General features: G+C 40.8%; 11 protein-coding genes and 1 long non-coding RNA gene across 36 annotated transcripts; 8 read left to right on the forward strand and 4 right to left on the reverse strand.

Annotated features, from left to right (window-relative positions):
* The first annotated feature begins 24,932 nt into the window (after positions 1-24,932).
* tgfbr3 (transforming growth factor, beta receptor III) lies at positions 24,933-69,670 on the forward strand. Of its 2 annotated transcripts, XM_086089836.1 has the most exons (17): positions 24,933-25,152; positions 29,238-29,392; positions 41,743-41,933; positions 51,484-51,621; positions 56,107-56,293; positions 56,853-57,015; positions 57,293-57,440; positions 57,536-57,725; positions 58,477-58,754; positions 58,835-58,990; positions 60,193-60,336; positions 60,757-60,945; positions 61,913-62,179; positions 62,420-62,546; positions 65,880-65,921; positions 66,026-66,136; positions 68,496-69,670. In XM_086089836.1, exons 2-17 carry the CDS (start codon positions 29,332-29,334, stop codon positions 68,633-68,635), a joined length of 2,532 nt encoding a protein of 843 aa, XP_085945962.1. In that variant the 5' UTR covers positions 24,933-25,152; positions 29,238-29,331; the 3' UTR covers positions 68,636-69,670. The 2 variants fall into 2 exon arrangements, with proteins under 2 accessions (XP_085945962.1, XP_085945963.1); XM_086089837.1 differs by lacking the exons at positions 24,933-25,152; positions 29,238-29,392 and adding an exon at positions 38,485-38,537.
* Positions 35,395-38,436, reverse strand: LOC147166415 (uncharacterized). Its single transcript, XR_015096403.1, has 3 exons — positions 38,369-38,436; positions 37,109-37,189; positions 35,395-35,800 (listed from the first exon to the last, which is right to left on the reverse strand). It is a non-coding gene; the product is annotated as an uncharacterized LOC147166415 (long non-coding RNA).
* Positions 69,671-73,664: 3,994 nt separating the features above from the next.
* On the forward strand, positions 73,665-89,259 carry brdt (bromodomain, testis-specific). Of its 10 annotated transcripts, none has more exons than XM_086089123.1 (19): positions 73,665-73,796; positions 79,827-80,098; positions 80,183-80,320; positions 80,704-80,842; positions 81,355-81,479; positions 81,684-82,019; positions 82,592-82,720; positions 82,968-83,192; positions 84,110-84,285; positions 84,365-84,744; positions 85,339-85,473; positions 86,380-86,432; positions 86,505-86,667; positions 86,852-86,910; positions 87,234-87,294; positions 87,524-87,627; positions 87,716-87,891; positions 88,246-88,462; positions 88,572-89,259. In XM_086089123.1, the coding sequence occupies exons 2-19, from the start codon at positions 79,907-79,909 to the stop codon at positions 88,635-88,637; spliced, it is 2,874 nt and encodes a 957-aa protein (XP_085945249.1). In that variant the 5' UTR covers positions 73,665-73,796; positions 79,827-79,906; the 3' UTR covers positions 88,638-89,259. The 10 variants fall into 10 exon arrangements, with proteins under 10 accessions (XP_085945249.1, XP_085945250.1, XP_085945247.1 ...); XM_086089124.1 differs by lacking the exon at positions 73,665-73,796 and adding an exon at positions 76,519-76,576; XM_086089121.1 differs by lacking the exon at positions 73,665-73,796 and adding an exon at positions 77,688-78,081.
* Positions 89,260-89,942: 683 nt separating this feature from the next.
* ephx4 (epoxide hydrolase 4) lies at positions 89,943-97,938 on the forward strand. Its single transcript, XM_086089131.1, has 7 exons — positions 89,943-90,564; positions 91,572-91,657; positions 92,464-92,621; positions 93,907-94,035; positions 94,272-94,375; positions 95,660-95,808; positions 97,314-97,938. The coding sequence occupies exons 1-7, from the start codon at positions 90,319-90,321 to the stop codon at positions 97,552-97,554; spliced, it is 1,113 nt and encodes a 370-aa protein (XP_085945257.1). The 5' UTR covers positions 89,943-90,318; the 3' UTR covers positions 97,555-97,938.
* A 3,782-nt stretch (positions 97,939-101,720) lies between these two features.
* On the forward strand, positions 101,721-110,765 carry btbd8 (BTB domain containing 8). Of its 4 annotated transcripts, none has more exons than XM_086089988.1 (7): positions 101,721-101,802; positions 102,233-102,270; positions 104,481-104,930; positions 106,499-106,577; positions 106,649-106,773; positions 106,856-108,400; positions 110,009-110,765. In XM_086089988.1, exons 3-7 carry the CDS (start codon positions 104,552-104,554, stop codon positions 110,488-110,490), a joined length of 2,610 nt encoding a protein of 869 aa, XP_085946114.1. In that variant the 5' UTR covers positions 101,721-101,802; positions 102,233-102,270; positions 104,481-104,551; the 3' UTR covers positions 110,491-110,765. The 4 variants fall into 4 exon arrangements, with proteins under 4 accessions (XP_085946114.1, XP_085946117.1, XP_085946118.1 ...); XM_086089991.1 differs by having other exon boundaries at positions 106,658-106,773; XM_086089992.1 differs by having other exon boundaries at positions 106,661-106,773.
* Positions 110,766-111,337: 572 nt separating this feature from the next.
* c11h1orf146 (chromosome 11 C1orf146 homolog) lies at positions 111,338-134,740 on the forward strand. Of its 3 annotated transcripts, none has more exons than XM_086089781.1 (6): positions 111,338-111,516; positions 112,347-112,440; positions 112,571-112,733; positions 112,935-113,013; positions 113,370-113,487; positions 134,723-134,740. In XM_086089781.1, the coding sequence occupies exons 1-5, from the start codon at positions 111,457-111,459 to the stop codon at positions 113,475-113,477; spliced, it is 504 nt and encodes a 167-aa protein (XP_085945907.1). In that variant the 5' UTR covers positions 111,338-111,456; the 3' UTR covers positions 113,478-113,487; positions 134,723-134,740. The 3 variants fall into 3 exon arrangements, with proteins under 3 accessions (XP_085945907.1, XP_085945908.1, XP_085945906.1); XM_086089782.1 differs by lacking the exon at positions 134,723-134,740 and adding an exon at positions 114,563-114,580; XM_086089780.1 differs by lacking the exon at positions 134,723-134,740 and having other exon boundaries at positions 113,370-113,967.
* Positions 113,493-118,432, reverse strand: LOC147166420 (glomulin-like). The gene is made up of 18 exons (XM_086089762.1): positions 118,217-118,432; positions 117,885-118,010; positions 117,658-117,768; positions 117,490-117,598; positions 117,178-117,421; positions 116,645-116,738; positions 116,404-116,570; positions 116,070-116,123; positions 115,955-115,985; positions 115,801-115,890; positions 115,581-115,622; positions 115,409-115,482; positions 115,227-115,311; positions 115,028-115,137; positions 114,632-114,695; positions 114,421-114,556; positions 113,686-113,780; positions 113,493-113,622 (listed from the first exon to the last, which is right to left on the reverse strand). Exons 1-18 carry the CDS (start codon positions 118,298-118,300, stop codon positions 113,518-113,520), a joined length of 1,821 nt encoding a protein of 606 aa, XP_085945888.1. The 5' UTR covers positions 118,301-118,432; the 3' UTR covers positions 113,493-113,517.
* gfi1ab (growth factor independent 1A transcription repressor b) lies at positions 134,389-139,582 on the reverse strand. 5 transcript variants are annotated; one of them, XM_086089775.1, is made up of 7 exons: positions 139,196-139,582; positions 138,866-138,942; positions 137,926-138,111; positions 136,725-136,967; positions 136,232-136,566; positions 135,302-135,439; positions 134,389-135,096 (listed from the first exon to the last, which is right to left on the reverse strand). In XM_086089775.1, the coding sequence occupies exons 3-7, from the start codon at positions 137,999-138,001 to the stop codon at positions 134,752-134,754; spliced, it is 1,137 nt and encodes a 378-aa protein (XP_085945901.1). In that variant the 5' UTR covers positions 138,002-138,111; positions 138,866-138,942; positions 139,196-139,582; the 3' UTR covers positions 134,389-134,751. The 5 variants fall into 5 exon arrangements, with proteins under 5 accessions (XP_085945901.1, XP_085945897.1, XP_085945898.1 ...); XM_086089771.1 differs by having other exon boundaries at positions 136,232-136,569; XM_086089772.1 differs by having other exon boundaries at positions 136,232-136,569; positions 137,926-138,203.
* Positions 139,583-139,920: 338 nt separating this feature from the next.
* Positions 139,921-164,509, reverse strand: evi5b (ecotropic viral integration site 5b). 6 transcript variants are annotated; one of them, XM_086089755.1, is made up of 20 exons: positions 164,260-164,509; positions 158,022-158,233; positions 155,737-155,926; positions 153,900-154,124; positions 153,700-153,774; positions 153,488-153,613; positions 152,075-152,218; positions 151,694-151,783; positions 151,519-151,616; positions 151,319-151,379; positions 150,671-150,724; positions 149,656-149,688; positions 148,050-148,196; positions 146,707-146,835; positions 145,543-145,683; positions 145,049-145,207; positions 144,601-144,747; positions 144,422-144,517; positions 142,325-142,420; positions 139,921-140,999 (listed from the first exon to the last, which is right to left on the reverse strand). In XM_086089755.1, exons 1-20 carry the CDS (start codon positions 164,275-164,277, stop codon positions 140,682-140,684), a joined length of 2,559 nt encoding a protein of 852 aa, XP_085945881.1. In that variant the 5' UTR covers positions 164,278-164,509; the 3' UTR covers positions 139,921-140,681. The 6 variants fall into 6 exon arrangements, with proteins under 6 accessions (XP_085945881.1, XP_085945880.1, XP_085945883.1 ...); XM_086089754.1 differs by having other exon boundaries at positions 146,707-146,838; XM_086089757.1 differs by lacking the exon at positions 164,260-164,509 and adding an exon at positions 162,281-162,535 and having other exon boundaries at positions 146,707-146,838.
* Positions 164,510-165,331: 822 nt separating this feature from the next.
* Positions 165,332-172,337, forward strand: rpl5b (ribosomal protein L5b). Its single transcript, XM_086089779.1, is given in 9 exon segments — positions 165,332-165,412; positions 165,414-165,431; positions 165,875-165,944; positions 166,023-166,138; positions 166,206-166,340; positions 166,908-167,110; positions 171,542-171,719; positions 171,805-171,893; positions 172,173-172,337. Coding segments are annotated over 9 exon segments (996 nt in total). The 3' UTR covers positions 172,279-172,337.
* A 4,366-nt stretch (positions 172,338-176,703) lies between these two features.
* Positions 176,704-211,651, forward strand: sh3rf1 (SH3 domain containing ring finger 1). The gene is made up of 12 exons (XM_086089760.1): positions 176,704-177,018; positions 179,745-180,228; positions 198,596-198,871; positions 199,415-199,510; positions 200,049-200,348; positions 202,723-202,833; positions 205,464-205,591; positions 206,739-206,909; positions 207,783-208,063; positions 208,265-208,569; positions 208,747-209,090; positions 209,938-211,651. The coding sequence occupies exons 2-12, from the start codon at positions 179,854-179,856 to the stop codon at positions 210,104-210,106; spliced, it is 2,556 nt and encodes an 851-aa protein (XP_085945886.1). The 5' UTR covers positions 176,704-177,018; positions 179,745-179,853; the 3' UTR covers positions 210,107-211,651.
* Positions 211,652-213,230: 1,579 nt separating this feature from the next.
* LOC147166425 (centrosomal protein of 135 kDa-like) lies at positions 213,231-217,023 on the forward strand. The gene is made up of 7 exons (XM_086089778.1): positions 213,231-213,423; positions 213,864-213,985; positions 214,246-214,342; positions 215,176-215,260; positions 215,323-215,598; positions 215,698-215,836; positions 216,144-217,023. Exons 1-7 carry the CDS (start codon positions 213,311-213,313, stop codon positions 216,356-216,358), a joined length of 1,047 nt encoding a protein of 348 aa, XP_085945904.1. The 5' UTR covers positions 213,231-213,310; the 3' UTR covers positions 216,359-217,023.
* The last annotated feature ends 9,800 nt before the right edge of the window (positions 217,024-226,823 follow it).

The raw sequence follows: 226,823 nt of genomic DNA on the forward strand, positions 1-226,823 counted from the left end.
ATTAGGTACACAAACGAACCACGTCCCGTACAAAAAAAACCGCATCGTTGGGTTTTTTTTTCCCCTCCCCGCATTCCGATACGCAATTGAACAACTATTAGCAGTACAGTTAACCTGTTAAAAAAAAAAGTGCTTTGAAACATGGATTTAAAAAAAAGACTGAAGTTAAAGTACAGATACCTGAAAATTCTGCTTTAGTATAGCGACCATGTATTTCTACATCTCCACCCCTCCAAACTGTATGATAAGCATTTTTTTCCTTCTTCAACCTAAATCTTATGTTCTTCAGGTTGTCTTTGAAATGACCCGTGGAAATGGCCAGCATGACCCTAAAATGGCCGCCTCAAACCAAAATGACTGACTTCCTGTATTTTTTCAGGCCTGCTTTCTTGAAACTTTTTTTTGTGGTTCTGCATGATAAACATCAACCAAATTTCATTTTGCTCAGTGTCACCGGCTTCAGGGGCTAAATTTTGGTCAACATTCCTGCTCCAAAACGTGGCACTTTACACTGCGTCGCTACGCTACGCTACAAAACGCGCCTCATGACAAACCAAAGGTGCAAACGAGGCTTTAACCCCCCCGCCCCCCCCCCCCCCGATGGAAACCTACGACAAATGAGACGATGCAAATCGACTTCTTAATGTACATTTCGGATCACTCTTCCCACAAAGCGCCTCGTACCCGCGTACAGTATTGTCTGAGGAGCCGAGCGCGGCGTAATTATATTACGAAGCGCAACTGTGACTCCCAGCGTGCCTTCAACGTCGCCTCCTCCGCCGTTCCCCGAGCAGCTCCCGTTTGAATGGCGGAAATTGAACGCAATCTGTCGTCTTCGGGGGGGCCTGTTTTCACACGCACACACATTTGCACGTCTGCGAGGCCGATCACAGGAACGTGTGCGGCTGCTAATAAGTCTTTCGACTTCCGCAGGTTGCTCTCACACGCACACGCACACACACACACACACCTATTACTTGTCAAGGTGTACTCAAAGAAACATAAATAGATTCCTCCTATGATGTCATATACGTCGTACGTCCACTGTTTATCGCTTGTGTGCGCCAATTTGATGTTCACTAAATGTGCTAGAGGTTTCCGTGTTTCAAAATAAGTCAAGGTCAAATGTCAAGGTCACAGCAAGGTCAAACACATAAAAGTAACTTTCCCCACAATTTTAATCAGATGGTCTCCAGTAACTTATGATTGTCCTTGGCCCTAAGGGGGGTCATCTGAGGTCAAAGTTCACTAATAATAACAGGTTCAAAATGTATTTTGACTGTGTTTTGGATTAGGTTGGAAGTCGATGGTTGTCATTTGCTCATGCAGTTACTATGACCCTTAAATCCACAACGAACGTTTGCGACGCTAGCGAATGTTGATTTCACATCAGGGTTCGCTCAAGGTCACAATGTTCTCTAAACGTTCTCTAAATGGTTCCCCTAAACTTTTTTTTTTCTCGAAGAAAGAAAAATGATTAAAACTTGAGGTGAACATTTGGTGAACAATGGCGAACTTTGAACGAACCCTGACGGGGGAGCGTGCATTCGTTACTTACGCCAACACTCGCAAACAAGTGGCTTTGTGATAATAATATATTAGCCACTCTTTGTTTGTCTCGTCTTATGCAGTTACTATGTCCTTTAACTCATTTGCTCCCAAAAAACGTATGAATACGTTCTATTTTAAATGTTTTAACTGTCCCAATGACGCATTTATACGTTTATTTACGGCCAGCAGGTGGCAGCAGAGCAAACGAGATCAACCAGGGGCCATGTTGAAAAAAAGCTCATTACTCACATTTCTAAATAGGTTTGCGAATAATGATGAAATTTAGCTATATTCTAATGCTAATTGTTGCAAAACGGAAACAGATAGAAATATACTTTTTTTTTCTTGATGAAAGAAGAGACTCTCATCTTTATTTTGGTAGATTCTATGTTTTTATAACAATATAACACAATATTCTGTGGGCTTTGCAAAGTCAGTCAAAATCCAGTAAAACAGCCAGAGTGAAGGGGATTACTTCAGTGAAAAAAAGCTGGGAGTGAACAAGTTCATGTATTTTTGTTTTGCAAAAAAATGTGTATGTTGACCTTAAAACCATGTTGGTTGTTAGTAGTCTAATTCTGATAAAACTGCTTCTTATCTCTTCCATGCCTCCTCGATGCCAGGGCCACAATTATACCTCACTGGATAATTTAAAGTTCTTCCGTCGCGGTGAATATTGATAGCGGTGGAGAGAGAGGACGTTACCATCAAAGGTGCGCCGCCCACACCGTGCGAATCTAAAGTGCGAGGCATTATGCTGCGTTCAATCATACATCACATGTCTATGGAAATGTCTCGTTGCCTGGAGGTGAACTTCGCATGTGGCTCTTCAGGGTCAGCGCGTTCAACTGGCAAGCAAAAGTGAATCTTAAAAAAATAATAATAACGCCGTCGACGTGTTTAGCGTGCGCACCTGAGCGTTGTCGAACCGTCAAACTCACACATTGACACACAACTGAGTCCCGTCCAAGGTTATAACTAACAAAATAGCTCAAACTAAAATTAAAAAAAATATTTTCCTTAATGAAATAAAATAAAAACGAACTGAAACTATAATTATAGCGAAAACGTCCTGAATTTTAGTATTTGGTAATTAACTCATTCACTGCCATTGACGTATGAAATAGACGTCAAAAATTCATTTGAACTACTTTTCCCACTTTTGTTAACAAGAGTATGAAAACCTAGATTTTTGTTTTATTGTATTAGAACATATCAAATTTGTGATTAATCATGAGTTAACTAGTGAAGTCATGCGATTACGGTTTAAAAAAAGATTATTAAAATCTTTTGAAATATCATAATTTAAAACAAAAAAATATATATATATTTTTTTTAGAAAAGATTATTAAAAATTAGGGGCATATCAGGCCATTAAAATTTGTAATCGTAATTAATCGCATGACTTCACTAGTTAACTCATGATCACTAATGTTATATCTGTTCTAAATGTAAAAAATAAATAAAATCTAGGTTTTCATACTCTTGTTAACAAAAATGGAAAAAAAAAGTTAAACTAATAGAAATAATTCAAATAAATTTTGGACATCTATAGCTGTCAATGGCAGTGAATGAGGTAATTTAATACATGAGCCTTTGGGGTTGATTTTAAATGTGATTTTCAGTATTTTTACTTCAATATTAACCAGAATAGGGACGTTCGAAATTGTGTCACACAGAAATGACGTCAACGAGCAGCAGCCAATAGAAAAGCACCTTAAGATGACGTCGCTCCTTTTGCGTGCTCGAATTTTTACCATGCTATTTATTAAATATTGCAGAAAATAAACATTTAAAAAATGTAATAAAAACGAATGCTAAAACTAACTAAAACAAGCATTTTTTAAATAACTAAAACTAATTAAAACTACATTAAAAAAAACAACTGAAAATGATATAAAAAAATAACCAAAATTAAAATTCGAAAACTTTTATAACCTTGTTCCCGTCCAGATATTCGTTTCAAAGCTCACTACGGATGACGAATGACATCCAGCGATGACAAGTAAATCGTTTAAATAATGACTCAATTCGAATGTAAAATTGTATAAAACAGTTCTTCAAGATGAAACGCAGCACTTTGAGAATCGCTGTAGTAGACACCAGAAATGGGATATTTTGCCACGCCACCAGCGCCCCCCCCCCAAACCCCCCCCCCCCGTGGAGATCTCGTTTGTGTCGTCAAAGCTCGCTAATGCGGGCCCCGTTTGGACTCGCGCCCGACCCGCCGGCTTCTCACAGGTTTCAGATTGAAGCTCGTCGGGTGGCGGCCACACGCGGGGCAAGGGAGGCGCGTTGGTGCCCCGAGGCCTTCTCGAGCGGGACATTGCCTTTGTTGGGGACACGGCGCACCTCCGAGCCGGGGTGTGAAGCAGGTCCATTAACAAGTTCTTCCGAAGGCTGCGCGGGGAACAGCGGGGCGTACGCATCGGACGTGGACCGGGCCACTTTGAAAGGCTTCTGGTGCTGTTGTCATGTTGTTGTGGCTCTTCAATTGCGACCTGCGACTGTCAGACATCTTTGTCCTCAACATCACACCCGGCGGCTCTTGACGCCAGCTTGCTTGTAGCTAAAAACAGATGAAAACGCTCGTTTTTGCCATTTTGGAGTCTTGTCTTCCAACTGTTTGCCACAAAAATGCACTTTTGGACCCAGCAAGTTGGATTTTGCCCACAGAAATGCTTTTTGCTGTATATTGTCACCAATGCACTTGTGTTTAACATTTCGCCATTACAATTATTTGCTCACAAGGCTGCATCAGACGACTAAAATATGTCATGATCAGCATCAGCGACATCGCCAATGGACAGAAGAATGGATTGATGGACATGTTCAAACATCTTGTACAAAGAAAATGTAATGTACTGTAAAAAGTGACATTTTTGGCAACATAAGTACATACAAATGATCGTTTCTACGTCATTCACAAATTGGATCATAGCGTAATATTTTGCCATTGAAACATTGTATTGCTCACAAATTATGTATTTGGTCAAAAAAGAAAAAAAGTGCAATATTGTCAATCAAAAAATGTGTAGGTTATTAATTTAGTTGGCGAAAACTAACAAAAGAACTCAAACTAAAATAAATTTTAAAAAAGGTTATAAAAATAGTTTAGAAAATTAAAATAAAACTGACACTAATTTAATATGTGTCAATTAATAATGTACATTTTGGGGTTTATTTTAAATTTGTATTTATTTTGGTGTTCTGTTCAGAAGAAGGAAGGTTAAAAGAGAATTGTTGTTCACTTTATTAGGCAATACTTAATGACTTTTTTTTTTATCTTGTGCTCAACAAACTCCATATATTTAAAAATAAAACTAATACTAAAACTAATGAAAACCAAAACTAATTTTTAAAAAACATCAAATCAAACCTACACTGAAAACAGATTTTAAGTACCTAAATTTAAAAAAACTAAAGTAAAATTTAAATAAAAGCTAACTATAATGCTAAATATTGTAACCCTCTACCTCCAAATATTTACATATTATCACAATAATTCAATATTTACTCTAAAAAAATGCAGTAGTTGCATGTTTGCACTAAAATGCTTTTTCTTTTTATTTGTTCACAAAAAGGCTTCATTACAGGACTAAAATCTGATATTTTGCCAATAAACGCTATAATTGCTAACAAAAAGGCTCCATTATCCCATCTTCTTCTCTTTTGACTTCTTGCCAGTGGATCCATATCGTTTTTCATGATGGTTAAAAACAAAAATCCATTTGTCCAACCAGCAGCGAGCGGCGCGCGCGTGTTTATTCACACTCTTCTCCGTGTCGCACCGCTGCGGGAAAGGAGCGAGAGATTATTGGGGGTGGCGAATTGTGATTTAACAAGCGCCTCTTTTCTCCCGCCACCTGTGTTCACAACAAACCTCGCCGTTAGCCCCGCGCGCCCCCCGAGCGAGAGCGCTTAATTACGCCGGCCTTCCTCCGGGACGCGGCCTCGCCCGGGCTCGGAATTCTCCACGGCGCCGCTAAAACGGAGCAAATTTCCACGACAACAAAGAAGACCTCGGAAAGGGCCGCTTGTTACTCGCGCGGCGACAAATTGCCAGTGGTGGGAAGGGAAGTAACCAAGTAGAGTTAGCTTGTTACTGCACTACCATTCTAGCTTGTTTACGGCTATTTTTGTTCACGTCAAGACATAAGGCTCTCTGTTTGGATGTATTGCAATCATAAATAAGGATTCTTGATTGAAGATTTGTTTCTTCTTTCTGTAACTAACTTTCAGAGATTGAAACGTGATAACACAACAATAAACAACTAAAATCTGGGAGCTAAATGAGCTAATTTAGCTTTTTTTGTTACTCAGTTTACAAGATTAGCATCGCTAGATTTTAGATTCTAGATTTTATCTCATTCACTCGCAGCCATTTTCACGGAAGCAACCCCCTTCACTCCCGGCTGTTTTACTGGATTTTGACTGATTTTGCAAGGCCCACAGAATATTCTGTTCTATTGCTATAAAAACATTGAACCTACCAAAAGAAAGATTAGAGTCTCTTATTTCATCAGGAAAAGAAAAAGTATATATCTGTTTCCATTTTTCAGCAATTAACATTAGAATATAGCTAAAGTTTCATCATTATTTACAAATCTGTTTGAAACGGTGGGGTTTTTTTCAACATTGCCCTGATTGATCTCTTATACTCTATACTTATGCTGCCACGTTCTGGCTGTCTTGGTAATAACTACCATTGTTTCAAGCATTATTTTCAGTTCAGAAGCTGCATCAAAGCCTTCTGTATGCTCTAGCATAAAAAAATATAAAAATAAAAACGTATAAATACATCTTTGGGAGCATGGTAATATTTAAAATAGAACGTATTCATACGTTTTTGGGAGCAAATTAGTTATTTTGTTCTCAGTACAAACACTGGTTAAGTTATTAAAAGAGGAAATTAGTTTTATAAATATCAATATACCACATTTGTGTACTGAAATCCAATAACTGGCCATAAAATGTTGTATTTTGGCAGTACAGGTCTATACTTCGCTCTCAAAATTCTATTTGTAAATTTGCTATTTGTACTTCTATTTTTATCAGTCTTTTTAAAATCTGAACTTTTCCTTTGAGTACAGAGTGTGCGTACATTTACTGCCTCAGTAAATTGGTGCAGTTGCAATCACACACATGCTCACATAGTTTCACACAAGAGTGTCGTGTGACAACACATCCCAACACACACACATTTTACTTCCTCTCGCGTGGAACAACGCCGGTTAATCCGTAACACTTCATTAGGTACATAATTAAATAACTCACTGCACTCGACAAGTACAGAAATAAACGTTTAACGCCCTTAGTGACGTTTGGCATTTTGGAGTAGTTGCTCCACAATGTTGTGTATGTTCATGTTTAGGTACCAGGGAGCTTTGTTTTGCCTTTTTTCTTGGCGTTTTGCTGCAGTTCCCCAACGTAGTCTACTTTTTCTAGTAGATCCTGGCATGTAGTCGTCCCACAATGATGCCCTTATTTAAGCTTTGATGACTTTTGGTCAGTCTAGTCTAGTCTGCCTAGTTTCATGACATTTTCCTTAATTCCTCCAAAATAGTCACTTTTTTTTTTTAAATAGACTTTGACATTTGGTCGTGCCACATCGTTGTGCGCATCCATGTTTAGGTACCAGCGAGCTACATCTACCATATTTCTTGATGTTTTCCTACAGTTCCCCAACATAGTATAGTTTATTTTGGCATGTGATCGACCCACAATGTTGTGCATGCCGATATTTATGTCTTGGCGACTTTCTAGTCAGTCTTCCTTGTCTGAAATTTTCCTTAATTTTTCCAAAATAATCCTTTCTTTTAGCCTCTGAAATGTGGCCGCTCCACAATGTTTGTGTGTGTCTATAGGGTGTTATGTGAGTTATTAGTTGCACAGTTTTCCTGTTTTCTAGCCATCTTTATTCATTTCTCCAAGATAGTTCCGTATTTTCCAGAAAACTTTGACATATGGTCGCTCCACAGTGTTGTGTGCCTCCTTGTGTACTGTTCCACAAAGCAACTTGATTTATTAGTTCTGTCCAGATTGCCTTATTTCTTGCTGTTTAACATAATTTCTCCCAAATATTATTATTTTTCTTTTACAGTAGACTTTGGCATGTGGTCACTCCACAGTGTTGTGTGCAACCATGATTCTGTTTGTCTTAGGTCTTGGTGTTTCACTTCATTTCTCCACAATTCTCCATCCAAGCACTTTCCTACAACGTTTATGTGGTTTGGTTGATTACGCAACATGTTTTTTTTAGTTTTACAGTAAACTTCAACTGGGAGTGGCAATAAATACAACAGTTCACTATTAGAATGCCAAACTCCCAAGTTGGGGTAGTCATAACTCGTAAATCAGGGCACCACCACAGCACATGATCCGATCCCATGTAACAAACGTCCGAGCGACTTAACTGAGCTCGCGAGCGCTCCCGGCGCCGCGGGGAGTCGCTTCGCTAACGAAGTGGTAAATTCAGTGTTAATGAGTGGCTTCACTGTTGCCACCTCCTCCGAGGTAAAAAGCTCTCACGCTCTCTCGTCTTCCTCCTCTTCCTCTTCCATCTGTCGCGGTGTTAGTCGGGAACAGACGCTCCCCATTTGCAGCAAAAACGTCGCCCGCACCCTCCCCAAACGACGGGGTGGCGAACGCATCAAAAATATCCGAGCGCGGGCCTCATTAGCAGCACACGTCTATATATAACCAGCTGATTTTTTTATTTATTTATTTATTTATCTATTGCTTGTATTTACTTGACTTAGTGGATGTTAAAAGGCTGCCTTTGCCTTGCCTGCAGATATTTACAGGGATTAGCAGCTCTAATACACTTAAGCTGTATGCACAGATCAATCTGCTAGCAGCTTTTACTCACCCGCTTTGATTACCGCATCATGTTGTGCACTTGACAGGCAACAAAACAAACTGCACTTACGTACTAAAGACTCTATTTTTACTTGTATTATTTATAATACTTGCTCTGTTCTCCAGTCTGTGATGTGGAGATGAAAAGAACAAAAGTTGTGCTGGGGTTGTGCGAAATGTGCCTGGCTGATGAGGTCAATTTGTACAATTAACAACAAAATCTGACACGGCGATGTTTTCGAGAGCTCATGTAGGCCTCACCCAAGTGACTTTGATCACGAGGTTCAGGTCTTGAGTTTTTGCCGTTCAGGTAGTTTCCAACATTGTAGATAATCAGAGGCGGTGTTGTTAGAGAAAAACAAAAACAAGTTAGTTAGTTTCAGCCATTTATGAACTTCTGTTCAAATGTTATGTCAAATAGAAAAATCGAATCAGTGCAAAAACCACCAAAATCTAGGTTCAGGTTTGTCCATATATTGCCTGTCTTAGTACTTACTGACAATGTAGAAATTTGAACGTTCAATCAATCAATAGTCTGTTCAAGTGATCTCAAACAGGACGATCGTTAGAACCTAAAAATAAATCGCCAAAATCACAGTTCCAGTGTTCGCTACTTTTGGCGAGCCCGCGGCTGAAAATATTGAAGTAGAACTTGTTTTAACATTCTGTGACGTTCAATTCAAAATGGATGGATGGATAACTTCAATTCTTTAGAATGTTGTTTCAAACAGTCTCTAAATTCCGTGTAGGTATTTCCTGACAAGAATGCGATGGGGTCTCTAAAATAATGGTTTGATCCATCACCTCGCAAAATTCAAAAGTACTTCCTGATGTTTTATAAGGACCTGACTGGTTGGTTCTTTTGGAACCTCCTACTTCTGTTTTTTTTTTTGTTTTTTTTTAGAGGGACATGGTTGGTACATTTGGAAAGACCACTAGTACAGAAGACACAACATTACATACAAAAGGCATTTGAAACTAAATGGACAAATCCCAGTGGCGGTATCAGTTTTTGGTACAGTTGTAACATTGATATATACAAAAGGAGCATTTTTGTTGTTGCGGTTTGTTTGTTCCCTAACGTGGCAATCCAGAGTTTCAGGTATTAGCAACATTTGTTTGTCCAGTTCAGGTACTTTGTGATTTTGTATAAGGTATCAAATGTAAATTTTCATATCTTTACCACCTGCAGACGTCTGAGTGAATTTCTTGTGAGGGGTCCGGCGGAAGCAGCCGGCCGGTCCAGTCAGCCGAAGACTTCCAGCTGCCGGAGCTGTCCGAGCGTATCGGGACCCCGGCTCGGATCACGACCCATACAAAACAAAGCCCCCCCCCCCCCCCCCCCTTCCACGCCGGCAGCTAATTTGACGCAAAAGCATTTTGTTTGACACTCCTCCTTCACGTCAAGGTGAGAACATTCCCTTGTTTGGCTGGCGTTCAAGCATCAGATTAGCGATGCATAACGCTCTTAAATCCGTCCTCCTCCTGCGACAAGATTCATAAAAAGAAGAATAAAAAAAAAAAAGAAAGCCTCTTAAATCTGTGCGGCGGAAAATAAAGAGACGCCGCGCCTTCCCCCCGCCTGGATGATGTTCTCTTTTATCCCGCTGAAATCCCGTCGCCCAAAGGTCATTTCCATAATAATGCTCTCTCTCGTCCCTAATGGGATTCCGCCTGTGATTATGTATGCCGGCGTCTTGGCGATGCGGCCTGTCTTCGCCCGTCGCACAGATGTAATTACAGCGGGCCTTTGATAGCTAAACAATGTAATTTACTGCTTGACTGCGAGTACACACTCGCATTACTCGGCCCGGCAGCGCATGTCACTTAGCTTGCTGGGAAGCAGACGCCGCAAATTGAACACAAGAGCGCGCCTCTTCTTTGGCCCACGCCATCGACGGAATCAACGGAGTAGAAGGAGAAGAAGATCAGACCTTTTCCTACTTGTTTGGAATCTACTATTGTTTAATAGATATTCTGATTCAGACAACTTTATCGATCCTGGTTCATTTTGCAGCGTCCGGGGTCCAAATGCGCATTCAGCTTCAACTAACACTTATTAGGACAAGGTCATAGAAGACATCCTTGATACTAGGAGGCAATAGGTTGAAGTAAATTGAGAAAAACAATGAGATAAAAGGAATGTAACGTTCACAAAAAAAACGTTATAAGAAAGATTAAAAGAGAAAGTGAACGAAAATAGCGTGCTAGATGATATTAAGCTAAACGAGAGCTATTTAAATGCCTGACAGACAAAAGGTCGACACTGAAATTTCCTTCTTAAGCCTAAAAAAAATGTCATATGAAAACATCCTTCTGATATGGACTCGCTTGATATTTGTACACCTCGTGTTGCTATGCTAGCGATAGCATTTAAAACAAATAGTCCTGCGAGCTGGATATTGTGTCGCATGTATACCAGACTAAAAAAAAACGAAATACCTGCCGAGCGTTTTGGCTGCTGTCGTTTCTTGTTGGAGAGATGTCAAATTTTCAAAGTTTCAATTTTTTTTGGGGAGTTGCACATTCTGATCACGAGGTGGTGGCCGAGTATGATACAAAAACGTTTGAAATGGCTTGAACATATGATTGGATAATAACATCCTGGTGAAGCAGCGTGTGGCCCATTACCCCAAACTATTTTCACTGTACATTTTAGCTAACATAAACTACGGTTGGGCAAGTACGCTAGGTAGCGAGTATCGGGCCGATACCGGCCTTCCAGCCATCTGTTATTTGAACCGCTTATCTTATTTTTAGGTATTGGATACTCATGGAGGACACCAGAAACTGATACTTAAGGCAAAGAAAATCCTCCTCGACAGTAGTTGGCGCTATTCTGCAACAGTCTAATAACTCGGCGAATCAACATCTGCGTTAGAAAGAAAGGTTTTGTTCACAATGTTTATAAAATAGTTTTCAGTTGGAGCAGAGCACATTTCAAGGCGGCTCAATCGGTAAAAGTAAAAAACAAAACAAATACCAAGTAGTTCCGTGCTCAGTAAAATTGTTAGGTTGTTCCCATGTGCTCAGTCAGGAAACACTCCCTATTTTTTTAGACGTGAATCTTCCGTCTTAAGCATTTTTTTTGTGACGACACATCACAGAACGTTAGCGTGTTATAGCTAGCGAAAAGTGACCAAAAACATCGGTAGCGTAGCCTTGAGTTGCAAAGTACAGCGACTCACAGTTCGAGGAGGATTACAGGCAGCTGTTAACGCATTTTTCTTGAAATTTACGTACTTGTAATTTGCTTTTTGCTTTCATATGCCTCACCTTGCTATGCTAAAAATAGCATGTAGTACAAATACCCTAGCTAGCTGTACACATATATGCACAGTGTACAAGTACAACTACTGTCCTTGCTGCCATTGTTTAATGTTGAGATTTCACATTGTCCTACTAAATGTAAGAAATCTCCCACTTTTCTATTTGTTCTTCATTATTAAGGATGACACACTTCTTGGCAAAATGTGACCCCAAAAAGTCGGCCGCATATCCTGCTATTGGTCTCCGCCTGGAGTTGCTATGCTAATAATAACATTTAATAATAATAAACACGTGGGAGGCTGCATGTTTATCAACGTCGAGAGGTGAGGAATGGAAATGTGCCATTTGGAAGCATCCGTGTTTGTTTTCCGTAGCCGACCGGTCGCCATCTGCTGGGCCCCGCCCTGCGTGAGAGCCGCATGGCCACAGCGCTCACATGCCCCGGCGAGAATATTTCTTCTTTTTCGTCTTCTCTTATTTGAAAGGGAGGAAAAAAAAGAATTTAAAAGTAAGAGCAAAATCCTCCTCTGTCAGACGCGGCCGCCTTAATCCATTTAATTTGGAAAGGTATTGTTTGGAGCTTTAGCGCTGATGTGCGCTAATCCGCGCCGCCGCAAACGAGGCCGTGTCAGCACATTTAATCTGAGAATCGCAGGTTGAGTCGCTGTTTGATGTTTCCACCTGCGATTGAACATGCCTGGCGTCTTAACCCGACTGTCACTCGCCCGCCCGTCGCCCGTGTTCCCGCTTCACCTTTTTTCATCAGCGAGACCACTTCACAGCCTTTTCGCTCCTTGACATCCAATACCCCCTCCCCCCCTCCCACCCTCCTCACCTAACCTTTTGTTGTCTTTTTTTGAAAAAGTTTTTGCTGGACAAAACCACTTTTGACTCTCCTTGCTCAATGTGAAGATGAGCTTGTGGCATTTTAATATAAAATCCATAATTAAAGTTACATGAAATTTAAACTTAAGTAGCTCTCTGCTAACAGCAATTGTATGTTTGTCACGACAAGACGGCTCAATGTTAAATATAGTGTAGTCTGTTTTTCTGCTGTGTTTCTGATAGTAAACTATTTTATGTTTGTAGTAGGGGCAATCTCATGACTTCAATAGTTAACTCACGATTAATCGCAAATTTTACATCTTTTTTAATTGTACAGTAAAATGTAAAATCAATTATTTTTCTAAGTTTGCATACTCTTGTTAACATAAAAGTGGAAAAAATCTTAAACAAATAGAAATATGGCTGTCTTTTAGTCATTGATGCAGTAATTTCATAATTCATAAAATTTAGTTAAAATTCAAAGATGTACTGTACTGTAAAAAAACCCGAGTGATATTGATTTGTGTTGAGGTCATTTTTCTGCCACTAGATGGCATAATTGCCTTTATAAGACGTTGACGGCTCAGAGCATTGTCTTTTCATATTAAGAGCTATTTACTCTTTAACATTAAGTAACTTATGAAATCCTGCACATTTTTTAAATTGTAAACTACAACTTGACCCCAATCTTCACAAATATATGGATTATTATTAAATTTATTACTGCTAAATTTTTGATGTGGACGTGTCTGCTGAGTTGCGACTGCAATTCCCCCAGTACAGGATTTCCAAGTGAGGGGCGGTCATTAATCGCGCGTTAAAAAAAATTGTGGCGTTAAACTTTAAATGAATGCTCAAATTTTGACACCCCTAGTTTGTAGTAACAACATGTTTAGCATAAGTGTGACAGTGGCTGACGCGTTTGTCACGAGGCCTTCTCTACTGCATTCCAAGCTTGCTGTCTGCTTTGTACAATTTCGCCTCCTCGCGAGGACTACACAGCATTTTTGCCACAACACTCGGAGCTCGGCGAGCTGTCAAAAAGTCACACGGAAATGCGAGGGTCTATTTATTTAACACCATCCCTTGTGAGCCATGACGGCGGCGGGATTCCCCGGTGGTGTTCCCGAGGTTCCGCCGCGACATGATTATCCCGTCACGCTCGTCAACGGCCGCCCTTTCAACCCCGGATCAATGCGCCCGGGCCCGGGCATCAGAGCCGCTCATTAACGCGGGCGAGGAGAGCGCCACTCAATCAGCGCCAGACCCAAATAAATCAAAGGGTCGGCCGCAGAAGAAAAGGAGCTAATATTTCCTCAACAAGCCCGGAGAGACGCCGTGGTGGGATGCAAATTGCCTCCCAGGAGAGGCGCGCACACCAGAGGAGCAGGAAGTAGCCGGGAGGCGGCAGGAAGCTAATGAGTGTAATGCTAAATGTATACAAAGGGAAGGGCGCGCAGCCTCGCTATTCACGCCAATTAATAGCAGCTTATCAATGGAGGGGCTACTGGAATAAGGGGCGCGGCTGGTATTATTCAGCAAAAGGGGGCCGGGCGGCGTTCATTGGCCTCGAGGGAGTGCGGCCGGGCCGAGCCGAGACGGGCCTGCGGAGTTAAGGAGGTTTTAAAAAGCGCTCACTTGACACATCAAAACAAATCACAGCCCAATCAAAGGGGCTGCTTCAGGGGCAGAGGCGAGGGTGGGGGCGGGGGGTGGGGGGGGGGCGCCTGGAGCGAAAGGCAACCCGGATACATTCGAGTCAGATGAATAATTATTGTTTTAAGAAACAATAAGTGTGAAGGAGAATGCCTTTCATCGCAATTAACATTTCTGCATTAGCATTTTTATCCATTAGCGCCATTAGCATAGTTAGTGTTTTGACACGCGGCTAACAGGCTCGTTAGCCTGCTTGACATATTTGAACGTGGGCAAACACAACTTTGTTACACAGTATGATATTTTATTACAACTATATCCATATATAAACAAAATCTAACAATACAATATTATATATATATTTATATACAGTATATATAATAATAATATTCATCACAATAATATGTTGAACATTTGTAACAGAATAAACTCCTTGAGAAGATGATCAAGCCATCATGTCAGTAATTCCAATCATACAATTTCACTCCAAACAAATGATTTATTTGTTGTTATAGACTGCAGGTGTACCTAATGAAGCGTCCAGCGAGTGTTGTGCTTCAAGACTTCTGCCACAAAAAAAGACACAATAGATTTAGCCAACGTTATGAATAAATGAAGGCGAGGTGTGGAAAGGACAAATTCATCACACTTTAAAGACGCGTGTGAATATTAATAGCAGGCGTCAATATGTTTGCGATACATTTTGATGATGATGATGATGATGATGCGCCTGCAGGATGGCTGCCATGACGACCATGATTAATGAGGCTGTGTTTGTGTGTTTGCATGTGTGTCTGTGTCCATCAATTATTCAGGTGATGTTTGGTCCATCCCAGCATCAGTAGCGCTTAGCCACGTTAGCATCAGTGGTCACATTGTGCCCCTTAGTGGAGGAAACACACATCACCACCATGCTGGACACTTTATATGAATACATTTGGTTTGGATGTTTTTTTGTAATTAGACATTGAATGTTTCACTTGTGTTGCTAATAATTTACATTATATGTTCATTCAAGCTTTTTTTGTTTTCAAATATGGAAGAAGAAGAATTGATTTCCAAAATTCAAAGAGACTGTTAAGAGTAGATTAAATGTTTTTTTAAATAATTTTTAGTAAACCGTTTTTAAAATACGTCTTGCTGTTTATGCTTACATAAATTAAATTCTTGTCAATTCAAATGTGTCTGATATTGACAAACCATGTTTTTAAGTGTCTTTGATTTCCTTTAGGCTAGTTTAAGACCGAACTGTCTTTGATGTTTATTTTTTTTAAATCATTGAAACACAGTTGTCTGTTTACAAAAACAATTCAAGAAGCAAAATTGTCTTCGATGTCTACAATTTAATAAAGAAGAAAAATTCACACACAAATATATATAAAATTATATATATATATAAATAAATGTGTGTGTGTGTGTATTAACAAGAACGCAGCATGTTAGCATCGATGTGCTTCCAAGCTAACACAACGAGCTCGACTGTTGATTGTTCGCTATGGCGCAACCCACCGAGTGTTGCTTTGCCACGTGACATCGCAGGTTTAATTTGGCTGGCAGTCGCACGCCGCCGCAGTTTGCCGCCGTTTTTCGCAACTTCAGGTGCGAGGCGGAAGCAATAAATGGAATGCTAACACGTTTTTGGTCTGGTGCTACAATGGCGCCGCTTAGAACTCGCCGTGCTAAAATGAAGCTGCCGTTCCTGTTGGGCTGCGCAATTAAAGCTTCAAAGATTATGGAGAGGAAGGAGAAGTGAGTGAAAAAAGTTCCAGAAACAATGCCGTTCGCTACTACGACACTTTGGCATTCACACAATTAGCGACAACTTTTGGACAAAAGTAAATACTAATCAGCCCCGCACGCCCACGCTCGTAGCTATGCAGCGGCCGATCCACATATCTGACTGACCTTGTCGCTGACATAAAATCGATGTGTGGACGACGCGCCTCGGCCAGCCGACTTGTTTGGTGGACAGCTTGACTCTCAAAGCCAATTAGCCAATACTGACTTAACATCCGCTGACGATGATGGCCAGCTATGCGACCTTGTTATAGCTACGTGGCCCTCCCTGTGTTCAACTATGTGTCTACAATGGCGAGCTGCATTGCCGTGATAGGGCCAGGAGGATTCCATGATGTCACTATGTTGCCATGATGCGAGTATGTGGCTATGGTGTTCTGTGTCACCGTGATGGAGCTATGTGTCTTAAATTGACTCAATTACCATTATGTGGTTATGATTGGGGCTATGCTCCGAGATGTGGACATGATAAGTGTGTCCTTTAGGTCGGCTATGTGGCCATGACGTGTCAAAGGTCGGGGCTTTGTGGCCATATGCCCATTATGTGTGTGCTATGTGGCTTTGATTTGTCCATGATGTGGGCCATGTAACCAGAAAGTATTCAACATTAGTTTTCTATGTGTCCATTGAGTTGCTATGTGACCAGGATTAGCTATGTGGCGATGATGTGTCCAATGTTGGGTGGTATGTTTCCATTAGGTCGGGGCTATGTGGCCATGATATGTCCATTATGTGAACTATGTGGCTTTGATTTGTCCGTGATGTGGCCAGGAAGTATTCCAAATTGAGAGCTATGTGACCATGATATGTCCATTAAGAAGCTATGTGACCAGGATGTGTCCAAGAGTGGCGGCTATGTGGCCATAATTAGCTATGTGGCCAGGATGTGTCCAATTTGGGTGGAACGTCCCCATTAGGTCGGCTATGTGGCCATATGTCCATTATGTGAGCTATTTTGGCTTTGACATATCCGTGATGTAGGCTATTTGGCCAGGAAGTGTTCAACTTTGGATGCTATTTGGCCAGGAAGTGTTCAACTTTGGAGGCTATGTGGCCATGATGTTTCCATGAACGCTATGCGTCCGTGCTAAAAATGTATTGTGTCCACTAGTAGCACTATATTGTAGATATGACCTATGGGGACTTAATGTGCACTATGCAATCATGATGCCGGCTATGTGGCCATGTCAAATGGGTATTGTGTCTACTTGAATTACAATGTGTTCATGTTGTGACGTATGTGTCCAAAATGTGAACTATGCAGCCATGGAAATGTATTGTTTGATGTTGATGACCCATGTACAATACAATCATACAATCAGTATATTTGGAAGAATTAACTTCATAGCATGCTTTTGTACTCGGGCATATTATGTGTGTGTGTGTGGGGGGGGGGGGGGGGGCGTGTGTGTTTTGTGTGGATCTCTTAGCAGCAGAGAAAGGGTTAAGCGTGTCCATCGTGCTGCGTGAATGTGAAATTGGTTTTAATGAAAGTGTTGAAAATGTGCCGGTCGTCTATTTTTAATGCGGCGAGTCGCTGGTGTGCTGCTGAAGCAACCGGCTTTGACCCTCATTTGAATTGTACAACGCACAATGCATTATTCATGGCAGACATCTTGTTTTTTGGGGTTTGTTTAGTGTTTTTCTTAGCAGAACAGCATGTTAGCATCGAGACACATTTTGTCTACTTTGCCTGCCAAATAGCAATTCATCAGTTGCTACCTGAGCATAGCGTGAGCAATAAGAAAGGGAAGAAAAAAAAGACACGTGTTTGTGTGTGCGTGGCCACGTCAGTTAATTGGCTGCTAATTGGCATATTCATAAAGAAATGAAATATTGATGTCGCTAAGCAAAGCGCTAACACGTCTTTGACTGTACACCACTTCAATTATCAGCCAGAAGTGAAGCCAAATCTTCTCCAAACGCTCTGAATATTCATGCACTGACTGGGCAAATATGACTTATTTATACGCGTTGAATTATTAAGAGGGCGGAATGCGGATACTTAATGATTAATAGTGATATATTGAGAAACTGTAAGACATAAATATTTGTGCATAAATATTTATCTGCCGGCGAACCGACGACTCTTATCTGGTTTTGCTTTGTGTGCTGACTCGGCACGCGCGCCATTCTTTCGCATTAGCTTACAACTAACTTGTGGGGTTTTGGGTGCACTACTGGGCACGTGATTGGGTTCTTGGGTACAGTACAGAGTACTTGGTTGAGGGTATATCACTGGGTGTACCTCTGGGTGCATTACTTGGTCCTTGGAACATTGCTGGGTGCGCCACATTACTTGGTTCTGGCGAATGTTACAAGCTTAGAGATCAACATTTTCAAATTGGAATTGTTTGAATTGGTCAAGAAATGTGATAGATTTTTGTTTTTGAAAATGTGGGAGGTTTGGACAGAGGTGGCAAATCCAGGTCTAGAAAGTAAAAACCCTGCCACCGTTTGGCTTTACCCCCTTGTGCTAGCTAGCTAGCTAGCTCCCTAGCAGCTAACCAAGCACCCGGCGAGCTAGCTCGGGAGCTTGCTAGCTAGTACAAGGGTGTAAAGCCAAACGGTGGCAGGGTTTTTACTTTCTAGACCTGGATTTTCCACCTCTGGTTTTGGAATTGTTTAGTTCACATGGTGTCGTAAGTAAGATGAATATTTAGACATTGGAATAGTTTGAATGGTTTAAAATGAGAAAAATCTGTAAAGTATCTCTTAATTTGGGAATATTATTGTGAAAGATTTTCAGAATGGGATAAAGTTGGCTTGAATGAACTGCATCACTATTACATGTCTGGGTGTACCACAGGGTGCATATGTGAGTTTTTAAATTTTCTTCTGAGTGTATCACCAGATATATAATTTGGTCATGGGCAGATCTCAGATCTCAAACGTTCCCACTTCAGCCATAAGGATGAAGCCATTACACTCTATTGCTGATAACATATTTGATTGTGCATTTATTCATATTTTAATATAATATCAGACAATTAATTCTGTTTTGTCTGAGTGTATGACCACTAGGGGGCAGAGTAAAGCTGCCTGTGCTTAGCCTCTTTTAATGACCCGCCGTGAAATCACTGCTCACAAATTGCATTTTGATATGCAAAACGCTTTTTAAATGCATATGATGTGCTATTTAAAAAAGTCCTTAATACGGGTAAATATGGCACATTAAGTCTTCTAATATTCTTAAGAGATTAGCAGTGCGTGTGCATGCGTGCAAGTGTGTGTGTGCGTGTGATCAAATATTAATTCTCCTAAAGTTGCTCTTTTAAGAGCACTTCTTTGATGTGGATGTAATTTTTCATCAGCGAAGCAGATCTGCTGCTGGGAGAGCAGCGGGACATGTTTCTTTGATGAGTTGCTGACGACGCTCGCGCGTTTCAAGATAATTACGGGCTGAGGACAGCGTGCCCGCCATTTTATCACAACCTGATGCATCGACTTGGGAGCAAGTTTGCTATCTGTCCAATAACATAGGTTTGTAGTACGTGTCCTTTGGTACTGTATAGCCTATATTTGTTGCATCATTGATGTATACAATGTGTCATTTAGGACTAAGTATCAATGGTATCTGCTATGTTGCCACAATTGTTACAAGCAAGCTATTGTAGCCTTTGTTAGTGTTTTTTTAGCCGCATAGCTCCAAGTCATACCGTTATTAAATGATTCATTTCTGACGATGTCGGCCATGACACTTCTGGGGATTGTTGCGCTCTGTAAACACACAAGGCAAAGACCTCTTTCAAGGCACTTTTTTTTTTTTTTTTTCAGCGTGTTAATGGAAGGCCGGAGTTGTGGGAGTAATGCTAGTTTGCGAGGAAGACAAATAAAGATGAATTTGTTCTCTTCAAAGCTCAGAGAAGTTTCTACAGTGTTTGATTCCTCTAAAGAGAATAGCCAATGATAACACATCACGGTGGGGTAGAGCCACCCCCCCCCCCCCCCCCACCCAAAGCTCCCCCTCCTCGCATCCCTGCGCGCCTTGTTACGTTACACAAACAAACAAGGCTTTGGCTAACGACTTAATTGATTGACAGTCCTTCAGCTTTCAAGCTGCCACACTTTATTTGCTCAAGTTGGGGAAACTGAAGGCCGGCGGGTACACGGGGGATACGGAGGAGTTTGGGAGGGGCTGGCGATGGGACGCCATTAATAAGCCCCCTGCCTGATGCCCCAAAAGCCGTCCGTCCGTCTCATCCAGAAAATAACAAGACTTCATCCACTCAAGCCTCCAGTCAATCTCAACTAATCTTTGGGCTCATTCAATACTATGATACGTTAGCATGTAGCATTAGCGAGCGACCACATCATCAATGAGATAAGGCAATTAGCTGCCAAGCCCGCCCTCTGGACTTTTTGGTCAATGGCGGCCGCTTTCCAACTCAACTTTTAAGTCAGTGTTTCAAAAAGAAGGTCAGATTGTAAAAGTAGCATAAAAATTATTACCATTTGTTATTTTTCTCTCGAGGAGCGGAGTTTGAGATTTATGAAAGTGATAATATTGATAAGTAGTGATAGTAGTAATAATAAGTGGAATTGTATGAAAAGTTTCAAGTCAGTCAGACATTTGAGTCCTACTCTGACCAACTTTGCGACATCCTCAAACACATGCAGCCTGTTAAAAGTTTTGGAGCTTGATAGTAGCGCCCCCATCTGGCAAAATTGCCCAAATTATTATTATTATTTGGGGGGGGGGGGGTGTAATGATTGGCAGGTAGACAGGCCTCAACATGTAAAATGTTCTAACATGTTGATCTAGTTGATGCAAGTTGTAGCACGTTGTGGCCACTGGAGGGTGCTATAGTTGAGCAAATTCTTCCCCATACAGACCTTCCGCTGCTCCCAAAAAACTGGCGTGTGTGTTAAAACACACTTGATGTATCACCCTGAACACAGTGGTGTCATTAAATATTTTTTTTTAAAGGTGAAAAACTCTTTGTGGTGAGTTGTTCAAATAAAAAGGTACAATTTGAATCCATAAACTTGGCTTAATGTGTTTAAAAGTAGCCGGATCTTGTAGCCACAAAGCCATATCAATGTGCCTCACATATAGTACCTGAAAGTCCCATTTGTTATGTATAAAATATTATATGGCCTTTAGTGGAGTAAATTCATACTTGTATAAACACTCTATCATCCTAGAAGTTCAAAAAGGCTATTGAGACACCTTAATCAGAACAAAAGTGGTGACTTGGCGGAAGAACACACCAAATCAGTCTGTTATCTGCCGCTAATTGCCGGTGGAACAGTCACCTGCGTGGCCAGAACTCAAACTATTATGTAGGAACTTGGAACAATTTCGATTTATAAGTTATGGACAATCCAGAGCGTAGACTCTTTAAGTTAACGGCCTATTTTTTTCTTTCTTCTTCTTTTTTTTTTTTTTTTTTTTACAGTGTACTGCCTCCTGCTGGCCAAAGCGCATACAACAGAAGGAGGAGCACAATAAACATTGAATTCAAGCAAGAAATTTGTTTTTGGTGCAGATTTATTAACAGGCTGGATGACTTTGACTCTAGCATGTTTATGGGCCTGATCTGCGGTTAGGAAGAAAAAAGAAGCAGAAGGAGCCTTACAAAACTGTCTGAGGTATTCCGCCGGCATGCGCTTTCGGTTTTTAAACACCTCGGAAAAGGAAGTCCGACTTTGAATACGACGCCGCTTTTGATTTAAGGCAGGAAACGCCTACGGGGGACTTTTACAACAATGAAAGTCAGCTCATCTTTCCTGCTACTGACAGCAACTTTTAAAGGGAGACGCTGTCTGAGTCTCTTTAAAAGCGAGCGGGGCCACGACTCAGGCCCACTGGAGACCAGCTCTGACCTTGTATAGGTGACTTATTAGAGTTTTGGCTTTTATGGCCAGTCATCAAACTTTGCCGCATTGCTCTGCCCATACGTATTTCCTAAAACTCATATTATTGGGAATTCTGTGTCGTCTGTCTTTCTGTCTGGTATGTGGTTCAAATTTGATAGCAATTGGACACTATCTAGAGAATGAGATCATCTTTGAAGGACCCCTGAAAATGGTCGAAAATGGCCCTTTAAACCAAAATGGAAGACTTTCTGGCTTGTCAGATATGTTTTTTTTGTTTTGTTTTTACAAAATTTGTATTGCTAAGTGAAACTGTTTTTTGGGGCAGAATTTTCAAATCAGTTGAGTTATTAGTTTCCTGTTTTGCTTTGTTTTTTAAAAGTCACTAAACCTCACTGCTTTTACCTCCAAACAATGACAAAAAAACCTCAAAAATTTAGCGTCATCCATCTGTCTAGTACACAAAGTTCAAATGTGGTAGCAATTGGACAAAATCTGTCGGAGTACTTTGTCTTTGAATGACCCCGAGAAATGGCCCGCAAGAGCCTAAAATGGCTGCTTCTAACCACGGTGGCTTAATTCCTGCGTGTTTTGGGCCGTGGTTTCTTGACACAGTTGTTTGTGGGTCGACTCATGAGAGACATGCCTACCAAATGTCATGGTAATTGAAACTGGCTTCGGGGGCTGAATTTGTCCCCAAATTCAAAAGACGCAGAGAAATGGACAAAATGGCAGACTTCATGTGTTTTCCAAACATGGCTTCAGAGATTTTGTGCATCATGATAGGCATGCTTACCAAATTTCAAGTTGCCAAATGAAAGTGGCATTGGAGACTACATTTTCACACAAAAAAACTACAACGGTCGACGCTATTGAGCCAATGACAAACTATTGTAAATTTTCACCATAGAAAATGCGGTTCACTTTTGAGAGCCCTCAAAAAGGTGAAATATTTGGTCTAAAAATAATGATTGGCCCTGATAAATAATAATCTGCTATCATGAGCTGCAGTGACTTGTGACAGAGCAGCGTTGGCTTTGACAGGCGGCGCCATCCACTGGATGAAATCTAAACTCAAAAGCCTCGCTTAATGAAACGCGAAGCGGCGCTGACGCGCTTTCATCTCGCACCCTGACACGGTGTAAATAAACACACTTTAAGTCCAACATGCATATGGATGAGATGGAAGATAATTTGATCCCTTTGAGCGCTTCCTTGTCAGCGTCAGCATTTCTTCTTCGTCGTCTTCTTTTTTTAATGTGTTTGTGTGTTTTCCACAACAAAAGTTTCCTTCCCTCTTGTCTCGTTAGTGCCACATCACATCTTCCGTGACATTTACCGTGTTCCCTTTCAGCACGAATCTGCCGTTTCACGCAAAGGGATCACTCGGAGCATAGTTTGGCTCTTGTGATTCAGGCGGAGGAATGAAAGCGCCATGTCGGCGACAATTTCACATCACAGCCTGAAACATACGTATGGAAATGACCAAAGGCGAGTGACGGCGTTTGTTGTCTGATGTCATCTCAAAGCGTCTTCTTTTTCTTGGTCCTTTGCAACCTAAATGATGGAGATCAGCAAATGCTGTCGAAAACCAAAGGATGTTTGCATCTTTGTTAAAAAGCCTCGTTTCCGCCAAACGTGACATTTTGATGACATTCTTTTGCATTTTAGGCATTAAGAAAATGCAGTGACGGGCCATGTATTTGATTTCCTTACCTGACTTAATCAACCTTTTAATTTCACAAATATCACATCGCAATGATAGAAACCATCACGACGCGGCAATCTGTTCACATCATTGATGGCAACCGTTGCTTTTCAACATAACACGGTTGTTGGGGATCAAATGTAAAACCCGCCTTGGTAACAATCGGACAAAATCTCTAAGACAAGTGTGGAAATGTCCAAAAAGATCCTAAAATGGCTGCCTCAATTCAAATTAACTCAAAATCTTTGTCATTTGGCCTCGTCCGTCTTCTACTTTCAACTTTATTTCTCCTTTTGTCTCTGGAGGGCAATTGGTTCTGCAGCAGAGAGCAAAAACAGTCCAGTACAGAGAGAGAGACATAGGACAAGTGGGGGTAGGGACCCTTAAAATGCAGTGATGGCAGTTTATTCTGGAAGAATACACTTTTGTTTGCATGACTTGGCTACAACTTTCTTTCTCCAAAAACAAAACAAAATATTAAAACAATGTAAAAAAAATAAATAATAATAATTAAAATTTTCATCTCTAACGAGTGAAGCTTAGTTGTATAAAAACACGCCTTTATTATTATATAATTATGAGATTTTTCTCCCAATAACAACTTAATATCTTAAAAAGAACTATTATTCAATGAAAATATTTATTTTTAAATACCTTAAAAAATACAAAATTAATCTCGAAAAACAGGACTTCATTCTCACAGTATTGCAAGTTGACTTCATTCTATGAACGAAAACTACAAAAACCAAAAAAATACATTTATATTTAAAACGTTCATTTTTAAGCCTGAAAAATGGCTTTGCAACAATTGTATTCACAAATGATTGACTTTTTCGAACATAATTTTGTGATACAAAAATGTGACTTTATTTTCATAACATTAAAACTTTTTCTTTAAAAAAAAATGTATATGACTTCATTCTAGAAAAATATGTCTTTATTGTAAATAAATAACAGAAATCTAAAATGTTGTAACCCAAAAAATTCTAATTGTATCCTACTTAAAAACGTATTTCCTTAGAATACAGTTTTGTTTTGTTTTTACCAGTAATATTAACCCTAACTTTTTATCCTAACAAATACAACTTTTTGTTTAAAAAAAAAAATAATAATAAAAGAGGACAATTTGATTAACTAAAATTAAAGTTTAAGTTTTTTCTCATGAAGTACAACATTTATTTTGGGGAAAAATACGATTTGATTAAAGAAAATACATTTTCAATTTTAGTTGTATACTTCTAAAATGCTAATTATTAATTTGTTCAAATTTGAACACTCCTTTGTCTTCTACGATTAGCACTAGCAATACAAAAGTACCCCACTTGCCTTTCCCCGACAACTGACTCGAAAAGTTACAGTGTGACGTCACCAGCGACCGCCCCCTAACATGGGGACTCCTCGCCCTCCTAGCCGCGCCCCCCTCAGATAAGCCCATCCGAGCTCGCAGGAAAGTCAGCAAAAAAAAGAGTGTGGAAAACTCCGGAGTGAAGGAGGACTTCGCTTCATTCCCTTCCACGCCGCTTTTCGTGGAACTCTCTCCCGCAACCCCACTGAAGTCGCTCCGGTCGTGGCCAAGTTGGGACTGTCGTGCCCCGGGGAAGGAGAAAGCTCCGTTAACCGCCTTCGGAGCACTTTTCCCGGACGTGTTGCTTCTTTGACTGGAGGTACGCTCCGTTGCTCTGTCAAAATGTCCACCGCGTAGCTTGTTTGTGTGTTATTTGTGAACACTTTAACATAAAAAAAAACAACAACGTCAAGAAGTGTTCGAAAAATGAGTTAATTTTACGCTTGTTTGTGCTTTGAATGGAGTTCCACGAGTGTCGTTTGGAGCTTGACAGCCAACATCTGCATCCTCGTTAGTTGAGTAATTATGATTTATATATTATTGATTAGCCACAGCAGTTTACATGTGGGAAGCCCGACATGCTTTGTAAAACTCACTGGCTACTTCTTTTGGTACGCTCAACCCAACATAATTAGAATACGTGAGTGAACAAGTCTCACCAAAACGCAACACGCTAAACAGAAGACATCCATCCATGTCTAAAAAAAAAATGCATTCGTAATAATTCAAATACATTTAAATAATACTAATCAACCAAAGAGAGATTGGTTTGATAGAATTCTTGTCTTGGCTGTCATTAGATCAAGTGTGTGTCAAATACTCATGATGGTTACTCATTAGCAGCATCATCGTCGTCATCCTCAGTTGTGGATCATATGCAGTGCATTGTTGCACAATTTGCAGCGTTTCACAAATGTAGCAGCGCCCAACTAAATTAACAGCATTGGCAATTACAAAGGTTACTTTTTTTTAGTTGATCAGCATGTATAAAACTTTACACAACCCTGTTCAAATGCCAGGTAAAAAAAAAAAAAAAAAGAGACCAAAAATAATCATTTCAAATGAGTTTTCTACTATTAATTAAATGGACCTATGACCTGTACAAGTTAATTGAGGGGAATTAAAAATAACTGTAATAATGTGGTTGCACAAGTGTGCACACCCCTTTATAATTGGAATGTGACTGTATTCAGAACTAAACAATCACCAACTAATCTCCCAAACGCACATGAGAAAATGTTTTATTGACCAATGAAGCCGAGGTTGAACATTTTCGTCCTAATTCCAAAATGTATGCTTGGTCTAAACTCAACACTGTTCATCACAAAAAAACAAAAACACCGTACCTACCATGAAAAATTCAAAATGCTTTGGGGCTGTTTTTCATTAGTGGAACTCAGGCCTTAGACAAGGTGGAGGGAATTATGAACAGTTCCAAATCGCAGTCAGTGTTGGCAACCTTCACGCTTCTGCGAGAAAGCAAAAAAATATGTCAGGAAAGCCTACAAGAACATCTGAACTTTCTTTGGGGTTAATCAGAGGAACTTTAAATGGTGACAGGTGTATGTTTACAAAAGGTAAAAAAAAAAAAAAAAAAAAGTAGGATGATTTTCCTAGAGTAATTGATTAAATTTGTGACAGCCCTAATTATTATTTTAGAAAACTCAAGTACATTTAAATTATTTGATAAAAAAAAAAAAAAAAAATCTCTGGCGTGGGGTCATATGTGTGTGTGGTGGGAAGTGAGGAGGAGTCACATGAGGTGATTTGAGGTGTTGCCCCAACAAAAGCACATGATGGTTCGGGGAGTCCTGCGCAGCTCTCGAACCCAAAACACAGCTTAACTGCCGGAAGACATTTTAGAAATATGACGCTGTGGGTGAGCGGTTAATCCTGCCGCCTCACAGCAAGACGTTCGCCGGTTGAATTCTGCAAAAGAGACGAGACAGACCGGCTAACTAATAATTGGCGTGGCTCATAAAGACGATGGGCACGCATAGTAATGAGGACATGTCAGTGTCTGCTTGAAAACACGTGACTGTTTTGAAGAAATTTTGCTGGAGCCGTCATGATGTCACCGCACGTAATTATCTCAATGTACGAACCCGCAGCGGCTGCACCTAACGTCTGTCTTCAATGGATTCTATCTGAGTGGGAAAGGGAAATGAATCCTACATCTCGTCATATTTACCACGGAGCTGGTGTGTGTTTACGTGCCTCGGTATGTGCTGCTGTTTTGGTTAGCAAAAGACCTCAACGGGGCTCAGCAGTTAATACTTTTTGTCCTGATTGGGAAACATAAAGTACTTTTTTATCATTTTACCGACCATCACGACTCGCCTTCGTTCTGCGTTTGGTCATGTGACATTGGCAAGCTGAGCCCTGAGGCACTGTGATGTCATTTTCAGTCGACAGCATGCGTCAGTGCAACACAACATGGCTGCCCCTTGAAATGAATAAAAAAAGGGAGATCTCTTTGCATATTCCACACATATTACAATATTAATCAGGATACTGTGTTTAGACTAGTGGGGCGTAAAAAATATTTTCAGACTAGGCTATTCTTTTAAATCCAATTTTGTTCAACTTTTATTTTTTTATTTTTTTAAAGAACACCCTGCTACTGTCATTTGATGTTGGCCATTATGGTGGTGCCTTTGACCTTTGCTATGGTTCTGCCTCTCAAAGTTTACCTTCAGCAGCTCCACAGTGCCGGACACGAAGGTCAAGTGGCAACATAAATCACGGCCCGAGGGGCTCCAAACGTGTAATATTTGTCATCATCCTCCAAAATGACTTCCCAGGCTCAGCAGCTGGCGCGCGCTGAAAGCCTCTTTTGTCCCGCGACTGTTTGTGCAGCCGCGACGCACCTCCGCATTTTGGCGCATCTCCGCACTTTGCCGCTTCCTGACGCGGTTCACTGCGTGACAGATAGCGCCGGGTTTGTTGCCACCTTCCCCCCACGCGGCACCAAAATGTAAAGCAAGTTCTTCAATGACTAAGGATGTGTGTGTTTTCTTTATTTACCTCTGCCAAACACAAGATAAGAGCTATTTATTAGCTATCTAGCTGCAGTGACGGAGCCTTGATTTTTGGGTAACGAATCATCCGGGCCCTACCAGGATCTCATTTTTCCCGTGTCCACTTAATTATCTTTCCAGGAAAAATGACTTTTTGTGTTTGTTGATTATCCATCAACATCAATGCAGTTACTGAATTTTTTGAGCTACATTCGATGGTAGGGTCTGCCCATAAATGAAAATGCACTCACTTACCGGTAAACCAAAACACAGTTGTGCCTTGAGATACAAGTGACCCAACTTAAGAGTCGTTAAAGATTATCAGCCATCCTTCGGCCGATTTAAATGTTGTTTTTTAAAGTACGTCTAAGCTAGTGATGGGAAAATGAAGCTTCATGAACCACTTGCGATATTTTTTTTCTCCTCTAGATGGTGCTCATGGTTTCAAGTTAAAGGCTAGTGCAATAAACAGATTACATTTCCACTACATCTTGAAACCAAGAGCATCATCTAGAGGAGTAAAAAAATATATAGCAAAAGTCTGTTTAACTTAATGCTAACAAACAATGCAAAACACCATAGAAGAACACATAGCTCTGATGCTGAAATGTTATAATATTCATAGCCAAATATTATTGGCAGTGGATACTTTGCCGTGACCAGCAACTCTCCTGCTAGCGCTATTTTGCCGTGAATGGCTCCGATTGGTCCGAAGAGGCTGTAAACGGCATTGCCAGTTTAACCATAATCCTCAGCACATATAGGCTGTAAAAAAAAATTACAGAGCAGGATTCAAACTCGGGATCCCGCACCTTTAACCATTTGCTGGCACAGAATTTGTACTTTAAGTTCTCGCCTGATTCAATGCAAAATTGCGCTAGGAGGGTTGCCGGTCATGGCGAAGAGCCAGTCAAATCTGTATTATGCTGCCCCCAGGTGACCACGTTGCGCACACCAAAAGGAGCAGCACAATGTCGTTTTGATTTTGTTGACCTAACCTTAATAATTAGTATGGAGCTGGTTAATGTTTTGAGCCTATTATATGACGTACGAAGCACATGTCAGTCTTCCAGTAGGTTTCCATTTCAAAATGTTACTTTCCAAAACGTGAAGTGTTGTATGGCGCACCAGAGTGGTGTTAAACTTGTCACGGAGTTGAGCGTTTGAAGCCTCTCCTCAGCAAAAATGTGTTAATACCTCGTGGCATGTTCCCCCTCTGCTTTTGAAGTGTGCGCGACCCCCAATTAACCCCCCCGGATTAATCCCCAGCTCGCCAATCTAGCGCTTCCCTGGTCTCCTGCGGGGGGGCCGTGTTGCCCCCCCCCCCACCCTCCCCCCTCCTTCCCTCTTAGCACTGCTTGACTTTCTCTTCTTTTGTTTGCAGCGCTGACTTCCTGTAAAGGGGAAAGACGGAAAAAGAGGCTTTTCCGTCCACTTCCAAATATTGTCCTAATATTGGAGGCTGCCAGCTCGGAACAATGGCCAGGAGATGCGCCCTCGCCTTGTTGCTTCTTGCAGCGTGCAGCTTGGCATCTGCAGGTACGTCAATGTCAAGTAATTGTGTGCTAATGGTGAGGTTTTTGAGGTTTTTGGGTCAGGATGCCTTCGCAGTCTTGGTGCTGATTTGTGAGTTGAGTAAGCGGTGCAGATTGGTGACATTTCTGAGCATGAAAAGTTCATTTTTATGTATTTATTATAATTATGTAGCAACATATTGACAAAGTAATTACACATGAGGAAAGCTGTTAATTTGTGGTATGACTAAATTGGTTATTTTCAGGGTTGAAATAAAGCCTTTTTTTTGTTATTTCCTCATCATATGAGCGGAAATTAGCACCACATTTTTGAGCTTGTCCAAAAGGTTAACTCATTTACTATCATCCATTTTCACTGAAACAACCCCCTTTGCTCCCGGCTGTTTTTACTGGATTTTGACTGATTTTCCAAGGTCCACAGAATATTCTGTTTCATTGCTATAAAAACATGGACCCTACCAAAAGAAAGATTCGAGTATTTTCTTTCATCAGGAAAAAAGTACATTTCTGTCTGTTTGCAGTAATTAGCATTAGAATATAGCTAAGTTGAATCCTTATTCACAAATCTGTTAAAACACTGGCAAAAACAGCTTGTTGCAACATGGCCCTGGTTGATCTCTTATACTCTGCTGCCACCTGCTGGTCGTTAACTGCCATTCTTCAAGTGTTCTCTTCAGTTCAGAGGCTGCATCAACGCCTTCTGTATGTTCTAGCATTTAAAAAAACATAAAAACGTATCAATATGTCTTTGGGAGCATGGTAATATTTAAAATAAAACACATGTATACGTTCTTGTTAATAACCACCACAAATGATTACTCGGCCAAGCAGCTACCTCTCTGCTATTTGTCTATTAAATGTCATGTTTGGACGGAAACTTTAGAAATATGAAGGTTTGTATTGTAGGAATTGTTTGACAAGGATACATTTCAAATGTGTCGGTGTTGTTTTGTATATGTGTGAGAGAGTGAAAAGCAAAAACAAAGCGCAACATATCATGCCTTTGTTTGACCTTTGGAATGATGACATCAATCTCTGGGATTTCCCACACTTTCTCCCGACACGCCTTTGTAGATAGTGTATTTGTCAGTTGAGTAAAAAGGGGATTTACAAGGAAGAAATTGCTGACACGGCGAGCTTGAGGAACACAGTCAGCTGGATCCGGCGTGCCAGCCTGTGATTTACGACCCCCCGATAAGACAAAGACGGTCGACCGCTGGACAAAGATGAATGCGAGCCATGTCCAGCGCAGTACAGTACTCTCCCAGTGGCCATTAATAAAAGGCTGGGAATGATGATGTCATCCGGGGTCCGGACTCAAACCGCACTCAGTGGCTTTGAGGAATGCGCGCGTCGTGACCTTGGCTGTACAAAGAGAAGCTTTTTTCTGCTTGAATGAGAGGATCTGTGCTGCGCGCCGTCCATCTGCCGTCACCTCGACCTTATTATGGAGCTTCTTCATCACGCCTCGACGTAATCACAAGACGTCTTTGTCTCTGGAGGCCAAAGGCTCCAGTAGGGATGAAGGGCTTGACAGTTTACCGCTGACATGGGAAGGGCCTTGACTTGCGAGTTTAATTCAACCATGCTTGTAATTCAAATCAACCGTTGCGATCAGTTAACTCATTAAATGCCAAGAACGACTTAAGAAGTCCATTAGAATCGAAACATTCAGTGCCAAGGTCGGAAACAATAAGTGCACAAAGCCAGGATCTAAAACACAATGCAGCTCCGTATGCATTTGCTTCCCCGGAACGCCGCATGCATTGTTGCACGTCATCACTGAGGAAGCCCTGTTTACCAACGTCCAGGAAAAAAAAAAAAAAAGCTGTTTTCCTGCAAAGTGCACATTTTCAGAAGCTAAAAGAAATGCCTTGGGAGGAGTTAATGAATTCAAAATGTCTTCAATACCTCCTGGCCGTCCTTATAACGTGGAGATTCGGCTTCCGGTTCAACCGCTTGCCAGCGTGCCGCATCTGTGTAAAGAATTGCCATCTAGCCTCTGGATACCTTCTGTAACAAGACATCTCTCGGAGTAATGTTATCCAGCTGTTTTCCCCAAAAAAATTGTGTATTTTTTTCTAATATTTAAAAAATATTTTTCCCAACAGTTGTATACAGTATTTGTATGTTTTGTTTCTAATATTTCTTTATTTATTTGGTCTTTTTAATTCATTAAAAATTTAAATAATCAAAGATTTCTATATATTTTTAAATATTTTTGCTGAGTGGGTACCAATACCAGGTATTGGTATTGGGTACTCATGGAGGCTGTCGATACCAGCTGCAGATACTTATGGGGTAAAAATCTGAAATCGAATAAGTCCTCCTCGGCAGTAGCTGGCGTTATACCACAACTGTTTGACATATCGGCGATACATCTGTCAGAAACGAAGGTCTTTGTTCACAATTTTAGTATTTCAACATATTTAAAAATATTTTTATGGCTAATATTTTTGCAATTTTACTCTAATACTAGTACTAATATTTTGTATTATCTTCAATCATATTTTTCTTTTTCTTTTTTGTCTGGTACTGATGTATTTTTTTGTTTTTGTTTTTTTAGCTAATATTTGTGTATTTTTCATTTTGTTTTACATTTTTTAAACTCTTTTACGTTTTCATCTAATTTTTTGTCTGTCTTAGTCTAATATTTTTTGTCTAATATTGTGTTTTTGTTTCATTTAAAAAAATATATATATTTTGTTGTAAAAATATAAAATATATTTCAAAAAGTCAAAATTGTTGAATGAATTACAAAATTACTCAAATAAATTATTAAACAAATTCACCAAATACTCGACAAAAAGCACTGGGAGGATTTAGTATTTTCTAGGTCAGGGGTGGCCAAGTTCGGTCCTCGAGAGCCACTATCCAGCCTGGTTTCCATGTTTCTCTCCACTAACACACCTGATTCATGATCAGGATCGTTATCAGGCTTCGGCAAAGCTTGCCCATGAGCTGATCATTAGATTTGGCTGCGATGAAGGAGGGAGACATGGAAAACAGGCTGGATAGGAGCTCTCGAGGGCCGAACATGGCCACCCCTGTTCTCGGTAATATTTTATTATTTTTGTCTAATATTTTTGTATTATTTTGTCTAATTTATTTTCTATCTAATATTTTTGTGTTTTTTCCATCTAATTTCTGTGTATTTCAAAGGCAAATATCTAGAAATAATCAATTTTGTCCATCACTGTCCACTTGCATCGTTTCATCTGCTTTCAACACGGCAATTTGGCGTCTCGTCGGACCGCGTGCCGCATCTGTGCAAGCATTTCCCATCTGCCCGCTTACATAACGAAGCCTTTCTCTTGGAGTAACGCAATCCGCCGTCCCATAACTCTCACTGTGGAGCACCTCTCTGCCACGGCACGGCTCTTTGCTGATGGATATATTGTGAACTCTTGGCCAGACTTCCAGCTTTGCGGGGAAATTAAGTCGTGCGGGAAAGACGCCAGATTTACAAGCCGGAGCGACTTGGCCTGAATCGGTATTGAAATGGAGCTGAGCATTTTCAGTGATTTTTTTTTTTCTTCCAAGTCCCACAGAATATTGTGTTGTGTGGCAATGTAATCACAGAACCTACCAAAAGAAAGAGTAGACCATCTTCTGTTATCAGGAAAAACAAAACAAAATAACTACCATCTTCCACAATAAAAGTCAAAACGACAACGCAAAATAATCCACACTCAGGCAGGCATTTTCGTGTCATGATTAAATGTGGTCACTCCTTCTGCTTGGAATTCATAAACAGAAATGGAAATGACCACAACACGAGTAGAACTAATCCACAGACGCATTCAGCAGTCATCAAAAGTACATTTGTAATCATTTTAGCAATAGAAACCAGGTTTTCAATGATGTTCTGACCTTCAGAGACGCAAGAGCTTGGCAGTGTGTCTTTTCAGAGTAACAATTCTTGGCTCCAAGTAGAAGAAAAAAAATATCCTCTAAGAGATTTTATCTCCAAATAAAACATAAAAAGTGCCTTGTGGTCTTTTTTACGAGTTGTGTTTTTAATGATATCATCATCGTCACGTGACAAGAGCGCACGAACGACAAAGCGCTCACTTACAGCTGCTGCAGAGGGAGGAACTCCTTTAGGTTAAGTTACAGATTAGTTTATCATGATGCTAAGGTAACGTAGCAAGTCAACCACAGAGACAAACAATGCTCTTCTTTTTTTTTTTAAACGGGTGAATAAACATACAGTGCACCTGTTGGTTTTGCTTTCTTACTTGTTCATTTAGCTATTAGCTTAATTGGCTAAACTTGCTAGCACTAAAGATAAAAATAAGATCTACTTCATCTTTTCAACCTGCCTGTGCCAAGTTAGCTTAGCTAGCTAAGTGACTTAGTGGTGAGCGCTCGCATTACTAGCGTCATAGACTGATTTTTCAGTCTTTTTTTTTTTTTTCTTCATTTATTGTAATTTAGTTATTGATTTTGATTTCTGATGAGCAGAAAATGAAGTTTGAAATTCATGTCAAGTTGTCTTCTTGTCCTCTTTACTATCACGCTGAGGTCCCACTCCCTCTCGTGATTGCATTTTTTTCCTTCTTCTTCGCGATGTTGAGAAACACAATGGAAAGCTCACAATCGCCAACAGCTGTCTCCCATTACCGACTCTGACTTCACTTATTTGTACGCCTGCTTACTGGAACCACAGACGGAGAGACCCGAGCGAGCGAGAGAGTGAGAGAGGAAAGGGGGTGTGAGTCAGTGGCGGTGCGCAGATTTGCGTAAGCGAGCTCTTAAGAGGAAGGCAGGCGAGATACGAGGACAGCCGGGAACAAGATAGCGGCCGTTCAGTTGATGCGCAGGCAGAAGAGCTGTGTTTGCGTAGTGGACGTGTCCTGTGATTCATGACACCTCTTGCCACCTTTTACGACAGAAATAAACGCAACAACTAGAAATAGTCCGTAGGGTCCAAAAAAACGTATCTCGTGTTATTAACTCTTTACTGCCAACTGTTTTTTCAAGACCCACAGAATATTATGTCTTAAGATTTTTGTAGTCCTCCATGAAAGCAGATTGATTATCTTTGTTTAATCAAAATGAGACATTTGCAAACGTCTGCTTTTATTTTGGAAATCAATGATCACCATTTTGCCAGTAACTGAGTCATAATCAGTTCTGTTTGTACATTTTATGCGCAGTCAATTTGAAATAATGTCCTGTTTTTGAATAAAAGGATGGGCAGTAAAAAGTTAGTTTCAAACCAATTCATCGATTAACCTAAACAATAATGGACAGATGAATCGATTATTACAAATAATTGCTAGTTAGCATCCCTATACAAACCCTGTTCGAGCGTGAGCTGCCTGAACATGTCAGGCTTCCGACATGTTGGCTTTTCGCTCCCCCGTAATCGAGCAAAGTGACGCAACGCTGACATCTACAGTCCGTCATTATAGTGGTTTATAAACCTGCATTTCACAAACAAGCTGGGCGAGACCCTCTTACCCAAAGAACATATTTGTCGGTGGCAAGAAACTATGAATTTTTTTAACGCTTGACGAATGTAAACATCCATGACAGTTAAAGAGGAAGTCAACATTAAATTTTCTTGACAACAATGTTATATGTGACCTCACGAGTATAAACATGACATTCTGATTAGATTAATGTTACATTTGTGGAATCTAAGATATGAAGCAAAAGCCAGCCATATTTATCCATTTCAGGGGGCGGCCATTTTGCCACTTGCTGTCGACTGAAGATGACATCACAGTTGCTCAGGCAACGACCAATCACAGATCACCTGTTTTCTAAAGCTGAGCTGTGATTGGTTGTTACCTGAGGCCTGACCAACACTGATGTCATCTTTAGTCGACAGCAAGTGGCAAAATGGCCGCCCGCTGAGATGGATAAAAACGGCTGGATTTTGCTGCTTAACTCATATCCCACTTAACGCAATAAAAACCAGAATACCATATTTATTAGACTAGTGGGGCTGCATAGAACATATTATTGCCGAGATTTTTGTTGTTGTTGGTTGACTGTTTGGTCCCCCTGTAAAGAGTTAACGCCAATTCTCCTCTACCCAGTCATGAGTCATGATAACTGTCACTTTGCACAAAAGAAAGATACAGAGTGACTAGAAAGGCAAGTTGGAGTGTTATGTGACACGATGCAGCATGGGGCCGGTGTTGGGGCCTCCCTGTCAAGATAAAGGCCCGGCCTGACCGTGGCTATGTAAACAGCCCAAAGCGTTGCGCCTAGCGATGCCTCAACATCTGCTGGAAGAAAACCCCGCTCGAGTGTGGCGACCCATCCCGCCGCCGCCGCCTCCTTCTTCTCTCCCGCCCACGCCGCAATTCTCCGGTTACAGCGCTTGCGCAATCTGAAGCCTCGCGGCGGTCCGCTCCAGATGAGCCTCGGCAACCACTCGCGGTTTTGGCAGGGACTGGGAAAAAAATCAGACAGAAAGAAAGTTGTTTGCGCTCCAAAAAAGAAAAGAAAGCAGCACACTTTCTCCATATGGACGATCCCTTTGTGAGTTTGCGGTCGCGCAATTAAAGTCGTTACAATCAGAAACCAGACCGAGACCAAGGCTCAACTTGGATTTTGTTTGTTAGCCTGCTCGAATTCGTTGGACATTTTGTGCCATTTGTTTCTTCTTATTTTCAAACTAGGTGGAATTTGTCTGAAACTAACACAAAAGCAATTCCTTCCAATGTCTTTGTTCTCCTTGCTATTAACTTCTTTAACAGCTGACTTGTCAAAGTGACACTTTGCCAATTTTGCACATCTCTGTAATGAAGTGAACAAGGTTGAGTTGAGTTCATGTCCAAGTTGGGGACTTGCAGTCCTTTTGTTGACATACGAGTGAAAACTTTTTGTCCCGCCCTTCTTCCCTTTCTCCTGTGCACGGCGTGTTGGAAACGTGCCAATCTAAACACGCCACACACGTCTTTACTAGCGGGGAGGCGCGCGCTAGTCAAGACGGACGCCGAGGCCTACTAAGACTTCACACTTTTTTTTACAACACCAATTCCGGACCACTCTAAGAAGTTTTACGATGGCACTGGACCAAGTGGAAGTGTTGCCCTGACAATTTCATTGCCTTTGCCGGGGAGTTTATTACAAGAGTAGTATAGGTTTAGTTGTTTTATGTAATGTATAGGTTGCCCTTTTTATTTTTGTTTTATTTATCTTGTTTTGTTTGCAATGTTAGTGTTTTTGTGCGTGGACTTGTGTATATGCTAGCAAGATTAGCAAGGTAGCCTAACATTAGTAGTTTGCAATGTATTTTCTCACTAAAAGCAATAACTTGTGTCGTCTTTGTTTCGATAGCTGCATGTTTAAGCCGACAAGATTACAAGGGTAGCATAGCTTTAGCAGTTATATAAGTATCTGGGTTAGCATAGCATTAGTACATTTATAAAAGTAATGGTTTCAGCTGTTTTTAAATCATGAAATCCTTGTGCACTTGTATTGTCTCTTTTGGTGAACTGCTTTTCCCGCTAAAAGTTCGTTTTTTTTTTTAGTTCATTTTAATAATAGTAGTTTTCAAAACAAATCTCTTGTGTTTTGTCAGTAAAGGGGATTATTAGTATTTTCTGTGCTTTGCTAACTGAAAATCTGTCTATCAAGATGATAGAGTAGCATAGCCTTAATATTTTGAAAAGGTAAAGGTTCCCTTTAGTTTTCAATAATGATTCTTCACCGCTGAAAGTTGTTGTTTGTATTCTGTGCGCTTTGGTTAACTTACTTGTTTAGTCAAGATGACAAGGGCAGCATAGAATTAGTAGTTTTCCTCCTCCGCAGTGTGAATCACCCTTTCTGTCAGCGGCTTAAGAAGAAAAAGGAAGAAAGTAGGAGAAAAACGCCTCTCACCATCTGCGATGACTGATGATGTTTTTTGTAGCGTCACCAAAACAAAGCGGTCAGGCTCACTTTTGATTGACGCGTCAAGGAAGCAATCGATGCCCAACGTGAACACGACACACTTTGTTATGTAGCAACTGACGTTAGCTTATTAGCAACACCGATGCCGTCATCCCGCAAGAGAAAAAAGACGTGGTCGACTTTGTCATTGCTCAAATACAACAAAAAGTGTCTGCACCCAGAAGGCTTGCTAGCTGTAGCTACAGTACATTGGCTAGCGATTAGGTGGAAGGGCCCATATTTTAGGGTGACCATATTCCCATTTCCAAATAAAAGAGGACACTTGCCTCCTTGAAATTGTAATACCAGTCGCAGTTAAACTGTGTACTTCACCTCCTGTTAGTCACGCAATGCCCACCGGACATTTTCATGAATTTATAAAATCCCCGGACGCCCGAACAGGACGTAAGAAAATCTGTCTGTCCTCCCAAATATTCTCCCAAAAGAGGTCATATGGTCACCCTACCATATTTCCAACTAGATAGCAGATGCTAGCATTAGCATGGCGTAAATGCATGTAAACAGCCTCCCCCAGTCTCTTCAGATGAAGCCAAAGCAATAAGAAAATTTATTTTTGTTTTTATAGCTTAATAACGCAACTCATAACTCAAACTGTTAGCGTCTTCATTCTAAAAAATAAGACACATTTATGTCACACTTTCTTAAAAAAAAAAAAAAGGTGTTATATATAGAAAAAGTGGCTATAAATCCAGTGTTACCAAGACCATTGATGGTTTTTGTGACATCATTTACATTTCCAACTGTTAACAACCATTTTAAACTAAATTTAAAAAAAAAACTTTTCCGTAGTTAGAAGCAGAAGTTTCAAAACTAACCGGAACTTGTTCACTGCTGTCAACACGATTGGTGAACGGGGATTTTGCATGCAAGTCCGAGCTAAACTGTTCTGTCCTCTTTTTTTTGTAAAATTTCCTCCAAAAATGCGACTTAGATTTTTTTTTCTTCTTCACAATGCATTTTCTTATACGCCAGAGCGAGTCATAAAAATACAGTAAATGATTATGCATTCATTTTTTAAGTACTTATGTAACTTTTTGATGGCAGAATTTAAAAGTTCCCTCACCGAACAAGAGTGCACTTCTGCCCGCCTCTCTTCATCCCCTCCCGGCTTCCATTTCTCGTGTCTGAAGTTTATTTTACGGAAGATAAATCCTCTCTGCGACGTGAACCTCCTTTTACCCCCTTATAAAAGGCTTTGCTGGCTTCCTGGAGTAGCGGCTTGGGGTTCAAGGGTGAGTGGGCAGGGGCTAGCGAGATTCGCTGGTGATTGTGTGGTGGTTAAGAAAATACTTCTTTTTTTTTTTAAATGGCCCCCCTGTGGCAGGAAAGTGGACAGGAGATGTTGCATTTTGCGTGGGAACGGTGCCCCGCCGTGCAGCAGAAAAGGAGGCCAGAGGATCATTTTAATCCTTAGCGGGAAACAGGGAGGAGATCTATTGATGTTTACAATAATAATTCATATCCACTGTAATTAAAGTGGCCTTATTACGGATTTGGACCTGTGCTTTTGGGCCTTAACGTCCACTACTAGTAAACATTCTTTTCATTCATGAAAAAAAACTTAAATCCTAAAGTTTAGGCAGATACTGGTACTACGCAGATATGATATACTGTACTTTACAAGTTTTAATGCTTTGACTGTACTTATCACTATGACACTATTATGTTACCATCTCTATCGCACTATTCTACACTTGGGTAATATTGAAGCAACACAATCAGGACTCCGGGTTCAAGGCAAGTTTTTGCATGCACAGAGGGAGTGGGAGTGGAGTCTTTTGTGCGCGCGTGTACGTGTGCGCGTGCGTGCGTGTGTGTTTGTTTATCTTGGGAAATGGCTTTGTGGGAATATCTGGCTCGTCCCAAACTGGCACACACCAGCTGACATCACTTCCTGTTTCCAAATCTTGGCCGGGCGCCACCCTGTAGGAAGCAGTGTTTGGAGTCCCTCCTAAGTCCTCGCGCTTGTCACTTAGCTCGTATTTGTGACCGAGTCAGAAAAATATCATCAGTACACCCCAAACATTTTTACTTTTATCTAGCTATGAACTTTTACTATTTGACCCACTATGCAATCACTGTGCTGCCACTATGCTACCATGACAACCTTAGTGCTATGCTACTATGACTTTTCTACTACTTTAATCTTTTTGTTACCCCATAAATTATTTTTAAGTATTGTTGGGTCCCTTAAAATACACTTATTAAATACAGATTTTTTTTTATGGTTATGCTGATAGAGCAGCCCTTGAGCAGGCCTTCTAAACACCCCACCACGGGCTATTGAAGTGCGCTATGTGCCCTAATTAGGATCTCCAGCAGCCACTTCCTGTGATCATGGCCGAACAAACACTTGATCCTGAATGTACAACAACAAAAGGATATCATTATCATATTTTGCTAGACATAATAATCCTAATAATGCTGCTTTTGGAGTCTGTGTGTGCTGCGGAGAGTGCAAATACTTGAAGTCGACTTTCAGTTTAACTTGTTAAATTTCACATACGAGGGAGCTTTTCATTCTTCAACAACCAAATTAAGTGCTCAGCTGAGCTGAGAACATGAAAAATGAATAAAAGCAATGTACTTCCCAGATTGATCATGTTAAAATATTATGACTCGTACAATGCTTCAAGGAAGATGTAACTAACATTCTGCTACCACTGTGCTGCTATTTTTATGCTAAGATCAAGTTGGCATACTCAGGTCTTGGCAGGACATAACAAAAAAATAACAAACAATGAATGTTATTAATGGAAAGTAATAAGGATTTTTTTTTTAAGTATGAAAAAAAAAGTGCCAGCACACTGACAAAGACTGAAAGTTGACAAATGAATGTCTGTCTGCTTCCTCCAAACGTTTTACTTTCAGCCCCGAAGTGTCATCTTGACGCCTTGACCTTTAATTACCTCCCCCAAGGAGGTTTTGGTGTGAAGGGTTGTGTGGGTTGTTGGGTTTGTTTGTTTGTTTGTTTGTCTGAAACTTCCTGTCTGTGGCGTGTTTGTTATATATCAACCTGGATTTTTTTTTTCTCAAAGAGGATGTGGTCTTTACTGCGATTGGCTGGCAAGCAGTTCAGGGTGTACCCCGCCTACTGCCGAAGCCAGCTGGGATAGGCTCCAGCACCCCCCGAAAATTGATAGATTGATGGATGTGGCCGTGGATTTTCCCCGGGTTTTTTGAAATAAGTTAGCATTTAGCTTATCTTTGGACTTTTTAAAAGTATTTTTCATTGATCTTAAAAATCATGGAATATTCCAAATTTGCATTAGCATAGCAGTTGATCGAGTTGAGAGTTTTGACACAAATATACTCCCCCAGCATTGAACTCGGCGTAATAATAGAAGAATAATAGTTGACGGCACGGAAAGAGAAAACAATAAAGGGAGGATAAGGAGGGGTTAAAAAAAAAAGCCAGTGAGTGTACATGCTGGCTCACGCTGGGAGAATTTAACATTGAAAGCTAGCCTCAAATCATTTCCAAATGTTGCAACCTTGGCGTGTTTTTGGTAAGGCAAGCGAAAATCCCCCCCACAAAAAAAAAATTATATATATATATAAAATCAACCATGTCCCCCACCCGACCACAGACCTTCTCGAAAGGAAACATTTGTTTGTTGCCTCCCTCAAAAACCTCAACATTGCATTTCTGTGCTTCCCAGCGTCCAACTTGATGTTTTGTATGCGTCTAAGTGGGTCACGTAGAGACGCTGAGGCACCTTTGCGGCCAAACAGGAGGAAAGCGTCATGTCATGCAAGAGTCAACATGAGTTATTGTGACTCCCGCCTCACATGCTGCACTGATTACGTAAATAATTGCATTTCTTATTTGGATTGTGTCTTGCAGTAGTGCATGTGTGTAATCATTTTGAAGTTTATTCTTCTATTGTTTTAACATTGATCAACCTATGTAAGTTAGATTTGATTGGATGGTGTGGATTAAGTTCACTTTATATGTATAAACAATATATATTTGAGTGTTTTCACTTTTTATCGTTGTGCTTTTTCCAGAGACTGACTTGATTGGCTAAAAATGGCCATATGTACATTTGGGGCTTTTTTTCCACCCTTATTTATCACTTGTTTATGAATTTTATTTTGTTCCCTACATTTTCCTTTTTCCATTTGTGTGTGAACTCATTCCGCGGTGCTTGTCGGGTCTCCAAGGTAACAGGTGGTGCTCAAAGCTCAGGTGCGATGTTGAGAACGTCTGGCTCGCCTCAAGGGAAAATATGACCAAATAAAGCAAGTTGGCGAGCGTGATTGGCAATGTGTGTGTTTATTGCAACTGAAATGGTCAGACTGGGTGACGCTACATTGTTTGGAAGAGAAAATATGCCTGGCTTATTATTGTGTTTTTTCACTTGACCACACTATTTGCTTCATTTACAACGCTGCTTGCTGTAAACTTAATTTGTTTGTTTTCCCCCATCGCAGGCCCGTTTTTTCGCAGCCCGTGCGAGTTGCTGCCAGTTGGCTTGGGCCACCCCGTGCAGGCCATGAGTAAGAGCTTCACGGCCCTGTCGGGCTGCGCCAGCCGCGGGACGGGCAGCCTCCCCCAAGAAGTCCACGTGGTGAACATGCGAGGCGCCGCACCCGTCCACAGACCCGGAAGTGCCGCCGCAGAGGTCAGCAGATTACGTATTCTTTGGGATGTGTGTTATGTGGTCGCTTTTTTTTTCTTTCTTTTTACTTTTTTTTCGCGGCTACCAGTTGTAAAGTTGTCAGTTCCATTTTTAATCACATGCTACAAAACCAAGTAAATGCATGCATGCAATACTAGCATGTTAACATACATACATATAATACTCTCATTTTCTACTTCAACAAAGATTAAGGTTGCTGTTTTGCTTCAGCTTAGTATACCAACTATTAGCATGTTAGCATCTTATCATGTTTGAAAATATATAGTTTTTCAAAAGGTCCCCAACGACATGGAGAGATGTAGTATGTTATTTGGATAGGTGATAGCCTAGCAAATGTTAGCATGCGATCAACCAGCTAGCCTGGAATGCTAACACAGCAGCATAACTTTTTGGTAGTAGGCTATACTAAATCTTAGCATGGCAGCATTTGCTCAACGCTCATTTGAAATTTTACCCGATTACAGTCATGATCGAAGATCGTTAGCAATCTGCCAGTCGGCATTTAGCTACTAAATGACTAGCAGTGGAAGCTAACCTACCATATCATATTTTTGCCTCGCGATGAGATCCTTTCTGTTCTCGAAATTCTGCTATGTGTTACCAACTGTTTTTCTTTGTTTTCAACAATATGCTAACAAAAGACTAACAGGTGGTAGAGTTAGCAGCTTGTGTGGGGTCCGCAATCCAAACTGTCGTGTCTACCAGTCTAGAGTTGTGTCAGATTGATGAGTTGATGGGCTGACAGTGTGATTATCACGTGAAACGTGATCCACCAATGTAAATATAAAAACTGGCATGTGAAGGTAACAGAGAAGGTAATGGACTCGAGCGGGAATGTCACAAAGTTTGCCAGGCGCCTCCTTAGTTCTGCGTTCCAGAGAGGTGTCCGATTTTGGCGGAATCAAGAACAGTAATTGGTCTCTTCCCCTCTGGTTTCTTTTGGCATGCCGTAAGCCATGCAGCAAAACTAGACTGAACCGTACAATCCCCAGCAAATGATAGTCGGCTGACCCTCGCACACTTATGATCTCGAGGTAAGTTTAAAGCAGATGGAACTGTTCAAAACGTCCAAAAGCAACATTCTGGGAGACCTCGGGAATCCACCAGCCCAACAAGAGAATAGCAATCGGTGAAAAAGCTCCTCCTATCCCCAAAGAAATCCATACAACATTCAGGTCCTTGGATAAGAATTCCAAAAACGAGCGTCCAGCTGCATGTTGAAGCGAGCCTATTGGAAAAGTTACTTTCCATCGTCAATCCGGGCTCTCAATGCTTAAATTATTTAAGTAGAACAGTTCAGCTGTATTTAACTTTTAAGTTGTATGCTTCGTCATTTAAACTTATGCTACCAACATTTGAATTCACTCATTATTTTTAGTAGGGATGTTCACTACCACTTTTTTTTTAGACTGATACTCAAATCATCAGTACTCACCAATACCGATACCAAGTGTCAATACATTAGTACTTATGATACATAAAATTTACCAAAAAACAATGACAGATCTTTTTTTTTTTATTACAAACTACAGCAAATTTCCTTAAAATTGAATGATATTAATGGCATTTGTTTTTCAATTTGCTCAGAAAACTCATTTTGCATAGAGCACACAATAAAATTAATTTAAAAAAATCAATAATTAAGATTAAACAAATAATCCAGTGGCCAGAAAAAAAAAGCGCATGGCAAACGCAATTAAAAACGGAAGAAGTTCCGTGAAGTTACACATTGAACCACAGATATACGTAGGTGATATTACTCACGACAAGAGTACTTCCTTAATGCACTGCCGGAAGTAATGTAATGAACAAGTGTTACCTCATAAGGAGACACACAGGAAACGAACAAGATGGAACAAAAATGTAATTCCCCCAGTTTTTAAGGTGTTTATAATTACATACAGATGCCACAAGTTGCCAGCAAAGCACTTAAAACAAAGAGGATCATAAAGCATCAACACTACGCATCTAGTTTGGACACAGTCATGACAACTGTAATAGTTGAGTACTGAGTAGTTATATCATGTAGCAAAAACAAACAAACCACCTTCACAAGAGGCTCATCAATAGCATTACTAGCTAGGTAAATTATTGACATGACATAATTGACATGGCGAGGTTTTTAATGGAGGGTAGATTCTAAAAACTGAACCCAACTGTGAATATATTTGGTTTCATTCTACAAGTAAATCAAGTTGAAAGCTTGGTTATGACCAAAGTACTCCTGTATTTAGTAGTATTTGCACGTGAAATAAAAACAAAAATTGCATGGCTAATGAGCAGCGAAAGAGGAAGGACATTTTCGAGGAGGCGACATTGAGCGTGTGGCTGACTTCAGCCTCTTCAGCTCTATCCATCTTCACTCGGTGATTACGTCCATTCGTCTGAGGAAGCGGTGTCTGGCGGCGGCTTCAAGATGTCCTCGAGGTGCTTGCGGCCGAGGCCTGGCCCGTTCGACGAAAAAACCTCGTCCGGGCCTCCGGAACACTAAAAACCGCAGCGCGCGCGACAGAATGCAGATGGGAATTTGCAAACACACGCCACACATGCAAACGTCAGCTGCGACGTGTGCGGCCTCTCAGCAAAGACGTGACGGCCGTCAATAGTTTTTCCGCGGCGGCAGTCGACTTGACGTTGAAAAACGCACAGCTGGAACCGACCCAAACGCACGTGACTGGCAGCTGGCCCGGCGCCGCTCATTAGGTGAGAGGCGACACCCCAGCTGCTGGATTTACTGCTCCACTCCCCACGGCCCAAGAACAACACCGGCCTCGCGTTGGAAATGTGCTCAGCGTTCAACGAGGGGTGACGTGCGCTAACTGCGCTCTGACCTGCGCACAACCTCCACAAACGACATCATGTTGCAATGCATTTGAACCAGTCCTGTCAGTCTTTTCATTTGTTATGTGACTGCAAGATTATGGATGACCAACACTGCCAAAATTCCAAATACATAAATGACAAAATGATTAAATGACTAAAAGTGAAAATAAAAACGGATATAAAAAACATATAATTCGAAAATTTAATCCAAAAAATTAATATAAATGGAAATAAAAACAACAAAATATATATAATATATACAAGATAGTCGTCCATTGCTGGAGTCCTCCAATGCAAGCCAGCGAGACTTCCTGAAAGGCAGTTTGCAACGCGGAGTCCAACCCAAGACACGCTTCGGACCGCCCCCTCATTTGAATATTTCGTCTTGGCAGTATGGACCAAAACAGCCAAAATTCAAAATGACTAAATAAATAAATAAATAAAAGAATGACTAAAAGTGATTATGAATCACTTTGGTGATGAAATAAATAAATAACTAAATGACTAAAAGTGAAAATAAAAATTCTAAAATTATATATATATATGAATAAATACATTTGTATAAAATTTTTGAATTATATTTTTTATATCTGTTTTTATTTTCACTTTTAGTCAGTCTTTTATTTATTTGTTTATTTAGTCATTTATTTATTTTGAATTTTGGCAGTTTTGGACCTCTATACAAGATATCCTTTCTGTACTCAAAAACACGTCATAGTCCAAAAGATGAAAAATCCAATTTGATCATAATAGCAAATTGAGTGTGCTTACAGTTTATAGTACTCTAGCTACACCATATACTATACTATATAATATACTATACTAAGCCTCATATTCACATTTTTGAAAACTCGATTAGGGCTAAATTGTATTTATCTTGCTCATAGCATCCTTTAGCTGCTGTGTTAGCTCATCCTACTTGACACGGCCTTTAAAGTAACCCACAATTTGTCAACAAACATTTTTTGCATTCCAAAAATTACACACGAAGAATTGATTGAGCACATTCACGACTAAAAACATTCCTTTTTGTTATTTTTATACATTGTCTGCGAGTGGGCGGTTGACCAGACAGTTGTGCAACGCTACCGCTAAAGGTTCTTTTTGTTTGCAGACTTTTTATTGACTATTTTTGATCCCTTTTATAGGCTCCGCAGCAGTGACTGGCTGGAATAAAATCTCTTCTATTTTCTGTGCCCGTCGAGTGTTTTTCACATTTGTCTGCGATCAAAGTAACAGAAGCTGGTTTTGGCCGGGTCTGAGGAGAGAGCGTGCCAGATTGGGAAGGACCGCTAAAGCCACCGACCGGTCACCGCTGGGGCTGAGCCGGACTTGACCGTTTCCTCCAATTACCATTCAACTCAAACGCTCATAAAACATCTCAAATTTCACTAAATTTGAGGCAAAATTGGCCTGAGGAAACTGTGGTGGTGTCCACTTACAGTACTTTTGTCTAGATGCTTTGAGTGGCTCATTGGTTGGAGATGATGGCCAGTGGATTTGAATTTGGGTCTTGGTAAATGTTGAGAGCATCTGTGTAGGGTCTGATGAGCTTTTATTTTGGTGGGTTACTACTTCCAGTTTTTGTTTCATGGCAGTGATTTGATAGGCCTCTCAGACATGAGCCTTTTGTGAACATAGGGGCTTTGATTAGACTAGTTTAGTGATTGGTGTTAAGCAATTCTGCTAAGCAATGTTTAGGATTATTCTGTTTTATTTTGGTAGGTTGCTATTTCATTCCTTTCTTTTTGTTTAGTCGGCTTGATACGACTCACAGCCGATCATATTGAGAAGCTGTTTGTGATCAAAAAGTCTTATGAATGTAAACATCAGTATTGCTCAGGTTAGGCACCGTTACCCATTTTATTTTGGTAGGTTGCTCCTTGCTTCCTTTTTTTCCTTTTTGTTATTTTGGCTTAATGACACTCCTGAGTGTCGTTACTGTGCAGCTTTTTGTGACCAAAGGTCCCATCGACTATTGATATGTGATGTTTCTGTCTATCCATACTTAGCACTATCGTCACTTTTATTTTGGTAGAATGTTGTTTTGTTATTTGCTTCATTGCCATTTGCTTGACAGATCTCCCAGCCAGTAGTTTTTTGTGAAATGACATTTATTTGGTTGTTTGGTAACAGTTGTGAGCAGTTATGTTTAACGCTATAATAATGTGTTTTGGTAAGGCTATTTGGCTATTTTGTGATTCATATAAGCATCAGTCTGCGTTCTATTCCAACTTTTATTTTGATAGGTAGCTACGTCCCGTTTTGGTTCCATTGCAGTGGCTTTTTGTGAGCAAAGGACTCTGATTTGAATCTGGATGTATCCACATTTTAAAGCCATTTGAAGGTGTTTGTGGCTACAGCATGTACAATTTGACACGTTTGTTTGCATTTGCAGCTGAGCGTGCTGATTAGCATCAGGCAGCAGGTTAGCATCAAGAATGTGGGCGGGGTCGCGATAACAGCCCTCTTGCACCCTCAGCCACCCGGAAAGAACCAAGATCCCGACAGACAAGACGGGTAGTCGGCTGCAGTAGACAATTTTGTTGTTGTGTTTTTGCGGTAGACTAAATACAGTGAACCCTCTCCGATATGCGAACTCACCTGTTTGTGAGTTTCTCTCAAGAAAATAACAAAATCTATTTGCTGAAACCACAAGATGGCACCAAAACGCCCTGCTTCTTCTGGCCGCCATTTTTATGGACAAGTAGCTAGGTACAGGGAAAGGTCCACTGCTAACAGCTAATTGCTAACGTAAGGTACGATAAATGCCCAAGTAAAGATGGATAATTTTTTCTATTGAAATTAATTGAAATTTCATTAATACATTCAGTTTTGCATGAAATGAAATAAAAAAAAATGTATTAATAATCAGCCATGAGGTGAAGAATATGTGGGTTTCACTAAGCTAGCATCCTTTCACTTCCGCATTTTTATTCCCAAACGAAATCATCTTTAATCCATTAATTTCCCAGGGTTGTGCTGAAAATTGAGTTTGAAATGATAATGAAGTGTTTTGGGATCATACTTTGGGGGTATGTTTTCGCTTGAAACTATTAACAGAAGCAATTCTAAACATTTTGGGGGTGGCATCTCCTCTTCATGGATCAAAAGCCGCTTGACATTTCTCCCATCTTATTTTTTCCGCCTCCCTTTAGTTGTCCTCTGGTGACTAATTAAAGTGTGTTTTGATTTCCCCCCCCCCCCCCCCCCTCCATCATCAGACACTCAATTAGAGTTGTCGATAGCGGGAAAAGGGAGTTTCCCGCTGGCAGTTTACAGTCTGCTGCAGCATGTGTGCCGCCGTCACCACAACAATAAGTCGTGAAATTCCTGTTTTTGAATCACACTTTTACTGCAAATGGAGTCAGAAAATCTCATATACTCCTACATAAGGATTGTACTTCCTGTTTTTGTAACCCATTCCTTTTGGCCTCTCATTGACCAACTTTTTGTAAACAAGGAACTTTCATTTGGATCACGTGTGACTGCTGTGGTGTGTTTAAGGTCCACTTGTAAACAAAAGGTAGTGTTTTACATCACTCTTGTTGGCTGGCTGCTAACTGGTTAGTTGCAATGCTTGTCACTTGTAAACAAAGAATGCTTTTTAAGTTGTGTTATTGTTTTGTTTTGTTCGGTTGTGCCTTGCTTTACCTTGATAGGACTTTGAACCAGTATATGGAGCTATATTGGAAACTTTGTCTTGGCAACACAAAGTATGTTTTTTTTTTTCGAAATTTGACAACAAGACGCATAGCTTTACTAGTTATCTGACATGTTGAGTGCGTCATGTGTATTGTGTTTTTTTTCTCCAAGTTTTTCTAGCCCAATGACACAGCAATGTTAAGCCCCGTTATTTTGTGTAGATGATGACTTATTATACTTAGACAGGTCTATTTGTGGGTATTTTATTCTTTTTGTAAACAAATGGTTTTCATTTGGATCTTGTGTGGAAGCTGCAGTACATCTTTTTGTAATTTGACAAGAAGAAGCACAAATATTGATGTACTGTAGATTAGCATTGTGTTAGCTTTTCATGCTAGTTGCCTAATACTGGCAATGTGTAAACAAAACTTAGAGCGCTTCATGTACACAACTTTTTGTTAACAAATGACTTCCATTTGCATCTTGTGTGGATGCTGTGCAGCATTTGAATCCAACTTTTTGTGATGTTTGACATAAAGAAGCGCAAAATGATTAATTTTACCTTTTGTGTGTCACGAACAAAAGTGAGCGCATTTTTCCCGATGCGTGTGTGAAAGAGGCTACTACAGCCTTTGCAATTCTGCAAGGTGCGAAAGTGGTGTGAATTATGTTCACAACATGCCAGCGCCACTGGCGGGATACGGAGCGAGCTGATTATCCGGCTCACAGCTGTCGTCGTCCCCCCCGTGAGGAATTTCAATTTGCGTAACGCGATCGGTCTAGACGCGACCCCGGACGCACCCTCAAAGTCCCCCGCTCATTTACGCCAATGCAACCAATCAGGCGGCTGGAGCCTCTGTGGGCGGGAACTTGGATCTCATGATAGCAACGATGGCAGATGCTCCCCAGCTGTTGACCATGTTTAGTTTCTGTTCAACGTTTTGTGAACAAAGGATTTTGATTTGAGGTTATACGATTTTGTGATTGGCAAGGCGCAAAGCAGCTTTTTTTAATAGCACATTTCATAAACAAGGTAACTCAGTCAGTGTGCTTCACATAATTAAAAGTATAGCATATGAAAGCATTGCTAGGTCCTGTTTATGCCTCTCAGCTGTCATGTAAGAACTTTTTGCGAAAAAGGGACGTTTGCATTTGCATTTTCAGCGTGACTCTCATTTGAGTCTGAATCTTGTTTGTGATATTTGACTGCTTTGTTCGCTTCTTGGGCTAGTTGGTTAGCAGCCAAATACTTGTCACTTGTAAACAAACGTCCACATTCTGTTACTTTTTGAGAACAAATGACTTTGACATTGATCCTTACTGCCCAAAGCAGTGCTTTTTTTTTTTCGTGTGACGTTTGACCTAGGGCTGCTCGATTATGAAGAAAATATTAATCATGATTAATTTGGTATTAATTGAAATCACAATTAGGACGATCATTTGTTCTTTGGACATGTTTAAATGTAAAAAATATTAAGACAAATATACTTTGTTGAAACACTATAATTATGCAAGGTTCTCTTTTGGACCAAACAAGATTTTTAATAAATTGGTTGTTTTAAAATAAAATAAAATAAAAGTGCTAATATATACTTTTAAACAACTCAAAATTAGTATTAATAATCTTTTACTTTTGTTTACAATTATGCCAATTTTGTAATTGTGGAGTGTAATAATTGAAATTGTGATTGAATGTCGATTCATCGCACATCTCTAGTTTGACCAGTGACTGACCCTACGCTAACTGGTTAGCTGCCCCATATACAGTATGTGCTTGTCAGGCGTCAACAAAAGGTAGAGTTTTTGTTTTTGTGCGCGTTAGCTGCCATTAGTGTGTGATGCGATCAAGTGGGCCTCCTCCTGGCACTCTGCGGTCGTTTGTAGCTCCACTTGCAACACACAATGGCTCCTCTCAGCTTTTTTGTTGATGTCATTCAGGTGATTCGCATCTCTGCTTTTTTCTGTCTGCGCCCCCAAAAACTTTTCATCTGCTCTCTCTTGCTTGGCGATGCTATCTGACGCTTGTTGTTTGCTTTTGTCGGTGCTCTCCGAGGACCAATGAGAGGGTTTTTCCACCGTCGGCAGTGGGCAAACAGAGAGGGAGGGAGGTCGGGGAGGGAGGGAGGGGGGTAAGGGAGAGAGTCTTCAAAATATGTACACACACAAAGCATCAAGTCTCTTATCTTGTTTGTTTGGAGCCTGTCTCCATTTGCTTTAAAGATAGTTGTGATGTTTATTTTCCCTCAATGGAACTTTTACTGATTATTCGAGGGGCTTTTTGTGCTTATAATTAGGCTTTGATTACATCGTTTTCTGTGGTCACGTGACTCAAAGTACCTGTCAGAGAAGTAAATGAAAACAAATGTCGGATATTTCGTACATGGACGGTCAAAAAGAAAAAGTATGTTGGTTGAAATGCTTTCTCGAAATGATTCACTTCAATGTGATTCACAGTCCGCGTCTTGAGCAAGCCAAACAAAGAGCTTTGTTTTATTTCGGATGGGAATGATGTGCAACCTTCAGCCTCGATTTATGTGATTTACGCACACTAATTGGATTGATTTGATTAGCGTGGGAACACAAACGAGGAAACAAGAGGTTGAAAGCTGAGAAACGGTTGCTCAGATTACAACTTTTAGCACCAGCGTGGCGATCTCGTGGGTAGGAGTTCTGTTCCAGAGTGGACAACTTCTCTTGTAGTAGTAATAGTAGAAGTTGTAGTAGAGTTAGTAGTAATAGCAGCAGTAGTGGGTAGTCATAGTCACAATGGCAATTGTCGTCTAAGTATTAGCAGACAAAAATAAATCCTGGCCACCACATGGAGTAGAAGTTACGTAAAAGCCACTTGTTATGATGGCCTTTTGTTTTTCTCATCTTACAAGCAGACTGTGAAAAACGCCTTTGAGGATCAAAAAAACAAAATAAAACATGAAAGCCGCAGTGCTGGGAACATGCTGGTAAACTCGCCCAAACAAAAGCAAACAAAGCAAATCCCACTTTATCAGCACAAATCAATGCAAATAGCAATGCGTGATGAGCCTATTTTGTGTGTCGCGTTCTGTAGGTGGAGCTGCACCTGAAGCCCATCCAGTCTCTGCTGCGCCACCAGAAGCCTCTAGTACTGGTCCTCAACTCCGCGGAGGCACTCGTGTGGAAGGTGAAGACCGAGGGCCTCGCCCTGGGTGTCAGGCGCACCTTTCACGTGAGTTTTGCTTCCCCCGAAAATGGGAACTCGGCTTATCCTGTGTCTTTTCAGAATTGTCTTCCTCACTTTTCAGTTTTTAGTGCAATCGCAGCAAGACAGCAACTCAAAATTTTGTACAAGCAAAGGCATATCATAACTAACCTACAGTTTTCTCCCAACAAGATTTAAGAATCCTATTTTGAGTTTTTCAATATTCTATTTACACTGAAATGTTTTAAGAAAAACAATTAAAATGTATAATCACTCAGATTTCATATAACACTTATTTATTTTACTCTGCAAGTCAAGTCAAGTCGCCATCTTTATTTATATAGCGCTTTCAAACAGCCTTAGCTGTCACAAAGCACTTTACAGAAAACACAACATAAAACAATGTTTAATTCATTTTGCAATTCAGATTAATTTTTTATTTTTACAATAAAAAAATTACAATTGTAGTTAAAACATTTATATTTTTATATACTATTAAAATAATATTTATTAATTTATTTATTTATTTATTCATGGAGAAAAAATAAACAACATAATTGGATGTCAATGTTTTTTTAAAATATTATTTTAAATTTTAAAAAATCTATTTAAAAATACTCCTATAATTTTGTCCCATTGTATGTTATTATTTAAAACAAAGATTAAAAATATTCCCCATAAATCTTAAAAAAATAAAATGAAATATTTAATTAGTAAATACCCTTAATTGAAAAATGTGTTTATTATAAAAATTTGACATTTCAAATAGCAAAAATCAATTCCCTAAATATTCACAGTTGTATAATGTTCCACAGTTTTTTCCATTGTATAAAAAAAATAAAAAAAATTAATTATTTTATATTTGTGCTGAAAGAAAGAAAGAAAGAAGCTTATCACGAGTGTCTGTGTATTTTTGTGAGAGCTGCCAGCCGGCCATCATCAGGCGTCAACGCCGAATTGGCAGCGACGACGGACGGAACGCAGCTGACGGTCGTCTTTGAGAGGCGCAACAGGCCGTTTTAACCGTCGTCTCCGTTACGCTTGCGATTCTTGCAAAAAAAACAAAATTATGCTAATGAATGTTGATGGGTCACTAAAAATGGTGACTCACACATTGTAAAATGTTTGCCAGTGAAACGAAAGAACGGATCCCAGATGCTTGAGGCTTCTCAAGGCTATGACATTTCCTTAAAGAATCCCACACAAGCGCAGCCCGCAGCGCTATTTCATTATTTAACCGTTTAATGATGTCTGCAGGGGAAATGCGAAAAACACAAATTATACGTTTGGGCATTTTTAACACCATTTAAACATGCACGCTATTAGACAGCTTGACACTTATGTGCTCTTCTATGAGTCTTATTTATTTATTTATTTATTTTACTCGATCTCCCATTCATTAATGTTTGGAGGTGGGGGTTCTGTATTTTTATTTTTATGGAGCTAGCTATCACAGAATGTTAGCAGCATAGCATATTCCCACACTTTATGAGTAGAGAGACCCTTGGGGTGTCACTAAGGAGTTTTGACGGTGAGCGCGTGGAGCAACGCGATCAGGAAAGGAGACGGTTTTTGGACCGGGACTTTTTTCCTGGATGTCCACGAGTCGCCGTTGATCGTCCAGTTCGGCGGCCGCTCGCTCGGCCGCCTTTGGAAACGCTTCACAGGCCGACGCTGTTGCTGTTGGCCGACTCTCTTCGCGTTTTTCACTTCCTGAAAAACAGGCCAAAGTGGGGCTTTTGTTGTAAAACATGTCCTCTCCGGCTCTGGCCGTCAATCAGCGAGCGCTGACACGAGGCCAGCGATTGTTTCTCTCTTGGGACGCGCCGGCCTTGTTGACTTTTGCGGTCGAGTCTTGTTGCATTTAGGCGGGAGGAGGTTCATATTTTTTACGAGTCTTGATGGAATAAACTCTTGTCTATTTCTTTTATTCTTGCACTGCTGGCTCGCGTTGCCCATTGTTTGTCGGCCAAGACGTTTGGTTTGGTTCGGCGCTTGGATTTGTCGTCGCTGTAATGATGGAAACAATGCAACAGAGGCATGTTTAGGTTTTTATTGGAGACAGCATTAGTTAATACTGGAACACATGGCTTCGTTTTCTGTCTGCAGTAGGATTCAATTAGCGTGTTAGCGTTTTGCGGCCATTGCATCGTGTCCCACTTTTACACTCTTAGTTGCCAACTATTCTTTTCTTTTTGGGGGCATTTCTGTGGAATAACTGAGTGTTTTTGTTACATTCAAAGACTATTTCAAAACGGTTTATCAAAGACTTAAGTTGTCTTTGACGTTTACAAATATGTTTGTTCGGTGCTTCAAAAATGTTTACACAATACCTAAGATGCATAAACATGTTTACAAACCGGTTGGCCAGGTTCATTGAAGAAGTCAAAATCTAAATTGTCATTGATGCTTGTAAACGGGTGTAAATGTTTTTGTGAAAGACACTAAATTGTCTGATGTTTGTAAAAACACATTGAACACTAAATAGTGTACATTGAAATGTATACAAAAAAGTGTTTTTTGTTTATTTGATTTTATGCTAAAGCATACAAAAGGCTTTGATGCAGCCCCTTAACTGCGCAGAACGGTTAAAGCAATGGTAGTTATTACAAAAACGGCCAGCAGGTGGCAGCACATTTTAAGAGATCAACTAGGCCATGCTGCAAACAAGCTAATTTACCCACAATACATGAAACTTAGCTATATTTTAATGCTAATGGCTGCAAAACAGAAACCGATATAAATAAACTTTTTTTCTGATGAAAGAAGAGACTCTAATCTTTCTTTTGGGAGGTTCCATGTTTTTATGGCAATAGAACATAATATTCTTTGGGCCTTGCAAAATCCAGTAAAAGCGAATGGGATTGCTTCAGTGAAAATGGCTGGGAGTGAATTAGTTAAAGTCTTTAAAATCATCATTAAATATTTTGAAAACATGAACATAGGTTCAAACCCAGAACCTTCTTGTGAGGCAAGAGTGTTAACCGCTTTTCACAATGTCCTGCCATTTTTAATATTTGTAGTGATTATTGCTTATATAAATATACTGCTGTGTAGTACAGTATAGGCCATTTATGAATCTTACTCAAGTGGAACTAACTGGAAGTTCGCCGCCGTGCTTCCCAGCATTCCGGGTCCCATTGGCCCGTCGGCTGGGCTCGCATTGGGTGAGAGTGAGGGAGGGAATGTGTTCAAGTGCTTCCTTGGCTTCGCTGCGTCAAATTCCTGAGGTTGGAAAGCCTACAGCTCATTTGGCGTTCAGGCTACCCCCCCCCCCCCACACACACACACATACACACAATTTAATTCCAACTAATTACAGGCTTATTCCCGCAAATTAACTGATAAACTCCGTATGGCTTAGCGCAGACACCCCAGACGCACATTTAGAATTTCCATTGTACCTGATGTGTTTTTAATCATTACAAGACGACAGGGTTAGTACAACCAAACGTACGTACTTTGTAAACAAGTGTCGGATGAAGCTCATTTTGTAAACAAGACAATTTCACATTCTCCCAAACATCAGATAGTAGCTATGCTAGCTTTTTTCGAAAACATCAAAAGCAATCTGGATTCTTACATGGTTGCAACACGTATTTTTTGTGAACATTTGCCTTTTTAAACATCAGACAATCTATGATTTTGGATTAATCTGTTTTTAAACGCCAAAGACTGCTTGAGTCTTGGATGACACAAAATTGCATATTTCCAAAACGTCAAAGTCAATCTACAACTTTTTGCGGAAACATCAAAGACAATCTAAGATGGAGTCATCTCTTTTTTATGAACATCAAATACAATGTATGAATCTTTGAACTGAGCATACATATCTTGAAAACATCAGACAAATTACTAGTCTTTTCTTCAATTTTTATAAATGTCAAAGATTAAGATGAATCTTAATTTGACAAACATAAATGCAAATCTACGTGTCTTGGATGAATGTCTAGTTTGTAAACATCAAGGACAACTTCAATCTTGTATGAACTCCAGTCTTTGATGAACGTCAAAGAAGCATTTGATGTACTTAACATGAGTGTCTTGGAAACATCAAAGACCATCTAAGAGTGTTGACATAGTCTTGTGTAAACAAATCCAATCAAAGCTTGTAAACATCAAAGACAATTTAAAATCTTTGTAGAATGCAGCAAACGTCAAAAGAGTTTTGGGATGTGATCACGTACGCCGATGAAGACGTCTTATTCCCGTCGTGCTTCTGTCTCGGAATGCGACGCCGGCTAGCTCCGAGATGAAAAGGATGCAGCAGGCCGCTCGCAGAGCGATGTTTGAACAAATGAACGATGTTTATCTCTGTGAAATGAAGCGCGATCCAGCAGACCACAGACTGAATATTCAATTTCTGAGACCACTACTTGTTTTTTTTGTGTGTTTTTTTACATTGCATCTGAAGAGTATTTACAGGTTTTTTTTAAAGCTACCTCTGTGTTCATATTGACTAGAAAAAGTATGTGTTTCCTGTAACGCGCCGTGTTTTCCTTCCTCCTTCAGGTACCCCAGGGCTCTGAGGTTCGTTTCCAGCCAGGAAACTTTTCCCTCTCCTGTCAGGTCCAAAAGGAGCTCCTGCTTCCCCACGGCAACGAACACCTCCTCAGCTGGGCCCAGAAGATGTACGGGGCCATCACCTCCTTCTCCGAGCTCCGGATGACTCAAGATATCTACATCAAAGTCGGAGAAGGTGAAATTCCCAACATTCCTCAACACACGCCTGCAGGCTTCCCGACGATCGTTTTTTTTAAAGGCCGTGGCAGGCTTGTGTGTTGTTCGCTTAGATATAGATAGAGAAGTAGACCCCCCCCCCCAAAAAAAGTCGCAAGAAGCCATGCCTGAAAGGTCAAAGGTCAGCCATTTTGGTTTGAAGTTGTCATTTCCAAAGGTCCTTCAAAGATGATCTAGGACTTCAAAAATCGTGCCAAATAAGGAAGCGTTCGTCTTTCTGCATCGAGGAGTCAAGCTCTTAATGCTCTCTTCAGCTGCTCTTTGATGCTGAAAACACAACAAGGTTTGTTGTTTTTAGCGCTTTACGTCAAACCAAAGCTTGGGCAGTCCAGCTCAGATGACAACCTGAAGAAAAAGTGGAGACAAGTAAATATGGACCAGATGCTAACCTTGCTCCTTCTGACCTGGGGAAGAAAAAAAAAGTTCCCTGAAGACCCTCACACACACAGATGGACATAATGAGACGCACAGATCGTCGACAAGGACTAACCACCATCTTCTTTTCTTTTTTTTTTCAGATCCTCTCTTCTCCGACACGTGCAAGATCGACAACAAGTTCCTGTCCCTGAACTACCTCGGCGGCTACGTGGAGCCTCAAGCCTCCAAAGGTTGCGTCCTCTCCGCGGCCCACCACGACCAGGAGGTCCACGTCGTAGAGCTACAGGCGCCCAACTCCAGCAGGTCTGCACTTCATTTACGTTGGATAGAACATTCAGCATGTAAATATTAGAGATGCATGCACATTCAATATTCAGTTTATATGCACCATTAGGGTTGTATAGAACATTTGCTATGTATGTGTTCTTGCTATTGCAAAAACATTCATTGTAATGCAAATATGGTACATTAGGGTCTCTATGGATGTATAGGCGCGAAAAAACTATGTAAAAAGCTACATTAGAGTGGTTAGCACTTCTTCTTCTTTTTTTTTTTAATCAAGCTCCCTGTGGTTGTCTAGTGCGTTCCAGGTGGAGGTGATAGTGGAACTGCGGCCGCTGGAGGACGACGCGCCGCTCCACCGTGACGTGGTTCTGCTGCTCAAATGTGTCAAGTCGGTCAACTGGGTCATCAAGTCCCACAAAGTGGCGGGCAAGCTCACTATTGTGGTAAGTAAATTGGGATGAATTAATGCCACTTCAGTTTATTTAAATGGGGAGAAAATCCTGGAATTAAACAAAAAAAAATGTTTTTCCCCACGCAGGCTTCTGACAGCGTCAGCATAAGTTCAGGTACGGAGAGGCTGATGCAAGTGTCCAAATCCCCCAAGCAGCACTTACCATCCGGGCCGCAGGCGCTGATCCAGTGGGCTGAGGAGCACCACTACGGCCCGGTCACCACCTACACCAACACACCTGTGGCCAACCACTTCAACGTGTGGCTCAAACAGCAAGGTAACCATTTGTGAATTCAAGTTTTATAGAACATTAAATATGATACATTCGAGTTGTATAGGATATTAGATGTGTAAATATGGAACGTTAGAGTTGTATAGAACATTACATTGACATTAGAGTTTTGTAGCACTTTGAGTATTAAATATGTTACATCGTAGTTGTATGTATGTTGTATGTAAAATATTAAAGTGTTTAATTATGATTCACCTTTTTTCTTGGATTAATTTATTACAACTTTTTTTTGTAAAAGGACTGTAACTTCTTCCATAACAATCCTGCTTAAGTACCTTCTTCCTAAAAATACAACAACAATAAAATAAAATTTTAAAAAAAGTCACAACTTATTGCAATGCATTTATATGCATTTATATTTTCTTGTAACATCTTTCCCCGGAAAAAAAATCAAGTGACTTATTTTCTGATTAATTCAGGTTTCTTCTTGAAAAATGGGATTTTATCGACGCACCATTGCAATATTTTTATTTATTATTTATTGCAACATTGAGATCTACATTTTTGTAACAACAACAACAAAAATGAAAGAAAGTGTTTTTACAAAAAAACTAAATCCTGTCCTTGTTTTTATGAGATTGCAACTTATTTGGAAAAAACTTTTTTTTCCAATAACAAAAATATATATTTTTTGTGTTTGTTTTGAAATCACTTGCAAGGAGCATGCAGCAAGAGGCTGAAACTGACTAATGGAATATGAGTTCATTTAAATGTAGTGTACTTCTTCTTCTTCAAGACGTGTCGGACCACGCGGAAAGCATGCTACCCCCGGAGCTGTCCATACTGCATCCTGGCGGACGTGGCGGGGGCTCTCCACGCCGCTCGGGCCTGCCCTTCCCGTTCTTTCCGCCTATGTCAGAGGGCCTGCCCCACCTGCCACCGCCCTCCCTGCTGGACGAGCATCCCTGGGAGAAAACGGAACCCGAGGAGCACCGGGCCGTCCTCAGCGTCGGGCTCGTCGTGCAGTGCCATGACGCCAAGATGGTGGTCAGCATCAGCAAGGAGAGCCTCCAAGTGAGTCCGGAACGTCACCGGCTTTTTTATTAGGTACAGCTTATGATAGCAAAATGTCATTGTGGTTGCCATGCAATTAGGCCAATGGCTTTGCGCACGCCAACCTGACGCTTCAAGACCCACAATGCAAAGCAGCGGTCAACGCCACCCACTACACGCTGGAGACGCCGCCCAACGGTTGCCAGACTACCGTTTACCCCCTGCAGGGAACATCCAACGCCCTTCACATCAACACTGTGAGTCCATCAACATGCAATTATGTTTGTTTATTTTTCTACGAGTAGGAAGTCATGTGACTTCCTCTGGGGCAAAACAAAGTTGTAATTTCATGAAACTGTTGCCATATTGTACTGTATATTCTGAAATGCAATTCAATATAATTTCGGGGTATATATATATATATATTTTTTTTAAGAAACAAAAATAGATTTTGCAAAATGTTTCAATAATACATTTTAATTTTGAAAGTAACATTTTTTTTCGATGTTATGTTTGACTTTACATTTTTTGAGAATAAAATCATAATTTTATATTTTTTTAAAGTTTTTTTTTTTCAGAATAAATTCACTAATTTTAAAAAATAAAATTAAACAAAAGTTTTTTTTCCCAGGAAAAGTCATGTTGTGAAAACATTAGATTTTTTATAGTAATCTTTTGATAATTTTTTTAATTCAATGAAAAAAAGTTTTTGTTTCATTTTTTGGAAATAAAAATTGTTGGATTTTTATTATAAAATGTGGTCATCTTCAGAATAAATGTACATATTTATGAAAATGTTTTTTTAATTGTAATCCTTCAAGAAAAAAAACATAATTTAAGGAAGGGGGGGGGGGCATTGTGGATTTTTTTTTTCCAAGAAAAAATATTTACATATATATATATAGTTTTGTAAAAGAGTTATCTTTCAACAATATAGAAAGAATTTTATTTGAAAAGCTTCCCCTTTTGAAGGATTTTTGTTTTTCCAAGAACCCCTTCTTGGGATACGTTATGAACTTTGGCGTGTTTGTGGTGTTAGACCTCTGTTATCTGCGTTATGGTGGAAAGCATCCAGGATGTTTGCTCATCCTGCCTGACGTCTACGCGTCTGTCTGTCTGCCCGTCCGCTGCAATTTTAACAACCTGGGCGCATGTCCAAGTGCTGCTTTTGTATAGCGCGGGGGTTAAACTATGAACTCTGCTCCAAAAAAGATGAATTGTCACTGAGTGGATCCCTCATGACCTTCTCTGGGGGCGTTCAGTGCGACAGGAAACTGGTGGATTCTTCATTGTGTATCGTGTATGATGCTAATTGTTCATTTTTGAACTGACATGACCTCAGATAAGCGTTAGAAAATGGCTGAAGAATTTTTTTTTTGACTGATTGAAGGCTACATCAACAATACAACTATTATTAAAATGTAAAGGACACTAGCATCTATTTTTTCTTCCTTGTCAGGTCCTGATAAGTCACAGCGAGTTGAAGGACGGGAGCGGCGGGCCCCTGGAGTACGAGGACCAGGAATCCGGCGAGGTTCTCTTCCCCAGGGAGGCCGCGGACCTGGAAAGGATGCCACCCAGAGATCAGCTGTCAATCATAACGGTAATAACAACAAACAAAATGTAGTCTTTCACTTTTAAAGTCCTCAATTTATGTTTACTTGTTGTTCTTAAGCCATGTAAATGTCCTGTATTCAGAAAAGAGACACAGTATGTCTGCCATTTTTCTTCCCGGGGCCCTTCACTAAGGCAAACTCCTCCTACAGATTTTGTCCAATCACAACTAAATTAAAACCACATTTGCTAGACAGATGGATTATGCTGAATTGCTAATTCCTTGATTGCTTATGGGCGTCATGTGGCAGCAAAGTTTGCCAACTCTTCAAAACAAGTTATGTATCAAACAAGCGATTCATGCACCCCCTACTGGCGAAATGTATAATGATGCACCAAATTTCCCATCAGGTTCTTAAAGAATGTAATCAAATTTGCTATTTAACTTGTTTTTAATCTCTCCTGTCAGTTCAACTGCACGTACCGGCAGGAAAGCAAGAAAACCACGGAAGCGCCGCCCAAGAAGATCCCAGGAAGGAGTGCAGCTCGGCAGGTGAACATTTCGTTCCGCATGGACCTGTACGACGCGCCGCCTTCCAACCAGCCGTCCCGCCAGGCCTTCAACACCGTCTCGCAGAACCAGAAGGTTTTCGTGGAGGTTTGTGCTCGTCTCTTTTCTTGTTGGACAACTTTCGCCCTTGATTTTGGCCGGATTGTGATGTCATAAATGTGCAAGATAACTGAAACATCTTCAGAAGTGCAGTAACTAAGTATTTGTACTTTGTTACTTCCCACCACTGCTCATGAGTTCCCCTCCCGGTATCCCGGCAAATATTTACTTGGAGAAGGTCAAGGGAGGTGGCACGCACTGGCCTTTGAAGCGCCGATTGATGACGCTATCAGCGGGAGCCAACAAAAGAGCTCTGTGTGTTTGCCGCCAGCTTCTTGGCCGTCAGAAGTGGCACCGTGCTGAGAGCTGACCTCGACGCGCAAAGTGCAACTCGCGCCAAAAGGGCCGCTTTTGTTTCTTGGGCTTTTTTCTTTTTTTTTTTTTTAGGAGTTCAACAGGGCCTTTGCTGACCTTTGAGAAAGTGGAATTAATTAGCTGGGTCACTATGTACACTTTGGTGGACTTTTTTATTTGGTGGTATATTAGATAATATAGAGAATATTAAAATTGGAAATGAGGAGACAATTTAGTGTACTAACAAAATTGAATGGCCTTTTAATCTACTTCCTTGAATTTGAATATGTAGTAAGGTGAAAGTTGCTGACCCATTTTCAAAGCAGTCCGTGACCATGAGCGGAAATATTGCAGTATCAAAATTACAGTTCTAAAATTAGCTTTTTTGAAATAATTGGATTTAATAAAAAAATAAACAGTATGCACAATCTATTTTATTTATTTATTTTAAGTCAGTGTCCAATCACTGGCGAGCTATTTTTAGATCACACCTGTGTGCAACTCATGTTGTCTTATGTTGGAGTTTGCATATCTTTTGTCTTATTAGATCCCGCCCTCACCTTAATGCTAACAGTCAATTTGACCTCGTGGAACCCCTCGTTCATTTTGGAAAGACAATAAGTGAATGGACAAACGTCCGATGTTGTCTCTCGTCTTTCAGGTCACGTCGACGACATCGGACGCGGACGTGGGCTTCAACATCCTGTCGTGTTTCGTTTCGCCCGACACCAACCCCAAAGAGGAGTCGTCATACACGCTCATCGAGACCGTTTGTCCCACCGACGGCTCGCTGAGCTTCCGGCAAAACGCGCAGAAGGACAAGAAGAGCTTCAGCTTCACCTTCAAGTCCTACTTGAACGCGTCGCGGCTCTTCCTGCACTGCACGATGGCGCCGTGCGCCGACGATGCCAACCCTCACCTTGCACCGGTATGCACCTTGATTGACGCCCGTTACTGGCTCAATGTCGTATTGACGTATTGCTTCATTTTTGTCAAGATTTGCGCTGTGTCATTGTGGCCCCCCCACATTTTATTTTTCCATTTTCACTCAATTTTAATGCTTAAAACAAAAACACCAAAATTGGAAATTCGAAGCAAGGAAAATTGAAATTTTTGATTGTCAACTTTGTTGACCTGTTGTGACGTTGTTGTTTGTTTGTTCGGTCAGTGCGTGGGTGCGAGCAGGCCGTGCGATTCCCTGCAAGGGGGAGACATCCTCAACATGATGATGAACGCCAGGACCAGCAGCAAAGCCCTCGTCCTGCTGGACGGGGACCACCCACCCCACATGACAGGTCAGAACGCCAGCCACGCTGCAGCTTCTGCCTTTGTTTGTTTGTTTGTTTGTTTTTCAAGTTCTTCGTGGAAAAAAGTAGGAAGTAGTAAGAATCTTTTCAAAAGGTATTCCTGTGCAAAATGTCGAAAGTTGCCAAACTCAACTTTCTTTCCCGTGGAAAGTTTACCAGAAGCCCCTTTGAGACATTTCACTTGGTCAACTTTAAACTTGTGCCAAGTGATTTTATGCATAAAGTAAAAGTACTGTTTGTTCTCTACTACTTTACTTTTGCTTGATTTTATGCAGCTTTATTTTTGCTTTCCTTTGTGATACTTTAACTTTATTCTGATCTGATGTGTTTCACACTTATTATATTGGCACACTTTAATTCTGCTTCACTGTACTTTTACTTTACTTTTGGCTTAATTACAGCACTTTTACTTCATGCTACTTTTATTCATCTTTGCTTTATTCAACATTTACGTTACTCTCGTCTGACTGCAGTATTTTTATTTTACTTTCTGCCTTTGTCCACTTTTACTTTGTTGTTTTACTGTACTATTTTTAGTGTACTACTTTTACATTTACTTTAGTCTGATTTACTCTACCTACTTGTCTTACTTAGTTTTACTTTACTCCTTGCCTACTTTGCATATACTTTATTTTAGTGTACTTTGACTTTACACTGCATTCATTTTCTTTACTTTGTTTTACTCTGCTTTTACTTCGCTTTGTGCTTCAAGTTACTTTACTTTGACTTTATGTTATCTCATTTTGCTACTTTTATTTCTATTTCCTCCAATCTTGTCTTGTTTACTCTACCTGACTTTACTCTTCTTTGTCTTACTTCACGCTACTTTACTCTTAGTTTGCTTTGCTATATTTTTACTTCTCGCTGCTTTACTTTTACTTGCCATTGCTTTACTTCACGCAACGCTACTTTATTCTGCTTTACTACTTTGCTTTACTCTACTTTTACCACGCGCTAATTTCATTTACTGTACTTTTGGTTGCTTTGCATTAATTAACGTAAAAAAAAAAAAAACCCTTTTTTTCCTCAGTTTTATTGTAATTTAAAGCACTTTACTACAGTATTTGATTGCCCTTTAATTACAGGGCAGAATACATTTGTCAGTGAAACTGACTTATGTACAATGATTGTATGTTTAATTGCATATCGGTGCTCTCATACGCAGTAAAAATGTCCCGTGTGAGTGTGAATGTTGTGCAGTGTGCATGTGTGTGTGTGTGTGTGTGTGTGTGTGTGTGTGTGTGTGATAATTAGTGTGTAGTGTAGTGTGGTGTGTGTGTCAGAAATGAAGTCACACAACAGTGAACATCACCTCCCTTACATCTGCTCCTCATTACGTGTCATCATCTTGTCTGTTTACATCAACCGTTTGTACACAAGCGCGTGTGTGTGCGTGCGCGTGGCGGAGGCCCAGCTTTTGGCTGCTGGCTCGCGATGAGGGAGAGCTGGAAAAAGGAGTCATACGAGCACTAAGCTCCAGTTGTTTTCACTTAGCAGCTTCGGCTTGCACCCCCCACAAACCAAACCACCCCCAACCCACTCCAGTGTGTGCGCGTGTGAGAGTGTGCGTGTGCGTGGATCTTAGTCCTAGAAGATCACTCCTTATTTAGCCACTCATCCTACTCCACCAGGGGATAATCTCGCTCACCCCCCTCCGAATTATCGGCCGTCACCTTTTGGAAGCGTCCATGTGATGATGTCACTAGTACCACGCGCACATCCCCCGTTGAGGCGTCAGCATGACTCTACTTTTGTCTTCTTCACATTTTACTAATGCTTCTTACTTTTACAGTACTTTGCTGGAAAACAATACTCTCGAAATGTTGTTTAAAATTGCATGGAGATGTATCCACGTGTGACGTACGCCAAAAAATCAATATAATTCTTGCTCAGTTGCAGACTATGAAAATTTCAAATTATACGACGTGTTAGTCGTCAAGGTTTCCATTAAGGAAGTCTTGTAGCGTGAGCCGAATCCTGGAGGAACGTCGCGTACCGACATTGGCGGATTTACGACATTTTTATTTTTTCCGCCGTCTCGGAGCGCCGGTGCCAGTGTTGACGTTGGACGGGCCGGCGTTCGATTCCTGGGGAAGACGCGGTGGTGAGCATGTTGCTAAGCTAGCTGGAAAAAAGGCCGCATTATGCCAGGCTTTATGTTGTGGGGCAGTGTACCGTCACTTCCTGGTTCTCCTCCAATCACCAGTCACTCTCTCACCCACATGAACATACAGTGCCTTTAGGGAATGTAGGAATATTCACAACAACTTGATGACTGGAACAAACTGTTTCACTTCTAAGCATGACATTTCGGAGGCATGTCTGTCATGAGTAGACCCACCAAAAAGTCTCAAGAAGCCGTGACAGGGAGTCTTCCATTTTGCTTTCAATCGGCCATTTTAGATTTGTCCTGTCAAGTCAATGTTTTTTTGTATTTTTATTATTTTTATTATTTCACTTATGATGCATGACATTTAGGAAGCATTTCTGTTGCTAATGGACTAACCCAAACAAGAAATCTGCCATTTTGATTTGAAGCGGCCATTTTAAGGTCCATTTGGGCATTTCAAGTGGTGGTTCAGATGAACTTAGCTGAACTTAAATGTTCCCCCTTCCTTGTGGTCGATGTCAGCAAAGTTTGTTGACTTGACATAAAATCCCCCAAAGCAAAACAAATGTCTGTTTTTGTATACCCAACTGACTGGATGCAGACCGTTGAACACTGGTTCTGATTTCTGAGGCTCGCATTGCAAGTTCACCGAGGGGGGGGGAAGGGGGGTCTGTTGATGCGAGCGAGGGTGCCCTCCAGTGATGACCGATCATCTATCTGGCCTAATGAAAAACACATCGTCGAAGAATAGAGGCCATTGTACTCGGGCGAAACTTGGACGTGCGCCAGGCGACATTATGGCCGACCCGGTGAGGTTCATCGCTCAAGACCCCGACAGCACATTCCACAGAAAAGAAGAGCTTCATCAGCACGCTGCATAACAGACTTTTTAAATGTTTATTTTTAAAATTGTCTGTGTTTATGCCTGTTTGTGTCTGTATTTTATTGTCATTTTAAAATGCATAAAATTACATAGTTTAACTTACATTGTACAAACAATTATCTAAATCAGTTTTTTTGTATTTATTTATCAAATGTATTATTATATGAATATTTTCTTCACATATTTTTGTATATATATAATATTATAAATATTACTACCTTTTAATTGTTTTTCTATGTGTATTGCTATATTTTTAGATATATATATGTTGTATTTATTTTAGAAAGTCATAAATATATTTAAACATTATATCATTTCTGTTTCACAGATGCACCGCCACAAGCAGCCCCAGATGATCCAACCAATAAAAGTAAGTTATTTTCTGGAACATGTAGCCGATTTTACGAGCATGCATAAAAGATGATAAAAGCCTAAATCATTGATCATCTTTTTTTTTTTCTTTTTTTTTTTCAGACACGGCGGCGCACCTACTAGACACGCCGACGGTATTGGGAATCGCCTTCGCCGCCTTCGCCATCGGCGCTCTACTAACTGGAGCGCTTTGGTTCATCTACTCGCACACAGGTGAGCACTTTTAAGGAAAACAGAAGCTTGCGCAAGGAATGTGAGGAGTGTCAAAAATGCGGCCAAACATCCTGCGGCGCACAATAACACGGACTGCGGCTACTTCCTGTTGCGCGGCGGCGAGGGCCCGATCGTCTTTCCTGCCTTTGAGTGTTGTCAGGGATATTCTCCATGTGGAAATTCCCTCCGGTTGGGTTGCGTGGGCTCTCGCAGGAAAAAACTCACAATCCGTCTTCTTCATGCCAACATCTTCTTCTTCCTGCGGGACCCTTGACCAGGAAGTGAGAGGTTGCCTTTGGTAGACTCGTGCATACCGTGCAGCACTTTTCTATAGTACTTGTCCTCACGAGGATCACAGGCAGAGATGAGGACTCGAGTCGACTCAAAGGACTGTTCTGACGAATTGTGACTTAACAAAAACGTAGACTTGTCCTGTCCTGTCCTGTCCTGTGCCGTTTTGGTCCATTTATCTCTGTTTGTTCCTTCTTCTTTTTTTTTAATCAATACTATTGGTCTGGGTTGAAGTATTGCAAATGTCGCCTGTATGGAAAGTCTGGATATTTTTTTAGATAAGTGAAACTAGATACATTTGAGAACGCTTGTTTTGTTCAAATGGATCGCTGCAATGCTTAGATACAGAAGAACGTTTGTAAACCATGGAGGTAAGTTTCCGAGCAGATTCATAGCCGAATAATAAATGAGGTTAATCATCTTATTGTTTTATTTATTGCATCACTCATGGCTCTAAGACCTTTGGAAAAAAACATTTGGAAAGATAACGAAACACCAGTGTTTTCGGGGACCTGTCTCACTAGCTGGTCCTGTCCAATCCTGTTCTATGGGGTAGAGGCCACGGACTTCCGGGTTTTACACATCAGCGCCGTGTCCGGCCACAGCTGGCCGCGTTCCAACACTCGCACCCCCACCCCCTGCGCACCTCCTCCCTCAATGGTGTAGCCCTGCTTGGCACGCATTCCCTTTTCTGTTCCGTCCTATTTGTTGCTGGTTGCGTACCTTCTTGTTAGGGTGTCGTGCTGCCCTCCCAGTCCGCATAGTATAGATCCAACTTCTATGTAACATTGTGCCATATCAGGTAGTTTTACAATTGTTTTTCTCTGTTATTTTCTGCTTTTCGCTCTCTCTGTTCAATAGGACAGGTTTTTCAAAAATTAAATATAGCATCCAGGCCCCGGGACAATAAATTAGTGATTGTGGACAAGGCACAGGTGCAAGAAGACAAAGTTTTTCATCCATCTTGCATAAAATGACCTTACAAGGCAATATTGATCCCGTCTAAAAATATCCTGCTGACTTTTTAAGCGTTCAAGCACCAAAACAGAGCGAGTGAGCGTCGACCCTTGAGACATAAACGCCTTTTGCTTTGCTTTTTTTTTTTCTAAGCCCGTCACAGCTGTACACCATAAATGGTCTTCAGCCTTCAATATGCTGAATGTTTGACACTTTGCTCGTTACGTCCTTAACAAATCTTTTTCTTACACTTTTTGTTAGACTTTGTCTGGCCAGCACTCCAAACACGCGCGGTGATGTCATGAAAACATTTACCTTTTCTAGCGGCACCAATGGACGCTGTTTGATGCTCGCTGACTGACATTCACTCGCTGACGTCAGTTGTTGTTTGCTTCTGACAAGATGAGGGACACCTGCAATCTAAGATCTGTAGCAATCGGGATGTTGATAACAACCACTTTTCGGATATAAAATAGATGCAGTGGAGTTGTTCGAGCTGACTAAAGATAACTAACGGTGTATGTAAAATAGAGGTGCTCTTTGGGCTTGCTAGCTAGCTAAAGCTACAGCTAACGATGTAACACAATGATGTCAAGTGGAGTGGTCGCGTTACCTGACTAAATCTAATCATGTAAAATGGAGAGGTGCACTGTAGCGGTGTTAGCTGGTTAAAGCTAACGCTAACTGTATACAACACAAGATCTGCATCAATTACAATGCTCATAATGGTCACTTTTTTATGTAAAATAGGTGCAATGTTGTTGTTTTATTGTTTGTGTGGCTAAAGATTAAGCTAGCTATGTATGTAAAATAGAGGTAAATGGTGGTGGTGTTAGCTGGCTAAAGCTAATACAAACGGTGTATGTAAAATAGACTGGTCATGCTAGCTGGCTAAATTAAATTCGCACGAATGCTAGCACACTAACTACAGTGGTTGTGCTACTTTGCTAAAGCTAGCTCTAAATGTGGATGTAAAGTAGCATCGTAATGCTACCTGGCTAAAACTAATATTATGGTTATTTTGGTTGTTTAGTTTTTCATTGCTTTGTTGTTATTTGTGCAAAATTAAAACTAGCATTAATCAATCTCGTGTCCCCATTGTTGCTTCAAGGCGGGACTCCTGCTGTGGCTGCGACGGAAGGGATGACCAAGGAGGTCCAAAAGTGTCCGCCCGCCTCAGAGAACAGCAGCGCCGGCCACAGCATCGGCAGTACGCAGAGCACACCCTGCTCCAGTAGCAGCACGGCGTAGCGGGCGGAGCCAACCCGGGCCGGACCCACTACCGCCCTCCTACCTGGGTCCGAAAGACTAATAGAACTCTGGGTGCTGTGACATCCGGGATGGCAGGACCACATCCTAAACGGGGCGGGACTTCTGGCCTTATCCAAGTTCACAGCCAAAAAGTTTGTGAAAAAAATTGCACCCCGACACTATGAAATTTATCGAACAGGAAGTTTGATATTTCGCTTTCAAGTCAGACATTTCAGGGTGCAATCAATGGCTCAGACTTTGACTATCTCCCACCCGGGTTTCCGACCAAATAAATTCCATTTGGAACCCGGTATCTTAAAAAGGTTGATGATCATAATTTGTGGTATTGCCATGTATGGGTGGAGAAAAGGTATACGAAAGTGTACAATTTGAAATACTCGCCATGAAAAAGTACATTCATGTAACAAATGCGTACTTTAACAAACTCTCATAAGAGACTTTGTCCAAATAAGCCCCAATAGAAACCCAGTTTACGTGAAAAAAAAAAAGGTGATGCTAAAAAGCAAAGCTAGCCCACACGTAGCGTGAACGGGAACATTTTGGATATTTTTAGCAAGCTGATCCAGTAATGCAGGATGTGATGGGAACGGAAGAACCACTAAGAGTCTTAAAAAAGGTTTTCAACGTGGTATGTAAAGAAAGATATCGGTTTTGAATGTAAAAAGAAGTTTGAAAATGCCAAACAATGTGAAAGACAAATGTGAAAACATACTGATAAGAAAACAACAGTTTTATATGCCTTATATGTTTTTCCTCATTTGTCGAATTGTAAACAAGTGCCTTTTATACAGTAGGATAAAGCTAAGCTAAGCTAGCTGCATTTTTTTTTATCTGATGAACTGCCGTTGTTTATAGACTTCTTTTTTTTCCAAAATGAGACAAAAAGATGGGCACCTCACAGTCGGATCATTAGCATTGTTAGCATATTAGCATCCCTCAAACAGTTTCCTCTGTGTTTAGCTAGGCTAGGCTTCATACAGATTGGTACTGATCTTATTGTCTTGTTCTGGGGGGGGGGGGGGGGGGGGGGGGACACAAGTGAGGCCAAAATTTCCTTTTACTCAATATGTGACCAAAAGGTTAATACCACTCAGAGTCAAATCATTAGCATTATCTTCATGGCAATTGAATTTTGTCTCATTCTGGAAAATAAATAAAATGAGGGGGAAATGTTGTAAATTTTATAATTGATGTTTTTGTTCTTTTTTTCTCTATAATGAGACAAAAAAGATTGATACTACTCAGTCGGATCATTAGCTTTGTTTGTTAGCATTCAAACTGCTTCTTTTAATCGAATCTGTAGTTTAAACAATTTCTTTTCACAGGGCTGACCCACTAACGCTGTTTGTCCTATGCTAAACTAGGCTAACTGTCCAGAGACGACGCTTTAAAGAGAGGTACCGATCTTTTGTCTTGTTCTCAAAAACAAAGCAAATGAGCGCAAAAAGATGTATTTTCATATTTTTTATGTAGTTAGTTTCTTTCTTTCATTTTCTCAAAAACTAGACAAAAAGGTCGGATCATTAGCATTGTTAGCATTATTAGCTTTTCCCACATAAACCTCAAAAATCTGAAGTTTAAACGGCCAGTCTGACCCAATCAAGCCGTTTCTCCTATGCTAAGCTAAACTGAGCTAACTGTCACCAACTGACTTTTTACAGAGTGGTACCAATCTTCTCGTTCTGGGCAAAAAAGAAAATGAGACTAAAACGTCACAAGTGTCCTTTTTTTTATATACATTTTGTACTGTACATGTGTGTAAATATTGTAAATAGTTGTTTAAAAGGTTGAATGTGACGCTCGCGTGTTGGCGATGTAGCATTTAAATGATTTCACATCCGTTACATTTCATATCCGTTTTTGAGAATGGGTGCATTTGACAATTGCATACAAATTCTGTTTCCGACAATTCGCTAAATGCGATTTGTCCACTTTTGCTTGGCCAGTTCCAATGCTAAACTAAGTTAAGCCTTAATACGTACAGGGAGTCCTCGAGTTACGTCGTACGCGAGCTTACCCCGTTTCGAATTTACGGCGCCCGTGCCTTGTCCGTAGCACCTTTCTTTTTCGTTTATTTCCCACCGTAATCACGCCATTTTAAAGTTGTTACCTTCAGGAACGGACGCCCATCGCGCAGGTCGGCTCGCCATCAGGCGCGTCACATTTCCGTGTTTAAGTTTGAATTAGCTCCGCTCTGCCGTTTGTCAGCAATGAATGTCCGTGCGGAAACACAAAATATTGGTTCCGGCGTCTTCCGGGTCGCACAAATGTTTTTTAAAATTACTGTACAAAATATTTTGATGTAAATATCGATTTCAACGGGGAAATCCGACTTAAGTCGAAATTCGGGTTCAATCGCCAGCGTTGGAAAGGAACGCCGCCGTCACTTGAGGACTCCCTGTAAATCTTACATTGTTAATCCAGCCAGTGGTTAGCGAGTTTAGTCGATGATTAGATCAGAATTGTAACCGTTCTTTTCCAAACAAAAGTGATACAAAGTAACAAATCGTGGCGTTTTTGTTTTTTTGTAATTAAGTTTTGACTGATTTTAATTCTACCAATAGCAAATTTGTCTTTCAGTATTTTATTTTATTTTTTACAAATGCGAACATGATTGATTTTATTGTTGCTAAAAAAAAATTAAAAAAAAGCGCCACCTCACAGTTTTACAAATGTTTGTTTTTTTATATATACTTTTTGTATGTGCACATGTATAAAGAGGAAAGAGAGTATAATACATATATATTTGTGTATAAAATTATATTTTGGAGTATATTTAGCCAGAGGAATTTTATGATGCTACTGTGAATTGCCGATCATCACATTTTTTGAGGGATTTGATATTTTTTACATTTTTTTCATTCAATGTAACCAGGATGTAAATTGCATTTTTAATATTGGATGCTTTTCTATATTTTCATGTACAAACTGTTACAACGCTGAAAATAAATGTACAAAAATGATCTATTTGAATGTATTGGTGAATATTCCCTGTGTGTGAAGAGTGCTGATGACATCGCAATCATAAAACTGACCAATCAGGAGATAGCTCTCGAGAAGGGGAGGGGCCCGGAAAAGCCCGTTTTAATATGCTGACGTTTCATATCGAGACTCAAGTAGTAATATCCTCACACGATCATAGTTTGGGAAATATTTTGGGTTTCAACTATTAATGTAGGCAATGCTAACACTTTTTAAAGTGAAAAATATAAATTACTTGCTTATTTTCGCTATTCACGTCAAGGCTTGATTCCTAACTTTCGCAACTATTGATGGTTCACTGTATTTTTTAAGCACATGATTATAGTGTGGGGGGGAGGGGGGTTGTGTCATGGCTGTAATTGCGTCCATGTGTTTGTTGCTAAGTATGTAAACAAATGTTGCACAGCATGGACAGAGACATCATCAAAAAAGGCGAAGGATGTACTGGGTGATATTTGGCCTTTTCATTAACTGTGTTCGAACCATCTCACATATGCAATTAAGGCCAACGTCATTTTTGGCTTGCTAGTCACCCTTTTCTGGTTTATTCATGAATGGATGTATGAAGGCTTATTTTTAAAACTTACAGTACACAGTAAAAGCAAGACAGGCGAATCAAAGTAGTTGAACAAAGTGAAAACCAACAAAAGAAAAAACAAAAAAGAAAAACAATCAATACCACAAGAAACAAGAAAATTCATGTACTCGTTATTTCCATTTTTAGTTGGCAATCGAAAGGTGACTTTTTATATTGTTTTAACACAAAAAGAGATCAGATTTTCAGAACAATACTCAAATTTAAAAACTTGTCATTGTTGAAAAACATTTGAAAGAAAATCTGTTTGTCATTTTTTGCAGTTTTAATCGAAAATCCAAAAAGGAAATTAGTGTCTGCTTATGATTTGTTTTTGTTTTTTAAACATAACTGGTTGGAAAAGAAGTATGAAGAGAATATGTGTATCATGGGTTCTTTCTATTTTCAAATGGCAAAAGGAAATTTAAAAAAAATAATAAAAAATCTATCCATCCATTTTCTTAACACATGTAACAAAACATGACCTGATTTTCATAAGTCAAATTTCTGTTTGGAATTAATAGACTGAAGTCTTCACACAGTCATAAATTTCGACATCCATAAAATACATTGAATATTTAAATGCTAGAAAAACAAATGAACAATGTATGATTGTTCAAGTATATTGTGGCCCGTACACGATTGTGGTGTTGTTTTGGATGGTGTGTGTGCGTGGGGGGAGGGGTTGGGGGGGGGGGGGGAGTGTGGTTAATAACAATGAGCTGTTAAAATGACGTCTATGGAGCCTCTGGACTGTAGTGAGCTCATAATAGGCTGCAGACCATGTGGAGGCTTGGAGCTGTTGGAGGTTTAAAAAGGGGGCGCTTGCCACAGGGGAAGGGGGGGGGGGGGCATGCCAACCCCCTAACTTGCAGGCTCCGTCTTGTCGATGACATCACCTGAGGAGATGCAGGGCTTGGCGATGACACTTTTTTAAAAATCCTGAATCGTGTTGATGCTTTCTCTAATGGTACAGTACAAATATTAGTTCATTAGAGCTAAATGAGCCTAGGAACTATTTTTAAATGAGAATTTGTTATTTTGTTGTTAAAATAAACTGCTTTAATTATTTTTAAATACACCTTTGTTTCGCTCCTGGCTTAAAATGTCAATTCCTGGATCTGCTCCTGATCATTTGTCCCGTTCACAGTGCAAAATGAGAGCGAACAGAAGTCAGCTTGGTGTTATTTCAAGGAAATATTATACATTTAAATGCTAATTATGACATGGGGGCTTGCAAAAACATGTCAACAAATCCCACAAAATGGCCGATTGTTGCGCATTCATCTTTTCCACTGAAGCGTGGTCCAAAAAAAAAAAAAAAAACATGGCCAACGCAGCCAGCGAGAGTCACGAGAGCGGGCCAAGGCTTCATTAGGGTTTGTTTTTCCACGCCAGCCGCCGAGTGCACCAAACCAAATACGAGAGGCCAAGCTCGCTCCACCTAAATGCATCCAGATGTGGGCTCGCCATGCCAGAGAAAAACACTCTGCGATTGGTCGCCTGCGAGCAGCAGCTGATCAGGGCAACGTCGTCATCCACAAAAACACATGTGGGATTTATAGCCTGAGGACGCACTGAAAGGTGAGCACTCCAGGAAAACACTACTGGAATGGCAGCTAGCTAACGATTACGCTAAGCTACGCTGTATAGTACAAAAAAAACAAAACGGGGAGATGCTAAGCTACATTATGTAGACCAACACTGTATACAGTACAAAAAGACACACAAATAGAATAGCGGTCAGGATTTATGCTTAAGTACACTGTGTAACCTACTACATAAAAATAATAATGCTAGAAAAGCAGTTAACACTTGCGCTAAGCTAAGCTAAGCAATAAAAACAGACATGTACACAAACTGGGATAGCAGCTAATGCTCAGGCAAAAAGTACATATATATATATATATATATATATATATATATATATGTATATATATATATATGTATATATGTATATATATATATATATATGTATGTATATATATATATATGTATATATATATATATATATATATATATGTATATATATATATATATATATGTATATATATATATATGTATATGTATATATATATATATATATATATATATGTATATATATATATATATATATATATATATGTATATATATATATATGTATATATATGTATATATATATATATGTATATGTATATATATATATATATATGTATATATATATGTATATATATATATATGTATATATATGTATATATATATATATATATGTATATATATATATATATATGTATATATATATATATATATATATATATATATATATATATATATATACAACCTTGCTGTTTTTAATAGTTATAAACTAAACATAGCGGTTGAGTCTGCTCTCTGCTCTGGATGTTATCTACACGAAGAGACGCTTCTGGAAAACTGCTTTGCTCATCACGCCAACAAGGTCGGCGTTCGCCGAACATCTGGAAGCGGGATGAACGCCGAAAAACGGGCCCGATGAGCACGAACGGTCCCGCTGGTTTCCCGTCGTCAAGGACAACAACAACGCCGGGATGGTTTTTCCACACGCTTCTCGTGCGCCTGCAAGGGAAAAACATAAGGGTCCTATTTTATTCTTAAAAAGTCAAGATGTCCAGCGCCTCACCTCGTCCTCACCCCTTCTCCCCAAGGGGCACCGGCCTCTGAGCCTCTCCGCACCGTCGCCACGGCGACCACGGCCCACTTTCACTCTCGTCTTTCCATTTCAATAACAGACTCGCTTCCATCTCAGACGACTTCAACGGCCCCCTTTTTTTTCTTCTACAACTTTCACTCATGTTTGGAGTAGAAGCAAGGACACGTTTGCACAATATAAAAAGAGCCCAAAAATAACCAACAAATTAGAATTTTTGCTAGCATTCTCCATCCACAATGCCCAAAACTAAAAATGTTTACAACTTAGCATATCTGTCTAAAAGTGTGAATCAAATTTGGTAGCAACGCGGCAAGTTCATTTTTGATGGACCCCTACAAAATGCCCCTAAAATGGCCGCTTCAAAACAAAATGGCTAATTTTCAGTCATGCTTCCAATTTGGAAAATGTCTCCATTTTGAGAGTCTAGTACAAACGTGCTGATTTGCCTTTAAGGGGCGTGGCATAGTGAATGACGTCAGGTTGGCGCGTGTTCGTACTCCGTCATGCTCCTTGTTAGCGTTTTCATTTTGTGTTTGAGTGTTTGACTGTCAATGAACAGCAACGGCGTATCTAAAAGTTCACTTGTGTTGACTTGAGAAAAACGTGACCATTTTGGAATATTAAAGTGAGCAAAACAATAAGCTGCTATGAAAATAAGCGTCGAACAGAACACAGAGCAGAACGTGTAGTGACCCTGCGAGCCGCGATACTTTCCAGACCAGCTGACACAAGACAGACGGCGTTTGACTCCATTTTGTTTGGGTCCGCTGGTTAATGTATGATCCAGCTGTGTGTCCCCCCCACCTCCCCAGCCGCAAATGCTCCCCCACTCCCTCCCCGCTTCCCTCGCCACCGCACTCTTCGGATGGAAGCCTCGTAGAAGTGTCTCGTTAAGTAACCACATGTGGCTCTCGTTGCCCAACAACTGTACTGCTCCATTTTTACATATGTGCCTTTTTACGACGACAACTAGCATTCTATTTACACACTGAAAATGGAAAACAGATTACCTTTATGAACCGTAGTTTAGCGTATTTGTCAGGGACTGTGTGGGTCATTTAAGAATTGTATGATTTTTTTTTTGTCCACTCCCATTCACAAAATCGATTAAAAAAAAATGCACAAAATTTAATTGTAGCTGCGTATTGACAATTCCGAGTTTATGTCACAAATCGTAAAATGGGGACCAACTCTGAGAAATGACTCTCTCCGTCCATTGAAAAGTGTTGGATTTTGGATTGTTCTAATTTGATTTGTGAGGATTATTTTGATTTCAAAATGTGGTCAAATGTCGATTGATTACAATAACAATCTGCCTGGTTTGTATGCTAGACACAGGCGAAAGTAATACAATACATCGTTTGTTTTCAACGAACATTGCGTTGAATTGAAATAACAGAAATGCCCGGATGTTGCAATTGTCAATATGGAACACTACCTAGAATGGCTTCTTTCTCTTGTCCCTTCCACTTAATGACCAACTTACAAATACAACAAATTGAATAAGTTTTTAAACTGATCTTTTGGGGCGGGGTTCAAATGTATGAAATTACTTCCTTGTAATTGTGAAAACATTTTTGTTTATCACAGGCATTAGATTAGGCTATAGGAAGAGAGAAAATGTGAGCTACGTGACTCTGCAGAAATGACATAATCAAGCTAATTGCTCTAACTTGGGTAAAATAGACCTTTAAGGTAAGTCTTTTCTTCGTTTTTCTTTTTTTTTTCAATTTTCAGCCATAATGTACGTCACTCAAACCAGCACAACCGAACCATGTTACTCATATTAAAAGACATGAATACCAGCGCCTCTCTTTCTATTATTATTTTATGCTAAGTTATGTAGTTAGCATAGCATAGCATTGCAATGGCTAGCAAGTGCACTTTTGGCAGAAACTTAACATTAGCACTAATTTGTGACCTTTTTGCTACAATTATTTAATTACAAATTACAGGTGCCTAAACATTGGTGTAAAAAGGCTGCGCCAAACTGCATAGCATAAGAGCTGCGGGATGAATCAAATGATGATGTTTTATTAACCGTCATTCTTGAAAACATAAAATATATCATAGAAATGGTCTGTGACAAACGGGGAGAGCATCTGGTCATTCTACACAACTACCATGGCGCCATCTAGCGGACTAAGACTGAACACAAAATATTAAAATATGGATACAGCACATAATACTAAGAGCCAAATGTAAAATTTCACCTAAGTACCATAGCGCCACCTAGTGGGCTGAGACTGAACACAAAATATTAAAATATGGATAGAGTAATGGCCAGATTTCACCTAACTAGTTTATGCATTTTTTAATCATTAATTACAGTGCATGTGGGATATCTAACAAAGAATGCATTTCAGTAATAAAAGTTGTGCCCTTGGCGTACTTATGACTATGAGTAGGATGGTCTTTTTTTGGAGGGGGGTCCTTTTATTTTCTAAATTATTCATGATCAGTGTTTCCTGCAAACTTGAGGATATGCGCCTCAAGGGACGCCATCTTTGTGCAGGCCAAGGAATCGCGTGGTTCAAAAGTTTAGACGACCTATTTTTTTTTATGGAATTGCCCTCTCAATATTTTTGTATTTTATTTTTAATAAACGATATCATGTACCGTATCACTATTGGTCTATCAACACATAGGGCCTTTACAAAACTGCTGTCTTATTTTCTTGACAGGAAGTGAACGCGGGTGTCACGGCGTGTAGTTCACCGTCCGTATTGGCGAATTTTCCCACTGTGAAGTGGCCAGTGAATGTATCGCCCCGCCTTGCCTTTGCCTCACTCGGGTTTGCACTTGACGCTGACGGTGGCAGTGGCAGCTTGTAGTGGACAAGCGCCGACACCGCTGCGGAGTCAGCGGCAGTGACTGCTTGGAGTGCGGAGACTTCCCCCGCTTTTTGTACCTTCACTTGCGGACAGTGGGGAAACTCTCCCCGGAGGTCCGGCTCATAAATGTAACATTAAATTCTACAATGTTTGAAACGGCTCCATTTCGACCCAATGCAGCACTTGTTTACTTTTGCTTTACGACATAAAAATGGTTTTCTGTATGAGACTCGCGATGTACAATTTGGACCAATCAGTCGTAGAACGAGCAGCGGGCTATAAATCCTACACCGTTTCCGTAGCTCACCTGCCGACCGAGAGATGAATGCAAGGAGTCCCGTGACGTGTAAGGTTAACGCCAGCTCGGTAAGCTTGACCCGATCGCTACATTTTCACACATTTACATCGGTGAAAGTCTACATAAAAAAATAAATCACTCTGCAAACTCAACAAAATCTTCTGCCGCTAATCGCCAACTCTGGTTTTGCGTCACTTGCAGGTGAGTGGTCAAGTGCAATTAGAGGTTTTGAATAAGTACACGAAAAGGTTACAAAACATGTTTATTAAGTCCATTAAATGACGACAGACATGTGAGCGTAACTATATCTTGCCATTTTATCCTGTTTTTCGCAGAAAGGTTGTGGGAAAATTGCACAATTAGCCACAATGCTACAATTACGTTGATGTCACGGTTTTGAGGCGAAAGTGCTAAAAGTTTTAAGTACAACACTTTTTAATTATTGTGCATGGTGAACGTACTTTTTTCAAGTGTAGAGCTAAATAAAGACAAAGTTGACTACGAGTTTTATTAGAAGTAATGCTAAAGGCGCCCGTGGCTGCGGCTTCAACTTTACGATTGTGACGTGCTAGCTAGCAGCTAATGATTCGGTATCTGTGTAAGATTTCAAGTTGTAACATTTCGCCGGTTTTTCCATCGCCTTTCTGTTCTAAAGCCCTCGAAATTCATTTTTCAACACCTCGAACAATAAAATCTCATAATTGAGTCCATGATTTTCATTCTATTTTTCATAAATGTTCTGTGGGAAAACCTGACTCGAGTTGTGTGTTGTTTACTTGTTTTAAGTTGAGCTTTTTGCGCTATGGTCATTTTAGTTTTGAAAACACACCGACGTATACGGTCAATGAAAATTAAATAAAGTCAATTTAGGAATTAGATTTAACGATATAATAATTAATTGTCATTTTTTAATTAATACATTTACATTTCACCAACTAAACATTTTATAAAGTAGTGTGATTTTTTTTTAAAGAATATTAATGTTATTTACCTAAAATCAATTACTTTAATGAGATCAATGAGTTTATACATTTAAATAGAACCATTTTAGGGAAAAAGTGGCTAATGCAGAAATTCCAGTACTTTTGACTTGAGTATGTACGCAGTTGTGCTCTAGATGGCAGCATCAGACTTTCGTTACGTTTCATTACTGTGTGACAACAGTGCAGGAAGTTTGATAGTGGATTGTTGGCAATTGTTTCTACAGCTTTCTATTGAAGGAAAATCTCTGCATTGTAAAATAAAAATAAATAAATCTGGTTTTATAATGTGTACTTAAAATGAAAGTTATACGCATGCAAATGTAGTGTTGTGGCCTACGGAGTAACTCCAGAGGCTTGAGTCAGTCATTTAGGGCGATCAACACAGTTAGTCCAGTTATAGCATTTGCTCCATATTTCTTGCCAGTAATTTCATTTTGTATTTGTGTGTCTGACTGGTTGTCCCATTCAATAAATGACTGGCTCTCCATAGTCACCATCACGCCACTTTTAAACCATTGATACAATATCCAAAGTCGTGATATTCACAGATCGACATACCAACCCCTGCCCTGCCCCCCCCTTTCCATGTTGGTGAATTTCACACGGAGACATAGCTGACTGAAGGACTGTGTGAAAGGGGATGTTGATTACAGTAGAAAAGCCAGGAAATTAACGGGCCATCATCAAATCCACTGCTTCATTTTGGTACATATTGCACAGTAGCAAGAAAGAAAGCAAAAAAAATACTTCGGCAGCTAATTTTGCTGATGTCGTTGCATCTGCCTTCCAGCTGTTGAGTGGTTTGTTAAAGACCTTACTTCCCGTTCCAGGTGTGCGTGAGATGGTGAACGCCTCGTCGCAGCAAAGGTACATATGAGACCCCTCCCCTCGATTGCCTTTGGGTGGTACCATGTCCAGCATGGAAGACTGCCCCAACTCGAGCGGGAACCCGCCTCCGCCTGAGGTGGCCAACCCGAAACGGCCAGGACGCACGACCAACCAGCTGCAGTACCTGGAGAATTCGGTGCTCAAAGCTCTGTGGCGCCACCAGTTCTCGTGGCCCTTCCGCCAACCCGTAGATGCCGTAGCGCTGCATCTCCCCGTGAGTGAGACCTTCATCGCAACTTTTTTCACCAACCTCCCGTTGTGCGCTCATGCTGTGCCCCTCCCGCTGTTTAATTCCCAGGATTATTATACAATTATCAAGAATCCAATGGACATGGGCACCATCAAGAATCGCCTCCGGAACAAGTATTACTGGAAAGCAATGGAATGTGTGCAGGACTTTAACACCATGTTCACTAACTGCTATGTGTACAACAAGGTGAGATCATACGAGTACACGCCTGCTCGTAAACTAGAAGAGTGTCGGGGGGGCATCAAGTTAAAGTCTTTTATTTTAAATAAGTTTGCAGAAATCTCAACCTTTGAGATATATATATATATATATTTATATATTTTTATATATATATATATATATATTTATATATATATATATATATATATTTATATATATATATATATATATATTTATATATATATATATATATATATTTATATATAAATTATCTTTAAGTATTAGAGTTGTCGTGTTTTTTTAAGAATATAATTTAAAATGAATTTGTAACAAATAGTCATGTTGTGAATGCTTTTCTGCGTGTATCGTGTGTGTGGTCTTGATAAGTGCGCATGTTTTCCTGTCCTCAGCCCGGAGATGACATCGTTCACATGGCCCAGATGCTGGAGAAGCTTTTTTTGCTTGAAATTGCCAAAATGCCCAAAGACGAATGCGAAGTCCTGCAAGTCGTTGCAAAGGAAGCAGCTAAAGGAATGAATAGCATTGATGGTAAGTTGCTCGACTGCAGATTTACTCTCTCCTAAACCTCTTTCACGCAAAATCATGGACTCAACAAGAAGGTCTGGCATTTGACTTTCACATGGAAGCCAGCAAGGAGTCTTTCCACGGCAGTAAACATGCATTTTTTTTTTTACAAGGATAAGTTGCAGAACTAAATGAAAATCCATGATGTAGTAATAGTAAGTAGGGATTTCTGCAACTGATGATTAGATGCATTCCACAAACCTGTATTTAGTACAATAGGTGAACTACAATATCCAATATTTTCTTTCATCTAGCCGCCTCCCCGACTCTATTACACCCTGGTAGCCCGCCATTCATTTCAATGGGGGATTTCGACCCCTGGTAGCCCGCCATTCATTTCAATGGGGGATTTCGACCCCTGGTCGCCCGCCATTCATTTCAATGGGGGATTTCGACCCCTGGTCGCCCGCCATTTCTGGGGAAATGTGCGGAGTGACAGTGACCATGTGAATTTATTTGCGCCATTTGTTGTCCAGCGGGTTCTTTGAAGCCGAGGCCCATTGTGTCCCAAATGGTCCTCCAGCAGACGATGACGCTCGCCCGTCCAGATGCTCCTTGCCCGGTGACACCTGCGAGAATTGCGGCTCAGGTGGATGAAAATGTAAGTGTGTGCATTTCGATGTATTGTGATCTGTACATGAACAGGACCGATCATCTGAGCTTTCTCTGAGTTGCACCTGTCCTCGCAGTATCCCGTGCAAACTGGCAAATTGATCCATTTGGAATCTCCTTAATATACCATATTGTAATTATTAATCATTTTGGTGTCTATTTCCCCCCCCCCCCCCCACATTCAAATGTTTAGCTAAAAAAAGGATTAAAGAGAACATTGGAGCCTGTCCCTTCAACTGTAACGAGCAGCATCAGCGAGGCGCCGGCGCCGGCGTCGTGCGCGCTGTCCATGAGGACGGGCAGCGGACGGCCCATCAAGGTGCCAAAGAAGGACCTCGCCCACTTGGAGGACACTCGAGCCAAACTGCCCGAGCCGCTGCGGCACTGCGACGCCATCTTGAAGGAGATGTTCTCCAAGAGGCACTACGCCTATGCGTGGCCATTTTATACGCCCGTGGACACCGTGGCCCTGGCCCTGCATGACTACCATGACATCATCAGGCAGCCCATGGACCTGGGGACCATTAAGGCAAGTTAGGGCTTCAGATCAAGGTTTCAAGACGGGGTTCGGGTCTCAAAGTGGAGTTCTGAGAGACAATATTTTGTTTTCAAACTATGGTTTCAAAAGAGTTGAACTTTCAAAGATTGGGGTTTCAAACTAGGGTTAAGGTTGCAACTTTTAAGCTCGAGCTCCTGTTGCGAATTTGGGTTCCAAGACAGTATGAGGGTTTCACACAAAGTTAGTTTCAAATAAGGGTCTTGGGTTTCGAATTTTGTGCCTTAAATAGAAAGTTAGGGTTTTAAACTGGGGTTCCCCAGACCGGATGAGGGTTTCAAAAAATATTAGGGTTTCATACTTGAGTTAGTTTCAAACAAGGGTTAGGATTTCACGGCGTTGGGGTTTAAAATGGTTGTTTAAAGGATTTCAAGACTAGGGTTTGAAACAAATGTTAAGGTTTCAAGAGAGTGATGATGTTTCAACTCAGGGTTCCAAAATAAGAGTAGTTTTAGTTTTTATTTAAGATTTGGGTTTTAAGCAAAAGGTGGGAAAGAGAAAAGTAAAGAAAGCCTCAAGGTAAGGCTTTTTTTTTTTCTCAACAGAAAAAGATGGAACAGCGAGAGTACACATCGGCTGAGGAGTTTGCAGCTGACGTCAGACTGATGTTCTCCAACTGCTACAAGTACAACCCTCCTGCACACGAGGTCGTCAACATGGCCCGGAAACTGCAGGTCGGCGTCAGTTTGTAGTCTTACGCAAAAACCTTCAGGCTTCTGATAGATTACAAAAAAAGTCAGCAAGAGTCTGCTGTTTATTATGTATGTGTGCGCTGACTCCTACCGAACATGAGTTAATCCAATGGTCTGGCAAAGTTTCATCCAGGACATATCTCATCAGTTGCATTTGTAGTATTTGATTTGAAAATGTAAAGAAAGTTGGTGGACACCCATTATTGAAATTGATTACATCATCAACCAGGAGGTTTTTGAGGCACGTTACGCAAGGGTTCCACAAAAGCCAGTGGGGGTGTTTGTGGCAGCGCCTCGTCCTCTCCATAAATCCAAAGGCAACCGTGTGGGAAGCCCCTCCCTCTCGACCAGTTGCTCCTCCTCCTCCTCCCCCTCCTCCAAGAGCAACAGTTCTTCCAGCACGGAGAGTTCGTCAGAGGAGGTCACCACGCAACTGACCAACCTGCAGGAGAAGGTCTGTCGGATATTCCCTGGCCTTTGCTTTGTTGTCAGAAAGCTCTCAAAAAAAAATTTGCAACATTTTTTTTGCCCCGCCAAATTTGAAGAGCACCCGTTATGTGTTAATTCTTTCGACATTTAATATTATGAGGACGTCTTCAACATTTTTTGATCCCCTGCACACTCTCATCCTTCTCTTTTTCTTATCAATTAATTACTTGCATATCATTTAAAATGGTAGTTTGACATGAACAAATATTCTGAATGTCATACACAAACATTTATTAAATGCTTTACTTTAATACATGCAGTTATGTTTACAGACTAACACAACCTGCGCTTCCTGTAACGTAACCATCCACTGTCAAGCTAAAATATCATCTGCCATCAAAATTATAGTTTGATTAATTTGCATTAATACATGATTAAAAAATATTTTTGTTATTTATTATTATGATTATTTGTTTATTATATAATTATTTTCTTTCTCAAATGTATCCCTTTATATATTTTTGCCACCAGAGTGTTGTTTGGTTTTGAATGATCTTTTGTGACACCAGTCACCAGACCCCCCTCATCTTTCAGAGCTGCCTTTTATGATGGGCAGTCTAAGGCACACCTGTGCACTAATCATGGTGCCTAGTCAGCATTTTGATATGGCACACCTGTGAGGTGGGATGGATCATCTCGGCAAAGGAGAAGTGCTCACCATCCGAGATTCAGACTTGTTTGTGAACAATATTTGCGTATGTGGAAGAAGTTTTAATTTTTTTTAGTTCATCTCATTTAAAAAAAAAAAAAATGGCAGCAAATACAAATGTGTTGCGTTTATATTTTTGTTGAGTATATTAATTAGGGAGTAGGGAATACGTCAATGATTCAGAATGCAACCAACATGAGGTCATTGCTCATTCTCTATTGTTGCGTGTGTAGCTGCAAGCGGTGACTGCCCAGCTGAGGAGACTCACTCAGGACCCCCTGATGAATCCCAAGAAAAACGACAAGTTGAAGAAGGAGAAACGAGCCAAAGAAAAGGACATTGCAAGACTCAAGCACAAATCGTCCAATTATAAACGTGCTGTGGAGAACAACATCAAGAGTTCTGCTTTGTATGTACTTTTTTTTTTTTTTTTTTTTTTTTTTTTTTGTGTGCGTGTGTTTTAGTTCTGATCTGAGCATTTTGTGTAGTCACGGCAACAGGAGCGTGGCTTTCTGGGACGAGCCGACGCCTCTGACTTACCAGGAGAAGAAGCAGCTCAAGCTCGACTTGGATGCTTTGCCGCCACACAAGGTGGCGCGCATTATTAAGGCCTGCGACGCCCCGGCGCAATGGTTGTCCTCCAAGGAGCTGCTGGTGGACTTGGAGAAGATGAAGACGTCCACGCACAAGCGCCTGCAGAGGTTCGTGCTGGCTTGCCGGTGGAAGAAGTGTGGCAAAAAGGACCGCTCGGCAAGCGGGAAACGGGCGAAATATGTGGAGGTCGTGCATTCTGCCCAGTTGAAGGGCGCCGGTAAATGCAAGGTGCTCGGTAAACGGCAGCCGGATGTCAAGAAAAAGAAGGCAGCGGGTAAGCGAGGTTTCCACATTCACACGTGGTACTTGACATGTTTATTGAAATGAATTCACTTGGCGGGAACAAATTGATTACAAAATGAATAAACGACAAATTTGATTAATTGTTTAGAGCCATTGTTTAACTAAAAAGGTGTTTTAATGTCTTTTCCATAATGAGAGCGCAAATTGTCTCTCTCTCAATCTCTTTCCTTCTGTATTTGATATATGATATAATAGGCAGTTTAATCTTTTGTGAAAATTATTACTGTTGCCGTTTTGTTTAGTAACTAAACAATGCCAGTTAGTTAGTTAGTTAATGGAAAGTAACCAGGTTTTTTTCTTGCAAAGTAATTTTTTTATTCAATTAATCAATTTAATAAATGACTAAAAAAAATATTTGCTAGCCGCAACCCTAAATAAAATGTTCTCACCAAAATGTTATACATAATATGAAAGATGTTTTTATTTTTAGATTTTTGCTAATTTCTTAGAAATAAAAATTAAATCACATATACGCAAACATTTTCACCCTTTGCTCAACACATTAATACCTTGACTTCAGAATTTCTTTTGTCGAATAAGCAAACTCTCAACTTACCCGTTCCAGCCACCCGTGCTTCGTCTCCAGACTTCATCTGCCCGTCAGCACTCGGCAGTAGCAGCAGCTCGTCACCCACTTCCTGCCACAGCAGCAGCAGTAACAGTAGTTCGCCATCTTCTGACAGCGGTCACTCGTCTTCTGGTGAGGTTCTCTGCTATTGTCACCCCGGGACACTCTTTTTCTTTTAGTCGCTAAATGATGACCGAGTTTTATAGGTCTTATAACTAATTTAAACCTAAAAAGTAGAGTATAAGAGATCAGCCAGGGCCATGTTGCAACAAATTCTTCTTGTCAGTGTTTTTGCCAGGAATGTGACTATAGATGAAATTTTGCTTTATTCTAATGCTCATTTCTGCTAAATGGAAACAGATACAAATAAAACAATACAAAATAATAAAAAAAATAATCAGCCAAAATCTAGTAAAACAGCAGGGAGCGAAAGGGGTTGCTTCTGTGAAAATGGCTGCGAGTAGGGCAGGGCGATTTTGCCTAAAAATAAAATCTCCCATTTGTTTTTGATTTTTACAAAAAAATCGTTTTACGATCTATATATATATATATATATATATATATATATTTATTTTTTTTATTTTTATTTTTTTTATTTTTTAGTATGTGTATGTGCGTGCGTGCGTGTATTTGTTAGCTCACCAAAAACCTATTAGAAAAAATCCCATACCGTTCACCTAAACCGAACACCGCCGTCAGGAGACCCGAGGGGACCAAAGAAAACCAAGGAAGGTGAAATCCAGCACCGACCAGACACCACCCACCGGGCCACCCACCAGAATTCTTCCCCAACCCATTAAATCCAAAAAAAAATAAAAAATCAGGGCCTGCCGTAATTCTGTTATTTTACCGCGATTAGTCCGCTTCACCGAGCTCACCCTTTCTATAGATCCTCCTTTCACTTTTCAATTTGTTTTGTCACTGAAAATAGGCTGTTATTAGCATTACCAGCCAACTATATACTACATTTCATAAGGATTTTGTGTCACAGACGACTTCTCTGTATTCATTGTCGCCTCCACCTCGCTTGTCTCCCAGCAGTCAAACTCCAGAAGAGCGCTAAAGGCCAATGCAAAAAGCTCACCATAAAGGTAAACGTCTCGCTGTGGCTGTTGACGCTTTGAGCTGCGAGGGGTGCCAACCGGCTGCTTGTCACGCTGCAGGCTGCCAGTCGCAAGCTGACCCACGGGGGGCGCTCTGGTAGCGCGCAAGCTTCCGCTACAGCTGCTGCTTCCAAGCTAACAAAGACCAAACGCCGTTGGGGGCGGGAAGGCAGGGTGACGCTGCTGCCCCTGCCAGGTGATGCTTACATCTGCCAATTTTCAGGCCAGTCATTCTCACGGGCTCCTTCTCGTGGTACACGAAGAATTACTCGATTCCATTTTCAAACTGTGCGTAATGTCACAGAGGCTTTTGAACTGCAGTGTTTCACTGGAGTACCATGTATTTGCTTTTAATCCTTAATTGCTTAATTTTTTTGTAAATAATAATGTTTGTGTGTATTTAGCAGACCTGTCCTCAATGCCGTCCCCTAAAACTATACTGGTCTGGGCCATATCTGGATTTAAGGTAACACTGTTGCGCAAAGGTTTTGGTGCTAATACATACGCCTGTGAAATATTCATGCACTCTAATCGGCATCTTAATATGCCAGACGTGAGGTGGCTGGATCGTCTCCAAGTGCTCATTACAAAGGTTGAGACCGATTTTTAAAGAATAATTAAGTAGGCCTGTCATTTACAGAACAACACTTACAGGTAGCGCTTTGAGTTAGGTGCATTAAAAGTTGGAGAGAAAAAAAAAACGGCGTTTTGTTTTTGTAGATTGTCCCCGTAATGGCAATTGCCATTTTTTCTGTCGTTTACATGCTTTTAATGTTTCCGTGTTTTCAGGCCCCCGTCCTGTCACCGCTGAAGAAGACTCCACTGGCTGCCAGAGGCAACATTCCATCTGGCAAGTCAACTTACAGAACAATTTCTTGCACTTAGGATTTGAGAATTCCAGACGTTTGTCATACTGAATAGAAACGGAAGAATCAAAACGCAGTAAACCAACATTGTGTCATTTGAGAATGTGCAGCTAATCCGATCTCACTCATGGATCATCAAAATCGGCAGCCATAAGACTTTGATTGGAACGCCTCTAAATGGCCGCTAAAACAAAGCAAAAACTTTTTATTCAGATTCCAGATGCCCTGAAGAAGTTCCTGGCAGCCAAGTGGCAGATGTGTCATCGTCCTCCAATTCTCCCTGCAGATCAACTCATCAGGAAAAAAAAACTACAAATGTATGGAGCCCCGAAAATCACCTGGGTCGAATTTTAATTGTAGTTGAATTCTAATTAATTAATGTATTTGTTTTGTTTTTAATCTTAGGACATAGTTCTGAAAAATGCCGAGTCGTGGGCCCGACTGGTGAGGCAGTCGGCTGCCATCCCGGCCGCCATTAAATCGTCCAAAGAGAGTTTCCAGCAGTTCCGGAAGGCTGCCATGGAGAAGGAGGAGCGCGAGAAGGCGCTGAAAATGAAGCAGTTGGAGGTTCCGGAAAAGAGGTACTGTAGTACTCAAAACTCTTGAATACTATTTCAAACTCATCTTACAATATTGCCCTTTTTAAAGCGGAAGTCAAGTGAATTTTTTTTTGTTAAAATAACATGTCGCAGCGCACCTGTTTTCTGGGTTTGGTCACATGACGTTTGCAATGCTGACAGCAGAGGGCAGTATAATTTCAAAATGGTTTCACCATGAGATGGCTGAAAACAGTGAATTCATCTTCTTATTCTACCAACTCAATATTGACTCAATAAAATTTTATACTTCCACTTAAAAAATTTTTTAAAGGTGTGTTTATTCAAGTACCGCTTTAATATTATTGGTTAATTTTATGCATTTAATTTGAACTCCAGTTTGAATCTGAATCTGCCACCGAGCAAGGCCGACCTTTCATTTCCGGGTAGCGCCGTCCTTCTGGCAGAGACGACGCCACACTTCCCCAGCAGCAGCAGCGGCGGCGAGCAGCCCACATCCCCCGTGGAGACCTGGCTCGGGAGGGCCCAGTCCCCCATGAGTCGAGAGCGGGAGTTGGCAAGGAGGAAGGAACAGGAGCGTCGCAGGCGAGAGGCGGTGAGTAGGACTGGGCAATCAATCGGAACTTTCACGAAACCCCCAAAACATTTGAATAAAAAAAATCACCCACAATTTACTAAAGAATGTTTTTGTCTTTTCCTGGTAGATGTCATGCATTGACATTACCATGCAGCAGGACATCATGACCACTTTTGAACTCACACTGGACTAAAAAAACAAACCACTGGGACTGCCTGGAAAACAAAAAAGTGCCTTTGGAAAGAAAAGAAAAAGAAAAAAAAGAAGCCACGCACACCCAATATTTGTCTTTGGGGAAAGTCCGCCACACTGTTACACTTTTGGCAATTCTGCGTCCGTTTTCACGTTTGGGAGAAAGTTCCAGCACGTGCGCCGTTTGTTGTCGTCATAGCACTTTTTTGCTATGTTTGTGTTCTAAAAAAATTCAACGCATCTAGTATGTGTGCCATCTGTGTTTGGATTTGTGTTTGAAACACAATTGTTTTCTTTATTTAAAAATTCTGATCTGATGGTAAAAAAAAACCCCTCAGTGTTCAAAAAGTGGAATTAGAAATTCCAACTCAAACTCAGATGGCGCAGATATGCAGCCATACCGACGCTTCCCTTTGACATTTTGTTTACAAAGAAGACTATTTTGCACGCATGCTTTCCTCATTCACTGCATTCTCTTGTTGTTGTTCGACATGCACCGCACTTTGTTGGCCATAAGGTCGTATGTTGCGCCTTGAACACGTTCAAACGAGGAGAGGCTTGTTTGCGTTGTTAGTTATTTGGTTATTTTATTACTGAAAATAATAAATATTTTCACTAAGCAATCAGCGTGGCCTCTACATGGTTTGCACAGACGCAGCAAGCAGGAAGTGGTCTTCGATCTGGGTGAGTTTGCTTCGTTTTTATTGTGCTAACATCATACAGCTAATAAATATTACATATACTGCACTTTTTTTCCACCACAAACGGAGAGTTTTTTTGGGGGGGGTTCCTGAAAAAATAAAAATAAATTGAATTTGGGGAATTCTCCCCCTGCACGCCCCTGCTTTTACAATGTTACCAATTAATTCTCCAATCGTTTCATAAAATGTATTTAATAAAATGTGCGAGTAAAATTGTTTATAGTACAATTTTTAAAACGTTAAAGTATATGTATATAAGTATTTTGTTAATATTTTAATGTAAATACACTAAATTCATTTTATAGAGCCCTTGCATATATAAAAATGTTCTTATGTTCAATTATTTGATGAAATTGTTACAGTATATTTACAGCAATATATGGGTTTAGCAAAAATAATTAACTCTAATTAAATGTTAATCATATTTCGAATTAAGTCATAATCAACCAATTATTTTTAGAGCATTGAATATAAAATTTAAAAAGGTGTTTTGTGAACCAATAATAAAAAAAAAATTCTTATTTAAGTCAATAATCACAAAAAAATGCAATTTAAAAATTCGAATAAATTACCTTTTTGTTAGCGCAAACTTGTTTATTCCATACATATTTCAACTGAGGTTTTTTCCCCACACTTGGCTAACGATTTACCTGTCCAATACATGAATTCCACTGCATGTGTTTTAATTGCACTTGATGTTTATTCTAGCAGAGCTCCACGTGTGTTGTGCCTACTGTGCATGCCCCGAACACAAGAATAGACTTGAGGTGGAACATTAACTCTTGATTGGCCGCAAACAACAACAACACTCCCCCCCTCTCTGACTCCCTCCCTCCCTCCCTCTCCCTATTTTCCTCCCAGTCGTCCGTCCCATTGAGCGGCTCGTCGTTCGGGATCCTCCCTCCCTTCGCTCCTTTTCCTCTTCTCCTTCCTCCTCCTTCCTCCTCATCCTCTCCATCTCTTCCAAAACGCGATGCAAAGATGGCGCATCCGCTGCGCACGTCGCTGCCTCCGCTGCTCGTCCGCCTGGCGCTGCGCCTGCGACTTTGCGCCTACTGGTCGCTCGTCGGCGCCTTTTGCGCGCTTTGCGGCGCCGCGGCGCTGCTGCGGCTCTGCTGGAGCGCCATCGCGCGGCCGACGGCCACCTTCCGCTGGACGCTGCGCGAGGTACCGCCGGCGTGTCTGCACGACACGTCCTTGGGCACGCACTGCTACGTGCGCATCAAGGTGAGCGGGAGCGAGGGAGGGAGGGAGGGAGCGAGCGAGGCGCGTGCACGAGCGGCGGGGGCGTGCGTGCACCTTGAGTCGTGATCGCGGAGGCCGTGCTCGTGCGAGTTTTGTTTTTGTCTGAGGTGAAGCGCGTGCACGAAACTTCACTCCGAGAAGTCTTGTCGTCGCTATTGCGTCATCGGTTTACGCATTAATGACGTCCGCTCACTGGACAATTTATTAGGTGCACTCGTATAATGGGAACCAATACAAAAATAATGCTTTTTCGACTTTAATCAATTAAGTTTTAAGGCTAAAGTTAGGGTTTCAAGCCTGGATGTTGGTTTTGGGGGTTGAAACAAGGGTAAGCAGGCAAGCCTTGACCCTTGTTTGAAACACAACCAACACCAGGCTTCAAACCCTTTGAAACCTTGACCTTTGTTAAAAAACAACAACACTGACTTTAATCCCTAACTTGAAACCAACACTTTTTTTTTTTAAACCCAAAGCCAGGTTTGAAACCCTAATTTGGAATGTTGAACCACGGGTTCAAACTCAGACAAAGTCTTGAAACCCTAATTTTGAAATTTTGCATTGAAACCTTAACCCTTATATGAAATCCTATGCGAGGCTTGAAATGGGCTGAAACCCATTTTGAAACCCAACATTGGCTTGACCTTATTTTCTTTTTTTCATTGTCAGGATTTCAAGGCTGGGTTATCAAGTTAGTTGAGGAAGCCAGTGTTAAGGTTTCAAATTAGGGTGTTGAGCCTTGGATAGGTTTCAAACAATTGTTAAGGGTTGAAGCCAATTGTAGGGGTTGAAATTAGAATATCAGACCTGGGTTCGAATTTCTGTTAAGTTAGAAGTCAGTGTTTGGGTTTTAAGACGAGGTTAACTTTTTCAAGTCTGGGTTAAGGTTTCAAATTAGGATTTCAAGCATAGGTTTGAGTTGAGGTAAATTGTGAGACTGAATTGAAAACATGATTATGTTGCGTATCATTTGTGATCTTATATGCCCACAGGAGTCGGGCCTGAGGTTTCACTACGTGGCGGCAGGTGAGCGGGGCAAGCCCCTCATGCTCTTCCTGCACGGCTTCCCCGAGTTCTGGTAAGTCGGCCACTCCACCAGCACCTTTCGCTTCCTCTCCTGTAAATGGTAAAAAAAAAAAAAAAAAAAGTGCTTCCAGGATCAGCCTGGTTCATCAAACTCTCGCACGGGTACAAAGCCTTTAAGATGTCAACCCAACCCCCCCAGTCGCATTTTGGATTATGATATGATATAAAACCCTTGTGGATTGGGGTCAAAGATGTTGTCAGGTTGCGTTCACGTCTCTTCACTGCATGCGGAAGCCACGCCAAGACAATTTGGTTTTCACTTTCTAACGGAAATGGACGTCGTTTGGAAACTGAAAAAAAGAACTGGGTTAGAAGAAAAAAATTGTCGCTGTCGTAATGGATCGGATCGACCGTCAACAGTGCGTAGCAACGTTTTTATCGCTAAATTAGGATTTATTTTGGATTTATTTAATAAGAAAACTGCATATTTTTCCTTATTGAAAAATATTTTTAATTGGTTACATGTATGCAAAATACATAATGATTACATTTTTTGTTTATTTCTTTATAATTGTCTTCAATATTGATATTGCAATAGTGTCAACAGTGCATAATTCAAACTATTTTACAGCATGTTATTTTTTCTTTCAGATTCGACTTACTGAAATGGATTTTAGATTTGTTCAAATCAGAAAATTGTGGGTATCTTGAAACTGTTCAACTTTACACGCCATTAGTGTGTTTTTATTTTTACAGAACATTGTGAGCGCGTTCGTTGGGGAGTTTGAAACAGTCCTGAGAACTGTCACAGGTTCCAAACATGTCCCTGTTGATGCTAAGCGTGCTATTGTGCCACAGGTTCTCTTGGCGCTACCAGCTGCGCGAGTTCAAGAGCGAGTTCCGTGTGGTGGCGGTGGACATGCGAGGGTACGGCGAATCGGACCTGCCGCTCGCCGTGGACAGCTACAGGCCCGAACTGCTGCTCACCGACGTCAAGGACATCGTGGAGCACCTCGGTGAGCTCACAGCGACGCGTGCTGAACGTGCTAGCGGTGGCGGTAGCCATGGCGACCAGTTTGACTGTGGCACTTTTGGGCCTTGAAACAAGTGGCAGATGCTGTATAATTTGGTTGCCATGGTTACAAAGTCAAAGTGAGCGCTAAAGAAGGATAATGACAAGATAGGATTGACTTCACCTGTCCTATTTCAGGCCACTTTTTTTTTCCTTTCTGTCCTTCCTTTCTGCATATCCTCTCTCGTCGTACTTTCCTTCCTTCCTTCCGTCTAGTATTTATTTTCTTCCCGCCATTCAGTGTCAAACTTGTATTACTTCAGAGGCCACTTTCACCCAAATTTGATCTCAAGTTGGCGGGACCAGTATGCCCGTGGTCCAATAAGCTAGTGGTTCTCAACCTTCTTCTTTTTTTTGTGATGTACCCTCTGTGAAATGTTTTTTTTCAGCCAAGTACCCCCTAACAGCACAAAGCAAAAAATACTTTCTTTGTATTTATGTGGTCTCTTAATCTATTTGGAAATAAAAAATGTACCTAAACCAAAGAAAGAAAAAATTAATTTTATATAAAGATTCGTGCACATCAAAATTATTAACAACATTAAGTGTCCTCTTTTGGGCTCATAGTAAAGCTCTTAAAGAGGAATAATTACCTGATTTATAAATAAAGTTTTCAAGTGATTGACAGGTGATTCTAGGTGGCATATGACAAGTCGGGTCGAACCATTCTGGTATGGGGGAGATGCTAGGTTTTTAGGACACTGAAATTGAATACCCTACTCAATATATTACAAATTTTATGAACTTTTCTAAGATATTTAAATATACTTTTGAAATCTATTTTAATATCTCCCGTACATCCTGGAGTGCCTTCACGTACCCCCATTTGAGAACCACTGCAATAAGCTATAAATAACGACAGGTCAAAATATTTCCTGTTTTTTTTTTGGTTCATTCTGAAAATATTCCCATTTATTGTTATTGTAGAGTGAAATGAAATTTCTTAAGAAAAATTAATGAGAAACTTTTGCATCAAATCCAAATATAGCCAAATGTCAGAATGCTGTTTAAGTGGTCGGCAGTGCGCCCTCCAGTGGACAAAATTAGCAACAACAGTAAATTTTAGGGGGGAAAAGTACAGTTTGTGTTGACCTCACGGGCCGGTTTTGGCCCACGGGCTACATGTTTGACAACCCTGCTCTACAGGTCTTTGAGTCTTTCCTTCCTGTCTTGTCTGGTCTTTCTCGCCCTCCTGACGTTTTTGTTGTCTTTTTTTTGGGGCGGTTGAGGGTACAACCGTTGCTTCCTGGTGGGCCACGACTGGGGCGGCACCATCGCGTGGTTGTTTGCCATCAACTACCCGGAGATGGTGGCCAAGCTCATCGTCCTCAACTGTCCTCACCCGTCTGTCCACGCAGGTAACGCTCCATCCAACCGTCCATCTGTGTCACTTGATCTCATTAAGGAGGAGGCTGGAGGTTATTGCTTTAATTGGCTTGAATGACGGCTGTGTTTGCGTCCATCTGCGGACACCAGACAAGAAGCGGAAGTTCACAAGCAGTACAACGCGATCGCAATCTAACATAACAAGCGCACCTCATCATCCTCTTCTTCTCGTTTTTCTTTCCTCCCCTCATCCTCTTGTGTTGTTCAGACTACGCCTTGCGTCATCCCAGCCAGATGTTGAAATGCAGTCACTTCTTCTTCTTCCAGCTGCCTCGCCTGCCTGAGCTCATGCTCTCCATCAACGACTTCAAGGTGACCCCGACCTTGACTCTCTTCAAGGGCAACCCGCTGTCTGCTCGTGTGTGTGTGTGTGTGTACGTGTGCGTTTCCCACCGTCTGTGTGCTATTTTAAGAGTGCATCAGAGTGAGGGCTAAAAATAGAAGCGTAGAGGGAGAAAAAAAAAAGATGAGCAATCTTCTATGGAAAATTCTTGAGCCTTACGAGTATTTTTTTTAATCTTTTTCAACCTTTTATAGCGCAGTGCCCTAAAACAGTCCATTTTCCCAGGGAAGTGGGCATTTTAGTTAGCCACCAAGACAATTTCCTCAGGAAAAAGCAGTTTGTTGTGAAATCGTTTGAACGTCTGTCCTGCATTATAGCGCAATTATGCTTCTTGCTTTTTAAAAATGATCGCTCGTTACTTTAAAAGGCGCGTTTCCTCATGAAAATGCAATATTTTGTTACTTTAAAAAACCTGTGTGCTACATTAGACAATTTTTTGTTTGCCTATAATGTCATATTTTGTCATAAAAGTGATTTATATTCAGATATTTGTTTAAAAAGCCTGGTTCAACATTTGCCATTCAATTCATTCAAACCAGCTTCTGACACGAAGAGGTGGCTTAAAGCAATGGGAGTTTTTACAAAAACGGCCAGCAGGTGGCAGCAGAGTATAAGAGATCAGCCAAAGCCATGTTGCAACAAGCTCTTTTTGACAGTGTTTATATTTACATTTATGAAACTTAGCTTTATTCTAGTGCTGATTGCTGCAAAACGGAAACCGGTACAAATATACTTTTTTTTCCTGATGAAAGAAGAGACTCTAATCTTTTTTTTGGTAGGTTCTATGTTTTTATAGCAATAGAACACAATATTCTGTGGGCCTTGCAAAATCAGTCAAAATCCAGTAAAAGAAAAGGGGGTTGCTTGGTGAAAATGGCTGCCAGTGAATGAGTTAGACCTTCTTTTTTTTTTTGTGCCTAAAATGTCATGAAAATGCTCGGATATTTGTTTAAAAAGGCTGGTTCAACATTCACCATTTTTAAATGCTAAATTGTCTCAGCAAAAGGCTATACTACATTCAAGCACAAAAATATGATATACTGTATGTAATGCAAGTACTTGTAGGCGTCCCCACACTTTTTTCCAGTTGATGTAACTGAAAGGTAGCGTTACATAACACATCCATATGGAGGTGACGCAGTGAATGTTTGTTGTGTCAGCATGAAGTCAGAGTGGGCCACGTAAAGTGGGGACAAACCGTTTTTTTCTGGCCAAATCCTCTGTGACTCACGCCGTGTTTTTTCTCTCCCAAGGCTCTGAAGGCCTTGTTCACCAGCCGGAGCACCGGAATGGCCCGGAAAGGAAGATGGCTGACGAGAGAGGAACTGGAAGCGTACCTGTATGCGCTGTCGCAGCCTGGAGCTTTGACGGCTGCGCTCAACTACTTCAGGAATGTTTTCAGGTGCGCCGGGGAGAACGAGCTTACTACTGAAGGTTAATGATGTCACATTTTAAATGGTTACAGTAAAAACAGGTAATAGGTTAATGTGGTTATGATGTGGTTTACAGTTAAAGTGGAAGTCAACCGTAAACATTTCTTGACAATAATGTGACCTCACGAGTCTCAACATGACATTCTGGTTAATATTACATTTGTGGAATATAAGTTGCTCAGGCAATGACCAATCAGAGCTCACCTGTTTTCAGAAGCTGCGCTGTATATTGGTAGTATAGTAGAATAGTATGGTTACCCTTAATTCCGTTAAAGTTAATATGGTAACATTTTATTCAGTTATTATGGTTACAGAATAAATGGCTTTGGTTGGTATGGTTAAGGTTAACATGGTCACAGTTGATAGTTAGGATTAATGCGGTTAATATTACAGTAAATACGGTTACAGTTAATGTGGTTAATATTGTCACACTTGATACAGTTACTAAATACAGTTACAGTCAGTATGGTTATTACAGCAGCAGCAATAAGGTTAGTTGATATGGTCAATACAATTAATGGGGTTACATTAAAATGTGGTTAATAAACGGTAACATATTGAGGTTATTATGTTTACAGTTCAAGTTAAATATTGCTTAATATGGTTACAGTAAATAAGGTTAATTACTGATAATTGTTTACGAATAAAACTGTTAAGAGTCTATAACATTAATATTTATTGAATACCGCTAATTGATCATACTATTTATTGATATTACAAATTGTCATGGTAGTGTGGATGTGGGTATCCATAAAGTTTTGTTTTTGTTGTTATTAGAGAACAAGATTTCCCCCAAAATCAAACAAAGAGTTTTTGTTTTGTTTCCCTCGTGTGTCCTTGTTTGGGAGATTCAGATGTTGCTCAGCATGCTTTGACACGGCCCATTGTCTTCACGTGTCACCTTGACCACCACGTCACGGCTGTTGCCATGGCGACGTGTCACCAGGAGGCGCTGCCATTCAAAAGGATCTGCCTCCCTTTTTTTTTGCTTTTATACTTAAAAAGAGTCGAACAGAGATGCGGTGCAGTACGGCGCCCTAGTGGTTAGCAAGTCTGCCACACATTTGAGAGGCTCCGGGTTCTCGGTTCCAGCAAAGTCAGCCGGGATAAGCTCTAATAACTCACCCGCCACCCTAATGAGGACGAGACCTGCAGTCGTCGTGTGTGGCGCCCTCTAGTGTATGATCAGAACAGAAACAGCAACTTATGTAAAAGCTGAGGAAAAAGGAGCACAAATGTCATTAGGCGCACGTTTGAATGAATGAACTCAGCATACATGAACGAGCCAACCATCTGCTGCTCAATCACACGACGGCTTTTTATAGCACGCAACAAAATGAAAACAAAATTGCCTCTCGCTGCTGTTGTTTGCCCTTACCTGACTTTGATTCAATAATCATTTCACGCTCTCGCCTTTTTTCCTCGGGACGTTCGAGTACTCAAGTTGAACTTGACATACTTACTATGATTCCAGCTCTCTGCCGCTGAGCCGCAACCAGGTGCGCTCGCCGGTGCTGCTGCTGTGGGGCGAGCGCGACGCCTTCGTGGAGCAGGAGATGGCCGAGGCGTGCCGCTTGCACATCCGCAACCACTTCCGCCTCAACGTCATCTCGGGGGCCAGCCATTGGCTGCAGCAGGACCAGCCCGACATCGTCAACACGCTCATGTGGACCTTCCTCAAGGAGGGCGACGGCCGCAAGGGCCACAGGAACTGACCGGCGGACGGGCGGCGGCGGCGTTGCCAGGCAACGGAGCGATGACGCAATCGTTCGTTTCAAAAGCACACTTTGAGGGAGGACGCGGCCGCGAAGGACGCAGGGTGAAGACTTTCTTTGTTTACAGTGCATCCGGAATACACAATTTGTTATGCAACAACCTTATTTCAAAATGGAATCAATTGAGGGGGAAAATGAATTTAATCCATTTTTTATCATGTAAGGCTGACACCCTACAAAATGTGAACACAGCGCTGTTAAACTGCTCAGTCAGTCACATGACATGTTTTTTTTTTTCACTTCCTCCTGCTTTGTACCAACACACGCATTCCGAAGTTCACAGAGCCGCCATTTTGATTTTATAAATAAACGCACTTACTGTCACTTCTTGTGGGGTTCTTCTAAAAGTAGACGCTGTTAAAAATAGAGGCTTTTTGCTCTAAACAAAACACCAGGAATAGAACTGGAATTGTAACACAAGAAAAAAAAAACACCCAGAAAGACGACGTGGTCGCTCCACAATGTTGTGTGTCCAAACTCCACTTTCACTTGACATCAATTCTAATGTGCCTGTAATCTCGTTTAATATTCCACTAGAGGCCTTCCACATCTGCAGTTGTGTAAATATATATAATTGTGGTCGCTCCACAATGTTGTGTACGTCCTTGTGTATGGATGCTCTGCAATGAGCTATTAACCTATTAATTCCAACCCAATCAATCTAATTTGTAGATTTTTTTTTGCTACATTTCTACGTTTTTCCATTTGGCTCTTGACACCTGGTTGCGCCACAATGTTGTGTGCAACCATGTTTGTTTGGTGGGAGCTACATATAAGTTTAAACCCATTGGCTTCCTTTCCTGACATTTGACTTAATTTCTCAGAAGTGGTCCCATATTTCATGTAGATTCTGACGTGGTCACTCCACAGTGTTGTGTACATCCGTGTTTCTGTTCTGAGGAGCCACAGCACTTCTTTTTTCCACTAAGTCTGCCTTGTTTCCTGCCCTTTCACTCCATTTCTTTCAAAAATCCCTTTTCTCTAGCTGACTCTTGACGTTGTCGCTCCACACTGTTGTGTGCTTCCATGTACTGTATATGTTCTGGGAAGCTATGTGACTTATTAGTCTCCCTCATTTCCTTCCATTTCACTTCATTTCTTCTAAGACGTTTTCTAATCGACTCTGACATGAGGAAACTCTACAATGTTGTTTGTGTAGGTTGAAACATTTTTGCTTTGCTTTAAACTTCAGTTTCATCTGAGACTGTAAGATACTGTCATTTAAAAATCTCCCAACAGAGTCTGACATATGGTCACTCCGCAATGTTGTGTACATCTGTACATCTCTATCCGCACTATGTGCCGTTTTTCTTGATAATTAGCTTCATTTCTTCAAAGGAGCCCTTTTTGTCCTGTCGTCTGTCATGCCACTCGACAATGTTGTGTGCGACCATGTTTATGGAAATTCGTTTTAATGGTTTCTGAGGTTTTGCTTTGGTACATTGTGATGAATTAACCAGCGTGAAGGTCATCGCGTGTCTCGTCATCTCGCCTTTGAGCCATTTAGGAGCTTAATCATATTTGTACACACACGTACACGTTGTTCATCTTAGCTTAGCTTGACCTGAGCTAGCATTGGACCTTGGTGCTGACCCAGTGGCGCTAATGAGATCCAAAGCAAAGTGTGAAACTGTGAATCATCATAAAGGTATTTAAAGATAAAAGTAACCTTTCCCCATGGCAGAACGATCTCATTTGTGGTGAGTAAAGGTTCCGTGTTAGTCTTGGAGCTAATTGAAGTGGTTGCCAAAATACAAAAAGACGAAGTTCTTCTTATTATTATTATTATTTTCAAGTGAATTGAAATGGTAAAGATAGCTACAATGTTGACAGTGCTTTTTTCACCATTTTTTGTGTGTCTAATGGCAAGACTGCATTTTTCTTTTGAATTTACATAGTCATACTTTTTTCTTTTTTTCTCTCTTAATTTTTCTTCTTCTTCTTTCTGTACGACCAATGAGTTTTTGCCATTCCGCATGTTCTTTTACATTTTAATGGCGGAACTGCATTATTTTTATTATTTTTTTATAGTCGGTCATCATACTTTATACTTTTACATGATAATACTGTTTTTAATTGAATTTATCAAAGTATTGCTTTTTTTTAATTGTCTACATTGTTATAGTATTTTTTCAAGTCCAAATAGCTATACTAATTAAAAAACAAAAAATTCTATATGGCCATACTACCGTTTTTTTAATTCATTTTTTTGTTAATATTTTAAAAGGGATGATACTCTAATTTCTTTGTAAAAGCATAATTGTTTGATACACAATAGTGCAGGAGTCCCTAACAAAGCGGGTAAAAAGTGTAAATGTACTTTCTGTCCTCTTGCGAGTTACGCAGTGAGTCACGTGTGAAACATTCGGATCTGACGTCCATCTCACTGTTTGCTTGGTTGACTTTCCAGGACAATTCTGCATGCGTGGAATTTTTTATTGAAGACTGGGTCAGGAAAACACAAGAGCCCGATCTCCTGCTGGCGCTTCTTCGGACTGGGCCCAGCAGTGCTTCCAAAGTAGTCCACTTGAGTCCACGTTTGTCCCTGCGGGCTCTGAAAGAGAGCGCTGTCCTTCGCTTCGACCACGCTCGCTTTAACGCGGGTCGACGTCCGGCTCGGGAAAACTCCTGGATTGGCCTCAGGCTGCAGTCACGAAAGAAACTCCCAAGAGTTCACTTGCGACATGAGATGTGGTGCGACGTGACACTATGAGGTGATATGCGGCAAAATGAAGCCATGCAGTGAAATGTGACACTATTGGGCGATATGTAACCAAATGTGAGGGCTACGTGGCGATTTGCGACAATATGTTTAGAGACGAGTGATAGAGGGTGTTCGGTATTTAGTATCTTGTCACGTGGCGATCTCGTTAACGTCATGGAGCTAAATATCGTTAGCTCATTATCATCCAACTCATTATCCTGTCCCCCCCCCCCCCCACAGGAAGGAAACATAAAGATGATCCAATCAAAGACCACCTTGATTCAATTTGCAATCATTAAAGAGAAGCTCATTACCACCGGCACTGAAGCCAGTGCACATTTTGCCAACACCAGGTCGACATGTGGCGTCGTGTGTAAAGTAGTAGTTGTTTAAAGACTTACAATTACTGTAATATCTATGCTAATTCTCATTAGCTTGTCTGTAGCGTTTCAAATTCTACGTTAGCATGGAGCTAGCTGACTTTCATCACATTTGTTTTTTTTTTGTCAAAATTTGTGTGAGTTAATTTAAAGTTCCTTTAACACCACTAATTAATTACCGCCCCTTACTTGGAAAGCCTTACTGGGGTAATTCCAGTCGCAATGCAGCAGACGTCAAAATGGTGTGAATTATACATTTAATAATATAGCATATATTTGTGGAGACTGGGGTCAAATTGTATTTTACAATTTTAAAAATGTGCAGAATTTCACAAGTTACTTCATGTTAAAGATTAGTTGGCTCTTAATATGAAAAGAAAAATGTCTTACAAATGCCATCTAGTGGCAGAAAAACTACCTCAACACAAATATCACACTTGGTTTTTTTTACAGTACAGTACATCTTTTTCATTTTAACTCAATGTTATGAATTATTATTACATGAATTTTATCAATGACTAAAAGATGCAGCAATATTTCTATTAGTTTAACTTTTTTCTAGAATATGACAAACTTAAAGTAATATTTTATTGTAAATTTACAATTTATCGTGAGTTAACTATTAAAGTCAAAATTGTAATCGCCTGACACCCCTTTATTTACTTTTATGTCCCTTTCACAGTAAACGTCATCTGGGGGGTGACAAAATAAAACCACAGTTTACACAAACAAACAAAGCAATAGAATCATTACGTCCTTGGCGGAGGTAATGGCCCGCTAATCTTGGGAGGTGAGTAAACCCTGCCCTCGCCGGATTAAGCCCGTGGCGGTCTCGGCTAATCTGATGCAACACACACTCAGTGATGCATCTTCCGCACCGGAGAGTGAGTCTGAGGAGGGCGGGGTTGTGTGTTGCTATGGCGATGAAAGGTCCTTCCAAGCAGCTGCTGATTGGCTGGCACAGCACAGCACCATTTTTTCCATTCTTACCACACCCCTCCCCGTTCTCCTCACCCCACACCCCCACCTCTTGCCACCCCGCCAGACGCATTCCACGCTGCTGTACTGCGCCTCCTCTGGAGCTTCTGCAGGTTTCCGGAGCAGGTGAGAAAGAAGCGTGTGCTGCGGGGATGATATGACGTAGTTTAGCTTGGACATTTTATGCTTGTTATTATTTGCTGCATGAGGAGAAATTTGCCTGTGTGTGTGTGTGTTTGGGGGGGGTGACTGAAATGGTGCACATGATCCACACGCTGGTCTGTGGATGATAAGGCGACACCGAAGTAGCCGCCTGAATAATTCATCATGGATCTTAGCGTGTGGAAAACACGTCGGCTACAGCACAATGTGGTGTGATTACCTGTTACTGTATCATGTTACTTGCTGAAATTGCATGACTGCTGCTTGGATGCAGCGTGCCGATCAATTCATTGACGGAAGGTTGGTTTTCTCTGCTCAATGGAGTGTGTGTGTGCGCATGCACACTACGGAGAGCTAGTTTACTAATGATGCCCCTGCTGTTGTCTGCCTCCAGATGCTTTGGACCAGAAGACTGTCGTCAGCAGCTCACTGGTACTTGTTACTACTTACATTAAGTGCAATTCAAGTGTAGTGCATTGCGCGGTCGCTCCACAATGTTGTGTTCATCCATGTTTCGGTTCCAGGATAGTGATTTATTGGTTTTGTCCAGTCTGCCTTGTTTGTTTGCTGTTTTGTTTCTCTCTCCAACATAGTCCCTTTTTCTGACTTGTGGTCACTCCACAACATTGTGTGCCTTCTAATTAATATTCCAGGATGCTATATGACAATTTAGTTCCACTCAATCTACTTTGTTTTTGCCGTTTTGCTAGATTATCCATATATAGTCCTTTTTCTCCAGTAGACTGACATGTGGTCACTCCACAATGTTGTGTGCATCCATGTTTCGGTCCCAGGATTCTTAGTGATTTATTGGTTTTGTCCAGTCTGTCTTGTTTGTTGCCGTTTTGTTTATTTCTCCAACATAGTCCCTTTTTCTGACTTGTGGTCACTCCACAACATTGTGTGCCTTCTAATTAATATTCTAGGATCCTATATGACAATTTAGTTCCACTCAATCTACTTTGTTTTTGCCGTTTTGCTAGATTATCCATATATAGTCCTTTTTCTCCAGTAGACTAACATGTGGTCACTCTACAATGTTGTGTGCATCCATGTTTATCATCTGGCAAGTTACTCTACTAATTAGTTCTGGCCAATCTACCTCGTTTCTTGCTGTTTTGCGTAATTTCTCCAAATAGTCCTTTTTGGGGGTGGTGGTACCACAAAGTTGTGCCCACAAATATTTAATTTTCCAAGAAGTTATGGGACTTCTTAGTTCTGCCCACTCTGGCCTTAATGCTACATTTCTCTAAAGTAGCTCCTTTTTTCCCTAGTAGCCTCTGAAATGTGGTCACTCCACAATATTGTGTGCATCCATGTTTATGATCTGGGGAATTAAGCTACCTAGTTCTGGCCATTCTACCTCATTTATTGCCGTTTTGCTTCACTTCTTAAAAACAGTATTTTTTCCCCAGTAGATTCTGACAAGTTTCCACAAATTCCACAATGTGGTGTGCATCAATATTTATGTCCCAGCTAGCTATATAACTTAGTGGGTCCACCCAGTCATTCTCCAAAAGTAGTCATATTCATAAGTCATTTTTTCCTCCAGTCATGTGATCACTCCACAATGTTGTGTGCATCCATGTTCATGTTCCGGGTAGCTGTGGGACTTATTTGTTCCACAAAATTTGTTTTGTTTGACAATTTGTTTCATTTCTTCAAAATTGTCCATTTACCCCCAAGTCAACTCTGACATCTTGTGCCTTGCTTCTTTCGTCACAACATTATATATACACAATATTTGTGTTGTTTTATACGCCACTCTCCACTACATTCATTGTCATACACCAGTCGCCAGCCATGTTTTTCTGCTTGACTGAAACGTTTTGAGGCGGGCCGTGTGCTCGGAGTTTCCGATTTCCACGCCATCTCAAATGCAGCAACGCAATGACATCATCCATCCATTTTCTTAACCGCTTGTCCTCACAAGGGTCGCGGGGGGTGCTGGAGCCTATCCCAGCTGGCTTCGGGCAGTAGGCGGGGTACACCATGAAATGGTTGCCAGCCAATCGCAGGCAATGACATCATTGTTCTACTATTGCCTCTGGTCGTCTGGCAGCCAGTGGTCCAGCGAGCTCACCCATCCAGAAAAAGCTGAATTTAAATCGAGCATAATAGAAATAATAAGAGTCTGCTTGTAGCGCATTAGCAATCAATGCAAACAATAAACACTACTGACTCACTGGTCAGTCTCTTGCCTTTTGCCAAGCAGAACGATAGCATCACTGACTCCCGTATAGTGTGTGCGTAGTTTCAGCCCTTGATTGCAGAGGTTTGCCATGTGACACAAACGGCAAAGCTAGCTTCGGCGTGAAAAGAGCAGCAGATGTGCTGCTAAGACCCGTCCGTGAGGATCAGGGAGGATTGAGAGCTCCTCAAAGCCTTTTATTGATCCTTGTTGAGCATCAGAAACATTCACCGGCCACTTCATTACTACAACAAAAGTCTGCTTTGGCTTTAGTGGGTTTTTTTGTTTTTGTTTTTTTTGTTTCGCCATCTACTGGTATGCATATGAAAGTATTTGTCCTCTTTTTTTTGTGACGGATGTGAAACTTTTCAATAAAAAAAGATCCCAGTTTCCATGCGGTCCAAACATGCTTCCTCACATACTTCTATAATTTTTGTGTCTTGGTCTGCAGAAGGCGTTTCTAAGATGCTCTCCATCTGCTGACTTCAAGAGTGTCTGATTGCGCAGATTCCGCTTCCCGCCATGAAGTCGGATGCTCTGACGACCGCTCACAAATCAGGAGATGGACAAACCTCCAAGGTGAAGACCGCCAAGAAGCCCGGAGAGCGCAGCGCGGCGGCAAAGCCCAAGACAACTTTAACCGGGACGCCGGTTGTGAACGGCACCGCCGGAGCGGTGGGGGCCAGACGGGATGTTGCCGGTCCGGCTCGCTCCCGCGTGGTGAAAGAGACGGAGAAGAAGGCCAATCCCGGGACCAGGCCTAAGATCTCTCCTCCGAGTTGCACGTCAAGAACTCCAAGGGGTTCTGCGCAACAAGCCGCCTTGTCCTCATCCGGAGGGGTCTCGCCAGAAAACAGCGGGAGTGGCGGGAGCCCTCGAAATGGCACGACCTCCATTCCAGGTGCTTGTTTGTTATCTTGACATCATTATGGCAGAATGACAGAGGCACAAGTCATTAGGAAGTCGAGGGCTGGGGGAAAAAAGTCAACCAAGTCGGATAAGTGACTTTAAAAATGGGTCGATTCAAATGGTCTGCCTCGATCTTGATATGTTTTTTACACAAAGGGTTTTTTTTTGTTTGTTTTTAACGGACGCACGTAGTATTGGATTGGCAGAATGGCGGCTGTGATCGGATCTTTATTTCTTCTGTCGGTGGTCTAGTGGCCAAATTGTGGATGTTATTATTTGCCTGCTTAAACACACTCTCTGACAATAATGACAATACAGCACATTAAGCTTCCCCAAACCACAGAAAAGGAAATTATTGGGCTGTAATTATTCCAAAATATATCCTGCCACTCGTTTTTAGGTGTTCATCACTTAACCACTAACCAGTAGAGGGCAGTCATGCACTAAACGTGCCCAGAAGAAGACAGGAACAGGAAATGATTGACCTCGTGTAGCTAATAGCTAATGCTACCCTTCTTTACTCATGGAATAATGTTGACGCATCGTCTGTAAGTGACTTTTAAGACATTACATGTGTAATGTAGATTTAGTAATGGATGTGTGAAGAAAATGGTAGTTAGTGTTTGGTCAATGGTTACCTTAAGTGGTCATTGCTAGCGCGCTAATGCTAATCGCGATTGCTATCCGTTATATAGGTTCATTTTGTTTAATAATAAACTTGTTTAGAAGATAATAAATTATGCACTTATATCCACTTAATTCAACTTATGTCCAACCTTACCTAACAAAAACAAACAATAATAAATGTATCATAATAATAATAAATAATAATAAATTCAGGGGGTGGGGGTGGTTATTCTATTATGTGATAGCACAGTGTTTCCCACACCATGTTAATACTTGGGGCGGGCCACCACCCAAGTAGATATCAAGAAAATGTAATACAAAATATATCAATAAACAAACGTGTCACGACCAGGTATACCGCATGTAACATTAGCTCGCAGTCACTCACTTGTGGATCATGTGGAGACGCAAGTAGCAGGTCAAGTTAAGTCAAGGCAATCAAGTCGACGAGTCTTTTATAGGTTTAAGACAACCAAAACCCTCAAATTGGCGATTTTGAGTCTGACTTTAGTCGCCAACCTTTGCTGAAAAACTGTAAAAGGTAAGTCAAGTCACAACAACGTGTAGACAAGAAGAGATAAAGCATGCGGGCTGCTATCAGTGTGCCAGCAGCTGCTCAACCGCAGACGTCTAAACCGTGCACAGCTGCTACCAGGCTGCAGGGACTGGAGGGGGATGAGTGGGTGGGGGGGGGGGGGGGTCGTTTGTTTGACTGAGCACTTTGTGAGCGTTTGTGGTTTTAGAAAGTCCGCTTAATCCCGATGTCATCGCTGATAACATTATTCAAGGCCTTCTGTACTTAAGCACTTAAAACAGGCAAATCCATCCGGGGGCACTTTTGTTTAGGTTTAACAAATACTAGATATTATAAGCCCCAACTCTTACACCCATACTAAAACTGTAAACCTTTTATGGTTTATGACCATATTTTAGGAGCAAGACCCAAACAGCAGGCCAAGCCTCTCAACAAACCAGTGCTGACCAAATCGGACTCGACAAAGCAGACCAGCAGGTGAGTTTGCCTAATTGGCAAAAAGTACTGTGGGGGGAAAATCCCGTTGTCATGGTTTTGACTGTCAGCAGTCCCGCCAGCAGGTCCAGGGTGAAAGAAGGCGTGAAAGTAAAGCCTGTAGCAGCGGAGGGTCCTGTGGCGGCAGCATTGAGAGCAAGAGCAGACACCAAAGGCAAAGGAGTCCACGACAACCACGGTTCGAATTTTTTCTCCAAACGTTTCTCTTGTTTGACTGTAAATGTCCTTTTTAACACCTGCCTTCTCTTTTTCTGATTTAGTCGCCAGGCATGGAGCTGTTGGGAAGAAGCCAACTTTGCCCAGGAAAGATCTCGACGGCTCGAGATCTTCTGCACTGACCAAACCACATGCGGAAAATGCCAAGAAGGTCTTAACCGGCGCCTCGGCGAAATCCTCTTCTAAACCAACCAAAGTGTCTAAGCCTCCCGTAAACAAGTTGGCACCAAAGCGTAAAAGTACCACTGAATCTGAGAAAGCATCTGCAAAATCTGGCGCAACCGTTCAAAGTGCTGAAGGCCTTGGAGAAAAGGAAAATGGTAAAAGTTTAGACTGTAAAACCGAACAGGAGAAGAGTGGAAGCGCGAGCCAATACCAAGATTCCCTCAGCCTGCAACTGGACTCAACTTGTACTTCCGGCATTCAGAAGACTGAGAAACAGTTCGCAAACGGAGCAGACGAGCCTTGCGGAACTCCGCAAGCGGTCAGATCCATTTCGGTGGTTAAAAAGTCTGAAAGCCTCACAGGCGTTCGGTCTCCAAGTACCCCCATAAACACCCCCGGAAGCGCCGGCACTCCCTTGGACGACTCGTGGAGCGGCGTCCACCCGCAGGTCAGCCCGGCGTCCGAGACGGGTAGCACGCACTCCACCTCCTCGGACGACATCAAGCCGCGCTCGGAGGACTACGACGCAGGGGGCTCGCAGGACGACGACTGCTACGAGCGAGGCGTGTCCAAGTGCGGCACCATGCGCTGCCACGACTTCCTGGGACGCAGCAGCAGCGACACGAGCACACCCGAGGAGCTCAAGATGTACGAGACCGGCGCGGGGCTGAGGGTGGAGGTCCGGCTGCGCGGCCGGGAGGCGGAGACCACCAGCGAGGAGGAGGTGGCGGCGAGGCCGCGTCCCCGGTCGTGGGTTCAAAGGGAGGAACGTACAGTCACTGCCGACACGCCGTCCAGCGTCCCGGAGCGTCAGACTTCCGAGGAGGAGGAGGAGGAGGATGACGAAGAGGAGACAGAGGAGGAGAAGTCTGAAGTGGAGGTGGTCCCCAGTCAGGGTCCGACCGAACCTTCGCCGCCGTTTCAAGGCATTGTCAACCTGGCGTTCGACGATGACGCCGCGGACCAGGAGAACGAGCAGCCAGACTTTCCGTCGACCTCCAACTTCCGCCGGTCCGTTTTGCTCTCCGTGGACGAGTGCGAGGAGCTGGGCTCGGAGGAAGGCGCTGCGCAGACCCCTCAAGGCCCCGACGACGCAGCCACCCCGTGCGATGTTTTCGAGTCGGACTCCGTTACTCCTCAATCCCACTGCGCCCCTCCCCGCTCGCCCAATCTGCGCGAACATTCCGGTACTGCGCGCCAGGAGCGAGGCGAGGAACCGCAAGAAAAGCCCACAGGGGCGAGTGAGGAAAAGCAAGGGGACGGCACCGACGCCACCAGAGACCCCCCGGCCCAGGAACGACCATGTCACCTGGACCTGCGGCACCCGTATGCCAACGGGACCAAGAAGGTCGACTTGCACCTAGACTTAAATGAGCCACACATGCCGGGGGACTCTCCCCTACATGCTGCACCGTCTCCAGCAGGTAACGTATGATCTCTGGACTCTTCCTTGATCCTCCCCCAAAACCAAAACCACTCCTAGACCTGACCTATGCCATCCGTTGTGTAGAAAGAAGGATATGACCACTTAAGACATTCAGGTTCAAATTCAAATCAATCTTCATGACCAAACATCTGCTCTCATCACAAATGCATTTGAATTTGCAACATCGATATCCTTAGTCAGACCCCGAGGGCCCGAGGGGCCTTTCTAAAAAAAAAAAAAGAAAGAAGAAGAAGAAAAAAAAAGCACTTTTTACACACAAACGCTTTATTTTTGTGATTTATTTCATACAACGAATTTCCAGCTCTTAAGTTTGCCACGTACAGCATTTTAACATATCGCAAATGAATCTGTGGTTATTTTGATGTCGAAACACAACAGAAAAGCTGACGAATGACAGTTCCGTTACATCCCTTCAGTTCATAGGCAAGCACAGGGACTGCATTGTTTGTTTCAGATCGCAAGCAAAGACCGGGTGGAACCTCCACCAAGGCTTATTAAGTAATTCATGTCATGAATTTGGCCCAACTTAAAACGTACACAATTTTCCCACCAACATGCAGTGTTTACACTTCATTAAAAAAAAATCAGCAACTGTAACTTCACACATAAATGTTAAAAAATCGAAAAGCATATGAATGATGTCGAGATGATTGACAGCCACTGGTGCGAATGTAAATAAATAATTGTCATTTCTTCCTAATACAATAAAATAAACAACTGTGATGTTTGTTAAAATGCTATACGTGATGTAAAAATTTTCAAAATATATATATTTTATATTTTAAAAAAAAATTGCCTTTATTTTCTGCACTACCTTGTTTAATTGTGGATGTTATTTATTATTTTGGCACTGCATGCTGCTGATTTCCATTACATCTTTTTTGTTTATGTTTGTCATCATTTTTATTCTGTTGTCCCCTGTCGACTCGTGTCCCGACGCTAAAGACCAGAAACAATGTTATTGTTTGCTTATGCCGGCACATCGTTCCTACTGTATCATACATTTTGTCTTTCCCTTTCTGTCCAAATCCCCCCCAAAATATAGTTTGCCTCTGAGAAGAACATCTACGCAAACTAGTACTTTTATATTTTGTGGCACACACGAGTTCTGTGCAATGCATGGCTTTATTGCTTTGTTTGAGCATGCGGAGTAAAAAAAAAAAAATGATTCATTTGTTTTTGCTGTAAAAGCAGCTCTTAAAGTAAGGGTGTCCGAAAACAAGCCTGGAGGCCATTTTGTGCCCCCCAATGCCCTTTTTTTTTTCTTCGTTTCATTCATTCACTACCAACCCAATTAAAAAAGGATCTTTGACGTCTATACCCGTCAATGGCAGCAAATGAGTTCATTGATCAAACTTAAATAATGACGCTGGTTTTTGTTTCTTTAAATGTATTTCATTGGTTAGCATATCTTGTACGTTGGACAAGGTTTGGACACCCCTGCTTTAAAGCTACTGCTTCCTATTCGAATCCTGCTGCACCCAGACAACGATATTCATTTTGAAATGTAAAAAAACAAAACAAAAAAAACGTACATGGGCTGTGATACAGTTTGTCATTTTGCAATATTGTCAATTGTTTTTAGGCGACATTGCTTGTGACAGATTGGATCTAGGCGGCGACAAACGCGAGCGGACGCCGTCCAACAAAATCCTCTCCCCCATTTACGAGGCGGACGCGAGCGACGCGTTTGCGCGCCGCTCGGACAAGGACAGAACAGGACAAGGAAACATTGAGAACAAACGCAGCGAGTTTGCCGAGCGGGACTGGAGCCTGCTCAGGCAGCTCCTCTCGGACCAGGAGTCCAATCTGGGCGTGATCAACCCGGTGCCCGAGGAGCTCAACCTAGCGCAGTACCTCATCAAGCAGACGCTGTCCCTGTCGCGGGATTGTCTGGACGCCAGGGCCTTCCTGTCTCCGGAGAGGGAGAGCTTCAAGCGCTGGGCGGAACTCATCTCGCCCATGGAGGACTCGTCCACCAGTATTACGGTGACCAGCTTCTCCCCGGAAGACGCCGCCTCGCCGCAAGGGGAGTGGACCATCGTGGAACTGGAAACACACCATTGAACTGCCACACAGGTTGAAACCATATATCTTGGTCTATAATCGAATTATTTTTTTTATTTTTTTTGGTACCTCAATGATCTGCCACCGGTCCTTAGGACATTTGGTACTGAGCTGCACAAAATGACTGAACAAAAAATATTTTACTGATCACTGGATGTTCACCCGCTCGTCTTAACCATTCTATGTTGTAATGGATTATTTTAAGGAACAACTGTGTTGGCTGCAGCTTTGCATTTTGTGTCATATTATCAAAATAAATGTGTGCGGTTTATGTAGATGTCGAGTTGAAATGGTTTATTCGGTCAAGGCACACACGCAAAGTACTGATAAAGAGCATTTTTTGACAGGTGATCAAAGTTAAAACAGGTGTATTCAAGTCATCTATAAGAGACTACCCCCGAAGTAAACGATATAAAGTACAAAAATAAAGATGTTTCCTTACTGTTTGTAACGTTTCAGTTGACGTAACTCTAGAAAATGCTTATTGCAAAAATAAAAATACAAACAAAACAACTTAAAAAATACGAAAACAAAGGTGACGGAACAGTGTTAAGCCGCAAGTGCTGATAGTGTTTTCCGGTGTGCTTGCCTAACAAATTAAAAGCACCACGATGATATTCGGGGGAACGACACAATCAACAGACACACACACTTTTTAGGAGAAAGTATAGTGAAACGTATAATAAAAGTTTAAGTAACATTTGTGACATGTTCTATCAGCTTTTCGTCATTTAAACCCCGAAATGGGAAGTGATGCTAATGCTACTAATTCAAACGCCTAATAGCGGCTTCCGATTCTTAACAAATTAAAAGCTTACCAGGAAGAAGATCTTACAACCGCGAAGTCTCACGGACGGAAGTCGGTGACAGCAACCAGAAGTGGCCGGACAGTTGTCACAGTAAAACACTAGTGTAGTAAAGTTGTGAGTATTCATTTTCAAAATTACCTTAACATCTCTTTTGGTTATGGCTGCTGAAGGGGAAAATAGGTGGACAACAACCATCATCATCAGCACGACATTGCAGGTAAGCAGAGGTGGGAAGTAACGAAGAACAAATAACATTGTTGTACTTTCTGGTATCTGTGCTTTACTTGGCTATTTATTTAAAAAATATATATATTATTTGTTCTATAACCCCGCACATTTGAAAAAAAGATATACACTTACGTATATCATTTTATTTAAGTATCTGTAATTCAATAAGTACAGCGTGAGAACATTTGCTACCTGAACGTCAAATGGATATTTTGAAGCAGTTGATGACGTCAAGGAGGCCGCCATGTTAGCCTATCACCTTGCTTGTTAGCTAGCTAGAATATCGACTGAACATCACAAGCTCGAAACTAACCTGGTTAATTTGGGCCATATTCTCCTGTCTCTTGTCTTCTTGCGCACTTTTGGCTGCACAGATGCTCAATCAAGTGAATTGTATCGCTTAAGCACCTTCATGAAATAAAACCCCTGAAATGAGAGCGCCCCTGTCAAATCTGGTGTCACGAGTGCATTCTCCCAGATTTAAGTAACTTTTGTGTCGCACACCCGCAGGCTGTAGTAAGTCTTGTGCCTCTTGAAGGTGAAACATTGTATTGCATGTTTTTGACTCAGTCAATGGTCTCAAACCTGTGGTCCAGGGGCCATTTGCATCCCGTAGAGTGATATTTTGTGGCCTCTTTAAGTGCAGCCCCTAATTTTGTTGTTGTTTTTCTGATGATAACTCAAACTTTGGCAGCATCCTAAAAAAAATGTAGTTAGGAGATTCAATTCTATTCAATATCTCCTTGAGTCAAAACAAGGGCGCGTGTCAAATATCAATCCTTTTTTACTTTGACAAATTCTATGTCTTTTTTTTTTCAGAGCCATGAAACCATCAGGATGCTCCGAGCTCAACAACACAGAATCCGACTCTCAGACAGTGTGGAGTGTGGATCCTTCATTTTTCCTCTGTCTGGTACAACAATGTCTAATTGCTCCCATTATGAACCCTAACAAAAATCGACTATATTTTTCTGTAGCGTTATTTAATTGTGTTAAATGTGAAATGATTGCGCGTTAATTGGAGTCATGCCTTGCATGTGTAGGTATTGCGTTCAAGCTGGTGGAGCCTGAAAATGTCCAAGACGAGCCGGGTCTTATAGAGCAAATCCAAAAGTTTGTGCAGGTGCACCGCAATAGTTTTCTGCTGCTGTATGCTCCTTTTAACGGCAAGAGACAACTGGACATGCTCTCACTCATCCAGCAAAAGTACGTCCAAATCACACAATTATGATATCAACTGCCAGGAATTGTGCATGCTATTGTAGAAGCACTTGGTTCTTTAAAACAAGTCTTGCGACCTTGTCGTTGGACAACATTGATACGTCGTAGGCCTACTGTACATATATGAAGTGTATTATTCCAACATTCTCACTTCAGATGTTTGAATCTTTTTGTCTGCCTTTTCAGATTCTTTGGCAGTAATCTCCGTATCTTGCCTGTGCGAAACAACAGTGACATTCTCAAAGGAATGCTGACCATTGCAAAGGTAAGCTTACATTTTGTTCCCAGTGGCAACGGCAGGCAATTTTGCCCGAAATTTAGCTGACAGTTAAACATTAAAGGTAAGGACATAGAAGTGGTGCATTCCGAAATTTAAAGTTTCAATATAGATAATGGACTACACCTGCATCGGGTACACGATATACTTCCAACCTCACCAGTGATCAGAAAATGACCGATAAGTTTCCAGTGAACTTCCTGCTCCATTCACGTCCATTATAAGCAAATTTGTACTATTTGCATCAGGTCTTGGTATCCAATCCTCAGCAATAGCAACGATTAATCATATGGGATCCAAGTAACATGCACAGGTGAGTAAATTTTGGAACTTTTTTTCTGTAGGCCACGAGCAAGCCTCACCAGGACCGCATCCGGCACAGGATGGCTCTGGCCAAAACTCACATCATTGAGAGGAGCCCCGTGTGGGACATGCTTAAAAAGCTCGCCTGAAGAAATCAGCGTGAGTGTCAAACATTTGAAACTTTATTGTTTAAACAAATAAAGCAGCGGCGGCGTTCTTTTCCGCCGCAATCTCCTCTGTGCGCGCAATGAGGCTCTCCATAAGTTCGAAGGTCACGAGAGCGCTCTGCAGAACCTGAGGTACAGTTCATAGTTAAACAATGTCATATGAGTTTTAATATATGTTTGTGTGTTTTACCTGGTGCTGCTCCTCCGGGGACATTTTTGAAATCTTCTCGTGTTTGACTGGTTCATTTTGGATTGATGTGCTGGTGCAGTTTGACGCTCTGGCCGCTAGAGGGCAGAAACGGCACGCAAGTTCAAGTCAATGAATTCATATGAGAAAAAAGTTGTACTTGCAGGTTGTTTTTACATAATGTTAACAAATGTTGTTGTTGATTACATGCTTTACAAGATTAAAAAAAATGTAACTAAACTCTTGTACAGTAATTATAAATAAAAAACAAAGTTGCGTTTCTCTGAAAAAATTGAAACGTTATTGTTTTACTTTCACAACAGAAACGTTTAAAAAAAATTAAATGTTATGAGAATATATTTGCCGTTACAAGAAAAAGTTATTATTTTAAGAAGAAAATACTAGACTACTCTTTACTACAAAAAAATCATACTTTTACAATAACAATTGTTACAAGAATAAAGTTCAAGTATCACACTAAAAACCCAATTTCACATGAAGAAAATAAATTAAATAAATATACTGAAAGATAAAAAGGATTTAGTTGAGATGCTCTGTGAAAAAAGTTGTAATTTCACAAAAAATCTTCTGAAATTCATAGCATGACAAGAAAAAGTTGACCTAATTTTACGAGGAAAAAAACATTAATGAGAATGAATTTTTTTGTGTGTGTGTATAACAACAGTCATCAAACAGTTGTTTTTATAACTCAATTATTCTCCATGTATGTACTTTCACCTCTGGCTTTGAGCCGGTGCTCATCTCTCAGCCCGTTTAGCTCGACGGTGTAATAAGATCTTGACATGCTGATGCAAACGCGCAGCATTTTGGTGTATTCGTCCTTTAGCCTGCTCATTCCTTCCCACACGTCCGCCTGCAGATCAAATAGACGAAATCAGGCAGGTGGAAGAGTGAGAGGACAGACGGACGGACGTTAGTGGTGACCCACATTGTTGCTCAGAGCTTTGTCCCGGATGAGAAGGTAGCGCAGCAGGTTAAGACTTTCCATGATCCTGGATGGACACACAAAAGACAACGTCTTTTTTGGTAGAAATCTACATTTTCGTCATCGCTTGCTTTGATATTTTTACCATAAATCACAAAGTTTCATTTTTGAAAATTCAGCCTCCGAAGCCAGTTTCACATTTTGTTTTGATCCACCATTTTAGGGTCAATTTCCAGGAATCCTTCAAAGTGGACTTGACTTTTATATTACATGGTCAAACGTTTGACTTTTTCTCGTCATGGCATGTGCGGGTAGCGTGGTGGCTAATAAGTAATAAGTCAACTTCATGCAATAACTCAGCTAGCTAATTTCGTTTTATCATAATGTAAGCGGACTTACTTGTCCATGTTGTGGAGCACGTTTGTTTCTGCACCCTGAGGCAAACTTAACGCCAAGCCCAACAGCGACACAAACTCTATCCCCAGGAACCAGCTTGTGGCGTTGCCCGGCTAGAAGATAATAATTGTCTTTTTTTCTTTCTTTCTTTTTTTTTTTATACAGCTGTTGTTTTGTATATGATACGAGAAGTGAATCTCACCTTCATGGAGAACTCGACTTGATTTCTGATGTTCTTCACAATGTAACCTTCCACTCCTGGATGCTTGCTGGTTTTTAGCAGGCATCTGTTGTTATATATATATATATAAATAAATAAATAGGGTTAAGTAACCAGGATAAAGTGTCCAACAAAACTGGGCAACGTTAGAGACGACAACTTACCCGAAGAGCTTGTGCTTTGCTTCAGCGTCTAATTTATTGATGAATAGCTGTAGAACCTTCAGTCCGCTTTCTCTCTGTAAATGCACATTGCATTTACTTGACAGTTGTTAATTGATATTTTCATAGTTACTATGAGATGACGGTCTGGCATTTATGTCAAAGACATACTCACCAGATGTTGCATCGGACAGTCAGTCAGAACTTGCAGCAGGCTCTGTAACGTTTGACATCGTAACTGTAAATGTGTCGGTCCAGATATGACTAATGCACGCATGTGCGTCCACGAATAAATTGGCATGACATATTGCTCCAAACTGTCCACGCTGCAATTTATTTTGTTTTTAAGAGTCTGCAGAACAAACCATCATGTAATTCTACTCTAAATGTCGCACCTGCTTCACGTCATAGATGCTCTTCACCTCCAGCAGAGTCGCAGGCAGGCTGTCGTCCTCCACACTCTCCAGGCTTTTTTCAAAAAGCGCCTGGTAGACAATACGGTTAAATCCAACTTTTTTGTTTTTTTCATGACCAACTTTAATTCCTTACCAGTCCTTTGAGCACGTGTGACTCCTTTTTGCTGACAAAGAAAAAGACAGGCAATGTATTTTTTAATCATATACGAAAAGACGAAGAATCGTTCATTTCGGAGTTGAAGGCGTACCCGCTGAGCAGCTGATGGACGTATTCCACGTTGTTCCGGAGGACAAATTCAGGACTGGGAACAACAGCAGAGGCACATCTTAAGCAGCTTGCGAAATTGAACTCGCAACTCACTTTTACTTCTAGAATAGTAGAATCTTAAAATAAACTCTAACGTGCAGAAGCAGTCAGTGGACGGAGGCGATAATATGAGTTGCGTGCTCCCTCTGACCTGTTCCAGTTAAGAGGCAAGCGGCAGTGTTTTGAAACTGGAAACGTTTGAGGGGGGGGGGGGGGGGGGGGGCTGTCTTGACTCCAAAGAAACGTGGGAATGGTGTCGGCATCCAAAGTCTCACCTGAACACGATGGGGAAGCGTTCCGCATCCAGCAGCTTGACAAACACGAGATACGCCAAGCAGCCTTTGGACTCGGCCAGCTGACTTTTGTCCATCTGGATGTTCTTCTTCACCGTGCTGAAGAACAGGAGGTCTGCTGCCGACTCTTGGATGGCGGCTAAAGTGTCCTGCCACGATGACAATGCGCATTGTTGGAGAAAAGAAAATCCTTCAATGGAGATTTTCCCATGTATCGTCTCACCATGACGTGTGACGCAAACAACCACGTGGGCGTCGGTCTTCTCCCTGGAGTCAGTAAAGCTTCCAGCAAAGGTTCCTTGAGGCTCCGCATGCAGCTGCATGATGGGAAACATTCACACTGAAACTTCAGTGGCATCACTGGAACATTTACAAATGATTTCTGTCGTGACCTAAATTCATAAATAAAGTAATACATCTATCATAAATACAAATAATAATTAATAAATACAATTCATACATAAATAAATTCCCAATAAATGAATATATAATAACATACAATATTATATATAATATAAATACATAATGAATAAATAAATTAGATGTGTTTTAGCTAGATTTTTGGATTAACAAAAGTTGGTGAGCAGGTGATTTTCTGGTTCATGGACGATGGCGAATAGTACAGTTTTGTTTCAGTGGGCGTGGCCTACTCCATTGTTGCCCCCTTTCCAGTGTTGCCAAAATGAAAAAAAAATAACTTCTGGGAGGAAAAACCAAAAACAATTCTACACTCAAACACTTCAATGTCGAACGTACAAGTTGAGCAGCTCCGTCTTCATCTCCTGGTGTCCTCCTCCTTCGTCCTTCCTCACCTCCTTCGCGAAGGTCTTCGTGAAGGCGGTCAAGGCTTGGCAGCAGCGGCCCAGACCCAACTGGTCCTCCTCCTCCTGCTGTTCGGTGTACGGAACCGGCAGCCGAATCAACTGCTTGTGCAGGACCCTCAGCGCCGAGCCCAGCCAGGACGCCCGACGACCCACGTCCAACTCCAACCTCAGCAGCCCTGTTTGACCACAGTGCACATCACTGCTTTGTACAGCGGGGGGCGCCAGTGAGCTGCATCAAAACTACCTCTCTCAAGATGCGGGAGGACTAGCACCATGTTGTCGGAAATAGCATCCGGATCAAAGTCTTCTATGACGTCCAGCAAGTTCCGCAGGACGTCATCTGGCCTGCAGGTCTACACGACAGAATGAAAAGGAGGATGCTAGTCCGTTCTTGTCACAAGTTAGAACCTACCGTGACCACATGTGTGATAGCCGCCTGGATCTGGTCCAAAGTCTTCTGATTCTTCAATGCTTCTTTCACGAGAAGAGCCAAGAGGATGCAGCCCATGGACTTGACCATCCTCTGGAGACACAACAACAGATCGATCACGTCTAATAGCACAAAGAAATGTCTTGTCGTGTGAAATATGAAAAGATGAAACTCAGACAACTTATAGATGTTGTCGTTTTTTTGATTACCTGATTTTTGTCATCTTGAAGGAAGGCCAGGAAGCGCTCGCTGTCTCCCTGAGCGAGACACGAACGTCCCAAGTTCTTGAAGTGCTGCTGGTCCTCTGGTGTCAGCTCATCCTCGGGAGTGTCTCGCTACGAAAGGACGAGTGGCACCTTAAAGTCATTCGGATGTGCTGTGAAGGCCCGCTTAAAATTGTCGTCAACCTCAAATTTGGTCGCCTTCATGATTAGAACCACAACAAAGTCTCAAGAAACCGTCAGGATTTTTTTGTAGTTGTTTAACTTTTCAGCCCTAATTTTTACTCAACAAGACATTTTGCACAAGGTTGTGGACTCACCCATCGCTGGATGAGGTCGTTCACCATCCCCTCATCCATCATCACCGTCACCTCTGTCCTCTCAGGCAATCCTTTTACCACCATGTCTTTTATTCCGGAAAACAGCGGCAGCTGGCACGGCTGTCACAACTGTCAGAACCGCGCCTGCCTGCACCGGACAAACGGCTACCGACGCCTCGATTCGGTCTGAGAGGAAACCCTGACGTAAACCTCTTATCTGCCTTTGTGCTGTAAGAGGATTACTCGGTGTGCTCACACAACATGCTTGCAAGTGTCTGGAAGGATCCGAGGACCCACTCGAGAAGTGACGCAAAATAAGGAAGGTGTCCTGCTACTGGAGAACAGGAACTTTATTGGGCCACGTTCCACTTGGAGGAAGAATTTTACTTGCCTTGTGCCAAATAACGTTTAAGGGCAGAATTATTGAGACGTGTGCACCTACAGGAAGTTAAAACGTGTCAATTGGAGCCATTAAGGACTGTCTCAATACTTTTGTCATTATTATGGAACAGGACAGGAACATGATTGACAATAATTAAGCAATCAGGTTGTTCTTTTTTAGTTAGGTTATTGGTTAATTTTTGTCAAAAAAAAATTCTTTAATTTTTGTTGGGAATATTTGTGTCTAGAAACAGTTCAGGACTGGCTCTCAAATGGTTTGCCCATATTACAGCATAGGACAGGACAGGATACGGAAGAATTAAGTAGTCAGGTTATTACTTCATATTTTTACATGAGTTGGGGATTTTTGTTTTCAGAAACGATTTAGGACAATTTTGTCCACAATATTGAATAAAGATTAGGACAGGACAGACAAGGTGTGATTATGGAGTGTGTCGCTAGTGTCCATATTATGGAATAGAACAGGACAGTTTTAAGTAGTCCGGTTATTCCTTCCTATTTGTTAAATGTGTTGTTTTTGGAAACGTCTTGGGACTGTCCTCAACATTTTTGTCCACATGGAATAGGACAGGACAGACAAGGGGTGATTATGGAGTGTGTCTCAATTCTAGCGTCCATATTATGGCGTAGAACAGGACAGTGTTATGTAGCCCGGTTATTCCTTCCTGTTTGTTGAATGTGTTGGGAATGTTTGTCTCCGTGTTTTTTGTCCACATAATGGAACAGGACAGGACAGAAGCAAGATTGATTGATTTCAGACTAATGCAATGAACAAGCTGCTGTACAAAGAGGCGTGTGGATTAAAAATGACTTTCCAGCATATTGCGCCCAACACAAAAGACACTAAGACTCAGCTCATCCGTCTCATAGCGTGCGCGCGTGTGTGTGTGTGTGTTTTTATTTTTGGTACAATAGAAGGACAATCACAGACTTCCTGCTTACCAGCGTCCTGATTTGCCATGAATGGGTCGCAGTGATGCGTGTTTGAACGATGGGATTTGAGACGCATCTGCCGGCCGCTCGTCTCCGTGCAGTGCGATGAAAGCGTGGCACAAAAAGCCGCCCTAAAGCAAATAAAAGTGCAGCTTGCCACATCTTGATTAGGAGCTGATGAGCTGCTGTGTTCACAGAGCTGTCAGAGTGCAGAATTCAAACACGCCCACAATCTGGATCACTGGTTTGTCTTTGTCCTTATTTTGCTTGCACATTGCTTTTGTAAACACGGCTTTATCATCTCAACCGATAGGCAAAAACATTTAATTAGAAAATGCATTTCACGTTTTTCTTTTTCTTTTTAGGGTTTTATTTAGACACCTTTTTACAATATGGTTCGGCTTATTTTTGGTCAATAATGCTCTTTTACTGCACATTCACTGCCGTAGACGGCTTTACACGTCAAATATTAATTTTTTACAGGGCTGGCAGTGCATGACTTTGTGAAATAATTGGTGCACGGTTCCAGCGTGTCGGCAGCACCGACCTCTTCTCAGGTCACTGATATCGCATGTCCATTTATTTTTTATTGGCTTGACTCAATTTTGTCGACTATACGAATGAATAGAGAGGACATTTGGCACTGAATCGTCCCTGTAACTTTGGTGGGCCTTGAAGAAATCTCGAGAAGTCATGTCTCAAAAGTCTGCCATTTTGATTAGGAGCGGCCCAAGTCGTCCTTCACAAAGTCCCCTACTAGAGATTTTGTCTATCTACTACCAAATTTGAACCTACGAGACCTATGAAGGACACCAAATTGCAAAGTTCGCCATTTTAGGTTTGAAGTCGACATTTTTATCTTGCTCAGTTCTGGGGATCATTTAAAGACAAACTTATCCTCGAGAGTCCCGCCAAGTCCAAGAATACGCCAACTCCACGAGGTCCGAGCTTGTCCAAACGTGTCATGTGCGTCGATGAAGTTGCCACCCTGAATATTTCCACCAATTTCCTCCAAACTGCGTCTAGCGAGTCCTTTTTCCTTTTTCTGATGCGCTGTCTATTTTTAAGATTTGCTCTGCTTATGTGGAGCGCCAAGGGAGTCCGAGAACGCGTCAAGCGCATTTCCTCGGTGACCTTTTAGCGAGAGCCCGGTTTTAAGTGAACGCTTTATCCAGTCCACTTCCCTCGCAGGCCTCTGCAGACCACCAGCGGCCCGCTTGCCAAGTCAAATGACAACAACAAAAACATGTTGAGTCTCTCTTGGGGATCCGCTTAAGATTCGCCGGCGCTTTCTTAAAATCTCGTCAAAGCTCTGTCGAGTCAAATGTCAAGCGAGGAGCACGTAATGGCATCGTAATGGAAGTGGTTCGCATTGTATCATAACTGGAGAGATTCGTATCGAAAAAAGTTCTTATTGAAAAGGCTTGGATTGAAAAATGCTGTGATTCGTATCACTTCGTAATTTGACAATATTATTTTGAGTCAATCATTTCATATCTGAAGTATATTCAGCGTAAACGTATCGTATCAACAAACAGCCTCAATGATAGGTTTAACGTACATTCTTTTTTTACGTCCTATCAGAGATAGACAGATATGCTTTTGGGGGGTGGGGGGCCGATAGCGATGCCGATGGTTAGTAGTCCGATAACCGATATTTGGAGCCAATATTCATTATCAGTTAAAAAAAAAAATGGGGGGGGAGACATTAGTGTCTTTTCTTTTTCTTTTTTTTTATACAAATGCCAATCTTGACTTTGTTGTAATGGCTTAAAGCATGTTTATTGAACAATTTTTTTGACTTTTCAAAATGTCGATTTAAAAAAAAAAATCTTAGACAAAATCCTTTTAGATTCCTAAGTTATCAGTACGTCTTAAAAAGTTAAATGGAAATTTAAACAAGTAAATACCTTAGCTCTTTATAGTTTTCTACAGTAAGTCTTAAAAATCTTAAACTTTTACATTTCAGAAGGTTCCCAGGTATGGAAGACCAAAACTGTCAAAATTTAATAAAATAAATGAATGAATAAAAATGAAAATAAAAATGGATCTAAAAAAAATATAATAAAAAAATTAAATACAAAAAAATAATATAAATGGAAATAAAAACAACAAAAAATGTATATATCCATAAATTAATTAATTAAAGTTAAAAAAAATGAGATTCCAAAAATAAAAATATATCTAAAAATAAATGTTGAAATAAATATATCAATCAATAAATAAAAACGCTCTGCTCTCACTTTTATGTATTTCATGCTGCAGACGCTCTGTCAGGTCGAAATGCTATTATATTATTAATTCATTTATTATTATTTAATTTATTAATATATTATATTATACTTATATATATACTAGAGTGAGCCGACCCGCTCACTCTCTGCAATTTGGAGCTCAACCCATGACACGCTTAGGACCGCCCTCTCATTTGAATAACATTTTGACCTGACAGCAGCGTGAAATGAATAAATGGGAGAGCAGAGCATTTTTATTTATTGATCAATATTTAATTATATTTATATATTTATTTTTGTATTTATTTCGACATTTATCTTATATTTTTTTCTTCTTTTTTAAATTTATTTAGGGATATTTGTATTTTTTGTTGTTTTTATTTCCATTTATATTTATTTATTTGTATTTAATTTTTGAATTATATTTTCTATATCCGTTTTTATTTTCACTTTTAGTCATCCTCCACACCCAGGGTCAGTAGCATCTCTTATAAAGTTAACTGAAAATTTTAAATAAACAGTTCCCTGAGATTAAAATGGTTTTAGATTTACTCTTTAGGCCGATACAGATTTTTTCGTCAATATATAATAATGCCTAATATTGGCGCAGATAATCGGCCTTTCTTGCTTTTAGCACTCGCCTGCGCGGTTTGTTTATTGTCGCAGTGTGTGACAAAAAGACGGCCAACCGAGTGTAACGGAGATGATTTGACATCAAGTCTTTTGCTGCCGGAATATCTTTTTAAGCTATGGGGGTGGCGGTGGGTTTCGCGGAGACACCCCCAGTGGCCCTGAGAGCTAATGGAGTTGCTGGTCTCACCAGGGATGCGACTGACCTATGCCCCCTTTTTGTAAAAGCTTTGCCCCTGTAGCAAACAATTGCAGGGAGGGGCCGGCTGCGTTTTCTCTCCCTGCAGAGAATCTTCTTCCGCATCTCTCAACATCTCGGCGCTCGCCGCTTTATGTCGCGGCGAGGTGAAATCTCCCAAGCGACCGCGGGCAGCATCTGTCCGCCATCAAGCGAGGGCTGCGCGGCGTGACATCTCGCCGCCTCGGCCGTCGCGCTCCTTGTAAACTTGTCGACGATCAATACACACAGACTCTCGCTTCAGCTCGACAAGCGAGCTGCTGCGGGATCCCTGACAAGCGCCGATCAATATGGCTGTGTTTGGAGTCCCTCAATCCCTCCCTGTCCACTGCATCGTGCCCTATATAGTCAATTTGACATTTTGTACAACTGTTTGAATACAGTAGCATATCGGTTATGGCCTACATAGAGACTTGAACGTATCCCACAATGTATCTTAAAAAGAAGTGAACAATGATGGCCACTAGAAAATCAAATGTATCCCATGATGCTTTCTGCCAATACAAAAAAATTTTTTTTTCATTTTCTGGGGTAGTCTACTGTTGGATTTTTGGCTGAGACAAAGTCATTACTTCTTGGGTCCCAACACTGACTGTGACTTTTTTTTCCATCAAGATAATAAATAAATATATTGTTATGATTCCAATTTTTTTCTTAGAAAATTTCTCAGAAATGTTCCCGTTTAAAAAAATAAAAATTCTTGAAAATACGTTCTATGCAGCCCCACTAGTCTAAATACGGTGTTCTGGTTAATATTGCGTTAGTGGAATATGAGTTCAGCAGCAAAATCCAGCCGTTTTTATCAACCTCAGGGGGCGGCCATTTTGCCACTTGCTGTCGACTGACGATGACATCATTGTTGCTCAGGTCTCAGTTAACAACCAATCACAGCTCATCGTCAGAAAACATGTGAGCTGTGATTGGTCATTGCCTGAGCAACTGTGATGTCATCTTCAGTCGACAGCAAGTGGCAAAATGGCCACCCCCTGAGACGGATAAAAACGGATGGATTTTGCTTCATAACTCATATTATATATATATATATTAGTCATGTTTGAACTAGTGAGGTCACATATAACATATTACTGTCAAGAAATGTTTTAGGTTGACTTCCCCTTTAAAACTTGTACCTAAAAAAACAGTTTTAAACTGACTTGTTTTTGTAGAATTCTTTAATTAAATTAGATTTTGACTTCTTTTTTTTATGCTACATGTTTTAACCCAAATTAAAAAAATAAATTTTCTGAAAATATGTGTTCATGACAGATTACATTTTAACACCCCCCCCCCCCCCCCAAAAAAAAAGAGATTTTTACTCCTAAGATTCTAACTTTCTGTTGTGAAATAAAAAAGTGCTATTTTATTCCCTTACGATTATGACTCCTCTCTCCAAAAATCGGACTTTACTCTGCTAAAAATATGACTCTTGACACAAAACAGCCCAATTTTTTCTTGGAAATTCGCGGCCGGCTCGTCGAGGCTCAAACCGGCCGGCATCTTCCCGAGGGGGCGCGATCGAAGATGTTACATGTGAACTGGCTGTCAAGACGATTCCGTCAGCCGCTGTTTAAAGATGCTGACACACCATGTTTGGGGTACCGATGTCTTGTTGCAAGTGATGGCAGGCTTTTAGTCCCGTTTCTTTCTTTCTCCCCCACCCCAACACCCAAACTGCCTTTATCCGTTTAAGTGTTCACTCGAGTGCGACGATTCCCGTTTTCACCTGCCACACGCGTCTCCTGACACTTCCTGCCTACTCAAGCCTTTCCTTTTCAGGTCATCTGCCCGCAACCCTTTGAATTTAATCGGAGACTTTTTCTCCTCAGACTTTTTTTTTCCCTGAAAGAATACAGCATTTTTTAACACGTAAAGAGCAGCCTGATTTAAATAAAAGCCCTTCAAGGACAAACCAAGACCATTTTTACCGGGACGATTTTGCTGCAATGCCAAAATCCCAACATTTTCATATTATCTGTCGAGTATACAATACGGTAGAAGTCAAATCCAATCTCAAGGACAAGTTGGTTTATGAAGAACCATGGAAATGACCCAAAAAATGGCCGCTTCAAACCAAAAGTTTTTCCTTTTTACTTTAAAATGGCGTACTTTGATCAGGATCTCTCACTGTAAGGTCGAACCCGGGGGTTGTTAGATAAATAGGTACATAGATACTCACTGTCGGGGGTCAATCTTGCTCCTTTAAATTAGCTATAAGTTTGCATTCCGTGTATCATGATGACTAACTAACTAACTGTAGTTATCATGTGTTTTTTAATTTATTTATAAAACTTGTGGGGGCACTGTTGCACACCATATTACAGGACAATCTCGCTAGTAGCTAGCTAGCTAGCTAGCTATCATTTTAGCTATCTAGCTATCTTTTTAGCTATCTATCGATCTAGCTAGCTATCCAGATAGCAATTAGCTAGCTCTCATCAAGAAGAACTAAACAGCGCACATAACACCGAATGTAAACATAGGCTAAAAATGGTGAAATATTTTGTGGTGAAATATTTTGTTTGTTTGTTTTGAAGTTATCGCAGTGCGGCAGCAGTTCCAGCAGTTGCAGCTCTTGTCGGAATGTCAGAATAAATTAAGTCGTAATTCAATTGTGATTCGCTTGTGGCTTTTCAATGCCCACTCCAAATCTGCCCTACTAAATTGTAAACCGTTTCTGAAGGACAGAGTTTTGTCATTCGCTGTGGGCGGGGCATAGCGGTTGACGATTGATGACTTGCTTTTACAACACCAAACTTGGGTAAAATTCAGCCCACACAGTATAACGTACCATCAAATTAGTAAAAAAAAAAAGAAAAAGAAAGTCTAAACAAGCCAGGTTTTGATTGAAGCGGCCATGTTAGGTTCATTTCCCCTTTAAATATTTGGTCTTGTGGTCACCAAATTTGTAAATATTTCCGCCATTGCTTGCGGTCAGGGCATGCCGGTGCAACTTGACGGACTCCACATTGCCTCGCAGGGCAACCAGGCGACCGAAAGCTCGTTTCCTGTCCTGCGGTGCGATGATTATGAAAGCTTTGCAGGGCGGGATCAGATTCCGGTTGAGCTCATCAATGTTTCAGAGAATGCCAGAGGGAGAATGGGAGAGCCGCTGCACTGCCACGATCCATTTCTTTCCACTGCCACTTTGCCCTTTTTTCCCCTTTTTTTTTTTTTTTTTTTCAATCGCAGTGTCTCTAACGTGATTAAAAACAGATTTGCTCTCACTTAAAAAGTCCTCTTTTGTATGCAAGGGATCAAACGTGGGAATAAGGTGAGCCGCTCCCCGGGTTCTATGGACCTTCGGGGCCCGTTGCAAGTTCTTCTACGCGATGCCGGGATCTCTCACCCGGGCTTTGATCCTGCTGCAGTGTGACACATGACCACACAAGACCCCCGGATGGGCATTAGCGCAGGCTTCAGCACACCCGACATCCGCCGCCGCCGCCGCTCAAATCATTCATTAAATCAGAACACAAAAAGTAACTTTACTTGAATGCCTCGCCATCAATATTTCATGGCGGCTGAGGATGAATCTTTGTCGTTTTTTTTTTTTGCACTGCTTCCCGCAGCCTCTTATGGATCCGACGTCTTCGGGTGCGCCGGTGACGGACGCCATGAATATTTCAGCGAGATTCATCGGCGACATCGCGGCGCCGCTTCCAAAAAGCCGCGTCGGTCTCATTTACATACGTATGTTTGAGTTATTTATTTCAGCATGCTAATGTTACACGCGCATGCACATGGTTCGAAGCGCTAACGCCTGAAAATGACAACTTCACAACGCAAACAACAACAATGGTTCTTGTAACACGTTTACGACGACGCTAACGTGTCCGCATGACTTATGCTGCATTCGGGGAAAGTGAGGAAATCGGAATTTTCTGACTTCAAACCAGGAAGTGTGTACGGGAACACCGCCTTGGACTCGGGCAAACGATCCCGACTTCACCGACCGACTTCAATGTGACGTCACTCTATGAATGGCCAAATGCAATTTACTCGAGTATCATAAAACTCTTTTTCATTCATAAATATTCGACGTAACTCCGCGTAGCACAACGTACGTGACCGTATGCCGCCATCTTCCTGCGTGGAATTATACGGTGAACTACTCAACAGTATGAAATGCTTATGAAATAACATAAATACATGAATGAAGCGAAATTGCGAGAAGGCGAGTTTGCTGGAGGCAAAAATGTCATTTTGAGGACCAAAATAAAAAGCAATTTATCACTATCCGCCATTTTTGTTGTTTACTTTCGCCTCAAATGTTTTCAGGTGTGAACTGGGATAAATCTGACTTCCGACCCTCCTCAAACGCAGCGTTACATACAACAAATTCTACAGTGAAAACCTTTAAAAAGAACATTTCAGTTAAGGCCTGGCAGGATAACTAATTGGTGATATTGCCACCTAGTGGCCTGGCATACTTACTGTAACAGATCCATGCAAACCACAACGTCTACTTTATATGTCACACTTTTCAATATGCAAAGGTATTTATTAGTGCTGTCAAACGATTAAAATGTTTAAACCAATTAATTGCACAATTTTCCATAATTAATCGCGATTAATCCCAATTTTCTACTTCCGCTTCTATTTTTTTTTTCTTCAAAGCTTGTAACAGATAATGACTTAATACAAACTTGAAATTAATGTAAAATCACTCAATAGAAAGTATATTAAGAAACAAAGACCGTCCTCATCGCTTTCTTTGATCCTTGAATATAATACTCTGTCAAATACAACAGTTAAGCAAAACGATCCAAATAGACTCAATCAAACAATTGTCAGAACTTCTCGCCCACAGCTTTCGTTTCGACTCGCGAGAACCATTGGCTTGAGATGATGATAAAATGATACGCCAAAGGTGTACAAACAATATGCTATTTGAAATTAGCTCTGCAATCTGCGCGCGATTAGAGTTCTCGAACAAGCACCAAGCAAGCAAATCAGAAAGTTCCTATAGTCGCTGCTCTGTGAGTTAACTGAGTTAATTTTTTTTTAAACGCTTCAATGAATTCAAATTCATCTCCAGAGTTCACGCCGCAATACTGACAGCCCCAGTTTTTACGAAATAAAGCCGTTCTGCTGCGCGTCTGATTCTTACAAAGGCGATGTGAAAGTGGCTACTTGTGTCTCATGTGTGATTAGAACAGCATTGATGCTCCCCCCCCCCCCCCAAAAAAAAAAAAGACACGTGAATGCTTTTGTCAGAGAACAAGAAGACGATGGCGCTAAAAGGCCTTAACGCGCTTGCTTGTCACTTGTGCTCAAACTCGTGTTTTGTTTCCCCTGAAGACAAGAAAATCTTTGAACTCCTTTTAAGCGTCCTTTTAATGTCACCTGCAGTTGTCAAGTCAGATCAAGGAGGGGGGGTTGGGGGGGGGTGACACATCGACTTTGCGTGAAGTTGATCAGGTTGTTGTCATCCGTGAAGAGAACACCTCGCCGACATGCCTGGCGCCGTCGAATGTGAGAATTCACAGAAATGATCACCACTTTGTGTGGATTCTTTGAAATGTCATTGGAGGAAATAGAAACGGGTGGCACTTGCATGGCTAGTCGGGTCTGGTCACCACCGGGGAAGGTGCTCGGCTCACATGCAATCATCTGCTGATATGTGATGCTAAATGAAGCGGTTAAACACACACACACACACACACATACATGCACAAACCCCTCCCCTTCAGACTCACGCTGTTCAGGGCCCCAGACCCGACTAATGGAAAGCTTTCAAGATGGCCTCATTTGGCCCCCGCCGATTTCTAATCTGTGAGTGTGTGTGTGTGTGTGTGTGTGTGTGTGTGTGTGTGGTCTTGGATTTAGAATCACTCGCACACACAAGCACCTTGGGACATACCATCAGAAACAAGTCTGAGGACTGAAAAGAATTACACGTCATAGGGCTGTGCAATTCATCAAAATTGGATTACATTTTCAATTATTACACTCCACAATTACGAAATTGGCATCATCGTAAACAAAAAAAAACAACAACAAAAAATTCTAATTTTGAGGTGTTTAAATGTATATATTTGAGTGCTGTCAAAGTTAAAACGTTAACTAATTAATCGATCACAAAAAGTTATTGCATTAATCATGTATTAACGCAGATTAATCACGCTATTCATTTTGAGATTAGATGATCCTTTAGCCCTTCAGCATGTTAAAGGTAGCACAGGTTGTGTTTGAGCAATAAACATAACTGCATACATTAAAGTAAAGCATTTAATAAATGTTTGCGTATGACATTCGAAATATTTGTTCATGTCAAGCTATTGTGGTTATTTATTTCCATTTTATATTATGCAAGTAATTAACTGATTGAAAAAAGAGGAGGATGAGCGTGTGAAGTGGATTTTGAAGACGTCCTCATAACATTAAATGTTGAAAAAATTAAGATATAACAAGTGCTCTTTAGATTTGGCGGGCAAAAAAAACGTTGATTAAAAAAAAGCATTTTTAATTAAGCAATTAATCGTGATTAATCAAAATTCTAAGATGTGATTACTCTGATTACAAAAAATAATTTTTATATATTTATATATTTGCCCTTTTTTTTTTTTTTTACTTATTTAATAAAATCTTGTTTGGTCCAAAAGAAACTTTCATAATTAAAGTGTTTAAAATAAATGTATTTGTCTTAATATTTTTTTAAATCTAATTATTTTCTTATTTTAATTAATTATTACCAAATGAATCATGATTAACTCATTTACTGCCATTGACGGCTATAGACGTCAAAAATTAATTTGAACAATTTCGATTAGTTTCAATTTTTTTTCCACTTTTGTTAACAAGAGTATGAAAACCTCGATTTTTTTTTATTGTACATTTAGAACAGATATAAAATTTGTGATTAATCGTGAGTGACTATTGAAGTCATGCGATTAATTACAATTCAAAATGTTAATTGTCTGACGCCCCCAATTTTTAATAATCTTTTCTTTTTTTAATTAGGGGCATCAGGCGATTAAAATGTTGAATTGTGATCAGTCACATGACTTCACTAGTTAACTCACGATTAATCACAAATTTTATATCTGTTCTAAATATACAATAATTTTTTTCTAGGTTTTCATACTCTTGTTTAAAAAAAAATGGGAAAAATGTGAAAGTTAAAATGAATTTTTGACGTCTATAGCCGTCAATGGCAGCGAATGAGTTAATAGTTTCTTCATCATCGAGCAGCCCTACGTTTGTCGTAAGGTTCGGCTATAGTTAGCTCAAATTGCTAACAAAATGCTACTTTAGCACTAGCTTACTGCTACTAGCTCACAAATCGACGTCTTTGCTGTGCACTCATTGTTTTGTCCATCAAATAATGCTACAATAGGCTTCATTTTTACAGACTACTAGAATTGTGAGGCGGAACAAAAAATAATGTAATCCAAACTGTAACAGCAAAATGTGTGTGTGGGGGGGGGGGGGGGGGCTTTAATACCACGAGTGTGTGTGTGTGTGTGTGCCAAAGGTATAAAGTAGCGGTGTTAAATGGTGATATGGAGGTCGGTGTGTCTCTTCCTGTTATTATTTTCAAGCTCTCGCTTCTTTTCTTTCTGCGGCATCATGAATAATTTGTGTGTGCGCCTTGTTGCAGCGCTGACAGCTGCTTTGCACTGTTTGTCACATCAGGTGAATAATGAATAAGCCCCCATGTTGAAGGAAAGATGGGGGGGCGGGGGGGCGGGGGGGGTTCATGTGTACGACCCAAACTTTGCTGAACTCTTTGAATCCGGCGTTGAGTTAATCAGTGCTGTGAGCTCGCAGGTTCGATGCCCACAACTCGTCAAACCTGCACGAAACAAAAGCCGAGCAAATATTATGACAACACACACACACACGCGCGCGCACACACACACGCACGAGTATATAACGAGCAGCAGTGTAGCCTGAGGGAGTCATCACAATCCCACTCTTTGTGTTTTCTACTAATCAGCAGCTCGTCTCTTTATAGTTAAACAAGCATGCGAATCTGTCGTCCGTGTCACATAAACGCTCGAAAACAAGACGCAAATGTTGACTTCGAGACACTTTAAAATCAGTTGAATATCACGAAAGGAGAGTTTGGGGAGGATTAGTTCCACACTGAAAAGAAATACGACGACAAAGTTGTCATGTTGCTATAACAACAACAAGTTGTAATTGTGCAAGACTAAAGTCTGATTTGGTTCACGTCAAGGAGTCAGATCATTTACTCACAACATTTTCTGTTCAGTGTTCAATTTTCTGCAGAAAAACGAAGCCCAAAAAAAATCAAGAAAAAAAATACACCTTTTTTAAATTTGACAGAAAAAAAATCTCTATATTTTTCAAATAAAAAAATAGCATTTGATACCAAAAACATCAAAAAAAATTCTAAGAGAAAATCTGAAACATTTAATTTAAGAGAATAAGGACAGATTTATTTAATAAAGTCTGAATTTTACAACAAAAATAAGATATTGTGTAGAATAAAATAAAAATAATAGTAATCCTTAATTACATTTTTTTTTTTTTCAATTTGAAAAAGTCAGAATCTTACGACCAAATGAATGTTGTTGTTTTTTTTAGGGATTTTTTCAATTATTATTAAAAAGAAAAACTGTGAGAAAACCGAAAAAATGGCAGATTCCCTCTGGGGCGAGTTGGACTTCTCGGGGAGAAAAACATCAAGAAAAAACTGAATCTTTAAAGAAAAAAATGTCATAATCTTGGTTAAAAAAAATAATTGCAATGAACTGAAAACAATTCTGAGAATAAAGAACTTTTGTATCGTGACTTTGTCTGCATGTGTTTTTGCAGCGTTTGAGTTCAAATATCCGTTGCTTGAAGACCTACATCACTTTAACACCAAACATTAATATGCCTTCTTTGCAATTGTGTATTAGCATTAAGCTAGCTGTGTTTTCCAATGAAAAAAAAAAGAAGTTGTTTTAAATAGACAAAGTGTAGTTTGACAGTAAATATCAACTGGGAGTGGTAATAAAAAGCCGGAAGCAAGCACACTTGGCCTTTTTTGAAGAATTGTTCACTCGCTGCCAACCATTAAGCGCTTGTATCTTCACTTTTGGCTAACAGGTCAATGCAAAAAATAAAAAATAAAAAGATCAGCTGAGTGATTCACACACATTTAAACACGTTAGTCGTATTTTGAGGGGGAAACTATAAAGACGTGCATTTTCCAAGATAAAATGCAGAATGTTATGAGAATACAGATAAAACATTTTGTCTCACAAGAAAATCCAAATATGGTCGGTTAATAATCTGTGTTCATCGTTCACGTGTTTGTGTGCGTTGGCAAAGGACCAAATGTTGCAGTACCACCAGGAAACAATGGGGGCAGTGTTTGGATTCAATTGCATTTCCACAAAGGATGGCCAATTACAAAAAAAAAACATCCACCAACTGACATTTTATTCTCTCTGTATAATCCATTTGTTTTAATTTTCAAATGTCGGTTTAAAAAAATTAACAACAGTTTACAGTTTTTTATGTACCGTGCAAGCAACTACAGGAGGCATATCCATTTGTTTAAATCTCTTTTAAGAGGCGGAAGAAACACGAAAATGTTATTAATAAATCATCTTAAAAAAAAAAACGAGGTCCAGCCCGAGCCCAGCCGTGATTGATTTGTGCACGTGGCCCGAGGCATGGCGGGAATGTGGTTACGTTTAATGGAAGCGCTTTTTTTTTCTTCTTTTTTTTTTTTGCTCCTTAGATTGACTTTTTACTTCCCTCTCTGGGGAACATGAAATGTTAATCAAACAAATAATTGTAAGATATTGTTGTGCTTATTTTGCACGTGTGCCGTGTTTTATTTCCACACGAGGACCCCCCCCCTCCTCCTTGCAATCCTCCTCATCCTCCTCTCCTCTTCATCGTCTTCTTTTCGATGCTCTTCTTTTTTGTGGCCTTTAAAATATTCAAAACGCCTCCGCAGGCCTTGTGCATGTTGACCAAATGAGGCGTGAGCAAGCGAAATCTTTGTCACTCACTGATTTCACTCACAATATATATATATATATATATATATATATATATATATATATATATATTTTTTTTTTTTTTAATAAGAATGTGTTTTGTTGCAGCTCAGCAGATCACGTGGTCTGTTTTTCGTCTTCTTGTTGATGAGGTGCAATAAAGCTTGGCAACAGTAAGAAAAACGCTGAAAACAAACCAAAGAAATCAGCGTGTTGTTGACGGTGCAAACACGCACCCGAGTGGGCAAAACAAACACGCGCACGGCAGCACACGCAATCACAGCAAAAACGGCAACCTAAAAAAAAAAAAAAGAAAGAGTCAAATCTGGCTCAGCAAAACAAGCTACAGTTTGAACCAAAAAATTAAAACGCCCAACAACAAAAAAAGAGCAGAATGCGGTCAAAAATTCAAATACAATTATTATACTTTTTTCCCCCGTAGTTTTAGGCCTTGCCCGATTAAAAAAAAAAGATATATCTATTTATGAATTACATTTCAAGCAAATCATGCGAGTTTTGATTTGATCGACCATTCATGGGACAAACCGAAAGTTACAACAAAAACTTTAACATTAGCTAATATAAAAATGACATCTGTTTCTTTGAATTGGTTCTAGTTTTTGTGAGAGCGATATTTTTGGACAAATAACTGATTGACAATGAATGTGCTACTTAACAATCCACAAAATGTTAAAAAGACAGATACAAGCCTCACCAAGTATGCACTTTCATTTAATCAGTATTTTTTGATGATGATATAAAAAATATATAGATATCATTGTTCACACAGTATTTTTTCACATTGTGTAATATATTCTTATTTCTGATTTTAATTCGGCTCATGTTATTTTTACTTACTAAAATACATTGTTTTTATGCACAAATTGAGACAAAGACTGTTTATTGAAATCATTTTTGTTTTTAAATTAAATAAATCATCTCGTGCAATTGCAGTTTAGTCCAGAAAAACAATGTTTGCAGTTTGGTTAAATAAGAAGAGAAAAAAAAAAAGAATATATGATGTCACTGGCTCGTTTTGTAAAGATGTGTAAAGTTGTTGTCAAAAAAAACAACAACAAAAAACTACGAGCATAAATGAACTCTGAAATTAACTTATTTAAAAAATATATATATATACTACATACATTTATTGAAGTTTGGACAAATTAAACAGTTGAATAGTGAGAACGTAAAGGGAAGGGGGGAAGTGTGGGATGGGGGGTGCGGGGGGGGGGCAAAATCTGACCTAATGTTTTGCCAGCATGACTTGAGAGGCTGAGCGACAACAAACAAAAAAGATTCTAATCTTCTTTTTTTTTGGTATGTGTGTTAAACATTTCTAAATACAAATTCATTATGAATGTAAATGCGAGGAGCTGGTAATCGGCATATTAGGACCACATTTTGCCAATATGATCATAAGTAATACTATATAGATTCCATATTAGCCGAAAAGAAAAGAAACATAAAAATACTTGGGAGGTCCTTTGTTGATCTTTACTCATTTCTGTATCGGAGTCGGCCGATACCAGCTTTTTACTTTACTTGGTATCATATCAGGTATTGCTCATATGATAGACTCCAATATTGATACTGAGTGCTGAAATTAGAAGTTTTAGTATCCACATAGCAATACATGATTTACATATGAGCTGTGGAAACTGTGTTACTCTTCCATTGCACAACATGATTTTAAGCATCGATATCTGTATTGGTGATACCAACTCAAACATACATTTGTGATATTGCCCAAATGATACATTGCGATAAAATAAATAAATATATTTTATTAAAGCACCAATATCAAACGGTATCAATGATACCGACCTCAAGCATACTGGTCCATTTATGATATCACCCAAACGATACATTGTGATATCAGTACATTTGAAAGGTTTGGTGTTAATCTTCGCTTTTGTTTTTAAATTTCAATATCAAACTGTTTTTGTGATACCGACTCGATTAAAGACATTTGTGGTTTGACCATCACGATACTTTGTGATATCATTACTGATAGTAACTGGTATGAAAATGTGAAAATTGATATTCGATGCTGGTGTAACAGACAAAACATGTCCGTATTTTTTTTCCCCCATGACAGAAGACGACAAGTCTGTTAGCGCGTCGCCGTCACTTGATCCCGTGCTGCGTGTCCTTGTGCCTGCGCAGGTCCACCTTCCTCTGGAATCCTTTGCTGCACAGGTGGCAGGCGAAAGGCTTGTAGCCGCTGTGTTTGCGGCTGTGCGTGATGAGGTTGGAGCTCTGGCTGAAGGCCTTCCCGCACACCTGGCACTTGTGCGGCTTCTCGCCCGTGTGGATGAACGTGTGCTTCTTCATGTCCGACTTCTGGTGGAAGCGCTTGCCGCAGTACTGGCAGGCGTAGGGACGCGTGTCCGAGTGGATCAGGAGGTGCGTGGACAGCGTGGACGAGCGCTTGAAGCTCTTGCCGCAGATCTTGCAGTCGAAGCTTCTCTCCTGCAGGGGGCGGGCGTGAGTCGGTTACGTGAGGCGCGGACTCTTGACTTCGACTTTTGAAAAGTAGTCCCCAACCGAGTAATCGGCCTGACGATTTAATTATTAGCGCTATTAAAATCGGCAAAAATCGGCACGTTTTTTTTTCTCACGGTTGTAAAGTTAAACCGATTCTAAGTTGTGTAAAACAGTCAAAACGAATACTGACCTGCGAGTGCACGGCCTTGTGCTGCTCCAGACTGACGGCATGTCCGAAGGTTTTGCTGCAGATGGGACACGCAAAGGGCCTGGTTCCGCTGTGGGACCTGCGCACGTGTACCTCCAAGCCGTGCGGCGTGGAGAAGACCTGCCGGAACATAAACGTCAGCATCGTGCAACTGTTAAAGGTGGCAAAACTGTCTTTGTTCATATGCAAGTGATACATAGTGACAGGCAGAAGGCAAGTTGTAAAATGGCTGAAGTCCTTTTATTTATGTATAGCAAATTGAAAACATCATAAATGATGCTGTTTCTACTAAGTACTGTCTCAAATGTTCTCCAATTTCGATACTGCAAATGTATAGGATCGTATGCCGAGAAACGTTTCTTGGGAGGAGCAATATGGCGGCCTCGCGGCTTCAAAAGTCTTGTCCTATCGGCTATCCAGTAATATATGTCAAATTTCTGACAATGTGGTAACTCTTATTTTCTAACTTCCTCTTTGGGCGGAAGTTTATTTTGAAGGGATGCGAAATCGGATTACGACGTCGAAGACGGCGAACATATTCGCGCACGACGAATTCCAACAGTTTAAGTAAGTAAGATACTTTGTCCGGTTGAAAGTGGCAACGAGGTAAAGAATAGAGCTTATTTTTCAATAGATTTATGTGTCTGTGTTTACCTTTTGAGTTAAATTGGCCTGACTTTATCTGTACGACTGACGGTGTCATGTTTGATTTATTTCCCACGGTGTAAGAGCTTTTTGCGTATGAGGCAAAGAAAAGAGAATTAAAAGGAAACCTTGGACCACCAGTAAAGCATTATTTCAGCCGACGTCGCATATTTTTGAATTTGTTGATTTGATCATGTCAAATATTTTTTTCAAACTTCCCACCAATGAGAACGTTGCTATACAGCAGCACTTCCTCCAATGTCTCACCTTGCTGCACTTGACACACTTGTAGGCGCCGTTGAGCACCAGACCGGCGCACAGAACTTCCGGCGGGGCCTCAAGGTGGTGGGCGTGCAGGGGCCCCCCGTCGTGGAAGAGCAGCGAGGCGGCGCCGTGGCGGCCGTACGCCTGCTGCGCGTACGCGGACGAGTGGTGGAGCACGTGCGCGCCGGGTTCCGCGTAAAAGCCGTGCATGGAGGGGGCCGGGCCCGGGTAGAGGCCCTGCACGGCCGGGGGCGGGTATCCTCTCCATTCGTACGGCCGGAAGGGAACCGAAAAGGCCGGCGTGTCGTCCACCAAAGGAGAGAACGATTTGAGGGAATCTACTGGATGAACACAGGAAGCAAACTTAGAAAAAAGATTAAACGTTAACGGGTCGGGTCTGAGAAACACTCTCAAAACAGCACTAATTAACTCATTGAAGACATATTTAGCAACAAAACAAATACAAAATCATAAACGACTCCCTCGGCGTGCTTACCCGGCGAGGCAGACGGGGACGGCGGCCTCCAGAAGCCCTCATAGTCGGGCGAGGGCGCGCGCAGGCTGCCCGCGCAGCTCAGCGGCGACTTGGGGGAGGAGTCAGCCGCCGTCGGAACGAGGCCGCGGGTGGAGAGAGACGCCGAGTCCGCGGCCGCCACCGCAGCGTCCTCCGTGCGGGGAAAGCTCCACGCGGGACCCGCCGGTTCCGGAGGAGGACACGCGCCGCCATCACTCCAAGGACCTACACCATCAATATTGGGACATTTACCATTCAAAGCACTTTTAAAAAATATTAATTTGAAACATGTAGCACAGTGATTCCCCTCATAAGTTTACGTTTTGGATATAGATAATAAAATCATTGTAGGAAGCGTGCTGAAAAATGCACATCACATTGCTAAATATGTTTTGATTTCTTTAAAAAATTAATAGATGATGATATCCAGACAACGTATACATCCACAAGGCTATTTACTGCTAAATGTGTTTATTCTAACAACAACAGAACAATATTTTTCACAAAAAAGCATCCATTGCAAATAAGATTAATTATTTTTTCTTACATAAACATTAATATTTGTGCAAAATGCACATCCACAAGGTATTACTGCTAAATAATGGTTACTTTTTGGTTTGAAAATACTTCTTTCTTTCTTGTTTTACATTTTAGTAGCATCTAAGGGAAAATAGCTATGAACAATTTGTCATATAACGAGAATGCAAGTTTTGGTTATTTTAACCGTAAAACATGTTTTAATCAACACGTTTCCACTTGACTTCATTTTAATCCTTTTAGTAGCAAATAACCGGCAATATTTGTCATATTCAAACATTATAAGAGTGCACACACACACGTAGCCTACTGATAAAATGTTTATTATAAAACAGGTGCATTGCTTTGATTTTGGCCATTAATTGCTCACGCACACGTCAAGTCAAATGTATTTAATTTGATAGTAAAACATTAGAGTGGAGGTTTTAAAGGCGTTTTTCCTCTCACTATTTTATACGTAAAAGCCCCAAAATACAAACAATGCAATATTTTTTTTTACTGTAAGAGAGCACAAACAAATATGCATTTACGACTAAAAATGCTGCTGGCCACATTTGAACCATTTAAAGGAATTGAAATGTATGTCTAATATATATATATATATTTTTTTATGACAAATGAATTTCAATATGACGTGTCGGGTTACCTGTGCAGTCGTGCAGTGCTCGTGGCTGGTGGTACGTGCGCGCCTTCTTGCTTTTCACCAGGAAGGAGCGAGGCATCCTCTTCTCTCAATTCTCCTCTTGTCTTTCCTTCTGCTCGCTCGCTCGCTCGCTTACTGCTTTTCAAGCTTGCGGCCCCCGCCGCGCATGCGCCAGGACTGCCCTGCCGCCTGCCAGGTGTCACGAGCACGCAGGTGACGCCGAGGAGGAAGAGGAGGAGGAGGACGACGACGAGGAAGATGAGCCCCCCCAGGCGCCGGGGCTAGCCAATTGAGTGACACGCACACAATAGAAGCTTTATTTGTTTGTTTGTTGTCAGTTTAAGGGGAGGGGGGGGGGGGGGGGCAGTAAAACACCTGTGGGCTATCATTATTATTATTATTATTATTATAGGACTAATAACACTTCAATGTGCAGCTAGCACAGCCAGAAATACAGTCGTCGGTACATTTGTTGTCCAACCGCCCTTAGAAAAATAAATACATGAATAAAGCGAAAATAATAATAATAATCTTAAAATTCTTTTTAGACGAGTCTTCGCCCTCGCGGTGGAATGGCGGCCAGAAAAATGTCAAGGCATAATTGGCGGCGGTTATGTACCAATACAAAGTGAGCAGATGTGACGTCATGTGGTCACGTGAGATGGAAAGCTGCTTTCGCCTATAGTAAAAAAATATATATTTTTGAGTTTAATTCTTACTTTTAATTATAGCCTATCTATTAGATGTGTGATTTTGTTTTTAGTTTTTATTAACTTCTCAAGATACCCAGAAATCACAATGTTTCAATTAAATCAACATGACATTGTTTACATTTTTTCCGAACTGTATCACTGAATTGCGTATATGGGCTGCCTCATAAAAACAATGCCTGTTAACGATCCAGTTTTAACTCAATTAAATAGAAATGTATTGAGATAAACACCTTTTTCCACTTCATTTTCGCTGAACTTTCTTCTTCTTCTTTTGCCTTCTTCGGCTCACTTTGATCAGTTTCTGCATCTTGTCAGAAAATAAAAACGTCATAAACGTGAATGAAGGTCTACACATTTACAAAGTGGTTATAAACCGGCCAGTGACGTCACGAGCCGCAGTCACGTGGTTAGTCCAACTCGAGCGTGCGCCCCACGCTCCTTGCAAGTTTTTTATTTTATTTTGTTTTTGTTTAGTTGCCTGTTTTTTTTGCCCCACTCAAACGGCTCAGTGTGCGCGTGTTGTGTGCGTGCGCGCGTGTTCGTGTGTGTCCTCTGCTCACCTGATCAATGCCCAATATAATCGGCCCATTTGTTGATTGTAGTGCCCGCACGTTGCGCGTCGCCAATCAGAAGGAGCAGAATCGCGACAGGATGCGAGCAGACACACGTGCCAGGACTCGATTAGACTTCCGCTCAGCGAGAAGCCAGCAGATAGGACGCCCTGGACGATAAAAAAAAAAAAAAAAAAAAAAAAACGTACACTTGCACGAACGCCAGCGTTTCCTGCCAGCGAGTGCGCAAATGAACTCAAACGCACCACCGAAAATGAACACAATCCACACAGCGCACAGACACGTTGAAAGCCAATATAAAACAAAACGAACACGAGTAAATTGAGCACACACACAATAAACACAAAGAAGCCGCACGCGAAACAAAACGAACAGGACAAAATGAGCACACAAAACGAGCAATATATAAATATGGCCTACATAAAATGAACACAAAAAAAAGATGAAAAGCTTTGCTCAACTTCCAAGTTCCAAACAACAACAAAATCTTCTGAAGTGCGCTGACTGTATTTAATCAATGTCAGTAAATCACAGCTGAGATCTAAAAGACTTCTCAACACTCACACGGTTCATGAGTGACAGATTGTTATCAGACTTTTGTGGTTTTGGTGTTTGAAATCATCAGCAGCCTCCAATCGTTTCCTGCCTGATCGCCCGCCCGCCCGCTTTATAAAAATATAAATAAAAAATAAAAAGAATATCAACACACCAAAAACAGTTCAAAAATGTTTTATTGTCAATTTTTCGCACACAACAAACTCACATCCACGCGTGTGTGTTGTACTGCAGACTCCCAAAGTGCTTTAAAAAAAAAAAAAAAGAAGTTGAACATGGATGCTGTCCAAACAGCTAACAAGTGTGATGTCATCACAGACAACTAGTGTGAACTGATAAAAACACCCAAACCACATCAGGTCCAAGTCCAGAGTCCAGAACGATGTCCAAGTCTGTGCCGAGATACAAGTTCACACCAAATCCAGGTCCAAGTCCGGGTACAAGTTCAGGTCCAGGTCCACTTCAAGATACGTTTTCAAGTCCAGTCTAGGTTGAAGTCAAAGTCCAATTTGAAGTCAAGGTGCGGTTTCAAGTCCAGGTCCAGGTGTGTGAAATGGAGTGAACAAAAAGGAACAAACGCGACAACTTTGGTAAAACGACCAAAAGTGTCATTAATCAACACAAACAATTCCTCCTTCCTCCCGTGTCTCTTGTGGTGTGCGTTACCATGACAACCGTCCCATTCTCCCGACTCATGTGTTATACAGAAAATGGCTTGTCTCCGGGCAGATTTGAAAATGTTTGAAATGTGTCATTTCTTTCGGCAACAACAAATCACACGATGTAGAGTTGTTGGTTTAAAAAATAATGTTCATATAAAATCCCAAGTGTGATATAGAATAAAATGTTTTATCGTCTTTTTCTGGGTACTAATTCCCAACTTCTTGTCCATTCTTCCCGATCCGGGAAGTTCCATGCGTCACACAGCGGTGGACTTGTGATTTCCGACATTGGCGGCGGGGGGTACGGAAAGCCTCAAAGCTTCGTTGTCCTCATCTTCCTCATCGTCCTCCTCGCTGTCCGTGGCGCCCAGTTTGGGATGCAGCCTGATGCGGCGGCCGCCTCCACGGTCGCCGTCGTCCTTGGAGGCGTCCTCGTCCGAAGAGTGGTACGAGCCGTCGTCCTGAGGGTCATCGCGGTGGTGGTGGTGGCGGTGGGCGTAGTGGTTGATGATGTGGATGCCGTCAAAGGTGACCGGCTTGGAGGAAACGCCGCGCTGTCCCTTTAAGCAGCAGATCTGGGCGAGCAAGACAATGTGGACATCATTTTAAAAAAACAAAAATAAAAGAAAGATCATTAGGACATCATTAAAAAGACAAGAATGTCATATTACAAGACATAAGACATGAGTATGATGACATCTTCAAAAATGATGACGTAAGTATAAAATTATTAAAAAGACAATAATGACATAAAAAAAAAATTAAATGGCAAGTATGACATCATCAATAACCAATGATATAAGCGGGACATTAAAAATTATTAGATAAGTATGACATCATTAAAAACCGATGACATAATGGAACGTTAAAAAAATATTTATGACTATGACAGTTAAATGCAAATATGACTTCCTTAGAGACAATTATGACCAGATTTTAAAAATGTGAGATTAAAATGAAAATATGACATAAAAAAAAAAATTATTAATACAAATGTTGTTGTGCACCTTATTTTTTTATTTTAAAATAACATATTTAATAAATTTTGTTTTATCCAAAAGGAACTAGTATAATTATAGTGTTTCAAAGAATGTTATTTACTTACATTTTTTTTACGTTAAAACATTTTCTTGTTTTGTACCAAAAAATAAATGATCGTCCCAAATAATCGTGATTTAAATTATTACTAATACAATCTTGATTCATATTTTCTTTACAATCAAGCAGCCCTAAATGAAACCATTAAAAGAAGACTATGCCATGATTAATAACACAAGAATGACCAAAAATGACAATTAATCAAAAGAATGACATCACTAAAAATTTCAACGTAAAAAAAAAAACGCCATTAAAAACATTTGCCATCCCCCCAAAATAACTGACATTATTAAAAGATGTCATTAAAATTAAGACATCATTAAAAAGGTAGAAAAAAAAATCCTGGTATGACTCATTTCATCCACTGAAAAAAAAAGTACAATACCATTTTTTAAAAATTATAATAAAAAAAAAATGCAATCATGGAAAAGATAAATATGACCCAAGTCCAAATATGATCTGATTAAAAAGACAATTATGATATCATTATAAAAGCTCTTCCAAGGCAGTTAACGCCGAGACCGAGCTTTAACGAATCACTGTGACGTCGGCTAACGTTAGCTTAGCATGCGTGTTTATCCCCGTCAGCATTCACCGACCCTTTGTGAGGGATCGGTCGCCGTGTTGTCTTGACAACCTGACGATGTCGTGGCGCTGCACAGGAAGCGCTTTGGGTGTAGTTGACACTTTGACTTATGTGTTAGCCTCACAGTCTAACCAAACCAGGAAACAAATCTCAGAGCGAAGACGAAAAAGAAGAAATGTGAAGAAAAAAAAAAGTGTGAATAAGCTTGGTCATTACCTCATGTTTGAGCTCTTGGATCTGATCTTTGAGGTCTCTGATGTATTGGTTGGAGTCACTGTGGTTCAGTTGGCCCTGCACCTTCCCTTCTTCTTTCTAGAGCGACAAAAAACACGTGTTAGCATTTGTTAGCATAGAGTGCTAACGTCAAAGTGTGCTGCTAGTTGGCTAAAGCTAATGTCAAAGGTATAAGTAAACAGAGTGTGATCATGTTATCCCGCTAACGCTAACAATGTACGTATCCTGTTTACATCAACGCTAAATGTATGTGCCACAAATTCATATATAGCATCAATAAAGTAATATTGCTTAAACAAACCAAATCACTTATTTACAAGGTACATATTTTTTATCTAAAAATAGCAACAACTTGCTGCATACATAGAGTGCTAATGTCAAAGGAATAAGTAAACAGTGTGATCATCATGTTATCCAGCTAAAGCTAACGCTAACAGTGTAGGCATCTTGTTTACATCAACACTAAATGTATGTGCCACAAATACATATATAGCACCAATAAAGTAACATTGATTAAACAAACCAAATCATTTATTTACAAGGTACATCTTTTTTTTATCTAAAAAATAAAAACAACTTTCTGCATACTTAGAGTGCTAATGTCAAATAGTGCTGCTAGTTGGCTAAAGCTAATGTCAAAGGTATAAGTAAATAGAGTGTAATCATGTTATCCAGCTAAAGCTAACGCTAACAGTGTACGTATCCTGTTTATATAAACACTAAATGTATGTACCGCAAATACACATATAGCATGAATAAAGTAACATTGATTAAACAAACCAAATCACATTAATTTGGCAGTTTAGGTCAAACCAAACCAGGTAGATATTATTTTTAAATCTAAAAATAGCAACAACTTCCTGCAACACCAAGGGGTCCCCATAGACCCCCGAAAGGAGGTCCAAAAACAAGCCTGATGGTGTTTTTGAGGTTGTTTTTCCCAGCTTCCTGGAGCTCAGCTGCGATGCGAAACAGGTGGCAGCCAGCCGGCGAGCGGCGGCCGTTTAACGTCTCAGGAATCTTTTTTTTTAATGTTGTTTTTTTGTGTGTCAATCTTCCAGTAAGGAGCTCACAAAATAAAGCGTCACATTAAGAGTTGAGAGTGAAACCACTTCCTGATGGGCCCCACCAGCACACGCGCCGGGACTGATGACGAACGGTCGCCATTTCTAAACAATTGAAAGTGAAAGAATTATGTGTGAAATGTAAAAACAAGTTATGGATCACTACCAAAAAGTAAATCCCCTGCATATTTGCAAAAAATATTTTTGTCGAATTGATTCACTGAAAATCTCATCTATCCACTATTCTTAGCAATAAAAGTATTACTTTGGCACCATCTTGTGGAATCGTATGTCATATTATTGATAGGTTTTATTCGCTGATAGATTTTTCATTTACATTTACGTTTTGCTGCTGGTCCTTGAATGCACCATTGGACACAAAAAAAGAAATTGAAAGTATGTTTTTGTTTCGAGCTGGTGTCGTCGACCTCGCCATTGACCTTGACCTGTGTTATTGAATATGTTTAATTTCCAAAAGTCAACCTTAAACATTTCTTGACAAGAATATGTTACATGTGACCTCACTAGTCTAAACATGACATCTGTGGAATATGAGTTATGAAGCAAAATCCAGCTGTTTTTATACATGTCGGGGGCGGCCATTTTGCCACTTGCTGTCGACTGAAGATGACATCACAGTTGCTAAGGTAACGACCAATCACAGCTTAGCTTCAGAAAACAGCTGAGCTGCGATTGGTTGTTACTTGAGACCTGAGCAACAATGATGTCGTCTTCAGTCGACAGCAAGGGGCAAAATGGCCGCCCCCTGACATGGATAAATATGGTTGGATTTTGCTGCTTAACTCATATTCCACTAACGCAATATTAACCAGAATACCATATTTAGACCAGTCGAGCTGCATAGAACATATTTTTGTCCCCCCAACATTTTTGGGCTAATAATGTGGAAAGTGCTCATGTGCATATTTGTGCAATGATGTCACGCTGCTAGTAACACAACGATGTCACGCTGTTATCGTGCTTTTCCTCCATCGACGGTTCATTTTTGCATTACCTGAATCTCCAGCTCGGAGATCTGCTGCTGCAGCTCGGCCATGGCGGCCATGTTGTCAGCCTCCCGCAACCTCACCGCCATCACGTCCTCTTTGCTCTGGAAAAAGCAGCGCGTTTATCAGAATATTTTTTTACGCTCATCATCCCCTCACGAGAGTCAGCATGTGGTTCGTTGGGTACCTTGCATTCCATCTCCGCTTGTCGCCGTTTGACGTCCTGGAGCCGCGAGTGGAGATCTTTGTTCTGAGTCGTCAAAGTCTGAACGCGATCCTGAAGGTTTCGGGCTTCCTGCTCGGCTCGCCGCAGATGATTGCCGTGTATCTGATTCTGGAAAATCCCCCAAAATAAAGTCAAATTTAAAAAAAAACTTTTATTTACAAGATTCAAATCTTACACATTCACATTTTTCCATCTAGTGGTCAATAGTGGAATTACACTCAAAATAGATCACAGATATATAAAACAGTGTTAACCGTAAAAAAAAAATCTGTGAAATATCAAGACTGCAGACCAAGAATCCGCAATGGAGGGTGTGTTTACTTTATTTCAAAAGGCCACTAACCACACAGGCATTTCCAAACTTTTTTTTTTTGTGTGTGTGTGTGTGTGTGTGTGTGTGTAGGTATACCTGGGTCTCCAGCTCCAGCATCCTCTGTCGACTTTCCCGCATTTCGGCCTGCGCTTCGGCCTCCCGTAGCCGCACGCTCATTAGCTCGTCCTGCAGTTCGCTTAGCGTGTTCTTCTTGGGACTCTCCCGCCAGCGGCCGGACGTACGGGCTAGGTGGCGCTGCGGCGGTGCACACGAGTAAGATAACACGTAGGGATGCAAAACTCCAGAAAAAGTGAAGACATTTTTCATGGGAATTAACGAGAATCAATGTGAACGAATTGACGTGATCATTTTCTTTTCACAATGATCCTCAACTAACTGCTATAAAAAAAATGGCAATTTATTTCACATTGCTCTTGTTTTGGTTTTAAATGTTGAGATATGCTCAGTGTAGGGGGAAAAATCTATCCCAGCAGGATGCAGGTCCAAAATCTGGATAAATCACAACTGACTTAAAAGTAGTACTTATCAGCTCAAACGGAAACAGATTTTCAGAAAAACTCGTTTTTCACCTGCCAGTGGTCCTCCAGGTCTCGGACTTGCTGCCGCAGCTCCTTGAAGCCCGTAAGCGCTTCGGCCTCCCTGACCGTCACGGCCATCAGCTCCTCCTGCAGCCGAGCCACGTTGGTGTCGTCCGGCAGCGACGTGTTGCGCTAATGCGGGTAGCAAAAGGACGTTCAGGGACGTTTTTGTACATTTTACAGCCAAATCTACGACTTGTAAATGAGCTTTTGGCAACATGGCTCTGGTTGATCTCTTATACTCTGCTGCCACCTGCTGGCCGTTTTTGTAATAACTACCATTGCTTCAAGCATTCTCTTAAATTCAGAGGTTGCATCAAAGCTTTCTGTATGCTCTAGCATAAAAATCACACACACATAAAAACCGTATAAATACGTCTTTGGGAACATGGTAATGTGTACAATAGAATTTCAATTTCTATTTATTGTGCTCATTAGATTCTTTAACTACATTTTGGTAAATTGTAAATGATCATCCAATCAAAAAATGTTAACTGTTTTTGATAGTATCCATTATTTTTTGTATATTTTTTAAATTAATGCATACATTCCCCTTATTTTTCTATGTAATTGTTTTGTTTATTTTACTTCATCAGTACATTCTTTCAATGCCAGGTAATTTATTGTACTTATTTAATTTCATTTTAAAATGTATTTTGCATTTATTATACAAATGTAATATTTTTATCTATTGTAATAATTCACTTTAATTAATCACTTACATCGTTTTTTATTTACTGAACAAATATTACAATTCCTTTATTTTCCAATTTAAAGGCTTTATTTATTCTACTCCATCCTGTCATTCTTTCATTTTCTATTCCACCTGTTCTCCTTACGGTAATACATTTTTCTCATTTAATTATATATTTTTTGTAATACATGCATTTTACTAATTGTATTTGATCTAGAGTACTCATATAATTTTAATGTCATGTCAAAATAATTGTTGCTGTTGTTTATTTATATATATATATCACCACTTCTAATTGATTGTACTCATGACACATAAACTGAATTGTATTATTAAGTTTTAGTTTACATTTTGAGGCTTGTGATAGGGCGCATGTTTATCACGTCTTTTGATGAATCCTCCGCACCTCATTGGAGCCGCATTGCAAGTATGCTGCATATTTAAGCCAATTTGTCATTCACCTTCTCCATGTCCAGGATCTTGTCCTGCATCTCCTTGAGCGCACACTGGGACTCGGCCTCCTTCAGCCGGGCCTGCACCAACTCTCGCTCTAGCTGCAGCACCGCCTCCTCCGAGCAGCGTAGCGCCCCCTTCTGACACACAACGACACACCAAAACACAAAAGATAAGTACGACCACGTCAGACCTCTTCCGTTCCGCATGACTATATAAAAAAAAAAAAAGATTATTAAAGCACTTACAATTGATCTCATCAACAGAGTTGGAATGCAAGATCACAACCAACAATGCCTTAAGTGCTCACCCAAGTGTAGTTTATACAAACTAGAGCCTGTGCGGCAGCCATGTTGCCCGCTGTATGAATAAATCATCCAAATGTCCCATTACGTAAAACACGCACTGGCATGAATTAATAACTAAACATAATTATGTCAAGAGAGCAGATGTGTGGGGTGTGAAGACATTTGTAAGTGTGTACAGGAGGCGTGAGGCGTTTCCACACGCGTGTCCACATGGGACTTTGTGCCTGCGTGCTTAAACACGTACCGACAATCGGCTGAGTGATTATCCACAATGTAGGTGAGTTAATTTAAATAAATAAAAAATATTAAAAAATATATAAAAATAAAAAAATAAAAAAAAATAAAAAAAAATAATAATAATAATATTTTTTTTTTTTTAACAAATTGTGTGATTTAAATGTTAGGCACATTCATAATAACAATTGGGCCAAATTTGAGCAACTTCTTGAGGCCCGATTAACACATGGGGGTGTATTATGAAGGCTTTCTTTCCCTCTCTGATCTGCTCGGGAAATGTTACATCTGTTCAATAATTACAATGACAAATCAGGGCATATAATGTGTGCGGGAATTGGTTGGAGCCAACTATTGTAAATAGTAAACCTGTTCACTACAGCAATTACGAAATGCTCGCGTTTGAGGTCAACAAAGTTTGGCCTGACCACGGACGGAAGCAAAAAAAACAAACTTATGACGTGTCCAAGCATGATTTTATGCATTGTGAGTTTGCCGCGTCACTGCAAGCTTAAAACCAAAATGTTAAATGCAGAAGATGAAATGCAAATGCGTGACCTTAAAACAAGTAACATTTTAAAAAATTGTGTTGCTGATCTCGTGAGATTTTTTATTATTATTATTTACTTACATGTATTATAAATAAATTATTTAAATATTTAATTTAAACGTTTTTTTTTGTTTTGTTTTTTATTGCTCTCACATTTGACAAACGTATTCGTCCGCCCTGCTTTCCATATTAGCGCAGGTGCTCCTGAAATCTGGCTTGGCTCCCGTGGGCGGTGGCGCCACCCAGTGGCCGTCCTTACCGCTTGCGGCTGCTGCTGAAGCTGCCTGATGGTGTTGTTGGCCTGCTCCAGCTGAGCAGAGGCCTCCTCGCTCTGCTGTTTGACCGTGGCCAACTCCCGCTTGACCAGGTAGTTCTCCTCCGCCTCCTGAGCCCGAGTCACTTGTCCCTTCGGACGCACACGACCGAGGGCGTGGGAGGGTGGACGGGCCGGGGGGGTGGGAAGGGGTTGAAAGGTGAGCACGACAGGAAGTGAAAGAAGACGGCGGAAGGGGAAGAAAAAGATTGGGGTTGTCTAAAAGGGCATGCTGGTTTTGGAAGATTTGTGTGTGTGTGTAAACACCTGAACAAGCAAGTGCACACTGGGCTTGTAATACAACATTGTTCCTCCAGAGGCGCTACAGCAGCAGCATCAATGTTGATTGATGAGAATATTTTAGAAGTTACTCTCCAATGTGTTGGAATTTAGAGGACGACACTATGAATTCACCCTGAGCCACTGAGCATTTACATTATCAAGGGTACTGTAATTTTTCCTAAAATTTTACATTTACAAAAAAATGTTATTAAATTGGTTCATTTATTGTGAATATTAAAAAAAAACTTTTTGCATATATGCATTATATTTAGAATTTCATTTTATTTAATAATTAGTTAATTCATTCATTGTAGTTCTTAAAAAATATTTATCAAAATATACTTTAAACATTTTTCGATGTTTTTTTAAATCAAATAATTGGTTAATTAAATGCAATAAAATTAAATAAATGTTTTTAAAATGTATTAAAATGGTTTATTCGTTGTGAATAACAAAAAATGTACAAAATATACGTTGAACATTTAAAATGGCATTTTATTAAATATTAAATAAATATATATATAATTTATAATTAAAAAAAAAATTTTAATGAATCATTTTGAAATGTTATGAAATTAAAACATTGTAATCCCCATTGATACATTTTTTTTTCAAACCCTGCCTCGTGTACAAATGTCTGACGCCATCTGTTTTAAAAATCCTAAAGTTTGAGTGTAAAGTGTTGAAAGCAATTATCACTGTCTGACGACAACTGTTAACAACCATGCACGTGCACCTAATATTATGAATGCAGGATGCCGCAAGCCGTGCTACAGACATAATTACACCTCTCTGAAAGGGCCGTGAAAAAAACTGAAGAGATAGAAATTACCTGCCTGTGTCTTAGTAGAATATTGCCAATTTGCCATGCACGGCTTCCTGCATTCAGATAATTAGCTTACCTCTCAGATAAGTAAGTCTGAGAACTTTGGATCACTGTGACAAAAAATAAATAAATAAAATAAAAATACCTGTGCTACAAGTCAGCATTTCCTGCCTCTTCTTTCATAAAGGCCCGAAATGTGCTCGCTTGTTCAGGTGAACAACATTTAACCGTTTAATTGGATTCTGTCATTTGTGACTATTTCATGCACTTATTCAATAACCGTTCAAAGTTAAAATTACCTGGTCATTTGATAAATGTAGCACAATTTCCCCTAAATGTGCATCATTTTGCCCTTTAGGGCTGACTAATCATCAGCATGCTGTGCTGAAGAGGCAGATAGGAGGGTGTGGGTGCAGCGAGAAAAATAAAGTGAAGGAAAAATACCTGGATCAATCTATCTGCCAAGGAAGCACTTTCCTACAAAAAACAAAGATATCCACAAAAGACAGAGCAGAGACAATCCAGAGGACAGTTTAAAGCACACACACAAGATACTTAATGATTTTTGTTTGTTTTGGAGACAAAAGAAATGCAATGTTCGTTTCTACGTCCTACGACAGTGATTCCCAACCAGTGTGCTGCGTCACATCAGTGTTTGTGTACAAGATTATTATTAATATGATTGTTTTCTAGAAATAATATATTTGTATTTATTTATTCCAGTGACATAAAAGGCAGGCAGAACAGTTAAATGATTTTCAGAACTTCCACTAGATGGCAGAAGGCACGAAATTAACCCCCGCATTCTCCTGTTGCCATTCCTATAATTAACTCATTCACTCCCAGCCATTTTCACTGAAGCAACCCCCTTCGCTCCCCGCTCTTTTACTGGATTTTGACAGATTTTTCAAGGCCCACAGAATATTGCGTTATTTTGCTTTAAAAACATGGAGCAGATTAGAGTCTCTTCTTCTCTTCTTTCATCAGGAAAAAAAAAAGTCAATTTTGTTTGCTGCTTTGGCTCAATAAAGGTTGGGAAACACTACGTTTACATCGAGGGGTGCAAAAAGGAACATTACATGCAAGAAAGTGAGAGATGCATTTGGAAATAAATTTGATATGCTAGCAACACAGTGACAGGAAGCAGTGAGAGAGCTCGCGAGAGAGGATGTGTGAGGTGGGGGGTGCATAAACAAGTCTCCACGCTGGATGGAGTTAGTGATAAAGATCCTGTGATGAAGAGCCTGGCGACGTCTGGACTGACTTACAATCAGACCACCGGCCTCATGCTCGGCGTGGACGCAGCGCAAAAAACCCGACATGCACGACAAGCAGGCACGGCTCGCCTCGGTTAGTGGCGTCGCCGTGGCAGCCGACTGACACGGCGACCCTCAAAACGGCCGGTTAGTGCGGGACGAGGATGCCGTCACGACACCGCGTAGATGTGAGCGGAACTCACCTTTTCCAGAGTGTCGATCCTCTGCTTTAGCAGGCGGTTCTCTGTGCGCAGCCGCTGAGAGAAAAGGGGAAAACGATTCTAAAAATTAGATTTGCTCGATCATGGATCAAATAATAATCACGATTATTTTGGCAATAATTGAAATCACGATTATTCTTTTTTGTGGTACCAAGCAAGAAAAATGTTTAAGCATTAAAAAATATTAAGACCAATTTAAATCAACACTAATATATACTATAATTATGTAAGTTTCTTTTGGATCAAACAGAATGTCCAATAATATATATTTATAATAATATATATTAATTTATTTATGTTGTCAAAAACTTGCACTATGCAGTACGACAATCATTTATTTTTTGGTATAGAACAAGAAAATGTTTAAAAGTAAAAACACAAATAAAAAACATTAAAACAAATAAATAAAACACTATAATTATGCAAGTTCCTTTTGGATGAAACAAAATGTATTAAATTAAAAAAAAGTGCAAATGTATACATTTAAACAAAAAAAAAGTATTAATAATCTTTTTTTAATGATTCTTTTGTAATTGAATCATTAAAAAAAGAATGTAATTGAATTTTGATTAATTGCACAGCCCTGCTAAAAATCTAAATAAATCATTGAAAGTGGGTTGTTTGACTCACTTTGATCTCCACCTGTTCCTCCATCTCTTTGGTTTTGAAGGTGGTGTATTCCTTCTCCAACCTGAAGAAAGCAAAAGACAAGAAGGTGATGAAGCAGGATGGTGTTTCCCCACTTTGGCCACATGGTGGCGACAGAGAACACTACTGAGATGATAAACGTTTCCAGTTTGGGTCTCAAATATTTTTGGGCCTCTGCTTACTTTTTCATCTTCTTGGCGTTGTACTTGAACTGATAGGCCGCCTGGATGACCTTGTCGGGCCCGGTGTCCAGCTGGCGCGGGATGACCCTCTGAAAGTGCTGTTGTTTGGGGAGCAGAGGATCAGACAAACACATATAAGACCAAAACGGCATCCTGTAGCAGCCAGCAGTCGTACCTGTAACATTCCCTCCATGTCCAGCTGAATGAGTTCCGCCTGGTTCATCTGCAGGATGGCCAGGCCCACTCGGAACACGATCTCCAGACCCTGATTGCAGACGGCAACGCAAATGACTGCATGCACACCTTGTATGTAGTCCCAAACTCAGAAAAAAATTAGGACATACCCCCGCCACCCCAACATGGTAAACAAACATAATTGTGACGTGTCATCACTTAAATCCGACATCCCTGCATGACTAAAATCAGAATATCAAATTACACAACAGGACTTTTAATTAAGGACATCTGTATCACTTTTCCAGCAGGTGGCAATAATGGACAAACAACATCATCTATTTTAGTCTTATCTAATCCACCACTCTAGTCTGGTACCGACCTCGCACATGAAGATGTCAAAGATCCGGGTGGCGACGGGCAGTGGGAAAGAGGTGAGGAAGATGGTGAGGAACCAGGAGGAAGCGTACATGGAGGTGTGGAAGCTTTGAGCCTGGAAGTGCATGTGGAGCTCGGGGAGATCCTCCTGGAAGGACGACAAAGTCCAGTTGGTTGGAGTTAATTTGAGAGTTTTCTTATATTTAATATTTAAAGGCGGAATGATGAATTTTCTTTTCTACTGCTAATTTGTCGGATGATTTTGTTCATTTTTAAAGTGGTAAAAATTGTTTCAGGACATGGAGGCGAAGCGACGGTACTCAGTTGAGTTGATTGTAGTAAAGTGGAAAGCAAAAATTGACAACAGAATCACCATAAGTTAAGTTTTTAGGTAGTGGTGCGACCGATCATCATTGATCCGTGGTCGCTTCGGATGAGGCCCCACGGTTCGGATCACGCCCGATCCGCGGATTGGTGGGTGGTAAGGGGGGAGGGGGGCTGTTGGGGGAACAAAGTGCGCATTCACAGTCGACTCGATACCATTCTGACAAGACATGTCAAGGAAGCTGAAACATACTCAACGTAACGTGCTAAGCCTAACTTCAAAGTAAAGTTGACCAAATGCACTAATACATTGACGGCAATGCAAATAGCCTAAGAACACTTTTACTTTGAAGTCCGCCCACGTTGTGGCGTGATGGCTAGCTTGACTTCCCTTTTAACCGTTTCTTTGATTGACATTGTAGTTGCGACCAACATCAACACAACGCAATCCCGAACTCGTGTCCAATCGCTAATTTAGGACGCTAAGAAACCGCTAATTAATTACGCCGTCATTGTACGGCAGAAGTCTCCGACGTAAGTGGCTAGCTGTTAGCATGACCAATGTGCACGAGTGTCTGGCTGCCAACTGGGAAGTAAGTTTGACAACTGGTACCTGACTTACTTTAATTATTTTTCAATATTCTGGACCAAGGTGACTTTGTAATTCACTCTGCATACCTTCAATTGCACGTTGAGGTCTTTTTATTATTAAAAAAAGAAAAGAAAAAAAATGATAAACAGAACGTTGTCTTTATTTATTTTATGAAACACTAAAATTCCATTAAAAAAGAAAAACATTCAACTCAAAATGTCACACTTAGCTGTTTACATTATAGGAACACAACCTTCTTATTTTACACATGATCCATGTAAAAATAAGAATGTTTCTGCCTCATATTGCACTTAAAAGTTGTGATCCTAAATCCTTAACAACTATATTAGAATTTTTTTTTTTTTTTTTTTTAATTAACGGGAAAAACTGATTTACAAAAAAAATGAAGGCACCAAATCCTACACGGCATTAGACATTTAGAATTATTTTTAGGTGAGCCAGGAACACCCCTGGTAGATTTCTTTCTTCTTGCCCTCTTACCTGGATCATGTACTCAAACTGGTACATGCAGAGGCCCAACTCGGCCATGCTGGGCTTGAAGAGCTCCCGGAGCCTGTAGTCCTGCATCAGCTTGACAAAGACGCAGAAGGCCTCCTCCTCTGGCATCTGGAGGACATTTTTTTTTTTTAACTTGCCGTGAGGGTTTTGGCTTTGGTTGTCGAATATGTACGACGTCAGAATGTGCCGATTACCTGCATGAGCAGCAGCCCAACGATAAAGGCACTGCCTTGACAATAACCCACCTCGCGGTCCACCAGGGAGTAAGCCTGGGGAGAATGAAATTTATACCAGGCAACATAGAGATCCCACAAAATTGGCGTGTACACACAGAATGCAGAGAAGCACACACATGCTGATAAAAGCACTCATTTTGTTCATCATCGTAGGTTACCTTCATGACATTGAAGAGAACCTCCTGGCCCAGACTGTCCTTCTCCTTGAAGAAGTCGTGCTCGGGGTAAGTGCGAGCGATGTCTCGGCGAATCAGCTTCTCGCAGGGCGACGTCATCTTCAGGAGGTCCGAGTACTGGTCCTTGATGGCCATGTTCTGGGCATTGCACAGCAGCTGCCATACGATGGCCCGGAAGTGGTGCGGGATGCCCTTTCGGACGAGATCCTGGAAACATATCGCCACATCATCAGCACATTTTAGAAATGATTATCATAATGCTTCTACTTCCTATTTAGGTTGTCACCACTGGATTACACTGTATGAATATCACATCTATATCTTGTCACGTCGAAGACCAAAGGTAAGCAGAGCTGCTGAGTTTTGTTGTGTGTTAGCTCACTGAATTAGCGTCTGATAGGTGGACCAATACTCGAATACAAGGTGATATTGTCATTGGAGGTGGTGGATATTTTGTTTGGCGATGTGTCCGATGCATGCGCAACAGCTAAGTGAATGAAGTGCTGCCTGCACAAGTGAAAATACTTTTCTCTTTACAGGGTTCACTTTTTTTTCTCCTCATGTGCACAAGCTAAAAAAGAAAATAAACAATAAGTAAATAACATTCATGTTGCCAATTTATCTCAAATTTATTTACATTTTAATTTAATTCACATTTTTAATTTATGCGGCAGAACTGTCCGTCAAAACAGAGGCCACCGTTATGGTCCGACACAGCTGCCCTCCAATTTTGTTACGTGATAAGTAACGAATAAAACGGTCGACAATGATGTTATTATAACATGTGTGGGTTTGTTTCCATGCATTACTGCTGACACAATGTGATTAAGAAACTTCCTGTGCTGACGGAGCACACTGCTCTTTCCTGCCATCATGTGCGCACGCATGTGTGTGTGCGTACATCTGGTCGAGCCAGGGTGCATTTGGGACAGAGGTTGCGTTAAACCAAGCTCTGGACACGTGTGCGCTTTCCAGACACCGTTGCCATGTTGTTCAAAATGTTAGTCCCCGGAGGGCACCAGCAGGTGGCAGTGATTGTGCAGCTGGCCCATATTACCACACGGGAGACGAAGCAGCGCAAAGTAATGAAATCCAGTTCAAACGCTGACGACACACATTTGAACTTATGTTGTTAAGACTTATTACTAAAACTTTCAGCAAAAAGTTTCAAAATGTTTAATTTTAGTTGTACAGGTGCAGTACTCAAATCGTAGCCAAGGGGGCAATGGCGCACAAGCTAGGCAAAAACAGAATTTGACCTAATCATGACATGGAAAGTTTTTTTTTTTTTGCAGTTTATAATAGGAGCAATTTTTTTTAACCAAGCAGTACAGTTTGGTTTAGTTCAATAGTTTCCATTGTAAAAAGTTGCGACCTCACAATCCCACTTTTCCCACTCCATCATTGGATTGGCAGTCGCAGCGAGTGTCAGGTATCAACGTCAGCGTATCACTTCCTCCTGGCACACAAGTCAGGTTAAAAGCGGGAAAAGGGTGCCAAAATAAGCTCTACCTAAAATAACTTGTCCAAGGACACGTGGCAAGGGCGTCTTGTACAAAGATAGCGATGGGAAATTGTTGCAAGTAAACACACAAAGTCGGACGCTTCCTTCAGGAGATCCAAAGAAAGGCAAGGAATATTATTTGTAGAGCATTATTCACACAAGGAAAATCTAGAGTGAGCGATGCAGAGGCAAAATAAACTGTCATTAAATGAAACAAAAAATATATATACAACAAGTAGTAAAATGGCAGAGATAACAGGAAAGAAAGCCATCACGTTCGCAGAGTCTTCCCGAAAGCGCCGCCCCAAATCTTACCTTGAGCTGCTTCTCCTTCTTCTTTCGCACATCCTCCCACTCGTTGACGATGCGCCCCCAGAGGATCCACGAGTCCTCCTCCAGGTGCGAGAGGTTCGACGAGGCCGAGGAGCTGGACACCAGCGAGGAGCCGCTGTTCCGCCGCGAGCCGTTCATGGAGCGCAGCGATTTGCTGTCCGTCTCCAGGAGCCTGCAAAACCATCAAATGGGATTCAAATTAAATCTTATGCTTTTTATTATTTTATTTTTTTTTCATATAGTTGCTACATGAACAGTATTTTATCTCTAATTATATTGAAAATATGATTGGTGCCCATTATAAATGCTAAATTGCTGCTTAGTACAAAACAAGCAATACAATTCCAGGTCATGTTTGTAAATGAGAATTTGTTAGTAAATTAATATCACAATAAATGATATTGTTGCTAATGATTTATGTCGAACAGTTATTGTCAAAGCTATAAAAAAAAAATGTGTCTGCTCATACAGTAAATAAAGATTTCCGTTCCCTCTCCATTAAGCGTCTTCTCGCACCCAGTCTTGGAAAACAGCAGCGGCAGTGTTGACGTCACGCAGCAAGCTCGAGTTTCACCCGCATCTGGGTCGCGTGGGCGGAACCCGCGGCCAGAAAGAGCCAGGGAGCGTCCCACTCGACTCAGACTACAAGTTGAACAAAAGGAACGCCCGGAATGAAGCTCAGGCACAAACACAACTGTGCGCCACCTAGTACAGTACGTCAGCATTATTCTGGAAAAACGCATTGAACGCCTCTCATTCAATAGATATGACGACAACATTTATAGATGATGTGACATTTTGCAAAAGCGGTTTATACACAAAGGTGTAAGACGTTTTTACAGGTAGGTTGCGGCATTTCTTAACGCAAACCGTCTAAATCCAGTCTAGCCAATCAGGTCATTGATCCAATCATCAACCTCATTCGATGGGTGACCAAATGAAAGGCAAATTAAAAAAATCACTGAATAATTATAAACTCTCCCATTATCTATAAAAAAAACAAAATATAATATTCCATTAATTAGACAAACTTTCTAATTAAGGTTGTGTAATAAAAGTCAAAATAACTGAAAAAGGCTCAATCTATATTACATTTCAATAACATTTAATTCAAATATCTATATTATTATTATTAAATATTCTAATTTAATTGGCTTTAGTTCTAATACGGATACAAAAATTATATAAAACAAACTATTTAATTTAACAGAATGATCTGTACTGTCCCGCTTAATTTATGGACTTCTTTGCAAGTAGGTTCAACCACTGTATTCCCTCAACACAAGTTAATAGTACACTTTCATGTTCATATGACGATATACAATTGTGTGGAACCAACATAACCAGCAGCGTTATAGAAAAGACATGCCAAGCGAAATTGTTCAACGCTAATTACAAACGTTTTCGGGGCATTATTAAGAACGATGTCCTTCAGATGAATAAAAAACACATCAAAGATGTTTTCTAAGGTTCCGTGGACCCGCTGTTATGCAAACACACGAGCAGCTCGGCTAATAATTCACCAGCACGAGACGCTTGTCTGCAGTAAAAAAAAAAAAATAATCCGACTGGACCTCCTTCAAGTCCACAATGAGCGTCGTCTAGTATAAAAGCAGCATACCAGGACCAGTTCATTATGTTCTCTTCATTCTCTTCTTCCAAGGTCTGGAGCGGTTTACAGACCAGTTTCTCGTGTGCTGCTCAACTACACTGTTGGACGACTTTTATCTGCCTTTGCAGGGTCCAAAGGGCTCGGGGGGGAAAAAAAAACACAAACACAGTGGACTGTCCAAACGCACGAATGCAAGTCAGGCTGCATTTATTCTTGTTTGATTGGTGAACATTATAATAGTCAAATTTACACAGGGACTGTGCAAAATTGCTGCTTCAGGGTTTTTTTAAATTATTAGTGGCTTTTACACAGAACCTACTAAGGTGTAATATTGACGGCCAATGGCAGAAACGATCAATCAAGTCATTGGAATAATTTGATTACCAAAAAAATGGTTATTTCAGGAGTATGTATCAAACTGCCAGTGGCAGCCCTTCACATTAATCAGTAAGCAAGAAGTAGCTTTCAGTTTCAAAAAGGTTGGTGACGCTTGCCTTACAATAACACTAAGATGCCACAAGATGGCGGCAATGTAATTATTATTTCTTTTTTTTTGTGAACAGGCGAAATTGCGAATGCTGCCGGCACCCGCGTTCTGTGTCGGTGCAATTCATACCGAAGGGCATAAATGAACACAAATGTTAGCTTTCCTCACCTGTTCTGCTCCTCCAGCTTGGCGAGCAACTGGACTTCATCGGGGCTGAGCTGAGGCGGCGACGGCGAGGACAACGACGGCGAGGAAGCGGAGGTTGGCAGGGACGTGGGCGGGGCCACCTGGCTAGCCATCTGACTGACCGTGTGTGACACCGACTTCTTCACCCATGAGAGAGTAGAACTCAGCTTACCAGGAACCTTGTCTGTCGCCACCTGCCCGAGAAAATACGCACGTCATTGATGGAGAACCAACAAGCGTCATTTGCATTTTGAGGGAGGTGTTTATTCATCTTAAATGATTGATGCACCCCCACAGCTAATGGATGGACGGCTACTTGAGACAAAAGACGGTTCAAGAATGTCACTTGACAGTCATTTTAATGCATTGGGAAAAGTTTAGAACAATTAAATCCTAAAAAGTAAAAACTCTCCCCCAAAACGCTGATAAATACTCAATACATGGAAAATGGAGGGGAAACGCCAGTACCGCTAAAAAAATATTTTTGAGATATTGGAAAAAAAAAAATCTGACTATATGCCAACAATGGCAGCACAAAACCCTCCTGGAGTGAATGAGATTCATCTCTTATTTTGCAAATCTGATCAATGATGTCACGGATTGATCTGCCAATTATGACATCACCGATTTTGCATGTAAATGCAAAACCGACCCACCCAATCAGATGATCTGTGTAAATTCTAGTAACTAGACTCTTGTGTGACCAAAGATAGCATCTTTAATCGTAAATGTCAAATAATTGGAAAACTTTTTTTTTATTACAAAATTTTATAAAAAGAGATACGGGGGGGAAAACAAACACAAACTTTTGCTTGTTTTTGTTTAATTAGGCAAAATTAGAAATGTGAGACACGGGTAAAAATAAAAATAAAGTAGATTTCAAATGAAAATAAAGCCAATATTTGTATTTTTCACAACAAAGAAAAAACAAAACAACTACATACTGAAAATTTGAAATAGTTAGTTAGTTTGGAATAAAATACATATATATAAGAAATAAAGAAATAAAACATCTGACAGGTCATTTTATCAAGCAAAGACTGTCCTAAACTTGAGTCAGAGTAATATCGAAACGGGGAGTGTCCTGTTCTTGCCATCGCAGACAACATGAAGTCTTCACATTACAAGTGCAAGCATGTTGCATATGGCATATCACTTTGTTTTGACTGAGGAACGCGATGGCAACCGGACCGACCCAAATACTCAAAACTCTTTTAAACATACCCTTACCTTCTGTCACAAAATCAAGCAAAGGTGACAAAGGAATCTCGCCTATCCCTAAAATCCCCTATTTGCTATTCCAAGTCATTCCCCGGCTTCTGTCTTGGCTTTCCGCGACCGCCACCGTAACGTTCTGCTCCTGAACCTTCGACCGCTTTTGACAGAACTCATTTAAGTCATATGCTTGATCACATCTGCAGGTCAAAGTGCTGCAGCAAAGATAGTGCCTCCTCGTTAACAGGAAGTGCACCGCTGAGCTCACCTGGACGCGCGGAAATACAAGCGCTACAACGACGATTCTCAATATAAAAGACACTTTTACCAAGGCATGCCAATTAAACCTAACTACCATGTGTACTCCTGAATAACAGTGGAATTAAAAAAAAAGATCAAGATGTCATTTTTACAGAAAAAAAATGTAATATCATGACAATAAAGTACATATATTTCAAGAGAAAAAAACCTGCCAAAAAAAAGCTAGGCAAATGATCTGATGAGAGTATCGTTTTTATGAGATAACATATTATGATATTAAAGTAAAAATTTACAGATGGAAGAAATTCATATTCAAACATGCACATTTCAATTATACAAGTTTGCCCAGCCCTATATATGCAGGAATGCACTTTTTGAATAAATAATACAACATAATTTATTACAAATGACTTTGTGAACCCTCAACTTACAGCCCACGGACCCCAGTTTTGAAGAAATTTTTTTTGTCTAGAAATGCTTTTTCTTCAGTCCCGCCTGCCTTCAGAACCAGGTGGCAGCTGTGGTCGGACATTCCATTTGCGAGGCTTGCCCATAAATCAGGGAGGCTCAGCTTTTGTGTGCCGGAAAGCCCAACAAAAAAAAAAGAAGAAGAAAAGAAGACGACGAGGCAAGGGGGCTTCAAAATGCAGTTTGCATGGCTAATGAGCGAGTGACGGCAAAGAAACTACTCATTCAAATGGTTCACGAGCCAGAGGACATTTGTGACTGCAGCAAAGCTTGTTCCTCTTACTGCGCTGCACGCATATCAACGACTCACAATATGGACACAAATACTTGTCTTTTTTTCCCCTTACTTTTAATATTAAGGCTTTTTTTTTGTAATTTGCAGCTCATATTTTGGAATCCTTCATTTTCTCAATATCAGAGACAGCTGCTCTCAGTAGGATGCATCACACACAAAATGACATTTGAACTCGGTTCTCCAAGCAGAAACATGAATCCACTTCTACTCATTCGACTTGCAAGCACTTTAAATTCAGTCGCCACACTGACTGATGCTGACCACTGTGCCACATGAACACTTTTATTTCCTCTTTTGCTGCTGCCCTGTCATCATCGCACTAAACTACAACGGGGAAATACCCGCAAGAAGAAGTCACGATGGACTTATTGAAGCTGCTCTGGCAGCAGCGCATGTTGCTACTTGCAGACCAACGCTGGTAAAATAACTTCATCTCACAGACTCATGTTACGCTGAGTCACTCACTAAAATTATTCGAGGCACTCCAGGCAATGTCGTTTCCGGTTCATAATGTATAAAGTAACATGTTTTTTTCCTGGCTCAAATTGAGGCAGAGGTGGTATCATCCTGACTACCGATATCAGGTATCGGTGCCAATAAGTTTTATTTTAAGGTATCTGTACTTACCATTATCGTCCGCCCTCCTGCGCCATGTCGTGCATGTATTCTGTAAATTTAACTGACTTGCTTTCATTTTTTTACAGGCAAATATAATAGTTCCAATAAGAAGATGACTACTATCATGTCATGTTTAAGCATTCATTCATTATCAGTCATTCAGGCTGGAGGTGGTGAGCAAATAAGGTGGAGGTGACCGCGCCTCTGAATTTTGTACACAGGAAAAACCCTGCATACTACTTAAGTTTCATTTTGCTTTATTTTTTACGATAAACACTAGAAAATAGACTTCACTTTTATATAGTATACTTTGTTCTGTGAGCACACTTGTAACTCACATTCCTATCTCAAATCAACTTTCCCCATTAAAACAAATACAAATGCTATTAATCTGTTACAGAACCCCCCCCCCCCCCACACACACACACACACACAACTATGCCACTCCCCAGGACTCTGCAGTTGTACTGTATAAAAACAATAAAATAAAATGCAAAGATATTCAATAGTTTTTGCAACATTTTTTTATTTACTTAATAGCCAAATAAAAAAAAAATTGCAGTGCTGCTTCCGGTGAGTCTGCTAACTCAAGTCAGTGATCAAAACCATCCGAGTCTGTGGTGTTTTTGGTTCTGCAGTCATTGAACCAAATCATTCAATTTTCTGCCATGTTGTCAGCAAGTGAGCTAATTTGAGTCAAATCTTCTACGTTGGAACCAAATCTCGAGTCCTCTGACTTGAGTCCCCGAACGAAGTCAATCCGTTTTGCAGTGTAGCTACAACACATCATCTGAGTCTGTTCTGTTTCCAGTGACTCTACTAACTCCAAATCACTGAGTCAGGGGACTCAGAGAAGACTTGTGACTCCACATCATTAAACGACAGCTGATTCAGGAGCCGTGCAACTCTATATCACACTCGGTTGTGACACACGGATCGCTTCATCATCATTTTCTTCCTCATCTTTCATCTGTTGGAGCAGACCAGCGAGCGAGACACTTGGAAACAATACAAGACTCATCTGCTCCTTTTATGGCTGCCTGGTGTTGAGTGTTGGAAAGGAGATACTCATCATCGAGCATCCACAGCATTACCAACTAGCTCAACAACTCAAGTTCATTTAATATCCCAGCACACAAGTTGGCGATTTACGCAGTGGAGTTTACAATTTAAGGAGTCATAACTATTCTGGAGAAAAAAAACCCCACAAAAGGAGGTTCCTAAGCTAACGATGCGCCCAGCTGGCTAATAGCTAAATCGCAAAACATGACACATAAAACTCGTTTCTAATTAATCATTAATAGCCGGTGTTTTATGAAGAGTTTCAGCAATTAGACCGACCCAAGAGGGAGATGAGGGGGGAAAAAAGAGAACATCCTTTTACCTTGAAGCGATTTTAAGACGCCGCGCCAAACTTCATCGCTTGGCTTGCTTCCCGTGCATCAAGTTATCGTCCGACGCATTCTCGCGGAGAAACAAACCAAGAAAAAGTTGTTTTGTTTCCACCGGGACGCACTAGCGTTGCTTACTGTCGGGTGTCTCCTTACGTGGGCTGGGTGCCATTGCGGCCGTCTAATACGTGGACAGCAAAGTCTCGGGCAGGCGGCCTACACAGTACAGGCGGTGTTTACATGACACTGCGCATGCGCTGCATACTCACTCTTCGTCTCGACGTCAGCGACATCGCTTGTCCGGAGTGCGCAATTGCACCTCAAATTTGGCACATTGCTTCATTCATTATTTAGTCAGGGGGCCACCAACTTTTTTGAAAGTGAGATCTACCAGTTTCCCACACACTTCCAAAATAACAAAATTGCTCAAATTACCTTGGATTATATGTTCAAAATGACATGCATCAGAAAGGCATCACATTATTTCTGTAAATTTCCACAAATATGAACATTTTCAAATGATAACTTCACTGGTGAGCTATATTTAGAACAAACACACGGGCTATTAATGAGGTCATTGGGGGCACCACATTGGTGACCCCTGCACTAAAGAAACAAGTTGACACTTAAATCATATTTTACAATATATTTAAATCATAATGTGCCAAAAATGGGTATGAAAAATCTATATCTGACTTGAAATTCTGACAACAAAGCTAAACTTGTTTTTTAATGCAGCACCACCAAACACACTAGACAGACTGAATGTGTGGTCATGATGTGCAATAATAATAGTAATAGAATAATAATACCAATATTAATACATAGGCGTTAACAAGTACACAGCCGTTCCAATTTACAAAGAGACTGACTCGCCTTCTTGAAGAACGTTCTCACTCACGTTCTTAGGATGACTGTACTTGGCGAGTTTGTATTGAAAAACGGCACGTGTTTGCATGTTATGTGGAGAGCACATGTTATTATTCCGTATTTTTATACAATTCCGCTAAGAGCAGTATTTGTTATGAAAAACACATAAAAATAACATTTTGCTCTTTGAGTACTACTTTAAAAAATACTTTTTATTTTTTTTTACTTAATTTTTTTGTTTGTAAATGCCTTTGAATATGTATTTTTAACTATGTGAAGCACATTGTGTATGAAATATAAAGCTGCCTTGTCTTGCTTTGCATTTTGGTGGGAATGGAATGGATTACTCACATTTCCATTCATTTTAATGGGGAACGATGATTTGAACTACAACTTATCTGAGATACGCATTTAATTGGCTCCGTGACCACACTCATAGCATGGCATCATCATATATTGGATAGTGAAAAGTAACTAGCCATTAGGTGTTGCTTTGGAAAAAAATATTATCACAGAAGTTGCTACAAAAACATGTTTTCAACAATAATGGGATTTCTTATTGCCTTATTTCTAATTTTACAGGTGCCCATAATAATAAACATATGTCCATTATAACATGCCAGCGGTTGTTACGTTGGAATATGAACATTTACTTAAAATTTTCCCATGTGATAAAGAACATCTATTATTTGCTTAAATACATTTTGACCAGGAATATGGATTTTATTCCCTTTTTAAAGCCTAGTCTCTTTTCACCCTACGTGTAATATCTATTCATTATTTGGTGTGAATTTCCACAGATTTTTGCGTTCATTTGCTTTTGGAACAATTGTGTTAAATTGTGAATTGAGATTGCAGACACACTATTTTACACCATACTATAGATTTTAAACAAGATAATACTCTAACGAAAGGCACCAAAACATATCATTTTAATTCAATCGTTAAACACTAAACATTCATAATCTCCTGTAATTGGGCTTTCAAAAGGCATAAACCCCAAAAAGCTATTGTTAAATGTTGTAAAGTACAGTATGTACATGTAGTCACTCTTGCATGTCGCCCTTATCTGATCAACACCTGACTCCCAAGAATGCCTTACCTGAAATTCAGCTGGCATTCAGAAGAAAGACAAATAAATAAATAAGTAAATGTGTCAGATTACTGGTGACTCCTTGAGTTAAGGCTTCATTGTCTTCATTGTAGAAAAGTTAAAAAAATAAAATAATCCATGGTGTAATATATTGTCTTAGTCTGTCCATCAGTGAGTGAAAATGTATCCCAGTAGACAGCAAGTGACATGTGAAGATTCCCACCAGGGTGTAAGAGCAAATCCTCCCTGGCTGCCGGGGTGAAAATGTGACTAATGCGACGGCTTGCGTTCACATACCACGCAAGCTGACGTGAAACCCACTTTTCCGGTTTCACACCGACAACGCTGACGCATGTCTATTGTTGCCAGCCAGTAGGGCAGTCCTGCTTGTACACAGAATGATAATATTAAAAAAAAAAAAAGGAGAAGAAGATGATGACGTAGAACAACTCCAATGGTGAAAGGAGGCCTCTCATCATGCACAATTAAAACTATTTAAGAAATGTTTTGATCCAACTTAATGACTGTTTTGGAGTAAAGCCTGCACTCTGAGAGCCAGAAGTGGCATGAACCATCACCGGTGGTGGAAGTAACAAAGTGCCCGGCAGTCACTATACCGAAACAAGGAGTTAGCAGGAATAAAAAAGAGAAAATACATTTAAAAAAAGTCTCCTCTTGTCAAACTTGTTGAAACGGTCAGTTTTTTAATTTTTTCAATTATCTGAGGGGGTGCATCAAGATGAAACAACCTTGCTTACTTGCCGGTTGAATACAAACACCTGTGGCTAAAGCAAAAGTGTGGCAGTTTTTTTTCTTCTAGACCAGGATTTGCCACACTTGGAACACATCTGTAACATGTGTTAGAACTCAGTGATTACTGATGTTTCATTAATCCTACCCTTAAGAATTTATGATTTATTTTCTACTATGTGTGATTGTCATTGTCAAGGGTGAGAAACCTGCATTCACTTCCTTTGTGGTTGCCAAAGTCTTTACTGCAGTACCGCCCCGAGTCAAAAAGGGGCAGTGTGATAAACTCTCTGCTCTTTCCTCTTATCTCGTGACACGCTATTTACTGCACATGCGCACTGGCAAACTTCCTTTTCTCCCGTGCAGCGGAGTCAATTCCCAGTCTTTGACTCCGGGCTCCTTCGTAAGGAGGCCAGAAAGACTGCAAAATGGTTTGTAATCCTCCAAATATGTGTCTACATGCGTACCTAAGACATGCATCTTGCTCTCGGCGACGATTGTTGTGTCAAAACACCCAGCTGTGTAAATGATGAACGTAGATTGAGGCTCAAGTGCTCGCTAGCCGGCTCTGCCTCAACGTGGCCTAATGGCCGTGCGGACAAACACTTCACTTCCTGTTGCATACAAACGCAATTCACTGTCAATGGCACCGTTTTTGTTTTAACACCTATCACTGTCGTTGACAATTAGCACCAGTCTTGTCATTTCAACTGCGAGCTTGGTTAGCAAGTTGCTAATGCTAACGCACTTCGTTCACTTCCAATGGTAGCTACGTGCTAACTAGCTAGCGACACTGACAGTCCGTCAAGTATACTGACTTTTTGACATGTTGTTTATTGTATTAAATTGACTTACAGTGTTTTCTCCCCTGCAGGGTTTCGTTAAAGTGGTAAAGAATAAGGCCTACTTCAAGAGGTATCAGGTCAAGTTCCGTAGGAGGAGAGGTACGTTCTCACTTCTCACACTCGTTGGATATTATTGCACATGAAATGTAAAAACCACATGCTTGTGCTTCTTCATAGAGGGAAAAACTGATTACTTTGCCCGTAAGCGCCTTGTCGTGCAAGATAAGAACAAGTACAACACACCCAAGTATCGCATGATCGTCCGCTTCACCAACCGGGACATCATCTGCCAGGTGAGTTGTATTGCTTCATCCATGTTACTATGACGACACTGATGTTATGTGACGTGCTTTGTCGCAGATTGCCTACGCCAAGATCGAAGGGGACATGATTGTGTGTGCGGCGTACTCCCACGAGCTGCCAAAGTACGGCATCACCGTGGGTTTGACGAATTACGCGGCGGCCTACTGCACCGGTCTGCTGCTGGCCCGCAGGGTATGTATTGCCACCTGGCTCGTCAAGCCAAAATAGGAGGCCTAATGGGTATGTGTGCTGCTAAAATTGTGTGGTTGACTGACCCAAAAACTCAGCTCGTTTGAGAAATGCTGGTTGACCATCGATTTCTTGTTTCTGGTGTTAATAAACAGTGTTTTTAGTTGCGCTGAACAATTCATCATATTCAAATTAACATTGCATTGTAGTAGAATGCGATGCTGCACTTTGGAGGTGGGGGCAACTTTTGTTACATTTAACATTAACATTTTAGTTAATGCCATTGCATACAAGATTATTTTTGGTTTATAACCATTTACGCAATAGCTGTCACTAACAAATCTTGTTAGAATTGAATACTCTGATAATCATTTGTGTGTATTGCTCCATGGAAGTCAGACAAATGTCCATGCTGTAAACACGGAATTGATTCATTATAGTTTCGAGGTAGATTTTTTTTTTGTGGTCGACTTGGCCAAGTTAGCCGCAAAAAAAATTCACAGCTCTAATTTACACGTCTTCTTGTCTCGTAGTCTATTATGGCTGCTAACGTTTCTCCTTGTCCTCCAGCTCCTGAACAAATTTGGCCTGGACAAGGTGTACGAGGGCCAGTTGGACATAGATGGCAAGGAATTCAACGTGGAGAGCATCGACGGGCAGCCGGGCGCTTTCACCTGCTACCTGGATGCCGGCCTGGCTCGCACCACCACCGGCAATAAGGTGTTCGGGGCCCTGAAGGGCGCCGTGGACGGAGGCCTCAGCATCCCCCACAGGTCAGCGGATCCAGCTTCATTTAAAAAGAAAAAAAGAAAAAAGTGCATTCAAGACCCCATTAACTCTTTGACTGCCAGACGTTTTCAGAAAAGGGATGCCGCCAGTGCCAGCCGATTTAAGCATTTTGACTGATTTTCAAGGTCCACAGAAAATGTTCTGTTTGGACTATGGAAACACACGTACTACCAAATGAAAGATTGGACTTTCATCTTTCATCAGAAAAAAAGAGTTTGTTTCTACCTTATTCCGTTCTTTAGTAATCAACAATAGAAAATGGTTAGTTTGACCCAATTTCGCCCGTGTTGGACCAAAATACGGAGAAATCAAGCTTTTAGTGAAACGATATTATTTCATGCATTCTAGTGAATTTGACACTTCTTTTTGTCCATGAATGATGCCACAAACACCTAAATAGTGCTTTACTTCTATAAAACACTACCACCAAGAATGAAAAAGTGTTTTTTGATAGCAAAATACGTTTATTTACATTCAACAGTGTAACAATTTGACAACAATTTGGCAAACTATTTACAAATGTGTGCAACTGTGGTGCTATTTACAAATATGTGGATGTTTCAACGACAGTTTTTCTTTTTGTAACACTCTCCTGCGTGCAAGGAGACGCAACAGCATTTGCACAAGATTGCCTCTTCGCGTGCGCCACTTTCTTGCCGGCCGTTTTTTTCCGGGGAATAGCAAGTATATACTGCAGTGTGTGTCAAGTCTAATATCAGGATCATGCTACGGTTACGTTACGGTGGTGTTACGTCTCGCTTCCCCGTGTCCTTCAGTTGCTATACCGGGTGGTAGGAGATCCATTTTATCCACTCCATTCATGGTGGCATCGTAGTCCAGAAACAGTGTCTTCTCCGTGATCAGACTGTACCCGCTCCTCCGATGAATATGCATTGGACTCGGGGTACTCTTCATTGTCCGATCGAATGTCCGCTTGTGCAGCTCCGCGTTTTCCGGCCTTAGCAGCGCTAGCCGCGCTAGCCGCGCTTTGCCGATGAGGCTTACTACTTGTTCATAACAGTCACGCCAAAGCTTCCAACTTTGGCGTAGAGCTCGTTGTCATCTTCATCATCATCATCAATCTGCATTGGTCGATGCCAACTCTCCATCGCCCGATCGAATGTCCGATTGTGTAGAAGTACCCGGCCGGCTATTGTGCGCGTTTTCCGGCCTTAGCAGCGCTAGCCGCGCTAGCCGCGCTTAGCCGTGAGGCTTACTACGTGTTCATAACGCCAAAGCTTCCAACTTTGGCGTAGAGCTCGTTGTCATCATCATCGTTGACATCAATGCGCTTTTTAGTATTGATTGATGCTTTCCGTCTTTGAAAAAAATGCTCAAGCTGAGCTGCTTGTAACCGGTTGCTTGGTCAAGCCATTGTGGCTTGGATCAGCCATTGTCTCCTCAACACTCTAGCTCCGCCTCACGTCTTCTACTGACGCCCACGGTGGGCGGCCCATCCAACCTTGTGCAAAGAGAGTCATCGCTGCCCTCTAGGGGCCAAAACGAGTCTTTGACTAATCAGATCAGCCTGATTCTTTCAGCACAGCTGCCCAAAGCTTTCCTGCACCCGTTTTTGAAAAAAAAAAAAAAAAACATAGGGGACGTCTTTTAACGTCCTCGGCGCCCTTCCCTAGGTTTATGCTAAACGTTTTATAACGTTTATGGCAGTCAAAGAGTTAAGACACATTGATCAATTTAACAGCAAATGTTTGGGTAGTGATCACAGTGAGAAGTTTGTGAATGTTTGATTTATTTTCTTTTTTTGTTTTTGCATACTGTCTGGCATTATTTTAAATCTACCATCCAAAAAGCATCTGAAGGTTTTTAAAAAAGTGCAGTCACTTATTTAAACCATCACTGCATCCACTCATTAGCAGCCTAACAGTTTTTCCCCATACTTTTCACATCTACATTTGTTGTCTTCTACTGTTAGAGTCAAAATTTGCTGCATGTTTGCTGTTTGGCTAAGACAGAGTAATTAAGAAAATTGCTCTTTTCTGTACTGCCACAGTTTGAATGTGTGAAGTGTCACTCGAAAAGATGTAACATGAAGTAAACTGCTTGGAAGGAAGAGGGTTCACCATAATTAGCATTTTAACATACAAGTTGGTCCAAAAAATATATCGTGGAAATATAGCTAACATGATGTTTGAGGGACTGGCTAATGAATTAACTTTTCTGTTGCTTGGATAAGAATCGCTGATGTTTGGATGGATAAGATAACGTTAGCTAGCAATCTAGCCATTATGTTTTTGCAAAATTACTTCAAGGCAAACTAAGCAAACGTTTTACACATAACTGAGCCTTCAAAAAAAATAATATATTTTTTAAAAACCCCAGATGATTTGGGTCCGAGTTTGGCATTTGTTTTGTTTTCGTCTGCGGTATTTTATTATTTTTTTCTTCGTACATGCAATCAGTGAGTGGGACAGCTTTTCTCAGCGTTGGAAAAAGTATTTTCAATTCCCATGTTTTTCTCTATTTGCGTGTTTGCGCTCTGCATTTCTGTCCAAAGGGTTCGTCACATGTGTCGATGTGTTATACAGAAAATAGTTCACTTGTTAAAAGCACAGTGTGAATACGAACCGCACAAAATGGGGGAAAAACAAAAGTCTACTATTGATCCGGGCCAAACAAGCGGATCAAAGGACTTTACTGGTGTGAATACACCTTATGATTAATTCACTGGTTTGTTCTTGTAATATGTCAGGAAAAAAAGGCAAAAGCAGACATTTGCAAACTTTCGTTTGTCGTTTTGATTCAACACAAAGATAATTAGGCAGCTTTCATATTGTCTAAGAATATATACTCTTGAGAGGCTGAAGATTTAGACACTTAAGTTAAACATGGAATCTAATTAATAAATGTTAAAATTAGTTTCAGTTAATTTGGCATTTGATTGTTAAAGAAAATAATTATTTAGCATGTATTAACATAATTATATTTTGTATTGTCTTTAGCAATGGGCTTTTCACTTCGAAACAGACTGCTTGCTTTCCTGTTTAGCTGACCCTCCCCTTTCTACTCCCAAAACCTAACCAGGCTGCATAAAGAATCTTCTCATAATAATTTAGGGTGCACACTCTTGTAGATGACTTCTCGTAGACTGCTCTGTAAGACTTATGTATATTTGAAGCTTCAAATATAAAGAAACCCCAAAAATACATCTCGCCTAACTACTGACAATTCCAAAACAATTAGGTGTCAATTAATTGTTGTACATCGATTGAGTCTGCTCAGTGGAAATAAGTTATTTACATTTTAAAGCTGCAAATGTGAATACTTTTGCTTACGGTTATCATACAGTCAGAATTATGCTTGCTTATTCTGTCCATTTTAAAGTGGTGACTACTGTCTTCTGTTCAACAGTTTGACGTGCACTTGTTTTATCCTGACCATGGTTATTTTAGTTAACCAAAACTAACGAAAAAAACAAAATAAAAAAAACCAATTTTCGTTAATGAAATAAAATAAAAACAAATGCTTTTTAAAAAAATTTAAACTAAGTGAAACTACATTTTATGTTAACAAAACTAACTATAATTTTAGCAAAAATGTCCTTCGTTTTAGTCTTTGGTAATCAATTAATGCATGAGCCTTTGGGAATGATTTATTTTGATATTAACCGGAATAAGGACATTTGAAAGTGTCACACAAAAAGTGACGTCATCGAGCAGCAACCAATAGAAAAGCACCTTCAGATGAAGTTGCTCCCATGGTGTTTTTTTAATATTGTGCACAAGTAATACACAAAAAAAAACTAAAACCAATACTGAAACTAATAAAAAAAAAACTAGCAGAACCACCCTGAAGACTAATTAAAACTCAACATGAAATAAAGACCAACTAGAATTTAAATTCCAAAACTATAATAACCCTGATCCTGACGCACTGGTTCTCGCTTGAGTAACTTATTTGTTATTCATTACATAATTGGGTGAGAGGAAAAAAGTACACATTTTGAGATTTAGCTGGCAGTACAACCCCAAACTCAAGTTTATTATCGTTTCCGTTTAGCTGCTGACTTCTCTGCCGCTTGGAAGTCCCTTGACACCTATTACAACATGAAATAGTCTGTAGGCAATTGTAGTGCTCTAATTGATTGGCCGATTTCCGTGTAAAAGTACGTGATTGGCATATAGTGGCCGATGCCTTTCATTGCCAATCAGAAAAATCGATCATCCGCAGCTCGTATTTTTGGAACACCCCTACGTTTAGGCAATTTAGGGGAGGGCATCAATTACTCATGAAATTAATTTATCCGTTGCAGGGGTGGTCCCAACACTGTAAATGTGAATAATTGGATTGCTTAAATAACCTGCAAACAAATGCAAAGTCTGTTTTGTTATTAAGTGTACTAGGGAAAGTGATGTGTGTTTTTCTCAATACATTCATTTTTCATATCGTCTCCACAGCACCAAGCGCTTCCCGGGCTACGACACAGAAAGCAAAGAGTTCAACGCCGAGATCCACCGCAAGCACATCCTGGGCATCAACGTGTCCGAGTACATGAGCATGCTGATGGAGGGCGATGAGGAGGCCTACAAAAAGCAGTTCTCACGCTTCATCAAGAACGGCGTGGCCCCCGATGCGGCGAGTGCTACGCTAATGCAAAGCCCTCTCACAACCGCTCTGGATCTTGTCACATTTGGAATAATCTCCGAAATGTGTCTTTCAGATTGAGGAGATGTACAAAAAAGCTCACGCCATCATTCGTGAGAACCCGATCCATGAAAAGAAGCCTACCAGAGAGGTCAAGAAGAAGAGGTGAGCACACGCTCTAGCTTTTATGCCACCTCTACAGTGAGCACACTATCAGTTTTATGAAAACAAAATCATCTTGCTCTGCTTGTCAAGAGTTATAATCTCAGATTCAATATCTCAACTCTATTCCCCCTTTCTGCAAATAACATTCAAAGATCGAAAGACGAACAATGAACATGAATTAAGTGAAGAACCCTTTTGGTCTGTCCTGGACATTGCCTTGAGATTCAGGACTGACTGACTTCGCTGTTGCTATCGTGCTAATGGGCTCTTTCTCAAAAGGTGGAACCGTGCCAAGCTGTCTCTGGCCCAGAGGAAAGACCGCGTCGCCCAGAAGAAGGCCAGCTTCCTTCGGGCTCAGGACAAGGAGAAGGAGGAAGCAGAGTGAGCCTTCACCTTCTTTTGCTACAATGGCAGAATTTTGTTCAAATAAATCTATGAAAAATCCTTGCACCACCTCTCGTGCTTTTATCGCACCTAAACCTTTCATCAACTTGGATAAACAACATAATCCACTTTAAATTACACTGGTTAAATTCAGATTTCTGTAAATCTGAAAGATATGTTATTGAAATATGGCTATCTTTATAGTTGCCCTGGTTAATACAAAGACTACGTTGTCACTGCCTCATTCAGTTTTGTGTTGTGTGGGTCAGCATTATAGAGAAGTGGAGAATTCCAGTGCCACATCAAAGTGGTAAAATTAAAAATACAAGTAACTGTTTAAAATAAAACTTAACCCCGAAATTGCACACAATACCAGACTAATTACCAAAAATTAGAATGCTACAAATACGCCGAAAGTTGCCCCAAAAAAAGTCTATTAGCCAGGGCCGATTTGACACATTCAATATGGCGGACGGACGTGCCTCAGGAAAAGGCAAGCCAAAACGGCGCGGATCTGAATCGACCACGTGGCTAAAACGTCACGTGCTATTTTGATGTGCCGCCCGCTTTGGTCGCCAGGGGGCCACATCGAGTTTGTTTTGACTTTACCACCTGTTTTAGGTAATCCAAATTATTTGTTTTAATAGTACAATTAACGAATGAGGAGTGATATCTTGAAAGTGATAATAAATTGTAATATTTTTTATTTTTTTTGCTGTACACACTAATTCTGCAGTAGTAGCAGTTTGTGCAATACATAGTCCCCTATACCAAGGGTGCTCAAGTTCGGTCCTCGAGAGCCCCTATCCAGCCTGTTTTTCAGGTTTCCCTCCTGCAGCACAGCTGAATCTAATGATCGGCTAATCAGCAAGCTTGCTTTGCAGAAGCCTGATAACGATCCTGATCATGAATCAGGTGTGTTAGTGGAGAGAAACATTGAAAACAGGCTGTGTAGGGGCTCTCGAGGACCGAACTTCAGCACCCCTGCCCTATACTGTACATAACAGTGAACAGTCAGTGCCAGCGTATCATCGTTTATTTTTCAATAAAACTGTATTGATTTATTCCCAACAATCTATTCTCTTTACCTCGTAGCATTTGTCTTGACTGCTTTCAGTGGCTATTAGATTTTTTTTGTCCAATCATGTTTTTGTGTTTGTGTCTGTTGCCATGTCAATGTAATCTGCCCAGCGCCTTCAGAATTGGTAGTAGCGTTTTTTTTTAAAGTTTTTTTTTTTAAGTTAATTTAATTTCTATAGTTTATTGGTGTGAAACATTCACCATTCAATGTATTTTATTTATCAAATTGTAATTTAATTTAATTTGAGCAATGTTGCACATCCACAATTTACACTTTATATTATTTTTTATTTTTCTAATAATTTTGGATTTTATTTTTTGATATTTTTTTTAAATTGATGGATGGGTGGAAAATAGTAATTTTACAAGTGTGGCCACATTAAGATTGAAATGTCTCATTTAAAAAAATATTAAAGAAAAACAATACATTTAATCAGTTTAATTTAGATTCAACTTCTCTGTGAAATTTTGGTTTCACTTTTAATTGCAAGTGAAATGCAAATTCTGCAATAATACACTAATGTAACCGCTGGTCAGCCTTTATACTTACATTTGTCTGGATAAAAACTGCCTTCGATCTTGCCGTGACATTTCATTACGAATCAATGATTACAAAAGATGATTTAAGGACGCGTTACGTCCACACTGGCACCGGAGGACATTTGGGAGCCAAGCGTTTTTCAGGCCCCGCCGCAGTACAATTGCATTTTCGCCGCGTCAGCAAGTCATAATTCAGTCTAAATGCGGAGCCCGGGGGTTTGCACAATGTGCACTAAATTAACTCCTTGGCGCTTTGTTGTTTGGTGTGACATTATTATAGGCTGCCTTTTGGAGTCGCTCGAATCTTATCTGTTTCATTAGCGTCCAGCTTCTTACTCTTTGGCTGCCCTTGGCTTTGAGAGGGGAAAGAATAGCGCTTTGTTTGTTTTTTCTCTCTCCCGAAACTGTAAAGGTGAAATAAGCGAGGAAGTCAAAGAGACGACTTGGCGGCTGAGTTGAAATAAATGTTACTCATTTCCCATAAGGCCTTTCCTTCTCTTGCCCCCGGGGAGGGCAGATATATCCACACAACGACTATTAGCCAGCAATCGGCCCTTTGTTACCTCGGGCTGGCTTATTAAATCTTATTTAAAAGCCTAATCTTGATAGCGCCGTAAGCATAAAAGCTTTTGGTCCTGGTGGAATAAAGCTCAAAGTTCCTCTTTGATACTTAATATACTGTATGCACGCTTGTCAACCAGGAATTACAAATAAAAGATGTGTAATCTCTCCTTTATTTTTCTTCCAGAAGCAAATTGCACTCTTTAGTAGTAGCACGCTGTCCCACAACATGCTGGGCAGCGTTGAAGTTTACTGGAAAACATGTTGCTAGTAAGGCAAAACTGCAATGTGTGCACTAGTTTAGGAATATGAGCTACTTGTCCTATCAGTGCTTCACTAGTAGTACTAGGATTGTGCAGATGTCAACAGATTTGCCTCACTTGTAACATAAAGTTGACCTAGTAGTGTGCAGAAATATGTAGAATTGTCTTACTAGTGGGGGACATACAAGTAAACAAACTTTGAGTTGGAAATCTAGAACAGTGAATAAATGCACAAACAGCGTTCCATATGTGTAAGTGTCAGTGTAGAGGTCAAGCAGGCAAAAAAAAAAAAAACAGCATATCCGTAAGGGCCATTGTTTGAGCGGAGGTACGAGCAGGGGAATGCAGAGTGGAAATATGAGCCGGGGATTGGAGGCACTCCTGCCAGCTCCCATGAGATCACATGTGACAGAGGAGCGCCACCTCCTTATAAATCTGCCACTTTATTGCGCCTCCGTCCCTCCAACCTCTTGCGCAACATCTCCCAAACAGAATCAAAATAAATGTTGATTGTGTGACCCCAATGGAGTTTTGACACGTAGCAGGCGAGCACCACGGCTCATCCCTCGCACTTTAAAAGACATTTTATATGTTTTAGTTTTTTCCTGAAGGGGAAATGTATAAAGCAGCGAGACAGTTTTACAGTTGTGAAACACATGCACAAACTAGATAAGGCAGGTTGTAATTTCATAAAGAGTGAGGAACGAGGGGCAGGATAATCTCGTCCAATAGGACTTTGCTTTGCCGTTAATGTTGTTTTCGCCTCGCACGTTGTATTTCGCAGTCTCTAAACTAGCAAATGTGTTTTGAATAATAGACTGAAACAATAAACATAATCTCCATCAACTCATCTTCAGGGAACTAAAGTTACATCACAATTGATTGTTTGTGCATCTGCTATACCACTGATTTTGAAGCAAGCAGCTTTTAATATGTTTTGTTTACAGTCTATGAGCAAGTTTGAATTTAGAGTTAGTGCAGTACCAGATTGTGCCACAACATGCCGGGCAACACTGAGCTCTACTTGAACGCATGTAGTGTGATAGAAGAAGAAAAGAAAGCGGCACAAATTATTACGAATTGCCATTAGTCGGTCTATGGTGTTTCACATTACTACACACTACTATTAAGCTAGTGGACTTACATAATTGGTTGAACATTTTAATGTTTTAAATAGTCAACTCTCTCTTGTTTACTTTGTCAGTTTAATTTGAAGCCCTAGTTTAAACCCCTTCTTTGAAACCCTAAACCCTGTTTAGAATCCTAATTTGAACCCCAACCCCAATTTTAAACCCTACTTTTAAACCCTAACCCTAGTTAAAACCCTGCCCCCACACCCCCCTGGTGGATGCTTGGGGGCCCGGTCCCCGTTGGCTCCACCCTCCGCATGCGCCTGAGCTTGAGTGACACTGAATTACAAAACAGAAACACAAATTGTTAGTTGAAACACTTTGTGAACAAAAATTGAAGTATGTCTTTATTTGACATAGAAAACAAATCAGGACAATTTTCAGCATTTTATAGAAAAACGGTCAAATTACAAATAAACGGATTTCATTCACAACTTCGCAAGTTCAGCCAAATCACATAAAACAAAAGTTCCCTCATCCTCGGCACAGTTTCCAGAGCAAGAGGAAGAATAGTCTATATAATATAAATACTAACATATGCATTTGTGGGCGATTAAATGGAATTTAAAAAACAAGTTGACTTGATTTTTAGCTCACGCCCCTTTGACAAAGCTCGAACGCCACATTCGCGTGCACCTCGGAAATCACACTTGTTGCCAAACACGACCGCGAGTTGAGTGTTGATTTTCAAACAAAGTAATAGTTGTGTGTCTTGTTAACAGCCTTTCAGTTAGAGACACTTTACTTTGGCGAATTTCCTGTTACTGATGCGTTGTGTCACCCGAGAACTAATTCAAATTCCCAATGCCATTGAACGCCACACAACTCCCTCCCTTCCCAGTGTGTTTCCAGGTCCAACAGAACAGAACGAAGAACAGAACAGTACAACCGACTAGCATGGCGTTCGTAGACGCGCTCCGAATTGTCTTTCCTCGCCTCTCTCTTCTCTTCGTTTGAGTTAAAAAAAAACAACCGTTACAACCTCAACGTGGACGCGCCGGACAACGGATAAAAAACACCGGGAGACATAAAGAACTCGTTTGTCGATTTTTTTTTAAGGGGGGGAAGTGGGGGACTACTACGACAAGTAGTAGTAGTGGGGAAGCTTGCTAACTAGTTAGGCTAGCCACAACTTGGTGATAAGGGACACAAGAGGTAGACGAAAAGGTAAGTCAAGTGTGGAAGTTGGTTGAATTTTCTGTAATTTCTGTATAGTTTCCCCTTTAGGGTTACATTTCGATTGCTGTAAAACTTGGTAACGTCACTAAGTTACCGCTAGCTGACGTACATTTACTCGAACGTTGTACTAATCGCAATAATGTTGCCCAAGGCATTTTGAATGTTTTTGGAAAAGGGGAAAAAACTAACCCCCCCCCCCCCCCCCACACACACACACCTATTCAACAAACAAGAAGAGCCCAGTTGCCTCGATTTAACCTGTGCGGATTATCATGACCAGGATGACTGAGAACCAACACTGCCGTTAAGAAAGAACACAATTTTGGGGGAAATTATCCTAGTAGGCCAACAATATATATTTTTTCAATTTTGTGGTATTATATGTGTTTATGACATGTTATAATGTAGGGGTCACCATCCTTTTCGAAACTGAGATCTACTTCTGGAGTGCTGTGAAGGGCGACCAGTTTTAAACACACAGCTGAAATAAATTGTCTTAAATTACCTTTAATAATATTACATTTGATTAATAATTAATGCTATTCATTTACGCGGTCATGCTACTCCTGTTAATGATTTCTCACAATAATTGGTGGACAGATAAACATTAATATACAACACTTAATTTCTATAAATTTGTGTTAGTGTTTACTTTTTCAAAAGATCATTTCTACAACACTCTGAGAAAATCACAATGTCCCATCACTAGTGAGTGAGCTATTTTTTACAACTGGCCAACAGGCTCCTCATGTGGTATTTGGGGAATACCTTATGTTATTGTATAACACAAATTTATAATCAATCAGGGACTTCGCAAATATGCGTTCAAAAGTGGTGTTCAAACTCGGTCCTCGAGGGTCGGAGTCCTGCAGGTTTTGGCACTGATCTGGGGCATAAACAGTACACAAATGTACATTAGCAATATAAAGTGGAGTAGTGCTGATCAAATTAAATTAAAATGTGCAAATTTGTTAGCCTAGTAGCATAATTGCTCAAATGAGTTATATATATTTATTTTTATTTTTTTACTTTTTATCAACCAATAAGAAATACTAATGTACCTGTGTTTTACTTATTTTCTGAAAAAGCTCAAAAACAGGCAACTATGCTGCTAGGCTAACGAAATGATGCAGACTTAAAGCAAATCATTAATTGTGCTGGACTTTTCCTCCACCTTGCTCTGTAAAGTTGCATACTATTGCTCGGGACATGCAGTGAACTTGTTTGGGAGATGAGATGCAAGCTGAAATATCCTCTGGTGATGTCACATTGCATTGGGCTTACTACTGTACAGTAGTTAGTTCCTACACAGCATGACTTGCCCAATCACGTCAAACGGATGCACTCTGTGGCTGAATTAATAGGCAATATTTAGAGTAATACTAGAGGAAGCAATTTCTGCTGAATGCGGAAGGAGCTGAAGCAAAAGCGCCTCTGATGAACAAAGCTCTGACATCTGACCAAGGATGTGTAGAAGACCAGCTTGAGAACCAGTGCTTTACAATATAAGACAGATGAATCCATCCATTTAGTACATATCTTGTTTGTGTTGAAAATGTGCTTTCTTCCAAGGCAGCATACGCTGTCACGTCACTGTGTAATTGTGTCACAATTCTGCCATCAGAGAATGTGCCGGATCACCAGTCGCAGGTGCTTCTATCCGCTTTGAGCCAAATTAGATTAAATGTGAACTTTAAGCACCTGTGAGTTACTCTAATCAGACTATGGTTGAGGCTTTAGGGGCTGTTTTCTACTCCTGTGTGACTAAAATCATCTTTATACCAAGTCATGCATGAGTGAGAGTAGTTAATGAGTAAACCAGTTTTTCTTCTTCTTCTTTAAAATAGATTTATCAACACTGTGGAGCCACGGAGACCATTCCCAGATGCTGTTGAAGTGTTGATAAACGATTTACTCATATTTCCCATAGGAAATTGTAGAAATGCAATTACAGTATTAATTACATTTTCAGGGTCAAGCATGTATGTATTTTTTTTAAATATTGAAGGTAATTTTTAAGTAACAAGACGTGATGAATGTTTTGAAGGGTGACAAAGTGTTAACTTTTAATATGTTTTATTTTATTGCAACTTGAGGCGTACACCCCCCCCCCCACACACACACACCTCTTCTTCAATGCAATCCGTTGGTAGACTTTATTACTGTTATATTTATTTGTTTCTATCGTATCTACATAAGTTCAAGTCCTTCAGTGCAGTGAACATGTTATATATCATTGTTTCATGAAACTTGAAAAATTGAAGCGATAAAGCCACAGATTTGTTTGCTTTATTGTTGTAATCTGATTTATGATTTACTGATAAGCAGTTCGGAAAATTTATGACTTTTGTTGAGGCCACACTTGTTAGATAGAAATGTGTGAAATTGTAGTGAATCAGAGTCGGTGCTTTGTAAGTTAACAACTCTAATTGAAATGATAAATCGGATATTGTTTATTAGATTATAGATTAATTAATTGCTTGTGTTTGTTAATAAAATACATGCAAAGAGGACCATGAAAATATAATTGTATACTACAAAATGGCATTGAGGGGAAAAAAAGCAAAGAAAAATATTTTTCAGAATCATTCAGCCCGAGTACGTGCTGTTATTGCGTCAATATTCTTCAGCCGTATGTGATTGTTATGCACGCATCCCGTGACCTGGTTCTCAGCACTGTTGATTAATCTGCACGTGTTGACCCTCTTCTGCAGCCCATGCACAGGCCATGGCCGTAACCGAGGGATGGGAGTGACGTGACACGAGTGGACTGAGCGTCATGTTTTTCTGCTGAAACGACTTAAAGGTGAAGCACTCGCAACGATGGACGAGTCGGTGCTGTTGGATCTGCTGGAGTGCCCCGTGTGCCTGGAGCGTCTGGACGCCTCGGCCAAGGTTCTGCCTTGTCAGCACACCTTCTGCCGACGCTGCCTGCAGGGTATCGTGGGTTCCCGCGGCGAGTTACGCTGCCCGGAGTGCCGGACGCTGGTGGAGTGCGCTGTGGACGAACTGCCCAGCAACATCCTGCTGGTCCGCCTCCTGGACGGGATCAAGCAGAGGCCACGCAGGGCGGCGCCCGGGCCTGCTAACGGCACCGCTGGAGCGGTGGCACGGGCGCACGGCGGCGGAACCCGCGGTGAGCAGGGCGCGCCCGGAGCTCAACCCCAGCGGGCCCAGGCGAAGAGCGCACTTGTCCGGGTGAGTCTACTCGTTCAAGTCTTCACTCGTGCACGCCCGTTGTGAGCTCTTTTAAAATTGGCAAAAATCGTTTGGAAAAATTTGGCCAATTTTTGCAGACAGATTTGATAATGACGTTAATGGATCAACACAATGCCATGTCTTGTCCTACTTTGTCAAAACTATTTTGAGTCGAAGCAGCAGACATGGGCGCAGCCACAGTATCGATCTACTCCCGTTGGCAGTCGATCATAAATCCAACACGCCTGCTATTAGATTTGTGATTGGATGAACGAGTCCTGAGCTGGGAGCGTAATGAGAGAGCATTTGTCGAGATGGAACTTCCACTTTCTGCCTTCCGACGCCAAGTTTGGTTGCAAATATTGTTGGTAATTTTACCCTCAAAAAATGCAAAGAGGTACATTTGTGAATTGTAATGAACATACTGCATTTGTATTTTATAATTTTTTTGCTGAGTAATTAATTGATCAATTATTTAATGGTATGAAAGAATAAATATAAACTTTTTAGAGAACCAATTAAGGAAAAAAGTGTAACTAATGCCGCAAATATTACAGACTCTTGATGTTGTAAATGCTTGGTGGGCTGGATTAAAGAACAGCGGGCTATTTGCCCACCCCTGATATGGAGTCTTCAAAAAGATAGCATGCATGTTTTTGGAATGTGAGATGATGCTGGATTACTCAGAGAAAACTCACACAAACGTGGGGAGAACATGCAACCTCCACACAGGAAAGCTGGTGCTGATATCCGAAGCCCAACCGCAGAACTGGGAGTCAGAAGCGCAAACCCCATGGCCACCGTGCTGCCCCGAGCTGAAACAATACAGCGTAAATCTGCGTGGATTAAACGCGGCACGTTGCATTACCGCCGCTAATCTTTGCTGCAGATTAACTGCGATCATAGTAAAATGGAAAGCAGCCGGTTGACTAACGGACGGGATTGAGATCAGTTAATAATTTAACACACAAGGTTTACTGCTTTCTGCACCAGCCAACAGTTTTCCTATAACGAGATTTCACACTTTTTATTTCCTCCTGTTCGCCTTGCAATTGAGATCCATGCAACGGTGCCGTTTGTCAAGGTACTTGAGAGATTCAGGGTGGGACCTGAGGGGCTCTCGTCTTATCTGCGCTTGTAAAGTACACTTGGCGAAACTGAAACATTCTTGGAGCCTGTGTGCAGAATTACTCAACCAGATGAGAGATTAGTTTTTTTTCTTCTTCTCTCAAAGCAACACAATAATATTCATCCATAAGCGTTCTGGTGCATGAATATGCCTTGAACAGCTAAGTGGAATTACATGTGCCTACGCCATGCAAGATATTCTGCAGTCTTACAACTTATGCAAAAGGTTTGCCAGGTTCGTTGGAGTCACACAAGATTCACTTCGTCTCACGAGATTTGAGGCAGCAAGTCAAGTTTTACGCAATATTCTCGAGTGCAGCGAGATTTGCAGACTTCTCCACGAGATATTCTGGTGTTGTGAGATTTGCAGGGGTCTTATGAGATGTGCTATAAAGTCTTACGAGGGTCACCTCAAGTCTTGGTTGCCATTTTAACTTTCCACTGATAAAAAAATTGGTGCCTTGGAGACAGGAAATTGGTTGATTTTGCTAAGGAACCAAATGTTTTTAATGAGATTTTTCTCATACCCTCCATCTATTTAAGTACCATTCAGTAAAGCAGTCGTTAAACTGCCCCCGGGTAACATTGTTACATTTACGAGGACACTATTGTGTTGTAACTTGTTTGCCATGTAAATTAACATCTTAATCCATGTTTGGTACAAATAACTCCAGTTGTAAACTTACTTCATTTCATACTATTAAATGAGCCCCCCCCCCACCCCCTCACCCAAAAAAAAGAAAAGAAAAAGAGAAGGTATAATATTTGAAGGGCCCCTTGTTGTGAGCAGCTCTGACCTGCACAAAAAGGGGAGGATAGGGTTGATGAAAAGATGTCAAGGCCCTGTGTAAAATCATCAGAATGTCAACAGGCTGATAATGGATGGCCCCGGCCCGAGATCAGAGGCCCTCCTGTAAATTGCTACTGGGCGACCCGCCTTGCTGGCTACAGTAACGCTCTATTCATTCGTGCTCCTTTCAAAGCTTGTTTGGGCTTTTGGGAATTTCCCTCATCTCCGTAAAACCCCGTCTCAGTGGACATCTCTGACGCGTTCAGGGTGTGTTGACATTTGACACATCTTGGTCCGGTTCAAACAAACTGTGGTGCGGTTTCTCTGATTATGCGGTTTGTTTGATGAATTGTGAATGCTATCGTCCAGCTGTCCATACAAACTCAATGAGTTAACTAAGCATGATTTTTTTTAGGGGAAGTTTGAGTTGCTTTGCACAATATATGCCACAATTCGAGTCCAGTTGAGGGTGTATTGATGATGATGATGATGATGATGATGATGATGATGATGATGATATTATAATTGAACACTAAAGGCACTTTTTCCATCAAACGATGTGCTTCCGTTCAGTTTGCCACAGGGCGTTTTGGATCAGGGAAACCTAGCATTGACTACAAAAGAAGAGTGAAAACATCCTGTACCAGCGAAATGGTATAGTTGCAAATGTCTATTTTATTGAACCTTTATTTATCCAGGTAAAACAATTAAATACAAATAGTGTGATATACTGGTAGTTGGGTAACAAATTACATGAACAAATGGTTCAAAATAGGCTAAAAACAGGTGCAGCACACTATCCCTCACTAACTTATGACTATTCTCAGGAAAATGTATTATGTGGGTGATTTTATGGCATATTTTGGGACTCTTTTTGATGGAAAATGAACCATACTGCTATAAACAAGGGCAATTCCTGAGCCACTGTCTTTAAGACTAGGATTTTCCCAATTAGTGACCAAATGTGTCATATTAAATGCACCATGTACCATTTTAATTATTTCCCTGGCAATAGCAAATTTTCAAGTTTAACCTGTAACAATGCTCCTCTTTACTGTGTGTGCTTCTGCAGATGTTTCCTTTTGTTCTTGATTTGGCAGGTCTTCACATATTCTCTTGCGAAAATAGTTTCTTAATTGTGTGTCTGCTCTGCTGTTTCGAGGCGTTCCGCTAATGACAGACAAAAGCCCGGCTGTGCAGGTGTAACGTCTTCACAACATGAAAGGCCCTGGATCAAAGCCCATGCCGATTGGCCACCCTGACCCCCCGTACCCCACCGCCCCCGGGTCCCACGGGGTCTTGAGCGTCACTAACCCCGCTCGACACCCTTAGCCTCACTTCTTCATTGCTGGATTTCCAAAAATGTGTGCCTGGAAGCTGCTGCTTTTGGTTGTCCAGCCCCACCTCCGATTTTCGTATGGCCGGGAGGGCCAAGCGCTGCCTGACAGATGCACAACAGGGTTTTGTTTCGGGTCCCCTTCTGATCTTACTACTTAGCCGACACCAGTGAAATGACTGGTAACAGAAGCCGATGGGTGTTAAGTAATGGCGTCATGACCAAAAGGGACAAATGTTTAGTGCAAAGTCAGCTCTTTGCCCCCTCCTCTTAACACCATCTCCAGGGCCGTGGCAGTTGTTTGACACTCTTTTCTGGCATTTGCTTTGACTTAGTGGAGGGGGGGTGGGTGAGCGGGTGGTCCGCTGGAACCCTTCAGTTTGATGACTCACATCCCACGGTGCTCGGTAACATGGATGTTTTGACTTCCCCTTGCCCTCATTTGCCTCGTATAACCACTTTTTTTTTTCTTTTGCCAACGTGGATTGAGAACAGACGGCGGGCCAGGCAATGTAAAAAGCCGTTGATCTAGGTTCAAGAGTCATTGTAGTTATGGGTTGGAGCCAGAGTGCCGGGGGGGTTAACATGGGAGATTTGTGTGGATGTCTTCACTTATCTTTATGGTCGACTGGTGAATTGAAGCTTTACTCACATAGTGGAAACAACATTTTGCCGCTTGGGTTTATGAACTTGACCACAAAGAGTTCCTCATTCCCACCAGCTGAATGTTATGGAAAACGCTAATGACTTTGCCTCAGTTAAAAGTGGCACGGATCAAGGTACAGCTAATTTGGGAAGTCTTGCTACATTGTATGCGTTGTTTGTAACATTCTGAGTAGACAGCCAGCGGAAACATCTTGGTTTGTTTTGAGTCAGCTACAGTTTAATGCGCATACTCCCGATGCCTACCGGACTTAAAGGGAAACAACCACAGCACAAACTTATTGCATGTCTGTCAGTTTGGCTTCAATCATAAGCTTTGACAGTCTGAGTTGGAAGCTTAAAACTAACATACAAAATCAGGGTAAATTCATAATAATTGGAATAATTGGTTCACGATGTGAGCATTTACCCTTATTCCGATTTAAATGATCAAAAGCAATTGTGTAATGTCTCTAAAGGATTACCCTGAGCGATTATCCTGTGGTGCGTGATGTGTTACGAGTGACCCGAAACTATATTGAACAATTCTAACCAGATTCAGAGTTTCAGATTTCTCCTTGACACAGTGGCAAAGTGTCCTTCATAAATCCCCAATCCGAGGCTGATCGTGATCATGGGTGTTCCGGCTGCAGACATTCACTGCTTTGGCCGCAGCTGCTAGAGATGTTCTACTCCGTCAAAGTGATGGATGACCTTCTTGTGTTTCTGTCATCGTTAAAAAGAAAAAAATTTGACTTGACCTGTGGCAGAGGGATGTTGTTACTTTTCCACAGCGTTCTTGACGTGAACACGTGGAGCCTCTTAATTCATTTGTTGCTTTACTGTTACTGTTACTGCTGGTCTTTGCCTGGTCTTCGTTGATAGGAAACAGGGAAATATTTTGTCCATGGGACGTCATCAGGCCACTGCCTTGTGTAATGAAAGCCTTTAACAAACAGTTTGTTTTTCTTTTTAAATGTCTCTCCTACGCACATCAAACAAACGGGACTCCGGACGGTGGATTTTGTTTCCCTGTTATTTTTTGTCATTCAGTCGTTGATTTATATCCCAGGCAAAAAAGAATGTTTGTGTTTTTCTTATGCGGAGGTTCTTATTAAAATTCTTGCACGCCTCCCTCATCTGAGGTCGATGAGTCACGCCGGCCCGCTTTGATGACGTCACGCTGTTGTCGAAGCCTCTCCTCGTGGCCGGCTGGCTGACCTCCGCTTGTGTGACACAAGCCCATCATTACGCCGTCACGCTGCGCCACAAAACTGGCAAGTGCGCCGTGAAAGCTTTCCATCGCTGGAATGTTTTCCCAAAAGGCTTTTGGGCCGCCCCATTCCTGATCACACGTACCTCTTGTATCTCCAGGAGGCCCCCAAATTGCTAAATCTCCCCAATGATACACTCTTGATTGAAATGATTGTCTGTGTATAAATAGTCAGTGAATTTCTAAGCTCTTGAGAGATTTCATTTGGGGCTGCACTGACTTTGCTGGATACTGAGCCATGGGCAAAGCAAAACAACTGTATATATCTGGAAATTATATCATATGCAGTATATCAAGTCTAATGCCAGTTTGTAGTGTTCAACTTCGCATATTTCAAGTATAGTTGTCCCGTGATTGACCTATTACCTCATGAAATCTGCACATGAGCTAGCTGCTAGCATGCTGATCTTTTGTACTACGCTACAACGGTGCACTTTTATTACAGAAGTAAACCAGTCATACTACTTGTTTTGGTAAAGAGGAAAATATCCTCCCTGGTCTACTGCTGTCTTGCAGTCTACATCTGAGTCGAACCTTGTAGGATCTGATCATCCAGAGGCCAATATAGACCCTGTAGTAGTGAGATTTCTGTGTTATTCAGGTGATTATGAGAATTTTGACAAACTCCGTTTTGCACGATTTTGATCAGACCAAGGTGTTTACGTCTATCTTAACAATTGTGTTTCATTTGTACTAACCCTGTGATTCAATTTGTTCCCTAATGTTATTGTATTGAGTGACACAATCTGTATTTCCCCTACCATGGACCTCACTCCCTGCTGTCTAAATCCAGGCTGGAGCCGTTAAAGGTCTAATGAGATTAGGGAGTTATTAGGGAGTTGTTTAGCATTGCTTCTCTTTATGCTCTGACTGCTGACTCAAATTTATTCATTGCTGTTAGGCAAAATCCATGCACCTCCAAAATCTATACTTGTACGGAAATAAAGAAAACATCAGTATTCACAAAAGCAAACTGTGGAATGTGATAACATCATATTCCCAAACTCTTTTGCAAAGGTCTCAGAGCCATGAGTGCTGCAATACATGAAACAATGGGTTGTGTAACACTCCTAAATTAATCCTTATTTACCTTAATGGCTGATGACTTCTTTCTGCACTGAATCATCAACAGCAATCCATTTTTCAAACGGCCTCAAACTTTTTCACTTCACCTTCAAAATAATAACAATGGAATAGAGGGCTGGTTTTGTATGATGTAACGCTGGTTAGGCTATGTAGCTCATGCAGCCATTGCCGGCCCTCCTATGCAACTTGTATTGGAAACACAAGCCAGATCCGGGTTTACGATTACAAACTCTGCCATTGTGACCTGAAGTGAACTTTCCCCACTGCATACTGTATAGTACCTGTTGTTGGGTTAGTGATACGCTGGACTCAAACATGTTTTGCATTTGAGTATAACTCGCAAAATGTAAATGAATGCACAGATGTTGTAGATAACCTCCGAACACGATACTCAACAGCCAATCTGGCCCTCCATCATACGCAGCCGGCCCCATTTGTCATTGCTTTAAATCCCATCCGTGTTTTGGAAAACGTGCGACGAGTGAGCGGGCGAGCGGCTGCTTATTCTGCGGGTAATTACCATCCTCGCCATGTCAGGGTTTACGTAATTCCCAAGGAGAGGTTCAAAAGAGCAAATCATGTGATTCCTCCCTGGTGGAGGGTAACACTACTCCCCCGGTGTGGACTTTGTGGTTCCCTTTTGTCTTTTTTGTGTCCCTTTCAAGATTGGCCAGCCCAAACACAACTAGGAAGGACTTGACTTGTTTTGTTCTGTCTCATCTTAACCTCTTTTTCCCAGACAGAGAAGGATGTTGTGCGTTAGCATGAGTGTCTCTAAGGAATTCCATGAGTAGTTGCAGGTCATCTCCCCCCTCAGTTCCCCCAACCCCATAAACGTGTCTAATCTTGTTCTGCACATCCGTCTTTTGTAGAACTACAAGCTGGTGGTTATTTGTATTGTGCATGCATTGTGTTTTGTAAAAAGAAGCTACGTCACTCTTTGAGTAAACGCCATTTGTAAAGATGCTAGGGGTCTCTCATTGAGTCACGATAAGCTACGTTCTCGTGTAGACAGGCCAGCATGCGGAAACATGTATCTTACACCTGGGCAGAGTCATATTTTTTTCTGTCTCCTCGCAAGATTGTTCATCTTAACTACGAACTCTTTTCACAGTCTTTTTCCCACACGTCTCTTCCTAGCGTTGGTTACTTTTAACAAAGATGTTCATAGCCTCGTTACAAGGGGTGGTTTAACTCTGGGTGGTCCACCGACCAAACATATTTACTAATGACCTATGACAACCCTCACTGTGCCCCCCCCCCACCACCCCTTCCCCAGTCACACTCCCCCTCCCCCAATTCCCTCAGTCTCATCTCTTGCAAGTCTTTCAGCATGACTATGGTAATGGCATCAGTCATTAGCCCACTCACCACATTCCTATCGCACCTGTAGGCCTCTACAGATAGTTTTAAGCATGAGTGTCGTCCAGTAGAAGTAGGGAAATACTTAAGAATTAGAAAGTTGTCATTTCTACCAAGAAAGCTGTGGTATTATATCTCAAATTTTAGGGGTAAAATGGGTAGTCTGGATCAGCATTTAGGAGCATTCTGGATCCCTGATGTAGGACTGAACTGTGGAGGTAATTAAACTGTTTTTGGCTATTTCTGTTTTCATGATTATTTATTTTTGGGGGGCATGACTAAAACAGCTGCCCAATGATGACCGACATGAGGCAAAACTGACAACAATGTTGAGAAAAACAAACAAACAAACAAACAGAAATTGGATAAAAATCAGTAAAAAAAAAAAAATCCAAAACAAATACAGGTAAAAATCGAAAAGATCGGATAAAAATATGCAAAAAAAGAGAAAAATTGTGGGGAAAAGCTGACAAAAAAAAGAAGGAATCTAGAAAAAAAGAATACACTAAAGGGACAAGCCTTATCAAAATAAGGCCCCCCAAAAAATCCACACAAATCAGGCAAAAAAACAACAAAACAAAACAAACTTAGACTAAAATATTGTTTTGTAGCATAGAAATCTGTATTTTTTCCCCCCCTTCCAATTAATGGCATCAGCCTAAAAAAAGATCTGTATCGGTCAGGGCCGAAAATAGGCTGTAACACGTTCGGACTTGAGTACAATTCGGGTTATGTCGCCACCATAGGAACCAAACTGCATCGTAAACCGACGCCACGTCTTCAGTGTTTTTTTTGCCTGTGACTGTTTTGTGAGACACCCTATCTTTTCATTGTGCAGCTGCACTATTCCCAAAGAGCCCCTTATAATACCTGCTTGGCCTGTGATGAACACTTTGACCTATCACCCTATGCTGTGATTGGTGGAGCGGCAGTGATCAACCATGGGCTGTTTGGCTGCTGGCATGTTAAGTGTTTTGTTCCCGTCCCCGGGGCCAAATAATGATTTGGCGAGAGTTTCGTTTTTTAGTTGTTTGACCTGTGGCCCCTGCGCCTATTACTGGCTCTGGATGCATCTTCGATACGGTGCTGCCAGTTGCCTCAGGCTCACCTTGAGTGATGTGCTCTTTTAGACCTCCCATAAAAAGTGGAACTATAAAAATTCATCCCCCAAAGCCAGTTTCCAATAGCGACATGAAAGTTGGTAGGCTTGTCTATCATGAGTGGAGCCACAAAAAAGTCTCAAGAAGCCATCAACAAAAAAGTTACAGGAAGGCTGCCATTTTAGTCTGATGAACAAGATTTTGTCCCCAAAATTCTTCCATCTCTTCAAGATTTCATTGTATTCAATTTAGTTATACATTTTATAGGTTTGGTACGTAAATGGTGGACAAAGTTTTGGAATGATTTAAAAAACTAACATTTGCAGAAAAGTGTCCTGTTTGCTCCTTTGTTTATCTTGAGTGGCATCTTTGCTCTGCTCTGTTGATCCCCAAGGGGGGAGGAAGCTGTGTACACTATAATTAAAAGAGATAAGGTATCATTTTGTATATGTTAGACACTTCATCCTATAGACAGTTTTTCATTTTCGAAAGAATGGTGACTACCAGAAGACGAGACGAGGGTCTGCTTTCAGCTGGTTCTCTGTCGCTGATACGGTGTGATTAATTATGGAGATTGGAGAACTCAAGGAGGTCGAGAGCACTGACAAGAGTCGCATTTAAGGCGGTTGGATTCACAGCCATAACGCGCAAACACCCCACCACGACGAGAGGATTACCATCCCATTGTTAGTGTCCCATCCTAAACACGTCTGATTATCTGGAAGTGCACTTTGAGCCCATTTGTCTCACACAAACACAAAGCCATCCCATGGCCTACCAAATGGCCATAATGTTTGTTTTAATGAGTCACAGGATGTGCAGGATGCGCAGAAACACAGGTGTGTATTCCAAGCAGCCATATTCTCCATGGCATTTTATTAGTACCGAGGCTTAAGAAAGTAACACCTGCTTCAATTTACTGGACCTTTGTGGATCTGGTAGTGGTAACCCCAGCAACCGTAGACTTTTCTGTCACTGGTGTGAAGATGGTAGGCTGGCAGAGCTGTCGGCTTGCCTTGCACTGTGTCTCATTTTAGGAGTCTCTGTTCTCGCTACTTTTGTTCAGGAAATGGAGACACGAGCCTGCTCTGGAACTCGATTTCTGTCCTTTTTTTTTTTAACCAGTAATTATTTGGTTGATATGCAAGCCTGAATGAGCCAAAGTTATCATTAACCTGCTCTAACGCAGTCATACACAATTATAATAAACATTTGTTTGAACAACACTTGTTGGCCATAAATATTCTGTAAAAGAATCAATTGAAAAAAAATAAAAATAAATTCCACATAAAAAAAAGGTTCCTATGTGACCTCCTGTGTCTCTGATATACTGTTGTGAAAACACCCCAACGCTCAATAATTACAGTACACTTTTCACCAGTTTTTTTCTTTCATCACTGGAATTAACCTATTTTGAGGGGGCAGTCATAGTTACAAAAATTGAACTACTGCTCAAGTCATTGCGAGCGGCTACTTGTTCTAAGGTGTCCCAGAGTCTAACAAGACAAGAAAAAGTAGAAGTAAAATCCATCCATCCATCCATTTTCTGTACCGCTTGTCCTCACAAGGGTCGCGGGGGTTGCTGGAGCCTATCCCAGCTGGCTTCGGGCAGTAGGCGGGGTACACCCTGAACTGGTTGCCAGCCAATCGCAGGGCACACAGAGACGAACAACCATACTCACAATCACACCTATGGACAATTTGGAGTGTCCAATTCACCTGCCATGCATGTTTTTGGAATGTGGGAGGAAACCGGAGTACCCGGAGAAAACCCACACAAGCACGGGGAGAACATGCAAACTCCACCCAGGAAGGCCAAAGCCCGGACTTGATCTCACAACCTTTGCACTGGGAGGCGGACGTGCTAACCAGTCACCACCGTGCCGCCAGAAGTAAAATCATCTTTTGAATTTTCATTTGTGAATGCACCATTTCATTAGATCACATTTGTCGTTTCTCCTTGTTAGATGTCTAGTTAAAGTTGAGGAGATCCACTTCATAACCTTGGCAGAAGATCCTGCGACGTCTCTCAGTATGTCCGTGAACTTGAAGGCAAGCTAGCAGCTCCATGTTACATCTGGGCTTAGTCGAGGCCGAAATGAACAAACACACTCACACTTTGTTTACAAAAGTGAAAAAATGGTCAATGCCTTCTCGCAGCAGTGTTTGTGCCTCGGACCCTTGCCAATTCTGTCAATATCCTTTCTTTGTTTGCCCTCTAGAGGGGTGTACAAATACTAGCTGACGCAAGCAAAGTTCTTCACTCAGAGCAACACCGGGCCAGTTGGAAGTGACAGGTAGGTATGTCAGGAACAGACCATAACTGGAAAGTAACATAGTGAACCTAAAGAGTCCACTTCCTTGACTTCCGCCTCTCTAATAGAAGTTGGTCCGAGCGGGGCAGGTGGCTCCCGCTGAATGACTCAGAGGAACAAAAAAGCTGACAGTGCTCGCTTTCAGCCGCACAGCGGCGAATAAAGTGAGGAAACGCTTAGTATTCAGCTGGTATTGACTGCCCGCTCCGTTCACTGATACTGTGACATTTGTGGACCAAAGCCCTCTGTAGCTTGGATACAAGTTCACTTCTTATGTGCAACTCGTCTCTTGGTACTAATCCACCAAATTAAATCTGATCTGATTGGGGCCTGAAATAATGGCCTCCTTTGTAAGATCAGAGCAATCTACCGGCTCATCATGCCCATTTCCACCCAAGTCCAACAGTTTGGTTCTGTTTCATGAGGGTATACAGGCCTGCGCTTTGGCACATAGCTTGGTTTTAAAGTCACGATTCAGTGGAGTAAGAGATGGTTTAAAATCAAACAAAAAAAAACAAAGGCAGTAATTCCTCCAATAAATTTGTAAAAACAATCAAACAAACCAAAAAAGCAATTATGTAATCTTTAATGTTTTGTTTTTATGAAAGTGCAGCATCAATAGTTTTTCTTCTTTTTAGGAATGTCCAACATCAGTAGTTATTATTTTTGGGAATGTATAACAACAGTAGTTTGTCTCTTTTGGAAAGTGCCCAAGCCAGATCAAATATCATCATTTGTTTATTAAAAGACTATTGACACCAACAATACTTGGCATATACTGTACCATAAATGTGCCCATCATTTGCTTAATTTCACATTACAAAACTGTATTAACTGTAAGTATTTCTTGCTCGGTGTCTGTAACCGAATACTGACGCGGGTTTAGGATGGCACGCCATGCAGTCTCATCTTTGCCGGCAGCATTATAGCTTGCTGGCTTCCTCTGCTGCTGTGTGTATTCTAGACACCAGCGGGCCCTTGCAAAGGCGGTCGTTAAAGCCCACTGTATGAACTGGCACGCAGTGAAAGACTTCTGTTCTCTCGGCCCTAAGTCAGACAAGCGGAGTGGGTGATCCACCAGCCCACCCAGAACAGCCTTTGCCCCCCACACGAGGGGCCGGCAGGTAAACCATCCCACCCGGGCTTACACAAAGTGCTTGCGCCAGTCTGGGTTTTGTATTTTTTTTTTAAATTCATATCTCAGGAATATACTCTCATGAGAACTGCATGTGTGTGTGATAACCCATAAAGCCGTATTAGCTCCCTGCTAACACACTTTCCTTTTGTAGGCTAATCTATAGCTTACTAGCCGTACTCGAGGGGCCCTCCAATGTCTCGCCAGAAGAATGTTTTTAAAGCACTCATGGCATCCACCTATCTCTTTATAGACACAAAATCTCTATGTAATACCTACTTTAACACATGGCAACCTTATGGGGCCAGGTAGCCAACTCCAGGAACGGATGGCTTTGATCACCGAACCGCTTCCAGGTTCTCAGGAGCTCCCCTGAACTTCATCTCCATTTACCTGGCAGTAAAACCGAAGAGGGCCGGGATCAGCGGGCGGTTAGCGCAGCGATGCGTTTTGCAACTGGCAGTGTGAAATACTGTACATTGACTCGTTTCGTATGGAAGGTTCGAGTTGCATCTCTTGAACATGAGATGGTGCAAGAGTTTCCATTCCAGCGCTTGTTGAAAACTTCCCGTTCTCACTGTGTGATCCATCTGGCTTCCAGGCTGCGCCTTTTCGAGTGAGCGCTTTCGTGCCTGCAGTAGACACCGAGCCTCATTTGCCGTGTTGTGAGCGGTAACAAACAAGCGCGGGGGAGTTGTGTATAGCAAAGTACTCGGCGAAGCTTGAATGGGTTATTGCAACTTCCCCCCCTAGTAGTTGAATTATTCCCACAACACCAAAGCTGAGCTTGGCTTTTTATGCTTTCGGCTTGTTTGCTTCCACTGCATAAAAAATTTAAATCATATTTCCCCAGTCAGTGGACTACCGTCAGAGTACTAGGTGTCGATTAGGGGTTAGGTGTTTATTATTAGCATTAAAGGAGACAAATTACGGTGGTACTTTTTTCCAATTCTTTTCCTTCTTTGGATCCTTGCAAAGAATGCTAAACAGTGGCAAAAATGGTTGAATACCTCTATTGATCCTCAGAAAACAGTACAGAAGCATATACAGTAAAAAAACAAAACATTATTTAAATAGAGATATTGCTCCATCTTGCGATCGGATCGGTGATAGGTTATTGTTTTTTTAAACTTGCTGATCAGGTATCCACCACCACAATCCTGATCGTATAACTGCTGACTAGTTTAATTTGTTATTGTCATTTTGATGATGATGATAATTAATTGATTATTATTATTATGCTGTATCTTTTCCAGTAGAGCTCGTTGCTGGCTGGCATGTTGCAGCACATTGTGGTACTACATGGGGGTTCACTGTATATCCGTTTGTCAAGTAGCAGAGGTTGCTGGCTGTGTTGACTTCTTGACAATCATGAACATACTCTGCCCCACCAAAAACTGTTTCCATGGAAACTAGAGGTACATGACGAGGCAACATTGTGCCGTGAGGTTCTGCTGTGACAAGGACTTTTGATTTGGCTGCGTTGTCAGACTTGCCACGTTCTCTATTTTTAGTGTAATTGCCCGTTGTACGTTGACTTTTTGGCCCCTGGTGTGGTTGTCTCGTCACACCTCAAACTGTTCTTCCCAGGCTTTTCTTTCTATTTTAATAAACCTGATACCGCCTCCCTTTGTCTGCCCGTGTGCTTCCTTCCGTGGCCCAGTTCCTGCGTTTTACACAGAGGCCCTCAGGACGTGAAGGCAGAATGGCAGGGTGCTGAAAGAATCCCTGCTGTACAATGATCATAAAAAAAAAAACACACACACACACACACACACCATTAGGAATCAATTTCATGCGGCGCTAATGGAGTCAAGATGGCCTCTTGCCCCTCGGAATCTCTCTCCCTCCCTGTCTCTCATCCGCGGTGGGCGGCTCGGATTCTTGGGCGGCAAATGACCTGCTAATGAACAACAAATGTCCTGACAAATGACCACCTGGCCAACGGCTGCGCCAGATATGTTGGCCAGAGTTTCAGGCTAGCACTTGTCATATCCTCATGCAGTCCCTCAGTGGGCGCCACCTGCAGATCTTTGGGAGGTATCCATGTGGGAGTGTAGACATGTCTGGCGTGGGGGTGAAGGTTTCTGTCTACTTTGGCCAGACTTCAACTGCTGACAGGGCAAACGTTGCTATAAAAATGTCGTGGATGTGTGGGCTGTAGAACCCATCACTTCATGGTAATCTAGTGACTTGGAAGGGAGCTGCTAAATCCCTTTAGCACACTCTTGTAATTGCATTATCCGCAATAGAGGAGTGATTGTACACAACAGCTGATCAGTGTCAAGTCTGCTCACAAAGTGTCTCCGTCAGAACTGACGAGTCTTTGATTATTATAAATCTGTCTGCACTGGTTCCATGCGGGTGACTGAAAACCAAAAAGTGTATTTTTAAACCCCACGTTCTTCAGCTGACTGCGTGGAAATCGCGGTTATTTTTGGATTCCGGCGCACTTGACGTCCAGGCCGAACATTTCCTGTGTCGACAAGCGCAACAATAATGTCACGCAGTGATGCACTGTCTGCTTAAACACGTGTCAATGTCAATCATGGTTCCTTGAAGCCGTAATGATGTCACTGCTATCCATTCTGTAACATAAGCTGCTTTTTTGATACAGGTTCCACAGTAGGGATGGCTACCAAGCCCCATTACTAAAATGGCCCCAAAGCTGAATTATTAAAAACTGGACTATTGATATGCCCCACCCAGAGCGTTTAAAAAAAAAAAGTCTTCAAAAAATAACTCAATTTAATTCCAAAGAAGAATTGCCTTCTGTAAATAGAAAGCGCTTGCTATTATGGCGTGAGCGAGGCAATACAAAAACGACAAAAATAAATAATTTGTGGATTTGCAAATGTGGATTGTTCCTTATTTATACAAGTGACACATGGAATATGTCACTTGACATGGAACAAGTACAAGTAGTCAATTTATAGGCACAGACATTGAATCTGAATTTGGCACTAGAACCTGCAGTGTAAATCCAGCCTTACAAGTGCTGTGGTTTTATATCCTGTCCCTCTAAGGGAACGTGGGCCAACGAGCCGAAGCGTGTCCCTGTACTGCGACTGGAACGGATGACATCACCTGGGAAAGGAAGTAGAAAAAGGAAAAATACTGGATTTTTACATTGAAAGAACCCTCAGTGTTCTTCATAACTTTTAGACTACATGGGCAAACTTATTCTGACATCTCACCATTACACATACAGGAAGTTAAAATGGATGAAAGGATGGGATTGGTCCCTCCCTTTTTGCAACACCAGATTTGTTATAATCATTTCTAGTTTGGTCGGCTTGAGGTGACTGTTGACAAGTTCCTCCACACCACACTCTAGTGATCTCCACAGAAAAGGGTCAAGTGTCAGCCTATTCCAGCTGAATCACCCTCTACTGGTCGCCAGTCAATTGATGAACAACCTTTTAACAGCATACAGTTCTCCAAAATGTCTTGTTTAGGGCTGTAGTCAAAGCTCTGTATGGATACGGATTTAAAAAGTCTACACACCCCTGTTCAAATGCCAGGTTGTTGTGAGAAAAAAAAATGAGACAAGAACCTTTTTCCTAGCAATAATATGACCTATACACTGTACAACTCATTGAAATAACTGAGATAAACTAGGGATGTAGCTAAGGAAAAAAAAAAATCAGTAGAATTGAGAGTGTGAAATTGTGTCTCGTGGCCATTGCAGCCAATAGAGCGGACACATTTGCAGTGCAGGAGCCATTATGTAACCAGAGTCCTTAAATCTTTGACCCCCTTAGATCTGTCACGCTTATTTCTTATTTACCGTGTCCTCAGATCCAGTCAGCTTTGTGTCTTTTGCTGCCACTTTATCATTTGCATTTTCATCCCAGTCCTGAGCAACCCAATCCCCTCCCCAGAAAGGAGGCCCAGTTCCAGTACAAAATGCATGGGGGCTGCTCCTCCTCCTCCCCACTGTTCCACTGAGTCGAGGCAATCGGCAGTGCCTCATTGGTTCTGTGCTTCGGTGTGTGTGATTGTATGCAGCGGGGTAACGTCAGACCGGCTCACCATCACCACTCGTTCTGTACTTTAGTTCCCCCCAGCGCCTCCCAACGCTTCATTAGCCTCCAGCGAGACCATCCAGCCTCCCCAACTCTGTTTACCCCTTCGGTCCCTGGCTCCCCGTCCATGAGGCTTCACTTTCAAAATGTTTGGGATTCACATCACTGGCGAGGATGACCAGCGAGCAGTGGGATAAATGGTTGTTGTTGGGGGGGCTTGGTTGGAGCTGAAGCCTCCCTTATAGACTCCCCTAACGCTGAATGGAGAACATTGATGCTTCTCCGGCCTGCTACCCCCCCACTGGCTTGGCCCTCTTTCCTTGGATTGTCATCCACTGAATGGCCCTTTCAGGGTTTTGGGGGCTAAGATACAAAACCTCCTTCGGGGGGGCTGCAGGAAAGTCTTAGTCGGACACAAATGTTTAAGTCCTTGACAGACTTTGGGGCGTCTGTTCTTGATCTATGTTCTTTTTTTAAATTTATCCTTCAATATGTGGTTCTTTGTGCCTTCACTTTAGTCTGAAAATCTGTGTGGTACCTTCCAAAAATGTGTTTCAGCAATGATTTTTTTGTCATATTCTGCATACAAAGCCAAGTTCAGAGAAAGGAAAATACTCTGTTATAGTATTTTGATCTTTGCCTGAGAGATCCTGGATATGTGTCATGTTTTTCAGTACACATCTGTTTTTTAAAGCTTAACTTTTTAACCTTGTTTCCACTTGTTCATGTCCCAGACAATACTCACACATTTGTGGTTTGGAATTTGTAGATTTGCTGTTTTTGTTTGTTTGTTTTTAGGGGATGCTGTCCTTTTATTTGTTGCATGCTTTTTAGTACTAATGCCAAAGAAATAAACAGTTCTGTTTATTCATTATTCCAATCAGTTGTGACATCCTGGTAACTAAAAACTATGTAGGAGTGAGTTGAGGTGTTTTCTTTCGACAAAAGTAAGGTTTTGCGACTATCTTGTGGCATGTGTTTTAGGGGGGAGTTAAATAATCATAGATTTTTGCGGCAGCCACTTTGGCATCGGACAAAAATGCATGTAAAAAAATAGAAAACCAATTTCTACAAAGAAAAAAGATCTTATCCTATTTTGGTGCAATGATTGCTTTTACAAAACAGGAGAATTTATTGTGATAAGGTGTGAGAATTAACTTCACACCCTTGTGTACATTGCACACTCTGCTCCGATACTACTGCCAAAGGCAGAATCTTGCTTGGACAACTAAGCATGCCCATTCCGCGTCAGTGCCTTTTGTAAGGAACAGCGATCTGGAAAAAAGGCGGAAAAATGCCGACTTTTACAGGCAGTTAAAGGGGGCCTTATGTCACACCACTATGGCGTCAAACTGGCTTCTGGGTTAATTACTGCATTAGAGTTGTGAAAGGAGAGCCATGATTTGTTTGGCTGTCCCTTTCAGACAGAACTCACCAAAGCGAGACGCTTTCAACACCGGCATAGAGCCTCTGATGCTAACTACCTTGCAAGAAAACTGATTTGCAGCTGAATTCATCTTGCATTAGTATAAATGGTATCACTGGGCCACATTTCAACAAATTCTCTCCTCCTTGTTAGTCAGTAAAAACCCTATTTTTCGACATCTCAAAACAGATTAACTTGAGTGATTATTTTGTGTTTTATGTTCTTTCCTGGTCAACACGGAGTTAGGCCAAGTCACGGACTCTGTGATTAGGACGTGATATGGAACAATGGCCATTTAGGAAGCTAAATGCGGACACAAATGGAGGCCCAATGATTGTGGAGTGTGTTTGTATTACGTTCTCACAAGTTATTCACAACAATAAAAATCACAATAAGAAAACTTTTCACCTGCTACTTTCTTGACAATCGTGCCATGTTTTTGTGGTTAAATAATTACAGAAAACAAAACAAAAACAAAGCATAAGTATTTTGTCCGCGGCGCCTCAAAACCCAATTCAAGGTCGCATTATTTCTGCTCCAGTGTATTGTTAAATGTGCAATGCTCAGGCACTTGGTGTCACCAACTGTAATGTTTTCATGATAGTGTACTTCAGTCGCGTTTGGCCACGTCGCCTGGTTTATGGCGTCCTTAATTGCCATGTGACTCCAATCCCCCACCTCTGTCACATACTCTACTAAGTGAAATTCTGTACTATATTTTTATTTGTACCACCTCTTGATTTCAGGGCATCCCCCAGCTGCCATGCGCCAAAGCACTCTACAACTACGATGGCAAGGAGCCGGGCGACCTCAAGTTCAGCAAGGGCGATGTCATCATTCTGCGCCGGCAGGTAGACGAGAACTGGTTCCACGGCGAGATGGGCGGCGTTCACGGCTTCTTCCCCACCAACTTTGTGCAAGTCATCAAGCCACTGCCGCAGCCGCCGCCTCAGTGCAAAGCACTCTATGACTTTGAGCTCAAAGACAAGGAGGCTGACAAGGACTGCCTGCCGTTCGCCAAGGTAGCGAAATAACTTGTGTTTAAGCACTTGTATTTCTTTCGGTTAAAGCACCCTAAAGAAATGCATGATAATTACATTTTGTCTGGCTTCTTGATGAACGGCTGTAATTAGACTAGGCATGACGAATTATACTCTGGATATAGCGAGACCAGGCTCATTATATGGAGACAGCATTGTAGCTTAGCATTTAGAGGTGTTTCATTTCCATCTTGAAGTAAAACAAACTATGCAGTATTATACAAAAAAATATAATAGAACAGCATGCAACTGTGGTAGATCATCTGGAGCACTTTAAAATCAGTATTTACTGAATAATATATTTTTTAAATCCCCTAATACTCACCAATATTAATTTATACAGTAAGATTGACATGGCAACACAACACCCAGAGGCTGTAATGTGATTGGACAAAAAAAAATTAATCTAACATAATGGGAGCCAGTGCAGTCAAGAGAAACACTACTAATTAAAAAATACTAAGTAATAGACTGTTTAGAATCAATGAATACATTTTCATGGAAAAATATTATTTTGTTTTCCAGGATGACATTCTCACTGTCATCCGCCGGGTGGACGAGAACTGGGCGGAGGGAATGCTGGGAGATAAAATTGGAATTTTCCCCATCTCATACGTGGAGGTAAGAAAAATAGGCTGCGACAGAATTAGCATTCAGTACGCTGAGATCCAGGTCACCACGTAGGTGGCTTCCTGTTCAAACACTTATTTTTAGACTTTTTTTTTAGACTTTTTTTTTTGACGGTTTGAGGTGGCGAGCTCAGAAATAGCAGCACACGGAGCTATTAATAAAGTCTTCATTCTACTGTTTTATTTGGGGCTTTTGTTGCTTTTATTGGGTTATTAGGGCCTTTCACACTGCCTGTTTTACCACGTTGCCGTTCTCTATTAATGGCACTGAGACAGAATCGAGGGAGGAGTTGGAGGCAATTAAGTTGACCCGGAAATTTTCCGGCGTCAGAGCAGAGCCAAGACACCGCCGGGTGATTTATATTGTGGTTTATATAGATACATCCGTTTTATGTCACAGTTGCCAAGTCTTTGGATAATCAGGTGTTAACTTGCTTGTCAGGAAGGGGAAATGCTCAAATTCTGCCCGATTGTTCATATGTGTACCACGCTTAACTCCACCCACCCTTCTATTTTCTCCTCCCTCCTAGTTCAACTCTGCGGCCCGGCAGCTCATCGAGTCGGACAAGCCCTCCGACCCCAACGGCGAGTCGGGCGAGGGGGCCTCCTCGGGGCCCCAGAGCAACGGTGGCCATCGGGACAAGAAGAACAGCAAGAAGCGACATTCCTTCACCTCCCTCACCATGTCCCACAAGCCCATGCTGGCTCCGCCCCCACAACGCCACTCCATGGAGATCAGCGGCCCGGTGCTCATCAGCTCCAGCAACCCCACCGCCGCCGCCCGCATCGGCGAGATCACCGGGGGGCTTTCCTGCAGCGCACCTTCACAGGTAACATGCAGAGAGCACGCGGGAGGAAACTACAGACCTCTGCCTTGCACCCCCATTATATCAAGATTTTTTAAAATAGTGTATTTGTGTACATTTCTATCTGTTTAATCATAAGGTAAATGCCACAAGATGACAGACGAGTACTACTTTTATCTAATGAAACTCCTCTACTCACTATGACATAGCTCCTCGTTGCCAAGATGCCACAAGATGGCGGCAAAGTTATTGAGGTTAAAAATTTGCGTCACAAGAAAGAGTGGCCATACCAAGACAGCAAAGTAATACTTTTCTTGTTCTGGCCTGAGCATGAAAAACAGGAACATTCCCCCATGTATTTTTACATTTTTTATTTTTATTAAGCAAATATGTCCCCTGTCTCATCCCTCCACAACGTTTTTGAAATTTGGTTTAGTGGTTTGCGCCAATATGAAGAATCCAGGCAAAGACACAAGTCAGACATACAACATAATGTGAACAATGCTCCATCCGAGGATTCAAGCAATGCGTGGCTGCATGACTCCACTCGCCTGTGAAAAACGTCTTCAGGCCCCCGGGTCCCTGTGGAGCGAGCCAGACATGACAGCAGCTGCTTTATGGTCGGCAGCTGCCGGAGGTTTTTGGACGTGGTTAGACACGCTCGCAGACGTGCCAATTTGTCTGAGGCCGCCTGCGCTGCGAATAGACTCAAATAAGCGGCCAGCGTCAGTTAAGGTGTTTAAAGAGCACTAAAATAATAAAGAGGAGCGGAGGAATGCGCTTATCGCCCTACGAGTTACATTGAGAAAAACCCAAACACAAGTCTCCAAAATTGAACAGGAAGTCTTACATTTTGGTTTATACCAGCCATTTGGAGCAAATTCCAAATCTTGTAATTGAAGAGCTTCCTTGATGAACATCCGATATGCTGCAGGATATTAACCAATTTCATTTAATTGGTTAGCAAATATTTGTTTTTCTATGTCAATGACATATAATAACAATGCTCTTCCACTAGAGGTACAATTAACCGTTGTAGCCACCTCTTACAGGCATAACAGATTTCTCTTGAACTAAAAATGTAAGTAAGTAGATTTGTGCATATATTTAGATGTCATCATTTCAGTATAGAGTATACTTGTCGTGAGGCTTTTCTCATGACTGCCTTTGCTCAATACAGGTTGTAAAATACTGGCCGAGTCTCCATATCATCAATTGCTTCATTGTCTTCTCAATTAAACGTACAACTACCAATAAAACTTGATGTTTGAACAGCTATCAGTTAGCCAAGGTATGGCCTTAATGTAGCTTTAGCTGGCTTTGAACTTTCCAATGATGGCATCAAGTTAGATTTCATAGTTGTCTCTTATCTTTAAGTGCAAAGTGCATGTGACCATTCTATGTTTTGCCCACTTTTATCAAAAACATCTTTCTGTCCAAATGGAATTGTTTTTGAAGTTCCATCCATGTAATCGAGTCTCATGAACGTCGAGTCAGGTCTGTCAAAAGTTGTATTCATGTATTTACCAGATCTTAAAATTGGCAATGACAGTTTCACTCAAATCAAGTCATGTGACTTGAGCCCTTCACCTCTGCAAGCATCTAAAAAGTACATGTCAAAACAATCAAATCTGCTCCCATGAGGTTTTAATGGTGGTGAAAATGTAGTTGTCAGTTTCTGAAAGCATTGCTTGCGTGTGAACGAACAGGCAAAATATTTTTAAATCATAATTGGCCTTTGGGAAATATGTGTTTACCCCACACACAATAAGAGACGCTGACTACCACACACCATCCTCCTCCCACCTCCACCTTACTGATCTTTCCAGCAGGCAGACAAAAAGACAACAAAGCTACTTTAGCCCAGGGGAGTATTTTGAAAGCCAACACGCCTGCCGTCAACTCTTATCCTCAAAGTGCCGCCGTTGATGCCGTAAAGCAAAATCACGTCAAGTCTGGCAGGAAAGTGACTTGTAGAGACATTTTCGAGACTGCGGATGCAGTCGGAGGGTTCACCTTAAGAGGCGTCCCGGCCTGGTGCAGTCATGCGTGGCGAGAGTGAGCGAGTGAGCGCTCAGGCCACGGGGAGGTTTTGTGCCAGCGACACTGGGGCCCTGTTACCACGACACCGCCGCGCTCTCACGCATATGACGGGCCAATCGGGTGTCACCTGATTGCGGTTGGCCAATCGGACGGGTTGCGGTCGCCACTTTGTCGAGGAGCAAGATCACACAATGTGACACCCTGGCGAAACACTGTCTTCTGTTATTACGCTCTACATTGCATCAGGAGAGGGCAAAGTATGTTCTGGGGGCTACCCAAATTATTTTTATGTTGTCACGTGTGCGTGGAATTTGCCATCATGTTTGATAAGCGCTTTTTCTCCTGTGTTTGAAAGGTACACATTTGCACAACCGGACTGATCGTGACACCGCCCCCGAGCAGTCCCGTCACCACAGCAACAGTCTTCACCTTTCCGTCAGAGACCAGCTACACACCCATTCCGCTGGTAGGTGCAGACTTTCGCTAATATTTAAGGCCGTATAATATGAAAGTGTGCTTTTGAATTGCTTGTATACAAATATCTGGAGCGCCTGCCTAACCATCAAGCATGAAATTATACCACAATGTAATTTTTTTGTATTCCCTGTCGTATAACAGTGGAAGACAACAAGATATACTGTACACTGTACCTATGCTAAAGTACAGTACAGGCCAAACGTTTGGACACACCTCATTCAATGTGCTTTATTCTCATTACTATTTACATCGTAGATTCTCGCATGTGGAGTTTTATGTACTTAAGAAAAAAAGGTGAAATAACTAAAAACATGTTTTAGATTCTAGTTTCTTTAAAATACCCACCCTTTGCTCTGATTACTGCTTTGTACACTCTTGGCATTCTCACCTCTGGGAATTCCTTCAATACTGTTGGAAAACCATTTCAGGTGACTACTCTTGAAGCTCATTGAGTGAATGCCAAGAAAAAAAAATCATCAGAACAAAGAGTGACTATTTTGACTATTTTGAAGAAACTAGAATATAAAACATGTTTTCAATTATTTCACTCTTTTTTAAGTACATCACTCCACATGTGTTCATTTAGTTTTGATGGCTTGTACTGTAGAGACGGTGGCCTGTACTGTATATGGTTAAATTATTGTTGGTAGCTAGTGGTGGCTTCACAACTTGTTGTTGCAGTCTGGACATGGAGTGTTGAACAGCTCCGCCTCTGGAGGGGAGACTCAGAGCTTCCAGAAGTGGCTCATAACACCACAAAAAGATTCTGGAGTTGTTGTTCAATGATTGATTAAAAAATAGTCACTTGAGGATTCTGAAAAGACTCCAAACAAAAGCATGTTGTTGAGATGAACATGTTTGTGTCTTTATATTTGTCAATCGGATTTTGGGGGGGGATTTCCACTCAAATAATTAAAGAGGAAAGTAAGTTATTAAAAGTAACGGGAGTTTTTGCCCACAATTTTTAACTGTTCCAAGAGCTCCAAAGGCATTTCAATGAATTTCAATGAGGAAAACAGATTTTATATATTAGTAAAGTGAGTTACGAGCTCGGTCATAGAATACATTTTAGAAAGTCGTAAGTCACGGTACCATCGTACCCCCTGCTATTCATCTTAGCCACAACAAAAGCAGAAGAAAGAGTAAATAAATTAATCCCTTAGTTCAGGGATGGCCAATTTAAATGATGGAGGTGGCCACGATTTGTAAAAATCCCCAAATAAATGTGTGGACAGTGGACACAGTGCAATATAGAAAAGTAAACTGTCCCCGATGCGGCCCTTGTTGAGCTAGTGGTGAACACTGATATTACAACATAAATTGCTCACTCCAGTAATTATTTGTATTTTCAAAAATGAATCAAGGTGCGGGCCGCCACTTGCCCATTCCTGCTTTAGTGGCTTGCGTAGTCTCCTGAGATATGCAAGCACAAATTTTGCAAAAGCCTCCTCATTCTTTACGTTTATGTTAAGAAAAAAAGTGGCGATAATAGCTCTCTCTCTCTCAGCCTACACAAAAGTGCACACACACTTCATGTGTGCGTGCGTGCGCGTGTGTGTGTGTGTGTGTGTGTGTGTGTGTATACAAGCTGGCATGCTGAGTTAGTGAATGAGCAGGAATGCGCACACAAAAGGTGGAGTTCTCCGCTTCACTTGGGAACCCTACGTGATGTTTTTGTACAGATGATTTCTGCAGCCCGCAGGCGGCCTAATTATCTCAGCTCCAGCGTCGCCAGTCGACCGTAACGCGCTCACCCTTGTGCGCATATTGCTCATGGCGGGCCGGGGGTGCCGCGGTGTCGTGTCGTGAACACGATCACATGACCGCTTAACAGGTTGTTGGTGACCTCACCATAGAGCTGTGTGCCGTGAACTAGACGGGCACACGCATGTGGATACAATTATAGCGCTGAAAGGGTAAAAGGGGGATTTTGCCATCGTTACAAGCGCCAAGATGAATCCGAGTTGAGCCGAGTTGTGATTTGTCATTTCATATGGTCCACGTTAAATTCTGGGACGGCAGCTCTGCCGCTTGCACAGCTGCGCCGTCTCCTAGCAACAAACAAACAAGCAAAAAAGTACAAAATAGAAAGCAACGTGGAGGTCAGATGGACTCACTTTGCCACTTCTAAACAAACTGGGGTTCAAAATTTTTCCACTGATGGTCCAATTTGATTTTCTTTACAGTATGCTTGTGAAACATTATAAAAGTGAAAGCAGTTGAAGCCCACAGATCAAAGAGAATAGAGCATTTAGGGCCATATATTATCAGCACGACACTAACCCTAACCCTAAAATAGCCATATTGGGCCTTAGAGTGAAATTTCAGGATGAGCTTAAAATAACAGCTAAACTTAATTTGACTTTTTCTAGAATTTTTACTTGCAAGTTGAAGCAAAAAACAAAAACAAATTAAGGCTTGTACCTCAAGGCACCACTGTTCTAGAACATAGACCTTAAGCTGGATATCAAGTATATAACAAACCTGTTTTTCCATTTAATGCAAAGGCGCTCAAGTTACTAGTTTTTGTTTACCGGCCAGTATCGACAGAACTGTGGCGGATTGCCACGCGGTCATAATAATAACCACCTTTACGTTTCTCTCTTGTCATCACCACAGGACGCTCTCCCGCCACCGCCGCCGCCACCGCCGCAGTCATCCGCCGGAGGCAATGGGTACTCGCTGGTGGCAGGGCAGAGACCCTCCCCCAGCGTCGGCGACCAGGGCGGCAGACAAAGACCCACAGTGTGAGTTGGAAAAACAGTCGTGCCGCCTACAAAAACAGGCCTGCCCTCGGACCATCCGTTTTCTGTAGCGCTTATCCTGATGAGGTACGCAGGTGAGCTGGAGCCTCACTTAGAAGCTGGCCAGGTACACCATGGAGTCGCCAGTCGATCATATGGCACATATGAACAAATGATACATTATAATTATAAACAATACTATTGAAAATGACAATTAATTATTATTTTTTAAAAACTAAACAAAGCATTTTTTGTAGAGATAGACCAATATGTTTTTTTCAGAGCCGATACTGATGCCAATTATTAGTAGTCAAGGAGGCCGACAACAGATATTTGAAGCTGATATTAATTTTCAGTGAAAAGGGAGGACTAACATTGGCGTAAACTTCTTTTTTTTTTAAATAAAAATGTCACTCTTTTTTGCAATGTCTTAAAGCATTAATGCTTATTGAACCATTTTTCTGACTTTTTAAAATGTAAGGTGGTTTTTTTTCATCTTAGACAATATACTTAATTTAAAATTTATTTAAAAAAATATTCAGGGAGCTCCCAAGGTTATCAGTACGTCTTAAAAGGTTAAATGGAAACATAAAGAGATTAAAATGATTTTACCGTCAGATTTTGAAAAAAAGCAGGTACAGATATTTGTCAAAATGCCCAACAGCTGCGCCGATAGTAATAATTTTGTATAGTTTACATACACATAATGATTAATTGCCTCATGACTATGTCACATTTTAAAAGAATGTCCAGTGGAATATAACAGTGATTTTGCACACATGCTTAATACCAGCCGGTGACGCTTTCCTCTTGGGTCCTATTTGAGGTTCTGTGAGTCAGCCTTGACTTTTAAACCTCCCCCAAGGCAGCACACTCATACCTGTTTAGAATTAGATGCCCCCCCCCCCCTTCTTGCAAGCCTGCTTTGCCACCGCCATCTGCATCCGCTTTTGCACACACACGTCCCATGTCTCGCTGGGATTTCATGCCGACAGCATCCCAGCTGTGACTCCTCGCCGGCCCAATAGACATGACCCGCAAATTCCGTGTCACGTTCTCTCCCGGAGGGTCTGCATTGTGAGGATAGACAAACTTCCTGTGCTCGCTTTTTGTGGAGTGTGCCTTTGATGTGTTTGTTTTGCGGCTGCAGCTATGTGGCCATGTTCCCCTATGCTCCCCGCAAGGAGGACGAGCTGGAGCTGAGGAAGGGTGAGATGTTCCTGGTGCTGGAGCGCTGTCAGGACGGCTGGTTCAAGGGCACCTCTATGCATACCGGCAAGATCGGAGTATTCCCGGGGAACTACATGAGTCCAGTCAGCAGGTTGGTTGGAGCTTAACAGTTTTTTTTTTTTTTAAATAAAGTTTTTGAACAGACAGTGGGACCCTCAAAGTGGGACGCAATCCATCAAAAGTGTTCCTTCGGTGCCATCTTGTGGCATCTTGGCACCAAAGAACTAGGATTATTTTTTTTTTTTAAGATGCTAACCATATTTCTAGCAAACTGAATTACACATTGTATATTTGTTTAAAACAACCACATAACTTTGCCTTAAAATCCAATTAGCTTAATGCTAACAAACACTGCAAAAGGGCATAATTATGCTAACAAATAGCATTGGTATCCCAATGTTTGAAACCTTTATGCAACAGACAAAATGTAAAGTGTATGGCAAGTATCAGCTAGTGGTAATTTATAGATATTATGTTATGAAGAAATGAAAATGAAGTGAGGTGCTTTCCTGTTACAAAAAGAAAACACAAAAAAGTCAAAAAAGAAAACACAAAAAAGTCAAAAACCTTTCGAAATGCTTGTGTAGTCCTTTAGATGCTAACTGAGCTGAAGTTTCACAAGCTTTGCTGACATCCTTTGAGCTCACAGTTTTGTTTGACTTTTGGACAGTTTGTCTTTTTTCGGCTTTCATGTCCATTTTCACTCAGAATCTGATCAAGATTGCACATTTGGAAGCAATTGAAATCCATGCAAAAGCCATTTAATGTGTCCAAATGTCAAAGTTACTTAGATCAGCTTGTAATTTGTCACGTTTTAAGTAGGCTCTCACTACATTTTATTCCCTTGGATCCAATTTGGAATCTGTAAGACATTTTCCCTTCTTTAGATCCTAAATTGTATTCAGTCGCGTGTGCGTGTGTGTGTGTGGTGTCATGTTTGTAACACGCTTGCCCCCCCTTTCAGGACGGCGTCGGGGAGCAGCCAGTCCAAGGTGCCCATGAGCTTGTGCACGCAGGCGGGCAGAGGCATCACCATCGTCAGCCCCTCGTCCAGCCACCACGGGGCCATTGTGGCGGGCCCCGACTCTGCCAAACATCCTCCCGTCGTTGCCTCTGCCGCCGCCGCCGTTCAGCCCGCCGTGGCGGTGACGGCGGCTCAGACGGCCACGGGCCAGCAGCCCAAAGTGCCGCTACACGTCAGCTCGCAGATGACGGTGAATCAGGCTCGCAACGCCGTCAGGACAGGTGGGTCCGACGGGATAGCGAGTTCTCAACTACGAGCCAAAAAATTCCTGTGTGTGGATCAAGACAACTTTTTTGTGCATTTGGTGGTTTGGTTCATTTGGACTCAATACCACCAAAAAGTCATCAATCAGCACTACTACAAATTATAACAGCATGCAAGTTTGCCATCTACTAATTCAAAATTTTGAATTCTGTTTTCAGCCGCATGCCACGGTCAGGACCGACCCACCCCGGCTGTCGTGCCCACCCATTCGGCGCCACCTGGAACCTACCTCCCGCACCTCACCGCGTGCCCCCAGCCCTCCCCCGGCCCCGCTCAGGGCTGCGCCCGGACCGCTGTGGCGCTGGGGTCCGCCGCCGCCTCCCTCACCCCGCCCAACGTCAGCGCCGCCTCCCTAGAGGGTGACGCCTTGAGACCCGTGCCCGTTCTCGCCGGGAACGGTTCTGCTCTCAGTGCCGCTGCAACCAGTGCTGCCCTTGCGTGTCGCCTGGACAAGGACGTCAAGGTGGGACTTTATACCGACAGCCATTTTCTATTTGTAGAAAACTCCAATATTAATAGTTTGTCTGCAAAGGTTTCATCAAGAGTTTCATCCGTTTTAGGAAAGTGCACAATCAATAGTTTGTCTACTTTTTAGGACACAAAAACGCCAATACGAAGAAAACTTGACTTGTTTCCACAGAGAGAAAAGAAAAGTCTTCTGAAGCTGCTGTCCAACAAGAAGAAATCTCGTCAATCTCCGCCTTCCTCGCCCACGCTAGAGGCGGAGCAAGCCGCCACCGCAGAGTCGGCCCAAGGAGCCTCGGGTCCCGAGGCCTCCCTTCCCTCCTGCCCGGATCCCGCCGCCGGCACCGCTGCTGCCACCGCCGTCGCTGCCTCTCCATCTTCCGCTTCCTCGTCGGAACCCTCCTCCCATCGTAGGAACGGCGTCTTGGATGGAGGCGCTCCTATCGCACCACCTCCTCGCCAGCCGTGTTCCTCGCTGTCGTCGCTGCAGCATGATGCGCGGCCTATCATCTGTGAGAGGTAACTAAATGATAGACAGTTGAATTTTTCAAGCTTCACTTTCATGATCACATTTATTTGCACGCGAGTCACTCCCATTTTGAATTTCTGTTGCTATGGAGTCCTCATGCGATACCTCAACAATGCAAACGAAATATCACAAATATCTTAGTGCAGTAACAAGACAGATACCTTATTAAATGGTTAATAAATCATTTTTATATAATACTGAAAATAAAGAAAAGTTTGAATTGCTGCATTCTTTCTTGATAAATTATTTCAGAATTAAGTATCAATTTATGACCTTTTTGGGGGGGGGGAAATCCAATAATTTAAGTGTTGTATTGATGAGATTTTTTCCCCCCATAAACATGATTTTTATTTTTATTTTGGTTTGGTTAAAAAAATACTAAGTGTATCTGTTATGACTTTTTCACAAATACAATTATATTCTGTTACAACTTTATTTGCATAACATTTTTTTTTAATTATTCAATCTAAAATGGAACTTGGAGGAGAAAAAGTTTCAATGTTACAAGGAAAAAAATTCATATTTTTCTAGAAATGTTTTTCTTGACGTTTTGCAACATATAATGACTTCCTTCTAGAATATGACTTCTGTTTTTCTTTTTTTTCTTCTTCTTTTTTGTTACAACTATTTGGAACTTTCTCCAAATATTTTGTGATTACAATTTCCTAAGAAACTGGTGCTGTTTTATACAATGTGTTGAAATATTGATGATTTATTTTTTTGTACAGTACATTTTTTTGAGAATTTTTTGGGGCTTCTTAATATCTTCTTCCTGACATTGTGAACCCAACGGCTCCCCTTACCCTTAATATATCCTAACGTGTGCTCCCGCTTCAGGTACCGTGTGGTGGTGTCGTACCCGCCGCAGAGCGAGGCCGAGCTGGAGCTGAAGGAAGGCGACGTGGTGTTTGTGCACCGGAAGCGCGAGGACGGCTGGTTCAAAGGCACGCTGCAGCGCAACGGCAGGACGGGTCTCTTCCCTGGAAGCTTTGTGGACAGTATCTAAGCCTCTCCCGCACACACTACTTTTTTTATTTTTATTTTTATTTATACCCTTAAATGTGTGCCTTGTACTGTTCTTCACTTTATTGTACATAAGGACACAAAGAGGATTTAGTTCCAGGAAAACAATATTCGTTAATATAGATATGTTGCTCTTTTGTTTTGTTTTGTTAACTTATTTCAAGAAAGACTGGCCTAATTTTTCCCGGGTAGTTGAAAGGGTTAAACTGGCATGTGCCCTCACTTGATTTGCGGCCATTTTGCAATGGGGTAGGCAGGGGACAGGTGCATCTCAGTAAGCGACAACATGGTGGAATACTTCAACTTCAACTCTTCAATTGACTTCAATGTATTTCCTTGGCAAAACGATGCTACGACAAGTACTAGTTTTGTCTGAATGAAACTTATCAATTTACTTTAACATACTTCGTTAGCATCAAGATGACAAGTTGGCGCCAGAGCACTACTTTTGTTTAAATGAAGCGCCTCGATTGATGTCAACATAGTTCCTTGGCACCAAGATGCCACAAGATTGTGCCAAAACACTACTTTTGTCTACAAGGTCCTCATCTCATTTTTCTATACGTCATTCCATGTGTATTGTCTTTTTTTTTAATTTAATTATCATCTTGCTTTAACTTACAAGTAACATAAACACCATACTTCACCATCTCAAGAAATTTGAATATTACATAATCAAAAAATATTTTTGATATAGAAATTAGGTAGGAATTGGCATTTTGAAAAAGATTTTCCAATGTGTTTTATGAGTTTCTTTAATCGAGCCACTGAAAATAAATAAACGGTGGCGTGGTGATCAGCAAGTGTGCGTCACAATTCAGAGGCCCGGGGTTTGATTCTGCATGAACTTTTCTACCATATTGCAATATGCTATTGAGATGCATCACTTGCCTTGACACGTGAAAAGCAAATCAAGCCTCAGTGGAAGTGTTGTAAATTCATCTGAGGTTCGCTTTCCTACCGTCGTGTTGTACGGGCTGGACGAGCTGTGCTGCTAATCAAACGCATCCCGACGTAGCTCTGCTGCACCAGAGTGACTTATCGTTTCAGCCTCTTTTTTTTTTCTTCCTATTTGTTGTTATCATTATTCTGAAAAAAAAAATGCTGCTCCTCGTCAGTTGCAGTGACCTCAACACTACTTAATGTGACTCCGCCACCACGACACAAACAAAGCACTCTTGTGATCATGCTGGAAGTTTTTCTAATATATTTTAGAGAAGGAGATAATTGCTTTGATTGATCCCCTTTTGATCGTTTTTGTATCTACTTGAATTACCATAAGATTCCTTTTGCGATCTAAGAGATTTATTTGTATTTTTTTTTTTTGTAGAATGAATTACACTGAGCAGTTAGCATTTTTGTTGTCCATTTTAGATGTACACTATTTTTGTTTGTTTTGACAATTCAATGAAATACTGCATACTCGGGGTCGACATTTGCAAATTCACTTAAGCCCCCCCCGCTTTTTCACAATTTTTTGTCCAACAGCAAACTGATTCATCCTTAAGAAAATACAGCCTTTAACGCTCATTTCTTCCATTATATTTTTCCATACATTTATTGGAGGTATAAAAAGGTTGCCCATCCCTTCTGTAGTTTAGTATTAACAAAGGGGACCACTGTGATAATGATTCAGAATTCACTCTTGGAATCTTTCTCAATGTTCCATGAGGTATCTCTGAAGGTTTCCTTGCAATACGACACAAACGCAGCATTTTATTTGTATTTTTGTCAAATTCAGTGGCAGACTTCTGCAGCCATGCATCAGGAAAAAAATTATTATTATTTTTTTTTTGCAGAAAGACCAAGTTAAAAAGTAGCTTTTTAAAAAGGATTGCCACAGGGATGAACTTTTGAAAAAAAAAACAATCGTACAGTAAGTGTATATTTTAACGACTTTTCTTGATAAACACATTAAAACATTTCTCAAATGACGACTATTTGCATTACAAATTTTGCACATTTTTCCTTTTTAAACAATTTGTTAACCTTATAGATTTTTTTTAATGGAATTATTCCTTTTTGTGCACAATATTACAAGTTAGGGAAAAATACTTATATTCAGAATATTTCTATATTTTTTTCCCCCACAAGACTTTTTCATAAAAATAAAAACATCTCTTGAATCTCTTCAATTTTTTTCTGTTCATTTCAAGGAAAACGCCAAACAAATTCACAGCTCTCCTAAGTACTTGATAAATTGTTGTTGTTTTGTTGTTGTTGGTTTTGGGGGTCCTTTAGTTCCACTGTCTGAAATTGAAATCAAGCTTATTATTATTATTATTATTATTATTATATTATTAGTAGTATTTGAGGGAATAGCACATTTTTAAGAGTCTGTTTAACAATAAAAGCTAATGTTTTCCATGATTGTGTTTGCACACGAAGTCTTTTGTCTCTCTTACGATGTGATTCTACCGAGCTGGGAGAACGCTGATGGGAAGTGACAGAGGTCATTGTCGCTACACACATACGCAGCCATGGAGAGGAGGGGTTACCATGGAGACAAGTTATGCCAATCACAGGGCTTGCATTGTTGTATTTGAAATTTGGAACCCTTTCACCTTGTTTGGTGTTCATTTATTAATTGAAAAAAGGGCACAACTCAACTTTATTTATATAGCATTTTTTTTTAATGACTTCACACAAATTCGGCTAAATTAACAGTGACATTCTCCATGTACAGTTTATTTGTATTATACTGCCCCCAGCTGGCCAAGGTGTGCACACCAGAAGGAGCAGCACAATGTCCATTGAAGTGAAGCAAAAACAAACTATTTAATTCTTTGCAGGGTTTTTTTTCCATGGCTGTATGTTTTTGTAAAGTACAATATTATTATTATTATTATTATTTAAATATTAAAAACACTAGCCAAATGGTAAAATTTGGCTAGTGTTAACTGTTTTAGTGATTTATTTAAAGAGCTGAAATTTGACAAAATCAGACAAACATATTTAGTATTGGCAAGTTTTGTTTTTGTTTTGTCTTTTTACATTTGCTTAATGGATCAAAATCAATTGGTCCATTTATGATGACTTAAGTGTTTGAAGCTTTGAAGTTGGTCATAAAGACGTGTGACGCTGCGTCTGCGTGTATGGCAGTGACATTCTTTCATCAACAAAACAAAAACAATGAGGCGCAATTAGGAAGTGCTTCCGGCAATGGTATGGTTTTTGGATCAGAACCATGGACAGCAGCATAGACGTGACCAGGAGCCACCTCAGGAAACGTTTGGACCAGCTGGGCTATCGACTCCATTTTGGGATGGACTCGGTGCCGCTGGTTGCTAAACTCTTTAGGTAAAAAAAACCCCATACGTGTTGGTCGTCATTGTCTCATTGTTTTGTCATGATTGTTAAATGTGTCTAATTTCAGGTTGTTGTTTTTTTGCCCACAAAATTAAACACAACGAAAACAAAGCTCAGGTTTTCTAGTAGGCTTTTCCTGCCACTTTTTGCATTCTACCAGAAGGTTTTGTGCTACCGCTGATCAACCTTCCGACCATGATTCCAAAAGGCCTGACATCTGAATTATTTTGGGATTAGTCAAAGCCACTAAAAACGGTTTTGAGAGGGTGCGCAGACTTATGCAACCACATTATCTCATCTGTTTATTTTTATTTTTTTCAAAAATTTGAACAAGTGTGCAGACTTTTGACCCTTGGCCCCTGGGGAAAACCAAAACAAAACATTGTGGCTCATCCCGATGTCATCACTTGACTTTTTGTTTGTCTTTGCAGTGATCTGGTGCACACCACGGTTAGCCTTCGCAATGCTAAGCTGTCAGCTGGGAAGCCCGACCGGTACCGTAATGCAAACGCCTCCCGCCAGCTGGACTCTGGCGACCATTTTATCAGTACAGGTCAGATGTTAACCATTTGGCACTAAAATAAATGTGTTGTTATGAAAAAAAAAAGTTGAATTCAGTGGTACCCTGATTTATGAGTGTTCCAACGTGCGAGCTTTTTGGTGCCAGTAAACTTTATAATGAGTAGCAGTTTTTCAGATAGTTGTGTATTTAACCAAACCACATAAATCTGTTAGAAAAGCTTAATAGCTGAGTGATAGCGCACAATACAAAACGCCCTAGACGACTAAAACTAGCATCCGGTTTGTTTTCAGGTGGGAGAAAGATACGCATTGCCTTGACCCACCAGTCTACACAGACGAATGAAGTAAGACCGCCTCCTTGTGGTCAGGATGAAGATTTATCTGGAAGGTTTGTTGTTTCAGCAACAAATATACATTTTTGGCAAATTTCTGTCAGGGTTGATAGTTATTTCATAACCTGCAGCAATTTTTATACACATTTTGTCATATTGTCCGTTTTTGCCTGTTATCCCCCCCCACCCCCAATTTTTTTGTGCTTGTTTTGTGAGCTTCTTTGTTGTTTTGTTGACATTTTTATGTTCTTGTTTTGTCCCCCTCATGGTTTTGGGTCACCTTTTTTGTCCATGTCCAAGTTAGATTATTTTTTTCATTAAAAAAAAAAGTTTTGAGGTTTTTTTTCTCTCCAGATTTTGTCTTTTTTTGGGGTGCTTTTTTTGTTGCCATTATTGTGTTTTTTGTTTTGTTTTGTTTTTTGTCCAAATTCTAAACGTTTTTTTTGGGGGGGGGGGTATGTTGATTTCCTGCCCAACATTTGTACTATTATTCTGATTTGGTCAGATTTTGTCCATTGTCCCTTTTTTTTCTAGCTTTTTTGTCAGGTTTTTTGGGTCCATTTTCTTGTCTTTTTTATACATACATTTTTCTAATCTTCATCAGATTTAGTCACTTTTTTGTTCGTTTTGTCCTGTTATTGTCATTTTAGCCTTTTTGTTTTTGAGTTTTTATTTTTTTATTATTATTTTTTTTTAACATTCATTTATTTTTTGGGTCTGCTTTGTGTCTATTTCTTTGCCAATTATTTTCAGTTTTTGTCCATGTATTAACTATTAACTTTACTGCTCGGATGTTTTTATATTAATTCATTAATTAATTAATCCATTTTATTTTCATACTGTGGGTGTCTTTCTATGTATGTAACGTGTCCTGTTGATTCTTCGGTAGGCTGTTTGACTTGCAGGAAGAGCTGGTCACACTCAAATCGGAGCTGGACTTTTCTCATGGGCACGCGAAAGCCATAACCACCCAAGTAAGTTGGCAGACGCGCAATGTGGCCATGGCGTCGTGTCTAATACCGTGCGTGTGCCACAGTTGGCGGAGGCGCAGGAGGCCAAGCGGAGGCTGGAGCGGACGCTGGAGGAGCTGCGGCGGACGCGGGGCGACGACGAGGCAACCGAGCCGGCCTCCCGCAACGGGGAGGCGCACCTGGAGCTGACGCGCAAGGACGGCACCGTGGCTCAGATGGTGGCGGTGAAGGAGCGCGTGCTCAACATGGCTTACAGGAAGCTGTCCGCCTCCAAGGAGGTCATCCTGGGTCAACAGGAAGTCATCCAGGACTTGGAGGATAACCTTTGCAAAATAAAAGCGGTAGGACATGTTTTTAAAAAAGACGTACACACACTTCAAGCAGAAAAATCTTTCATCAACTTTTTCTTCCTGTGCTGTGTTGAATCTTTTACTGGTCAGGAAGTTTGCGAGCAAAGTCGTCTTCGGGAGCAGCTGGCGGAGGCGAGAGCTCGGAACGACCAACTGGAGGGACTGGTCGCCTTTTTTGAGGCCGAGAAGAGCGCGCTGCAGGACAAAGTGGACAAGATGCTGGACAACGGTATATCTTTATATTATGGGATGGCAGAGTACCGATATCAGGTAACGGGACGATACCAGGCCTTATTTTGCGGTATCGATACCCGCGATGGAAAAGTCGAAAATTAAAATAATGGGAAAATGTTGAATGGTGAGTATAGGAACTGGACCAGTCACCAATCAGTGAAAATCTGCATATAAATAGAAAAAAATAAACCCCAAAATATAAATCTAACAATATAATATTTGAAAAAAAATTGGGGGTGGGGGGGGGGGGGTCGTGAACGAGTGTTTTGGTAATGTCAACTAGTGGACTGTGTGTGTTTCAGACCGAGACCTGGTGCAGAGCTTGGACTTGCCGCGGGCCACCAGAGGTGGCAGCGGCGAGCCCACGCACCACCTGGCCGACATCATCGAGAGCTTGGAGGAGGAGCGTGATCGCTACCGCCGTGAGGCCCAGCGCTACAAAAGCCTCCTCAGAGCCACCACAGCACTCACGGCGTGTAGTCCCACCCAGGACAGCTGCCAGGACAGCGTCGAATGAACCAAATGGACGATGGCGTCCTAAACAATGTTTGATGCTCCGCTGATGATATTTACCTCAAGCAAACGCAAACAATTTTTAAAACCATTTTTTTTGTATAATTTTGTCAAATTTTTAAAAACAATTTCTGTCTGTTTTTGTATGATTGTTGTATTTTTGTCATTATTTTTTTTATTAGTTGGACATATTTGCGTGTGTTTTCGTCCCAATTGTTTTTTGTTGCATTTTTGGCCGATGTTATTCCGTTTTGGTTTTATTGCCAAGCTGTGTAAGCTTTTTGTTAAGCGTTTTTTTTTCCATCCCATGTTGTTGTGCATTTTTATAAGCAGTTTCCTGTCATTTTTTTCATCCTTAATATTCACTTTTTATTTTTTTTAAACTATATACATATAAATAGTGCCATCTAGTGTCGAAAAATAGTACAGGCAACGTCATGGTCGCATTTTTCGTCAGGATGTCAACAGCGTCATCTGGCGATTGCGTGAATTACACCCCAAAAGGAAAATTCATTAACTTGATTTTATTATACGTCTGCCCTCCCCCCAATGATCAACTCCCTTCTGGTTATTCCTCTCCCTGAGATTGAAATTGTAATAGCTGACTTTATACATAGCACATGGCTTTTCATGAAAAATTGTGTTATAAAAAAAAATAATTTTACAATTTTCATTTTTAAAAATCCAACATTGATTTTTGCAGTCATCTTTCTGCTACAGATACTCGAAGGAAAATAACTTCGCCAACGTAGTAATTGATTTATTAGAAGTGCATCCAACTTGGTTTGTTGCATTTTATTACTTACTAATTAGGGTTTAAAACTAGGGCTAGGGTTTCAAATGAGGGTTTCAATCTAGGGTTAGGGTTTCAAATTAGGGTTTCAAACTGTGGCTAGGGTTTCAAATTAGGTTTCAAAACTAGTGCTAGGGTTTCAAATTAGGTTTTAAAACTAGTGCTAGGGTTTCATATAAGGGTTTAAAACAAGGGCTAGGGTTTCAAACTAGGGCTAGAGTTTCATATTAGGGTTTCAAACTAGGGCTACGGTTTCAAATAAGGGTTTTGAAGTAGTGCTAGGATTCAAAATTAGGGTTTCAAATTAGGGCTAGGGTTTCAAATTAGGGTTTCAAACTAGGGCTAGGGTTTCTAATTAGGGTTTAAAAATAGTTCTAGGGTTTTATATTAGGGTTTAAAATTAGGGTTTCAAAATAGGGTTTCAAACAAGGGCTAGGGTTTCATATTAGGGTTTCAAACTAGGGTTAGGGTTTCAAATTAGGGTTTCAAACAAGGGCTAGGGTTTCATATTAGGGTTTAAAATTAGGGCTAGGGTTTCAAATTAGGGTTTAAAACTAGGGTTATGGTTTCATATTAGGGTTTCAAACTAGGGTTAGTGTTTCAAATTAGGGTTTAAAACTAGGGTTAGGGTTTCATATTAGGGTTTAAAACTAGGGCTAGGGTTTCAAATTAGGGTTTCAAACTAGGGTTAGGGTTTCAAATTAGGGTTTAAAACTAGTTCTAGGGTTTCATATTAGGGTTTAAAATTAGGGCTAGGGTTTCAAATTAGGGTTTAAAACTAGGGTTAGGGTTTCATATTAGGGTTTCAAACTAGGGTTAGGGTTTCAAATTAGGGTTTAAATATAGGGTTAGGGTTCCATATTAGGGTTTAAAATTAGGGCTAGGGTTTCAAATTAGGGTTTAAAACTAGGGTTAGGGTTTCATATTAGGGTTTCAAACTAGGGTTAGGGTTTCATATTAGGAATTCAAACTAGGGTTAGGGTTTCATATTAGGGTTTCAAACTAGGGTTAGGGTTTTAAATTAGGGGTTCAAACTAGGGTTAGGGTTTCATATTAGGGTTTAAAACTAGGGCTAGGGTTTCAAATTAGGGTTTAAAACTAGGGTTAGGGTTTCATATTAGGGTTTCAAACTGGGGTTAGGGTTTCATATTAGGGTTTCAAACTAGGGTTAGGGTTTCAAATTAGGGTTTCAAACTAGGGTTAGGGTTTCATATTAGGGTTTAAAACAAGGGCTAGGGTTTCAAATTAGGGTTTAAAACTAGGGCTAGGGTTTCATATAAGGGTTTCAAACTAGGGCTAGGGTTTCAAATTAGGGTTTAAAACTAGGGCTAGGGTTTCAAATTAGGGTTTAAAACTAGGGTTAGGGTTTCATATTAGGGTTTCAAACTAGGGTTAGGGTTTCAAATAAGGGTTTAAAACTAGGGTTAGGGTTTCAAATTAGGGTTTCAAACTAGGGTTAGGGTTTCATATTAGGGTTTCAAACTAGGTTTAGGGTTTCATATTAGGGTTTCAAACTAGGGTTAGGGTTTCAAATTAGGGTTTCAAACTAGGGTTAGGGTTTCATATTAGGGTTTAAAACTAGGGCTAGGGTTTCAAATTAGGGTTTCAAACTAGGGTTAGGGTTTCAAATTAGGGTTTAAAACTAGTTCTAGGGTTTCATATTAGGGTTTAAAATTAGGGCTAGGGTTTCAAATTAGGGTTTAAAACTAGGGTTATGGTTTCATATTAGGGTTTCAAACTAGGGTTAGTGTTTCAAATTAGGGTTTAAAACTAGGGTTAGGGTTTCATATTAGGGTTTAAAACTAGGGCTAGGGTTTCAAATTAGGGTTTCAAACTAGGGTTAGGGTTTCAAATTAGGGTTTAAAACTAGTTCTAGGGTTTCATATTAGGGTTTAAAATTAGGGCTAGGGTTTCAAATTAGGGTTTAAAACAAGGGTTAGGGTTTCATATTAGGGTTTCAAACTAGGGTTAGGGTTTCAAATTAGGGTTTAAATATAGGGTTAGGGTTCCATATTAGGGTTTAAAATTAGGGCTAGGGTTTCAAATTAGGGTTTAAAACTAGGGTTAGGGTTTCATATTAGGGTTTCAAACTAGGGTTAGGGTTTCATATTAGGAATTCAAACTAGGGTTAGGGTTTCATATTAGGGTTTCAAACTAGGGTTAGGGTTTTAAATTAGGGGTTCAAACTAGGGTTAGGGTTTCATATTAGGGTTTAAAACTAGGGCTAGGGTTTCAAATTAGGGTTTAAAACTAGGGTTAGGGTTTCATATTAGGGTTTCAAACTGGGGTTAGGGTTTCATATTAGGGTTTCAAACTAGGGTTAGGGTTTCAAATTAGGGTTTCAAACTAGGGTTAGGGTTTCATATTAGGGTTTAAAACAAGGGCTAGGGTTTCAAATTAGGGTTTAAAACTAGGGCTAGGGTTTCATATAAGGGTTTCAAACTAGGGCTAGGGTTTCAAATTAGGGTTTAAAACTAGGGCTAGGGTTTCAAATTAGGGTTTAAAACTAGGGTTAGGGTTTCATATTAGGGTTTCAAACTAGGGTTAGGGTTTCATATTAGGGTTTCAAATTAGGGTTAGGGTTTCAAATAAGGGTTTAAAACAAGGGCTAGGGTTTCAAACTAGGGTTAGGGTTTCTTATTAGGGTTTCAAATTAGGGTTAGGGTTTCAAATTAGGGTTTCAAACTAGGGTTAGGGTTTCATATTAGGGTTTCAAACTAGGGTTAGGGTTTCATATTAGGGTTTCAAACTAGGATTAGGGTTTCATATTAGGGTTTCAAACTAGGGTTAGGGTTTCAAATTAGGGTTTCAAACTAAGGTTAGGGTTTCATATTAGGGTTTCAAACTAGGGTTAGGGTTTCATATAAGGGTTTCAAACTAGGGTTAGGGTTTCAAATTAGGGTTTCAAACTAGGGTTAGGGTTTCATATTAGGGTTTAAAACTAGGGCTACGGTTTAAAACTAGGGCTAGGGTTTCATATAAGGGTTTCAAACTAGGGCTAGGGTTTCAAATTAGGGTTTAAAACAAGGGCTAGGGTTTCATATTAGGGTTTCAAACTAGGGTTAGGGTTTCTTATTAGGGTTTCAAATTAGGGTTAGGGTTTCAAATTAGGGTTTCAAACTTGGGTTAGGGTTTCATATTAGGGTTTCAAACTAGGGTTAGGGTTTCATATTAGGGTTTCAAACTAGGGTTAGGGTTTCATATTAGGGTTTCAAACTAGGGTTAGGGTTTCAAATTAGGGTTTCAAACTAGGGTTAGGGTTTCATATTAGGGTTTCAAACTAGGGCTAGGGTTTCAAATTAGGGTTTAAAACTAGGGCTAGGGTTTCAAATTAGGGTTTAAAACTAGGGTTAGGGTTTCATATTAGGGTTTCAAACTAGGGTTAGGGTTTCATATTAGGGTTTCAAATTAGGGTTAGGGTTTCAAATTAGGGTTTAAAACAAGGGCTAGGGTTTCATATTAGGGTTTAAAACTAGGGCTAGGGTTTCATATAAGGGTTTCAAACTAGGGCTAGGGTTTCAAATTAGGGTTTCAAACTAGGATTAGGGTTTCATATTAGGGTTTCAAACTAGGGTTAGGGTTTCATATTAGGGTTTCAAATTAGAGTTAGGGTTTCATATTAGGGTTTCAAACTATGGTTAGGGTTTCTTATTAGGGTTTCAAATTAGGGTTAGGGTTTCAAATTAGGGTTTCAAACTAGGGTTAGGGTTTCATATTAGGGTTTCAAACTAAGGTTAGGGTTTCATATTAGGGTTTCAAACTAGGGTTAGGGTTTCATATTAGGGTTCCAAACTAGGGTTAGGGTTTCAAATTAGGGTTTCAAACTAGGGTTAGGGTTTCATATTAGGGTTTCAAACTAGGGTTAGGGTTTCATATTAGGGTTTCAAACTAGGGTTAGGGTTTTTAAATTAGGGTTTCAAACTAGGGTTAGGGTTTCATGTTAGGGTTTAAAACTAGGGCTAGGGTTTCAAATTAGGGTTTAAAACTAGGGCTAGGGTTTCATATAAGGGTTTCAAACTAGGGCTAGGGTTTCAAATTAGGGTTTCAAAAAAGGGCTAGGGTTTCATATTAGGGTTTCAAACTAGGGTTAGGGTTTCATATTAGGGTTTCAAACTAGGGTTAGGGTGTCAAATTAGGGCTAGGGTTTCATATAAGGGTTTCAAACTAGGGTTAGGGTTTCATATTAGGGTTTCAAACTAGGGTTAGGGTTTCAAATTAGGGTTTAAAACTAGGGTTAGGGTTTCATATTAGGGTTTCAAACTAGGGTTAGGGTTTCATATTAGGGTTTCAAACTAGGGTTAGGGTTTCATATTAGGGTTTCAAACTAGGGTTAGGGTTTCATATTAGGGTTTCAAACTAGGGTTAGGGTTTCAAATTAGGGTTTCAAACTAGGGTTAGGGTTTCATATTAGGGTTTCAAACTAGGGTTAGGGTTTCATATTAGGGTTTAAAACTAGGGCTAGGGTTTAAAATTAGGGTTTAAAACTAGGGTTAGGGTTTCATATTAGGGTTTCAAACTAGGGTTAGGGTTTCATATTAGGGTTTCAAACTAGGGTTAAGGTTTCAAATTAGGGTTTCAAACTAGGGTAAGGGTTTCATATTAGGGTTTCAAACTAGGGTTAGGGTTTCATATTAGGGTTTCAAACTAGGGTTAGGGTTTCAAATTAGGGTTTCAAACTAGGGTTAGGGTTTCATATTAGGGTTTCAAACTAGGGTTAGGGTTTCAAATTAGGGTTTAAAACTAGGGCTAGGGTTTCATATTAGGGTTTAAAACTAGGGCTAGGGTTTAAAATTAGGGTTTAAAACTAGGGTTAGGGTTTCATATTAGGGTTTCAAACTAGGGTTAGGGTTTCATATTAGGGTTTCAAACTAGGGTTAGGGTTTCAAATTAGGGTTTCAAACTAGGGTAAGGGTTTCATATTAGGGTTTCAAACTAGGGTTAGGGTTTCATATTAGGGTTTCAAACTAGGGTTAGGGTTTCATATTAGGGTTTCAAACTAGGGTTAGGGTTTCATATTAGGGTTTAAAACTAGGGCTAGGTTTTCAAATTAGGGTTTCAAACTAGGGTTAGGGTTTCATATTAGGGTTTCAAACTAGGGTTAGGGTTTCATATTAGGGTTTCAAACTAGGGTTAGGGTTTCAAATTAGGGTTTCAAACTAGGGTTAGGGTTTCATATTAGGGTTTCAAACTAGGGTTAGGGTTTCATATTAGGGTTTAAAACTAGGGCTAGGGTTTAAAATTAGGGTTTAAAACTAGGGTTAGGGTTTCATATTAGGGTTTCAAACTAGGGTTAGGGTTTCATATTAGGGTTTCAAACTAGGGTTAGGGTTTCAAATTAGGGTTTCAAACTAGAGTAAGGGTTTCATATTAGGGTTTCAAACTAGGGTTAGGGTTTCATATTAGGGTTTCAAACTAGGGTTAGGGTTTCAAATTAGGGTTTCAAACTAGGGTTAGGGTTTCATATTAGGGTTTCAAACTAGGGTTAGGGTTTCAAATTAGGGTTTAAAACTAGGGCTAGGGTTTCATATAAGGGTTTCAAACTAGGGCTAGGGTTTCAAATTAGGGTTTAAAACTAGGGCTAGGGTTTCAAATTAGGGTTTAAAACTAAGGTTAGGGTTTCATATTAGGGTTTCAAACTAGGGTTAGGGTTTCAAATTAGGGTTTAAAACTAGGGCTAGGGTTTCATATTAGGGTTTCAAACTAGGGTTAGGGTTTCATATTAGGGTTTCAAACTAGGGTTAGGGTTTCAAATTAGGGTTTCAAACTAGGGTTAGGGTTTCATATTAGGGTTTCAAACTAGGGTTAGGGTTTCATATTAGGGTTTAAAACTAGGGCTAGGGTTTAAAATTAGGGTTTAAAACTAGGGTTAGGGTTTAATATTAGGGTTTCAAACTAGGGTTAGGGTTTCATATTAGGGTTTCAAACTAGGGTTAGGGTTTCAAATTAGGGTTTCAAACTAAGGCTAGGGTTTCATATAAGGGTTTCAAACTAGGGCTAGGGTTTCAAATTAGGGTTTAAAATTAGGGCTAGGGTTTCAAATTAGGGTTTAAAACTAGGGTTAAGGTTTCATATTAGGGTTTCAAACTAGGGTTAGGGTTTCATATTAGGGTTTCAAACTAGGGTTAGGGTTTCAAATTAGGGTTTCAAACTAGGGTTAGGGTTTCAAATTAGGGTTTAAAACTAGTTCTAGGGTTTCATATTAGGGTTTAAAATTAGGGCTAGGTTTTCAAATTAGGGTTTAAAACTAGGGTTAGGGTTTCATATTAGGGTTTCAAACTAAGGTTAGGGTTTCAAATTAGGGTTTAAAACTAGGGTTAGGGTTTCATATTAGGGTTTAAAATTAGGGCTAGGGTTTCAAATTAGGGTTTAAAACTAGGGTTAGGGTTTCATATTAGGGTTTCAAACTAGGGTTAGGGTTTCATATTAGGGTTTCAAACTAGGGTTAGGGTTTCAAATTAGGGTTTCAAACTAGGGTTAGGGTTTCATATTAGGGTTTAAAACTAGGGCTAGGGTTTCAAATTAGGGTTTAAAACTAGGGCTAGGGTTTCATATAAGGGTTTCAAACCTGGGCTAGGGTTTCAAATTAGGGTTTAAAACTAGGGCTAGGGTTTCAAATTAGGGTTTAAAACTAGGGTTAGGGTTTCATATTAGGGTTTCAAACTAGGGTTAGGGTTTCAAATTAGGGTTTCAAACAAGGACTAGGGTTTCGTATTAGGGTTTCAAACTAGGGTTAGGGTTTTATATTAGGGTTTCAAATTAGGGTTAGGGTTTCAAATTAGGGTTTCAAACTAGGGTTAGGGTTTCATATTAGGGTTTCAAACTAGGGTTAGGGTTTCATATTAGGGTTTCAAACTAGGGTTAGGGTTTCATATTAGGGTTTCAAACTAGGGTTAGGGTTTCAAATTAGGGTTTCAAACTAGGGTTAGGGTTTCATATTAGGGTTTCAAACTAGGGTTAGGGTTTCATATAAGGGTTTCAAACTAGGGCTAGGGTTTCATATTAGGGTTTCAAACTAGGGTTAGGGTTTCATATTAGGGTTTCAAACTAGGGTTAGGGTTTCATATTAGGGTTTCAAACTAGGGTTAGGGTTTCAAATTAGGGTTTCAAACTAGGGTAAGGGTTTCATATTAGGGTTTCAAACTAGGGTTGGGGTTTCAAATTAGGGTTTCAAACTAGGGTTAGGGTTTCATATTAGGGTTTAAAACTAGGGCTAGGGTTTCAAATTAGGGTTTAAAAGTAGGGCTAGGGTTTCATATAAGGGTTTCAAACTAGGGCTAGGGTTTCATATTAGGGTTTCAAACTAGGGTTAGGGTTTCATATTAGGGTTTCAAACTAGGGTTAGGGTTTCATATTAGGGTTTCAAACTAGGGTTAGGGTTTCAAATTAGGGTTTCAAACTAGGGTAAGGGTTTCAAATTAGGGTTTCAAACTAGGGTTAGGGTTTCATATTAGGGTTTCATATTAGGGTTTCAAACTAGGGTTAGGGTTTCAAATTAGGGTTTAAAACTAGGGCTAGGGTTTCATATAAGGGTTTCAAACTAGGGCTAGGGTTTCAAATTAGGGTTTAAAACTAGGGCTAGGGTTTCAAATTAGGGTTTAAAACTAAGGTTAGGGTTTCATATTAGGGTTTCAAACTAGGGTTAGGGTTTCAAATTAGGGTTTAAAACTAGGGCTAGGGTTTCATATTAGGGTTTCAAACTAGGGTTAGGGTTTCATATTAGGGTTTCAAACTAGGGTTAGGGTTTCAAATTAGGGTTTCAAACTAGGGTTAGGGTTTCATATTAGGGTTTCAAACTAGGGTTAGGGTTTCATATTAGGGTTTAAAACTAGGGTTAGGGTTTCAAACTAGGGTTAGGGTTTCAGATTAGGGTTTCAAACTAGGGTTAGGGTTTCAAATTAGGGTTTAAAACTAGGGCTAGGGTTTCATATAAGGGTTTCAAACTAGGGCTAGGGTTTCAAATTAGGGTTTCAAACAAGGGCTAGGGTTTCATATTAGGGTTTCAAACTAGGGTTAGGGTTTCAAATTAGGGTTTCAAACAAGGGCTAGGGTTTCATATTAGGGTTTCAAACTAGGGTTAGGGTTTCATATTAGGGTTTCAAACTAGGGTTAGGGTTTCAAATTAGGGTTTCAAACTAGGGTTAGGGTTTCATATTAGGGTTTAAAACTAGGGCTAGGGTTTCAAATTAGGGTTTAAAACTAGGGCTAGGGTTTCATATAAGGGTTTCAAACTAGGGCTAGGGTTTCAAATTAGGGTTTCAAACTAGGGCTAGGGTTTCAAATTAGGGTTTAAAACTAAGGTTAGGGTTTCATATTAGGGTTTCAAACTAGGGTTAGGGTTTCATATTAGGGTTTCAAATTAGGGTTAGGGTTTCAAATTAGGGTTTCAAACAAGGGCTAGGGTTTCATATTAGGGTTTCAAACTAGGGTTAGGGTTTCATATTAGGGTTTCAAATTAGGGTTAGGGTAACAAATTAGGGTTTCAAACTAGGGTTAGGGTTTCATATTAGGGTTTCAAACTAGGGTTAGGGTTTCATATTAGGGTTTCAAACTAGGGTTAGGGTTTCAAATTAGGTTTTCAAACTAGGGTTAGGGTTTCAAATTAGGGTTTCAAACTAGGGTTAGGGTTTCATATTAGGGTTTCAAACTAGGGTTCGGGTTTCATATTAGGGTTTTAAACTAGGGTTAGGGTTTCAAATTAGGGTTTCAAACTAGGGTTAGGGTTTCATATTAGGGTTTAAAACTAGGGCTAGGGTTTCAAATTAGGGTTTCAAACTAGGGTTAGGGTTTCAAACTAGGGTTAGGGTTTCATATTAGGGTTTCAAACTAGGGTTAGGGTTTCAAATTAGGGTTTCAAACTAGGGCTAGTGTTTCAAATTAGGGTTTAAAACTAGGGCTAGGGTTTAAAATTAGGGTTTCAAACTAGGGTTAGTGTTTCAAATTAGGGTTTCAAACTAGGGCTAGGATTCAAAATTAGGGTTTCAAACTAGGGCTAGGCTTTCAAATTAGGGTTTAAAACTAGTTCTAGGGTTTCATATTAGGGTTCAAAATTAGGGTTAGGGTTTCAAATTAGGGTTTCAAACAAGGGCTAGGGTTTCATATTAGGGTTTCAAACAAGGGGTAGGGTTTCATATTAGGGTTTCAAACTAGGGTTAGGGTTTCATATTAGGGTTTCAAACTAGGGTTAGGGTTTCATATTAGGGTTTCAAACTAGGGTTAGGGTTTCATATTAGGGTTTAAAACTAGGGCTAGGGTTTCAAATTAGGGTTTAAAACTAGGGCTAGGGTTTCATATAAGGGTTTCAAACTAGAACTATGGTTTCATATAAGGTTTTAAAACTAGGGCTAGGGTTTCAAATTAGGGTTTCAAACAAGGGCTAGGGTTTCATATAAGGGTTTCAAACTAGGACTAGGGTTTCATATAAGGGTTTAAAACTAGGGCTAGGGTTTCAAATTAGGGTTTCAAACAAGGGCTAGGGTTTCATATAAGGGTTTCAAACTAGGGCTAGGGTTTCATATTAGGGTTTAAAACTAGGGCTAGGGTTCTAAACTAGAGTTTCAAACAAGGGCTAGGGTTTCATATTAGGGTTTCAAACTAGGGCTAGGGTTTCAAATTAGGGTTTCAAACTAGGGCTAGGGTTTCATATTAGGGTTTCAAACTAGGGTTAGGGTTTCATATT

This window comes from Leptonotus elevatus, chromosome 11, assembly GCF_054856555.1.
Source record: "Leptonotus elevatus isolate MCC_2025b chromosome 11, RoL_Lele_1.0, whole genome shotgun sequence".
Taxonomy (NCBI): Eukaryota; Metazoa; Chordata; class Actinopteri; order Syngnathiformes; family Syngnathidae; genus Leptonotus; species Leptonotus elevatus.

Bases quoted from the DNA above. Each gene is read 5' to 3' on its own strand.
- tgfbr3 (XM_086089836.1), top strand. From the start codon at position 29,332: ATGGCCAGGAGATGCGCCCTCGCCTTGTTGCTTCTTGCAGCGTGCAGC. The intron at 29,393-41,742 runs GTACGTCAATGT...CCCCCATCGCAG, and splicing joins GTGCAGCTTGGCATCTGCAG to GCCCGTTTTTTCGCAGCCCG. The intron at 66,137-68,495 runs GTGAGCACTTTT...TGTTGCTTCAAG, and splicing joins GTTCATCTACTCGCACACAG to GCGGGACTCCTGCTGTGGCT.
- brdt (XM_086089123.1), top strand. From the start codon at position 79,907: ATGTCCAGCATGGAAGACTGCCCCAACTCGAGCGGGAACCCGCCTCCG. The intron at 81,480-81,683 runs GTAAGTGTGTGC...TCAAATGTTTAG, and splicing joins CGGCTCAGGTGGATGAAAAT to CTAAAAAAAGGATTAAAGAG. The intron at 82,721-82,967 runs GTCGGCGTCAGT...ATCATCAACCAG, and splicing joins ACATGGCCCGGAAACTGCAG to GAGGTTTTTGAGGCACGTTA.
- ephx4 (XM_086089131.1), top strand. From the start codon at position 90,319: ATGGCGCATCCGCTGCGCACGTCGCTGCCTCCGCTGCTCGTCCGCCTG. The intron at 90,565-91,571 runs GTGAGCGGGAGC...ATATGCCCACAG, and splicing joins ACTGCTACGTGCGCATCAAG to GAGTCGGGCCTGAGGTTTCA. The intron at 94,376-95,659 runs GTGACCCCGACC...TTCTCTCCCAAG, and splicing joins TCTCCATCAACGACTTCAAG to GCTCTGAAGGCCTTGTTCAC.
- btbd8 (XM_086089988.1), top strand. From the start codon at position 104,552: ATGAAGTCGGATGCTCTGACGACCGCTCACAAATCAGGAGATGGACAA. The intron at 106,578-106,648 runs GTGAGTTTGCCT...GACTGTCAGCAG, and splicing joins TCGACAAAGCAGACCAGCAG to TCCCGCCAGCAGGTCCAGGG. The intron at 108,401-110,008 runs GTAACGTATGAT...AATTGTTTTTAG, and splicing joins TGCTGCACCGTCTCCAGCAG to GCGACATTGCTTGTGACAGA.
- c11h1orf146 (XM_086089781.1), top strand. From the start codon at position 111,457: ATGGCTGCTGAAGGGGAAAATAGGTGGACAACAACCATCATCATCAGC. The intron at 111,517-112,346 runs GTAAGCAGAGGT...TTTTTTTTTCAG, and splicing joins TCATCAGCACGACATTGCAG to AGCCATGAAACCATCAGGAT. The intron at 112,441-112,570 runs GTACAACAATGT...TTGCATGTGTAG, and splicing joins CTTCATTTTTCCTCTGTCTG to GTATTGCGTTCAAGCTGGTG.
- LOC147166420 (XM_086089762.1), bottom strand. From the start codon at position 118,300: ATGGTGGTAAAAGGATTGCCTGAGAGGACAGAGGTGACGGTGATGATG. The intron at 117,769-117,884 runs GTAATCAAAAAA...TTGTGTCTCCAG, and splicing joins TTCAAGATGACAAAAATCAG to AGGATGGTCAAGTCCATGGG. The intron at 114,557-114,631 runs GTGGGTCACCAC...TTTGATCTGCAG, and splicing joins ACAAAGCTCTGAGCAACAAT to GCGGACGTGTGGGAAGGAAT.
- gfi1ab (XM_086089771.1), bottom strand. From the start codon at position 138,001: ATGCCTCGCTCCTTCCTGGTGAAAAGCAAGAAGGCGCGCACGTACCAC. The intron at 136,570-136,724 runs GTAAGCACGCCG...GTGTTCATCCAG, and splicing joins GTCCCCGTCTGCCTCGCCGG to TAGATTCCCTCAAATCGTTC. The intron at 135,097-135,301 runs GTCAGTATTCGT...CGCCCCCTGCAG, and splicing joins ACAAGGCCGTGCACTCGCAG to GAGAGAAGCTTCGACTGCAA.
- evi5b (XM_086089754.1), bottom strand. The intron at 155,927-158,021 runs GTGAGGAAAGCT...ATGGTTTTGCAG, and splicing joins AAGCTGGAGGAGCAGAACAG to GCTCCTGGAGACGGACAGCA. The intron at 144,518-144,600 runs GTACCCAACGAA...TGCTTTTTCCAG, and splicing joins AAGCGGAGATGGAATGCAAG to AGCAAAGAGGACGTGATGGC.
- sh3rf1 (XM_086089760.1), top strand. From the start codon at position 179,854: ATGGACGAGTCGGTGCTGTTGGATCTGCTGGAGTGCCCCGTGTGCCTG. The intron at 205,592-206,738 runs GTGAGTTGGAAA...TTGCGGCTGCAG, and splicing joins GGCAGACAAAGACCCACAGT to CTATGTGGCCATGTTCCCCT. The intron at 206,910-207,782 runs GTTGGTTGGAGC...CCCCCCTTTCAG, and splicing joins TACATGAGTCCAGTCAGCAG to GACGGCGTCGGGGAGCAGCC.
- LOC147166425 (XM_086089778.1), top strand. From the start codon at position 213,311: ATGGACAGCAGCATAGACGTGACCAGGAGCCACCTCAGGAAACGTTTG. The intron at 213,986-214,245 runs GTCAGATGTTAA...GTTTGTTTTCAG, and splicing joins CGACCATTTTATCAGTACAG to GTGGGAGAAAGATACGCATT. The intron at 215,837-216,143 runs GTATATCTTTAT...TGTGTGTTTCAG, and splicing joins GGACAAGATGCTGGACAACG to ACCGAGACCTGGTGCAGAGC.